General features: G+C 38.3%; 3 protein-coding genes across 12 annotated transcripts; 2 read left to right on the top strand and 1 right to left on the bottom strand.

Moving 5' to 3' along the window:
* Nucleotides 1-27,406: 27,406 nt before the first annotated feature.
* Nucleotides 27,407-72,860, top strand: zgc:92107 (uncharacterized protein LOC492329 homolog). Of its 6 annotated transcripts, none has more exons than XM_036559106.1 (10): nucleotides 27,413-27,543; nucleotides 41,114-41,575; nucleotides 61,882-63,244; nucleotides 64,919-65,555; nucleotides 65,838-65,930; nucleotides 67,110-67,183; nucleotides 69,533-69,732; nucleotides 70,014-70,105; nucleotides 71,161-71,330; nucleotides 71,448-72,860. In XM_036559106.1, exons 1-10 carry the CDS (start codon nucleotides 27,530-27,532, stop codon nucleotides 71,640-71,642), a joined length of 3,300 nt encoding a protein of 1,099 aa, XP_036414999.1. In that variant the 5' UTR covers nucleotides 27,413-27,529; the 3' UTR covers nucleotides 71,643-72,860. The 6 variants fall into 6 exon arrangements, with proteins under 6 accessions (XP_036415001.1, XP_036414999.1, XP_036415000.1 ...); XM_036559104.1 differs by lacking the exon at nucleotides 27,413-27,543 and adding an exon at nucleotides 32,058-32,210; XM_036559105.1 differs by lacking the exon at nucleotides 27,413-27,543 and adding an exon at nucleotides 32,059-32,210 and having other exon boundaries at nucleotides 64,919-65,531.
* A 25,647-nt stretch (nucleotides 72,861-98,507) lies between these two features.
* ndrg3a (ndrg family member 3a) lies at nucleotides 98,508-180,663 on the top strand. Of its 5 annotated transcripts, XM_036559490.1 has the most exons (19): nucleotides 98,508-98,655; nucleotides 114,383-114,451; nucleotides 131,142-131,214; nucleotides 136,815-136,847; nucleotides 152,124-152,174; nucleotides 164,891-164,996; nucleotides 165,084-165,204; nucleotides 165,353-165,415; nucleotides 166,245-166,305; nucleotides 167,435-167,521; nucleotides 167,839-167,895; nucleotides 167,985-168,088; nucleotides 168,227-168,292; nucleotides 168,372-168,423; nucleotides 168,754-168,801; nucleotides 169,029-169,064; nucleotides 171,015-171,066; nucleotides 178,443-178,481; nucleotides 179,794-180,663. In XM_036559490.1, the coding sequence occupies exons 2-19, from the start codon at nucleotides 114,396-114,398 to the stop codon at nucleotides 179,961-179,963; spliced, it is 1,275 nt and encodes a 424-aa protein (XP_036415383.1). In that variant the 5' UTR covers nucleotides 98,508-98,655; nucleotides 114,383-114,395; the 3' UTR covers nucleotides 179,964-180,663. The 5 variants fall into 5 exon arrangements, with proteins under 5 accessions (XP_036415383.1, XP_036415384.1, XP_036415385.1 ...); XM_036559491.1 differs by lacking the exon at nucleotides 178,443-178,481 and having other exon boundaries at nucleotides 179,794-180,662; XM_036559492.1 differs by lacking the exon at nucleotides 152,124-152,174 and having other exon boundaries at nucleotides 98,509-98,655; nucleotides 179,794-180,660.
* A 4,991-nt stretch (nucleotides 180,664-185,654) lies between these two features.
* LOC118800015 (cell division cycle-associated protein 7-like) lies at nucleotides 185,655-201,449 on the bottom strand. The gene is made up of 8 exons (XM_036560163.1): nucleotides 201,402-201,449; nucleotides 201,194-201,313; nucleotides 199,960-200,274; nucleotides 197,553-197,642; nucleotides 197,176-197,316; nucleotides 196,769-196,912; nucleotides 185,927-186,076; nucleotides 185,655-185,795 (listed from the first exon to the last, which is right to left on the bottom strand). Exons 1-8 carry the CDS (start codon nucleotides 201,408-201,410, stop codon nucleotides 185,655-185,657), a joined length of 1,110 nt encoding a protein of 369 aa, XP_036416056.1. The 5' UTR covers nucleotides 201,411-201,449.
* Nucleotides 201,450-288,358: the final 86,909 nt, after the last annotated feature.

Genomic DNA, 288,358 nt, shown 5'->3' with positions numbered 1-288,358 from the left:
AGTATATGGTTGCCATCGGCCAATCAGCATTTAGCAGGCTTTTGACAGGCTTACCATTGACCAATCATCATGAAACTTAAATGATCTCTACATTTAGCCACTTTCTAACAACCAACCAAGTTTCAAAAGATTTGGCCACTGGGGGGCGCGATTCATAAAAATTAACATATTATTACATATTATTATTCTTTTATTACAAGTTTACTTGAAAGTCCTTGTGTATCATATTAAGTATGTTATTCCAAACAATTTTGTCAATGCATATTTATTACAAAACTGCATAGTTTTTTTGTAATTGGTAACTGTTTAAAAAGCCTACTTTTTGAACTAGTCCCTGGAGTTTGATCCAATCTTTTCGAACTTGGTGTACAACAATTCTTTGGCATCTGTAGGTAAATTATTATCAAAAACATATTGACTTTTCTACTCAGGGTCGTGTGGATCAATCAATTAATTACAGTGACCGTGGCATTGTTAGCTTGATTAGCTATAACTCAACAGTCATTGGTCAGATCATGTTCAAACTTTGAGTATTTATACAAATTGTGATTCTAATGGAGTATGCCAAGTTTGGTCCAGATTGGCCTTTAGGGGGCGCTTTAGCACTCAAAAACAATTAACAAATCAATTAAAATGCTATTACAATGTTATTACAAGGTCGACAGATAAACAAATGGTGCCATACGACTCAGGTCACTCACCTGAACAACTTTCTAAGTACATCTTCTGTCACAAATTGTACTGTTTGTCTGGTATTTTGGCTTATTCATTCGAAGACTACATTATACGAAGGCTTATTATACAAAGGTCAAAAGGTCAATCTGACCAAAACTTGGTAAACATCTTTGGATATGGTCCCTGATCAAGAATCATACCATATTGTGGCCTTTTCACTAATTCTGACCCACTTTCACTGAACTCATACTTTACTTTAACCCTATGTTTCAACTTTTCATCTTTCTCAACTTTACTCATATTTTTGCCTGTAACTTTTGATCAGAGTGAGATAGAGACAAAATTCCTTTTTCTGCTGATTCCTTGGGATGTACTGACACTTTTTGCCCCAGCCCCTTAGTTTTTGAGCTAATTTGCATAATGTGAAAAACCTATTCTTGTGAACTAGTCTCAGGATGTTTTGCCAATTATCATCAAGTTAGTATCTTAAGATTCAGAAGACACTGATCCTCAATAATTATCAAAAACATTTTGACTTTTCTACTGAGTGTATTGAAAATTAATCAATTAACTACTGCAACCATGGCATTGCTAGCTTGATTTGCTATAACTCAACAGGCACTGCAGTCACATCATGTCCATTCTTGGTTGATTTGTGCAACTGAAGACTATAATGGAGGATGCCAAGTTTGGTCCAGATTGGCCTTTAGGGGGCGCTTCAGCACTCAAAAACACTTGAAAATCAATTAAAATGCTATTACAATGTTATTACAAGGTCTGCAGACAAATAATTGGGGCCATTTGACTCAGTTCAGTGACCTGAACAACTTTCTAATTACATGTTAATTGAAAATTTGTACTGCTTGTCTTTTATTTTGGTTTATTCATTCAGAGTCTACCTTATACAAAGACTTATTATACAAAGGTCAAAAGGTCAGTCTACTCAAAACTTAGTTTACAGCCTCGTATATGGTCCCTGATCAATAATCTTACCATATTGAAACCTTCTGACAAATTCTGACCCACTTTCACTGAGCTCCTCACACCATTACTGCGCCTTATGAGTGCATTAGGCCTCACTGTGGCCTACATCAAATCAAAGGGTAAATATAGAACCAATCCACTGTGCAAGTGCTACTATGTGAGAAATGCTGCCATTAGACATGTAGTTTTGACATCTATGTTGACGACCTCTTGGATGTTCTACAAACCGGTGTAGATCAGTACATATGAATGTAAACCCATAATGTGTTTAAAGACCTCTACTCATTGTTTAAGGCAACTTAAGATCTTTTGATGAACTGAGTTCCTTTCAGTTCTATTCACTCTGCTTATGAATAAGACCCACAGCTTGAGGCCTTTTTAGGCCTAATGGGCTAAACGAAAAGCTTGAGGTCTTTTTAGGCCTAATGGGCTAAACCTGCAGAAGGGCCCGTACTGCTGTTGCATGCTTGAACCCGCTCATTGCCGCTTGCGGCTATATTTAGGGTTCAAGCATGCAATGCATTGAACCCTATTGGAATTGTGAGAATTTTTCTTATTATTAGGGTTCAAGCATGCAATGCATTGAACCCTATTGAAATTGTCAAGATTTTTCTTCTTATTATTATTATTATTATTTTTCTGCCCTGAAACGGAACGCACAGCCCAAACCCTAAGTCCTAGAGAATTGAAACTTGGTCCATAGGTAGTAGTCCCTCCCGCTACTCAGGCGCAAGAAATCAGTCCTGTCGGCCACAAGGGGGCGCTACAGCGAAGGCCAACGCGTTTAGGTCTATATCTCTTAAACCAGATTTTTGCCAGACAAGCCATATTTTTTTCCTGATTCTATGGGTCCAAATAAACCTTGTGGCTATTTTGATTATTTAGCTCCGCCCACTTAGATTTTTCGCAATACTGCAAAATGTGCGAAACCTACTTTTGCGAACTAGTCCTCCAATTTTTGCCCGATCCTCATCCATTTGGTGTCAAAAAATTCAGAAGAGCCTCAAGGTCAATAATTATCAAAAACATTTTAAGTTTTCCATACAACATGGCTGCCATATGCAAATGAACCCTTCTGGATAAATTCAAAATAATTCAGAATTAATTGAAAAATCTCTAACTCAAGAATCCTTTAGCCAAAAAATTTCAAACTTCACAGGCCATGTCAGTAGCCCATTCTGAGGTAGCCATTCGATTTTTGTGCGCATAAGTAATTAGGGGGCGGAGCATCAAATACAGGGCATTTTCTCTGCAGCCGTACAATGTATCAAGCTGAAACTTTGCAAGCAGCATCATTGGGCCAGATTACAAGTGCGACTATAAGGACATTTGGATACATTGAAATTTGTGGTCGCCATCGGCCAATAAGCATTTAGCAGGCCATTTGACAGGCTTACCATTGACCAATCATGACGAAACTTGACTGGTGTCTATATGTGGCCACTTTCTAACAACCAGTCGAGTTTCAAAAGATTTGACCACTGGGGGGCGCTATTTCAAAAAATTTCATATTATTACATGTAATTACAATATTATTACAATTTTCGCCTACAGTCTATTGTATTACCATGTGACAAACAATTTTGCCTATACATGTTCATTAAAAATCTGTATTGTTTTTTTGTAATAGATAAATGTTTCAAAACCCTACTTTTCGAACTAGTCTCTGGATTTTGATCCAATTTTGTCAAAGTTTGTCTAGAACAATTCTGTGGCATCTCTATGTAAATAATTATCAAAAACATTTTGACTTTTCTACTCAGGGTCATGTGGATTAATCACCAAATTCCTGCATATGTGGCATTGTTAGCTTGGTTAGCTATAACTCATCAGTCATTGATCAGATCATGTTCAAACTTTGAGTATTTATACAAATTGAGATTCTAATGGAGCACACCAAGTTTGGTCCAGATTGGCCTTTGGGGGTGCTTCAGCACTCAAAAACACTGAAAAATCAATAAAAATGCTATTACAATGTTATTACAAGGCCCACATATAAACAAATGGTGCCATGTGACTCAGTCCACTAAGATGAACAACTTTCTAATTACATGTTATGTCAAAAATTGCACTGCTTGTCTTTTATTTTGGATTATTCATTCAAAGATTTCACTATACAAAGACTTACTATACAAAGGCTTGAGGCCTGTTTAGGCCTAATATAATAGAAGGCTTAAGGCCTTTTTAGGCCTAATGGGCGAAACCAAAAGCTTGAGGCCTTTTTAGGCCTAAAGGCCTAAACCAGAAGCTTGAGGCCTTTTTAGGCCTAAAGGCCTAAACCAGAAGCTTGAGGCCTTTTTAGGCCTAATGGGCTAAACCTGCAGAAGGGCCCGTACTGCTGTTGCGTGCTTGAACCCGCTCATTGCCGCTCGCGGCTATATTTATTATTATTATTTTTCTGCCCTGAAACGGAACGCACAGCCCAAACCGTAAGTCCTAGAGAATTGAAACTTGGTCCATAGGTAGTAGTCCCTCCCGCTACTCAGGCGCAAGAAATCAGTCCTGTCGGCCACAAGGGGGCGCTACAGCGAAGGCCAACGCGTTTAGGTCTATATCTCTTAAACCAGATTTTTGCCAGACAAGCCATATTTTTTTCCTGATTCTATGGGTCCAAATAAACCTTGTGGCTATTTTGATTATTTAGCTCCGCCCACTTAGATTTTTCGCAATACTGCGAAATATGCGAAACCTACTTTTGCGAACTAGTCCTACAATTTTTGACCAATCCTCATGCTTTTAGTGTCAAAAAATTCAGAAGAGCCTCAAGGTCAATAATTATCAAAAATACTTTAAGTTTTCCATACAACATGGCTGCTATATGCAAATGAACCCTTCTGGATAAATTCAAATTAATTCAGAATTAATTGAAAAATCTGTAACTCAAGAATCCTTCAGCCAAAAAATGTCAGACTTCAAAGCCCATGTCAGTAGCCCATTCTGAGGTAGCCATTCGATTTTTGTGCGCATACGTAATTAGGGGGCGGAGCAACAAAAACAGGGCATTTTCTCTGCAGCCGTACATCCTATCAAGCTGAAACCTGGCAGGCAGCATCCACTCGCCATTCTACAAGTGTACTTCTAAGGACATTTGGATACATTGAAATTTGTGATCGCCATCGGCCAATAAGCATTCAGCAGGCCTTTTGACAGGCTTTACATTGACCAATCATGATGAAACTTGACTGGTGTCTATATGTGGCCACTTTCTAACAACCAGTCGAGTTTCAAAAGATTTGACCACTGGGGGGCGCAATTTCAAAAATTTACATATTATTACATGTTATTACAGTATTATTACAATTTCCACCTACAGCCTATTATAATACAGTGTGACAAACAATTTTGCCAATACATGTTTATTAAAAAATCTGTATAGTTTTTTTGTAATAGATAAATGTTTCAAAACCCTACTTTTCGAACTAGTCTCTGGATTTTGATCCAATCTTGTCAAACGTTGGTCTAGAACAATTCTTTGGCATCTGTACGTAAATAACTATCAAAAACATTTTGAGTTTTCTACTCAGGGTCATGTGAATTAATCACCAAATTCCTGCATACGTGGCATTGTTAGCTTGGTTAGCTATAACCCAACAGTCATTGGTCAGATCATGTTCAAACTTTGAGTATTTTATACAAATTGAGATTCTAATGGAGCACACCAAGTTTGGTCCAGATTGGCCTTTAGGGGGCGCTTCAGGACTCAAAAACACTGAAAAATCAATAAAAATGCTATTACACTGTTATTACAAGGCCCACATATAAACAAATGGTGCCATGTGACTCAGTCCACTAAGATGAACAACTTTCTAATTACATGTTATGTCAAAAATTGCACTGCTTGTTTTTTATTTTGACTTATTCATTCAAAGATTTCACGATACAAAGACTCACTATACAAAGGCTTGAGGCCTTTCTAGGCCTAATATAATAGAAGGCTTGAGGCCTTTTTAGGCCTAATGGGCTAAACAAAAAGCTTGAGGCCTTTTTAGGCCTAATGGCCTAAACCAGAAGCTTGAGGCCTTTTTAGGCCTAATGGGCTAAACCTGCAGAAGGGCCCATGCTGCTGTTGCGTGCTTGAACCCGCTCATTGCCGCTTGCGGCTATATTTATTAGGGTTCAAGCATGCAATGCATTGAACCCTATTGGAATTGTGCGGATTTTTCTTCTTATTAGGGTTCAAGCATGCAATGCATTGAACCCTATTGGAATTGTGAGAATTTTTCTTCTTATTATTATTATTATTTTTCTGCCCTGAAACGGAACGCACAGCCCAAACCGTAAGTCCTAGAGACACCAAACTTGGTCAATAGGTAGTAGTCCCTCCCGCTACTCAGGCGCAAGAAATCAGCTCAGTCGACCACAAGGGGGCGCTACAGCGCAGGCCAACGCGTTTGGGTCTATATCTCCTAAACCAGATTTTTGCCAGACAAGCCATATTTTTTTCCTGGTTCTATGGGTCCAAATAAACCTTTTGGCTATTTTGATTATTTAGCTCCGCCCACTTAGATTTTTCGCAATACTGCAAAATGTGCGAAACCTACTTTTGCGAACTAGTCCTCCAATTTTTGCCCGATCCTCATCCATTTGGTGTCAAAAAATTCAGAAGAGCCTCAAGGTCAATAATTATCAAAAACACTTTAAGTTTTCCATACAGCATGGCTGTCATATGCAAATGAACCCTTCTGGATAAATTCAAAATAATTCAGAATTAATTGAAAAATCTGTAACTCAAGAATCCTTTAGCCAAAAAATTTCAAACTTCACAGGCCATGTCAATAGCCCATTCTGAGGTAGCCATTCGATTTTTGTGCGCATACGTAATTAGGGGGCGGAGCAACAAAAACAGGGCATTTTCTCTGCAGCCGTACATCCTATCAAGCTGAAACTTTGCAAGCAGCATCCTCTCGCCATTCTACAAGTGTGCATTGAAGGACGTTTGGATACATCGAAATTTGTGGTCGCCATCGGCCAATAAGCATTCAGCAGGCCTTTTGACAGGCTTAACATTGACCAATCATGACGAAACTTGACTGGTGTCTATATGTAGCCACTTTCTAACAACCAGTCGAGTTTCAAAAGATTTGACCACTGGGGGGCGCAATTTCAAAAATTTACATATTATTACATGTTATTACAGTATTATTACAATTTGCACCTACAGCTTATTATAATACAGTGTGACAAACAATTTTGCCAATACATGTTTATTAAAAATCTGTATCGTTTTATTGTAATAGATAAATGTTTCAAAACCCTATTTTTTGAACTAGTCTCTGGATTTTGATCCAATCTTGTCAAAGTTGGTCTAGAACAATTCTGTGGCATCTCTAGGTACATAATTATCAAAAACATTTTGACTTTTCTTCTCAGGGTCATGTGGATTAATCACTAAATTCCTGCGTACGTGGTATTGTTAGCTTGATTAGCTATAACTCACCAGCCATTGGTCAGATCATGTTCAAACTTTGAGGATTTATACATATTTGGACTCTAATGATGTCTGCCAATTTTGGTCCACATTGGCCTTTGGGTGTGCCTTAGCACTCAAAAACACTGAAAAATCAATGAAAATGCTATTACAATGTTATTACAAGGCCCACATATAAACAAATGGTGCCATGTGACTCAGTCCACTAAGATGAACAACTTTCTAATTACATGTTATGTCAAAAATTGCACTGCTTGTCTTTTATTTTGACTTATTCATTCAAAGATTTCACGATACAAAGACTCACTATACAAAGGCTTGAGGCCTTTCTAGGCCTAATATAATAGAAGGCTTGAGGCCTTTTTAGGCCTAATGGGCTAAACAAAAAGCTTGAGGCCTTTTTAGGCCTAATGGCCTAAACCAGAAGCTTGAGGCCTTTTTAGGCCTAATGGGCTAAACCTGCAGAAGGGCCCGTACTGCTGTTGCGTGCTTGAACCCGCTCATTGCCGCTCGCGGCTATATTTATTATTATTATTCTTTTTCCGCCCTGAAACGGAACACACAGCCCAAACCGTAAGTCCTAGAGACACCAAACTTGGTCTATTGGTAGTAGTCCCTCCCGCTACTCAGGCGCAAGGAATCAGCCCAGTCGGCCACAAGGGGGCGCTACAGCGCAGGCCAACACGTTTGGGTCTATATCTCCTAAACCAGATTTTTGCCAGACAAGCCATATTTTTTTCCTGGTTCTATGGGTCCAAATAAACCTTTTGGCTATTTTGATTATTTAGCTCCGCCCACTTAGATTTTTCGCAATACTGCAAAATATGCGAAACTTAATTTTGCAAACTAGTCGTACAATTTTTGCCCAATCCTCATTCATTTGGTGTCAAAAAATTCAGAAGAGCCTGAAGGTTAAAAATTATCAAAAACATTTTAAGTTTTCCATAAAACATGGCGGCCATATGCAAATGAACCCTTCTGGATAAATTCAAAATAATTCAGAATTAATTGAAAAATCTGTAACTCAAGAATCCTTTAGCCAAAAAATTTCAAACTTCACACGCCATGTCAGTAGCCCATTCTGAGGTAGCCATTCGATTTTTGTGCGCATACGTAATTAGGGGGCGGAGCAACAAAAACAGGGCAATTTCTCTGCAGCCGTACATCCCATCAAGCTGAAACTTGGCATGCAGCATCCGCTCGCCAGTCTACAAGTGTGCATTGAAGAAGTTTGGATACATCGAAATTTGTGGTCGCCATCGGCCAATAAGCATTCAGCTGGCCATTTGACAGGCTTAACATTGACCAATCATGACGAAACTTGAATGGTGTCTATATGTGGCCACTTTCTAACAACCAGTCGAGTTTCAAAAGATTTGACCACTGGGGGGCGCTATTTCAAAAAATTACATATTATTACATGTTATTACAAAATTATTACAATTTTCGCCTACAGCCTATTGTATTACCATGTGACAAACAATTTTGCCTATACATGTTCATTAAAAATCTGTATCTTTTTTTGTAATAGATAAATGTTTGAAAACCCTACTTTTCGAACTAGTCTCTGGATTTTGATCCAATTTTGTCAAACTTTGTCTAGAACAATTCTTTGGCATCTCTATGTAAATAATTATCAAAAACATTTTGACTTTTCTACTCAGGGTCATGTGGATTAATCACCAAATTCCTGCATATGTGGCATTGTTAGCTTGGTTAGCTATAACTCATCAGTTATTGGTCAGATCATGTTCAAACTTTGAGTATTTATACAAATTGAGATTCTAATGGAGCACACCAAGTTTGGTCCAGATTGGCCTTTGGGGGTGCTTCAGCACTCAAAAACACTGAAAAATCAATAAAAATGCTATTACAATGTTATTACAAGGCCCACATATAAACAAATGGTGCCATGTGACTCAGTCCACTAAGATGAACAACTTTCTAATTACATGTTATGTCAAAAATTGTACTGCTTGTCTTTTATTTTGGATTATTCATTCAAAGATTTCACTATACAAAGACTTACTATACAAAGGTTTGAGGCTTTTCTAGGCTTAATATAATAAAAGCTTGAGGCCTTTTTAGGCCTAATGGGCGAAACCAAAACCTTGAGTTGAAACTTTGCAAGTACCATCTATTCCAAAGACTATAAGTGAATCTTTCAGGACACTTTGAAATATTTAAATTTGTGGCCGCCATCGGCCAATAAGCTTTCAGCAGCCATTTGACAGGCTTAGCATTGGCCAGTCCTTATGATACTTGATATCTATCTCTATCTCACCACCTTCTAACAACCTGTGAAGTTTCAAAATATTTGGCCACTGGGGGGCGCTATTACAGAAAATCAAGTATATCTTGTACAGATTGTTATTTTTGGTCAAATAACTTAGATGCCCTCATGCAGTGCAGTGTTCCAAACCATTTTGTCTTTTGAAGTCTATTAAAAAAGTGCTTTGTTTTTTTTCAATCGTCAAATGTTTGAAATTAGCACTTTTCGAACTACTCCGTGGAATTTGAAGCTACCTTCTCAAACCTAGTCTAGAAATACTCTGTAGCTTCTCTAGGTAAATAATTATCCAGCACATTTTCCATTTTTTGCTCATTGTGGTCTCCCTCCTTCACTAAATCATTGCGGCCGTAGCATTGCTAGCTTAAATTGCTATAACTTATCAGTCCTTGGTCCGAACATCTCAAAACTTCAACTTTGTTTATACATTGAGACTCTGATGTGGCTTGCAAAATTTGTTCCTAATTGGCCAATAGGGGGTGCTTTAGCACTCAAAAACACCTAAAATCCTTAAAAATGTTGTTACAACAATACTACAAAGTCTACAGATAAATAACAGGTGTCATTTGATTCAGTTCACTGATCTAATTGACTTTGTAATTACATGTTATATCATAAGTTGTGCTCCTTTTCTGCTATTTTGAATTATTCATGTAAAGACTACAGCTTGTAATACCAAGGTCAAAAGGTCAAACTGAACAAAACTCAATGACAATCTTTGACAAAGGTCCCTGATCAATATTCATAACATTTGAAGACCTTTGAACCAATTTTCACCCACTTTCACTGAGGTCCTTTATGCTTAAAAGGCCCTTATGGGTCCATTGGATCTGTTTATGTCCTGCTTGTCAAAGCCTTTAACATGGAGAAACTAAATACTTTGCAAACACAACAAAGTCAGAAATGTTACCATTACTCATGTATTTCTACAAACCTTTTTAGATCAGTAAATTGAAATATAAACATATATTAGGTTTTAAAGCCCGTGCTCATTGTTCTTGACAAATGAAGGCCTGTTGATAAACTCTGATTTCTTTTCGGCCTCTCTGCCTCGAAGGCCCAAAGTGCGTTAGGCCTTATTAGGCCTATTAGGCTTAAAGTGCATGAGAGTTTCTTGGGCTTATGCGTGCTTGGACCCGCTCATTGCCGCTTGCGGCTATATTTAGGGTTCAAGCATGCAATGCATTGAACCCTATTGGAATTGTGAGAATTTTTCTTATTATTATTATTATTATTTTTCTGCCCTGAAACGGAACGCACAGCCCAAACCGTAAGTCCTAGAGACACCAAACTTAGTCAATAGGTAGTAGTCCCTCCCGCTACTCAGGCGCAAGAAATCAGCCCAGTCGGCCACAAGGGGGCGCTATAGCGCAGGTCAACGCGTTTGGGTCTATATCTCCTAAACCAGATTTTTGCCAGACAAGCCATATTTTTTTCCTGATTCTATGGGTCCAAATAAACCTTGTGGCTATTTTGATTATTTAGCTCCGCCCACTTAGATTTTTCGCAATACTGCAAAATGTGCGAAATCTACTTTTGTGTACTAGTCCTCCAATCCTCATGTGTTTGGTGTCAAAAAATTCAGAAGAGTGTCCTGGTCAATAATTATCAAAAACATTTCAAGTTTTCCGTACAACATGGCTGTCATATGCAAATGAACCCTTCTGGATAAATTCAAAATAATTCAGAATTAATTGAAAAATCTGTAACTCAAGAATCCTTTAGCCAAAAAATTTCAAACTTCACAGGCCATGTCAGTAGCCCATTCTGAGGTAGCCATTCGATTTTTGTGCGCATAAGTAATTAGGGGGCGGAGCAACAAAAACAGGGCATTTTCTCTGCCTCTGAACATCGAATCAAGCTGAAACTTGGCATCCAGCATCCTCTCGCCAGTCTACAAGTGTGCATTGAAGAACGTTTGGATACATCGAAATTTGTGGTCGCCATCGGCCAATAAGCATTCAGCAGGCCATTTGACAGGCTTAACATTGACCAATCATGACGAAACTTGAATGATGTCTATATCTAGCCACTTTCTAACAACCAGTCGAGTTTCAAAAGATTTGACCACTGGGGGGCGCTATTTCAAAAAATTACACATTATTACATGTTATTACAATATTATTACAATTTTCGCCTACAGCCTATTGTATTACCATGTGACAAACAATTTTGCCAATGCATGTTTATTAAAAATCTGTATTCTTTTTTTGTAATAGATAAATGTTTCAAAACCCTACTTTTTGAACTAGTCTCTGGATTTTGATCCAATCTTGTCAAAGTTGGTCTAGAACAATTCTTTGGCCTCTCTATGTAAATAATTATCAAAAACATTTTGACTTTTCCACTCAGGGTCATGTGGATTAATCACTACATTCCTGCATATGTGGCATTGTTAGCTTGATTAGCTATAACTCATCAGTTATTGGTCAGATCATGTTCAAACTTTGAGGACTTGTAGATATTGAGATTCTTATGGAGCACACCAAGTTTGGTCCAGATTGGCCTTTGGGGGTCCTTCAGCACTCAAAAACACTGAAAAATCAATAAAAATGCTATTACAATGTTATTACAAGGTCCACATATAAACAATTGGTGTCATGTGACTCAGTCCCCTACGATGAACAACTTTCTAATTACATGTTATGTCAAAAATTGCACTGCTTGTCTTTTATTTTGGCTTATTCATTCAAAGATTTCACTATACAAAGACTTACTATACAAAGGCTTGAGGCCTGTTTAAGCCTAATATAATAGAAGGCTTGAGGTCTTTTTAGGCCTAATGGGCGAAACCAAAAGCTTGAGGCCTTTTTAGGCCTAAAGGCCTAAACCAGAAGCTTGAGGCCTTTTTAGGCCTAATGGGCTAAACCTGCAGAAGGTCCCGTACTGCTGTTGCGTGCTTGAACCCGCTCATTGCCGCTCGCGGCTATATTTATTATTATTATTATTCTGTTTCTTCCCTGAAACGGAACGCACAGCCCAAACCGTAAGTCCTAGAGACACCAAACTTAGTCAATAGGTAGTAGTCCCTCCCGCTACTCAGGCGCAAGAAATCAGCCCAGTCGGCCACAAGGGGGCGCTATAGCGCAGGTCAACGCGTTTGGGTCTATATCTCCTAAACCAGATTTTTGCCAGACAAGCCATATTTTTTTCCTGATTCTATGGGTCCAAATAAACCTTGTGGCTATTTTGATTATTTAGCTCCGCCCACTTAGATTTTTCGCAATACTGCAAAATGTGCGAAACCTACTTTTGCGAACTAGTCCTAAAATTTTTGACCAATCCTCATTCATTTGGTGTCAAAAAATTCAGAAAAGCCTCAAGGTCAATAATTATCAAAAACATTTAAAGTTTTCTATACAACATGGCTGCCATATGCAAATGAACCCTTCTGGATAAATTCAAATTAATTCAGAATTAATTGAAAAATCTGTAACTCAAGAATCCTTTAGCCAAAAAATTTCAAACTTCACACGCCATGTCGGTAGCCCATTCTGAGGTAGCCATTCGATTTTTGTGCGCATAAGTAATTAGGGGGCGGAGCAACAAAAACAGGGCATTTTCTCTGCCTCTGAACATCCGATCAAGCTGAAACTTTGCATCCAGCATTCTCTCCCCAGTCTACAAGTGTGCATTGAAGGACAATTGAATACATCGAAATTTGTTGTCGCCATCGGCCAATAAGCATTCAGCAGGCCATTTGACAGGCTTAACATTGACCAATCATGACGAAACTTGAATGATGTCTATATCTAGCCACTTTCTAACAACCAGTCGAGTTTCAAAAGATTTGACCACTGGGGGGCGCTATTTCAAAAAATTACACATTATTACATGTTATTACAATATTATTACAATTTTCGCCTACAGCCTATTGTATTACCATGTGACAAACAATTTTGCCAATGCATGTTTATTAAAAATCTGTATTCTTTTTTTGTAATAGATAAATGTTTCAAAACCCTACTTTTTGAACTAGTCTCTGGATTTTGATCCAATCTTGTCAAAGTTGGTCTAGAACAATTCGTTGGCCTCTCTAGGTAAATAATTATCAAAAACATTTTGACTTTTCCACTCAGGGTCATGTGGATTAATCACTACATTCCTGCATATGTGGCATTGTTAGCTTGATTAGCTATAACTCATCAGTTATTGGTCAGATCATGTTCAAACTTTGAGGACTTGTAGATATTGAGATTCTTATGGAGCACACCAAGTTTGGTCCAGATTGGCCTTTGGGGGTCCTTCAGCACTCAAAAACACTGAAACATCAATAAAAATGCTATTACAATGTTATTACAAGGTCCACATATAAACTATTGGTGTCATGTGACTCAGTCCCCTACGATGAACAACTTTCTAATTACATGTTATGTCAAAAATTGCACTGCTTGTCTTTTATTTTGGCTTATTCATTCAAAGATTTCACTATACAAAGACTTACTATACAAAGGCTTGAGGCCTGTTTAAGCCTAATATAATAGAAGGCTTGAGGCCTTTTTAGGCCTAATGGGCGAAACCAAAAGCTTGAGGCCTTTTTAGGCCTAATGGCCTAAACCAGAAGCTTGAGGCCTTTTTAGGCCTAATGGGCTAAACCTGCAGAAGGGCCCGTACTGCTGTTGCGTGCTTGAACCCGCTCATTGCCGCTTGCGGCTATATTTATTAGGGTTCAAACATGCAATGCATTGAACCCTATTGGAATTGTGAGAATTTTTCTTATTATTATTATTATTATTTTTCTGCCCTGAAACGGAACGCACAGCCCAAACCCTAAGTCCTAGAGACACCAAACTTGGTCAATAGGTAGTAGTCCCTCCCGCTACTCAGGCGCAAGAAATCAGCCCTGTCGGCCACAAGGGGGCGCTACAGCGAAGGCCAACGCGTTAGGGTCTTTATCTCCTAAACTAGATTTTTGCCAGACAAGCCATATTTTTTTCCTGGTTCTATGGGTCCAAATAAACCTTTTGGCTATTTTGATTATTTAGCTCCGCCCACTTAGATTTTTCGCAATAATGCAAAATGTGCGAAACCTACTTTTGTGTACTAGTCCTACAATCTTTGCCCAATCCTCATGTGTTTGGTGTCAAAAAATTCAGAAGAGTGTCCTGGTCAATATTTATCAAAAACATTTCAAGTTTTCCGTACAACATGGCTGTCATATGCAAATGAACCCTTCTGGATAAATTCAAAATAATTCAGAATTAATTTAAAAATCTCTAACTCAAGAATCCTTCAGTCAAAAAATTTCAAACTTCACAGGCCATGTCAGTAGCCCATTCTGAGGTAGCATTCGATTTTTGTGCGCATAAGTAATTAGGGGGCGGAGCAACAAAAACAGGGCATTTTCTCTGCCTCTGAACATCCGATCAAGCTGAAACTTTGCATCCAGCATTCTCTCCCCAGTCTACAAGTGTGCATTGAAGGACAATTGAATACATCGAAATTTGTTGTCGCCATCGGCCAATAAGCATTCAGCAGGCCATTTGACAGGCTTAACATTGACCAATCATGACGAAACTTGAATGATGTCTATATCTAGCCAATTTCTAACAACCAGTCGAGTTTCAAAAGATTTGACCACTGGGGGGCGCTATTTCAAAAAATTACACATTATTACAAGTTATTACAATATTATTACAATTTTCGCCTACAGTCTATTGTACTACCATGTGCCAAACAATTTTGCCTATACATGTTTATTAAAAATCTGTATCCTTTTTTTGTAAGAGATAAATGTTTCAAAACCCTACTTTTTGAACTAGTCTCTGGATTTTGATCCAATCTTTTCAAAATTGGTCTAGAACAATTCTTTGGCCTCTCTCCGTAAATAATTATCAAAAACATTTGGACTTTTCTACTCAGGGTCATGTGGATCTATCAATTATTTCCTGCATACGTGGCATTGTTAGCTCGATTAGCTATAACTCACCAGTCATTGGTCAGATCATGTCCAAACTTTGAGGATTTATACATATTGAGATTCTAATAGAGTATGCCAAGTTTGGTCCAGATTGGCCTTTGGGTGTGCCTTAGCACTCAAAAACACTGAAAAATCTATTAAAATGCTATTACAATGTTATTATAAGGTCCACATATAAACAATTGGTGTCATGTGACTCAGTCCCCTACGATGAACAACTTTCTAATTACATATTATGTCAAAAATTGCACTGCTTGTCTTTTATTTTGGCTTATTCATTCAAAGATTTCACTATACAAAGACTTACTATACAAAGGCTTGAGGCCTGTTTAGGCCTAATATAATAAAAGGCTTGAGGCCTTTTTAGGCCTAATGGGCTAAACCAAAAGCTTGAGGCCTTTTTAGGCCTAATGGCCTAAACCAGAAGCTTGAGGCCTTTTTAGGCCTAATGGGCAAAACCTGCAGAAGGGCCCGTACTGCTGTTGCGTGCTTGAACCCGCTCATTGCCGCTTGCGGCTATATTTAGGGTTCAAGCATGCAATGCATTGAACCCTATTGGAATTGTGAGAATTTTTCTTCTTATTATTATTATTATTTTTCTGCCCTGAAACGGAACGCACAGCCCAAACCGTAAGTCCTAGAGAGACCAAACTTGGTCCACTGGTAGTAGTCCCTCCCGCTACTCAGGCGCAAGGAATCAGCCCTGTCGGCCACAAGGGGGCGCTGCAGCGCAGGCCAACGCGTTTGGGTCTATATCTCCTAAACCTGATTTTTGCCAGACTAGCCATATTTTTTTCCTGATTCTATGGGTCCAAATAAACCTTTTGGCTATTTTGATTATTTAGCTCCGCCCACTTAGATTTTTCGCAATACTGCAAAATGTGCGAAACCTACTTTTGCGAACTAGTCCTACAATTTTTGCCCAATCCTCATCAGTTTGGTGTCAAAAAATTCAGAAGAGCCTCAAGGTCAAAAATTATCAAAAACATTTTAAGTTTTCTATACAACATGGCTGCCATATGCAAATGAACCCTTCTGGATAAATTCAAATTAATTCAGAATTAATTGAAAAATCTGTAACTCAAGAATCCTTCAGTCAAAAAATTTCAAACTTCACAGGCCATGTCAGTAGCCCATTCTGATGTAGCCATTCGATTTTTGTGCGCATATGTAATTAGGGGGCGGAGCAACAAAAACCGGGCATTTTCTCTGCTTCTGTACAACCGATCAAGCTCAAACTTGGCGTGCAGCATCCTCTCGACATTCTACAAGTGGGGATTTAAGGAAATTTGGATGCATCGAAATTTGTGGTCGCCATCGGCCAATAAGCATTCAGTAGGCCATTTGACAGGCTTAACATTGACCAATCGTGACGAAACTTGACTGATGTCTATATGTACCCACTTTCTAACAACCAGTCGAGTTTCAAAAGATTTGACCACTGGGGGGCGCTATTTCAAAAATTTACATATTATTACATGTTATTACAATATTATTACAATTTTCGCCTACAGCCTATTGTATTACCATGTGACAAACAATTTTGCCAATACATATTTATTACAAATCTGTATCGTTTTTTTGTAATAGATAAATGTTTCAAAACCCTACTTTTTGAACTAGTCTCTGGATTTTGATCCAATCTTTTCAAAATTGGTCTAAAACAATTCGTTGGCATCTCTAGGTAAATAATTATCAAAAACATTTTGACTTTTCTACTCAGGGTCGTGTGGATTAATCACTACATTCCTGCATACGTGGCATTGTTAGCTTGATTAGCTATAACTCATCAGTTATTTGTCAGATCATGTTCAAACTTTGAGTATTTATACAAATTGTGATTCTAATGGAGTATGCCAAGTTTGGTCCAGATTGGCCTTTGGGGGTCCTTCAGCACTCAAAAACACTGAAAAATCAATAAAAAAGCTATTACAATGTTATTACAAGGCCCACATATAAACAATTGGTGCCATGTGACTCAGTCCACTAAGAGGAACAACTGTCTAATTGCATGTTATGTCAAAAATTGCACTGCTTGTCTTTTATTTTGGCTTATTCATTCAAAGATTTCACTATACAAAGACTTGAGCCCTTTCTAGGCCTAATATAATAAAAGGCTTGAGGCCTTTTTAGGCCTAATGGCCTAAACCAGAAGCTTGAGGCCTTTTTAGGCCTAATGGGCTAAACCTACAGAAGGGCCCATGCTGCTGTTGCGTGCTTGAACCCGCTCATTGCCGCTTGCGGCTATATTTATTATTATTATTTTTCTGCCCTGAAACGGAACGCACAGCCCAAACCGTAAGTCCTAGAGACACCAAACTAGGTCAATAGGTAGTAGTCCCTCCCGCTACTCAGGCGCAAGAAATCAGCCCAGTCGACCACAAGGGGGCGCTACAGCAAAGGCCAACGCGTTTAGGTCCATATCTCCTAAACCAGATTTTTGCCAGACAAGCCATATTTTTTTCCTGGTTCTATGGGTCCAAATAAACCTTTTGGCTCTTTTGATTATTTAGCTCCGCCCACTTAGATTTTTCGCAATACTGCAAAATGTGCGAAACCTACTTTTGCGAACTAGTCCTCCAATTTTTGCCCGATCCTCATCCATTTGGTGTCAAAAAATTCAGAAGAGCCTCAAGGTCAATAATTATCAAAAACGTTTTATGTTTTCCATACAGCATGGCTGCCATATGCAAATGAACCCTTCTGGATAAATTCAAAATAATTCAGAATTAATTGAAAAATCTCTAACTCAAGAATCCTTCAGCCAAAAAATTTCAAACTACATATGGCATGTCAGTAGCCCATTCTGAGGTAGCCATTCGATTTTTGTGCGCATAAGTAATTAGGGGGCGGAGCAACAAAAACAGGGCAATTTCTCTGCCTCCGAACATCCTATCAAGCTGAAACTTTGCAAGCAGCATCCTCTCGCAAGTCTACAAGTGTGCATTGAAGGACGTTTGGATACATCGAAATTTGTGGTCGCCATCGGCCAATAAGCATTCAGCAGGCCATTTTGACAGGCTTTACATTGACCAATCATGACGAAACTTGACTGGTGTCTATATATAGCCAGTTTCTAACAACCAGTCGAGTTTCAAAAGATTTGACCACTGGGGGGCGCTATTTCAAAAAATTACATATTATTACATGTTATTACAATATTATTACAATTTTCGCCTACAGCCTATTGTATTACCATGTGACAAACAATTTTGCCAATACATATTTATTACAAATCTGTATCGTTTTTTTGTAATAGATAAATGTTTCAAAACCCTACTTTTTGAACTAGTCTCTGGATTTTGATCCAATCTTTTCAAAATTGGTCTAAAACAATTCGTTGGCATCTCTAGGTAAATAATTATCAAAAACATTTTGACTTTTCTACTCAGGGTCGTGTGGATTAATCACTACATTCCTGCATACGTGGCATTGTTAGCTTGATTAGCTATAACTCATCAGTTATTTGTCAGATCATGTCCAAACTTTGAGTATTTATACAAATTGTGATTCTAATGGAGTATGCCAAGTTTGGTCCAGATTGGCCTTTGGGGGTGTTCAGCACTCAAAAACACTGAAAAATCAATAAAAATGCTATTACAATGTTATTACAAGGTCCACATATAAACAATTGGTGCCATGTGACTCAGTCCACTAAGATGAACAACTTTCTAATTACATGTTATGTCAAAAATTGCACTGCTTGTTTTTTATTTTAACTTATTCATTCAAAGATTTCACTATACAAAGACTTACTATACAAAGGCTTGAGGCCTGTTTAGGCCTAATATAATAAAAGGCTTGAGGCCTTTTTAGGCCTAATGGGCGAAACCAAAAGCTTGAGGCCTTTTTAGGCCTAATGGCCTAAACCTGCAGAAGAGCCCGTACTGCTGTTGCGTGCTTGAACCCGCTCATTGCCGCTTGCGGCTATATTTCTTATTATTATTTTTCTTCCCTATAACGGAATGCACAGCCCAAACCGTAAGTCCTAGAGACACCAAACTTGGTCAATAGGTAGTAGTCCCTCCCGCTACTCAGGCGCAAGGAATCAGCCCAGTCGGCCACAAGGGGGCGCTATTGCGCAGGTCAACGCGTTTTGGCCTATAACTCCTAAAAAAAGATTTTTCCTAGACAAGACATATTTTTTTCCTGGTTCCTTGGGTCCAAACAAACAACTTTGCCTTTGGGACCATTTAGCTCCGCCCACTTAGATTTTGAGCTAATTTGCATAATATGCGAAACCTACTTTTGCGAACTTGTCCTACAATTTTTGCCCGATCCCCATGTAGTTGGTGTCAAAAAATTCAGAAGAGCCTGCAGGTCAATAATTATCAAAAACATTTAGACTTTTCTAAACAACATGGCTGCCATATGCAAATGAACCCTTCTGGATAAATTCAAAATAATTCAGAATTAATTGAAAAATCTGTAACTCAAGAATCCTTCAGCCAAAAAATTTCAAACTTCACAGGCCATGTTATTAGCCCATTCTGAGGTAGCCATTCGATTTTTGTGCGCATATGTAATTAGGGGGCGGAGTTAATGCTACATGGCTGTTTCTCAGCATCCGTACATCCGATCTAGCTGAAACTTTGCAGATACCATCTGTTGGCCAGACTATAAGTGAATCCATAAGGACAATTTGATTCATTGAAGTATATGGTTGCCATCGGCCAATCAGCATTTAGCAGGCTTTTGACAGGCTTAACATTGACCAATCACCATGAAACTTGATGATCTCTACATTTAGCCGCTTTCTAACAACGACCCAAGTTTCAAAAGATTTGGCCACTGGGGGGCGCTATTCATAAAAATTAACATATTATTACATATTATTACTCTTTTATTACAAGTTAACTTGAAAATCCTTGTGTATCATATTAAGTATGTTATTCCAAACAATTTTGCCAATGGATTTTTATTACAAAACTGCATAGTTTTTTTGTAATCGGTAACTGTTTAAAAAGCCTACTTTTCGAACTAGTCCCTGGAGTTTGATCCAATCTTTTCGAACTTGGTGTAGAACAATTCTTTGGTATCTCTAGGTAAATAATTATCAAAAACATATTGATTTTTCTACTCAGGGTCGTGTGGATCAATCAATTAATTACAGTGACCGTGGCATTGTTAGCTTGATTAGCTATAACTCAACAGTCATTGGTCAGATCATGTCCAACCTTTAAGGACCTTTACATATTTGGACTCTAATGGTGTTTGCCAATTTTGGTCCAGATTGGCCTTTAGGGGGCGCTTTAGCACTCAAAAACACTTAAAAATCAATTAAAATGCTATTACAATGTTATTACAAGGTCGACAGATAAACAAATGGTGCCATACGACTCAGGTCACTCACCTGAACAACTTTCTAATTACATCTTCTGTCACAAATTGTACTGTTTGTCTGGTATTTTGGCTTATTCATTCGAAGACTACATTATACGAAGGCTTATTATACAAAGGTCAAAAGGTCAATCTGACCAAAGCTTGGTAAACATCTTTGGATATGGTCCCTGATCAAGAATCATACCATATTGTGGCCTTTTCACTAATTCTGACCCACTTTCACTGAACTCATACTTTACTTTAGCCCTATGTTTCAACTTTTCATCTTTCTCAACTTTACTCATATTTTTGCCTGTAACTTTTGATCAGAGTGAGATAGAGACAAAATTCCCTTTTCTGCTGATTCCTTGGGATGTACTGAACAAGTGCATCCCAGACACTTTTTGCTCCAGCCCCTTAGTTTTTGAGCTAATTTGCATAATGTGAAAAACCTATTCTTGTGAACTAGTCTCAGGATGTTTTGCCAATTATCATCAAGTTAGTATCTTAAGATTCAGAAGACACTGATCCTCAATAATTATCAAAAAATTTTGACTTTTCTACTGAGTGTATTGAAAATTAATCAATTAACTACTGCAACCATGGCATTGCTAGCTTGATTTGCTATAACCCATCAGTCATTGGTCAGATCATGTCCATTCTTGGTTGATTTGTGCAACTGAAGACTATAATGGAGGATGCCAAGTTTGGTCCAGATTGGCCTTTAGGGGGCGCTTCAGCACTCAAAAACACTTGAAAATCAATTAAAATGCTATTACAATGTTATTACAAGGTCTGCAGACAAATAATTGGGGCCATTTGACTCAGTTCAGTGACCTGAACAACTTTCTAATTACATGTTATTTGAAAATTTGTACTGCTTGTCTTTTATTTTGGTTTATTCATTCAGAGTCTACATTATACAAAGACTTATTATACAAAGGTCAAAAGGTCAGTCTACTCAAAACTTAGTTTACAGCCTCGTATATGGTCCCTGATCAATAATCTTACCATATTGAAACCTTCTGACAAATTCTGACCCACTTTCACTGAGCTCCTCACACCATTACTGCGCCTTATGAGTGCATTAGGCCTCACTGTGGCCTACATCAAATCAAAGGGTAAATATAGAACCAATCCACTGTGCAAGTGCTACTATGTGAGAAATGCTGCCATTAGACATGTAGTTTTGACATCTATGTTGACGACCTCTTGGATGCTCTACAAACCGGTGTAGATCAGTACATATGAATGTAAACCCATAATGTGTTTAAAGACCTCTACTCATTGTTTAAGGCAACTTAAGATCTTTTGATGAATTGAGTTCCTTTCAGTTCTATTCACTCTGCTTATGAATAAGACCCACAGCTTGAGGCCTTTTTAGGCCTAATGGGCTAAACAAAAAGCTTGAGGTCTTTTTAGGCCTAATGGGCTAAACCTGCAGAAGGGCCCGTACTGCTGTTGCATGCTTGAACCCGCTCATTGCCGCTTGCGGCTATATTTATTATTATTCTTTTTCTGCCCTAAAATGGTTTGTGGAGAAGACACCATAAGTCGTCCAAAGACCAAACTTAGACGGTAGGTGTAGATTCCCCCCCACTACTCAGGCAACTGAAACGACCCCAGTTGGCCTGATTGTGGTGCTATAGAGCAACATTTTACCTTTTTGCCCATATCTCCTGAACCATGGGGGCTACCCTCAAAATTCTTGCTTCTACATAATCCTTGCTTTATTCTACATCAACGCTCCACTGCATGTTATTAGCTCCACCCCCCAAATTTATCATCATAATTGGCAAAATATGTGACATCTACATTTTTCTACTAGTCTGAGGTTTTTCAAGATATCAACACAATATTGGTCTCAAAATGTTCAGGGGAGTCTGGAGGTCAAGAATTATCAAAACAAATTGAATATTTTTAAACAATATGGCTGGCACATGCCAATTAAGCCCCTCTAGGTTTGGCTTAATTCACATAAATGGCTACAGATTGAGAATGCTTTGGCCAATTCACATCAAACTTATCAGTCCTGTACCCCACATGATTCTGTGGAAGCCCACCAAGGTTGATACCGATTACTCAATAGGGGGCGCTATAACAACCAAAAATCTGTTTCTCAGCAACTGCTTGGCCAGTTGAGCTGAAACTTTGCATGCTGTATCCATAGCCTAATATTTACATGGTCTATCAAGGACAACTGACTCATTGGACAAATATGGCCACCATTGGCCAATAAGCTTTCAACAGGCATTTGGAGGGCTTAGCATTGGCCAATCATCACAAAAATTAAAGCATATGTCCACATAGGCAACCTCTAATAGGGTATAACGTTTGACCTCAATTGGCCATGAGGTGGCGCTATAGAGCAATACATATCATTGCTTACACTGAGAATGACATTTTATCAAATACAAGTCTTTTAAAATTCTGTGAAGTTTTTCTTCGACAGATCAATGTTTGAAAATTGAGCTTTTCAAACTAGTCTGTGGATTTTAAGACAATTGTTTCAATTTTGGTCTTAAAACAATCTGTAGAGGCCGTAGGTAAATAATTATTAAAAATCCTTGACTTTATTACAAAGAACATCCATAAGACACCAATGAATCTGTTCGGCCTGGCGTTTTCTGACTTAGGGGGCTATAGATTCTTTAGTTTTTAGGTGATTGTGATAAATCTTGTACACTACTGTTTTCTGACGAAACATGCAAAGTTTCATTTAAATTGATTGTCATAAGCCCCTACAACACTTAATCTAGTGCGTAATTATTAAAATGTCATTATATTCTTCTGTGAATGAAATAAAGAAAAGACAGTGGTTTCAAATTACACATCTCATTAGCATCTAAAACATTGCAATTATATGTATGTTCCAAAATTGCACAGGAAATTTTACTTAAACCCAGGTTGGCCACACAATTAATAATGGTATCTTTTCTGCCCAGCAGAGGGATCATCAGCATTAAATGCAAATTATGACTTCAAACATACTTATGGTTGTAGTCTTTGCAACATCTATCTACAAGTCTTTTAAAAAACTCTGTTGTTTTTCTGTAAATCATCAGAGTTTGAAAACTGATGTTTTCATACTGCTTGCTGAAATGTTTTTGCAACATCTCAAACTTGGTCTCTCAACAACCGTCAAAGTCTCAAGGTCAATAATTATTTTAAAAAATCTTGCCTTTTAAGCACAATATTATTGCAAGTTATGGATCAGTCAGTGCGGTCCAGCCTATTCAGAAACAAGGGACCACAAAACTTTCACTTATGCTCTGATTGTGACCAAAATTGATATATACTTTGACAATAATCAGCTGAGGAAACGTATGACATTTGGCTTGAATTGGCCTATGTTGGCTCTTACAATGCTCAATGTACTGCCAACAATCTAAAATGTAATTATTCCTGTCTAAAAATAAAATAAAGACATGACTATTGTTTCAAATTATACATCTTAATGAGAATTAACACTTTGCAAATACGTTTAGGTTGCTTAACTGTACAGGAAGTCATATAATTTGATTTCAACAAATTTTAATTAGTGCAAGAGGTGTTTTATATTTCTCTAGCCACCAGAGGGAGCCAAATCAGCAACTGCAAATGTCAATGCTGAACTAATTAATAAAAAACATACAATTAGTGGAAAGCTTTACTGTATGTCTTTAGGTCAAGACCATTTCTGTATTTTATGCTTTCCACCGTGCCTGACAATTTCGCAAATACAAGTCTTTAAAAAAAACTCTATTGTTTTTCTGTTTTTCTTGGATTGTCTCAAACTTGGTTTCAAAACAACTGTTGAAGTCTCAAGATCAATAATTGTTTAAAAAATCTTGCCTATTAAGCACAATGTCATTGCAAGCTATGGAATAATCAGTTCGGTCCAGCCTATTTGGAAACAAGGGACCACAAATCTGTCACTTATGCTCTGATTGTGACCAAAATCGATTTGTATATTTATAATAATCAGTTGAGGAAACATATGACATTTGGCTTGATTCTGCTTATGTTAGCTCTTACAATGTTCAATTTACTGCCAAAAATCTAAAATGTAATTATTCCTGTCTAAGAATAAAAACAATAAACACATGACAATTGTTTCAAATTATGCATCTTAATGAGAATTGTCACTTTGCAAATATGTGTAGGTTGTAACAGGAAATCCTATTATTTGATTTCAGCAAATTTTGTTCAGAGCAACTTTCAGTAATATCACAGTTGAAAAAAGATTGGAGAATAGACATTGCTTACTAATTCTTAAGTTTAAATCAAATTTAAAACAATCATATTGACAATATCATGACTTAAGCACAGTGTGGCTGAAGATCTGAATAAATTGGTGTGAATTGGCTTACTCTGCTAAAAATACACCAATAATTGTCTGAATATAACCAAAATTGACATAAATATACAAAATGACAAATTAAGAGTGTATTATGATGATTTCATTTGGAATTGTACTTCTCAGTAGTCACAGTAATTGCAAGGTGTGAACTAATTCCCAAAATGGTGCTTGGTTCCTTATTGCTCCGTACCAATAAATTCTCTCAAAAAAACAGGTCTGCTGTGGGTGTCTTGTAGAAAACAGCTGCCTTTGAAGATTACGGTTGTGGGTTTGATTCCCTGTCACAGATGTTGGATGGTGCTGTAGCAGTTGTTGTGAACACATGCTTAATTATCTTAATGAAGGGTCTTTCTTAAAAATCCGACTATTTGCTGCCTTCTATGTCCAGAGACATAAAATTTATTTATGCTGCTACTTTGTCCTAAAATGGTGCGTGGTTCCTTGTTGCTTCCTTTCAATAAATTGTTTCAAAAATTGCAATTTTGCCTCAGATGTGGCTCACCGTTAGAGCCTCCGCCTTTGAAATCTAAGGTCGTGGGTTCGAGTCCCTGTCAAGGATGTTAAAATGAGTTGTGTAGATAGTAGCCGATGTATCACCTAGTGGGCTTAATCATAGAAAAAGGAGATCTTTCTTAAAGATCTGCTGCCTTCTACGACCAGGAGCCACTACTTTACTCCTCGATGTCTTCCTGGTGCTCGCAGATTGCCGCTTGCGGCTATATTTGTTGTTGTTATTGTTGTTTTTCAGTTTTTGTTTTTTTTGAGCTGCTTACTAAACAAAATACTGCTAATTGCTGACAGTAGGGGCAATTGCACTGTCATTAGCTTAGCTGTGGTTTACTCAAGTTTAAAACCTGAATGAGTTACATGGTTTCTTAAACTCTACTGGTCTCCTGAGAAGCTGCAGTTTAAAGTGCAGTTGTGGTTTGAACTAAACCCCTGTCTTTTAAAAATTACACTTCTACCACTAGATGGTGCTGTGTCTCAGGTTCAACTGGGATCTATCTTAAACCTGCTATAGACAGAGTTGAGGCAAGATTATTTACATTAACATTAACAGCACTTAGCAGACGCTCTTATTCAGAGCGACTTACAAAAAGTGCTTTGTTGTCTACTCAGAGAAAGTATCTTTGCTAGTTGCAAATATGTTAGAGAGGAAGCTAGTCCTGGGCTCAGATATCGCTAGAAACAAAAGCCTATGTTTATACCTAGATCAACAGAAACTGAATTAAACAATACAACACAATACGAAACAATACATTTCAATAAGTGCAGTACAATACATTACAATAAGTACTTAGTGTCCACTTAAGTGCTGTAAAAAAGAGATTTATTGTAATTGAAGCACATTTTCAGCTCGTATGTTTAATATTACCTAGGTCCATAGGAACCATAGTCAACTAGAGGAAACGTTAATCGTTGCAGTCTTGATAAGGTTTTTTCAGAATGTGTTGTTCAGAGAAGCTAAAGATGACCTGTTTAGGCTATCACTGACTCTAAAGGGAAATTTCATGTCAGCTAACGTTTGTTCTTTTTCCCACCGTCACACAAGAAAGAAAGAAAGAAAGAAAGAAAGAAAGAAAGAAAGAAAGAAAGAAGGTTTAACAATTTAAAATGATTAGAAATGCAAGCAGAATGCGTTGCCTGCAGTGTCTTAAATAAGGGATCAGTGTGAAATATAAAGGGACATGAGGGTCACCGGTGCAGAGGGTAGCCTCGGTCAATCATTCATTAAAAAAATAAATAAATAAATAAAAAAAAACATATGCATATATTTATTGTATTTGTATTTGTATATGTGTATATATATATATATATATATATATATATATATATATATATATATATATACACACACATATATATATATATATATATATATATATATATATATATATATATATATATTCTGTTTATGCAGTGTTTTAGTGTTGACACAACAGTACACCCGCTTAGCGGCAGTTTAGAGGCGGATCAGACTTGTGCTTGTTTTTACAGTGCAGTCAGCTTTATGTTAAACTCCGGAAGTTACCGGTTTAGCCAAACCTGTGTTAAACGGCGACTAAACTGCTGCTAAGCAAATGACAGAGCAATTGCGCTGATAAGTTTTTAAATGTGTATTGAACCTAGTATTAAATAGCTGACAATCTCCCGTTCAATATATTAAATATTTAGAGACGTGGCGAAGAAAATAGTATTGCGCATGTGATGTCACATCAATAGCCAGTTTAAGACCACATGCTGACCGTTTTAAATTTGAAGGCGGGCATACGTACATATAATTACACAAAAGATCTATGGATGTCGACATTACCAACTATTAGAATGTTTTCAAATGACAAGTATACGGTGTAAAAAACCCTTGAGCTAGTTTCAGCTTCTGGTGGGCGGGTTTTAAGCAAACTTAGGACTGGAGTGTTTTTTTCTGAACCTGGCAACCCTGCTCACGACCACAGGCGGCCCGCTTAGACTTAAACACATTTCACACAGCCTCGGTTGAGAAGAGCACGTCTGATACAGATAGAAATAAATAGGTTTTTAGGTCGTTTGCCCTATAATGTGAGGGATATGGCCGGGACAAGGTAAGATATTTTCACTTATGAGTCATGTGAAACCTTGGGACGGGATACATTTTTCAAACTTTTCAAACATTTTTAACTGTTAATTCGATATCTCTCGCACACATTGTGATGGTAACTAGCTAGCTTAGCTACGAGTTAGCCACCCTGTTAACAGTCAAACAGCGTAGCTACTTAATTAAGTTAACTTATTTAATTTTAAAGGAAAATCAGTCAGAAAATGAGTTAAAGAATTTTTTCAGTGATAAATTAATGTACGACCCATTCATTTGTCGGAACTGTTGTATGTGAGTGTGTGTGCCGTGCTTGTTGGTTGTAGTATGAAGTAACGTTAGCGTTAACGTTAAATATCGATTTGGCTAGGAGCAGAGTTAATCGTTGTGTTCGAGATCAGAGGTTTAATTTCTTTCCGCTTTAGTTCAGTTTCACAACTTCAGAAAGCAAGATAATCGTATAAAAGTATATCTCGAATTAGCTAGGCATACATAATAAAATATTTGCTAGCGTTGGAAAATTTAAACATTAGAAGTGTGTGCTTTTTGTATCTGGCTTTTTCTACAGTCGGTCTCAACTCTTGGCTTGTAAGAGCATATTAAAACTACATAGGAGGCGATTGATGTCAGTTTCTGTCAAAGTTATGCTGGCGTTATCTTTCATTTTCATCTTGTCTGATTGTCACTTATCGAAGCCGCTGTTTCATTGAGTTCTTATCTCTTTTCTTATCTCTGATGTGGATATAAACCTGGGCTGCTATTGTTAGCAGAGCATTACCAGGGCTAGAGGGCAAAATGCGGGTTGGCTGTGCTTTGGTGACTGTGTTGCGCCACACATTAAAACAGCACCGCATCTGCACTGAACAGACCTGCAGATTTAGTTTCATTAAAAAAAGGCATGCCGCCGTTTTCCACTTAGCTTGATGCTTTCGAGGATTTTAACTCTTACTGCTCATCTGAACAAAATACTTTTAGTAGTTCAGAGCCTTTAGTGTCTCATTCTCTCATTCCAGAAATGAGTCTCTAGAGCAATGTACTTGGAGAAGGACTTGTTAAAGTTTTGTTGCTTTTAAAGAGTCGCACTTCTTGTAATATTATTCTGTCATACTGGTAATTATTCGGCTGGTTGTCCTGCTTCCTTTAAATGTTTTGTTGACTTTACTGGATTTTTTGCATAAATACATTGTAAATGAGCCCTATCAACACAGCATGATAAGCTAGAAGTGTTAATGAGTATTACCCACTTAAAAAGCATTGTTAAACTTTTCTTTGCTCTGTCATTCTATAAAGTAGCATAGCCTTGCTTACCAAACCTACACCTGTGACCTAAATACTGATTTGGCAGTATATTTGAACTAAAATGAAAATGCTTTCCAAAGCTACCCTGTACTGTGAGTTAGGAGTGGGTGTATGGCAAACGTATATGATAATACTTGAAAACATTTTCAAGGTTCACAATATGTTGCTTTTCTGAGGTTTGATAAGTTAGAATGAACAAAAATGTGCCAGTAGTGCCACATCTTAAAAATATGATTAAAAAAAAAATACATTGTAATAGTACAATGATTTTTATTCAGCATTCCCCATGCTGTTATTCAGTGGTCTTTAAGTACTAATTATATGCAGAAATGCCCAGAAAAGCATTTTGAGATGTGATTTATTAGAATAAGAATAAACATCACATTTTGTATCTGTGTATCTGTACTCTCCACTAGCCTAATTCCTTTATCACTATTTCATTTTTCATGAGCAGAATCCAGTTAAGTTGTATTGAGCAAATGCCAGATTATAAAAAATACGATCGCAAACTGAGTACAATCATTTTTATGAAACATTTCACGTGCTGGTATTCAGTGCTTTTTAAGTATTGACGATATTCTCAGTATGCTCAGGAAAGCATTTTATGATGGAATTTGTCAGAATAACAACAAAATGTCACAATACTGCACACCCCTACTACAAGCTTGCCTACTTGTCCATCAATAGGATGTAATTAGAAAGTAACACACTGTCATGAAGAAGGCCTGAATCATCTTTAAACTGAAATGAATCCGAATGAAAGTTAATCAGGCTGTTTTCTGCTAGTCTTTGCAAAGAATAGTTCCTTTACAGCATAAAGCATTATATCGGTCCACCTTCTAAGCACAAAATGGTATATCTTTTAAGAGGGGAATCCATCCATTAGCTACAATGACTCACAGGATGTTTCCCCCCTGTTTGCATGTCTCACACTATCACAATGGTCTCACAGACAAAAGGAGGACACTGCTTTGTGACAGTAGTTTACCTCTGTGTTTCCACCTTTGTGATAAAACATCAGTGACATGACACATTTATTTTTGTTGTTGTACAAAATGTTTCTATTTCATGCAAGTGCTGCAGATCCATTGTGTGATCAGAATATTTTTTTTTTTTTTAGGTCCATTAAGACAAGCCAAAAGCCTTCCAATTTTTGGAACTGATTTTGGGTTTATTTGTTTTTAAAAAACAAATCAGAGAATATTTTTACACAGTAGATCAGGATAATAATCTGGCATCTCTTAGGCTTTTATGTTTCAAAGCTGCTTTTAAACAGGAGAACAAAATCACGCCTGAATATAAATTGAAAAATATATAAATCATCCAGAAGGCTAGATGGTAGACGGTGAACATTAATGCATTATATGTGTTGGACATAAATGCACTTATGACTATGAGCTATAATAAACATGTTATAAAAGCTTAGTGTTCTTATATGCTGTGTGTGGTTGGAGCTGAAAGCCTGTGTCCTGTTTCACCCAGCAACCCTGTTTGCACCATTATGCTGTATCCTTTAATCTACTCTGCCAGCACAGACCCGCAGTGAGAAAAGCTTTATCATTGCCTGTCCTTTCCTATATCTTACTAAATCCCAAAGCAAACGTTAACAACTCAATCCAGTCGGTTCTCTTTTTTGTCTCCTAGGAGACCACTCTAACACCTCTGTGCTTTTAGGCTGGGAAGTCACCCCTGACCCCTCTCACCCTGTAACATGGCCTGTGCTCCAGACCTTAGCCTGTTCATCACAACATCAGATTACTTGGAAGCAATCAGAAAAGAAAATCCTACTTTTAGTGTCAAATAAATAAAAAAAAAAGTTCATCTTGACCCTTTAATCATATTTGGAAAAGGATGGTCATTGATTAACTTTTAATATACTTTTGTAGAATGGTTGGAAATCCACTTTATCATTGTATCTGTATTCATTTTATGAGTATTAATACTGTAAAATTTGCCTCCAATTGTTTATATTTGTCAGATTGCTTACTGAAATAAGTCGCTGTTACCAGCACTGATGGCTGGTATAACAAACAAAGAGAACCTTTGTATGTTAAGTGTATCTCAGCTTAATGCAGACTTCGGCTCCCCACTGCCTGTGTTTTCCCTTTCACAGACACTTGTTTGGTAATGTCCAGCCCACCCATGACCTGACAGTGTACGAATTTGTTCTGAAAAAGGGGGTTGGGGGTTTAGGAAGAGGGATGGCGACTAAACTTACTTTTCTGAGTCATCCCTGTCCAAATGGATTTTTATTGTTGTTTGTCCCAGTTGCACTCTCTGGAGGTTTGACCTCTCTGCTTGGGCTGGTTGTTTTTCTGGATACAGGAAAAGGATCAACCTGAGACAATAGCAGCCGTACACTTGTGCAGCAGCACATCATTCCAATGAGGTCAGCCTGCTGTGCTTTATATAGAGTAAATTCAAGCCTGTAGGGGGTTTAAAGGACCAAGCTGGCCTCATTTTTACTTTGGCAGTCACACCCCGACCTCATATCTGTATCCCAAAAACAGACACCCTCTTTTTTCACGGTTGCGCAAGTGGCCTGTGATTGACTAGAGGCACTGCCTGACAGTTTGAATTGGGGGGTTGCTGCAGATGAATAAAGTCCAATAGCTGAGCTAACAGTGGGCCCCATTGTCTTGTTCCTGTTATCTATTAGAGCAGAGACTAATACACATGTATTTTAATGCATATGAATGTGCCTTGTGACAGGCATGGCTGCTTAATTGAATGTTCTCTTTTCAGTGTAGCATTTATGTGCTCACTTCTATGTGTAGAATAAAGGGTTATCGAATAAGGATGCAGTTACAAAGCTATTGGTGCTGCTTACTTTTCATTTCTGGGAATGATCTATTTGTTTTGTTGACTTCAGTAGACACCTGTTGTTTGAAGACAACAAAATTCCAAATAGTAAAATGCAGCGTCAGAAAGGACAGTAGAAAAACTCAAGCCCAGGTTAAGTTAGTCTAATACACAAACACAATGTCTTCTGTGTTTTGTCGTTGTTTAGCACTAATGAATATAGACCCAAACAAATAATCTCTGTGAAGGGAAGAGTAACAGTACAGATGATTCCAGCTTGTGTTGGCCCATGTGTGCATGATGTGCTTGCATGTGTCCTTCCAGACTGCTGTAATGCGTTCACCCTCTGTGCTCGATCTGAAACGTGTAATGGCTCTCTTCTCACAGCTGATTGGTTCATATAGGGACAGCCATATCAGTCCTGCCACATTACCCCCAAAGACAAACAAGACCAGTGTTAGAGTTGGGGAGAAAGAAACAGACATGAAGAGACATGAACAGCTGTTGCTTTGCCTCTATTGAGGGTTGGAGAAGAGAGCTATGCTCTGATGGAGAAATGTTCATGACTGTACACTGGTAAACATTTACCTTCTTTTTACAAAACATAGTTTCATAGTTTGCTTCTAGCAGTTGTACTTGTTCTTATGGTTACCCTCTGTGTGCACATAAGAATAAGGATGAAGGGCACCATGCTACACATACATGTATATGTAATAGAAAGTCTGTATCCTAAGGGTCTACAGTTCCATAGTAGGGGTCAATTTAACAATTAATAGTACAATGGAGCTGTTGTGGGGGAAAATAGTCATTAGATATCTCTTGGGTGAGTCTCAAAGGAGCACATTTGGCTCGGTTAAAAGGAGTTCGGTGTGGGAGCAAATGTGCGTGCATATACACAGTCACTCCCTCACACCTTCAGAAACTCACTTAGGGACACATTCAACGTGTGAAGATTTGTCACCTCTAACTCGTGGCATTACTGGAATAAGATGTAGCACACTGTAGAACAACAGAATAAACTTACAGGTGCAACAGTTTGTTTCTGTTCAAATGAATAAGTGCACAGTTCCCCTTCAGGGTGATCTTGTTGTCCTGCTTTTTCTTTCCCTGAAACATTGAACTTTGTGTGAGTTGTTTGCTAATATATGTATACAGCTGACACTTTTGTGTGTTTTAGATAATTTTGTCAAAACTGGTTTGTTTACTCATTCAGTTAGATATTTAGTAAAAATGCATATGTAGGGCTAGTTTGTATAATTAAAAAACTAGAAATGCACTGATATGGGAATTGTGGGCTGATGTGGAGGTCCAGTATTTTTTATGTGCATATTTGCAGATGCCAATTCATAAACATTTATACATTGTAGAAATTGAGACCAGATCCACATGGATTAGTATTATAGGATGCTTGCTGACATGCTATGGTATCATCATGTTTTAATGACCAATAAGTATGTACCTTAGCCTATGTTTACCTGTTTGGGAAGGGACACATTAAGAATATTCTTATTTTTGTTTTTTTGTTAAACCTTCACAAAGAATACAATCTGGTCTTTTCACACAGGATGTAGTGACTCTGAATATACTGTCTGAATTTAGCTGTGGCAGCAGGCAAAAAGTCTTAATGGGTTTTCTAACTCAATAGCAGGTCCTGTTTTTAAATACACTGGCTTGGCGTGGTCCTCACAAGTCAAGTGCCAGACCCAGAATAGCATGTTGTTGTTAGGCTATGTTGTAGCTCACTGCTTTATAAGTAGCCTAACTGCCAGTTAGGTACATTGGACACCCATTGGCATGTTGTCCCCAGTAACTAGGGGGCAACATAAGCATTGCTTATAGTTTGGCATTTCTGTGCTTTTTTTTCCCTTGGGCCTGTTTTCGGTACCAGTAGAGCAGAAATACTCAAAGGCCATCGGCAAGAAAAGACACTGGACCAAAAACCCTTTTTTTGTCAAAGCTTGGAGATTTTTTTTAAACAATAGTTTTGAAAAGTTAAGAATTTAGACTGGAATTTTGTTGTTTTCTCTGCCAGGAATCTTACATTTGATTAGCAGTCTCTAATTAGACAGCATCTTAGTAGTTATTCTTGTAATAGGTGAAGCATCGGAAGAGAGAGGGAGATTCTTGGCCTCTTGGTCTTGGTTTGATGCTCTGTTGTGTGAGGTGTTTTCATGTGAGGTGTTATTTTAATTGCTTTAATATATTTTTAGCCATAATGGATTAACTGTGGGGTCACAGCATGTTCTATTGCTCCAGGTGCTAACAAAGACACAATGTGCCATTGAATACCAGCTGTTGTTGTAGAGCAGGAGTTCTCCACAGTCCCACTGCTGTGCATAATTTAAAAATTTCCCTACTTCGTCACCCCTCATGCAGTGTATTAAGGGCTGGATCTAATGAACTGGATCAGGTGTGTTGAGATGGAGGAATACTTGAAACTGTGCAGGACAGTGGGTCACTAGGAATACAGTTGAGAAGTCCTGTTGTAGGGAAATGAAGTGAAATTTCTTACTGTTTTCATTGTGACAATTCGTAAGAGACATGATTGAAAAAACAGTTTAGTACTGTACTTGTCATACGTAGGAAGTGAGAGAGGAGCTAGAGATACAGTCTTTTTTTTAGCTTTCTTAATAGGGATGCATCGATACTGTTTTTTCAGACTGTATACAAGTACATATTTTTAGTACTCGTTGATACTAAGTCTGAGGCTAATGCATCTGAGGCCAATGCATCTAAAGAGCTTACTTGTAGAGTTTTATGCCTTCTCTGGGTGTTTTGTGTGCCTGGTTGAGTTGTGGCTGAATGTCCTCTAAAGCCAGACATACATTGTGGGATTTTAGAAATCTTGTGCTTTGATGACTCCCACTGTACATTTTAAATAGACCATCATGTATGGACAAAGCCTGCGATTTATATACTCACAGTGTACAAAAACTCTCTGTCTGATTGGCATGCTACATGAAATGAAATGCATCATTCTGTAGTTCACTTTATGCCCATGTTTGGGACTCTTAGTCTAAGGATGATTTCTCTACGGACAAAATTAATGGGGTTTTAAAAAAAAAATCGCTATCATGACCTGTGATAAATGAAAAATTTCAGAACCTGATGCGTTTTGTCCTGTGTACATTTTTCTCCTGTATTTTACTGGATCCTCTGAATTACAAAGTTGTTTAAAGATGCGAATGCAAGCTAATGCTATTACACATAAATTTGATGTCACTAAGCTACAAAGTAAGGCGAGTGTTCTGACAAATTATGCTACCTTGTCAATGTCCTACCATAGTACATATTTATAGATATGGTATAGATAGACCTCTTGGTAGGATATTTGAATTACTTTATCGAAAAATACTAGCAGAAGTCAGTTTTTTATTCGTCAGCTTCTTGTTCAAATTTTCCCATTCCACTTTAAATGGTGCAGCAGTTCTTATAATGCCTCAGATGCGAGAATGTAACTGCTGCAGTAGCCTTAGCTTACATGTGGCAGTATTCTTATTTTGTCTCCTTAATGACCTTGTAATTCAGAGGATCCGGTGATAATTGAGAGAAAAATGTTAATAGAACAAAACAAATCACTGTGGAACATTTTTGATAACCACAGGATTTCTTTTAGTCCCAGAGTTCCTTGAATGGGCATAAGAGCATGGTGCTGACTATAGCAGGCTTCCAGCCTGCAGCTAAATTGATGACAATTATTAATTTGCGAATAATAAAATTAAGTCGCCAGTGGTGACAGGTAGTAACTTTGAACTATTATAATTTATTATGGGTAACTATTTATATAAATATAAATACTTTTTTACCTGAGAGGCTATAGCGTCACATGGATGCATCCACCTATCAAAAAACGCTTACGTGCCTGCGGGATTTCAACCAGAGTGGCAAAACGTGACAAACAAAGCAGATGAGCCGAGCTGCAGTGTATCATAACATAAAGCAGGCTATATTGCGAATTCTGTTTGAAAGCAAGCAAAGATGTAGCTGGGCAATGGATTTCTTAACAGGAATGAATAATTTCTAAAAAAGAGACTGTGGAAAAAACACTGAGAGTCAATGGCGTAAAAATGCACGCAATTTCATTATCACAAAGAGTGCTTCTAAGGAAACTCCTTTAGCCCGCACAGTATCTCATGCATGTGAAAAAACAGCCAAGAATTCAAGGATCTTAAAATTCAATTGAACACAGTCTCCATGATGGCGCATAAAGACCTGCTCTTCACCAAATTCACCTCCCAAATCTTGTTAATAAAAAAAAAATACAGACTGGATGTGTCAAAGACATATGTTAAGATGTATGAGAAGAACAAGGCGGTGGAAGGCAGAGATACTTAAATCACAGAGCTGACGGTTGGGGTTGTGTTTGTGTGTTAAAAATGGGCTGAAATCACACAGTGTATGTCTGGCAGCTGACAACCTTTTGAGTTAAGCGTGAAATGGTCCCACATTTTTGAAGATTTTAGTTCTTGAGGCTGCCATCTCATTTTTGTTAACTTTCCAGTAAGCAGCAATGTCAAAACATTCCTAGTGAGTGCAAGAAAGATGCGTAATGACATCACCAACTAATCGACTATGAAATTAGTTGCCAACTAATTTGGTTGTCTGTTGTAGTCGACCAAGTCGAATAATCGTTGCACCCCTAGTCTGGTTTTGCTATGTCATGGCTGTGTAAAATTAATCTGTAATCTGTCCTAAGAGTTTTAACCTTTCCTAAACTTACTGCACTACACATATGGATTGTTATATGAGTTAAAGTATGAATTTGTTTAAAAGTGCATAAAAGTGAACTCATCTGTGATCTGTATCAGTCGCAGCAAAGAGTGGCGGATTAAAGTAATCAGGGGCTCCTAGGCACTTTGAATAGGACTCCCAACCCTCCTACACAAACATTCTATCTATCCACTACCAGACGAAAGAAAATGCAAAGACAAATTTATGCTACTGCCAGGTGAGATGGAAAAGTTCAATGGTGAGTCACGTGTGCACACTCACACACTTGAAGAGTAACCAAGTACAGTAATGCAGCTGGTATATGGTTGCTAGGGGTGGGAATCTCTAGGCACTTCACGATTCGATTCGGTTACATTTAGAGGGCAATTATGAAACGATTATCGGTGCATCTTGATGCGTCTTTTTTTTCTATACAGGATTTCTATTTTCTCACTGTGTGAGGACTTGGTACTTTTATGGCAAAGTATTTGTAATGATCCATAATGCATTTACTTCCAATATCTTTTATTAATAAAACCAAACAGATGTGATGTGGCAAGTGAACTGGAAGGCTCTCATTCACTGCTCTTGTTTGGAGCACATGAGACACTGGCTGCCACTCATCTGCGATAAAATGCGCTGTTACGGTGAAATAAGATCCTGTGGCAGTGGATGTCCACGCAGCACATGTTACAGCCGTCCTACCCATTTTCTTTAGTGATTTTATAACTTCGGTTTTGGTCTCATTGTAGAGAATGGGGTTTGCTGTGTCAGTAAAATATCTTTGAGACGGGACGTGTGCAGCATAGTGTGAAAGCCCTGGTTCTCAATGACTGAGAACTGGCATGCAGACTGCAGGTCACATAGCAACGCAGTCTTGCCTAGCTAGTAGCTAATGAAAAGGCAAAGAAAGAGATTTAAGACGAACATTCTGAGATGAATGGACTTACTTGCATTTATAAGCACTGCAGTTGGTTTCCCGGTACATTAAATCTGCAACGAGAGACTGTCAAACACTAAAAGGTAGCAAAGTCAGCTTCTCTTTCGAATTTTCCTGTTCCACCTTAAATGGTGCCACATTTACATTCGGCGTCTCAAAGTTTAAAGTGGAATGGGAAAATTTGACTTAAGCCTCGTAAAATAGTCAAACGTTGAGAGACGTTTTACAAGAAACGATTCAACTTTTGAGGAACAGTGTCCTGGTGGAAATGGGTGGAAAGCGGCTATAGCTAAAGCATAAAGCAGAGCAAAGTAAGTCTGCGTTTTCGTTTATATTTTTTAGCCTATACTAGGACATTAGCACATATTGAGACATATTGGACATTAAATGTTGTCGCTTCCAAGGTTGTTTGATTTTTGTTAAAAGGACAAAATGGCTCTTTTTAACCTAGCTTTTAATGCAGAGGTTGCCAGTCGGATTTGTCGCTCATCCAGTTGTGTTTTTGTTATGTGCCGCCAAAGACTGTTCGGGCGCTGCACTTCCGCGCTTCCAAGTTCCGCCTTCTGTGTTCCGTTAACATTATGTTATCAATAAATTTAGAAAATCAGTTTTTGGCATTTGTGAATCGATTCAGAATTGCTAATGTCTGCATCGCGATACGTTTTAGAATTGATTTTTCCCCCCACCCCTAATGGTTGCACAGCAAATCTGCAAGCTCATTAAACAATAAGCTTTGAGACCAACCATACACTAGATAACGGTGCAGTTCAGGGCCAATCAGTCTGCCCAAATCCCTGTGTGGGCCCCTAGGCTGCAGCCTAGGGTAGCCTGTGCGTTAATGTGCCCCAACAGCAGTGTTCAGTCTACTTCTAACCTTTGCTCCATACTTCCTTGTGTTACTGTTCATGTTGCATACCTCCTTATATGCAAGCCCAAAAAGGAGATTTTTACATTAATCTCGTATGATTTGATAGAAAGATTTTGCATGAGGTATTCAGTTGCTAAAACACAAAGACTGTCCAGAGTGTGGGAAAATCAGTGAGAAAATGATGGGTGGGGATCAGGGCACAAAGGCCTCCAGTTAAACTAGGGCTCAATTACATGCCTCCCACCTATAAAGCTCTTGATCTAGCATTGTAAAAGACGACTCTGGAGCTGCTGATTGTTGAAAAAGTTGGGACGCTGTGCAAAATGTAAATAAAAACAAAAGGCAAAGATGTGCAAATCCTTTAAACCCTATATGTAATTGAAAATAGAGCAAAGACAACGTATGAAATCTTGAAACCGAGAAATTTGTTTTTTTGAATTTCACGGCAACAACACATTCCAAAAAAGCCAACAAAAGGCTGGTAAAATTGTGTAATGCTAAAAAAAAACACCTGGTGGTTAATTGGCAACAGGAGTAACATTTCTCAACGTAAAATAGCAAAGAACATCTGCTTTTCATCATCTACGGTACATAATATCATTAAAAGATTCAGAAAATCTGGAGAAATCTCTGTATGTTGTTTATTTTCTTTTTCTGTAACATTACCTTTTCTGAGGTAAAAAGTGTTATAATGATAGCAGCTATGTACTCACAAAGCAGTGTATTTTAATCTGTCCAATTCATCAGAATTGTATGAGGTTGGAATGTTTAGCAGAGTTAATAATGGTAAAGTGAGCTATTTGAAGTGTCAGAGTCAGATGGCCTCAAAGCATCATACTGTTTGAGAAGGACTGTTGTTCTGGCCACTCCTTTTCAAATTATACATGCCACTGATGGTAAACCATACACCCACAAGCCTTCACACTGTTGCAGTTCTCATATTCATGAAATTTAGCTTTATCCAGATGTAGGAGTGATGTGAGTTGATGAGTTTGGAAAGAAATAATATCTGTGGGTAGGTGGTCCTATAGGAGCTTCCTTTGATGGGCTACTTTTAAAACCCTGGCCTAGGTTGGGTTGCCCAAGGAACAAGGGGGCACTGTGTGTATGGCAGACAGCTTTGACACCTCTCCGTTGGTAGTGGTGGGTCGTGGCAAATGGAAAAAAATCTGAATTTTCATGTCCTTGGCACTTCAGCAAAAGTTAAAATGTTTTTTTTTTTACAAACAAAACAGATTTAGAGAGTAGCAAAACAGATTTAGGGAGTAAATAATAGTTGTCTACATGTAGTTTTAAAAAAAATACCTTGAGGTCTTGAGTTCTTGTTTGACAATTTCAGCATTTGTGTCTTGAGTCATTTGTGAATGCACAGCAGTAGAGCAGCATTAGATCCATGATAAAGCTTAGGCCTAGTAGTCTGCGCTTCTTCTTCTCCTGCATGGCTTAAATTAGGCTCCTCTGCATTAGGAAACTGGGTCAAAAATAGGCATAATAGCTTTCTCAATTAGGTAACATGACCCCAATTAACTGCTTCAGTTTCTTGTTGTTCAGGCTAACAGTAGACCTTGCTTTGCTGGTGTGTAGGTTGTGCCACAGACCTAAGTGTCGAGGGAAAAAGAGCACCTCAGTCCATGTAGTGAAATTTTTAGGCCTTGTGTAGGGTGGAAATTGTATGGTGCACAACTTGTTTGGGCTTGACAACACCCTTGAATTTGATTAAATAATTGTCTCAAACAGACAACATCCGCAAATGTAGTAAAGCCTCAATTCATCAGTGCTGTCTAGCACTGTCTGTTAATGCTAAGCACTATGATTAAATCTAACTTGTCTGTGTTACAGGATCAAGATCAATGAAGGTAATTAAGTGATTATGCTTGGGTGGCTGAAAACATTTTTTGAAAATGTTCACCCAAGACTTTGTGTGTCTGCACTCATGGGTCGGTGCGCATGTGAACATGTGTGTTTCCATGTTCCATCATGTCTTATGTTACTCTTTTTTTGCTAAGCTGAGATGGCAGTAACTGCTTCTCAGTCCTCTAAAGCCTTCATGAACGGATGGCAGTCCTCAGGAAAACTGGCTGCTGCCCTGACACTGTGTATGCTTGGGTGTGTTTGGGTGTGTGTAATGGTATATAAGGCCTGCGAATGCTTTTCAGTTCACGCTGTGAGCTACCACCACTCTCTCTGGTGCTGTGCTATCTGGTGATGGGATTACGTGTATGCTGAGCCAGCATTCTGCATGCAGAGATGCACTCCCACAGACACACACGTGTTTCTAAAAATTTGTTAGATTTTCAGCAGTTAATGGATTTAATCTAAAAAAAAAATTCAATCACAAGTCCTCATGCTCTGAGAACAACCTAATAATTATCTGTGTAAATTTTTTGACGCTGATAATTCTAAAGCTTTTTTTCTATAAAATTACTATGCCATTCTGTTTTTCTGTTCATTGTTACCAGGAAACGTTAGAACTATGAACGGTTGCTATTTAGTGAACTAGGCCAGTGTTTCTCAACCTAGTCCTTGGTTCCACCATATGGTTCCGCATTTTTGTTAGTGTGTTGGGATCTGGGATAGAGCAAAAACGTGGAACCGCCGCATGGGCCCCAAAGACTGGGTTGAGAAACATTGCTTTTGGTTATGTCCATCTTTTACTGAGTAGATGGGGAGAGTCTAGTCACATGTAACACTTCTAACAGCACAGCTAGCTAGCTAGCTATTTTCATAACTGTTCTTTTACATAATATATAAATATTTTATTTATATATATATATATGCCTGTATTTTTAAATAGTTAACCATCAGAAGCATTCTTTTTTTCAGGCTTTCACACATTATTCGAAGTTAAAATTGAGCATAACAAATAAAAATAAAATAAAAATCAGCTGTGGTTTGGTTTATTTATTTACATCTTATGGATTTCAGTAAAACATGAACTTTATCTTATCTTACCTTTCTTAGCGCTGACTGGGTGGAGATTCTGGAGCCACGCTCCCGGGAGCACATGTATGTGAATCTGGCAACAGGAGAGTGTGGCTGGGACCCCCCTGCTGATGCTCCTGTTCGCCAGGCTGATGGCAATCAGTGGTGGGAACTCTTTGACACCAACAGTGGCCGATTCTATTACTACAACTCAACTGGTCGTCTGACAGTTTGGCACCGGCCACAAGGAGCTGATATTGTGCCCCTCTCCCAGCTTCAGGCCATTAAGCGCTGTGCCGAATCTGAACACAAGGCAGTGTGCGTTAAGGAAAGGCAGTATGGGAGTGGAAGCACTGGGAGTCAAGGCAGACGCACCCCACAGCCACCTACGGAGCCCTTCACTAAAGAGCTTAAAGCTACTGAGAAAGAAACCAAAGAACAAGGCACTGAGAATATGCAGCAGTCGGAAAATAGCATGGATAGTAGCAAGGACTCACTCAGGTAGGCAGGGTGGTGTTTTGACCAAGTTTACCTCTTGTTGTATGCTTTGTCAAACTTGGCATGGAGGTTTCATTGCCGTTCTGATTTTTCCCGAAAGCTTATCCATTGCTAACCATCTACATGTTTACTATGAGCTCTCATGGTTGCCAATAATACAGATCACCGCTAACTCTGGAAAAAAAGATATACCTATGTTAAAAAACCATGGCATTTTTGCCTTTCACTTCACATTGTAGCTTTCCAGTGTCTTTCTTTCTTCCGGGACCAGTCAAAAACACCTTTTTCCCTTCATGACCAGATTCCAGTCATACAAGCTCAATTCTATCTGTCTGCTGGCCATGCTGGTGTTATTTTAGTGACTTATACCATGCTGCAAACCTCTGACCATTTAATTTTTCTTAAAGCAACTGCTTGGCCTCACTAGATGAAAGGGGCTGGGGACGAAGCTGGAGGAAATCCAAACCATTGTGGTTAAAACAAAATTATTTGCAGATTAATTGTAAAATTATTTGCAGATTAATTATCTGCAGTTTGAGAAATCACATTCAAGTCAAACAATAAAAATGGAATTAATTGAGCAAACTTTGCAGTGCCTTTAAGGATTTTAAAACACTTTATTGTAAGAGATAAACTAAGAAGCCATATAGTATAATGATATTATTATGAACATGCAACAGCCGCAACTATTATACATACTAGTGTTTAATGCAGGAACATTCACTATGCAAAGTTTTGCTCATTTATCCAGAAGAGCATTTGTGAGGTGAGACACATGTTGGATGAGAGGGCCTGACTCGCAGTCTCCGGGGTTGAGGTCAGGGCCAGTCAAGTACTTGGGGAACTTGCACTGGGGAACAGTCATGCTGGAACAGAAGAGGGCCTTCCCCACATTGTTACCACAAAGTTGGAAGCATACAAATGTCCGAAATGTCTTGGTGTGCTGAGGCATTAAGATTTCCCTTCACTGGAACTAAGAGGCCTAGGCCAACCCCTGAAAATAACCCCATAGCATTATCCCTTCTCCACCCAACTTTGCAGTTGGCACAATGAAGTCAGACAGGTAACGTCCTCCTGGCACTCGCCAAACCCAGGCTCATCCATTAGACTGCCAGATAAAGAAGCGTGATTCGTCACTCCACAGAATATGTTTCCACTGATCCAGATACCAGCGGCGACGTGCTTAACACCACTCCATCTGATGCTTGGCAATGTGCTTGGTAATGTAAGGCTTGCATGCAGCTGCTTGGCCATGGAGACCCATGCCATGAAGCTCCCATTGCACTTTTTGTGCTAATGTTAATGCCAGAGGAGGTTTGGAATGCTGCAGTTGTTGAATTAGCAGAACATTAGTTGATTTTTATGTGGTGACCCCACTGCGTAATTTTACGTGGTCTGCCACTTTGAGTTGCTATGGTTCCTAAACGCTTCCACTTTTCAATAATACCACTCATAGTTGATCATGGAATTATCAAGGGAGGAAGACATTTCATGAACTGACTTGTTGCAATGGTTTACTAAATGAAATTAAATACTAAAAAAAGAAAACATTGATTAAAAATTATCGTTATGATGAATTTACAATAATTAGTTGGAAATGTAAATGAAAATGTATTTTTGTCTTACAGGTGTCTCTTACCGTAAGGCTTTATTGTCCATTTTTGTTTGGCCTTTTTATTTAAAAAAAGAAATTATTCAATTAATCCTCAAAATAGTTGGTAGAATTAGTAGAATCTAAAAATTATTAAATGTTAAAATATCAAAAAGTGTGATGGAGACAATGGCTGAAACAGAGTGAGAGAGCTTATTTCATCACTGTTCTGGGACATCTGGATTTTGAACAGAGGAGGGATTACTCTTCATTTAAAATGAATTTATATGCTGTGAGAACAGGGATTTCAGAGTGGATTCCCCTAATCATGTGACTTTGTGGGTAACCCAAGAATGACCTAGGGAAGTCCTGAAGGGGGTCGCTAAGCTCTTTTGTCCACCAAGTTGACCCCAGGGCAGATTGGCTACCATCAGAAGAAAAGAGTTCACTTAAGCATGGTGCTCTCAGAGATCAGCTGTTGGGTTTCCCATTAGAGGTCTGCGCGAGACTGTTTTTTCAGTCCCGCTCCCACAACATCTCATAGCGCTCCTGCAAAATTGGAATCATTTGTCCCACTCCCACCTGCAACTGAAACATTTTGGCCTGCTCCTGCCCATGCAGTTCTGTCAAGGCGAATTCAATATCTGACATAGTCTGTTCGCAAATGCATTATCCTCTGCTGAAATGACACGATAGTCATGATCATCATGCTCACTGTGAAGTAATTTTACCAAACGCCATTTATTCCCAGTAAACACAAAGCAGGAATTAAGCCACAGAACAGTTATTTTTGAGGTTTGCTTGGCTCGGCAGGCTGCTGTCTCTATAAGCTTTGCAACCCTTTTGCATGACTTCATTCAGTTTTACTGTTATCATTTTATATTGTTTTATTTATTTATTTATTTATTTATATATATATATATATATATATATGTATGGCGGCACGGTGGTGCAGTGGGTGGCGCTGTCGCCTCTCAGCATGGCCTGGGTTCGGTTCCCGGCCGGGTGACCAGAGTCATTTCTGTGTGGAGTTTGCATGTTCTCCCCGTGTCTGCGTGGGTTTCCTCCGGGTACTCCGGTTTCCTCCCACAGTCCAAAAACATGCAGTCAGGTGAATTGGACAAGCTAAAATTGCCCCTAGGTGAGAGTGTGTGTGTGAATGTGTATGTCTGTTTGTCTGCCCTGCGATGGACTGGCGACCTGTCCAGGGTGTATCCTGCCTTCCGCCCAATGACAGCTGGGATAGGCTCCAGCACCCCACCGCGACCCAGAAGGATAAGCGGTTTAGATGATGTATGTGTGTGTGTGTGTGTGTGTGTGTGTGTGTGTGTGTGTGTGTATATATATATATATATATATATATATATATATATATATATATATATATATATATATATATATATATATATATAATCAGCTCCACTTACTGTATAGGTACAGACTGTAGTCCATCTGTTAGCCCCCTTTTACCCTGTTCCTCAGTTGTCAGGACCCTCATGGACCTTTACAGAGCAGGTACTATTTGATGAAGGACTAGAGGATGACCAACACAAACTGTGCAGCAGCAGATTAGCTATTGTCTCTGACTTTACATCTACAAGGTGGACCAACAAGGTAGGAGTGTCTAATAGAGTGGACAGTGAGTGGACACAGTGTTTAAAAACTCCAGCAGCACTGCTGTGTCTGATCCACTCGCACCAGCACAACACGCGTGTTACTGCAGTGCTGAGAATGATCCACCACCCAAATACTACCTGCTCTGTGAGGGTCCATGGGGTCCTGACCACTGAAGGACAGGGTAAAAGGGTACTAACAACATGCAGAGAAACAGATGCACCTATATAGTAAGTGGAGCTGATAAAATGGACCGTGAGCGTGGTTATAATGTTATGCCTGATCGGTGTGTGTGCATATATATATATATATATATATGATTTAGTGATCATTCTACTTTATTTAGATTATTCATTAATTTCATTAATAAAACGGGATTTTTCTTGAAGCCTGCTTCGTTCTGCTACAGCCTGCAGTGGATTGATTTTCCTCTCCCATGCACAGCACTAAAAATTATTCCCGCACCAGGAGATATTGAAGTAGCAGTGGATTTAAGGTAGCAATAGCTTTAAGGTAGCAGTGGATTTGAACTAGCAGTGGACTGAAGGTAGCAGAGAATTTAACGTACTGGTGGATTTAAAGTATCAGTGGATCTAAGGTATTGGTAGCTTTAAGATAACAGTGTATATAAGGTGGCAATTTATTTAAGATAACAGTGTATTTAAGGTAGCAGTAGATTTAAGGTGGTAGTGGATTTAAGCTAACAGTATATTTAAAGTATCAATGGATTTAGGGTACCATTCGATTTAAGGTATCAGTAGATTTAACATACCAGTGGATTTACGGTATCCATAGATTTAAGATAACTGAATTTAATGCCATGGCGCATTTAAGGTAGCAGTCATGGTGGAATTAAGGTATCAATAGATCATCAGTAGATTTAAGGTTCAAGTGGTTTAAGGAAGCAGGAGACTTAAGGTACCAGTGGATTTAAGGTAACAGGAGATGGATTTCAGTTACCAGTGGTTTTGAGTGGATTTTGGGTACCAGTAGTTTTAAGGTATCAGAGAATTTAAGATAGTGGATTTAAGGTAGCAGGAAATTAAGGGGGGCAGTGGATTTAAGGTAGCAGGAAATTAAGGGGGGCAGTGGATTTAAGGGAGCAGTGGACATAAGGTAGCAATGAATTTAAGGTATCAGTGGATTTAAAGTAGCAGGGGATTTAAGGTAGCAATAGATTTAAGGAAGCTGTGGATTTAATGTGTAAGTAGATTTAAGGAGTCGTTGGATTTAAGGGAGCAATGGATTTAAGGTACAAATTAATTTAAGGAGGCAGTGGATTTAAGGTAGGAATAGATTTAGGGTAGCAGTGGTTTTAATATTTGTGTGGATTTAAGGTGGTTGTGGATTTAAGGTACCAGTGGATGTGAGGTGGCAGTGGATTTAGGGTAGCAATGAATTAAAGTTAGCAATAGATTTAAGGTTGCCGGAGACTAAAACTAGCAATGGATTCAACATTATAAAAATACAACATTTAAGAGTGTAGAATGGCAAAGTGGAGTTTTGCCTGATCCAGTCAGTCTGGCTTCTTAACACTATAGAAACCGTAAACAAAATGGTGCTATATAGTGCCTTGGTCTAATACACTAATGAGCTAATATGTTTGCCCAGCAACAAGCTAGTCAGAGGTGAATACGTTAGCCGCAAGCTAATGTGTTAGCTCCAAGCTAATGCACCAACACAAGCTAATATGTGAGCCCTGAACTTACACACTAGCCCCATGTAACATGCTAGCCACAATACAATGATGCAACAATGCAATACAGTGTGTTTCAAAACAAAACAGGAAGTGGTACTGTTGCAACACATCTCTGCTTATTGAAGGTGTAACGTTAATATTATTTTATGTTCTTCCTCTCTGTCAGTCCATTCTTTCCACCCTTAGAAAACTAGATTAGTGGCCCAATTTGAACGTTGAAAGTGGAGCAGTAATTCCATCCTCTTTTTGTTTTATTTTAGTCATGCCTTTAGAGTTGCTGAAAATACATTGAGAACAGACTGCTGCCTAGAGCCACTCATTGCAAGCTCTAAAAGGCACACTGCAGTGTAACTCCAGCTTGAAGAAGAGCCTGCATTGTTTTTAAGCCTGATGTCTCTCACACAAAATACACTGCAGAATCTGACTTTCTGACTGGACTTGCTGGTGACTCCTTGGCAGAAGTTATCCTTCTGTTTTTGACTCATGATTATCTTTGATGTTACGTTTTTCTAAATAATCAATTCTGATTATAAAGCTAGGTTGATACAGTTCTTTCTAATGAATGAGAGATTAAAATGTTTAAAATAATCCACACCCCCACTTTTTTAACTTTAACATACCTAACTCACTGTACCTTTAGAGAGAATACAGGCTGTGTGAGTGGATGCAGTTTTCAAAGCAGTAACAAGAGCTGCACATGCTAGTGCTATCTTATTTGATATCAAATCATGTGGATTACTGGTAAGATTTTAGGGGAATCTCACTGTCCGTGTGCTGAACTTTTCTTCCCTTTAGTGACATGGCCCTTGGTTGCCTGGGGAGGAATTTATTTATTTCTGGCAAACATTTGTTTGTGTTGCTCTGATCCAAAGTGTGGTTATGTTTTTAATCATGACTTGGCATTGATTCTTGTCTTCTTAAATTCAAGACTAGGATTAGAGTAAATTGCTAGACACTTTTATCTGAACTTTATTATTAGTTTATTCCTGAACTGTTCGAATGCTTCACTGTTTATGCCTTCACAGAATATGCCTAGGCCATAACTATTTCTGAAACCCCATTGTGGAAGTTTAGAGTGTAGAGACGACATTGCATGTGTGGTGTAGTGCAGGCTTTGACAGGGCAACTTATGCTCATCAGAACTGTCTGCATTGAGAAAGCTATTCACCGTCAAGTGAAGTTGAATATGTGAATAATTTTTGGAAATCTTTGATTTAACTAGGTGTTTTCATAGTTATGTTAGCTGACTTAGTAAATCAAAAGCCAAGTTCAGGTCCTATTGCTAACTTACATTGGTCAAAGCTCCATCACAAGTAAAATAACATTAAAAGTATGGGGTGAGGGGGGGAATCTATTCTTAGATGCATCGCGCTGCAGAAGAAGATGATTTTGAATTGATTCACAAAAGTCATCATCATCATCATCATCATCGTTAACCGCTTAGTCCAGATAGGGACGCGGTAGCAGTTGGGAGAGCAGAGAATCCCAGATCATTCCCGGGGACCCCAAGCCGCTCCCAGGCCAACTTGGAGATATAATTCCTCCAGCGGGTCCTAGGACGACCCCGGGGTCTTATTCCGGTAGGCCGTGCCTGGTACACCCCCACCGGGAGGCGTCCAGGGGGCATCCGGATCAGATGCCCGAACCACCTCAGCTGGCTCCTCTCAATGCGGAGGAGTAGCGGCTCTACTCCGAGCTCCTCCCGGATGGCCGAGCTCCTCACCCTATCAAATAGAGTGTAGCCCGCCACCCTGCGAAGAAAGCTCATTTCTGCCGCTTGTATTCGCGATCTCATTCTTTCGGTCATTACCCACAGCTCATGACCATAGGTGAGGGTTGGGATGTAGACCGATCGGTAAACAGTCCGGTACAGTGACCGCATTACTGCTGCCGCTTGTCCCAGCCTGCGGTCGATCTCACGATCCTTCTTCCCATCACTCGTGAACAAGACCCCGAGATACTTAAACTCCTCCACCTGGGGCAAGTTCTTTCCCCTTACCTGGAGTGGGCATACCATCCTTTTCTGGGCTAAGACCATGGACTCAGACTTGGAGGTGCTGATCCGCATACCAACCGCTTCACACTCAGCTGCAAACCACTCCAGTGCGCGCTGGAGGCATCCATGTGATCCAGCCAAAAGAACAACATCATCTGCAAATACCAGAGACGCCACCCTCCAGCCTCCACACATAATGCCCTCCTGACCCCGGCTACGCCTTGACACCCTGTCCATGAATATCACGAACAGGAGTGGAGACTGGGCACAACCCTGGCAGAGTCCAACGCTAACACTGAAAGAGTCCCACTTAATGCCGAGTATACGAACCCAGCTCTCACTCCGGGCGTACAGAGATTGAATGGCCCGGAGTAGTAACCCCGGCACCCCATACTCCCGGAGGACCTCCCACAAGATATCTCGGGGAACACGGTCGTAAGCCTTCTCCAAATCCACAAAACACATGTAGACTGGGTTGGCAAACTCCCATGCCCCCTCAACAATCCGTGAGAGGGTGAAAAGCTGGTCCATTGTTCCACGGCCAGGACAGAATCCGCATTGTTCCTCCACCTTGGCATAGACTTTCCCAGGGAGGCTGAGCAGTGTGATACCCCGATAGTTGGCACACACCCTCCGGTCCCCTTTCTTGAAAATAGGGACCACCACCCCGGTCTGCCAGTCCAAGGGTACTGTTCCCGAGGTCCATGCACTATTGCAGAGGCGCGTCAGCCACGACAGCCCCACAATTTCCAGAGCCTTAAGCATCTCCGGACGAATCTCATCCACCCCCGGGGCCTTGCCACTGAAGAGCTTGCCAACTACCTCAGTGACCTCCACCAGGGAAATGGAGCTTGACACGCCAGAGGCCTCTGGCCCTGACTCCCGTGAGGGAGGCATGTCTCCCGGATTAAGGAGTTCCTCAAAGTGCTCGGTCGACCGACCGACAATATCCTCATTTGAAGTCAGAGTTTCTCCACCCCTGCTGAATACAGCCTGGGCGCAGCCACCCCGACCGCTCCTGAGTCGCCGGACAGTTGTCCAGAACCTCCTCGAGGCCGACCGAAAGTCTTTTTCCATGGCCTCACCAAACTCCTCCCACGCCCTGGATTTTGCTTCTGCCACCGTGGCAGCTGCCACCTTTTTTGCCTGTCGGTACCTATCTGCTGAATCGGGAGTCCTTCGGGCCATCCAGTCCCTAAAGGCCTCTTTCTTCAGCTTGACGGCCTCCCTCACCACCGGTGTCCACCAGGGGGTTCTTGGGTTACCGCCATGACAGGCACCAACAAGCTTTTGGCCACAGCTACGCCTGGCAGCTTCCACAATGGAGGTTTTTAACAGGGTCCATTCAGACTCTATGTCCCCTACCTCCTCCGGGACATGAGAAAAGCTCTCCCGGAGGTGGGAGTTAAAATCATTCCGAACAGGGGCCTCCGACAGTCGTTCCCAACACACCCTCACTATTCGCTTGGGCCTACCGGGTCTAACCCTCAGTCTTCCCTGCCATCTGATCCAACTCACCACCAGATGGTGATCAGTTGACAGCTCAGCACCTCTCTTCACCCGAGTGTCCAGAACGTATGGTCCCAAGTCAGATGAAACGACAACAAAGTCAATCATTGACTTTTGACCCAAGGAGCTCTGGTACCATGTACACTTATGAACATCCTTGTGTTCGAACTTGGTGTTCGTTATGGACAATCCATGCCTGGCACAGCAGTCCAATAACAATTCACCATTCAGGTTTAGATCGGGCAGGCCGTTCTTCCCAATCACGCCTCTCCAGGTCTCCCAGTCATTGCGAACATGAGCATTGAAGTCTCCCAGCAAGACTATGGAGTCCGTAGGCGGGATCCTTTCCAGAACCCCGCCCACTTGCTCCAAGAAGGCCGAATACTCTGACCTGTTGTTTGGTGCATAAGCACACACAACAGTCAGAGTTTTCCTCTCTGTGATTTTAATACGCATTGAGGCGACCCTCTCGTCCACCGGGACAAACTCCAACTGCACTGCCGCCAGCCGGGGACTCGTGAGTATCCCCACACCCGCCCGGCGCCTCTCACCTTGTGCAACCCCGGAGTAGGAGAGGGAGTAGGCCACCAAGGGTCCCCCTGCAATCTCCGACTGCCTGTACGGCACTGCACCACTCCCCCATGCTGGACCTTGCGGGTGGTGGGCCCACATGGTCCCCCCACGTTGCCTCTTCGGGCTGAGCCCGGCCGGGTTACGTGGGCTGCCCGGCCACCAGGTGCTCGCCGAGGGACGCTACCCCCAGGCCTGGCTCCAGGGGTAGGTCCCGGTGACCCTCTCCCGGGCAGGGTACACGATGTTCTGTGTCCGTTTATCATGGAAGTTTTTGGATCGAGTTAGTCTGGGTCTTCACGCCAGACCTGTTCGCCCTGGGAGACCCTACCAGGAGCATGTTGCTCCCGACGACTTAGCTCTGAAGATCCCTAGACCACACAAGCCCTTCTGCCACGACAAGGCCCCGATCCAGGAAGGGTCACAAAAGTCAAAAATCGTTTTTCTAAATTTTAATTGATAATGTTGACGGATCACAAAAAGTGGAACTTTGCAAAGTGCGGAATTGCAGCGCCCAGACAGTCTGCGGCGTGCACACTACATTAAAAGCTAGTGAAGGGTCGGCAACCCAAATCTTAATAAGAGTCATTTTGTCTTCTGAACAAAAATCAAACCACCTTAGGAGCCACAACATTTTCAGTTTATTTTACCATCTTGGCTGTACATATGTCTCAGTACGTGCTAATGTACTAGTGTAGGCTAAAAATACAATACAAACAAAAATGCAGATTTACTTTGCTCTGCTTTAAGCTTTAGCTCAGCTCTAGCTGCTTTTCTTGCATCACCAGCAGGAAACTTTTCCACAAAAGTAGAACAGTTTCTTGTAAAATGTCTCTCTCTGTAAAAAGTTCTACTTTTTACATGGCTGAAGTCTCCAGCTTCTCGTTCGAATTTTCCTGTTCCACCTTAAATAGTGCCTGAGGTGGCAGAATGTAACTGCGGCACCATTTAAGGTGAAATGAGAAAATTAAAACAAGAAGCTGGCAAATGAGAAACTGACTTGAGCTTCACGTTTTTTAGTGTTTGACAGTTTCTTGTTGCAGATTAAACATATCAGGAAACCCGCTAGAGTGCTTATAAAGGCAAATAAGTCTATTCATCTCCAAATCATCGATGTTCGTCTTAAATCTTTCTCTTTGCCTTTTCGTTAGCTACTAGCTAGGTGAACTAGCAGTTATGCTACATTAATTCCAGCATTTAAGACCATTTATTATTAAAACTGTGTTAGAACGATCAGCAGGGCCTTATTTTACAGCAAAGGAGGATTATTTTATTTTTACCTAAAACTCCAATTCTGCTGTGGAGCTGCAAAAGGGCAGTAAAAGGAGCAGTATGTTGCTGACCCCCGAGCTAGCGTATGGAAGCATGATGGCTTCTGTGGAGTTGAAGGGAAAAGGACCTGGACAAGAGGCACTCTATATGCGATTTGCGTCACACTAAACTAAAATATTTTGGAAACACGACAAACATTAGAAACCATATTACATATTACATGTTTCCATGTTCCTACTTTCCACCCAGTTGTAGTTGCTGCCAACCAGAGGACCATCGAACAAGTGATGTCAAACCTTCGACTCAACTCGGAAAGGGTGAAGCAAATTACAAATTCTATTGCAACTTTTATTGCCATGGATTTGCATCTGTACTCAGTTGTTAAGAACCAGGGCTTTCGCGCTATGTTGCACACTTTGGAGCCGAGATACAGCACCTTGCCTCAAAGATATTTTACTGACACAGCGACCCCCACTCTCTACAGTAAGACCAACACCGAAGTTATGAAATCACTAAACAAATGGGTAGGATAGCTGTACCGTGATGTGTAGACATCCATTGCCACAGGATCTTATGTCACCGTAACAGTGCATTTTATTACAGATGAGTGGCAGTCTGCTTCTCATGTGCTCCAAACAAGAGCAGTGAATGAGAGCCTTCCAGATGACTTGGCACATTGTTTCTGTTTGATTTATTAATAAGAGATATTGGAAGTAAATTCATTATGAACTATTACAAATACTTTGCTTTAAAAGTACTGAGTTGTCAAACAGTGAAAAAAAAAAGAAATCCTGTATAGAAAAAAATATGCATCAAGATGCATCGATAATCGTTTTATAATTGCATCGCAGCCCTCTGAATCGCAATCTAATCGAATTGAATCGTGAGGTGCCTAGAGAATCCCACCCCTAATTAAAAGGCTAACACAAATCTTGTTTTGAACTAAAGACTGGTATGAAGTGGTAGTTCTTCTACAGTGCAGCCTTTAGCTACACAGGTGTGATTTTTTTTATAGACTAATATCAGGCTCGTTATTGTGTAATGATGATCTTGAACATTGTTAGTTGTTGTGCTCGGTTAATTTTATGTCTCTGTTCTTAATTTTAGGAATTATTATTTTTAATTCCCTACTGTTGTTAATGGTATTATTATAGTGTTGATAAATACACTGAAATAGCTACAGAAAGTATGGTAAAACATTAAAATAATTAATTAAATGTAAATATTTTAAATGATCAGTTTAAAACAAAATCCATATGGTTACTGGAGGGTATGGAGGAAGAGGCAGTGTGTGGTGGTCAAAGCTGCCAGAGGGTGTGGAGGTAGGGAGTAAGTTGGTCATGTCTAAAGTATGTGTGGAAGCTAGGCTCACTGTCTGCCTGGAAGAGGTGCTCAGCTGTCTGCGAACAGCTGACTCTTCTAGCCTCCCAAAGACTGCATGTTCCTGTCACATTTGAGTCAGGCCAATGTAAAGGCCAGGTCAGGACTGTTTTAAAGATGAAGTACATGTACATATCACACATTCAGTCATCAGTATTGATAAAATCACCTTAAGTATGAAGATCAGTATCCTTCTTAGTCTTCCATCACCTGTTTAGCAAATACAAACTAATAAACATCAGTATGGATGGAAACGTAATATAGTTTTCCCTCTCAACTCCATATAAACCAAAGTGCTTCCATACACTAGCTCAAGGGTCGGCAACCTGCACCTCTTTTACTGGCCGGTCATGGCTCCACATCAGAATTAGATTTCTAGGTAAAAATAAAATAATCTTGCCTTGCAGTAAAATGAAGCTCTGCTGACCGTTCAAACTCAGTTTTATGGATGAATGATCTTAAATGCTGGAATTAATGTAACCTATAACTGCTAGTTCACCTAGCTAGTAGCTAACGAAAAGGCAAAGAGAAAGATTTAAGATGAACATTGCTAATTTGGAGACAAATGGACTTATTTGCATTTATAATCACTCAGCTGGTTTCCTGATACATTTAATCTGCAACAAGAAACTGTCAAACACTAAACACTTGAAACCGAAGTCAGTTTCTCGTTCTCTAGGTTCTTGTTTGAATTTTTCTGTTCCACCTTAAATGGTGCCGCAGTTACATTCTGGCGCCTCAGGCACCATTTAAGGTTGAAAGGGGAAAGTTCGAACGAGAAGCTGGAGAACGAGAAACTGACCTCAGCCTCGTAAAAAGTAGAACATTGAGAGACATTTAACAAGAAACTTGTACTTTTGTGAAAAGTTTCCAGCTGGTGATGCAAAAAAAGCAGCTGTAGCTGAGCTAAAGCTTAAAACAGAGTAAAGTAAGCCTGTGTTTTTGTTTGTTTTATTTTTAGCCTACACTAGGACATACTGAGACACACATGTACAGCCAAGATGGTAAAATGGGCTCCCAAGGTGGTTTGATTTTTGTTGAGAAGACAAAATGACTCTTATTAAGATTTGGGTTGCCGACCCTTCACTAGCTTTTAATGTAGTGTGCACGCCACAGACTGTCCTCGCCACAGACTGTCCTCGCCACAGACTGACCACTTTTTGTGATCTGTCAACATTACGTTATCAATTAAAATTTAGAAAATCGAATTTTGACATTTGTGAATCGATTCTGAATTGTCCATGTCCACATCGCGATGCATCTAAGAGTTGATTTTTTCCTGCCACCCCTGCTGGATATCCTATAGCTTGTATATTATTATCGAGTTCAGTGGATAATAACCCATGGCTTCAGTCTTCCTCTTTTTCTTCTCTTACTTCTTTTGCTTTTGCTGGGGTTTTCTTTAGTTTCTGTTATTACGTTGACTCAACTAATGTGTTGTCTTATGCTTATTTGGGTGGAACACACTAATAGCTTTTATTGAGATGTGTTCTCAAAAAATACTCTTACCTGCTCCCATTTTTGTTTATGATCATGGTCAAGTGATGAGACATCAGCCTGCTTAGGACAAACTGAAACTCACTGACAAATAACTTGATTGAACTTTTTCTCCCTAGCAAATTGAACAATATGGAGAGACTTCAAAGGGTTTTACAGCTATGCTGTGTTGCTTTCCACACTCAGAGACCATAAAAAATGTGTATATAGAAATACACAGACTGTCACCATCACTGTGTGCATGCACAATATAGCCCTTGGAACTTGCCTTACAAGGACTGCAGTAATATAAATTGCTTTGTGACTTACCAAAAGTTTTTTGTAGAACAACATCTTTATAGTAGACTTAATGCATGTTATTTTTTTGGCTAAATGATAAATGAGTCAATGATAAATCAGTTAGGCTCAGGACAAGCTTCATCATTCAATCATCACCATAACATCAGTAAAGACATGCATTATCTGTCTATATATATATGTATATATATAATATATATACGAAGCTCATGCCTTTGAGTGCAAAGAATGTTAAAGTTGTTTTGAATGCCAACTAAAGCAATCTCCCATGACTAATCTCTCTTTCACCCACCTCCCCTTTCGCTTTCTCTTATGCTGTCTGTCTTTCCGACTGTTTGTCCTTCTGTTTACTACTATGACACACTTGTAGAATTAGGCTGGTTTCTTAAGTGCACGTATTTCAATTTCGTAATATTAATTCCATTGTAAACCTCACACTTTCTTCATTTTTTTTAGATAGATAGATAGATAGATTGATAGATAGAAAGAAAGAAAGAAAGAAAGAAAGAAAGAAAGAAAACTTTATTGATCTTAAAGGGAAATTGCAGTGTTACTGTAGCAACACATATAATTGCACATAAACTTACATCTATCAGGCATAAATAAAAATAAGAAAAAAGACATAAATTAAGGAGAAATAGAACATAGACATAAATTTGAGTAAACTATGTGAGAGTATGAATAAAGTATATCTATTGCATATTTAAATAGCATATAAGACAGATTTGTTGTATTTACATGAGAGCAGGTATTGCACTAAGTGGTATGACGTAGTTACAACACAGCGCTCTTTAACACAGCACAGCACAACAGTCTGCCACTGAATGTGCTTCTCTGCTTATTCAGTGTAGCATGCAGGGGGTGTGAGGTATTGTCCAAGATGGCTAACAGTTTATTGAGAGTCCTTTGTTCTGCCACAACCTCCAAAGATTCGAGCTTGACTCCAACAACAGAGCCAGCTTTCCTAATAAGTTTGTTTAATTTGTTCAGGGCACTTTTGTTAATGCTGCTGCCCCAGCACACAACAGCATAGAATAAAGCACTGGCTACAACATCAACAAAGCCCCAATACTCTGTTAAGCCTCACTGTAATGAAATGGCCATATTGGTGTTTCCTGTTTTGCTGTATAGAATGCCCTTTGAACTTTTCCATGGCCCTCCACCATAACAGGAAAGGAAGCCTTCCTTACAACCATATGACCAGTGATCCTAAAGCAATAAACTAATTTTTCAGCATGTCATTGTCATGTTAGCATTTCTTGAATTCTGCCACACATTCTACGCACAGCCATCATATGCTTGCAGTTGGACAAAGTGAATGGCTACCTCTATCTCTGTGATGATATCGTCTTGTCGAATATAACCTATAAGGTCCTATATGGTATATGTGCCTTGAAACGGGTCCCATATTAATCTCAAAGTTTATTGTCCAGTAACTACTGCAAATTATTCAGCAGTAGTAATGAAACTACTACAAAGGTTATGTACAGATTTAAGAATAGAAGTCTGGACTTGCTGACGGAGAGGTTACACCTGACCAAATTCCAATCTTTCATTTGGGCTGTATTACTCAGTTGTACTCTGTTTACAGAAGTGACATTAACAGACATTTACAACTTGCAATAATGATGCAAATTAACAGAACAAATAAGTTGAATTATGATTTAGAACTAAAGTCAACCTGAAAATATTTTTTTTACACTCTCAAACCTATTTTTGTACCATGGTTCTAAAGGGAACCAAAAAAAGTTCTTCCGTGGAATTGCTTTTTTTTAAACAAATATTGTTGGCAGCCTAGCATATTTTGGATTGAATTTATTAACGTCAGTGTACTTTTGTGGTTGTATTATTTTCAAAAATTATGTAAATAGCAAGATGGGATTTTGCAAAATTATTTAGACATTCCTATTTTTGTCTTCTAGTAGCTCTTTTACATTTACAGCATTTAGCAGACGCTCTTATCCAGAGTGACTTACAAAAAAGTGCTTTGTCTGTCTAGAGAAAGTATCTTTGCTAGTTACCAATAGGTTAGAGAGAAAGCCAGTCCTGAGCTCAGATACTGCTAGAAACAAAAGTCCATGTTGATATCTAGAGAAAAGAAACATTTAAACACTGCGCAGTGCAATACAGTACATTTCAATAAGTGCAGTACAGTACATTGCAATGAATACTTAACTCAGTGCTCATATAAGTGCTGTATAAAGAGATGTGTCTTCAGTCTACATTTGAAGACCGCAAGAGATTCTGCTGTTCACACAGCCAGTGGGAGTTCGTTCCACCACCTGGGTGCCAATACAGAGAAAAGTCTGGATGCTTGTCTTCCACGCATCTTGAAGGATGGCGGGTCAAGCCGAGCTGTACTCAAAGCTCGAAGGGCTCAAGGTACAGTTGGAGTTTTGACCATTGGCATCAGGTAGGGAGGGGCTGGTCCGTTTTTGGCTTTGCAGGTAAACATCAGGGTTTTAAATTTGATGCGTACAGCTACAGGAAGCCAGTGAAGGGAGCGCAGCAGTGGAGTGACATGGAGTGATGTGACTGAACTGGGCTCATGGTACACGGAAGTCATGGTTCGGTTCATACAGCAGTTTGGACATCACGGTTCAGTATGCTGCATTTCCTTTTCATGGTACCAGCTCAACTCTACTTGCCTTTCTTGGTTTTCCATTAGGCAACACTGGTACCTGCTACCGGGTACTGTTTTTGGTATCACCTCTGTCGAGGTTCCAAGCAAACTCAGCAGATACCAAAAGGTGACTTAAAATGCTGCAGACTACTGATTAGTCAGAGAGAACTGCTAAACATATATGCCATTATTAGCTACCAGCTTAGTGTACCCTCGCCTTTGAGCAACCAGAAGTGTCTCATTGTCTGAACTATGATGTAGTATTTCCCAAACTCTCCTGTTTTTTCAGCAGTATTTTGTATTGCTGCCATCAGCCTCTTCTGAACAAAAGTTGTCTCCTTAATATAACGACAGTTTCATGCAGCGGTGATATGATGACTAGCTACATTGAAGGGGTGTACTATTGCCAGAGTGCAACTACAGGCCATTAAGGTGGAACGGAAAACTTGAGCTCATTCACAATGAAATACTGAACAGAATTAAATAGTGCATCTTTAAGTACTAATTGACAAGCTGACGGAAAAATCTTTCCCTTCTTTAAAGCTTAAAGTTACTTCCCACTGCCTCCTTCACTCTTTCTCTTTAAGAAATCTTCAGAGTGTGAGAGAAGTTAGCTAAACAGCTACAGTCAGATTTATAGCAAATATGTCAGTTGCTCAGCCGACATGGGTAGCTTGTCATAAAAATCGGTTCGAAGAAAAACGCCAATAGAGATGAAAATCTTGATTGGAGCAGAGAAAACACTGAACATTTTGTAAGGCTTTGTGTTAAATCTCTTCATAGGCACAAAAATATTGCAAGCTGTGGATAGGGATCTCGTTTCATTCATTTAATTTCAGCTTGTGTTTTTTAAAATACTCTCTCTTTTTATTTACCTCAATAGCTGCTTTCTTCACTTCTCATTTGTGACGAATAAAAGTACCATTACACCCTTAACGTGCTTATTAATTTCAAGTTAATTTCAATTTCAAGTTCAGTAGGCTTTCGTTTACCTGCAGTTTTCCCTTTGTGCATGACACTCATGTGGTGGTGTCGCCCCAGCACCAGTCTGAGAAAATCAACACTACTTAAGCACAAAAGGTTTTATGTGGCCTGCCTTCATGTAGCTTTAACTTCAAGTGTCAGCTTTCCTTGGCACGACAAACTTCAAACCTGGGGCCACATTCACGAAAGCTTTCTTAAGAAAAAAACTTACGAAGGTTCTTAGGACAAACGCTAAGAAGTTAATAAGAATGTTAAATGCTGTTCTTGAAAAAAAAAACCTAAAGTTAAGGAAAAAAAAAAAGAGAATTCTTAAGTTATTTGAAGAATTTTTCATAACTTTTTTCCTAAGAATGAAGAAAAATTATATTTTTTTTTCCTAAGTCTTTGTTTTTGTCTAAGTTTTTGTGAATTCGGCCCCTGGTTGTCTTTTATGCCATCACATTCAGACACTCATAAGATGTAGCTGATGTCCAGCTGTTTATGAATGCTCCACTGTAGTCCACTGTAGTCGGGCATTATTCTGTAGTCCGTGTAATTCCCATATTAGGAACTCTGGGTCTAAACTCAGTTTCAATGGCCTGATTAAATGGGGTTTTCAAAAAATTTCCTCTATCGCACCATGCATTAACTAAAAATGTTCAGAACCTGATACTTTTTGTCCTGTGTACATTTTTCTCCAGTATTACTGGATCCTCTGTAGTATGAGGTTGTTAAAGAACCTTCATAATAATATTGTTATATGCAAGCTAATGCCACTGTGCATCAATTTGATGTCACTAAGCTACACAAAGGTAAAGCGGGCTATGGTGGTGTTCTTGCGACTACCTTATCAAATTGTTCTATCGCAGTACATATTTACAGGTATACCCAGAAATAAAACCTCTACGTAGGATATTTTGATAGCCTAAAACTCCTTACTTACTCCGAATTTTCCCATTCCACCTTAAATAATGCAGCAGTTGTGATTAGCTATCACAAACATTAGGAAACAGGACAAAACAATACTGACATGTTGGTTCTATTAAACAGCAAAAATAAGTTAAAAACGTACCTTATCAAAATGTCCTACCATACCACATTTTTATAGGTGCCTGTAAATAAAACCTCTAGGTAAGATATTTTGATAGCCTAAAACTCCTCATCAAAATTACTACCAGTGTAAAAACTATGAGGCTGAATTTAGCTTCTTTTTCACCAGCTTCTTGTTGGAGTTTTCCTGTTCCACCTTAAATGGTGCAGTTTTGCTTGACCATCACAAACATTCGCAAATGGGACAAAACAATACTGACCTGTTGGCTCTGTGAAACAGCAAATTAAGTTAATGTTACTCAGCTGTCAAGCAGAAACAGAGCAACTTTCAATTCTCCATGAAGCTGAAGTCAGCTTCTTTTTCGCCAGCAGTTCAGAATATAACTGCTGCACCATATAAGGTGTAACAAGAAAATGTGAACAAGAAGCTGGATATTTTGTTAGCCTAAATCAGCTTATCATGGGTAAGCAGTAATATTATGCTGAGTCTATACTGAATGAGTGCAGGTACGTTTATAGAGCTTTTCAAATTTAAGCTATGCACAGCACAGAAAGATATATTGTGTTTCTGTGAGTAACGAAGAACAAATAACTGCAAGGAAACCGGCTTCTTTTGTTCCGAGTTCTTTGCATCTGCCCTCATTCTGTACACACAAATACGCTACCACACTGGCAAAGCATGCTGGTTTGCATGTTTTTTAAGGAGGCTGCCAGCCTAATGCTGTCAATTCAATGCACAGTAGCATTAGCTTACATGTAGCAATATTCATATTTCAACTCTTTAACTACCTCGTATTTCAGAGGATCTAGTGATATTCGAGAGAAGAATGCTCATAGGACAAAACATATCAGCTTTGGAACATTTTTGGTTATCACAGGATGCGACAGAGGCAATTTCCAAAAACTATTTCTCATAGAGAAATTCCTTTTAGACCTCAAGTTCGTTATATGGGCATAAAAGCATGGCGCTGACTGCAAAATGACGATATGACTAGATACGCTTGAAGGGCATTGTTTTTGCATTGTCTTGAAAAATGTATAATTTATTATACTCGCTGAATAAAGATTCTCTGTGATTTTTACTCTGTCACATTTCCTATATACGAGTTAATGTGCATGGTTAGGTGTTGGTATGTTAGAGGTGTGAAAGGAGAAGAGACAAAATGGAAATGATAATTCCCAGACATAATTCATAAAAATTCACCTACAGGAAATCTATAACACGCAGACCAGCTTACTTTCTATTTCTCTGGGGAAAAGAGGTTTTGCCCTATGACTGGTTATTTAAATAAATAGAAGCAAAGGCTATACTTCCGAAATCTTGCAGTTCCTATGGACTGGTGAGTTTATAGGTCAAAATGGTAAATAAAATAATTACTTAACTTTCTATTTTTGATGTAGATTTGACCAATTTTATCTTTCTGGGAAATTATTCTGCCAGAATATTGAAGAGTTTTTTTTTTAATTCTCTATTTAACAACTTAATTTAATAACTTAATTATCAAAGGCTCTTGCTCTGTTTAGTAGCATGGCAGTGAATGTATCAGATGAGCTATCCTGTTCCAGATAACTTAGGCCATAGGGGAGTTCAGGAATGTTGTCCAAAGAGAAAATGAACTGTGCCTTTTTAAAGTTAAAATAGTGGAAGGTGATTAATGGATTGGTCATTTGGATGAAGGCTCTCAGTCCAAAAGTAGCTGGATTTCCACAGTGACAAAATAGGAAAAAGTAATTAACCTTCTTTGATCTTATTTCTGTCAACTTCTGAGTCATCATCTCACTTTTAAATGTAATAAAAATGTAAAAAAAATTAAACTGTTCTACTTTTTGTGCTGTGAATAGCAGTCTAGATAACCCGTGTGATCCAGCTAGGGTCGCGGGTGCAATAGGGAATTGTTTGTGTAAAACAGTGTCTTGTGTGGACAATGTAATTATGGAGTGTTAAGCTTTGTGGTTGTTTCGTATACTCTGGCTTGGGTAGTTGTCCCAAATTGGTGTGATTATTTTAGTAGATTTGCTTGATAATAAAGCAAACCATATAGTACGGTTGGTCAAATAAATGATAAAGATAAATAAACTTGGCTGCTTAAATCTTAATATCATTTACATGAGAAAAGTATTATTGCATTCTAAAAAAAATGTCCAAAGATATTATACCTCTTGTTATCCTTTGCAGACCTTGTGAGTGCTAGTTCAAGTGTTTTGTCTTTCTGACACATTTTTGCTACTTTGTTTTCTTCGTTTACAGGGAAGAACATAGGGACACAGCTCAGAGACGGCAGCCCCCTCTTGGTGCTAAGGCCCCAGTGTTGGGGAAGGTTAATAGCTTTGGCCGAAACCAGACAAAGGGAACTACTGGATCAGCTTCCCTGCAGCTCCCTATCAACAAAACGCACAGTAAAGCCAATGGTCTCGGTGCCTGCACTTTAAATCCTGCCGGTGTTAGGTCAGCAGAAAATGACTTGTTGTGCACTCAGGCTTACAAAACTACACCTGCTGGCAAGATGGCCGCTGACACAGGACAGGCCCACCACCTGAGGAAGGGCAGCAATTTTAGCTGTCTGGTGACCTCTAGTGACCCTGTTCCACATCAGGCATCTCTCGGCGTGCAGTCCTGCACTCCAAGGCCAGTTTCTCCTCACTGTGGAGCTACAGCACGCCTGTATGATGACCCTCTAACAGATAGCCCCATTTATGATGAGCCTCCTATCGATATGGAAGTGGAGGGTGCTCACCTACAAAACGGCCTGTCCCGCCATACTTATAGCCTGCAGAACACTAAGTTCCTTCAGCACCCAGGACAGACTCTCCCTGGCTCCAGGCACAAGAGGAATCCCTCTGCTTCTGATTACAGCCCTGCTGGTCTGGAGTGCATCAAGCATATGGTAAATGTTGACCTGAAACAGGCACTTCTGTCCACGTCGCCCGCGCTCTCACCTGGTCTGTCAGCCTCTTCTGGTCCTGAATCCGTGCTCCCCCAGCAGGTCAGAAAAGAACCAGTAAGCCTAGAAAAGAAGCAGTCATGGAGGCTTCTGGAAGCTGGTGTTCTTAGAGCCATGGAGGTGCATCACAGCAGGCGAAGCAGTCAAGTCTCCCAGGACTATTCCACTCCACCACCTCCCACAGGAACCTATCAAGACTCGGGCTACTCCACTGGGCCATCCCCAAGTCTGCACAGAAAGAGCAGGAGGAGGATGGGTGCTGGGATCCAGGGACGCCCAGGCTCTGTGGGCAGCACAGGAGAGCTCTGTTCCCTAAACGAACGTTTAATGGCTGAGATGAGGGAGGTAGTAAGCCGCTCCAACACTTTGCGCGAGACCAAGGAGAGTCTGGATTTGGAGATGTTGGAGGGCTGCTCGGTGAAACACTCACATTCTTCATTACACTCACCCAGAAGGGTTGTTGGTGGAATGAGGTGCTCCTCTAAGGAAGACATTGTTTCCAGCAGCAGGTCTTTAAGCAGATCAGGAAACCATGCCAGTGTGACCCTCACAACACTGGAGATTCCTGGCAGGCAGAAGAGGACATATGAAAAAGTGGACACCCTGGAGAAGAGTATTAACAGCCAGGTTAGCCTCTCCTCTCCTGAGACTCCTGGGCCTCCCTCTCAGGTAAATTCATATTATTATTATTATTATTACTGATATGTTTGTCAAATTAGCCATATGAGTTCATGCGCACTGGCCAACCTTGTTTCCTTGTTCCCTTCTTGCCATGTTTTTGTGTAGTAAGCCAAAAAACACTTCTGCTGGGCTGCTGAATGGCAACTAGAATAATACAATGCATGAAAAGTTAATAACTCTGTGCTTGGGGACTATTTTCCACTGCCCAAGACTTTTGGCATCATTAAAAACCAGACAATGTATTTTTATCTGCTTGAGGGCGTGTTTTTTTTTTTTCTGAATGTCTGAATAAGTTTTGCTCTGTGGCTCTGATTTGAGCCAAATTATTGTATTTGCTGATTTCTTTGCAGCCAAATTGGCCAATGGCTGATTTTTATTTTACTTTTTTTTGACCCAAAGCTCACACTGCGTGGAAGAAAAATGAACTATAGCACATTTCCACTATTTTCTATTATCTAAATTAATAACATAAATAACATTATTTGCTTTTTAATGAGACAAACTGGCATTTGAAGTGAAAAATCAGTTGCCTATTTGAATAACATGAATTATTATTTTGTTATCTTGCTACATCAGAAGTAGGAAGCAGCTGACTGTTTAGTGCAAAGTGCATTTATAACTCATTTACAACATACAACACTTCCTTATGGGAAATAATGATTAGACTGAACTCAACTTCATTGGCTCTAAATGAGCTCTCAGTAAAACTGGTCCTGCAGTGTTTTTCCTTGGATGACGTAGCTGTCTCTTCTTTCCCTCTAGTTCTAAACCTGGTTGTCATCCTAGACTTGATTATTCTCATTCAATGCAAATTAGACCAAACCTTTCTTAGTCTGCTGTTGAATCTCTTATTTCCGCTTTCCTCTCTACCTTTTGGATAAAAGCAGTGGATTGGCCCATAGTGTATGTGGGGAAAAAAAAGCCAATTCAAATAGTGCATCCCTATACTTAAATGATGGCAAGATTTGCCTGCTGTACATCAATTGAACCTAAAAGAAGAGAGCCATTTTGGTAGAGGGCTGTTTAAAACACTTTCCCACAATTCTTTTGAGTCTGCTCTTCACATTCCTTATGCATAGCTTTGGGAGTGTCCCCCTTCACCCTCTACTACCTACCAGGCTAGTCGATCAAGTGCCAGGACATAGCAGTGCTGTAAAACATGGTTCCTGCAGAGCAGGAAAGGCGGACACTGTGGCCCATATGGTACTGTCCTGGCATAGTGAGGGTACCACTGTGCAAAAGAGCTGCTGATACCAAAACAGAAACAGAAGTGGTTGCTTTTTCTCACTGTTGGCTTTTCAACGTTCACACAGTGAAGAGCTCAGTTCGTTCTGTGAAATGTTCCCCAAGCGGATTACATCATAGGTCACCCAATCTCCTAGTGCTGTAGACATTTGAAAACAGTTTTGTTTCCCATTTTTTAAGGGACTCTTTTTGAAGATCTTTTTTTGTTTTTATTTGTTTTATTATCACATGTTGTATCTAGTTCATGTAGGTGTATTGCCATTTTTCTGCAGTGTGGCAATAACAGTAGTGGGGTGCCTTACAAGAGAGAAATTCCTTGAGGGCTCAGGATCCTACCTTTATCTCTCTTACTCTCTTGCTTTCCTTTGCTTTCCCACCTACCATCTCTCTGTTTTTCTGTTCCTTCCTTCTCTTTAGGCAGGGATGTTGGACTCGAAAGGTCAGCTAAAGAGCAGAAACAAAAGCATGGTGGATGGTCGAACAGCCTCTCTTGGCCCTCCTGGCAGCATGACGGCGCGAGCTGTAAGCCGAGAGAGCTTTCATCTCTCCTATGCCACCCTGCGCCAGCCTCCTCTGCCGGATACGGGCATGGCCGACTGGGCCAGTAAGCATCTGAACCTGCACACACAGGGCCTGTTTCGACGACGCATCTCAATTGCCAACATGCTCTCCTGGAACCGTGGCTCCATCAAGAAGCCGATGCTGGTGACCACCGACCGCACTGTGCGGAAGGAGGCCTGTGAGATGTTCAAGCTGGTCCAGGCCTACATGGGTGACCGGCCATCACGCCTTGACCGCCGCCATGCAGCCCTCCTGATCGTCACTAAGTGCTGGGGAATGCAGGGCCTGCGAGATGAGCTATATGTGCAGCTGGTGAGGCAGACCACAGGCAACACCAGCCCCCGCAGCCTGGCTGCAGGATGGGAACTGATGGCTGTCAGCTTGGCCTTCTTTGCTCCCTCACCCAAATTCTGCTGCTACCTGGAAGGCTACATCCAGCGACACATGGACCCAGCCAGTGATAAGAAACGTGAGTTTCTTGATCAGCGACAGGGTGGGTTTGCAACCCCTTTCACTCCCGTACTCCCTCTTATCTCTCTTTTTTCCTTATTTTTGCTTTCTTTTTCCCACTTTTTTTGGTCGCTCTTTTTCTTTATCTTTGCTTGCTCTCTTTTTCCTTTCTCTCCTATCTCTCTCTCTCCTCTTTTTCTTTCCTCTCTCTTCTCCCTCTCTCTCTCTCTCTCTTTGCCTTTGTTGATTTAAAAGTGTATAGGACAAAATATTAGAAATGTGCAGGATTTCATTAGTGAATTTCTTCTTGTTCTTTTGTCTCCAGTTATTCAGTTCATACTGGACCAGCAGGACTTCAAGAAGAAGAACTCAAAGTCCAGAAAGAAGAGAAAACAGAATACAGAAGAGGAAGAGGATGGTAGGTTTGCAGATTGCACAGAATGTAGTTGTTCTACTAGAAATTTAGAAATATTTACTTAGAAGAACTCAAAGGGCCAGCATTCTCCCTAATACATTAATTCTGAGTAGGAACTTTCAGGATAGCTTTAGCTCAACCACTAATAAACTTGTTATGTAATTTGAATGTGAGTGGAAAACAGTGTGAGTGCTGTTCATTAGTCAGTGCCAATTATTGATTGACTAAAGTCAATAAGGCTTGTTTTAATTAATCCATGTAGCTGGCCCCACTGCCATCACATTGTCATTCATTGAGCATGATATCTTGACATTAAGAGACTTTGACCTCATTTGGGTAGCCACAATGCTCAGTACTGATGCCTATGATGACTATTGTTGCCTTTCATGTACTGAAGGCAGGCTGTTGTTTGAGAGCTCGACCATCAGTGATAAGTTTTGAACTTGGAAAGCTTTGAAACAGCAGGATTTTACCATTACAGAAGAATGCAGCGGAATCTGCATTTTCCCTTGAAAGGAATAGTTAAAGCTTGGAGAGATTGGAAAACATTATTCTTCTCAGAGATCAAGGACTGATAGATGGTACAGTCTCTCTAATTAGACTTAATTGTAGCCTGGCTCAGAGAGATTAACAAGGGGTTGTGGCAACATGCGCATGTCACCTGTTTGCCATAAATCTGGTGGATTTCAGTTTTGAGGAATGCTTCTCAATGGATGCTTCTCATCCCAGCCTGAGTGTTTGCCACCAGGCCCAATTATTTCGACTGGCAATGTTAGCAGCAAAGGCATTGGCCCACTATGGCTTTAAATACAGTATTATGTAGCCATCATGTTAGCATATTTATGAAATGCAGAACATTTGCTGTAAGCAAAAACATTTGCTTGTTACATTCTCTCTGAATAGCTGAGGCACTAACGGATGAGTGTGAGTGTGACTCTGCCTGCACTGCATTAACGACATACAAAACCAATTAGCTTCCTTACTGCAATATAGAACTGGAAATTAAATACTTGTTTTTCTGAAGTGTGGCTTCTAAAGACCTTGTAGAGCAGGTCTGGCTGCATGTGTGAAATGTCTGTGTTCATTTCAGACTTCTCAGGCCCCTCTTTTAATATTTTAGAGACTTGTGCAGTCATTTATGGCTTCTGTGTATTACTCATTCCTCAGTGTTTTTGGCTGCAGGTTTCCCCATCAGCACTTATGCAAAGTACTGCTACCGTAAACTCAAGAAAGTAGCTGTTACCGGAGGAAAAAAGGTGAGTCCAGTATCTCAGCCTGTACTGTGTGTAGTGGAACTGGCGATTCTAGATTTTTTTTTAGGTGGGGCTGTAATGGGGCCACAGTTCTTGTTCAGGGGTCAAATAAATGCCTTCAAATTCTAAGAGCTCCATAATTACTTACAATATTTGTATATATTATTCACATTATATACATATATTATTCAGGCGGTGTGTCTCATTTCTAGGTAGAGTGCATCCTTTGCATCGGTCTGCAGAGGAGCCTCCCTCTGCTTGTATAGCCCCAAATGATGCGGCCTACCGTGGATTCATAACTGCAGCAGTGTCATAACTCCTGTGAGGCTAAGTTTGAGATGTGTGAACAATAAGCGGGTTGCCGAAGGCACCTATTGAGATTGTACACTCTGTAATCGAGGTCAATAAATAAAGAGGGGATTAAAAAACAAGCTGAAATTAAACAAATGAAATGAGACTTTTCGCTATACACATCCCCCAGTATTTCGCACCTGTGAAGTGATTCAAGATGAAACGTTACATTTTTTTTTTCTCTTTTTTTTCTGCTCCTAACTACAAAATTACAACTGAAGTTGAACTATCACCACACGGATTAGTTAACATTATTGACTTTCCCATCTGCTGCCACTCCACAGTCAGCTGTGTGACTTAGTTCAAGTTCAGATTTAGCTTTGGCTAGTAGCCTGCTTTAGTTTGTTTTATTTTAATTAAGAGCTCTGTTTTGGATTCAGCTGTAGCTTTGTCTCCTTGGCTTCGCTAAAATAATTAACCCTTTATATACCTAAGTTAATGAGTGAAACTGAGATGCTAAAAACTTTACTCATCACTGTTAAAAATATAGCTGGTCATCCATATAACAACAGGACACTAACATCCTTCACTGCCATTTATGTGATAAACTGGTACTAATTTTCATGAACAATTGGGGGCAATATACATTTCACTATGATTTTTTTTTTTTCAAACTGGCTCTGCGGCTTCATCATAGTAGCCTGTGACACAGCGGTTTATGGAAACTCAAGGCTAAGAAAGATACACAGGTCGCATTTCTGGGCCACATTTTAAGGATCCTCCACGGTCTTTTGAAATGGAGCAGTGCTTACAACGTATGCGTCCAAGAAATGGGATCTTCGAAGGCTGCAGGCATGCAAATGAAACACAGCGAGTGTGTTTTACATTTGGCAACAGACATGGCAAAATTTTATCATAAATCTAATCATTTCGCACCTAGTAAATACAGACATGCAAACTCGTAGGCAGTGAAGAATAAATTTGGAAACCAACCCCTGATTCAGGGTCCAGAAGCATTTAGCTTAGAAAATTTTAGTTATTTTAAATTAAAATTAAGCATTATGGTGCATTCAGAAAGGGAAACAAGTAATTGCTGTAGAACAGAGAGAACAAGAGTTAAGAGAGTTAAGAGTTCCAACACCCTTGTGTCTAATTTCTATCTATTAATTGGAGCAGGTGCATTACGTAAGGGCTGGAGCTAAACTCTGCTGGCTGATAGATCTCCAGGACCAGGATTGGGTACCCTTAAAAGATGAAGATTGTAGAAAAATTCAGTTCATTGACTTCAACAACTATGGCAGTTAAGGTCATGTCAAAAACTGTACTTCTTTTCATGAGGTATTTTAAAATTTGTTTAAAATAACTTATTGCTTACCATACCAATGTCACTGAAATTTGGCAAACATCTTCTAAGATCACTCCTCAACAGTTAGAAATAGAGGCCATTCTAAAGACTCACTGTCATTTGTGTTCTGTCTGCTGAAAGGCATATATGCACCACAAGGCATGAAGTGCTTAGACCCCTATGACCGCCACTTGCAAGGTAATTTGCAGACAATCGCTTGGCTCTCATGGAGGTAGAGTCCACAGAAATCAACATGTTCTACATCAATTTCAGACAAAAACAGTGGTTCCTAACTGTCTTTGTTGCAAACAATGAAAATTTGCTTATACTAACACTGAAAAGGTTTAATTTAGTAGTATCATTAAAGCACTCATTTCCAGTAACTTTAGCCAAGTTATATTATCCAGCAGCACTCCTAAAACTCAATCTACATAGTTCATTCATCATTCAGACACAGGAATTGCACAGAAGTGCAAAGAGTTTGTCAATGATGTGATGCAAGTGGCGAGTGTCTAGAGGAGGGGCACTTAAAGGGCCAATCAGATTTCTTCTAGAGCCAGTGCCCCTTTGTAGTGGTTGTGTTTGGGTGAAAAGTATAGAGGAGGAGCATTGAAATAATTGTTGAATACTTGTAGACATCTTTGGGTTGTAAAATAGTGTTGGATGTAATGGTTAGATTTTGAGAAGTCTTCTGACATTGCCAGTTTCTTTTGCAGGGTCTTTGTAAGCCCACCCTGGAGGAGGTTGATCACAGCAGGCGAGCCATCATAACTCCCTCCCTGTTTGGCAGCTCTCTGGAGGAGGTGATGGAGAGACAAAGTGAGCTCTTTCCAGACAGGAAATTGCCCTGGGTGCAGGTGCAGCTCTCGCAATATGTTCTGGCTCTGGGGGGTGCTCAGACAGAGGGCATATTTCGGTAAGACCAACTGCCATGGTCCCTAATAATAATGGGTTCCCATGTAATGATGAATTTCCTAATAATTGACAACATAAATCTTGTTACCTTTTCCTTTAGATTTTTTTTTAATAATGAAATGTACATTCAGTCATGCAAATCTAAATCTGTTCAAAGGAGACAACAAAAAGTATTAGCATAGGAAGCTGGGGGATTCAACAAGGAAACAGCATACTCATGAGTTGGTATGCTTGCTCCCTCTAATGGACTGACAGGGTAACACAATTACATTCTCCTTGCAGTGTTCCTGGAGACATAGATGAAGTCAATGCGCTGAAGTTACAGGTGGATCAGTGGAGGATTCCAGAGAACCTTTCAGATCCCAATGTTCCTGGTGAATTTTGTTTTTCTCTTTCATTTTGTTTCAGCATTCAGAGAGCTGGAACAAAAGAGAATTTATTTGTATTTTGGTTCTCAGATGAAGTAAGGCAGGCATGCATGACTGTTAACTTTTACTAGTCAACTAGTCATGCATTGCAGAAGACAATTTGTTATATTTTAGTGAGTTTCAGGCTCTGACACTTTGTCTTCAGAGGTACATGGATCGCATGCTGCACACAAATGAATACACAAAGTGGCCATTTGCACCTCTGTGCACTGATTATGGGTGAGGAATTTGAGCCAAATTAAAATGCAGTCACAAAAGTGGGAAAAACGGAAATCCAGTTAACACTTGAACTTTACATTTCTTTCCAATGTGCTGTACTTCAAATGTATATGCATCACTGAAATGCAGTCATCAACGGTAAAAAAGTGTAATAGCAAAGCACATATGAGATTGTGTTAAACAATGAGGTGAAAGCATTTCAAAATGAAGTCAAACATCCATTACATTGATTTAATGCTGTTTGAAGTACTGCACAGTGGAAAGCTGTATAGCAGTGTGTTGATTACATTTTAGAGTGGATTGTACACAGATTCAGCATTTAATTATATTAAATCCCCATGTATTGTTTGCATTGCATTTCACATTTTTCCACAATAGTGATTGCATTTGAATTTACCACAAATTCCTCTTCATAGTAAACTAGATGCATTTGAGAAACAGTATACCACTTTCTTTTCTTTTCTGATCTGTTTTTGTTGAAGCACTGTTGTGGTTCACCTGCTTACACATCACACAAAAACTACGCTATGTGGTTGATCGTTTTGCATGTATTTTGCAAATGACCCTTTCCTGTTAAAGCAGACTATTCTCGAAACATACATGAACTGGCTTACAAGATTTCATTAAAGTGTTGCACAACTTGCAGTGGAGCCGACTACTGCATATTTTAGTCCACTAATCTATGTAAACCCTAATATGAAGGCAGTGTTTTTTTTCATAATCTTGTTTTTCAGACTCAGTTTTCAATTCTTTGTGTCTTTAATGCTATATTGCTCTTGCAGCCTCACTCATGAAGCTGTGGTATCGGGAACTGGAGGAGCCGTTGATCCCATTGAGTTTCTACAAGCAGTGTGTCAGTAACTGTGACGACCCAGTGGCAGCCATCAATGTGGTTCAGTCCCTGCCGGACCTCAACAGACTTGTGCTATGTTACTTCATCCACTTCCTTCAGGTAATCCATTACACATGACAGCCAGAATACACTTATCCACCAGTTTCGCAATGAAAGGTGCACCCCCCTTCAATATGTTTTACATTTCATATAAATTGTTTTATAATACACCCTCAGGTGTTTGCCCAGCCTGCAAATGTATCGGTTACCAAAATGGACGTGAACAACCTTGCCATGGTAATGGCTCCCAACTGCCTTCGCTGCCAGTCAGATGACCCTCGTGTCATTTTTGAGAACACACGCAAGGAGATGGCCTTCTTACGCATGCTTATTGTTCACCTAGACACAAGCTTCATTGAGGGCATCATGTAAAGCTCCCTAACCAGCTCAGCTATAAGGCTTCATCACACAGCTGTTGACCAACCAGCCTGTGTGTCAACATGCTAACTAACTCAAACATACTCATTCTGAAAGCAAATCTGTTGTTGTCAGTGATATGCAGACTGAATACTGAAATGCTCTGTTACTCATGAAGGATTACACACCTTACACACAAACCGTTTCAAGTACCATATGTTTGTACAGCTACATACAGCAACAGAAAATGTCTTTGGTTTGTGTTTGATATGATTCAGGTTCATATAATGAAACATAAACACATGCGATTCAGATGTAATGTGCATGGGTAAAAGCCTGTTTAAAGCCTTTGTGACTACCCAAAAGGGCGTGTTTATTTCTATTGCTAGTTGTGATTGTCACAGAGTGACAGTCAGTGAGGGCCTTTGTAGCTTCTTCTCATACTGTGGTGTTTTAAAGACAGAAATTCAAACTGTTATTGTGTACAGACAAAACTTTTCTGTTATTGGACAAGCAATAGTAAAAGCAGAATTGTAAAAGGTAAGTTTTTTAAGGTCAGTGAATGTTTTTGATATTTCAATCCCTTGAAATGAAATAATTTATTGTATTTTAAGCAGTAAGACTCTTTTTTACCATGCTCTCTTATATGATGTTTTTGGAACTTGTAGTAGGCATTATTTAAAGCACTACTTTGACAATCAAATATGTGAAGTATGATATAAGCTGTAACAGTGTGGTGTAGTCCATAGTCTCCAACTTGCTCATCACTGCATCTGTAAATATATTAAAGAATTTTCAGTGAATTTATGAATATAATATGAATGATTTTCCATCGTTAGACATGACTTTGAATCAACATGATTGGGTTCTGATTTAATGATCCATATGTTTACCATTGGAATCTTGAGCTGTCTGAACAAAGTTTTAAATTTCTTACTCCGCTTTTGTCAGTGTATTGCTGTGTTATGCATTGTGACTTACTTCGTGTAAATAAAGCATGTAAATACTTAATTTACTGACAGTGCTTTCAAATGAAACTCTGTAACAGTAGTAGTAGAGAAAAGAGAAACTAGTTTTCATTTTTGTTTGTGATTGTTCGTTAAAGTTATAAGCTGCACATGTATGATTGAAATACACCTAAAGTAAATGTTGGTCTGTGTATGTTTTTGTGTGTGCTTGTGGAACAACTGTCCAGATGAGGAAAAACAATAAAAAGTTTCTTGACTCTGAGAATTCTACTTGAAATACTTTGTAGTTTGTGCTCCACGTGTTGAAATGCATGCTTTATGACTGTTGAAAAAATAGATGGCACACACTTAATTGGCTATAAATGTAAGAAATGCTGTGGAAGTAAATATTACCCTATGCAATATTATTCTAGAAGTAAAGTGGTGACAGAATATAAGGTATTTTGTCATTTGCTTTGTTTACCGTTTGTTCACCATTTGTTAAAAAATGGAATCCACACAACTCATATTTGTTTCTTAGCTGGGGTAAGAGAATTTCTTTTTTGTTTAAATGAATTTTATTTATTTAAGATGCCTGTGTACAAGAAAGCAATAATCTTGACATTAATCATGTAAGCGTATAAGATTGAAGCCTTAGTCGAGCTGGATTAGTTTTACCAGAGAAGGTCTGGTTATGTAATTTGCATGTGATTTTACTAGCTGATTTGTATGGAATAAAGAATCTGTGTAGTCTCCCCAAATAGTCTGAATCAAAACATCATAGATGAGAATATGCATGTGTCACTTCACTGTCGTCTGAATGACCACACACCTTTTTGGGTGACAACAAACCAAGGTCATAGTGCTGGTGTTCTAACAATTTGTCCTACCCATTGAGCAGTCCTACTGAGCATGTGCAAATCATTACTAGAAAACAAATAGTTCTTGTCCTGTAATCTGATTGGCTGAGCCACTGTTAAAGCACAATATGCACACACCTATGACTGCCTCACAATTTTTTATTTAATTTATTGTTTGCACAAGAAGGTACAGTATAAACAAATTAAAAAATTGAAAGTGTTCAGTGCAAGTGAAAAAAAGGCCAGTAAGGGCTTGTGCAAAGTACTTTACCTCAAGCAAAAAAATATTAAATTTAATTAAAAAACAAAGAGACAAACTCACATAAAATACAAACACATAGAGTGAGAGCAGATATGTTTTAAGATGATGAGACTACATTGGCAGCAAAGAATACATTCTTTGCTGCCAAGTAAAGATCAGTAAAGATCATTAACATATATTACAAATAACAGGGGTCCCAACATTGACCCTTGAGGAATCCCCCAATCTATGTTCTTTAGACTAAAGCAGGAGCTCTGCCATAAGACACATTGTTTTCTATGTGATAAATAGCTTCTAACCCATTATTACTTCTGTAGCAGGATACTGTGATTAACTGTGCCGAATGCCCTGGGTAAGCCAATAGAGACTCCTATGGTTATTTCATTGTTAGAGTTTTAGCTGAACCAGGGCCATGGAGGTAGAATGTTTTTCCCGGAAACCAAACTGTTGACAATATAATAGTTAAAAGGTTTATAGTTAAAAAGTATATAAAAGGTTTTCATAAACTTTGGATATATAAGGAAGAATAGATATAGGCCTATAATTTGAGAATATTATTGGGTCATCTGATTTATTTAATTGGATAACCTTTGCCCATTTCTATTCATCAGGAAATATGCCAGAGCTTATAGATTGGTTGATAAGATAAAGTAATGGTTTTGATAATGATGAGAGACAGCACCGGCAAGAAATCATCCAGACCAGCAGCAGTATTCTTGAGTTTATTTATAACATTGCTCAGATTGCTCATCAAAGTTATGGGCCAAAACTTGAAAGCATTAAGTGACGGTGAAGAGTCAGGTAGAGGGTTCGATTCATCAAATAACCTCTGTAAAGCTTGTGTTTTTTACATTGGCGATCCAGGACTTAAAAGGTTGAAATGGAAATGACTAATCAATTCCTTGAATAATAATCCCTCTAAATGCAGAGCAGGCATATTGTGCATCACTTTGAGTTTGAACATCATTCCAGGTACAGTTTGAAATGTATTCAATGAATTTCTTAGTGTTGCTATTATTGAAGTTTCTTGCAGTAATACTCATTGTAACTGTGTGTATAGCTGTAGCTAGTACGGAAAAGACTGAAAGATAATCAGAAATATCAGCATATAGTACACCATTAGTACTGGATACTGCAGTTATGTTGGTGATAAAATTATCAATGAATGTTGTAGTATTTAATGTTATTGTAGTAGGCTGGTTTATCAGGGGAAAAAGCATGATGCACTTAACTGATTAATGTCATTGGATGACTGCTGCTGAAGAAGGTATTTAATATTAAAATCTCATTTATCAAATTTTATTTTCCTCTGTGATTTTATTCTGAATATTAGTTTGTTTTTGTTTTTTTCCAAATGGATGGCAATTTAATTGAGCACCAATGATCACCATCTCCGCCTCATTAGCCAGCAGTGGTACTAGATCATGGCACTCATGAAAATTAATGTGATTTTTAATATACAAAGAGACTCCTCCAGCAGGTCTGTCAATCCTGTAGTATGAAATGTGACTGTATTCAGTAAAATTAAACATTGAAGCTTTGTGATTATTCAGTGAAGTTTCAGATGGGCCCATAATAGTAAACTGTAGTGGACTGTTCTGAAGTGGCAATCAAGGAGTCCAGATCTCCATAATCCCATAGAACACCTGTGGAGACATCTCAAAGCAGCAGTTGGGAGAAGGCACCCTTCAAATCTTGAAGACCTGGAGCCTAGTGCAAAATGAGAGTGGTCCAAAATTCCAGCAGAGAGGTGGCTATAGGAAGCACTTGATTTCCTGCCAGCAATTTCAACTGCTTTTGCATTGAATCAAATTATTTTATAGTTATTTGTTATTCAGAAAAAGAACTGCAAGGGTGTCAATATTCCATGACTGTGCTTTGTAGAAGAGTGAACCAAAGTGCAAATCAATTAAACAGTAGACGAACGCTGACTCACAGGAACAGAGCAGCCTTCATGCAGCCCTTCTCTCCTCAGCTAAACTCTCTCCACAGGCCTGAGGTATGGGCTGGTCCAGTCAAACCACTCATCATAACTGCGACTCCACCGACAGTGTATCAACACATTCTCATCCTCAAAGTCAATTTTGTTTCTATGTTTGCAGCAAACCAGAAGAGGAAATACATGTGGCACTATGTCGCAGGTTAAAGAGGAGGAAAAAAGGGAAGAGGGAAAAAAGAAAAGAGGAAAATTGAGCCCACCAATTTTTAAGACTGTCCCATGCTTCTAATGCTGATTTAGCTCTAAATCAGTAATACTTTGGACCAATAAACTAAAGATCACTAGGTAAGAAAACTCCGTTATTGTTTTCTGGCAAGAATAATCATTAGTGAAGAATACTCAAGCTAAGAGTGTCTGTCAGTTATTTAGAAAAGGTCAACATTCATATTATGGATATTCTGTCATACAATACATGCCAAAAAGTATCGAGACACCCCCGCTAGTTAGTGAATTCAGCTACTCTAAGGTGTACCCATTGTTGACAGCGTTGACTAGAGGGATACTAATTCCCCCAGCTCTGGGATGTACTCCCTTTTCATACCATTGGTTTCAGAAGAGACATTGGATGAGTCACTGTGTGTAAACCTTTGGATTTGACAAGGGAAACAGCAAACACACAACGTTGTCTACTTTCTTACAACATTGTTACAACGTTGCCAAAAGTTGGTGCCGTTTACGTTGTCTCCTCAAGGTTGTCACAACGATGTCACAACCTCCTAGAAAGTTGACAGACAACGTTGTCACAACTTTCTGAGGAATTACATTTAAACAGACAACTTTGTGGGCACCAAAACAGTACGTTGTTACAACGTTGTCACAACGTAACTGTGTTTGCTGGGAAAGGAGAAACAAAACACTCTCACACCTGCAATACGCAACTGCTGTATATTACAGAAAACGCGAGTTGCACAACTATGTTTTAGTTTAATTTCTGTTTTATTTTTATTTTTTTCTTTATCAGTGAAACCATAGCGAACATAATAGCAGCGGGGCTTCGCAGAAGTGACACAGGTACATGCCGCAAGAAAGAGTATAGTAGTATGTGGTTTTGGACGGCAATATTTGTATAGCAGCGGACGAGGTCTGTTACCGATACTAGTCAAAATTGAAGGAAAACACGTGAAGACTAGTCACTTAACCCATGGACATAAGCACATCAATAGACAAATGCCACAACGAAGCATGACGATAGTAAGGGCCTCGTATAGCCTAAACAAATTCTCCACACAATAACTTCTTTCACTGACCCTAACTGAATCCTGTGACGCTGACGGGGAGGAAGCTAAACAAAAGAAGACAGTTATAGAAAAGCTCAGGTCTGCTAAGGCACCTGCTGCTTTAGAAATTTCTTATTACTCTATCTGTTTAAGGAAAAGAATATTCATGAGTGATGGAAAGCTCTCCAAGACTACACACGTAAACAATGTGTCCACAACCCAATTTATATCTTAAACTGCTGTAGATTTACCTTGCAACTGTATTCCACTTCCCAGTGATAGTTAGTCGGAGTGAAAAGAAAGAATTCTTTTATTTCCCTCCACTCTGGGTTCGTGGCGTGCTCTTCGCAGTTGTATTTTCCTGTTGTTGTACAGAAGCCTACAGGCATAGGGCTGACTGCACCATCCCACTTATTCTCACGCTCTTGGCTTAATGTTGGAAAGATTCTTAAGAATTTCTGCAAAGTTATTAACTATAACCAATACTTTCTATCATACAATTCTGCCTTAATTAATATATTAATATATTCAGGATCTGAACGGTGGTTTTCTGAACTGTATTACTGACTGGATCATGGCTAAAATCAGTCACTCTGGACACACAGGGTAAGTCCTGTTAACGTGATGTGTGAATTGCGTCGCTGTTTTTAACCCTTTTGTTGCCAAATGAAGGCTAAAGCAGAGTGCTAATAGTAGGTTTTACAGTGGTTATGGCTGTGTTTTGAGCTGTATTTCTGAGTTGTGGGATGTTAGAGCTGGTTTCTCTTACTCTGGCTATGATGGCAGGTTCCTCTAAGTGTTCTGGTGTGTGAATCAAGTCGCTATTTTTAACCCTTTGTTTATGATATGTCGGCTAAAAGCAGAGATGTAATATAACAGTAGCGAGTGGGTTGGGTGATTTTGGAGCTGGATTGGCTGATGGATGGTCACAGGTGGATGAAATAACTCTAGATGGTGAGGGCAGAGTCTGATGAGTGAACTGATGTGAGAATAATGTCACTGTTTTAAACTATTTCTGGGTGCTTTTTGATGGATGCTTTGGGTCTTTTTTCTTCTGAAAGACTTATGACTACTAATGGACTCCCAGAAGCAACCTCAAAACCTCTGTGAACCTACTCCATGTTTGATCGTAGGGACTGTGTTTGTACTTTAAAGTCCTAACCTTTTTGTATAAAGAACAATGGTGTGTGTTGTAGTATGCAGTTATGTTACGTGACATATGCAAATGAGGTCAAGAAGGCACGTATGGTGTGGTTGTGCAAGCAGCTGGTCAATAAAGGCTGAATACGGTTCATATCTGCAAGCTCGTCTCAGTTTCTACTCTGGGGACTTGTAATAATACAGCATGGTGTCAGAATTCACTATTGATGGACGGGAGTAAGTCGGCTCAACCGCCAATACTTGAGAAAAAAAAGCGGTTGTTTCTAGACTTAGTCAGCGAGTTACAGGCTACCCAGGCTGTTAGCTTAACAAGCTAATTGTTAGCGAAACTAGGGGCGCAGAGAAGAGAATGGACCGGTTTCAAGTTCCCCCACCGGCGAAGTTTAACTTCAGTAAACCAGAAGAGTGGCCGAAATGGATAAAAAGGTTCGAAAGATTCCGACTCGCTTCGGGTTTATAACTTCAGGCTGAAGAAAATCAGGTTAATACCCTGATTTATACGTTGGGTGAAGAAGCCGAGGACGTGCTTACATCGCTTCGACTCAGGGCAGAGGAATCCAGTGAGTACAGCGTGGTAAAGGCTAAGCTAGACGCTCACTTCGTAGTTCGTAGGAATATGATATTTGAACGAGCTAAATTCAATTAAAGACAGCAATAAATAGGAGAAAGTGCTGATAGTTTCATCACAGCTCTTTATTGTCTTTCGGAGCACTGCGGCTATGGCGCATTACACGACGCAATGATACGGTGTTGCATCCGATTCAGTTCCCCCTGGAAATCATGTTCCCTTTGAGAAATCAGGTCCTCGGGCACGCGCATTCAGGAAACCAAAATCAACGCCAGGCAACGCTGGAACTACGGGAAGCGAAAGGGTCCAAAAAGCTTGTTTCCACCGGCGGAGAGCAATACGAGAAGTATTTCCCAGTAAAATGCTACCACAGTCGGTATTTTGTACGATTTATTTCTGTTCACTGTGATATTATTTCTGAAATGCCAGTTCTGTGTTTGTTGTGTTTATTAACCACCGCTCGTGAAAATAAAAATATAGTCATCACGATAGCTTCATGGTTACTGTTATTAAGAACGCAACACGTTTTGTTGGATTATATAAAACAAACATATTACTCGACTCAGTATTTTTATGCGGTACAGACTTCACCATGCTGCGAACAGTGTAAACAATAGGACCATATGTAGACGAGTGAATAGTCTCATCCAAATGTGTTCCCCCTACCAAATATAACTCAAGAAGTATCTGTTATAAAAACTACTTTAGTGTTACGCCAGGGTGATTGTTGGGGAGCAGAAAATCCTCACATCAGACACAAAACAAAGCAGCCGCTTACAGTGCAGAAGGTGCGGGAAGGAGGCACACAGCTTTCAGCATTGTCCAGCGAGGGAAGCAACATGCAACCTTTGTAGGGACATTATGCGAAAGTGTGCAGATCAAAAACGGTAGGAGACATCAGTACTGCCACAGACCATGGAGAGGACATTTCATTCTTGGGCTCCATCAGTGCCAAAAATGCACATGCTCCTTGGTTGGTTAAAGTGAAAATAGGGAAAACAGAAACTGAGTTTAAAATTGACACTGGAGCCGACGTCACAGTAGTGCCATCTACTATATACAGTGAAAGCCTTTACAGCAAGCTGAAAAAAACACCTAAAATTCTTCAGGGGTCAGGCCGGACACCACTACGTGTCAAAGGGAAATTCCAAGCTACCCTAAGCAGAGGGGACAAACACACAATCCAGGATGTGTATGCAGTGACAGGACTGCAGACACCTTTACTTGGTCGCCCTGCTATACAAGCACTGGGCTTAATAGCTAGGCTTTGGTGCGGTGTGTCTGAACACCACAGAGGCAGTGAGGAGCCAGTTTCCAAAACTTTTCAGCGGATTGGGGAAATTGGCAGGAGAATATGGTATTGTGCTCAAACTAAATGCGAAACTCTTCTCACTTACTACACCTAGATGTGTTTCCCTTCCCCTCCTCCCCAAGGTGAAACAAGAGTTGGTCAGAATGGAGTCACTTGGCATTATTTCAAAAGTTGAAGAGCCAACGGATTGGTGCGCCGGCATGGTGGTTGTACCTAAGTCTGATGGAACTGTAAGAATCTGTGTAGATCTCACCAAATTGAACAACTCTGTGAAAAGAGAAAGGCACATACTACCTGCTGTCGAACATACATTAGGACAACTATAGGGTGCTAAGCTGTTCTCAAAGCTGGATGCAAACTCTGGCTTTTGGCAAAACCCTCTCTCCAAGAACTCTGCCCTCCTCACCAGATTCATAACACCATTTGGGAAATTTTGCTTCAATCTAACGTGCTTCGGTATATTCTCAGCACCAGAACATTTTCAAAAAAGAATGACAAAGATTCTGGAGCGGCTTGAAGGTGTTGTGTGCCAGATGGACGATATTCTTGTCTTCGGGAGAACACAAGCAGAGCATGACCAGCGACTCACAGCAGCACTAACCAGACTTCAAGATGCAGGAGTGACCCTGAACAACAAGTGTGAGTTCTCAAAAACCAGAATAAAGTTTTTGGGCCAGATAGTGGAAGGGTCAGGGGTGAGCATTGACTCAGCCAAAGTGCAAGCTGTGTCTGCCATGCCAGAACCAGGAAATGTTGGTGAGGTTAAGCGTTTCCTAGGTATGGTGAACCACCTAGGGAAATTCCTGCCTCATTTAGCAGAGCAAACTAGACCCCTCAGAGACCTGCTGAGGAAAAGAAACATGTGGATGTGGGGATGTGCCCAGCAGAAAGCATTTGAAGAAATCAAGAGGCAGCTAAGCACCCCACCAGGTCTGGCTCTGTATAACCCAAAAGCAGAAACGGTGGTTTCGGCTGATGCATCCTCATACGGGCTGGGTGCAGTACTTCTGCAGAAGCAGGAAAATCAGCAGGTGAAACCGGTAGCATACGCTTTGAGAGCACTGAGCAGCACAGAACAAAAACACGCTCAGATTGAAAAGGAAGCCCTTGCCACCACCTGGGCATGTGAACGATTTTCAGAATTCCTTGTCGGCATCACGTTTCACAAAGAAACAGACCATAAACCGTTGGTCTCACTCCTAGGCTCAAAAAACCTGGACGAGTTACCTCCTCGAATACAGCGTCTGCGAATGCGACTAATGCGATACTCGTATACAATCTCACATGTCGCTGGTAAGAGTATAGCTTCGGCGGATGTGCTCTCTAGAGCTCCGGTGGAAGGCACAGGGGACCAGAAGCTAGAAGAAGAAACCAATCTCTATGTAGACACTGTGATGGCTAGTATACCTGCCGCAGAAAAGAGACTGGATCAAATTCGGAAATACCAGGATCAAGAGGCAATTCTGCTGCAGTTAAAGAAATTCTGCATTGAAGGATGGCCTGACAAGTTTTCCATCGAACAAACCTTTCAACTGTATTTGCCCTTTGCGGGTGGGCTCACAGTGGAAAATGGATTGCTTCTAAAAGGGCAAAGATTAGTAATTCCGCCGCCACTGAGAGCTGATATCCTGAGAAAGCTACACGAGGGTCACCTTGGCATTACAAAATGCAGAGAAAGGGCCAAACAGTCGGTATGGTGGCCGGGCCTAAGTACACAGTTAAACAATGAAATTAAGAACTGTGACGTGTGCAAGAGAAAGAATAAACTTGAAAGAGACACTCCTCCCTTCTGAATTTCCAGATCTGCCCTGGTACAGTCGGAGCAGACCTCTTTCAGTTTAAAGATCAGCAGTACTCACTCGTGGTGGATTACTTCTCCAGATTCTGTCCATGTCCAGAGAGGTTAACTACAGCGCCTTGGGTTGCAAACGTCTTGATGTTGCATACATTTTTGTTTCTCAAATCCTCAGACAATTCTGTTATGTTCTCGGTGTAATGTTACCCAATACGCTTGACAATGGCTTATCTAAGTATAACTTATCACTATAAGTTATAAGAGAGATGAATCAAGAGACGGGGTAAGCAGTGACCCGACTTCGTCTGTACTGCTTTATTCACGGCAATGCGGCAGCAAGAACACTAGGGAAAACAGCGCCATCCAGTGTCCATTAATAAGAACAAGCAAAAACAGCCAAATACATCACAAATTCTTTTCTTTTCTTTTGTTTTTCCATGCTCAGTGTTGTACTCACAGGCACACAACACAGAGTCTGACTCAACTTTTTTTGTTTAAACTGGTTAAAACTGATTTCCTATTGTCTACACCTGTGACTTGTCAAAGCTATTTTCAGTGTTCTGTATGGAATAAGATCAGATTCAGTTTTATTGTGTGTTTTTGTTGTTTCACTGCAAACAAAGAAAATACACGTGAATAAAAAAGCACATACACGTGTCAATAAAATAAATTCTCAAAGGATTGGTTAATTATCTATCACATATTTCTGGCCATGACTGTAGGTCCTGTGTCTGTTCATATACACTTAGTTGCAAGTTTATTAGACTGACCTACTGGGTAATAGAGGTAAGAAATATATCAAAAATATAACCTCACAAGACATTTTCACAAATACACAGTAAAAATAAAAGGCTCCCAGTCTTTTCCATCTCGAGGCTTACCTGTTTATGGCTACAAAACATGGCGGAACGCAGGAAAATTAAAACCAACTTTTTAAAAAGCAAATTTCTTTTTATTTCTTGAGTGCTGACACTGAAAACCTGAGAATTAGGGCCTGAAAAAGATCTGATTGTCCATTTCGGTTCAATCACAGAAACCAAAATTTGCAGTTATGTTAAAAAAACGGGGTTTTTGTAGTGTTAAAAAGAAGAGAGAAAGAAATGTATGAGGTAAGATTGATTTTGTTTTTAATCATTTAAATTTGTAATTGTTATGTCAATCTTTTTTCCAATTTTATGACGTACAGGGACATTATCAGCCCACTATGAACTACTGCCTGTCATGCATACCTCGGGCTCAGAGGTCTCTAAGGACTCCATTTCCCAGAATCCCCAGGGGATCACATGATCTGCAGCCGTCCACCTCGCTCCAGTCATCGCTCTCTGTTTCCGGAGTATTAACTGGTTACACCTGTTTTCATATGATTAGTGTTAGTATAAAGCCCGGGCTTGTAGACTAGTTTGTTGCGAGGTATTGCTTTTTGTCCTAAAAGCCACTGAGCGTTCTTCATCCATTCCTGTGATTTTTCCGGTTCTGACTGTGCCTTTGCCCCTTAGACTTCGGTTGCCTAGTTATGTTTGTGTTTTTGTGTCTTTTGTAATTTCTGGATTTGACCTATGCCTGTTCTCTGACCACGTTTTTGGATCGCGATTCTAACATTAAAGCCTCACTTTATCTTTTTATCCGCGAGCGTCTGAGTTATTCTGCCTCGTTACACTGCCTTCCCCTGAGTACAGGCCCACGGACCACTAGCGGGCGCTTCATGGCCCACAGATTGAGAAACACTGGTATATATCACAATATTTATTTTTTTCTGAGAGTTGACATGTTAAAACCAACACAATGCACCAGTAACGGCACATTTTAAAACTTTCGAGTTTTACACACCATAATGTCACTGCTCGGTTGAGAATAGTCCCCCAACCAAAAAGCCAAGTGTTGCTTAGATGTTGCTAGGTAGTTGCTATGGTGTTAAAAAAAAAAACAAACAAAAAAAGAAAACACAAAGAGTAATGCTTAATTCATATCCAGACCCACATGTTGTGCTCCTGCATCCAGATAAGACAAATATTTTTCTCCATTTAGAGTGAAACATCTCCAAATTTTTCTGAAGCCTGAACAATAGATTTTCCCATGCAGCCAAGCTGCCCATTTCTGCATACCAGTGAGATGCAGATGGTGCTGTAGAGGCCCTCCACTCTCTAACAATCAATTTACGGCCTAGCATTAAGGCTGTCTGAGTCCAGTCAGCCTCAGAGGGCTCCCCCAAGATGCACAATCCAGGTGAGAACTGAATGTGTTTGCCCAGAATTTCCTCAATATAATATTGGATGTCAGACCAGAAAACCTGTATATTAGGGCATTCCCACATCACGTGCATCAGTGTGCCTGGCTCGGCTCCACAGCACCAACAAGTGGACCTATCTAGTAGGCCGATTCTGTATAGTCTAGCTGGAGTCCAATATGGTCATATATTGTTTATTGAGTTAATCAAATTATTTGAAATAAGGAAAAAATCTATCCTACATAAAGTATTATGGGGGGTGAATAAAATGTATAGTCCCTCCCATCTGGATTAAGCAGACGCCGAATATCAACCAAGCCAACTTCCTTACACCAATCATGCAACCATCTGTCACCTTTATAAGGACGTAATGATGAAGCGCTACGATCAAGAAAAGGTTCCATAACGTTATTGAAATCGACCCCTAAAATTACTGGGAAATTCCCCATACTTTCAAGCTTTGTTTCTAGGAATCCAAAAAAAAAAAAAAACTTGTTGTATTGTAGTATTATAATTTGAAGCATAAATATTTGCTAATGTCACTGTATGACCTTGGAGTTCTGCCAAAAGTATTATTATTCTGCCAGAGTCGTCTGCAAATTCCTTTATACATTTGAATTGGAGATTTTTATTAATTAAAATTACCCCCCTACTTCTCCCACTATCTCCAGAAGCCGTTATATGACCTATCCAGTGTCTTAGATACTCTGGCGGTTAAATGTGTTTCCTGAAGGAACAAAATATCGTATTTTTTAGGTTTAAGAAACTGCAGAACCTTTTTCCTCTTCACAGGATGATTTAGACCTCTAACGTTCCAGGACACAACATGTAGGTCATCAGTAGTACACCTTACCATATTAAACACCTTTTAACATATACCACAGTGATAAACTTACTACCTATAATGATATTGAGAACATTGCCTCCAGAAAACACAAAAAGGAGGAACAAAGCCACACATAACAGAAGTAACAGAAACTTTTAAACAGTCACATGGCGTTAACAGAACGTAACGCTGGCGCTAAAAACATTGAGAGTAGGTCCGCGACAACTGCACGAGAGCCGCCAGAGAAATGAAAGCGTCCGCAGTGACAAAGTAAGGCGTCAGAAAGGGGAGCGACAGGCTATAAAACTGCAGGACTATCAGCTATTTAAGCAAAAGAACACGAGTGGGTTATCGCGAAATAACATCACGGCTGTGATTTGGTATAGCGATAACACACGACCTCGAGTGTTCTATTGCTTTTATACAACTTTTGAATAAATAAAGTAAGAAAAAAAAACAATAAACTGGGCCGTGAACGTGGCATTCAATATGTTTTAATGTTAGCAATTCCTTCCGCCAAATTATAGTTCCTTTACAAGCAGCTTGTTGCTACGTCAGAGTAACGAGCTCCGCTCACTCGCTGCACAGCCGGCAGTTCGTTCTCCAGCTCCTTACAAAGAGCAACTGACAGTTTCGGAATTTAGTGTAGTCTCATTTTCAGAGTCTGACCAAATCGGCTGTCAGTCAAATGTAATCTTAAACGTGTCCATTTTCTGTTTGTGCGCAAAGTGAGAAGTAAAAACGTTCAAATGGCGTGAGCGTCTCCTACAGTCGTTGCTTAGCAACGGCGTCTCAGCGGAGTGATACAGTGTTTGTGAAAGACCGGTGATGTTACGGCGAAATAACAGCGCAGTTAGAGCACTTCTCAGCCAATCAGCTTGCATAGCCGGAACTAACTGTTGTATAAATCATAATATAGCAAAAAGGGAAAGGATTACACAGTACAGTTTAATGAAGCAAAAAGAAAAGTCCGGGAAACGATTATTCTCTTTCCATTCCAGAGTACACGACCCTGGTTACGTGCCGCCTTGGCGATGCGAACCCTGTCCTGGTGTTTGAAGAACCTATCTATGAGAGCTCTGGGTGGTTGGTCTGATTTTGCATGCAGAGCGCCTGCTCTGTGTGCCCGCTCTATCTCCAGTCCGCTTGGAAACTCAATGTTTAACAACTCCGGAATCACTCTACAGTGAAATGAGAGCGGGTCCCCCTGCTTGCATTTCTCGGGAAAGCCTACAAAACCCAAGTTCTTTTTTCGGCCCCTGTTCTCGATATCGTTCAGCTTATCCTTCAGTAGCTCGACTTCCCTTAGAGAGTCAGGGGGATTGCTCTTTACGTCACAGTAAGCATCTTCCACAAAATTCAAACGGCTTTCCACTTGGTTAAGGCGGTTAGCAGTGTCGGAGAGTTTGTTTTCTACTGCAGAGGTAGCTTGCTTAATGTCATCCGACTTTCTGGCATGTGCTTCCGCTGTTGCTTTAAGCAGCTCGTAGACTTTGGAGATATCTTTCGCTAACTCCGTCGGTGAGTTGGCAGGCATTTCCTTTGCAGTGTCAGGCAGCAACTCGTTAGCTGGACTAGCGTGGTTGCTGGCCTTTGCAGTACCAAGGTTGTTTCTGGTCGTCATGGCCGAACCTTTGGTGTTAGACGGCATCTCGACAGTATTTGCCTCGATCGGGTTTAGATATGACTTTCAAAACAGGTTTAACTGTCGATTCCCAGTATATTTTTTCTAGTAAGCGGACGGAGCAAATACCTTAAGTAGCCATTCTCGTTGAAGGCATCACGTCACTCCTCAAATCTTCTGATATCTTAAAATCCATTGCCACTTTAAATCTGCTGCTACCTTAAATTGTTAGCTACTTTAAATACAATATCACTTTAAATCCACTGATACCTTAAATCCATTGCTATGTTCAATCCAATGCCACCTTAATTCCACTGCTGTCTTAAATTCATTGCCACTTTTAATTTACTGGTACCTGAAATCTTTTGCTACCTTAAATTCACTGCTTCCTTAAATCCACTGCCACCTTTAAGCTTGTGCTACCTTAAATTCATTGCTACTTTAAATACATTGTCCCCTTACATTCACTGCTATCTTAAATGCAGTGCTAACTTTAATTCATTATTGTGCTGTTATTGCTGTGCATTAAGCATGTTAGTCTGTACTGTGTCTGTGTGAGAGATATGCTGCATTGTGACATCACTTGTGACAGATTGAATGCCCCAAACATTCAACCTTTTTTTTCCTAAGGGAAAAAAGGCAGTTGAACACCCGCTGTATGAAAACCATAAATTGGATTGGTCGAAGAAGAACAAACACACTGTTTGGGTATGACATCTACAATCCTGCAAGGTTTCATGGTTCTATGCTAAAAAACTGTAGGAGTAGAAACTGTTTAAATTTTGAGTGTGGAATAATAAGAAGATGATTATGAAAAACAATAAGTAGCCTTTTCCAAGCCAACTTTACAATAATAATAAGATGATTACGAAGAACAGTAGGTTTGCTTTTCTAAGTCAACCTAACTGTGAAGACTTAAACCTGTTGATACAGAATGTAAGTTGAACATAATTGTAATTCATTGTATAACTTTGTGTAATTGAATAGCTGTGTAATTGCAGTACTGCATTTGAACAGTATTGCAAAAAAGAAGTAACAACTCAGCTTCTAAGGGTCAAGGTACTTGAAAGGAATCAGCAAATATGTTATAATAACAAAAACACAACACAACACTATTACAAATAAACAACTTCTTCATCCATTCATCTATTTCATTTCTCTAGACAAAAGCTTACACAATATGTCCAAGGTCTTATCTGATCAAAGCCTGACTGAGGATGGCCCAGACTGTGGTCAAACAACTTTAGCACAAACAAAATCCTCCACTGGCATTGTGACACTAAAGACTGAGGGCTAATCAGAAGCTTCAAGGAATCCACTCACTACACCCCCTGTAAAAAGTAATCTTGCTGAAATGTGCACTCAAACATACAGCGCTAACTATGGGTCATTTTTGTACACTGCAGTCTTGCGGAGTCAGGCGTGATCTCAAGCCAAGAATACAACCTGTCAAACTTGTGGTGATGGATTGCAGCAAAGTCCACTGCAAACAAGCATATAGCCCCTCTATACCCACATCCCTCAAGTGTGTGCTCTTATAATGTCCGAAGTACAACCCATAACACAAACAAAGAAAGAGAGCTGGGTTATTCTATTTTGTGTCCTTGGCGTTTAGAGATATATTACACTTAAAAACCATGTTCCAATTCCAAGCACCACAGAAGCGCTCGTCCCCACAGTCATGTGTAAAGGGTAAGTGTCATATTTTGAAAAAAAAAAACAACACATTTTTCTGCAATTTTAACTACAATAAACTAGACATGACTATGAAATATATAAATTAAATGACATAAAAGAAGACAAATGCCAAATAAATGTTATAAAATATATAATGAAAGTTGTTGTTCCCAGAAGTCATGTCACTGATGTTACCGCGTAACAAAGAATCTCTTATTTTGAAATAAAAATCACACTGATGACATCACTTGACTTCCTTTTACCTATTTTCTGTGGAAAAAAGCACATGCAAAGTCCACTGTGTCTTTTCAGTTATCAGAAATTTTCTCATTTATCTGAAGCTTTTAGTTAACGTCACTGGTATGACCTACTTTATTCTTAGGTCATTGTGAAAAAACAGAATACAAATGGATTAAATTACATATTTAAGTGTATATTCCATGACTGACAACATGTGGTTTGATCCTCTGTAGCAGCCATTTTGTAAAATGCATTTTTTATCAGATATGTCAGTGGTGTTACTGTCAATGTTGTTACCTTTATTATATGTAAAACCAGTGAGGGTGGTAACACCAGTGACACACCTATGGATAGATAGAAAAGTGGACGTTTCTGTAAATTGACCCAGCTACCAAAATGCTGTAGTTTGCTCATCCTCATTCTTCAAAATGAATGTTTCAGAAATGCCCTTCGATGCAAACGAATCTATTCAATGAAACCACTTAAAATACTTTGTTTAAAGACATTACCTAGGGAGAGAAAGGATTTGGCTTGTTTCTCAACAGGATGTGGTAAAAGTGCAGTTTACTAAGCCTAGCCAACTGTTTACAACTTGACGTTTAAAGCACAAAAATTGACTGCCTTGGTTATATGTCCTTTTCTGTCTGCAATGGAGGAGCAAGATAATTTTTTTAATTCAAAGGGGGTTCCAGCCGCATATGCAGGTCACACCAAATAAATGGGCAACAAAGTAGTTTCTAATGATTTCAGAAAGATATATTCTGTTGCTCAGTGGTAAGTACATTTTATGTATTTTTAATGTTACTGTTGTTTGCTGTGGATAACAGTTGTTTTTTCACATGCATTACAGGTGTTTTGGTACATTGTTTTGCTCGAATAGCTCAAAGTCCAAGAGCTGAACAATGTGCCATCTCAAACATAGGTGCCAGTTTCAAAAAGCTGCAAGTTTCTCAAACGTAGCTACCTGTTGTTTTCATATCACTTTTACTCCATCACAACTGTGAATGACATAGGCCACATACAGCTCCTGGTAACCCGTTGTCAACTTTTATTACTTGCCTATATTCTAAAACTAACGCATAGACTTCTTTAACAGAACATTCCCATGCCCATTTAAACTAAAATTTCTTGTGGGTGTCCCCAGATGTGTATTCTAGGTACAAGATCACGTCTGGCCCCATGAGACTAATATCTCTCCAGATCTTTGTTTTACAGCTGTGAAAAACAATGCATTCACAATTCCAATCAGTTTTGCAGAGAGCCTTGTGAGTATATACATGTCTTTAAACCTACAGCATAAGTAAGATGTTTTGTGAAGAATTATTTTTATTAACCAGGGGCCGTACCTTAACTTAAGATACGACAGGTCAAGGTAAGATTTTTTCACAAATTCGTATTACAGAATCAGTTTTGTCTTAATTTAGGAATCTTATAGCATCTTTTCTCAAGTTAGGTAATCTTAACTTACTTGATCTAAGTTGACAATCAACTGTCATGTCTGTTACATAGCAACCGACCATAGGCACACAACTGAAAAGTAAACACATAATCAAAATAATCAATTTAGTTGGCCAGACAGATAACGTTAGCTACTGTTACTGATGTAAAAAAGGTCAATCAAAACTAAAGCACCTTAAACTTGAAGTTAAGAATATTGTGACAGCACTTTGTACAGTTTATCAAAGCGTCGCCGCTCTCCAGTTTCAATGTCCCCAAACACTTAATTATTCTTCCTAAAAAACAACCATCACTGTAATATTTTATGACGAGTTTTCAACAAAATTAACACACAAAGGTGTGTTAAAAAAGAGAGGAGAAGAGGTGGAGATCGTGTCTGCAGTGTCTGGGGCTTTTAAAATGCTGTTGGAAAAAAACTCAGTCAAATAAATATAATGTTATTATGCCAGTTACAGTGAACTATGCTGCCTGTCACTGCATAAAATGATTAAAACAGACAGTTAAAACTGAAGTTAAGGTGTCTCTGGGGTTATCTTAAAGTTAAGACAGGATTTTGGAAATTTTGTCTAGTTCAGATGTTTCTGTAATACTGTTTCCTTATCTGGAGGTAGGATAAGATTATAAACTTAGGAACTGTTGTTCTGTAATAGCTTCTGTTCTAAATTCAGTCCTAACTGAAGTTGTCATGGTGATTAAGCAGATAAGATAAGATTTCAGACCCAAGACATTTCCGTAGTATGGCCCCAGAATCTTAATAGGCCCATGTCATGGAAAACTTGAGTGTCTCTTGCCTTTTTCAGCTTACAATTTGATGAACTTTGTATACATTGGAGTTTCAAAACATACCATTCACTCCTAATTTTGCTCCAAAAAACACCGCTTAAGCTACAGATACTCTGTTTGGCATTCATCATGGCTGTTATGTCACCTTCATTATATCTACATACACATTTACATACACATTTACATACGACCACACATTCTGCGAACAGCAGTTTGGCCCACCCACTCACTCTGTAGTAAAAAGAATATAGGTGCAGTAACAGTCTGTTTAATTCCATGGGATGGCAAATACAACCACACAAACATTGTGAGAGTAAGAATGAGTAAAATATAAAATACAAGAATAAAGTGGAACATAGGCCCTTTAAAACAACATATTGCCTACTACTTTTACTTCTGGCTCAAAGAGTAAGTAGGAGTATCTCATAATTGTCTTGACATTTCTAGAGGGATGCATTTAGAATACATTTAAAATATATCTCTCACTATGATTTCTCTGTAGTTTTTTAGTCTCTGTTCTGCTGTCTTTCAGTATACAGAATGATTTAAACCAGCCACCCATCTGGAGCATAAGCCATTTAATTGCAGCACTCCAGGCTTTCTGCATGGCAAAACTTTTGCACTACCACAAGAAGTCCTACCATGTCAGTCCCATAGATGAGATGATAAAAGTGTTCAGACCAGGGTCAACAGACAAACAGGCATCTCTTGATAACTGGGACAGCCCCAATCAGAGGTGCATTGAATTAGTGTCACTGAGTGAGTACCTGTTTTTTTTGTTTGTTTGTTTGTTTTTTGTTTTGTTTTTTTGCGTCTTTTTATTTTTTACCTCATGCTATGATGTAATGATGTAGATTTTTTTATTGTTAGTTTTTATCAGTATAACAGTATAATAATAACAATGTTCTTTACCAACTGCCCTGTAAGTGATCCTACGAGTTTGCAGCAAGACTGTCTCAGCTCAACGAGGTTGTCAGGATGGCCTAAAATGCTTCTACAGATTGTATCAGAGGATATGCTTGAGCTAGGCCAAAAACCATATAATTTAATAAAGTCAGATATGAACTCTGTTAGTTTTAGTTAATAGTTCTTTACTTTGTTACCTTTGTTAATTGTCACATATGATTTATGTTGTTTGTTCTCACATTTCTTAAAAATAAACAGCACAGTCCACAAACTCAACCTAATGCAAACACCCCAGGGGATGTGGGAAAGTATTTTAAGTTGTGGGTGCTGATATTTTTAAACAGGATATTTGTGTCATGCATAGTGATGTCATGCCAAATGCTTTTTTTTCCCCATTTGAATTGCTTTAATATTTTACATTAATCAGAATATGACTTTCCCGCATGAATGTCATGAAAAAAAAAGTCATGAATAGTGGATAGTTTATATTCATGATGCAGAAAGAGTCAGTCAGTATAGCTCTGCACAAGTCATAGATACAGCAAGCTGACTGCAGTCTGGTTCTGTCCAAATGTTATGCACATGACTTATGTTTTGGTTGGCAGTCAGATAGCTGAAGTGTGAAAATGCTGAATTCTGAACGTTGTGGGTGTTGCAGACTTCAGCCTGTATTGTTTTAACAAACGTTAGATAGTGGTGAAGAGTTTTACGTTATAATCCTATATTCTGTGTAATAATCCTTACAGTATAAAACAAGCCACTAAATATTGGTGCTTTATTAACAGGATTTCTGCTACCACAGATAAATCTGTTCTGCTTCTTTTGTAGATCTGAATGGTTTAATTCAGCCCTTGAGTCTGCAATGGGGATGTGTCTCGCCATTAGATCTGGCTTCTCGCAGCACTGCCGGCTCTCTTCAAAGGTAGAGGGGTAGGAGCGCTCCTCAGATGGCATAGAAGAAGCGCTCCTTCCCGCCACCTGCAGTCAATGTGCAGGAGCAGCAGCTGTGACCCTGTTTGAAGGAGAAGAGCAGAGAAATCCAGCTGGACAGAAACAGCCACAGATCAGTTGAGAGAGGCATGGAGAAGAGCCCTATGGATGGAAGTGTGTTCCAGAAATGGCATATATGTTCGTAATAGACAGAGGCATGTTAAAGAAAGGCAGTCAAGAGCTAAACATACGATAGAAAGAATATTAGTGATGTTTTTCTGAAGCAGAAGTTTTTTGTAACCTACTTTTTAAAACCTGTTTTATGTTATTATGAAAAAATGTCCCTGTGTGGGATACCTAAATGAATCACACTGAACTTTTTGCTGTTTTCTCAGCATATGTGAACAATGGGGATTGGCCTAAAGAAAAGAAGTCTAAGGGCTTTCCTGTATGTGTATGCCGTGTATCCTGTGTAGTTGCATCCTTTTGTAATGTTATTAAGAACGGTCTCACAGTCATTGTTTGAATGTCCTAATTGAATATTTTTTGTTTTGCTTCCCCCTTTGTCCTTTTGTTGCTGGAGTACACAAGCAGTGAGGAGAAGAACAGTGACATCTCAGTATTTGGGCTGCAGTCTAAATTGAGCTTGCCTCTCAAATCCCCCCTTTCCCACAAGCACCTGGCCGAAGCTTTTCGGAGCAGGCCCAGGGGCAGCCAGGCAGGACAGGCAAATGTGAATGGTGGGTATTGGTGCTGTGTGAGTTCTCTTACTGCTTTTATGTTTTTAAAGCTCTTTCCATGGGCTTGTTTCTGAGCTTCAGTGAAGTCTTCATTCCCATGCATTGTTGCTTGTACAGGCATTCATCATCTCTTTTTTCCGCTATAACTAGGTATGTTATTTTGATACCATACTGTTTCCCAAAAAGGACTAAATTTAGTAAAACCCCATTTCCAAAAAACTTGGGACACTGTGCAAAATGTTAATAAAAGCAAAATGCAATGATGTGCAAATCATTTAAACCCCATATGTTTCATAGAACATAGGACAAAGACAACAAATCAAATGTTGAAACTGAGAAATTCTAATTTGATACCAACAACACCTTCCAAAAAAGTTGGGACGGGGGCAACAAAAGGCTGGTAAAGTTGTGTAATGCTAAAAAAACACCTGGTTGTTGATTGGCAACAGGTCAGTTGGGTATAAAAAGAGCATCCCAGAGAGGCTGAGTCTTTCAGAAGTAAAGATGAGGAGAGGAAAAGACTGCACAAATAAATAGTGCAACAATTCAAGAATAACGTTTTTCAACATAAAATAGCAAAGAACTTTTGCTTTTCATCATCTACAGTACAAGAATATAATTAAAAGATTCAGAGAATCTGGAGAGATCTCTGTATGCAAGGGACAAGGCCAAAAAACAGTATTTGCTGGCCACGATCTTTGGGCCCTCAGGCAGCACTGCATTAAAAACAGACATGATTCTGTAGTGGAAATCACAGCATGGGCTCAGAAAAGCTTATGAAAACCACTGTCTGTGAACACTGCATCCACAAATGCAAGTTAAAAAAATGCAAAGAAGAAATCATATATAAACAGGATCCAGGAATCCTGCCACCTTCTCTGGGCCGGAGCTCATTTAAAATGGACTGGGGGGAAGTGGAAAAGTGTCCTGTGGTCTGACAAATCAACATTTGAAATTCTTTTTGAAAATCATGGACACTGTGCCCTCTGAGCTAAAGACCACTCAGCTTGTTATCAGTGCACAGTTCAAAAGCTGGTATTCATGATGGTATGGGGGGCATTACTGCACATGGCATGGGTGAGGTGCAAATCTGTGAAGGCGCCATTAATGCTGAATGATATATACATGTTTTGGCTCATATGCTGCCATCCAGATGACTTCTTTTTCAGGGAAGGCCTTGCTTATGTCAGCAAAACAATGCCAAACCACTTTCTGCATGTATTATAACAGCATTGCACCGTATTAAAAGAGTCCGGGTGCTAAACTGACCTGTGTGCAGTCCAGACCTATCACCCACTGATAACATTTGGAGGGTTATGAAATGAAAAATACGACAAAGGAGACCCCGAACTGTTGAGCAGCTGAAATGCTTTATGAGTAAAGAATGGGAAAACATTTCACTTTCCAAACTTCAGCAGTTGGTCTCCTCGGTTCCCAAACGCTTACAAAGTGTTGTTAAAAGAAGAGGTGATGAAACACACTGGTAAACATGCCCCTGTCCCAACATTTTTGGAATGTGTTGTTGGCATCAAATTCAAAATGGGCATATATTTTTCAAAAAACAATAACGTTTTTTAGTTTCAACATTTGATATGTTGTCTTTGTAGTATTTTCCTTTAAATATGTGATTTACATGATTTGCATATCATTGCATTCTATTTTATTTACATTCTGCAAAACGTCCCAACTTTTTTGGAAATGGGGTTGTATTCCACTGCTTAGTATGTGGAAAGGTTTTTGTTTTATGTTTAAAACATATGTATTAAGAATTAAAGGTAACACTTTACTGTAGGGTACTGTTCATAAGGCTACATGACACTTTTGTAAGTGTATCCTGACAACTGACATAACCCTACATAAATGTTCATAAATCCTTATTCCAGCAGGTGTCATTTGCTGTAAAGGCTATTTTAGCTTACTGTGACCAAAATTGGCAAATGTTACCTTTATAGCAATTGGCACCTATTGGAATGAGCCTTTATAAACATTTGTGTGGGGTGATGTTGTCATGTAGCCAAATGAACAATACCCTACAGTAAAGCGTTAACAACTTAGATGCTTTTTCCTTTGAAACACAGTCTTTAAGCTGATATGTTAACAGACATCTAAACTTTTGAGGTATCTTGTTGTTCCTGTTTCCAAATGAGGATAGCACATTTAATTGGTCCTCTGACAGTTATGCCTCAGTTCTTCACAGAACAGAGATCAACACAGAGTGGTTCCATCATATTCCCTCCTCATCTCCATCTTTACCTTTTCAGGACTGCTTTATCTCTAAAGAGCACTGCTACTAGAAGCCACAGGTATATAACCTAGCACTGAAGTGGAGGTTGTTGGTGAAGACATGGGGTAGAGCTGGAGGACAGGTTAAGAGGCACAGAGAGACTCCTGCAGTAGGTGTAGTGCTACAGGGAAAAACTCCAGTCCAGCCAAGCCACAACCAGTCAGGTGAGAATGAAAGTAATAAGCACAACAGTTGGGTCTATTTTCTTAACTGACAGTGTCCACCGCCATTACATCTAGCCACTGGTTTTATTATTATGTAAAAAAAATAAATAAATAAATAAAAAAATACCAACCCTCAGCATATTGCATTTTTTTTTTAATTTTTAACACCTGTTGCTTTTTATATTTTATCCACATTTCCAGATGAATAGACTAACAGAATTACTTTGAATGAGTTCTAATCACATTAACTTACATTTAAAGTTTTTTTTCCTTCTCCTGTTACCATTTCAGAGACATGAGGTTCACGTCAGTTTGAAACCACTATTGTTGGCTTGTGTTTGTGATGTCAATTGTGATCTATACTTAACAAGGCTAAGTTTGATTTGTGCCATGGAAATTCAGTCACATCTGTATTTAGGAGAGGCATTTGGACAGTGGTATTGGCTGATGGTGAAGATGAGCTGAAAAGCAGCACCCAGCAGCAGCAAAGGCAGATCAACCTGGTAAAGCACATTGAATCTGTGCAGAGGGAGGTCACTGACAGGATGGACTTCATTGAGACGAAGCTGGATATTTATCCCTGTTAATTTTATTTTATTCACATTTGCAACAAAACTCATATAGTCAATACTGACAGCTATATAAATACAAATACAGTTATATTTCATGCTACAAAATGCATGATACCAGTGATACTGGGAATGGTTTCTATAGTTCTATTTAACATAGCCCATCATATCGGTAAAAGTAATAACCATTTAAAAATCTCAGTTGCTCTCAGAACTGGAAAAAAAAACTGGTTTGGTTAGCCAACTTTGGGTGAAGCGGTGAAGCTGAAGTTAGGTTAGCTTCTTATTCTCCAGCTTCTTATTTGAATTTTTCATTCTACCTTAACTGGTGCAGCAGTTAGACTCTGGCACCTGAAGAAAACTTCAACTTTGCCTAATTCAAGCAGCCACTAAATGCTGATTCTGAATGGGCAACCAAAAACTCGCTTTACAGGAATGCTTACAACTTCTGATTTGCACCTGTGCTTGGGTTGTACATAGTCCTGAATTCAATTTGCAGGGATTGACTGAACCTTGTTAGAAAATCTCTTCTCTCACTCATTTCAGCCAGAAGGTAAGAGCTACACTTTTTATACAGAAACACAAGATCTGATTCTAAATGAACTTGTTAAGCACAGTTAATTTAAGCCTTAAAGTTTCAGTCAATTTTTTAACAATACACATTTGGCAAACACACGTGCAGCATGTAATTTTATTTTTTATTTATTTTATGTATTTTAAGAAACGCACTGTTTTAGGAATTACCAAAAAATAAATAAAGTAAGAAGTAAATAAATACAAAAATTTTGTTAGCATTTTTTTCTAATTCTGTATTGATCATATATTGTATTGTAATGCTAAAGCAGCAGAATATATCATATTCTGAAATTTGTGCATCGTTACATTCCTCTTGATGATGAGTTTTATAGATATCCTATGCTCACTATAACATATTGAGGTTTATTATTTTTGACATTCTTTGTTTTATCTAGTGGTATCAAAGTTAGTGCCTTAATAACTTTTTTTTTCAACAGTGTTAATGCCTTTTCATTGTTTGGCCCTTCAAACCACCTGCTCACCCAGCTGAAGCCCAGCTGCTCACATGGTATATGCTGTGATGACTGACTCCACAGTCTTGTTCGAATATAACTTTTAAATGGCAAGTTCCATTGATGGCTTTCTTGATAATAGTTATTTCCATCTACTCCCATGCCATGAATTTGCTCACCACTGATGGATGTTGAGTCCTAAGTAAGCAAAACACAGCACTGATGCCAGCAATTCTAGTATTATCAGTAATATTAGAGCTGGAGCAAGACTGCCCTAGTTTCATCTAAAGAAGCTTTGTTCATCTCACTTCAGTCTTTTTTAATTGAAGCCAAATACAATTGAGAAACAGATAAAGTAAAGCAAAACAAAACAATTTATTTTGGTATCGTTTTAGCTTTGGATATTAAAGCTGGGATTAGTGTATTTAAAAAAATATTAATAATTAGATAGTAAAGTTTACATGCACTTCTGTGTAGCGATTCTATTTTTTGATTCTAAGTATTATCAAATATTTCTCTAATATATGTACTATATAATTATCAGCACTTCAACTAAATTAGCTTTCTCTTTTGTGTATTTATTTGATGTGATCCATTAAGATAATGAGCCATTAATGTGTCACATGTGCATAATGTAAATGTATTAAATCTCATTGATAATTTAGCAGCACTTCTTTTTCTATGTTTAAATCTTTTAAGCTTATACTTTCAAGATTCCTCTGTTTAAATGACTTCCAATTCTAAAATATTGTATAATTTGTGCTACATCTTTCTTTGAATCTTTGAATCTGAATCTTTCAGTATAACAGTACAACAGTACAACAACAAATTTGTTGTTTCTTGATGTTCATATTCATCACTCAAGACGTGTGAACTAGTTCATTGTGTTAATTTATCATTGTTAATTTTTATTTTTATAAATACTTTTAAGTCTCTGTAACTCCTATATTTTAGTAGTTCACAAACCCAGTCTTTGGGACACTGTGCTCTGTAGTTTACTGCACACTTTCCAGCTGATCAGCAACCTCAGGTCCATAGCAATAAGACTGAAAACTACCCCTGCTGTCGAATTTAATATGCTTGTTAGTCAGAATCACAAGCTCTCTAGTATGAAATATTGACAAAATGTTGCAAGTAGGACCACGAGACATGTCTTGTTTCTTACAAGGTATTTACAAAGGCTTTACCTGGCATGTATGACATATCCAATATCGCGACCAAGCCTCGTGAGGGCGCTAAAGCGTACGTGTGTGGCCCATTGCGTGTTTCATCTGAACACATCTGTCACAGGCGTAATGTATCTAGGGTAGTTCCGCCCAGAATGAATGACATAAAAATAGAGCCAAAGTGGAAACCTCAGTGTGCGGTGGAGGACAGTCATAGCATCGTTCTGACGGAATCATTTTACCGAGGATTTGTGTGAGACCGAGCAAACTGCACTTTCTTCCTTAGAGGTGAGTGAAACAGTAATAGAAATAGGCTTAAATAATACATAGTGTCTGCGGAAAGTGAACGTCGCGCTGTAACGTTAAAGAGAACGGGGAAGGCTGTCAGTTAAAGATTTAAAACATATCGATATGCTAAGTCGCCGCTAACAGTTATAGTTAACATCTACGTTCGTTGCAAAAATGCTTAGTGTTCATTTTCTTTAATCATTGTTCACAGGTCACGCGCGGCATCCTTATTTCTGTAACCAACAACTGGAATTGAAATAGGACTGAAAAATATCGAAATTGATATCGAATTTTAAATAGTGTTTGACTGTAATTCGTGTATTACAACATTATATGTTGATACGTTGTTCTTACAGGCTCATTATTTATAGGCCAAGCAAAGATAGCTTCGCCATATCGTACGATGTTTCTCATAATAAACCAGCTAGTATGGGTTGGTGCAAATTAATTCATTAAAGATGAAAGTTTCCAACAGAATTATTCACTCTCATCTAAGTTTCATTTCAAACACTGTGAATGCGTAAGAGCCCCCCCACCATGCCAGCAAGTAACAGGCAGTAATTTTGATTTTTATGGTTCGATTTTACTTCCTAGGTATACATGTACATACCACTCTGCAAGCGTAGACTAGCTGTATTTGCTGTATTAAAATGAATAGCCAGAGAGAGGTAAGGTCATATGATCATGTCTGACCCCTGTAGCCTCATGGTAATGACATTGTTCAGGTGACCTGCGCACGCCAAGGTTGTCGAGGTAAAAGGGCGGGAAGATGTGCGCATGTAACCTGGAGGTATTCACTTAAGTTAGCAAAGCTGAGTGTTTACACATGGAACAAATCTGTTATTGTTGTAAACACCTCCACAAACGTTCAATGCAGCCTTCATTTGTACAATTGTTGACGCATAAACAATGGTAAACAATGGTAAACGGTTTGTAATGTTGTTTTTACACAAACATAAAGAAGAATCTGTTTTTTCAAGATACCTGCGTAATTCATTGTTGGACTGTAAGTTGGAATTGTTCACGGTTCAGTTGTGGTGATAGAAACCAAAGCCTTTTGTGCCACTTAGCTACACCACAGAAAATTATTACATTAATTGGTTACAAAAATACTGTCTCACACCTGAAACATTGTTTTATGGTAGTTCCTCTGCAAGCTTTTGGCTTGAAACATTTTTTTAAGACATGAATGATGGAGAGACATATGCAGGGCAGATAGTAAGCTATATTTGTGTTGTAGACATTGCAACCCCTTGTTCCCATCCCCATCGCCGTATGTAAGTTGGTATGTTTCTCTGCAATGCACCATGTCACACCAAACCATTCTAAATGACTTGTTTTCATCTCAATAAATTAAATACAATAAATTATTAATTTTTTAAAAATTATGGAAATCTTCTTGAATAGATAATCCTTTCTTGATGTTTTCTCATCAGCATGTGGCTATGAGGAGAATTATACACATTTTATGTTCCGAAGAGAATTGGTGAAGCTCATGATAATCAAGTAGACCCATGGAAAGATGAGTGCTCTGGTTCACTTTGTTTGATTTAATTAATGAGAGCACAGATCACACAAACAAATCGTTAATTAGTAAAAGCTAGCTGAAGATGTATGTTATGTTGGAAAGAGCACAAACTGTTTGGATCGAATTTACTGATGAAGACGATTTACCTCCTGCACTTTGATGCTGAAATATCTGAATAGATATTAATTATAATGGGTCTGTTACAAACTGAATATTGGAATAAATGTAGGCATGTATTTTGTGTTCTTGTAATTAGTCATTTCAAGTAGAAGAGTCTGCCCTGTATTATACATAATTGAATTGTTGGAACTGAACTGCTGTAACCTGAATAGGCAGATATACACTCCATGGATAAAAGTATTGGGATACCTACACATTACACCTACAGCAGCTTTTATGACATCCCATTCTAAATTCATAGGCATTAATATGGAGTTGGTCTGCAGCTATAACAGCATCCACTATACTGGGAAGGCTTTCTACAAGAAGGCATTTTTTCTCATTCATCCAGAAGTGCATTTGTGAAGTCAGACATTAACGTTGGATGAGAGGGCCTGGCTCGCAAAAGATGTTTGATGGGGTTGAGGTCAGGTCTCTGTGCAGGCCAGTCAAGCTTTCCACACCAAACACACCCAACCATGCCTTTATGGACCTTATGCACCTGTGACAATAGGACTAAATGAAACACCTGAATTCAATAATTAAGAGGTGTTTCCCAATACATTTGTCCGTATAGTGTATGTAAAAGGGGTGGTTACATTCAACATTACATTCAACATTCATTTCAGTGTTTCAATTACAAATGATTGTTGCACATGACAGAACAAATTAGGTGTGGATGTAACTCTGCCAGGCTACAGAACTCACAAACACACCTTCAGCAAGATGAATCAAAATGTTGCCTAATTCTAGCTTAGAATCTCTATAGCTAGCATCTAATGCTAATATGGATTTTTTTGAAAAACCAAAAGCAAGTGAAAAGAATGGAAGCTGTAGTGAAGGCAAAGTGTAGACACACTAAATACTGAAAAAAAATAAATAATATTAAGGCTACTGTGTAATTTTCTGTAAAAAACATATGTGTTCTGCTTTTTCCTGCTGCTGAAAAATGAATGATTTATCTAATAGCCATTGTGACTGGAAATTAAATTAATGAAATGTTGGTCTCTGACTTTTGCACAGTGCTGGTTATCTCCAAAGACTCTGGTGTGGGGAACTTGGCAACCATGTGCTAGAGGTGACAAGCTGGCATTTAAATTTCTGAGCAAATGTTTGTTTCCCTAGAGAAATGCATAGTTTCATAAAAGTGGTAAAGCACTTTATACATATTAATTTTCGAATTAATCTAATTTTATTGAATGCGTTGCTAATCACAATATGCGTTAAACAGCATAGTACCAAGTAGCTAATTGGATGTTAGCCCATATTTTCTTATTTTCTTATTTTATTTTTACCAATTGTTAGATTTTTCCTTCTGTTCATTCTTAAATTAACTTTTTTTTCAAATACTAAATTTGTTACACTTTTTTGCAGTTGTGTTTTATTAAAACATAAATATCTTACAGAGTGTTAAACGATACTGTGTATTGTAGGAATGTCTTGTGGTCTGATTTTGGCCATATTGCCCACCCTTAGCTGTTGAGCTGTTGTTCACTGCAGAGATCTTAACCCATACTGAAGCTGTACAGAAGAGACTTGAAACACCCCACTTTTACCAGAATCCAAGTGCTTAAAGAGCTCATATAATGAAAAAAACAAATTTACCTCACTTTTTACTTTTAAATAAATTATTTTGATGCAGTATGTAAACATTGATTGTGGCCAAAATGGATCCCTACTCACTCATAAGTATTGTGCAATATAAGGGAAAGCTATTTAGTTTACTAAATAGCGTTAAAAATGCATGACTCAGTAAATGAATTCAGATACTTTCTCATGATCAGCCTTTGTCACTGCTTTAGTTACATCTAACAGTCAGTATTTTTGCTTATGAGAAGCAGTGTTAGGGTCTTCGTTTCTCAGAGCTGCTGTTTTTGGAGTGTTTCTCCAGAGATTCAGAGAGTCAGATAATGTTAGTTTTCAGTGGTTCAGCGGCCACCAGTAATGTAAGCTAACATTCTTCTATTCATTGCTTAGTAATAGGTGACTCATAATGCACTTTGGTCCACAGTCAGCTGATGTTATGATCTATGGTATATACTGGGAATTACAAGCGTGAGATTTTTGTACCCTCAACATCATTCTGGAATTCCTTTTTTTATAATTCAAACAAATAAAATACAAAGAAAAATGTAGCATATGGAGCCAGCAAACTGTTTTCTGTACATATATCAAATATGGTGTGGACCACTGTTTTTAATAAATGGTCATAAATGATCTGGAAAGGCTCACTGAAGCAGTGACTTTAAATATTGTAATTGCAGTTCATCAAATGGAGGATTTTATTAATTTCCTCTTTGGACTGTGTTTTGTCAAGTGTGCTTGGAAGTAGAGAGGTAGCAGAAAACAACACCAAGCTCAGATTTGTGAAGTACTTCAATTAACAGACTGACATGAAGGGTCCTTTAGGACCGTTTTATCCATATCTCTATCCACATCATTATTGTAGCCATAGCTCAATCTTTGACCGCTCTACAACTAGACATGTGCTGGTATTTGGTAATTCAGAATACTGTGATATTAGTCACACACAGCAACATTATTGTGGGCTCTGTGAAATACCGTCACAGCATTTTAGTCAAAAAAGCTGCAGTTTCACCCAAAATTTTTTGTGACAAGCAGCTCTGCTTTCACAAGTTCCCACTACTATATCACGCTCTGATCACTAGGGCTGTGTTCAGAATATCATTACAGCAATACGTCATGGATACGTTTGTGGTGATATGCGTCTTGATATTCATTTTTTTACTTTTTCACTGCATGGTAATGCGCGAGTAAAGGTGTTACTGCATTTAAGAGCGTGGCATTTTACAGCATCCAGCATGTATTAAACATGTGCTCTAATAGTTAGGCTTTACCTATATATTTATTATTGTTTGTGTAAAAAGCTGCATTGGAGAAAAAACTCTGGATCTAGCTCATTTGCTAATTATTGAGCCCTCCATGAGTTGGATGAGGTGTGTAGAGGCACAGAGTATAATTGAAAATTAAAAAAAGCAGAGCAGGCAGAAGACTAGAGTTGCTGTCCCTATTCGCTGTTGCCCACCGAGCTCCTGCAAACACCAACGGGGCAAACAGTTCCAGGAGGACGTGTTGCCCTATTTAATAATAATAATAATAATAATAATAATAATAATACTAAATATCGCCACAAGCGGCAATCCGTAGGCTCCAAGCACCAGGAAGACATCGAGGAGTAAAGTAGTGGCCCCTGGTCGTAGAATGCAGCAGATCTTGAGATTTATAACAAAGATCTCCTTTTTCACTATGATTACAAGCACTAGGTGATATATCTGCTACAATCTACACAACTCATTTTAACATCCATGAATTCGAACCCACGGCCTTAGAGTGCAAAGGCGGAGGCTTTAACGGTGAGCCACAAGACATCTGTGGCAAAATTGCAGATTTTGAAACAATTTATTGGAAGGAAGCAACAAGGAACCATGCACCATTTTAGGACAAAGTAGCAGCATAAATAAATTTTATGTCTCTGGACATAGAAGGCAGCAAATCGTCGGATTTTTAAGAAAGACCCTTCATTAAGATTAAGAATGTGTTCACAACAACTGCTACAGCACCATCCAACGTCTGTGACAGGGAATCAAACCCACGACCTGAATCTTCAAATGCAAATGTTTTCATGGTGAGCTACAAGAAGCCCACAGCACACCTGTTTTTTTTTGAGAGAATTTATTCGTACGGAGCAATAAGGAACCAAGCACCATTTTAGGAATTATTTCACACCTTGCAATTACTGTGACTACTGAGAAGTACAATTCCAAATGAAATCATCATAATACACTCTTAATTTGTCATTTTGTATTCAAATTTGGTTATATTCAGACAATTATTGGTGTATTTTTAGCAGAATAAGCCAATTCACACCAATTTATTCAAATCTTCAGCCACACTGTGCTTAAGTCATGATATTGTGAATATGATTGTTTTAAATTTGATTTAAACTCAATAATTAGTAAGAAACGTCTATTCTCCATCTTTTTTCAACTGTGATATTACTGAAAGTTTTTTAAGACTTGTATTTGCAAAATTTTAGGCTTAGTGGAAAACATAACATTCAGAAATGCTCTTCGCTTAAAGACATACAGTAAAGCTTTCCATGTATATGTCAACAATGACATGTGCAGTTACTGATTTGGCTTCCTCTGGTGGCCAGAGAAAAACTGTTGCTCTGAACAAAATTTGCTGAAATCAAATAATAGGATTTCCTGTACAGTACAACCTACACATATTTGCAAAGTGACAATTCTCATTAAGATGCATAATTTGAAACAACTGTCGTGTTTTTATTGTTTTTATTCTTAGACAGGAATAATTACATTTTAGATTTTTGGCAGTAAATTGAACATTGTAAGAGCTAACACTGGCAGAATCAAGCCAAATGTCATATGTTTCCTCAACTGATTATTAAAAATATACAAATCGATTTTGGTCACAATCAGAGCATAAGTGACAGATTTGTGGTCCCTTGTTTCCAAATAGGCTGGACCGAACTGATCATTCCATAACTTGCAATAACATTGTGCTTAATAGGCAAGATTTTTTAAACAATTATTGATCTTGAGACTTCAACGGTTGTTTTGAAACCAAGTTTGAGACAATGCAAGAAAAACAGAAAAACAATAGAGTTTTTAAAAGACTTGTATTTGCAAAATTGTCAGGCACGGTGGAAAGCATAAAATACAGAAATGGTCTTGACCTAAAGACATACAGTAAAGCTTTCCACTAATTGTATATTTTTTGTTAATTAGTTCAACATTGACATTTGCAGTTACTGATTTGACTCCCTCTGGTGGCCAGAGAAATTAAATAATTTAAATTAAATTATTAGATTTATTAAATTTAATTAAAATTTGCTGAAATCAAATTATATGATTTCCTGTACAGTTAAGCAACCTACACATATTTGGAAAGTGATGATTCTCATTAAGATGCATAATTTGAAACAACTGTCATGTCTTTATTTTAATCTTAGACAGGAATAATTACATTTTAGATTGTTGGCAGTACATTGAGCATTGCAAGAGCCAACTTCAGCCAATTCAAGCCTAATGTCATACGTTTCCTCAGCTGATTACTGTCAAAGTATATATCAATTTTGGTCACAATCAGAGCATAAGTGAAAGATTTGTGGTCCCCTGTTTCAGAATAGGCCAGACTGAACTGATTATTCCATATCTTGCAATAATATTGTGCTTAAAAGGCAAGATTTTTTAAATAATTATTGATCTTGAGACTTTGATGGTTGTTTTGAAACCAAGTTTGAGACGATGCAAAAACATTTCAACAAGCAGTATGAAAACATCAGTTTTCAAACTCTGATGATTTACAGAAAACAGTAAAGTTTTTTAAAAGATTTGTATTCGCAAAATTGTCAGGCACGGTGGAAAGCATAAAATACAGAAATGGTCTTGACCTAAAGACATACAGTAAAGCTTTCCACTAATTGTATATTTTTTATTATTTAGTTCAACATTGACATTTGCAGTTACTGATTTGGCTCCCTCTGGTGGCCAGAGAAATATAAAACACCTTTTGTGCTAATTCAAATTTGTTGAAATCAAATTATATGACTTCCTGTACAGTTAAGCAACCTAAACATATTTACAAAGTGTTAATTCTCATTAAGATGCATAATTTGAAACAATAGTCATGTCTTTATTTTATGCTTAGACAGGAATAATTACATTTTAGATTGTTGGCAGTACATTGAGCATTGTAAGAGCCAATTCAAGCCTAATGTCATTTCCTCAGCTGATTATTGTCAAAGTATATATCAATTTTGGTCACAATCAGAGCATAAGTGACAGATTTGTGGTCCCTTGTTTCCGAATAGGCTGGACCGCACTGACTCATCCATAAGCTAAAAACTTGCAGTGGTGCGTTGATGTAGAATAAAGCAAGGATTATGTAGAAGCAAGAATTTTGAGGGTAGCCCCCATGGTTCAGGAGATATGGGCAACAACGTAAAATGTTGCTCTGTAGCGCCACCATCAGGCCAACTGGGGTCATTTCAGTTGCCTGAGTAGTGTGTGTGTGGGGGGGGATCTACACCTACCCTCTAAGTTTGGTCTTTGGATGACTTACAGTGTCTTCTCCACAAACCGTTTTAGGGCAGAAAAAGAATAATAATGATAATAATAAGAAGAAGTAGAAGAAGAAGAAGAAAAATCCTAGCGAAAGCAATAGGGTTCCCTGCACCTAAAGGTGCTTGGACCCCTAATAATAATAATAATGGCTGCAAAAATGTAATTAATCTAGTAATAAAGACCGGAATTCTGAATGTCACACAAACTTTACCATTTGAGGCCGCTTAGCTTAGCCTGATATTTTCTTCTCTGAAGACAGTTCCCCTGAGGCCATTTTAAAGGGTCCATTTCGCCTGATGTTTGAGAGTTGAGCCATGATTTTACTTGTATTGTTTCTGAGACCTGAAGCTGTTTTGTCTGATGTCTGAAATCTGACACTGTAGTCTGTGGATGTTCTAATAAGTAGGCAGCTTTTTGTACATGCATGATATCTGCCTGCAGCACCAAGTGGGTTCAGTGGTGCAGCTCATAAGCTGCCTTTCGACAACAGTTTGATCTATTGTACATACAATAAATGTGATGTTAATGTCACATTCTATCACAATATATTAAATCGTATCACTCAAGTTCAGTTATGTTTTTATGTGTGAATACCAGTGTCTTGCCCTAGTTTTATTGATTAAATAAATCAATAAAAAAAAAATGACAGCGTTTTGAAAACTCTTTTTTGCCATCACTGGGGGCTGTTACAACAGTAACTCATTAACCGTCACCAGACACAAGAGGATAATTCATCATACTTAGCAAATTTGAAATACAAAATTCTACAAAAAATCTACATGTAATCTTTGATGGAAGTGTAGTGTCTTTTTTTGCGCACCAGCGAGTGCGGAAAAATAATATAAATAAATAAAATAAATAATATCATGTTTCTTCTTTCCCTCCCACCATTCCATCTTCATAATCATAATTTCTTATTCATATTCACTTGAAACAGCGTGGTATGTACTGCTTCTTGGTGCTTTTTGTAGGTTTAGCAAGACTTCGTTGCTGTGGGCATGCTAAGGCAAAAAGATTAATTTTTTTTTTTATTTTGAAATCGCAATTTGAAAGAGTGCTTTTTTCAAATTGCAAGAGTAACAATTTTACTTACAGCCTATATTGTCAACAGTGTTTAATACTTTAAGTTTTAAGTGGGGAAATCTTACAGTATAACACAGAGCTTGTGATCTACCTATAGATAAGTCCAATCAAAAGCAGCCAGACACCCAGGTGCTATGTACATGACAGCACACTTTCAACTGGCAGTCTGGAATACTATGTTTAGCATTCAGGCTAGCCAGAAAATGTTAATATTCAGGTCCTTTTGGCCAAAGTAAAGAAGAACCACTTTCTGTTGCTCAGGGAACCTTTCAGTGGATGTTCTTTGAAGAACTGTTTTTGTAAAGGAGTTATATGAGTGAGAAGGACCATCCATATAATGTAAAGATTCTATGCCAATTACAAGTTTTTCCTATAAGTGTTCATCTATTAATCATTTAGGATCCTTTGTTTTTAAGAGTGTATGTGTAATGAATATTTTTAGGGATTTAGACTTTTCATTTAATACCATGAGACCAAAGGATGCTTGAAATGAAATGTGTCTTTTGACAGGACTGTTTGACTGTATGTATGTGTGTGCGCTCATGTACTTCAGGAGAAAGTATGGATGGATAACACTGTTGCTGAGGATTAAAAAAATTAGACCTAAAATCAATATGATGAATGGTTCTTTTAAATCTCATAAAGCCATTACTAGACAAAGTGATCTCACTAAGAGGAATGGAAGCCAGTGAAAGCTTTCAGAGTAAAATGAGTGCTGTATCACTGTATGCAAAGGAGGACAGAGACAGAGAAAATTGAATCTTGTGTGTATTGTGTGTACATGTTTGTATGCATGTATGTGTTTTTTATGATAAACCGGTTAGGCCAAAATTCTGACTAACCTCTCACACTCACCAGCAAACCTCTTACACTCACTTTCAGACCCTCTCACACTCACCATCAAACCTCTCACACTCATTATCAAACCCTCTCACACTCACCATCAAACCCTCTCACACTCGCCATCAAACCTCTCACACTCACTATCAAACCTCTCACACTCAAAATTCTAACTAACCTCTCACACTCGCCATCAAACCTCTCACACTCACCATCAACCCCCCTCACACACGCTATCAAACTCTAAGACGTTCTTAAAAAGTGTGTGTGAGAGAGCTTGATAGCGTAGGAGAGAACTTGATGGTCTCGTTTTCTGATTGGCCTAGAGAGTTATCATTTAAATTAGCAGTTTCTGATTTGCTCATAGTCAAATTTGCCCGCCCCCCACGTGCGGTAGTTCACTCTTAAAAACAAGATAGTTCTTCGAAGGTCTTTTAGTAAAGAGAATGATTCTGTATAGAAGTAGGAACACAAAAAGAACCATTTTCATGATTAAAGAGCTCTTTGCATGGTGAAATGGTTCTTCAGATTGATAGACAATGTGCTGTAGATGGTTATACATATGACTGAAGTCTTTTCGGTGCTATAGCGGTCCGTGTATTCTCGTATTTTATTCTGTTATTTTCAGTGGAAAAATTAGAAAATAGATTTGTTTCACAGTTTCACAAACTAAACAAAAAATAAAAAAAAAAACAGAAGTAGAATAAAGGGTCGTATTTTATTTATCAAAATGCCAAAAGATCTATCACTTTAACCGGAAATAAACGTGTAGAGGGCACGTATGGTCGCAGAAGCTCAAAAATCAGGCGATCAAAAAAATGTGGTTAAAATGCGGTTAAAAAACGCGGTTAAAAAATTATGAAGACAGAAAAGATCGGGCATGAGTCTTGAGAGGATAGACCTAGTCCGGCATTTGGAGAGGCAACATTACGTTTTATAGGTGTTTGTATATTTGATGCAGCTATTCAACAAAAAACTGAAGCGATAAGGGGAAGAGACTCTACAGGACTCCCGTCATTTAACAGCGAAATCAAAGAGAAATGAAAGTCACGCTGCCCAATAATGATGAGAAAATTAACTGTAATGTGAACTTCGCTATAGTGATTGTGTCATAGCTCCAGACTTAAGAATTATAGCTGTGAGCTCCTCACTGTCCTGTGTTAAACCACGGTAAAGTTAGTTTTATTTTCGATATTCGTCTTTTCAGTGCTAATAACATTTGAACCGATTATGGAGGATAGTAAAGACATACATATTCATTACCTTTGCGGTTTGGGTGACATTTAACGTACCCCTCTTTTGTGTTAATACCGTAAAAGTGAGACGAGATTTTATCCGAATAAAATGCATGCGTTTCTACACCAAACCTACATCCGTGCACACGCGTTTGTTTTCCTCCAAATCGTTTCAGTGCTTTTAAAAACATATTTTATTGTTTCCTTTAACAATAGATTCCGTCGGACCAGAAAAAAACGTCAATAGCTCCAGAACCACTGTGTCTATACACATCTGATTAATTGTGTTGTTTACTTTGATCCATGGTGAGAATTGCACACCAATTGCAAACCACAAAAAGGACATTTAATTAACCTGTAGCTAAAAATGTACATGCCCATACTTATTCTACTGTAATACCTGTAAAAAGTGATGTTACCTGTATACTGATATACAGTTAGCTCGATGATGGCATTCACAGTCTTTAAGGTTGTCTTATTTAATTTTGGTGGAATTCAAGTTTTTAAATACACCAAACACTCAGTTTGTCAAGTTAGAGTCAGTCTTCGACTAGACAGCTTGGAGATATAATAACACATCTGCAGTTCTTTTGGAATGAATCACAATATAATATTATATTTTTAATTCATTTAAACTTTTACATTCAAAAAATATTATGGATGTAATCAAATACCTAAATCACATTTTGTTATTTCAATTGCAGTTCAACCACATTAAATACAATGCTAAAATCAACTACAAATGGTGCAGCTAATTGGGAATTATGACAAACATTTTTATTTTAAATGTAGTACTTTACATTATTTTCTCCTTTTTGAATTTCAATAGCATTTTAGCTGCATTACATTTAACAGTGAATTTGGTGCGATGATGTCACCATTGATGCACACTCTGTGGATTTTAGATATAATGCAACTATTTTATATTAATGTTTATCTATTTTGAATTTCAATAGCATTTCAACCACATTACATACAACCCTAAAAACAAATGTGCATGGTGCAGTTAGGTGTCAGCAGTTATGCACAACCTTTGGATTTTGGATGCAATGCAATACCTACTTTATATTAATTTATATTTATTTGGAACTTCAATAATATTTAAACCTTGTTACATACAACTCTAAAAATAACGGTGTATGGTGCAGTGAAGTGTCAGTAATAATATACAACTTTCGGATTTTGGATGCAATGCAATACCTACTAATATTATTTTTTATTTATTTTGAACTTAAATTATATTTCAGCTGTCTTACACAACACTAAAAAGAAATTTGTATGGTGCAGTGAAGTGTCAGTAATGATGCACATCCTTTGGATCTTGGATATAAGGCAATATTTAATTTATATTAATTTTTATTTATTTTGAATATTTCCACTACCTTACATACAGCACTGAAAAAAATAAAACTGTGTATGGTGCAGTGCAGTGTCAGCAATGATGCACACTCTTATGTTATGTTAATTTTTATATATTTTGAATTACAATAATATTTTAGCCGTATTACATACAACGCTAAAAAAACTGTATGGTTCAGCAAGGTGTCAGCAATGATGCTCACTCTTTGGATTTTGGATGTAATGCAAAAACTACTTTATATTCATTTTTATGTATTTTGTTGTTCAATAGCATTTCAGCTGCAGTGTATGCAACACTAACATTGTTAGTAAAGGTTGTAGCTAAGTTGCAGCAGTGATGCACAACCTCTGGATTTTGAATGTAGTAATAATTACTTTGTACTCAAGAACTACTTCATATTTTTTTCCATTTTGAATTTCAAAAGGATTTTAGCTGCATTACTTACAACACTAAAATTAGTTACATTAGATCCAAAGGTAAAATCCAAAGTGCATCATCACTAACACCTGTCTGCACACTGTAAAAAATTTCAAGCCTCACCAACTTAAAATTTTCTAGTGACCTGTTGCACCTAAATATTTAAGTTGGCCCAATTTAAGTTTTGTGAAATGCTTATTTTAGGTTAGGGTGACAACCCTAGAATGTTACAATAACTAAAAAAATAAAGTTGTGTCAATTAAATTCACCAAATACATCTAGTTGGCCCAACAATATATCCTGTGTTGTGTTAGTTATTTTTGTTTAGTTCACGTAATTATGAAACTAGCATGAGAAGGTTGACTGAAATAGGAATTGTACAATATACTTAATAAATTGAAGATACAGTACATAATAAAACAAATGCATAGGAAATGCAAATTCTAAACATATGCATTTTATTATTTGTAGAGTATTACAGCACGTTTAGAGCACACTAAAGCATACTGTATGCAATAGATATTAAAGATATTGCCACACATGCCAAATGTTAAAGCAGCTTTGCTTATAAAAAAAATGACTTGAACACCTTGCTTTAAAAGCTCTCTTTTTGCCTTGCAGAAAAAAAAAAACTCTGTGCTTACTTCTTAAGTTCAGCATTCAACATTTCTGTCTCTAACTTCCTATATCCACTTTACCATATCAATTTAAGGAATTTACAAATGTAACAAATGTATCACACTCACCACAATCAACATCTGCAAACACAATAACTGCTCTCTGTCAAAACAGCAGTGCCAAGCAAGAAAACAAACAAACAAAAAAAAATAAACACTGATGTACCTGCACTATTTACATGTGCAATAACTTGTTTTTTAGAGAGTGCACTCTTGCAGTGCACTCATTTCCAAGGTGGAGGAAGACTTTCTGGACCACTTCAAATGTGTACTTTAGGTCCTTACAGTACTCTATGTTAAGTGCATACAACAGACCGAACAGAAGTGTGAAGGCATTTGTGTAGTCTTTCAGGTTATCCATGACTACCTGCTCTTCAAGTACAACTGCAAAATTGACCACACTGGGCAGTGATCTTGATGGGGCAGCGCTGTCCTTCACCACTTCGAGAATCCCCATTTTCATGTCCTTTGTGTGATCTTCTAATGCCTCAGTATCCTACAGAACACAAATAATATTACAACTAATATTGTGTATAAGTATTAAAACACATGCTATTACAAACATTCACAAAGAACTAGCTTTCTCTTCTTTACAGTTAAAGCTAAAGCAGCGGCCTGTTTCATAAGTTGCATGTTTCAGTACAGCAAAGTCAGTAATTCTGTATTTTCTAACAGTGAGGAAAGTAATTTACCAAAATAGTCTTTGAAAGTGAAGGATGCTCTCTCAAGTACAAGGAAAGCCCCTGAAGAACAGTAGATCTTCTGTGTGCTGTTAAGTCTGTAGTCTGCCAAAATAAATAATTTTAAAAAAGAAGGGAGTGGTGGATAATGAGTGATGAGTGTTAGCTGAAGACAAGATTGTATACTGTCGCTCTCCATTCTTTTACTTTTAATGTAAATAAATGTAAAGAGACTTTATTCCATGAAATTCTGTAGCATTTCTACAATCAGCATGAAATTTTCACACAATGTTTATGGGAGCTGCTGTGCTCAATTAATGTAGAAAAATATAAATCGAGAGAAATGGAGATACATTTTTTGGACAGTGATGACATGAAAATAAGTAATCAAGAAAAAATTAAAGAAAACAACAGATCAAGAAAAAAAATACTCTATAGTCCATAAATTAGTCATCTACTTGTATATCCAGTTTCTCCAGGAGCTCTTCCGTTATACCACCTCCTTGATTTGCTTTGGCTCTGTACATCTTCAGTAAACCTCTGGTATGACTATCCAGTGATGTCAGGAGTGTTGACTTCAGGTCAATGTGGTTAATGCGTTGAAATTCTGCATACCCCTATGAATGCATGAGAGTATGAGAGAAAGAGAGAGAGATAAAAAAAGAGAGAGACACAGAGAGAGAAAGAGTTCTATGGGTTAAGTGAATTACTGTATTCAAGACATACAACTACAGTGGCACCTGAAACTTGTTTACCTGTTCCTCAATGAAGAGTCCTGGCCATCTTTGTTTAACTGTTGACACCAGTGGTCAGTCTTGCATAATCTCCTTTCTTCTCAAAGAGAAAGTAACATCCATCTTCGAGTTCAAGATACTCAGGCTCATGTCTCTCTTCTTCACCTCTTCCTCCATTGATGCCCTTTCTTTTTCCAGAGCTTCTTCGTCTAATCCAGCAGGATGGTCAGGAAGAAAGTTCAGTTCAGATCTCCGGGGTCTCTTTAGGGACCTTCTGGATGAATCTTGTCTCAAATGATTTACTGTAATCTCAGTGCACCCAGCATAGCGGAGTTTCTGATGGTAATTTGCCATTTTAAACTTGAGACTTAATTTCCACCCTTCCCATCCAGTGTCACATCCTGGAGCTTTAAGACAAGGATGTTTCTCCACTAACGCACATGCTACCTTCTCCAATTCAGAGTCCTTGGGGTACGCTTTGTACAAGTATACTGCTTCTGCCAGCTTATCCAAGACATGCATTTTGATATCTCTTGTGATATTCAGGGTCATGCCATTGTTCAAAGCCTCATTCACTTTCTGAAGCCTTAGCTCCACATCATAGGAAAATGAAGGTACCGGAAACTGGCTTGGCCATTGATCTGACCTAGAGACGTATGGAGAAGCCTGTGCTGAATCTGATGAGGCTGTGGAGGAAGATAACTGGGTGGATGAAGACATGCTTGCAGTGTCCAGGGTGAAGTCTGACAAGTCAGAATCCGCTGGAATTGTGGTTAAAACTAATTCCCAATGAAGCTTTAAAGCAGCTTTGTTTGGTGGCAGCTCTGAGATGTCATGCAAGTTATAAAGTTCATTGGCAAAGTCCGGATCTTGATACTGAACTGTAAAACTTCTTGATTTGCAGTTTTTCACTGAGAATGGAAGTGAGTTCTTCCACTGAGGATGGGGTTGGACAGCTTCCTGATGTTATCAGGTGAGAGAATGACTCGAAGTAACATTGTAACCCAGAAAAGGAAAGAATTTCAGCAAAGCAGAAATCTCTTAGCTGACACCATAAGCTTTTCACCAACTCTGTAATCAGCCAGAGGAAAAAAAAATCATTGAGATCTTGTGGGTTCACAATAGCTACATCACTATAGGTACTTTCCACAATCTCATATGCCCGCAAATGTGCAACATACCACGAGGAAAGCTTTTCCACCGTGAATGTGATCTCTGTGCCAACAATCAGAATGCTATGAATTCAACAAAATTCTGGTATAAGGTTCCTTGCAAAGTTGCATTTGTGGCCAGTGATACAGTACTCTGGTTTGCATACTTGTTTTCAACTACTGTCCTCCACCCTGACTCAAGAGAGAATATTTTAACCACTTTCACTTTTTCAAGGTGTAATGGTGCTTTAAAGAAGCTTTGTGAGTCCAGAGCATGAGCTTTCATTAGCTGATGTTTACTTGCCAATGTTTTGAGGATATTTTTGAAATTATGAACATCATGCACAACCTTCTTGAAGAAGCTGTGCTTCGCCTCGAATCGCATTGTCCACAGATTAACTACTGGACCAAAACAACGGATCAGGTGCGGATAATGCTTAAGGAAATGATGTTTTGGTCACAGTCTCTCATTGGGAAAGACCTCAGTGAACAACCGACGATGATTTGAAATCTTGCTCTCTAGATAACTAGACCACTAACTCCACAATGTCTTTCAAGTCCATAATCAATTCCCAAGCCTTTTCACCCTCTGGCACCATACCATATCACCTTCCATCAGAGAGATTAGTCTTAGGGGGTCCAATTTTCATGACCATTTCCTCCAATTGTTTTTTGGAGGAAAAGGTCTTAGGGATTTTTTGAGGACGGTTAACCCTATCAGAAAATCGTTATGGAAAACACTGAATGACACTGTTTAGCTTTTCAAAGGTAAAGCACTTGTCAGCAATCAACTTCTGCAGACACAAAGCTAATTCAAATGGCACTATCCCTTCCAACAGATCATGCAGTACATCTGGAGGAAAGCCAGTAATAGTGTGAAAGAAGGAAAGCTGTTTTTGTAGAACACATTCAGAAGTCACACCAAACACATTTGTCAATGCTTTGTTGCTCTGTAACTCAGCAATACAGCCATTGTGTTGCTCTGGACTTCTAAACTGAAAAAGTCCCTAACTCACAGCTGTGGTCTGAATGTCATTCAAAGGTTAAACGGTTAGACAAAATCTACAAAATTTATCCACATGAAAACTCTCCTGAAACCCTGCAAGTCCGTGGGCTCCAAGGTTATCTTGGAGCCCATGGACTTGCAGACACAGTGAGCACTGTCTCCCTAACACTCTCACCCTTCTGTTTAACAAACACCCCACCCTGCTCAAGACTTCTTAAATCACGTAAAAGGGGTTCAAAAAATGCTGCATAGCTATAGATTCGGACTTCAGTACTCTTTCCAAGGAGTGCCAACTGAATCGAATTGAGACTTGATCGGTACTACATACATACATACATAATCTAAACCGATTATCCGTCTGGGTCGCGGTGGGGTGCTGGAGGCTATCCCAGCTGTCATTGGGCGGCAGGCAGGATACACCCTGGACAGGTCGCCAGTCCATCGCAGGGCCTACGATTGATCGGTACTGTGAAGCCCAATTAAAAATAAACCAATACACTGCAGTAATTTTGTGTTTCTTTTGAGAGGTGCCCAGAAGGTTTGATACTTTGATACAAAGTCATCAACATATAAACCAAGTGAAAGTCTGAAATCATAGCCACCAAGCAGTGTGTTTTCTTTGAAGTACTTACCATCAAAACACGATGTATAAAATCCTTGGTTACTCTCCTTGATAGGAAATGTCTTCTGAAATATTTCAGGTCGACTCAATAGGATCTTCAGTGCCTTTAGAAGAGGAACATACATAAATGTGTGTTTTCTTGCCCTATTAAAAACATATTCAACAGACTCAGTTACACTGTAATTGTTTTAAAGTAGAGGGTTCGTTTATGGTCGGTAGACAGAAGACCTTTTTCAGTGGTAGTGGTCAAAAATGGATTTGTTTTGTGAACAGCATCTGCAATGTCAGCAACAACTGACTGATCAATGTTACAGTTATGTCTGCACAGAATTTCGTCAATTGCATGACAGGTGTTTGGTTTTGAGATTAACAGAATGTCATTTACACTGTCAATGATCTGCTGAGAGGAACTTTTGGACACGTGCAACTTTGTTTGCATACATAAGAACAAGGCTGCAAGCTTGTGTTCAAGTATATGCTCAATATCTACAAGTTCTAAATCTTAAATTGGTGCTTCTTCTTGAATTTCTTCAGCTTCTTCAGCTTCACTTAGCACACCTTGTGATGAAGATGTAGCAAACTCAATAACTGCACCAAGTGCAGTACAAATAGATGTCCTGAAGTCATGCACTGTGTGGTATTTGTGCTTCTTGGACTTGTGAGCTCTGAAGGTGGTGTGATTAGTACTACTAAAATCACAATTTGAAAATGGACACTGAATTCTCTCATGGTTTTGAAGATGTCTTCCTAAGTGATGAAGAAATGCTGCCTGGGAGCAAACATCTTTAAATTCACATATTTCACAACAGAATGAGGCATTTTCAGAACATTTGTCTGGTTTAGAATGTATTCTCCATAAATGTGTTTTTAAGGCACCTGTTGTTTTAAAAGTACAAACACACTCTGGATATAAGCAGGGAAAAGAGTCTCTACCAGCTTCCCAATGATGAAGTCTGTAGTGCTTGAATAAGATTTCTTGTTGTGGCGTTGAGAATTTACAGTAGCAGCACTGCATGGGGTTCACCTTGTGTTAAGAGCTGAACACCTGGAAAATAAAAACAATACAAATAGTAGATATTTCAACCACTTAGCCAGTTGTCAGTTAGTATGTATTTGTATTAAGACAGTGCATCTCACAACCTAAGTAAATGTACAATTTGTTCAGATATGAAAATGTCCTAATGATTATCTGCCAGTGAGTGTGCACAAACAGAATTAGGTAGCTGTGCTCACGTTAATGCTATTGCATATCCTCCACAGAAAATTAAAGACGGTAGCTAAATGCTTCCAAGGCATGCTCTGATATAACACTTTATACATAACAATAACTTTTAATCAAAGTCAAATCAAGATAATCCTCTTCAACTATCAAATACAAAATTGACATCGATTGAAATAATCTGTAGCTACGTTTGAGAGAATAACTTAGAATTTCTCTGGTCATTTCAATGAACCAGAGGGGGAAATATCAAATTTTACGACGATTTGTGACATCAGTGATATAGGCTAACTGCAAACGACATTTAAGTCGCTTTTGAATGCAAAAAAAAATCAAAGAGCTTTGCTAAGGTTCCGGTAAAATGCAAGAGTAAGATTACTTTCACAGAGCTTAGCTAACCTTAGTTGAGAAAAAGGCTGAAAAAGGCTGTCTTGTCCAATTTGCTGGGCAAAGTCCCTGGCTAACTAGTCACAACACTGCTGTACAGAGTTATCAGGCATAAACTAACGTTAGTTAGATAGATAAATGGTTATTCGTATGAGTATGTCTGGACTCACCGCTCAGCCGAGATCTACGCATTGATAGGTGACTTCAGTGCAGCTCGTTTCTCTGGAAAATGTGGCGCGCAATCCTTCTTCTTCTTTGTGCGCACGCTCAGTAGTTTCAAACGTCTAGCTCTTTTGCTCAGCAAACGCAGATTTTTTTGTTCAACTTGAACAGTCGACTGAACACAGTTATGCTTGTTCGCGGAATATAAAATAGTAAGTTGAATAGCAAACATTATATAGTTAATGATTAGACACATTTTTTTTTGTTTTGGGCCAACTACTTTCATGTTTTATGTTGTGCCAGCATTTATTTTTTTATTCCCAGAACATTTCTGAACATCGATTTTTTACAGTGCACCAAACACTGTCTATTTCACTGTTAAATGCTAAAATGCTATTGAAATTCAAAAAGGAAAAATTATGTAAAGTACTACATTTAAAACAGAAATGTTTGTCATAATTCCCAATTAGCTGCACCATTTGTAGTTGATTTTAGCATTGTATTTAATGTGGTTGAACCACAATTGAAATAACAAAATGTGATTTAGGTATTTGATTACATCCATAATATTTTTTTAATGTAAAAGTTTAAATAAATAAAAAAAAAAGATATTGTGATTCATTCCAAAAGAACTGCAGATGTGCTACTATATCTCTAAGCTGTCTATTTGAAGACTGCCTCTAACTTGACAAACTGAGTGTTTGGTGTATTTAAAAACTTGAATTCCACCAAAATTAAATAATACAATCTTAAAGACTGTGAATGTCATCATCGAGCTATCAGTATACAGGTAACATCACTTTTTACAGGTATTACAGTAGAATAAGTATGGGCATGTACATTTTTAGCTACAGGTTAATTAAATGTCCTTTTTTGTGGTTTGCAATTGGTGTGCAATTCTCACCATGGATCAAAGTAAACAACACAATTAATCAGATGTGTATAGACACAGTGGTTCTGGAGCTATTGGCATTTTTTTTCTTCAAATCGTTTCACTGAAATCTCCTCTCACTTTTTCGGTATTAACACAAAAAGAGGAGTACGTTAAATGTCACCCAAACCGCAAAGGAAAAGGTGTGCATCACTCTGTGGTCGTACTGTCATGAATATAACATTTACTAACCTCCATAGTCTGTTCAAATGTTATTAGCGCCGAAAAGACGAATATCGAAAATAAAACTGACTTTACCGTACACAGTTCATATTGTTCATATAATACTGTGCCCCTTAAGGGACAGTGTTGTGGTTTAATGATGGTAGTGGTGTTGTTCCATTAGTCTAAAATGTATGTGTGTGTTATTTGTGTTTTTCTGTAGCCACTCCCGTATCTCCGTCTACACCAACACACTCATCACTCATGAACAGAGATGCTCATCAGGTCTGATTTTGATTTGGGGGGGGGGGGCGGTTATGAGGAAACTGCAGCTCCTCTTCACAGCAAACGGCCCACGGTGTTTCTGCTCCCCCGTCGAGCTGCGCTGTTAGAGACCATCATACAATTACAGGACGAAATGATCGGCGTTTCAACATCCTCACATTAATATATCTATATCTAATCCATAGATCTATTAAAATCTCTCGCCATTTGACCTCATTCCACATGAATGTGTCTGTGTGTGTTTAATTTGGGTTTGTTGAAACTTTGACGCTGATAATTTCTTCCTGTAATTGTGTGATGATCTCTAACACCACAGCTTGTCGGGGAGCAGGAACAGCGCTAAGCGTCTCTCTCTCTGTTAAATATGATCATTAGACAGTGCAGTTTAGTGAAGATTGTGGTTGTAGTTTATTGTCTTCCTTCATTTCACCACCAAACTGCAGCTGCACTGATGAATCTGTGGGCCGTTTGCTGTGAAGAGGAGCTGCAGTTTCCTCATAACGCCCCAAATCAAAATCAGACCTGATGAGCATCTCTGTTCATTATCTCATCAGTCTAACACGTCAAAACCCGTCAGACAGTCTCAGGGAGCTGTTATTTACTTCTGCACCAGACAAATAGCACGACCTGTATCTACTACACTGATTTTGCGCACGAATCAAAAAAATAAACAACGTACGTTCAGTTAAAAATAAAGCGTGACAACGATTAAAAGAAAACGAGAGAACAAATTAGAAAATCGTGATCACGAATAACAAAAAACGTACCCACGAAGTAACGAAAACGTGCGCACTTTTAAAAGAAAACGAGGGAACGATTTAAGAAATCGTGGCCACGAATAAAGGAAAACGTGCGTACGAACTGCAAAACGTTCGCTCGAATTAATACCTCCGTCCCCTCCGGGGCTTCGTACATTATAGAAAAGCACCTTTTAAGATTTTAAAATATTACTTGTTGGATTGTTTCACTGTTTAAAACTAAAGTTGAACTCCTCAGTTCAAAAGTAACATCAGCAAAGAACATTACTGTTCATTAAAATGTACAATACTGCACTCAGTCACACAGTCATACAATATCTGAATGAAAGACAAAAATATGTTTATATGTCAAAATTTGATGATTAAAGGGCCTATAATCTACCTTTTTCTTGTATTTATTTTTTTCCCCCAAGATCCATTTAGAATGTTTTTTGAAGTATTAGGTACCACAAATGCAATTATTTATTAATTCATTTGTTACTGTGTGAAAGACTGATATATGTAAATGACATGTATTCTAATAGGCTTCCTTATATTGTGCCTCATTCCAAAAACAGTCTAGGCTGAAACAGTCCTTATATCTTGAATTTGAATATTAGGGGCTAAACTGCTGTAAGCTGAGTAGGCAGATAAATGCCTTCATTTTTGTGATGTCACAAAAAACATCACATTCAAAACAGCTGTATGGAATAGGGAGTGAATGGTACGTTTTGAAATGTTTGATACAACATCAAACACTTTTACTTAAAAAAGAAGGAAAATCTAGTGTTCCATGATATAGGCCCTTTGAATTAACCCAAAGTTGTAATCTTAATGACATACGGAATGCTTGATAGTTCTGGTTTGATTTAGATCTGTGAAAATGCACTTCTCTGAATTAGAAACCTTGTTTGATCAGTGGATTCCTCAGGTCTGACACACTTGGTTCAGTTTATCAGGTAATTATAAATCCCTTCACATAGTGAGTAGAACAGAGATAATATAGAAAAATGCAGGACTGGCATTTAGAACCACTGTATTTGCTCCCTCTTAGCAGGAATGCTACATCTGGCCTTTCTTTCCTCAATTTCTAGGAGATTAATTTAGGGTAATAAAAGTGTTCAAACCTTTGCACATGCCACAGTTACCTTTTTCATTTTTTTTAAGTTAATCAAAAATGAAGTATATATGCAGAGATCATATTCACTTTTTTCACTCCAGAAATGAACAAAATATGTAAATTGGCCAGGCAAGCCCAAACTTTTGCATACATCTGTGTATGAGTGCAAATCGAGGTGTGTCCTTTAAAAATAATAAATAGGTAAATAAGGCACCAGGGCACAGCCAATTCCTTCCATGCAAAGAAGCTGATTCATCAGTTACACCCAACCCACAGTTTGAGTTTCTGGAATCAGATGCAGTACAATTTTGTCTTTCAGGGAGATCTTTCAGAACTTTCAAAAGTTTGCCTCAGTTTATTTCTTTTCATCCATGGTTTTTATTGGACAATGTCAAGTAATTAGCCCAAAATGAACCAGACAAATTTTGACCGCTCAGATAATTTATTGTACCTGCATTTCTGGCCCCTGATAAGCTATGAGATCTTTATTGCTGCTAAGAGGCTGTCACCATCAGCCTCCGAAGACCATGATCATTAATATTGAGTTCTCCCTTGTCACACTCCAAAGTGTGAGAGATGAAAAGAGGGCCTGGCTGAGTTTCTTGATGCTAGTCGATCATTCAGCAGTATGCCTACATGCTGACTGCATCTTTGCAAGTATTCCATTTGCTGGACTGGCCAGTGCAACAGTTTTGCTCACACTGAAAGAGATATTTTTTGTGAAGATAAATAATAATGCATAATCATAAAAAATATGTTATACTTCTGTGTGTGTTACTAAAATGACCTTTGTGCTAAACAGTCTTTTGGCCTAAAACCTAAAAATGTTGCTTGCAACCATGTTTTGTGTTACTGTATTATTATTATTATTGTGTTATTAGCAGTATTGGATCAGACATATTTCTCCTACTCCTATGGCTATGATAGTTCTAAGAACTGGTTGCCTTCCTTACTTTCATACATGGACCTATCTTGCCTAATTGTTTTGTAGCAGTTGTTGAATAGGTCCTAGCAGTAAAGAGTCAGTTTTAATAAGCCTAAAATTTTAGAGCTTAAAGCGCTTAGAACCCTTACTTTTTATTAACCCTGTCTGCTCCAGTTGTTCATTTGTTTATGCTGTGTATGGCTGTGTCACCAGCTAAAGACAGAATTCTGTGTCATCCACAAGTATCACTGTCAGATTGAAAAGCAGTTATGTAATACAGTAGGGGAAGATGGTAACTGGCTGTTTTTCTTTTAAACAACTCCCTGGAGTAACCTTATTATGATACATGTCAATTTTAGTGATCATAAAAGAAAGGACTGAAAATTTGTTGATATTCTAGTTGTATCTCCCTATTACCTCTATTTCTGTCTCTTTTACTCCCTTGTCCCTTTGGGAATCTTGACTGAAAATAAACGTTGACAATCTTTGTTTCTATGGTAACGTCTGCACACTCCACTGAATACACAACTGCTATGGGCAGTGAGGTTGATATTAGTCATTTAATAGTTTAAAGTTTAAATTGAAATGTGCACATATCAAGGTAAACTTAATTGTCCTCTTTTTCAAGTTTCTAATCTTAACATGTACTGTCTATGTGAAATTAATCTGCAAAAACAGCCAATTCTGAATGAATTGTTTTTGTGATTTTGCAAAAACCAATGTATTTACACTGGGACACAATACAGAACAGAAGTAATTTACATATATCTTGTATTGTCTTAAAGGCACAGCAACAAGTTAACCCTGTTAAGCAGATAAAGAGAGATTACATAAAACCACATAAATGTTAAAGGTAGACTTCAGGGGAGAAATAAAAAATATATGAAAATGTAGAATATGGCCCCTTTAAACAATATACCAGATAACTTTGCTGATGGGGTTGCACCTGACAAACCACGTGACATCTCAAGGTGATGTGAAAAAAAATACTGATTTAAGGTTTTCTGACATTCAGTGCTTTTGGGTGTGTTCTGACACATTTTCTTCAAAGTTTACCACAGCACCCCTTTAATGGATCAAATATTTGCATTTGAATGGGTAAATTATACAACTGACAACAAACTATGTCTGCGTGACAAAATCAAGGCTAGATTTTTCACAATAATTACATTTTCGTCTGATCACAATTATTTGAGTTGATTGCAATTACTTAAATGGAAAGTTCGGCAAAAACTCAAATTAACATGATTTATCACTTACCCCAGATCATTGATGACATCTTTATGTACACTTTTTTGGCTTATGGGAGATGCTAAGTTAATATTGCTTACAAACAAGTTTCATTTGGACAGCCGTTTGAGAATGGCTCTACGCAAACCAGACACAGGCACTCATCTTCTGATCTTCTGATGAAGAGTCATGGAGTCTTTCTTTGTACCAGCCTTTTTTTCTGCATTTTCAATTTTTCCCCTCTGTTTCTTCTAGAAAAGTTTTTTTTTGTTGTGCCTCCCTTTTGGCTTCAAGTGCCTCTTTCACTGGTGTCTTAGTAAGAACAACAGTTTTTCTGTTCTTTTTTTCAGGGGGTTGGCCAGCTAGTTTTCTTGAACTAGCTTTTGTGTATGGCCAAATGTCCTCTGGAGTTGCTTGGTGGTTAGAGCTGGCATTGCCAGGAAAGGGCGAGGTGGTGCTATTGGGCAGGGCTGGGTTGTTGCTGAGGCTTGGCAGGATTGCATTTGCTATTGGGCAGGGCAAGGTTGGTGCTAGGGCCTGGCAGAGTTGTGTTAATGCTATTGGGCAGGGCTGGGTTGGTGCTAGGGCCTGGCAGGGCTGGGTTGGGTTGGTGCTTGGGCCTGGCAGGGCTGCTTTGGGTTGGTGCTTGGGCCTGGCAGGGCTGGGTTGGGTTGGTGCTTGGGCCTGGGAGGGCTTGTTAGGTGCTTGGGCTTGGCAAGGCTGTGTTTGTGCTTGGGCCTGGCAAGGCTGGGTTTGTGCTTGGGCCTGGCAAACCGGGTTCCTTAAAGGGGCAATGTGTGACATGGGGTGGTGAAAATACTCCAAGAACACATTGTTGTTTTATGGTTGAACCCCTGTCACCTGAAAGTGGGCATGAATATCAATGGGTTGCAGCGAGAAGATATGCAACTGCCACAATCCCAGGCATGTCAGATTGTCAGTCTTCCTGGGTTGTTCCTTATCCAGGAATCAGATGAATGAGTTAATGTGTCTTCAGCAGTCCATAAACAGTTCTGTCCAGAATTCGCAGCCTGTGAGCAGTGGGGAGGGAAGGAGAGCATAATTATACCATTTTGTTTGGCAAAGTAATGGAAAAATGGGAGCTATGATTATCCAGGAGTAAGCATGGCTTTTTCTTTTTGAACACTTGGCATTTTTAACAAAATAATGGAGAAAATCAACAAAGTATTCATAGTACTCATTTCACCAGATGTCAGTAAGCCTACTTGTTTGAACCCCTGCCTGGCCAGCAATCTGTCTGGTTTCTGCACAGTGCTCACACCAGTTTCATCCATATTTCACATGTCCCCTGGTCCCAATTCGTGTTGGTGTACCACCTTTTCCAGATTGTCAAAGAAAGGTTTGACATTCTTCTGGTTAAAAGCACATAACTGGCAAGACTATTTGCCTCTAGATTTCTGAGAGAGAGTGTGGGGTGCCTCTTCAAGAAGTATATAAACCAATCTTTGCTGGCCTTTTTTTCCAGCCCAGACTGGTGAAAACTGCAGCTCCCATGCCCCTGCAAATTTGTAGGCTAGTTTTTTCCCCTGAGTTGGTGACAAACCAAAATAGATATTATTGCTCAAGATTCATTAGCATCATATCAGGTGGTGTGCTGCCATTTTCTGTTTTTCTTTCATAACTCCATCTCTTCTTCCTCCCTTCTTTTCTTTCCTGTCTTTCTTTCCTGTCTTTCTTTCCTGTCTTTCTTTCCTGTCTTTCTTTCATAAGCACATTCACACAAGTTAGTCAGTAACAAAAAACACAGTTAGTAATTCGATGTAATTATCATTAAATCAATAGCTGATTGCACAATATCACAACAGCTCCCTAAATCACTGAGGCAAGGTGCCCCAAACAGTCATGACTGCATATATTTGCTATATTGTAAAGTTAGCTTAGTGCAGGACATTAGCAAAAGTACAACAAGACACTTTGTTCTCCTCTCTACTAAAAATAAATATTTTGCCATTTATTTACCCAGATGAAGTTGGTGACAGTCTAAGTCCAGTGTTTGTTAGCACATGTCAGATATTAAACATGTCTTGACTTATTCACTGCATTTTTCATTTTATTGAAAAACATATGTAGCTTTCACAATCCTATGTTTATGTTGCAACAAACAGAATGTAAATTCGGGTGAGTTCTCAATACAAACAATAAAGGGTAATAAACAGAAAACAAAAGAAGGGAGAATTTTGGGTACCTCCACTCCCAATTGTGCATTATTTAGTGTTTAACACTGTGAGTTTTTGTTTATGCAAGTTAAAGAAAATGTGACAACTGGGGACTGACAGTCATTTTAGTCAGTAAGGCACTGTTTAACTAAACCTATTGGAGTACAAACTTAAAATCTAAAATGTAAAAAATTATATTGGTAGATATCATCTGTTATCTGAATTTATAGCCCCCTAAAATTGGCATCTGTATCAGCCAAAAAGTGTTCATATTGGTCAGACCCTAGTTAGTGACATGGCACTTACATACACAAATTAATCAACAAACTGCTATGATAGTGTAAAGTGTGATGAGGCAAATGTGTTGCCCATCACCAGAGGACTGTGTGTGTAATACTTACCTGAACACCTACCTGTAATACTCACCTGTTATCTGTTTCCTAACACCAGCAGCAAAAGGGAGGCAGAGCAGACGGAGCTCACTCATGAGCGTGCCGGAGGGCCCACGGCTAGCTCATGAGAGGGGTGATGTGTCTACCTAGGGCACAGAAGACAGAGTGAGACAGGCTAGTCAATGCGCGCACTGTATGAAATGTCCCACCAGTAATTTCATGCGTCAAGACCTTGTGAGATGTAATTATGATTTTATTCACCCTTGTTCTTAATCCACTCTTATAGGACAGCAACACCCCTGCAGAGTGGAATGGTTCAGCTCAGGTGATGCAGGGGTGGGGCTAACCCTATAAGAGGCAGGGGAAGAGTTTAGTAGGGGGCTAGCTCGAGGATACTCACATCAGACTGCGAGGAGACTGAGAAGAAGGGAGTAAGAGCTAAGCTAAAAAGAATATAGTCCTGTGGCCTTGCGGCCTGAGACTATTTATACTTACCTGTACTGATCGAGTTGGGGCAACATTTTACCTACCATTTACTTTGTGTTTGTACAGTTTTTCTTTTGTGTGTTTCACCGTGTAAATAAATCTCACTCATTGCAAAGAATCATCCAGAGTCGTCACATCCTCAGCCTGCAACTACATTCCACTACCCATTCAGTCACAAACTACCCGGTGACTTCATGTCTCCTAACGGGGTTCGGCGAAGCATCGTCACATAAAGCTGTCTGAATATCTTATGGACAACAACAAAACAATAAAATAAAGTATATTTTACCTTTTTATATTTTTGTTCACTTGTCACATCGACAAACTAGATGGGGGGATGAGGTCATGGGTCTCTCTCAACCTGAGGTGTACATTTAAAGAAAAAAATATGGATTAAAAAATAGCTTTTGAGCAAATTTTCATTCACTTAGGCACTTCTGACCACTTATGTTCAAACATTATTCCGGACTTTTTACATAATAGTAAATACAGAATTGCTACTTTCCTGCAATTAATTTAATGTGAAAGCAGCAACCATCTTTTACAATAAATTTCACATTTGCCATCTGAGTCTCAAGTATCATGTAGCCTAATCCCACATATGGTTTACAGGACTGAATAACATTGGACCTCAGTGATTGGTTGATTGTGTTATAGGCAAACTGATTTATCATAGCAGAAAGTGTTTGTTGGAAGTAGGTGGGGCTCCAAGATCACTGAGGACACAGAATAGACTGGTAGAAGCAGGTTAAGCCAGCAATGTTTATGGTAAGACATTAACAGTTCTCCTCTGGTACATCTTTTATATTGGTGCTGTCATGTAAAAGACTTGTAACTCCAATGTTCCTGTCTTTATTTTTTACACCATTTGAAAATGCTAGCAGCCCTTTGCATGTATAGTACATGAATAGTTTATGATGAATGGACTGGTAGAAAAGGTCCAAAATTATGTAGAATATAAAATATAACAAAATAAACAAATGTCTTTCCTCCTCCTGTTAACATTTCAGAGCAAAATTAAATGAATGATAAGATGCTTTACATATATTTAAAAATGCAGTAAATGTTTCAGGAGTAAGAATATTTTTGCTGTGTAAGTTATGGACCATGAACCGTCAGTAATCCCCCCTAGCCTGTCTCACACATCTTTACTTTTTTTTGTTTTAATTCTTTTTTTCACTTTTACAATGCTAAACTACAGTGGCCAAAAAAAAAATCCAATGCGCAGTACAATAAAAAATATGTTGCAAACTCATAAACATGATGCAAATTCAGAAAACATTTCTTTTTTCATCAACATGACTGCATCTGAGCTACATTTTAGAAACACACTGCTGACTCAGAAAATAATTTCTTCCCCAAGACTACACCTGAACTATCTTTCACAAATGCATTGCAAATACAGAAAACATAAAGCTTAATAAATGCTGCAAAGCCAGTCACAACACAATGGAAGTGAGCCACAACACAGTGGAAATGTTTCTGGAAGACTCTCAAATGGGACAGAATATCTGTGATGGAAAATGACTCACAGAAGTTGTTGAGACAATAGAGACTGACATTTCACAAAGTTCATTGTTAACATGGCTGGTTAGTTAGCTATCTGACATGTCATAGTATGGTAGTTATCAGTCATGTTTCGTATTGCTATTTGAAATTTTACAGTTAAACTCTATACCTAACTCCCATTACAATACAGTGATATTAGTTAAATGCTCAAATAAAAGTTAACTAACTTTTTCCCATAAATGATGTTTGCGCTGCATAGAATTTAAGAATTGGAATGGCTACATCCACTTTTGAGTGTCCTTTGGAAGCATTTCCGTTGTGTTGTGGCTGGGTTTTCAAGGTCTATTCATCACAGTGCTGTAACTACTGGCAATGCAGGCAAACCAATCATAGTGGGGCCCGTAGCACGGGGAGGGAATGAGGACTGGGCCCTCTAGTATCTTTATCAGAACACTTGCATCGCTGCTCGTGTAGTTTTACATATATGACTCATGGGTAGTGAAAATAACTTTATATACTTCTATTAACCTACATTAGAGCATCAACTTGGTTGAGACATAGAGTAGCAAGTAAGCAAGCAAACTACAAGGTCATTTTTTTAATTCATTGAAGAATAATTGTCTTATTGGGGTCAGGGGCATTTACTTTTTTTCCTCACTGGAACCAGTCCTAGTTATGTTACTGCTTCATTTTCTTTGCTACTAGGTCCAGTGTGGACCTGAATTTCTGTAAAGGGACAAAAGAAGTAGTATTTTGTTAAATACTCTTACATGCCTCATACTTTATCTATGGACCTACCCCTCAGAACATTCTGTCTGAGACATGGCCTCAGTGACTGGATTAACCTTGAGGTGACTTTGAGGTGCTATTGTGAGGCATTTTGGAGGCATTCTCTGCAATTACTGACCTGAGTGAACATGGGTCCCATGGGAAGAATAGGAAAACAAGGAATTTCCATGCTCATTCATTCCTCTGAAGTCTCTCTTGCAACCCGGTACAAGGATGAAGAATGATGAAATGAGTCGATTCAAGACTATTTACACTGACATATCAGCAAAGCTCTTCTTCTCAGGTTATTTGTAGCACAATATGGAGGAGAACCAACATTGTCCTGTAATTATGACACAGTTTGGGTTTGCTGTGTTATATACCAGTTACCATAGTAACCATGCAGCAGTACATGGAAAAACTGGTTCAATGCTCTAGCTAAATCTACATTTTAAAGTCATAGCAGTTTTATATAATTATTCACAGGGGTAATTCTAGGATCAGAGCTTTAGGGGTGCTGAGCACCCAATAAGATCACCTCCCGCTCCATCCTTGTCTCTCCCCCTTTGCACTGACAATCATACACAGATATGTTGTATTCAACTACAAAATGACATAAATAGAATAAATATTAATAAATAAGCCAAACCAATGGAGTATTAGTGACGTAAATAAATGAAGGATGTTGAGGAGAATCCACACTTGATAACAGCATATGAGCGCAGGAAACAGAAGCTGCCATGGCATTATAACTATGTGGTCTTGACTGATGTTAACTGTCAACTTTCTTACCTGGTTCTTGCTCTCTATCCTGCTCTCTCTCCCCCTCTCTCTCTATTCACCTCTCTCCCTCTTTGTGCTGCCAACCAGCTGACAAATACAACAAACAAACAAACAATGAGTATTTTTATTTTATAAGAGAAAAATAAATAGATCCATAAGGACAGGAGAGAGAAAGTGAATCATGACATTTGCTTATGAGAGATTTTGTAGGTAGAAGAAATGAAGCGCCAGTGTTTCTTCTGATTATTGACTACTGTTCCTTAAAAGGGAACATGATATCACATTATTTTCCTTGAGGCCAAACGGTGCGACATATTTATGTGACCATTTTCCAATCTCTCTTCAAAGGACAGATGCTGTTCAAATAGAAGAAATAGGAAGTTTTGATACAGCAGTTTGGGCTGAAACACTACTTATAACTCCTACATGAATGAGCAGACTAGATTACTATATAAGCTGAATAAGCGGACATACAGTTTTGGCCCAAAAGTTTGTAGACACCTGCTCATGCAGCGTTTCTTCTGAAACCACGGGTATTAGTAGAGAGTTTGACCCTGCTTTGCTGTAATAACAGACTTTACTCCTCTGGGAAGACTTTACACTAAATGTTGGATTATTGCTATGAGGATTTGAGTGCATTCAGCTACAAGACCATTGCTGAGGTCAGGTACTGATGTTGGATGATTACTTCTGGAGTACAAATGCCACTTCAATGCATGCCAAAGTTATTGGATGAAGCTCCTTTATTCCAAAGACTGCAGTTCCACTGCTTCGCAGCCCAGAGGCTGGAGTCTTTATATCCCTCTAGCTGCCACTTTATGCTCAAGTGCGGCTGCTTCAGAGCATCCAATTCTATTGGCAATGTTTTTCTATGCAGATTATACAAACTGTGTGCACAGTTGTACACCTGTGTCAGCAATGGATGCACCTTAAAGTAGATGAATTTCCTAATTAGAAGGGGTGTCTGAATACTTTGGGACATATAGTGTATAAAAAGCATACATTTTTGTGATATTGTAAAAACAGTAAATTCAAAACTGGTAGCTTTCCAGTTTTTATATATAGAATGTATGGTCTGGGGAGTAAATAGTACATTTTAAAACTTTAACAATGTTTACGTAGTACATTGAGCTCTCTTTTTTTAAAAAGCAAGTAAAATAGATTTTCCATGATACTGGCTCTTTGATCTAGTAGCCATGGACTTTAGTTTGTCCCTTTCTTTAGCTTTATAGGACAACACAGTGAAAGGGACAACACTTTTTTGTCAAACAACAATTTGTATCTTTGGCTATGGTACTTTTCTCTTGTCAGGTTGCCAGCAGATGTAATGAGTACTCATCTACATGTATCCCCATATAACTTTTAATTGCCCTATTATAGATTTTATCTAAAAGGATAATTAGCAAGCCATATTTTGTCAGAAAGGGTCCAGTACTGATTTTCTCTATTGACTTATGTTGCAATAGGAGACAGTATGCTTATGTTTGGTGGTGTTCAATAAAAGTGAACAAGAATTAAGTGATGTATTTTTAATGATAGATAAGGATTACTAAATATGTGACTTTTGCTGTTGTGTGAAATAAGAGTGATTGTTTCTTTCTGTCTGCATAGTGAGACAGACACAGAGATGGATGAACTACAAGACGTTCAGCTGACCGAGATCAAGCCCCTACTGACCAACAAGGTGGGATAAATGCTATTACCACCCAGCTTTCTCATATGCTCACATGTATACAGTTTTGTATGCAACTAGTGGTTAAACTGGACTGCACATAGAAGCCAAGCTACAGCACCCTGAGTTTATGTGAACAGCAATCAGAGCTGAGCTTCGGTACAATAGATATTCAAATAATTTCCAATACAGTCATTGTTAAGTCAGTTTAACTAAACAATGTGATAAACCTGACAGACAACACTCTTTTTTTTGCCACAGTATGCCTATAAGCTTTTGTGAAGTGACTCCTCATCCCCTCATTCTGCCAATTTTTAGTCTTAAATGTGTGCTATCAATCTTTCTGTTATATTTATGATGTTTCTTCTTCCTTGGTAATTAACTAATTAATTAGTTATGCTTCAAGTAGCCTACTTCAAGTACCCTACTTCAGTTTAGTAGGTAGCTAGCTTAGTGTACATAGAAGGACAAAATTGTCAACCATACCTTTAGGTCAAACATAACTTTTTACAATAAGCTTTTTTATGCGAATAGATTTTTATGAGTGTAACAGTACATTGTGTCACATTACATTGTGATGCAAAACTATAACATGCATTGTGAGGATGGGTGTTATTTGTTATTTATTATTCAGTAGGCTTGGAAAAGCCAACTTACTGTTCTTCATAAATAAGTTGGCTTGGAAATAAACACATACATATAATCACCACATACACAGACAACTACGCACTCAACACAACACGCACACCACAAACACACAACACCACACACAAACCATACACAAAAGACCACACACACACAAATCACAAACACACCACACATCATACAAACACCACAAACACACACCACAAACAAACCACACACACTCTACACACCACACACAAACACTTTCTACACACCATAAGTAGCAGTTTATTTAAAGCAGTGGACAATTTAAAATACCAGTGCATTTAAGGTGGAAGTAAATTTAAGGTGACACTAGATTTAATGTATTAGTAAATTTAAGGTGGCAGCAGTGGGGTCTCTGGCACAGAAAGCCTGGTGGGGCACAATAAATTGTAGGGGCAGCAGCCGACTCGTCAATAAAACTACACACAAACCTGATCCAAACACAAATGCACTCCATCAATGAAATCACAATTCACAAATTAACGTAATGTTGTGCAGGAGTTGGTGGAAGTGGAATCAGGAATTTGAGTGACACGACAATGACATTAGATCTCACAAAACCTGGTTATACAGCATCGCATTACAATTCCAAAAGTTATCTAGCAGTATACGGTCATTGTGGTCTGCAACTATATGTCCACAGCCACATATCAGAGCAGGGAAACACATTGCTTTCCAGGCATTAGGAATAACGCTGGGTAAAATTTGAGCAAAGTTCAGTCAAAAAACTTTTCTCTCAAAGTCCACCAATCCATGAATGAATTCAAGTGATACCATAGCAACGGCAGGCAAGGAAAGCAGAAGAGTGTTTTTAGCTACACTCAAAGTTTGCCATGTTTTTCTCTTAAACCTCTCTTGATTGAAGGAGCAGTTGTTGTCCTTTCCAGACTGAATGATGTTGAAATCCTCTGGCCGGTGTAGTCCAGAACGTTTAATCTCTAATTTCTGCTCTAAAGACAGGGAACCAATTTTAACTTTTATGATATTTTCAGCTTGACTCATTATATTGCCTTGCTATTATGAGTGGCTACCACAACTGATAGAACAATGTCTAGCTTCGTAGCAATGGCCATACCATAAACAACGCTTACTAAACCTCCGGACATATGTAAATTTATAATTTTTTATTGGCTGCTCTCAGTATTGGGCCAACGTGATCGTGCCCCACAGCTGGTTATTGAAATGAGTGTTTTTTAACTGCTAACTTGGTTAGATGAACGCGGATGGGCCAACCCCATGCTCACCAAACGAAGCGTGCTAGGAGAAATACGTAGTCTACTGGCATTTGTAGAACAGGTATAGAAAGATATTTGGAAAGTATCAGACAGCCCTACCATTGTCATATGTAGTAAATGCACAACATATATATATATATATATATATATATATATATATATATATATATACTGAATTATTTAAGGTAACAGTGGAATTAAGGAGGCATTGGATTTAAGGGAGCAGTGGTTCTAAGGTAGCAGTGTATTTAGGTTTGCAATGAAATTTAAGGTAGCAGGAGATTTAAGGTGGTAGACAACTTAAGGCATCAGTGAATTTAAGGTGGCAGTAAATTAGTAAATTTAGGGTGGCAGTTTATTTACAGTATCAGTAAATTTAAGGTAGCAGTGAATTTAAGGTGCCAATAAATTTAAGGTGCCAGTAAATTTAAGGTGGTAGTAGATTTTAGGTGGCAGTGGATTTAAAGTGGCAGTGATTTAAGATATTGGTAAATTTAAGGTGGCAGTGAATTTAAGGTGGCAGTAAATTTAAGGTAGCAGTGGATTTAAGGTGGCAGGAATTTTGAGGTATCAGTAAATTTAAGGTGGCAGTGAATTTAAGGTGGCGGTGGATTTAAGGTGGCAGTGAATTTAAGGAATCAGTAGGTTTAAGGTGGCAGTGCTACTGTATTTAATAGCATAGCAATCGCCTAGCAACACCTTAGCAACAACTTGGGACACCTTAGCAAGCACCCAGCAACACCTTACCAAATACCTTGGATACCATAGCAACCACTCAGCCAAATCTAAGCAACACTTTAACAACCATCAGTCCTCCACGATTTATACGTTTTAATTTAATTAGCTGGCCTTTTCAAGCCAACTTTTTCTCTTTTCTAGTTAATGTTATCATCTAATGCAGTTGCACTGTTTGGACACCAAAGGTTAAGCATCATATTCAGTGTCATACAACACACGCCATGCTCCGAAATAGGGCTCTAGTCTTCCAGTTCTAACAGGCTGTGTCACACCATCGATACATTATTTTTCTTCATTCAGATTTTGTTCAGAATATTGAATTGTGAACCAAATTATAAATAAAATCAAATTTTTCACTGGGTGTACTGGTACAGCTCTATTTGATAGCCTGCTTGTGTAACATAACTATTATTGTATTGCATTTGCTTCCCTGTTATTTAGCCCCACGTCCCAAATAATTGTATGTTACTAGTTCAGGTTGTCTGTAAGTAGACAAGCCAACTATTTAACCTCACTTGAATTGATTGATCTCCAATTATTTCCTTGAGTTCTTGTAAATCTGGGTTTAATTAAATTAATGTATTATTAAACACAGCAAGAGAGGGAGAGAAAGAAGCTGAAGCAGACTGACAGGGCTGACGGAACAGATTTAATGGGTGTTAGTGATCAAGAAGAAAGTGAGTGTGTTGTTTAAGCTTTCATTTAAAATTCATACTGAATTTAATTGAAGCTAACTGGAAAAATATAATGTTTGTCATTTCTTAGCTTATTAAACATGCCAATGGAGCAAAATCACACTCTTTCTGACTGCGCCAACTGAGACTGAGCTGATCTTTTATGAGTATTAAATAATATGTTTGGGACCTTGTAGCTTATCTGAGTGAGAGGAGGTTGCATAGCTTGACTTCAGTACCTTTGCTTGATCTGTGTCTGCTGTTAGTGGATGGACACAGTGTTTATCATACAAACTCTGTGCCTAATTAAAACTACAAAAAGACAGATTTACTGTGTGCCAATTTGACCAAATAACCAGTTTTGATACATTTTCTGGATGTTCCTACTACACAAGTTCATGACAAACATTTTGGGGTCATTAAAAAATAATAATAATTCGCCTGGGGGACCACGCCCCCAGACCCACCTAGTACAGGCTTAGCCCACCTATCCTTGAATCTCTAGTGACAAATCTGTTGTTTTGCCAGCTAAGTATAGATAAATATGCAAACTAGTTTTAATCACAATTATACAATCAGTTCTAAGAAATCCAAGTAATACATCAACCAAACATTGTGCTCCCACATTAATGGCATGAAAGTAATGTGCCTCACAAAGTAAAATAAATCCCAACCCCTGCATACACCTATACATAAGCCCCAGTTCACTCATCAGCATAGATGCTTCTCTGCGTATCACACAAATACATATGCATTCATGTTCATGTAGGCTGCTAGAGTATACCAACTGATACACATATATATAGTAGTGTAGAAAGACATGTATATGCATATATGTATTCCAATACATGTATACAGTTATGTATACATGTATACATAACTAAACAAATATACTAACATAAATAAATACCTACAGCAACACACATGTACACAATACATTTTTTCCATACATCCAGAGAATTACAGATGTGGTTGAGATGGCCAGTTGTTGCAGAGAGCTATGTTGGCACTCTGTTCATGAAACTGAATAATTCTATCTGAGTTACTATAGCCACAGAGAGGAATTACATTTAATCTCGTTACTGAACTTGAATACAGTTTTCCCTGTAACAGTACTTTTTGGAGTAGAGTTAAATCATAGTACTTTTACTCTTACTTGAGTTATTTTTTAATGAAATACTTTTACTTCGCTACTTTAATTTTTAATAACGTAAAATAAAATAAAAAGAAGCGTATCAGCTCAGAAATCAATAAGAATCAAGCGCAATTAAATTTTAAAGATTCACAGATCAAAAAACAGCAGGAAAAACACTACATCGATGTCCAGTTTAATGGAGAAAGAAAGAGGAGAACTTCACCAGCACACAGGAGGAACAGACTGCATCCGAACGGTCATCTGTATTCATTTTCACATAAACTAAAGCAAACGGCGTTATTATCAGCGGCCAAACGCGAAACCAGCTGAAATCTCTGCTTTCACAATTCGAAAGATGTTAAGAATTTCTAATCTTCATTTAATTTATAAGTGAATTTTCCATGAAGATTACAGGACAGGACAACAAGAAACAATGTTAATTAAGTAGAGAGAGAGAGAGAGAGAGAGAGAGAGAGAGAGAAATAAATACCAAGTTTTTGCCATTGTGATTTATGAATATGTATTCTAAATGCATTTTAAATGTATTCTGAATATGTTAGTTTTTGTATGTATTGTAAAAGAATAAATTACTAAATACATTTATGACAGTGTATTCAGCTATCACTACTTTGACAATGTATTTTGCCCAACACTGTCAGTGTACAGTACTGGTTTTGTGTGTTGTGTTTGGTTATTTGTGTATTTACTCAATATCTCTGAATAAAATCAAGCCCTGACTATATCACTAGAAAAGCAGAAATGTTAAAGGTGTTTTAGATTGACCACAGCAGTGTGTAACTGGTTTAAACAGAATCAGATTGTATGAACTCTATATGCTCCATATGGTGAAAAAATTTTGGTTTTCATCAATTTTCATACAGTTTTGAATGAAATGTTTCATTTTGCAAAAGACCTGAGGTGTTCTGCTGCTTGTGTGTGTGGCTGTGTAAATTATGTGTAGTGTTTGGACAAAATGAGCCCTGTTTTCAAAATCGTGCTTAAGCAATGGCATAAAACTGCATTTAAGAGACTTGTCAAGTTTTACTTACCTCTCACTCCACCTAGTGGCAAAGAGTAGAAGAGTAGACAAAATGGCCAGTGAAAGTATATACCAAGGAATTGTCAAATAACTTAATCTTTCCCCAAATGTTTCTTTTGCAGAATTCTCGGAACTTCCAAGACTTTGATTGTCAGGTGAGTTGTTTTTTTTAACAGAAGCATACAGTGTTTCTGCCATATACATTTTGCAGCGGCAGCCCTCCACCACGGTGGTGTGAGCCGGGGGATGTGTGTGCATGTGTTTGCGAGGGGTGCATAGTGTGGGCCTGCTCCCACTGCTGAAAAAAGTCCTAGAGGAAACACTGGCTTATTTGCAGTTTTGTGTTGGATGATGTAGAAGAGTGTTTCTCAACCCTGGTCCTGTTGGCCCACTGCCCATACTGCCCTACACTTTTTAGTGTTTTCCCTGCTCCCAACACACATGATTTAAATAATCAGCCTATCATGAAGCCCTTACTAAGTTGAAGTGGCCGCACTGAAACAAGGACAGCACTAAAATGTGCAGGGCAGTGGGTCTCCATGACCAGGGTTGAGAAACACTGATGTAGACTACAAAGTCTAGTTATTTTGGCAGTGTATGGGTGGGGGCTCAATTTTTTTTGATAAAATTATGTCTGTACTTGTCAGTGTCTCTAGTGACAGGACCAATTACATACTAGTTGGAAAGATGAATACTTTTGATGGATCACAGGAGTAGAGAATAGCCTGAACTTAAAGTAGGATTAAGTTTTCCAATCATAACATGACAACAGCAACATTTTAGAGGCGTTTGATCAAGGTGATCACAATGTGAAACTATGGCTTTACTGTTAGGTCAGTACCTAAACAGACAGGACTTAATAGAAGGGGAAGAGTTTCTGGTGCATAAAAAGTGCAAGTGTGATAGATTTTGAACCCTGAGATTACACCAAAGCTAGTTGAGACAGCTCTGTCACAAGTCTTAGCAGTCACAGTCATTTTTCACAGTCGTTAGATTTCACAGTCATGCTTTGTCACAAAGAGCAGAATGAGAAATGAATGGATTTTCATCAGTTCAGCTGCAATAAAGACATGTAAAAGAAGAAAGCAGAAAACACACTGAGACATGTAATATTTATTTATTTGTTAACTAGGTAGTTAATGCTAATATTGTTAGCATGTATGGTGTGTGTGTGTGTGTGTGTGTGTGTGTGTGTGTGTGTGTGTACACAATAGTGCAATGTAATTTCATTGCAGCACAACCTGGTAGTGTGTTTGTGTGTGTGTGTGTGTGTGTGTGTGTGTGTAAATAGCCAACAAGTAAAAGTTTTTGTGTAATTAGAAAATGCACAAAAACCTTTTTAGAAATCAGTGTGGTTTTGATGCAGTTATGTTGTTAGCTCTATAGCTGCTCTGTTATGTGTGATACACACATGTCCCTATGAAGTGATCTCACCCCACTGAATGCTGCAATGTGATCGTAGGCCAAATATAGCTTATGCAGGCAGCACAGGGAGTATCCTGGAGAGCACACTTCTGCTTGACCTCATTCATATTGTACAGTCAGATTTCTACATGCATACATACATACATTTATTTATAAAAAATGCAAAGATTTGTAGTGGTTTTTGGATTGATGAACATTGCCCTTGCTCATCTGAGTTGTTATTTTGCTTTAGGTCAAAGAAATTATTTGACTAAACCAGATCTGCTTGTCACCACTAAAAGTATGTTTAGAGTGAATGTCCAAGAATTTTTAACAGTGTAGACAAATGTACACACATGCACTCTTTTGCTGTGGGTCTGTAGGTAATGATAGTCTGCTCTGCTGATATTGAGGTGACTAATTTCTGCTCTGCTGCATTTGCTGCATGTGTGTGTGTATGTGTGTGTATGCAGTGAATTAACTGCTGGGTGTGGCACCCATCTTGTGGGCTATAAAGGTAGTGTAGTGGTGTTATTATGAAGAAAATAACATCTCTGCAGTAGTAGTTCTATAGCTGGCTTGCTATATTGTAAACCAAATGTGTTTCCAATTAAGGGAAATACCTTTCATATGCAAAACCTTGCATACTACAGTGAAAATCATCTCCTCACATGTGATGCAGCAGACAGTGTTGATTTAGATTCCACTCATTCTCCATAAAGGGCAAAATCAAGTGGTGTGTGTGTGGCAGACATAAGAACTCCAAGTCTCGACAACGGCTTTATTGGTATTCCAGAAGTCCAACCTTGGAAAATGGCATTAAAAATATGAATTTTCTACTTAAGGTCCATATACGTTTAACGTTAGCCTTAACGTTAAACATATGGGACCAGACTGAGTAGTATATATGTGTATGCAAGGTTGTGGGAAGGTGTTTTAAGTTGCTAAAATATTAGGCCGCATATATGTGGCATGACGTCATGCAAAATTATTTGACTTTTTTTCATTGATAATTTACATCAAACAAAACGCATCATAGTATGCTGTAAAACAGTGAGAGAAGAAATATACACATGTAATACATCAAACTACTGATGATGTTCTGTTGTTCCGGACAAACTTTATGCAAATGTGTCAACTGGAAACCAATCATATTATTGATGTGAACCAGTAACATTTTGTGTCACGTCTACAGTCACGCACAAGATTCAACATAAATGCACATGGAACGGAAGATATAACGGTTGATGACAAAACGAATAAAGTCTGGGATAGTATTATGTACATGACAATTTTAGGCTGCTTAGGGTCTCAGAACATCCATTTCCTTCTTTGCACTTTAATTTGCTTGTGTTTTAATGACACGCTCCAAAAGCTATTCGTTTGTGCTGCGTTTGTGCTGTAGGAATCATCATTTGTGCTGTAGGAATCATCATTTGTGCTGGCAGTGTTTTTGCGAAATTAAACATTATACTGTATTTTATTACCTGTGCTGTCACTCAGCCCCCCATTAATGTCTAAACTGCACTCTTAATGTCTAAAACGGTCTCATCTGTTTTTGCTGGTTTGTGCTGTTAAAAGAAACGTTTGTGCTATTTTAATTCTCAAGTTATAAAGCAATAAGGATTGACGTGTGACGTCACTCAGTCCCCATCGACGTCCAACTCGCGCCAAAATGGTCTCATTTATTTGTGCTTTTTTTTCCTAACGTTAAAAGAAATGTTTGTGCTCTCTTAATTTGTAAGTTATTAAACAATAATGCCCCCTATCTCCCCAAAATAGTTCTCACTTGCGTCAAAAGTCTCATTCGCTTCTGCTGCATTTCTGCCTTTTTGTGGTGTTTAAGTAAATGTCAATTTATAGACTAAAGCATTTCTTAAATGAATGCCGTCACTCAGTTCCCCATCAACGTCCAAACACACCAAAACAGTCTCATTCATTTGTGCTGTTTTTTGTCACGAATGATGACATCATTTAACACACGACTGACACTGATTGATAATGAAGATCTAAGAAATGTGCTTTTGCCTCCTGAGAAGCCAGTGTCCCTGATTACAACAGAGTTATCTGGCTTTTCGACTTTAATTATTCAGCTTCATTGCATTGAGCACCTCTTCATTGTGTTTTCTCACCCCAATCCCATGGCCTTCGTCCAGTTGCATAGCGTTGTTAACTCTGCCTTGTGTAACAGAGTTAAAAAAAAACAACAATTAATAATAATACGAGTAGCCCTTATTTGTGTGAATTCTTCCAAAATTATTGTTCATGAGAACTCCTTTGTTGTTACATATGCTTGCATATTTAAATACATACGCTTCCCCTTACCCCGCAGCAGCGCTTTGTTCTTTGCTGGAGGTGAGTCGTGTTGAAAAGGCTCTGTAAATAAATTGATATTTTAGAAAGATATATGTACCTCTGAGATTAATTGTTGCAAGCATTATCTGTGATAACAGCCATAGCACTTAAGCGCTGCGTTTTTGATAAGTACTGATAAGTATTCCATATATCCCGACGGAACTGCGGGCAATATTCTATGTAGATGGCAGTGGTTTTTGCCGCCCGCCGCCTGTTGTTCTCTCTCTGAGGCGATATGTCTGTGCGTCCGCCATGTTGGAGCGGTCAAAATCCGCTTGTGAACAAATTCACTTGTATTGAGACATGATGAGTTCGCAGAATTTAATGGACCACAACTTCCTTAATAATCATCCAATTTTCACCAAATCTTTGCTATAATCCTCAGACATAAATTAATCCAGGTTGTGCAAACTGCTGTCGGTAGCTTTTATGTCTTTAATAACTGTGATTGTGCTAATTAGCCGGACCAGTAGGAAATTATTCAGTCTGCACTTGACGTTAAAAACCGAGTTTAGCTCCGGAACATAATCTCACAATTTTGTAAAAAGGACAAGGCTGAAGTTTGTTTCCAAGTTGCCAGTTTCTTGTTCGAATGTTCCCATTCCACCTTAAATGGTGCAGTAGTCACTTTCTGGTGCCTGACGGTGCACCATTTAAGGGTAAATTCGAACAAGAAGATGGCTGATGCACCATTTAAGGTGGAACAGGAAAATCTGAACAAGAAGCTGGCAAATAAGAAGCTGACTTTAGCTTCATGTAGTAAGGTGCTAAAGTTAATCTATCATGAATATCTACACGGATTAAGGAATGCTATAACTGGCTTAGCTACAAAGCATTAACCATCATTGTAAATAAATAACCACTACATCAAGTTATAATCCCCTGAATAGACTATTAAATGAAAAAAGCTAAATATAAAACCAGAGGAAAAACAATCACATTAACAGGTTCTCTGTGCCTCACCAACCACACGGCCATATCTACACATAAACATCACGCAAATATGAGCGTGGATCGCTGCGTTTCCTCTGTTATATAATCCTATCTCGCTGTACAGCTCGTCCACTATACACATCTAACTAAATGTACTAGCTAAGCTGCATATTTTTACTTTATTTCATTTTTGTGAGCAAATGTGCATGTAGTCAACCCCCAGCAGTGCTTTGTACTTTGCTGTAGAGCTATGGGCAGTTGCAGCAAACATAACCTTAAAACGGATATCAATGTCCCTTCAATGCAAGCTCTCTGGTATCACCTCCCTTTACACTGGTGCCATGACCCTTCACTGGATCATCAGGATCAGCTCATTGCAGATCGCAGAGGGAGTCGTGTACTGTGGTCAGAACTTGTTTAGCGCCAGCAGAGAGAGATATTCATATATTCTGTAACATATAAACACTGATCAGGCATAACATTATGACCACCTCCTCCGTTTCTACGCTCATTGTCCATTTTATCAGCTCCACTTACTATATAGGTGCACTTTGTAGTTCTACAATTACAGACTGTAGTCCATCTGTTTCTCTGCATACTTTGTTAGCCCCCTTTTACCCTGTTCTTCAGTGGTCAGGACTGTTGACTTCTGCTGGCAAGCGTTGGTTTTTTTGAAGCAAAACAGGAGTGGAGACTTGAGGAAAATGAAGTTTATTGAACGCGCGTCTTCCTAACCAAACAAGTCTAATGAAGCTTACACACTGATGAACTTAGTCACAAAATGTAAACCACACCCTCAGTTGTCTCTTTGTCTCAACGAACCCCCAGAACCCCCCACGGAATGGACAACTGCCTCTACCTTTGTAATTAAAATAGAGGTGTTGAGGCCCACCCTAGGAGCCAGGATGTCTCAGAGATATCCCGTCAGCAAATGGCATTGCTAGATTGGGGAGCTATAGATAACCAGATGTGAGATAGGCTAACCATTAGGGGTCGTTAAATGACAAAGGACTGCTCTCCACAGCCCCCACACATCACCCAAGAGAGACATACAAAATGCAAACGAGATTAATACAAAAAGGCAAGGGAAAAACAGGGAAAAGGTTTAAGAGAAGTTACAAAGTTAATAAGGAACAAATAAAGTAAAATGAAATAAAATAATATTTAACAGGACCCCCATGGACCCTCACAGAGCAGGTACTATTTGGGTGGTGGATCATTCTCAGCACTGTAGTAACACTGACGAGGTGGTGGTGTGTTAGTGTGTGTTGCACTGGTACGAGCAGTGCTACTGGAGTTTTTAAACACCTCAGCGTCACTGCTGGACTGAGAATAGTCCAACAACCAAAAAGATCCAGCCAACAGCGTCATGTGACTACTGATGAAGGACTAGAGGATGACCAACACAAACTGTGCAGCAGATGAGCTATCGTCTCTGACTTTACATCTACAAGGTGGACTGACAAGGTAGGAGTGTCTAATAGAGTGGACAGTGAGTGGACACTTAAAAACTGAGTCAGGATGTAAACGCCCATTCACATGAAATTGATTTTACTGAGTAATTGTGTGCAGCCAACAATGTCTGTTCAGATGGAGGCATGGATATTGTGTATAAATGTACAATGAATTAATTGGCGGAATATTCGCTTCTTGATGCAGGTGCCATAAGTGAGCATGACAGGTTCACTTCTGATGTTATGCTAGCGGGTGTTGGAGGTCAATGTGTGAGTCCGAGATCAGCCTTTAATGTTGAAATGGAAGTATATGGCTGCAGAATCACTGTGCCTACTTAAGTAGTAGAAGGACATGATGATGAATTAATTCTGGGAACCAGTGTGATAAAACACATTCTGCCAGAACCAAAGAAATGTAACCATTACTGGAAAGCCAGCTCTAAAGCCTTGTTGCTCAGATCCTGAAACAGAGCAGTTCTTATCCATGCTGGCTGGCTTAAACCACTGGAGGGATGATAAAGATACTGGACAAAATAGGTAGAAATAAGTGAAGTGCAAATCTGCCACCTACCTTGAACCTGGTCACGAGCATCTCTTATGGGGAAAGCTGCCAAAGGACTCAGTCATGACTCACTGCCTGGTGAAAGAGAGGTGTCTCTTTCACCAGGCAGTGCAGTCATGACTGAGTCCACTACATCTCGTTCAGCTCCAAGAGGTATTGTAGTTGCCAGGTTCATGATCCCATTGTGGGCAGACAGATGGGTTCCACTAAGGGTCATGAACATTTCTGATAAGCCTGTTTTGCTGAGACGTAATGCAAAGCTTGCTGATGTCTTTTGATGAAGTTTTTTACTGACTAGCTGCCCTTAGAGTACTCCCAGTAACCTTTCCAAACTTAATCCAAAGCAAGGTAAAGACTTAGCCAAAGAGAAAGTGGAGTCTGTTGGCCTCAAAAACTTGGACCTGTCTTAATGATGTATCAGAGGATTATAAAAATGATCTGGCTGAACTCATTGTGAGCTATGAGGACATATTCTTGCGTCAACATCTGGACTGTGGAAAAGCAGAGGGATTTGTCCACAGAATTCATCTCACAGACCATAAACCATTCAGGCTGCCTTTCCAAATGAGTTCCACCGAGCCAGTACGTACCACAAGCTGAGACAGGTCCTAAATGAAATGGAAGAGGAAAAAATCATACAGAAGTCAGCTAGCGAGTACGCTTTGCCCTCAGTACTCGTATGGAATAAAAAATGGGGAACTTCATTTGTGCACAGACTTCCGCTGGCTGAACAGGAGAACTGTTAAAGATGCACACCCTTTACCTTACCAAGCAGACTACCTGGCTGTGCTTGAAGGCAACTCCCTATTCAGCGCAATGAATTGGTCTTTCTTAGGAATGCCAAATTATTATCAACATTTTATTCTTAATTACTCTGCTCTTGCATGACCTCTCTTTTCATTGTTGGCTGGTCAAAAAAAGCAAATCAAAAGGTCGCAGATTACACAGAAATGCTTTAGTTAGATGAAAGCTGGGCCCCTGTGACTGGACTGATGAACATGACCAGGCCGTTGATGTGCTTAAAGTAGCTCTTGTCAACTCTGTTGTGTTGGCCCATCCAGATTTCAGCCACCCTTTCCTGCTCCGTACTGACGCTTCTTTGGATGGACTTGGAGCAGTCCAATCACAGGTTCAGAAGGCGAGACCAAAGCTAGACCATTAGCGTTTGCGAGCAAGTCCCTGACTCGATCCCAGAAAAATTATCCAGCTCATAGAATTTCTAGCACTAAAATGGTCAATCTGTGACAAATTCAGCCATTGGTTAAAAGGACATAAATTCATAGTTCGGACAGATAATGGTCCGCTCACTCATATAATGACCAAGCCAAAGCTTGACTGTTGCGAGCAGGGCTGGATGTCTAAATTGGCCAGCTACTTTTTTGACAAAGTATGTGCCAGGCTCACAAAATGTTATAGCTGATTCCCTTAGTTGTGTGCCCTTCATCAAATCAAGTGTTGGTTACAGGTTACTCAACCATACAATAAGCTCCTTAGTGAAGTCAAATAAGTGTCTGTGACAAATCAAATAGAATCAGACGCTTGCAGATATAAAATACAAAGGAGGCTTTACTAGTAGAAGCGCAGTGCAAGTTCGTGGTCAAAAAACAGGTATGGGTCAATTCCAGAAAGCAGATGAGAAACAAAACAATAAACATAACACCAGGCAAACAGTCCAAACAGGAGAAGGCAAAAACGTGGTCAAAAACACAAGCAGAGGGTCTAAGTCCAAAATCCAAAATCAGGCAAACAATCCAAAGGGTTGGGCAAAAAGACAAAGTCAAAGGTCATACACAATAATCAGGCACAGGAATAAACGCTCAGCAGATCACGAAAACGGATGCAATACTTCGCAAGTTACTTATTCTAAAGCCCGGGCTTAAATACTGCACTATAGTAGTCATATGATCAAAACACAGGTGACATTCATTAGTATTCTGGAGCTCGCAAACGCGGATAGGAGTTTGCGGTCAGGTGGGAAGTCATGTGACCTCCCGGAGAGTTCTGGGAGTTTGAGTCCGGCTGTCTATCGTCGTTGGTTGGCTGCGTGGAAGTCAGGTGCGAGTCTGAATCCAACGAGGCACTCGGCGGATGCGTGACAGTCTAGCACATCAGTTAAAGAAACATTTCAGTTATCAAACGGTACAGCTGTGAGTGCAAGCCCAGCACATACACATACTGAGCAAACTAATGTTTACATCCATCATGCCCAGTCTGTACATGCACATTCGGTTCACTTTTTATCTCAGACAGTTGCAATGGAAGAAGTGTCACCCATTTTGCAGTCTCACAATGAGCGGGAATTGAGAGCAAGAACCCATGCAGTGGAAATGGCACACCATTTCCCTCAACTCTTCCCTGATGGAATAGATAACCTACCCAGTTATTCTGAAAAAGAATTGCGTGATGGACAATACCAGGACAGGACCCTTTCACATGTGCTGATTTATGTAGAAAAAGGCCATAGACCTTCTAGGAAAGAGAAATTAAAAGAGACAGCCCAAGTTTTAAGATTTGTGAAACATTGGGAGAAGCTTGTATTACAAAATGTTATCCTGTACAGAGTCTCTCATGATCAGATATCAAAAGTTCAGCGACATTAGTATGTTGTTCCTGAGTCTCTTAAAGACATAGTTTTAAAGGGCGTTCATGAAAGTTCTGGCCATCAGAGTCAGTCTAGGACCCTCAACATTGCCAGACAAAGATGTTTTTGGCTACACATGGACAGAGATGTAAGGGACCATGTCTGCCACTGTCAAGCTGTATTGCAAGCAAGGTGCTAGAGCCTGATGGTAGAGCACCATTAGAAAGTATTGTCACCTCTAGGCCACTAGAGCTTGTGTGCTTTGACTTTTAGTCAGCTTAGGACTCGCATAATAAGTTCAAGAAGCCTCACGTCTCGCATCCTTTGTGTTCACTGAGCTCTACTGACTCTGCTGATAGTGATGTATTGGCAGATGGGTCACCACATATAGAGCTGGAAACCTGCTCATCTTGAAGTGAGGGACGAGTTAAAGACAGCCACAATTCAGATGATCAAGCATCTGATGAATCATTTCATGTGGTAGATGTATTTTGTGGCCAAGAGAGGCGTGATGCCTTTGTTTTACCTACTCCTGCTCAATCAGATCCTGAAGTGAGAACCAAGGAGTGGATTTTACAGCTTCCCGTTCATGGGCAGATCTCAACTCCTTGTAAAGGGAACTTCACCAGTCCACTGACTCACTCGACTGATGATACAGCACCTACACCAGAGCAGTAGACTACACTGACTGTGAAGTTCCCTGCCCAAGGCATGACAATGAGACTGTTCACGACTATGCCAGTTAACCTGGATCTGACTGTCCTACTGTTGCGTCAGTTCAGCCTGAATGTGTTAGTGGGCCCCAGAATACTGACAGGACACTCGCAGACGATCACATACAACATTCTGATCCTGTTGTCCATTTCAGCACAAGAGTGGGTCGTGCTATTTGACCCGTTAACAGACTTCTTTATACTATGTCAAGACAGGATGTTGCTAAAAAATTCCAGCAGAATGTTCAGACAGAACTACAGATCATTTGTTCAGGCTCTTAGGAGTCAGAAAAAAACAAACAAAAAAAAAGTTTTCTGGGGTTTTTAAAAGGTTCTTTATTAATGTACATAGCTTATTTTTGAGAGTTTATCTTATTAATTGCTCTACTGTGCACAACATACACATGTATGCACATTTAGTGATTCGTAAGGTTTAGAAGTTATGGAAGTTATGCGTTAGTGTGGGGTGTAAAGGGGCATCCTGCATCTGGTAGTTGGTTGGAGGGCTTGACATCACTTTCTTTTCAGTTCATCCTTATTGGGTACTTAAGAAAGTCTTTTTTCCTGATTGTGGAACCCAAACTGTGTGAGATACTGTGTACTGATTGTCCCAGTGTGTGCATAATTTTGTCAGAATTCAGTGGGGGTGGGTGTAACAGAGCTAAAAAGAAAAAAAAGTGCCCTCTATTGGCCAGCCGCCACTGCTCAAACCTCCCCCTCCCCGCCCCCCAACGAGAATGATACAATAGTAACAATAAAAATCAAGTAAATGTTTTCAATGAAAACACTGCATTTCCAAAATAAGCTTTATAATGCTCTAGATTTGATTTTATTAAAGGTAATATATATTTGTTAGATATTATATTTAATTTTTTTTTTTAATTTAACATTCTAGCTCAGTTCAGTCACTGATATGGGCAAACTTAAAAATTACTTGGAGCACAGCTTTGAAATTTTGTATGGTTATATGAATTAAATCGAAGTGTAATCTTTTTGATTTATTTTATTTTAAATTTTTTTTAGGAAATCTTTTGAGCCTGGACAGTTGGTAGTTCGGATGGCATGGAACCAAAAGAGAATATACACAAAAATTCCAGGGCTGCTGTTAGGATAAAGCCCACATGGTTGCTCTTAAAATCTATTGTGTTCTTGGTGGTTTCAGTAAAGTTTTCATTGATATTTGGTGAGCATTTTGAGTCACAAATTAGCATGAGCAGACATGATGCATTGAAAGACCATCACATTAAATATTAATGTTTGTATTCCTTAAACTATGTGCAATCTCACAAAATCCCTTGATTCGTTTTAAAAAATGTTTTTCGAACAGTGAAGTAGTAATTTTTTTAATAATCACTTTTCATCAGCTCTTGACTTCTACTTAATGCGATTCTGAAGCTGAATAATTAAAGCCGAAAAAGCCAGATAACTTGTATTCAGGGACACTGGCTTTTTAGGAGGCAAAAAGCGCATTTCTCAGAACTTCCTCATCAAGCAGTGTCAATCATGTGATAAATGAATGTCATTGCTAGTGACAAAAAGTATTTATCCAATACCTTAAGAATTAAAAGAACACAGATATTTTTTTTTTTAATGTCAAAAATCAGCACAAACGCAGAACAAATGAAACAGCACGAATGAAACTTTTGGCGCAAATGTTTTGGCACGAATGAAGGAGGACAGCTCTGAGTCTTCTCCTATAATGCTTACTAAGACTGGAGAACACATAGAAAGAGATCTGAGACCATTCCTCCAAACAGAGCCTCTTTAGGTCCGTCGTATTCTGAGGTACACACTGGAGACTGTCCTCTTTTTCTGCATTTTTGTTATGGGCTTTAGGTCACTGGAGGGCATGGGGTAACCACGGCAAATCCTTAATTCTGTGGTCAGTGAACCTTTTTGTGTTAATTTTGAGGTGTGCTTTGACTCATTGTCCTTCTGGAAGATCCAAACTATGGCTCAGTTTAAGCTTGCTGGCTGAGGCAGTCAGGTTTTGATTTAATATCTGCTTGTACTTCATGTTGTCTTTGATACTATATATAAATGTGAATAAATACTCCAGGGCATTTGGAGGAATAACAGCCCCAGAAAATCACAAAACTGTCACTATACTTCACACTGGGGGTAAGGTACTTATCTGTGTAGCTATCGTTGTGTCCACAACTCACCCAACCAACTCACCTTAGGTCTTTGTTGCCAAAAACCTTTATTTTGGTCTCATCCGACCATGGAACACAGTTCCACTGAAAGTTCCGGTAACATTTGTTGAATTGTAGGTGCTTGATTTTGTTGGTTCTTGACAGCAAAGGCTTTCCCGAGCTGTGATCCTTGGAGAATCTTTGTCCATTTAAACCATCCTCCTTACTGTGTGTGGCATCAATATAGACGCATGTCCTCTTCCTGGCAGACTCTTAACATTTCCAGTTGTTTTGCAGTTCATAATTATTGCCCCGCTATTAGAAATAGGAATTTTCAACTGTTTAGCTATTTTCTTGCAGTCATTTCCTAATTTGTGCAGCTCAACAACCTTCTGTCACACATCATTGCTGTGTTCAATGGTCTTTCTCATTATAATAGATGACTGAGGAAATTTGGCCTGTGTTGCCTCGTTTATAATTACTGGTGAAACAGGATATCATGGCTGACCATTTAAGTGTTCCTAATCACTCAGGTGAACTTGAAATATGAGAATATACTTCATCTAGAATTCACTCTTAAGAATTTCTAGGGGAGCCAACAATTGCACACATAAATGTAAAAAAAAACCCATTCATTTCATGATGATTGTTTTTTTCTTTTAGACATTATACATTACATAAAGGTTAGAATTTTGCTGATGTCTTGAAAGATCAAAGAGATAAATACTTAAGAATATTTTTTACAGCTCATTTTCATCATGATGACCGGAACACACACACACACATATACAGACGGACACTAGATGAGCAAAAGTATTGGGCGGCACTTCACCTAGCCATGCAGTCTGCCTTTACAAAAATTTGTGAAAGAATGGGTCGTTCTAAAGAGTTTACTGAATTTGTGTGTGGTACTGTACTAGGATGCCATTGTTGCAACAGGTCAGTTCACGAAATTTCTTCCCTCCTTGATATTCCATGATCAAATGAGAGCAGTATTTTTGACCAGTGGAAGCATTTAGGAACCACAGCAACTCAGCCATGAAGCAGTAGACCATGTAAAGTTACAAAGTGATGTTGCCGAGTGCTGAGGCACATAGTGCATAAAAGTCACCAACACTCTACTGACTCAATAACTGCAGAGTTCCAAACCTCTTCTGGCATTACCATCAGCACAAAGACTGTGCGCTGGTTTCATGCCATGGGTTTCCATGGCTGAGCAGATGCATGCAAGCCTTACACCACCAAACACAATGCCAAGCATTTTCAGGGGTTGGCTTAGGCCCCTTAGTTCCAGTGAAAGGAAATCTTAATGCTCCGCATACCAAGACATTTTGAACAATTGTATGCTTCCAACTTTGTGGTAGCAGTTTGGGGAAGGCCCTTTTCTGTTCCAGCATGACTGTGCCCCAGTGCACAAAGTAAGGTCCATAAGGGAATAGTTGGTTGAGTTTGGTGTGGAATAACTTGACTGGCCTGCACAGAGCCCTGACCTCAACCCCATCAAACACTTTGGGATGATCTAGAACCAAGATTGTAAACCAGGCCTTTTTGTCCAACATCAGTACCTGATCTCACAAATGCTCTTCTGGATGAATGGGCAAAAATTCCCACAGACATGCTCCAAAATCTTGTAGAAAGCCTTCATAGAAGAGTAGAAGATGTTACAGATGCAATGGAAGGACCAACTCCATATTAATGCCTACGGTGAGCAGTATTCATAAACACTTTATGCGTTGTGTCAAAGTATTAACTGTTGATCTGTTAACTAAATGCACTATAATGCTTTCTATGTCCATCTTGCACTCTGTAATACATATATTACTGAATGGCGCCAGGGCTGCTTGTGTGTGTGTGTGTGTGTGTGTGAGACACAGCGAGAGAAAGAGAACATTAATTTGAATGCCATTGATCACAAATCTGTCCATACTTTTTTTTTAAATGTTTAATTTTTCATGGCAAATTTAGTCAGTCATTAAATCTACTGCAGATCATAAAACTTAATCTGTGGCTGGAGGTACACCTGTACATTTATAGCAAAAACATTAAAATAATATAATAGTACATACTTGGTATTATATAATACCATGGTGTTCTCCTAATAATTCCATTATTTTGAGTAGGGCACGCAAAATGTATTTAGCATCATGAAACATTGTTAACCCTCTGGTCATAGCTTCTCAAATTCTGCCTGCCAGCAGCACTTCTTTATTCAAAGAAAAACACAAGGTGCAAGTCTTACAAATACATCAGAACATTATTGCTGATTTTCAAATGATTCTTTCACAAATACCACAACTGAATGATGTGACAGCATCACCGCAGTTGCTTAAATACTGTGCTGTCTAAAGGCGCTCAGTATCTCACCAGTTTTTACTGTCATTGGCAAGAGGGGGAGAAGAAAATCAATAAGCTTTCAGCAATGCTGGTGTTCAAAGCAACAGTGAGACAGGTAATGTTTTTCACTGGCTCAGAGACATGAAGCTGACACTGGTGCATTGTACCCCAGTGTGACATGTATTTATTGCTCATGTGCATATAAAGCCTAAATTTTAGGGTGGTAAATGACATTGCAGTTTTGTGGATGATAGAAATTTAAAGACAGGGTGGGGAAAAACATAAAGGAGAAGAAAAAAAGAAAAGAACATCATATACATAATGCTTTTGATCTTGTTATTTTTATAAAAACAAGACTTTTTATTTATTTTATTTTTTAAACAATATACTCATTATAGTTATTATTTGCATAATAAATAGGTTGCTTATTGTCTATAATTTTACCACCAGCCTAAAATGACTTTTTGCATCAACTTGCATTAAATTTAAGAATATCTTTCCTTTGCCTGAAAAGTTAACATTTTGCAGACACTGAGATTTGTTTAGACAGAGATTGTGACAGCCGTAGCTCATATAGCTCATATGTATTGGCAAACATACAGCAATTTATTGATTTTTGATCTATCTCTGCCCCCCCCCAACCTTCCCCTCAATCCCACTCCTCCTTTCTGTGCCCCTGACACCCCCTCCACCCAGCTGACCAGCTCTTCTCCAATCACAGCTGCTCAGGGCTCTTGTATGCATGAACACGCTCTGCCTCGCAAGCACAAGCTGCATTCACCCGCTCTCTCATTCTCTCTTTCTTCTGTTCCTTTCTCTGCATCTTGATGATCTCATCCTCTGTCTTACACACCCAAGACACTCTCCCTCTGTCCATTTGGCCATCACTATTCCTTTTATCTTGTCCATTTGCCTTGCCTCTTGTATCTCTCACTTGCTCTGATTTTTTCTTGTGGCAAGATGCCAACCATTCTGGATGTGGAACAGAGTACATGCACTGGAGGTGCAGTGGTGAGTGTGTGTGTTTGTGTGTGTCTATAAGATTTGATCAGTGTTTAACTAACAGCTGAGTTTCCATGCAGTGTCAGTACGCTAACAAGAATGTCTGCTATAAATACTCTAGCCTTATTCAGTAAAGCGCAAGTGAATTTTGAATCAACTTGTTTTCTGATCTTTTCTAAAGACATTCTAAATGCATTTATTGTCTGTGCTAATCAACCAAATGCTACATATATGGCAAGTGAAGATTAGATTGAAAAAGGTCAGACTATTCCTTTAACGAATCTTACATGCTTACATGTCAGTTGGTTGCGTAAGGTTGAGAAGATCTAAGAAGGAGGGGGAGCATGAAGAAGGTTAATAAATAGCATGCATAGGCATGGGTATATGTGTGTTTGAATGTTTTTAGCTCTCATTTTTTTCATTTGGTACAGTGAGCACATTTGGTGGTTTACTGGTGGTCCAAGACAGCTCTGAATATTCTGCAAATGCATTGCTCAAATATGTTAGATAATACACTGGCACCCATTCTGTTTCTCTTGCAATGCAATAGATCATTAACTGGTCCACATGACCCGTTTTGATGTCACTAATGTCCTTAAAAGGCTTAATTTTCACGGAACCTTGACAGGGTGTGGTATAAGTAACAAATTGTGTTTTTTCTGTGTTAGTGTATATGTGCATTTTAGTGCGTGTTTAAGTGTGTGTTGGTTTTGTGCTGAGTAATCGTTCCTGTGCTAGAGCTAGGTGGATGCAGTGGGTGCGGTATGACTGCTGATCTTGAAGCTCAGACACAGTGGAGAGGCAAAGTGAATGTGATGTGTCACCAGTAGCCTCCTTCAAAGCATCAACATGGAGTGTGTATTCATTCATTCATCCTGGCTCCTTCTCACTGAGAGACAGAAAGCTGCCTCCTTCTCAGCAGCTGTGTGTGTGTGTGTGTGTACATTATTATTATTATTATTTTTTTTCATTTATTAATTTTATTATTACCGCAGTCCGCAGTTCCAAAAAAGTTGGGACAGTATGTGAAATGCAAATAAAAACCGAAAGCATTTTGGTATGTATTTAAATGAAAACATCTTAAAAAGGTGATGCAATCATGTTTGGTTATAAAAGGAGCATCTAGGAAACACCTAGTCCCTGGTGAGCAAGGATGGTACGAGGATTGCCATTTCATCATGAAATAAATTAGTGAATAATCTAACAATATAAGAACAATGAGCCTCATTCACCAATCATGGTTATAAAGATTTTTTTTTACTAAAACCTATTGCGCAGTTTTCACAACGATTCTGACATTCACTAAAGATTTCTTATTTGGGATTTGTTTTTAGGGAAGAACAGAATCTATGCACACTCAAGAGCACAAAGGTGCAAACAATTGTGTGGCTTTAAGATGTCATGAATCTTTCTTAGACTTTTTCTTATAAACTTAGTAAAAAGTCCATGTCAGATTCATGATGTGTTCTTTAACTGCAGAACTGTTCTCTTTGTGCTCTTAAGTGTGTGAAGATACTGTTCTTACCAAACAAATCCCAGATAAGAAAACATTGGTGAATGTCAAAATCTTCATGAGTGAATTTCAAGAGTAATACCGTAAGAATGCTTGGTGAATGAGGCCCAATATTTGGCAATAAATTGAAATGGACTGATGCACTGTGGAAAATGCTTTGAGATCTGATGAGCCCGCCTTTCAGATAGTTTATGTAAATAAACAAAAGACCATCCAGCTTGTTACCTGCATACGGTTCAAAAGCCAGATTCAATAGACCCCAAAAAGGCTCTATCTTTGTGTATTAGCACCCTTGGCATGGTTAACTTGCCTGTAAAAGCACCTTAACACTGAAAGATACATACACATTTTTAAGCAACATATGCTGCCTCCTAGAACACATCTTTTTCAGGGCTGTCCAAGCCAAATAAATCTGACAGTGGCAAGCCACTTCCTGCACATTGCACAAGCATGGCTGCATAATCATACCCTGTCTTTAAGGAAAAAGAAAAAACATTACTCACTTTCAATGTAAGTTCATAAGAAGATAACAAGACTTTATTCTAAGTCACTTCAGATCACGTCTTTTAGTCTGTTGTTTTTGCCAGTGCCAATATATGCAGTATATATTAAACATATTATTACTAGGTGTTCGAAGTACCACAGATGCTAGAACCCTATTGGAATTGCTAAGATTTTTTAGGGGTCCAAACACCATAGGTGCATGGAATCCTATGGCTTTTGCTAGGATTTTAGCGCTCCAAGCACCATAGGTGCCTGGAACCATTTTGATTTTGCTAGGATTTTTAGGGGTCCAAGCACCATAGGTGCCTGGAATGCTTTTGCTTTTGCTTTTGCTAGGATTTTTAAGTTGGCTTGGAAAAGCCAATTTACTATTCTTTGTAATCTTATTATTAGGGTTCAAGGACACAGTGCATAGAATCTTATTACAATTGTCAAGATTTTTCTTATTATTTTTCTGCCCTGAAACAATCTGGCCAGGCCAAACTGTAGGTCATAGAGACATGAAACTTGGTCAATAAGTAGCACTCCCTTCTGCTACTCAGGTGCACAGCATGTGCCCAATTGGCCTAAAGGGGGCACTGTTGAGCAGCACAATGTGTTTGGCCGTGTAACTCGTAAAGGAATATTAGACAAGAAATGCATTTCTGTTCTGATTCCTTAGGTCAAACCAAACTAATTTGTACTTTTTGCTCCATTTACTTAGATTTTTTGCATAACAGCATGATATGCAAAACCTACTTTTGTAAACTAGTCCTAGGGTTTTTGCCTGATCCTCATGTAATTGGTGTCAAAAAAAATCAGAAGAGCTTGAACCTCTAATAATAACAATCTAATAAATAACTTTTGTAAACAATGTGGCTGCTAATAAAACCTTCTGCAATAATTCAGAATAATTCATAATTAGTTTAAAAATCTATAACTCAAGACTCCTTCATCCAAAAAATTTGAAACTTGAGTTGCTTATTTAGTAGGAAATTCTGAGGTAGCCTATCAATTTTGGTGTGCCTACATCGTTAGGCAGTGCTGTAACTGCTAATGACTGTTTCTCAGCATCCATACATTCGATCAATCTGAAATTCATAAATGAACGTCCAATAATTGTTAATTGTTTGAGAACCACAGTTTTCAAACTAGTCTTTGGGTTTTGATTCTAACTTCTTGAAATTGCTCTAGGAATACTCTGGACTCTCTAGGTAAATGAAAAAAAATATTAACTACTTAACATGGTTTTGGTCTATAAGTTAATCACTGAGATCATGGCTTTGCTAGCTTAAATTGCTAGAACTCAGCATGAGACTTTGAGTTATACAATTTCCAGATTGGCCTTTAGGGGGCCCTTTAGCACTCAAAATCATTAATAATATTACAATGTTATTACAAAGTCTACAGATAAACAATTAGTGCCATGTGATTCAGTTTACTGACCTGAAAAACTTTGTAATTACATGTTACGACATAAATTGGACTCCTTGTCTGGTATTTTAAATTATTCATTCAAAGGCTACAGTTTATTGTACAAAGGTCAAAAGGTAAGTCTGAACAAAACTCAGTGAACACCTTCGTTGAAGGTCCCTGATCAATTTTCATAACATATGGAGACCTTTTGACAAATTCCGACCCACTTTCACTTAGCTCTTCTATGCCAAAAGGGCCCCTTATGGGTGCATCAGGCCTCATTATGGCATGCATATTAAAGGGTTAAACAGGGAAAACCAAACCACTTTGCAAATACAACTATGACAGAAATTTTACCATTAGCCATGTATTTTTGACATCTATGTTGACAGTCTTTTGCATATTCATCAAAGCTCAGTAGCTTATTCCATATGAAATGAATCATGCACCATGTTTAAAGACGATTGCTGAACAATTATGGCAAACGAAGGCCTTTTGATGAACTAGATGGCTAAAATTGCAAAAGGGCTTATTTTGCTGGTGCGTTCTTGAACACACTAATTGTTGCTTGTGGCTATATTTATAATTATTATTAATAATTTGGCTTGGAAAAGCCAATGTATTGTTTTCCATAATCTTTTTATTATTATTATTATTATTAAGTTGGCTTGGAAAAGCCAAGTTATTATTATTATTATTATTATTATTATTATTATTATTATTATTATTATTGTTGTTGTTGTTGTTGTTGTTGTTGTTGTTGTTGCTGTTGTTGTTGCTGTTGTTGTTGTTATGTTGGCTTGGAAAAGCCAATTTACTGTTCTTCATTATCTTTCTTTTATTATTGTTATTCTGTGCTCAACTTTTGTAAACTTTTCACAGTCCACAGTTTTTGGCATACAAATTTTGCACAAATGTTCCTCATATGCAGGAATAACATGCTTGTGCTTTTTAGACTGATCTGATGTTTTTTCATAAAACAATCATTCAAAAATTAAATTTTTTCCATTGAAAATTAATGCCATAATGTGCAGAACATTTAATCCAACTGTCACAATGCACATCTCCTACAGACACTCATACACAGTACACACACTCACATGCTTACAGCCTAATGCACAACAAAAACAGTAATAATAACAGTAGTAATAACAGTAGTAACAAAACTAAAATGGTTAGAACAGAAATAAAATAGTAATAAAACAGAAATAAAACAGTAACAACAGTGACAGCAGTAACAATACATACTCAACACACCCCACACCACACACGCAACACACACACACACACACACACACACACACACACACACCAGCCACTCAACACAAAATACACCACACCACACACACACACACACACACACACACCACAAACACACCACATCACACACAAATCACAAACACACCACACATCATACACACACCATGAACACACCACACACTCTACACACAACACACACTAAACACAAAAACCACTCCATACCACAAACACTTCACACACCAAACACTCAACACACAATAAAAACCTCACACTACACACACTCTACACACCACACATAAGGTAGCAGTGTATTTAAGGCACCAGTGAATTTAAGGGAGCAGTGTTTTTAAGGTACCCTAACTTATCAGTAAATTTGAGGTGTCAGTGAATTTAAAGTGGCAGTGGATGTAAGTTATTGGTAAATTTAAGGAGGCATTGGATTTAAGATATCAGTAAATTTAAGGGGCAGTGGATTGAAAGTATTAGTAAATTTAGGAGGGCAGTGGATTGAAGGTGAGAGTGAATGTAATTTAGCAGTGGAATTAAGGAGGCATTAGATTTAAGGGATCAGTGGATTTAAGGTACCAATTTTAAGGTAGCATGAGATTTAAGGTGGCAGTGTAATTAAGATATAAGTAAATTAAAGGTGGCATTAAATTTAAGGTGTTCAGGACATCAAGTCTAACTGCCATAAATGATGTCACATTGCATATTTCTCACACAGATACTCATACATAGTACACACAGACTCATGCTTACACCCTAATGAATAATAATAAGAAGAAGAAATAACAGCAAAAAGGCACTGGATTTAAAGGAAGTTGAATTTAAGAGAGCAGTGGATTTAAGGTAGTAATGAATTTAAGGTAGCAGGACATTTATGGGTGCAGTCGATTAAAGCTAGCAGTAGATTTATGATATGAATTGATTTAAGGTATCAGTAAATATGAGGTGGCAGTGGATATGAGGTATCGGTAGATTTAAGGTGACAGTGAATTTAAGTTGGCAGTGGATTTAAGGAGGTGTTGGATTTAAGGGAGCATTAAATTTAAGGTGGCAATTAATTGAAGGTATGCTAAGATTTAAAGTGGCAGTAGATTTAAGGTAGTAGTGGATTTAAGGAAGCAGTATATTTAAGGTGGCAGTGGATTTAAGCTAACAGTGGCTTTAAGGGAGCTCTGAATTAAAGGTAGCGGTGGATTTAAGGTGGCAATGAATTTAAGGTAGCAAAAGGTTTAAGGTAGCAATTAATTTAATGTGGAAGTGGATTTAAGGTAGCGGTGGATTTAAGGTATTAGTAAATTTAAGCTGGCAGTGGATTTAAGGTAGCAATGAATTTAAGGAGGTGTTGGATTTAAGGGAGCAGTGAAGTTAAGATGGCAGTTGAGCTTCCTCAACACCTGCACAACCTCAAAGAAAGAGACAAGCACCTTAACCAACAGAAAGGCAGCTTCGCTCTCTTCCTCATCATCAACAGGAGCTCCTCCCACCTTCCTCCGCTGAAAGTAATCCAACAAAACTGATATTTTTTCGAGTCCGTGCTGCTACAGTGATGATGTCAGCAGTATATGTTTTCAAAGCAAGCTTGAAAACAAAACAAAACAAAACAAAACAAGCTTCCATTTCAGTACTTATCAGAAACAGAAAGAACAGGGAGTACATGTCAGATAATGTGAATTTTTCCAATCTGTAGTATGTAAAATGTGAGTCACAGCTTCTGAAACAAAGCACACAGGTTATTATGTTAGCTGTTCTTAATATTAGATCTCTCACAAACAAGTCCTATTTGATTAATGATTTTATTACAGCTCATGGACTTGATTTTATCCTTCTAACAGAAACAAGTTTACCTGAATGTAGTGCAGAAACCGTATTAATCAAGTTGGCCCCACCAAACTTTAATTTTATAAATGTCTCACGTGCTGTCAGGAAAGGTGGATGTTGTCGCTGCTCTTTTTAAGGATTCTTTCCAATGCAAGCAATTATCATTGGGTGATTTCACATCCTTTGAGTATCTTTTTGTGGTTCTGAAAGGGGCACAAAAAATATTACTAGTAATTGTCAACAGGACTCCGAAGTACAATGCTAATTTCATTGATAAATTTACAAAAATTTTCCATTTTGATAATTTTGTTATTGCTGGTGATTTTACCATTCATATTGACAACTCCAAAGACAGTTATGCCAAGGAACTCTGTGCTACATTAGACTATTTTGGACTCTCTCAGCATGTGACCGGGAGCACACACTGTCATGGTCACACTCTGGATGTGGTTATCTCACAGGGTCTCAACATATCAGCCACTGTTAAGGATGTCGCTTTGTCAGATCATTACTGTGTTTTCTTTGAAACGTGGACCTCACTAAACATCAAGACCAGACAGATCTGCTTTAAGAAAAGGTTTATAAATTATAACCCCATTTCCAAAAAAGTTGAGACGCTGTGAAAATGTAAATAAAAAACAAAATGCATTGATATGCCTATCATATAAACCCTATATTTCATTGAAAATAGTACAAAGACAATATATAACATTATAAAACATTTTGAGAGATTTTATTGTTTTTTGATACGTATATGCCCATTTTGGATTTGATGCCAACAACACGTTCCAAAAAAGTTGGGACAGGGGCAACAAAAGGCTGGTAAAGTTGTGTAATGCTAAAAAAACACCTGGTGGTTAACTGGCAATATTAACATGATTGAGTATAAAAAGAGAGAAACATCCCAGAGAGTCTTTCAGAAGTAAAGATATGGAGGGGTTCACCGCTCTGTGAAAGACTGCATGATCAAATAGTGCAACAATTGAAGAATAACATTTCTCAAGAACTTTTGTGTTTCATCATATACAGTACATAATGTCATTGAAAGTCTCTTAGAAATCTCTGTATGCAAGGGACAAGGACAAAAACCTGTATTTGCTGGCAATGATTATTGGGCCCTGCATCGGCACTGCATTAAAATCAGACATGATTCTGTGGTGGAAATCACTGCATGGGCTCAGAAACACTTCTGAAAATTACTGTCTGTGAAAACAATTCGTAACTGCATCCACAAATGCAAGTTAAAACTCTAAAACGCAAAGAAGAAACCATATATAAACAGGATTGAGAAGCGCCGCCGCCTTCTCTGGGCCCGAGCTCATTTAAAATGGACTGAGGTGAAGTGGAAGTGTCCTGTGGTCCGACGAAAAATTTGAAATTCTTTTTGGAAATCATGGATGCTGTGTCTTCCAGGCCACTCAAGACCACTCAACTTGTGATCAGTGTACAGTTCAAAAGCCAATATTCATGACAGTATAGGGGTGCATTAGTGCGCACGGCATGGGTGACTGGCACATCTGTGAAGGCACCATTAATGCTGAATGATACATACATGTTTTGGCAACATATGCTACCATCCAGATGATGTGTTTTTCAGGGAAGGCATTGCATATTTCAGCAACACAATGCCAAACCACATTCTGCATTTATTACAACAGTATGGCTCCATTTTAAAAGAGTCTGGGTACTAACTGGCCTGCCTGCAGTCCAGATCTGTCACTCACTGAGAACATTTTGTGTATTATGAAATGAAAAATACCACAAATGAGACCCTGAACTGTTGAGCAGCTGAAATCTTATATCAAATAAGAACAGGAAAACATTTCAGTTTGAAAACTACAGCAGTTGGTCTCCTCAGTTCTCAAACGCTTACAAAGTGTAGTTAAAAGAAGAGGTGATGAAACACAGTGGTAAACATACCCCGTCCCAACTTTTTTGGAACGTGTTGTTGGCATCAAATTCAAAAGAGGCATATATTTTTCAAAAAACAATAACATTTCTCAGTTTCAACATTTGATATGTTGTCTTTGTAGTATTTTCCTTTAAAATATGGTTTACATGATTTGCATATCATTGCATTCTATTTTTATTTACATTCTGCACAGTGCCCCAACTTTTTGGAAATGGGGTTGTACAACACAGCTTGACATTTAATGAGCAAAATGTGCTCTGCACCATGAAAACCGTCTGACTCTGCTGATGTTTTGCTGGATAGCTTCAACTCAAAAATTGTAAGTGTTATAGATGAGATTGCACCAGTCAAAGCTAAAACTATGTCATGCCAACAGAAAGCACCTTGGAGGAATACTAATGCTAAAGAACATGTTTCACTCTTATCCTTATAAATTAAAAACTGCCATTGTGAAGCCTCTCTTAAAAAAAAATCTAGAAGCAACTCTATTGAGTAATTACAGACCGATTTGAAATCTACCTTTCTTTATTGAGAAAATTGTTCTCAAGCAACTTACTGGCTTTCTGTCCTTAAATAGCTGTCTGGACAAATTTCAGTCAGGTTTTCAACCTAATCATAGTACTGAAACGGCTCAAATTAACGTTATTAATGACATTTGCTTAAATACAGACTCTGGAAAAATATCTGTTCTATTACTGCTCGATCTCAGCGCTGCCATTGATACCATTGACCATAAAATTCTCATAGATAGACTTGAGAACTGGGTTGGGCTCTCAGGAACTGTCCTAAAATGGTTTAGTTTATCCTTGCAAGGAAGGGACTACTTTGTGGAAATTTAAATTAATATGTCTGAGAGAGTGCCATTGACCTGTGTTGTCCCCCAGCGTTCAATTCTTTGGCCACTTTGATTCAATTTATACATGCTGCCCCTTGGCCAAACACTATAAGACTATGGGATATCTTACCCCCGCTATGCAGATGATAAACAGATCTACTTGACCCTCTCCCCAAACAACTGTGGTCCTCTTGACTCGCTTTGTAAGTGCCTTGAGCACATTACTAACTGGATGGGACAAAACTTTTTGCAGTTCAACAAAGATAAAACAGAGATTAGTTTATTTGGGAATAACAATGAGAGGCCCAGACTAGCTGCCTAGCTGGATTCAAGAGCCCTAAAATTTAAGAACTAATGAACTCTGATCTTAGTTTTAGCAGTCATGTCAGAACAGTTACTAAATCAGCTTTTTATCATCTTAAGAATGTCAACAAGATCAGAGATTGTCTAACTAAAGCAGACCTGGAGAAACTTATCCATGCCGTTATTCCTAGCAACGTTGATTACTGTAATGGTCTCCTAACTGGACTCCCAAAAAAGACAAACAGCTTCAGATGATTCAAAATGCAGCTGCCAGAGTTCTCACTAGAAGTAAAAGAAAGGAACACATCACCCCCATTCTTAAATCCTTACACTGGCTAGTAGTCTGCTACAGAATAGACTTTAGGATACTATTACTGGTCTACAAGTCACACAATGGTGGAGGATTTATTTCATATGGAACCACTTGTCAGAAAGCATTAGAAGAGCCCTGACACTGGATGCTTTTAAATCCAGGCTCAAAACGTTCCTATTTGAACAGGTTTTCAGCATAGTTTAGCATTTCTAGACTCTTTTTCTCTGTAATGGCACTTATTTTTTTATTTTTAATTAGTTTTTTTTTTTTAACTATCCTAATTTAATTTCTAATTTCTCTTTTATGTGTATTGTTTTAATCATGTTTTAATTTCTATTCTCATTTATATTTTATATTTTAAAACAACTCTATTTTTAAACTGTATTTTCTCATTTGTAAAGCATTTTGAATGACAGCAGTGTATGAAAGGTGCTATGTAAATAAACTTGCCTTGCCTTGCCTTATGAGTGTACAAATATACTGATGACTTGCAATTTTGCACCCCAGCAAAAATATTTTTGCAGTAAGCATAACACTTAACACTGTTCACATGTGTTGAATACAGGATCCTAGGTATTTTCCTTCCCAAATAAATCTGGATATGACTTTATTCCAAACTAAAAATTTATTTTGTGGTACTTCTGCTGGCAGAGCCTGGAATAAGAACGTCTTTGGCAAAATATTAATTTTCTCTGCATTTATCTTACTGCTTAAATTAACTGAAGGAGTAAACCATACTTGAGTATCCTTTGTGATATTGAGATTTATATGATTGTAATTGGCCTCATAGAACTTTGTGATATAAAGTTAACTAGGACTTGAGAAACAACACTGAGTGCATTTAAATGCACTTAATAATCCGATAACTGCAGAAAATCAGATTTTTTAGTAATCCGATCAACACATTTACATGCTCTTGGGTAATCAAATTACAGGAAGCTTCAGGTCTACATGAGTCAGGCAGTATTCGGATTTCTGCTTTTTTTTTTTAAACATTGCGCCACTACTAGAAAATATGAAGATACATCATCTAGAAGATGAAGAATATTTAAATCCTTCATTTCGTGTTTGGTTTCAGCGCCTCTCCAAAAGTGTTTTGCTGCCATCTTGTGGCATTGCTGCTTGCTTATATCTGATACCGCTGATATCTGTTCTCGCGCATGCGCAGACTGAGAAATCTGATAGAACTAAGAGTACGAGTATGCATGCACTGAGAAATCTGATTCCTGAGCTAAAATCCAGCTGTCTTTATCGGATTTCTTAATTAGATTTCTAGATGGTGTTTACATGACCATGTAACTGCAGAAATCCAATTATGATCGGATTATTGAGTGCATGTAAATGCACCCAGTTTTGGTTATCCTAGATTTCTTTGATGTTGCTATGATAACATTGACCACGTAGTTCTGTTAGACTGTTGTAAAATTGGGTTGGCCTTTTTGTCTTAGTGTAGACTGGTTTCCCATCCTACCTAAGTGGTTGTGATTACTGTGTTTCACATGGTACTTACACAGTGAAGCACCCCATAGTATTTTGCTTTCTTTAGCATGCAGGCAATGTCTGGCTATAGCTGTCATTAGCATGTGGTAGTTTTTGTTTATTGAAAATGAAAAGAAATACTTTCATTTAAGAATTAAAGAACCACAGGGATGTCTGCAAACAGTATATTTTCTCTGCAATATCTCCAAGGTTTGTAACATTCTCTATACTGCTGATATTGAAAAATGTATACACTCTTTTGTAATAGTCTGCATAGTTGTTCTAAAAAGATGCTAAATAATTAAAATAGATTGCTCCAAAAACAGTTAAATGCTAAATGATGACATATGGTTGCACATTTATCCTTTCCCTGCTGGTCCTATATTCTGATCCATTTAGTATGCTAAGAAATCAGATAAATGATTTTTAGCATGGGTATTTCTCTGGGCCTGCTTATTCCGTTGTTATATACTGGCTCTGGCTTTGTCTATCTCTCTGTCTGTCTCTCTCTGTCTCTGTTTGAGAGTGTCTCATAACTGCCCACCTGCAGTGAAATTCTCTGGGATTTTAGACTGAGGAAGTGCAGCACATGGTACCCCTACTCTGTTTAATGCCATTGAGACTGAGTCTGTGACATTTAGAGGGTGGCGGCTGGGAAACGGGAATGAAAGGGAGAGACTTTGAGCCTTCAGAGAAGGCTCTGTGATTGGTCCTTGAAGATCTGCCCTGCATTTAGAGCTTTTCAGAAATATGGTTAGGATATTTTCTATACATAGTTTGTCTGGTGGCATGACTCACTCTGTGTGATTTACAATTTATTGCCACACCAACTCAGTGGTTAGGACCCTGCAATCAAAATAAAGCCATCAAAATTAGATAGATAACATAGCAAAGTACATCAAGTTAGTAGATAATTGCAGTACTTAAATTATACAATTATTTAATTGTATATAACGCATAATCCTTGAAATGTTGAATAAAACATCTAAGAATACCTTTTGGTGTGTAGTTTATAAGATTGAAATCGACATAGTGGTGTAAGTTATTATTGAATATTATTAATATAACCAGTGATTCTAATCTTAATGGTAGTGTAGGACACAAAAGACAAAGTTGCATTTAGCTCATGTGGAGTCTCATCTCAGGCTTTGAATTGATCCTGCAGGCATAAGGCTCAGTGTCTTGGGCAGATGTCCCTTATTAAACACTGACTGTTTCCAAGAACCAGCAGTACCACAGTGCAATGTCAACTGTTTTGCACATATAGTAGATTTAAAATGTACAAATCCCATAAGTAGAAATACACACAGAGGTGAGTTAGTATTTAGCGTTAAGGGTAAAATATGAAATGTTCCTTAATTGTGTCCTCTACTCTGTTTGATTTCAGGAGCATGACCTTGAGACTCCACATGGTGTCTTGCATGTGACCATGAGGGGCATTCCCAAAGGAAACCGCCCAGTGATCCTGACCTACCACGACATTGGACTCAACCGTATGTAGCACTGAATCCACAATTAAGCACTTAGGTGAAAACAAATTAGGATAACAAGCCTTGCCATATTCTGTTTATTTTGCTCAGATAAATCATGCTTCAACACACTGTTTAACTTTGAGGACATGCAAGAGATCACACAGCACTTTGCGGTAGTGCACGTCGATGCCCCTGGCCAGCAGGAGGCAGCGCCCCACTTCCCTGCTGGGTGAGTCACCTGCATGTTGGCCAGTCATCTCATGGCTGGTCCAGTACTTACTTATGTACATAAAATTACTTTTTGTTTTTGATTTGTTGCTCATGTTTTTCTTGTGTATGCGTGCTCCTCAAAAAACATGGTTCTCATATTTCCACAGGTACCAGTATCCCAGTATGGAGGAGCTTGCGGAGATGCTTCCCTCAGTGCTGACTCAGCTGAAGTGAGTAATGATGTACTTTGTCCGTCAGTCCATTAGTTCAGTTGTGGTATTAAACCCAATTATAATCAAACTGTTTTTAATTTTAATAATTGCAGTAACTATGTATGTGATTTTCAGACTTTTACGAAATCATGATAAGAGTAAATATCCTACTGCCAGAGTCCCCCTGCAAAGCTCATACCAGTGTAAGCACAATAAACAAGGTGTGTTTGGTAACTAGTTAGTTAGCTAGCTTGTGAAAACCATGGCAGAAGGATGCTGTAGTAGAAGTAGTAATAATAATAATGATAATAATGATACTTTTTATTTATATAGCACTTGTCGCATCTAACAGTGCTTTTAATAATTAATAATTAATAATAGGCAGTCAAATAAAACTTTGAATTACCATGGTTTAAATGAAATATCAGAACAAATACAACAATTAAAGTATCATCAAATGTTGAGTTGATCTTGTTTTAGCTGATTTTTGTGGTGTTATAAAGAAATATGTCAGATTCAGTAAAAAGGTTTAGCAGTATAATACCTTTGGTGATTTCACTGTGTATCAATGCCTTTTGAATATGTCTGGTAGTTTCATGATACTACTGAAAACTATCATCATTTTGATCACTAATATCTTGAAAGAAAATTCATATCATCCCATTCCTAATCACCACCAGTCACTGCACCACTCAGGCAGGGTTCTGCACAGGGCTCTATTTTGGACATTCATGGATTGATATGTTACTAGTTGATCAAGTTTGAATGTATGACATGCATCCCTATACGTTAACAAGTGTGTGTGAATATGTGTGTACGTGTGTGTGGTTCTGCAACTGTTTTGTAGGGTGTACAGCGTGATTGGTATTGGCGTTGGAGCGGGAGCATACATCTTAACCCGCTTTGCAGTGAGTCCTCTGACATCATCTACAAAGACATCATCTGATTTGCTGCCTGTCTTCGTCTTCTCAGCTCTGTTTCCCTTTTTGTGTTACCAACAATCTTTCAAATGTTCTTCCAACATCAGTTACCTCAGCTAAACTGGATTAAACTGGAATGATGCATTTAGAATTTATTTTTCTTAGAACAGCCTTAATTATTAAAGTAGATTTGAGGTTGTAGTAACACAGCCACACGTGTCACTTTACACTGTAAGAAATAAAGGTTCTGTGCAGGTACATTTTTCGTTCATCAAGGTACAAACAATGTAAATGTTCCCTAAAAGGTACAACAGTGGTTCTAAGATCCAGTTGTGAACCTTAAATAAGTTTTTCCCAAGTGAAAAGTATGTATTTGAACATTTTCATAACCTAATGTTTTAAAACAGAACAATAAAAAGCCTGGAGACGAGATGGGGTGTGTGGAGTCAATACAACTTAGAAAATATCATTTTAATGGATTATGGTACAATTATGTTCCCTGACTAAAGGTACTAAGATGTACCCTTGAGGGTCCCACCCCAGTGACAAGAGGGGTACTGCCCCAGTGACAGTTTCATATTTTTTTTTCTGAGAGTGTAGAGCCAAATCAAGGTGGAAATTGTCCAAAGAGCGTCATTGTTCTGTGCATGCACACACACACACACACACACACACACACACACACAAAACAATTTCTCTTTCTTTTTTGCACTTTCCCTAGCTTTCCCTTCTCTCTGTCTTTTCCTACCTCTTCCCTGTCTCTCACTTTCTATCTTTTTCTTACCCCTTTCTCTCTATCTGTCTCCCTCTTCTTTCTCTCTCTCTCTGTCACATCTTTTGCTTTCACTTCCTCCCTCTCTATTCCCTGTGTTGTGTGGCCTTGTCTGGTTTCATGTGCTATGCTGTGGTTCCATCATCTCTGCACACTGTGCTGAAATATTAATGTAGCTTGTCAGGAGCAGTAGCACTACGGTCTGAGAAGAGATGTTGTGAGCTTTGCTGTATAAACTCTGCGTTTAATGATGACCATCTGCCCACTTCCTTGACTGTATACAGTTTTTAATCACCTTTACTCTGTCTACCTCATTAAAACTAAACTGGGCTCTGCCTTTTGCAGCTCAACCATCCATCCCTGGTGGAGGGCTTGGTTTTGATTAATGTTAACCCATGTGCTGAGGGCTGGATTGACTGGGCTGCTTCTAAGGTGGGTGGCAATGTTAGGGCGGGCAAAATGACGATGTACGTTAACATCATCATGATATATACATCACAATAACTTTTTCTGAGTAGATCATGAGTATTGTCACTGCTTACGTTATATTCATGTTGGGATTTGGGTTGGGTTCAAATTTCATGTTTGTGTTCTCACAGCCTGCATCCCAATTTCAACAGATTTACCCTCCATTAGCCCTTGCTTTAGTTTTAATACTTACTTCTTACTTTCTACTTCATTACCCTTTAATCTGGCATATTGGAGTCACTCACTCATGAATTTAGCAGTGATGATCCATTCTTTTTTAGATCTCTGGATGGACCAGCACCCTGGTGGACATTGTTATGGCTCATCACTTCAGCACTGTAAGTATTTTAATTTCTCTGTGCCTGAAGTAGCCATTTTTTAAATTCCCTGATGACTGAAAATTGCGTTGACTCGTGTGATGTGCCAGGAGGAGCTAACGGAGAACAAGGAGCTGATCCAGACCTACCGGCTACACATTGCTCAGGACATCAGTCAGGATAATTTGTCCCTCTTCTGTGGATCCTACAATGCGTAAGGCCTTCCGGGCACAAATAAACCACTTTATTGAAATCTACTTAAATGTAATTACTGGTTACTTATCTTGCAAGTATAAGCTATATTGCCTGGTACTAGTCTGTGAAGGTGCCTTTTGTTGATTTTGGTTCCTAGGCGCCGGGATCTGGGAATTGAGAGGCCTGTTGTTGGTCTTAATGAAGATACAATGAACACATTGCGGTATGTTCAAACTTTAATTTATTATTTAGTTCGTAGAAGCTTATTGTTTTAATCACTCTTTTTGACTCTTTTGGCATAGATGTCCTGCTCTGCTGGTGGTAGGAGACACTTCTCCTGCAGTAGAGGCTGTGGTGAGTATTTACTGAAAAGCATGGTTTTTAAAACGTATTCTGGTGCAGATTACTGATTAATGTAATACTGTCATCCAATCCTGTAATCATCATATTTCATAATGCATCTGTAATCTGTTTTTATGCATTTTTCTGTAATGGTTACAGAATATTTTTTGGATACTTATTACGTTACACCGTTACATGTATTCTGTTACTGCCCAAGTCTGATGAAAATATGGATAAGTTGTTGGTGTCTTGGAAGTTTTTCTGAAAAATGTTTTAATATAACTTGCTCAAACAGAAGCTTATACATTGCTAATGCTGTACAACATTGATTTCATATTATAGGTTGAGTGCAACTCCAGGTTAAATCCAACAAAAACTACACTTTTGAAGGTGGGATTTCTTTTAAAGTATTTTGCTATATTGTGCTACATTAGTTTATTAAACATTGGCTTTTGTTTGCTTACATTTTCCCATGATATTGCTTCAATTTATTCACCCAGCTTTGCCAGCTCCCTATAGTCATATGATGATTATGACTGTCATATGATGATCTCCACTGTTTGCTCTCCCTTGCCCTTCTCTTGATGTCTTTGTGTCACAATGTGATTGTCTCTCAGATGGCAGACTGTGGTGGCTTGCCTCAGGTTGTTCAGGTAAGTCATGATATAAATAATAGAAGTCTAATGTTTCATGCACTTTTAGCAGATAGAACACAAATGACAGTGAGTTCTTAGAAAGGCCTCTATTTATTATATTATAAAAACTGTTGAGGAGGGACCTTAAAAACCAAATGTTTGACAGTTTTTGTACACACTGACATTGATATGGTAAGCAATAGGTTATTACAAACAAATATTTCAAAATCCCTGGAAAGCAGTACAGTTTTTGACATGAATTGCCAGAGTTGTTTAAATCAATGAACTGAATATTTCTACAGTCTTCATCTTTCAAGGCTACCTAATCCTGGTGCTGGAGATCTACCAGCCTTCAGCGTTTAGCTCCAGGTCTTATATCACACCTGATCCAGTTAATAGATGGCTTCAGAGACATCTGAAAATTGGACACAGGGATGTTGGATCTGAGCTCTCTAGGGTGGTGGATCTCCAGGACCAGAATTGGTCCTCTGGGTTCTACAGCAATGACCTGTTTCCCTATGATTGCACCATAATGCTTCATTTTCATTTAAAATAACTAACATTTTCTAAGCTAAATGTTCCAAGCCTCTGGACTGTGTACAAGGGGTTGGTTTCTGAACTTGTCCCATTTTTTACTGCTTATGAGTTTGCATGTCTGTATTTGATAGTTGTGAAATTATTAGTCTCACGATTAAATTTTACAATGTCTGCTGCTGATTGTAAAACATACTGAATAATATCTGTGTATAATGTGTGTAATATATACAATTATATAATATAGATATTTTGAGTAATTAAGGCATTTATTTGGCCCTAAAAAAAAATTCTAGAATTGCCAGCATGTACAGTTGTATGCAAAAGTTCGGATGCCCATTACATCAGTATTCAGTAACACCCCTGTTGTCAGAAATAACAGCTTGCAAATCCTTTTTGTAGCCAGCTGGGAGTTTTTATATTCTTGTTTTAGAAATTTTCACCTGCTCTTCTATACAGAATGTTTCTAGTTCTGGGCCGTCTTGCATGCACAGTGTGATTAAGATCTAGCCACAGATTCAGGAGACCCCGAGGGCCATTCCAAAAGCGTTATCTTGTGTTTCTTTAAGTAGTTCATGGTGGATTCTAGTGTTTTATGTCCCATCATTGTCCTGAAGCCATATTCTTTTCAGCATCAGTTTTTGACTGATTGCTTGCTGACTGCTACCTTTGCTGTTTGTGGCCAAAAAGTTCCATTTCTACTTCAGTTCACAGCACATTTCCAAAATGATTATCTAGCTGTTGTTTTGCATACTTCAGTCATTGACTTTCATGATGAGGTCACGTGAGATTTATTTCTGATGACTCTTCCATGCACATCGTGCTTGTACAGGCAACTCTGCACAATAGAACGGTGCAACACCACTCCTGTGTGAGCTGAAAGCACTATGATGTCTTTTATTGTCTTCTCCTGCTTCATAGGCATAAACTGGCTTAATTTTCAGATTCTCAGCCAGCTGCTTACATAAGCATGGTTGTTGAGTGTTAGCACAAGAATTGAAGAGAGAACTTATTATGCCCTGGATTTGTCATTGGCTGATAATTCCTAATGGCAATTTTACTTAACCTAACCAGTCCTAACAAACCAAATAAAGGCCCAACAAGTTTATTAACATTTGCGGCTGTAAAACTGGAAGGGTATTTAGACTTTCGCACATGCATATTACTGTGTTATTTTTTTTTTATTTTTAAGTGAATCAAATATAAAATACCTGGGCATTTCCATTTGCATATAAATGTTATTTCTTAAACAGTTGGCTGCAGAGGTTCCACTTCAAAAATCAACAAAACATGTCATTTGGCTAGGGCTGCCATATAAGTCAAACCAAGAAAGTAGCACAGGCTGACCCAGAAGGGTCTACAATCTTTCTCATCTTATCTGGTTATGTAGCTTGTAGTACATAAAACATTTAATTGTGTTCTTGTTCTCCACAGCCTGGCAAACTAGCTGAAGCTTTTAAGTATTTTGTCCAGGGAATGGGATACAGTAAGTACATTGGTTTCAAATGTTCAAATTTTCCCAAACTCTTTTAAAACACAGTACATATTTTTGTAGTTTTTTCATTTGTTCTGTATTGCAATCTATCTACATTTATTTGGTAAATAATAGTTATTCATTCAGTTTTTCTTCATTTCAAGTCACTAGCTAATCCAGTTGCACTGTGACTAATCAGTTTTTTATTGAGGCGAATGAGAGTGGCAGCATGAAGAGCGTGCACAAACACACACACACACACATACATACATAGACAAATATGCACACACACTCTGCATGTAGCTCATGAGTGTTTTGATTGCTTATTGTTCCTGATTGCGTCAGGGGGAAATAACAAATTCTGCTAAATTAGCTTTCCTTTCAGCAGCAGTGCTTTGCTGTCTGCCTTTGCCAGATACCCCAGTAAAGCAACTAACAAGTAAGCCGGTCAGGGCTCTATGTGAACAGATGTTGCATTTGTCACTCAGCTCACAAAGATTTAGCTCGTCCTTTTTAAAGCTACGGTCTATCTCATCTCTGTAGTGTTGTGTCTGTCAGAAAGGACATTTACTGTACATTATGTAGGCTGTGCATTCATGTTAGAAATTCATGTCTTGTTCTCTGACTCTTCGTAGGCTCTGTCTTCATATTTGTGAAGATGCTATTGCCCCTGCTATTTTAATAGCCAGCAAGACCAGCTTATTTGTTGGTTGTTAAGATACAGTGTATAATAGATTCTGCCAACATGAAATACAATGACCTACAAACCCAGTTTCAAAAACGTTGGGACAGTATGTGAAATGCAAATAAAAAACAGAAAGCAGTGATATGTAAATCTACTTTGACTTGTATAAAAACAGTACAAAAACAAGACAGTTAATGTTTTATCATCTTTGTTTTTGTACATATACCCTTGATTCTGAAATTGATATCTGCAACATATTCCAAAAACGTTAGGGTAGAGACAGTTTAAGACTAGGAACATTATTAAATATTCAGAAAACACTTTAAAAACAGTGCCTAGCCATACAAGGAGCATCCAGGAAAGGCCTATTCTTCTATGAGCAAGGACTGGGCAAGGCTTGTCACTTTTGCCAAAAAATCCTTTAAAAAATCCTTCTGCAGTGCATAATATTATTCAAAGTTTCAGGGAATCCATAAAAATCTCAGGCCAAAAACCACAACTGAAAGCCTGTGACCTTCAATCCCTTGGATGGTACTGCATAAAAAACTGGCATGCTTCTGTGATGGATATCACTGCATGGGCTTGGGAATACTTTAACAGTTGTCACTAAACACTGTTCATTGCTGCATCTGCAAATGCAAATTAAGACTGTGCTGTGCACTGTGGAAGCCAAATATCATTTGTCCAGAAACACTGCTGACTTCTCTGGGCTTGAGCACATTTGAAATGAACTAAATGCACAGGGGAAATGTGTATTATGGTCTGACAAGTCAACTTTTTAGATTGTTTATGAAAATAATGAGATTGTTACCAGCATAAAATTTAAAAGCCAGGGTCAATAGTGGTGTGGGGATGTATTAGTGCCTATGGCATGGGTAACTTGCACATCTCTGAGAGCACCACAAAAAAATTATACACATTTTGGAGCAACATATGTTGCCTTTTGTATGCTGTCTTTTATAGGGACACCCATGCTATTTCAACATGACAGCACCAAGAAACATTCTGCATGTGCTACCACAGCATAGCTGCATATAGGGCTGCCAGAACCACAGGGCATTTGATCCATTACTTTCTGATTGAGTTCAGATTGTTTACATCATAAAGAAATTAAACTACACAGAGCGCTAAATAATCTTATTTACACCTTATCATTTCATGTGTTTTGAGTGTCAGGATTATATTAGATAAGGCCAAGCCACATAAATATGCAAGTATAAAGGCACCCAAGAGGCATTTAAAACAGATACAAATCTGACTGCTCAAACCACTTCAGGAGGTTGTCCGAGACACATTTGAGCCACATGCTGGGCACGTGATCTGGGTCTGCAAAGAAGATAATCATGGAGGACACACAATGTTGGGAACATGATGAAATGAAATGCTTAATAGCAAAAAGAACAGATACTGCTGTGCAAAACAAACTGCAGAGGGACCATGCAATATTTGAAGAAATATGTAAATAGCTCTCGGAGAGCGGCTTCCGCATAATGAGCATATTTGCATATTCTGTCCCACCCAGCAACCATATTTCAGTCTATCTAAACGGAGACACATTTGACTACTAAATGTAAATGCATGTGGCTCAAATCTTATTAGGATTCAGTCCACACACATGAAGTGACCAGGTGTCGCAACCAAAATGTTAAGAAGAGCCATTCTGTCCTTTCAACAAAAATGAAACCACCTTGGAAGCCACAACATTTTAGGTCCTTTTTACCATCTTGGCTGTAAATATGTCTCAGTATGTGCTAATGTACTAGTATAGGCTAACAAATATGATCAAAAACGCAGACTTACTTTGCTCTGCTTTTACCTTTAGGTCAGCTGTAGCCGCTTTTCTCGCACCTCAATCAGGAAACTTTTCAGTGAATTTCTTGTAAAATGTCTCTCAACGTTTGACTTTTTACGAGGCTGAAGACAGCTTCTCTTTCTCCTGCTTCTTGTTCAAATTCTCCCGTTCCACCTTAAATGGCGCAGCAGTTACAAAATGCGTTGCTGTGTGACCAGCAGTCTGCGCACTGATCTTCAGCGTTTAAGGTTGGTGAATTAGCAGTTATACATTAACTCCAGTGTTTAAGACCATTTATTGTGAAAACTGTGTTAGAACTGTGTTATAACAATTTTACAGCAAAGGAGGATTATGTTATTTTACCTAAAATCTAGTTCTGTTGTGGAGCCACAACAGCTCTGCAGCAGTGGAGAGATGATTCAGGCCTGATTCTCACCCCAAACAGAGTCTGGGTCACTGATGAGAATTTTGAGGCTAAAGTGTTGCTGAAGTTTAACAAAGGACTCTGAATGTCATGTCTGTACATATCTTCCTGAAATGTTTAAATTGGAGCAGTTTTATTTTAACAGTTGACAATGCTTTGCACAAAATTGTTTGGTATGTATACGGTTGTTTTTGTTGATTTTTGTTAGGAAAACCTGGAATGATTGACTTTGCCGTTACTTAGTCTTTAATCTTTGGTTGTGTAAGCTTGATTGTTAGTTACACTTAAACTTACTTTTTGGTGATCTTTTTGTATATTTGCGGCTTTTCAATTGTATGTTTCTTTCTGGCACATGATTAAATACAGTGTCTTGTTCACACTTACAGTTGTGCTTGTTTGGTGTGTCAGGTGGAAATACACCAACATTCTGACAATCATGCTTTGAAAGTAGCTAAAAAGTAGCGCACTACTTTTCAAAAAATTACTTTTTAGCTATTTTTTTGAAAAGTAGTGCACTACTTTATTGGACGGAAGGCAGGATACACCCTGGACAGGTCGCCAGTCCATCGCAGCCAAAATTTGTAGCTAGCTACAATTTTGGCTGCGATGGACTGGCGACCTGTCCAGGGTGTATCCTGCCTTCTGTCCAATGAGAGCTGGGATAGGCTCCAGCACCCCCCATGACCTAGAAGGATAAGCGGTTTAGATGATGTGTGTGTGTGTGTGTGTGTGTGTGTGTGTGTGTGTGTGTGTGTGTACAAATTTTGGGAAAGTAGCTATAAAGTAGCTAACTACTTATTTTTCAGTAGCTATCCCAACTCTGACCTGGTGCTGACGTATTGAACTTTTTCTTTAGCTCGGTAAACACTACCTGTATTCAGGTCTGTCCTGAAGAACTAGTTCACAAGGGATTTCAACACCAGAGCATGTTTTTCTCCATGCACATGCTTGCTTTAGCAGTTTACCCTTTACAAATATTTGTATCGTTCCTGCAGCTTGAGCTGCTGCTAATAACATAATACAAAAAAAAACAAAACAGCGAAGATATGTGTTTGATTTGGACATATCAGGATCATGGCACATTTTTGGCAAAATATCAGTGACCTGACAGCTTACATTCAAAGTGACAAACCAATCATAAACAAGGACATATCAAGTATGATTTATTACTATTGCTATGAATTAGTATTGCTATGATTGTGATCCACTTTTTCTATTTTTGTCTATTTTTGACAGTTATGATATGACAGTTTATGTGAAATATGACTTGCTTCCCATCAAAATTGGTGCATACTTTAGAAAATAAACTGGGTTTGAAAACAGCCCGATGTTCTTCAGAAAGTAGAGTTTACTGTCTGAGGCTGAACCTAGTGAAGCAGGGTCAAAACAAAAACAAACTCTTTTCATGAATTAAAGGCGGTTTTAGTCAGTTCGAAAATGTGTGGTGCATTATAAAGCGTAAAATATAACAATGAAGGCCCCATACAGTTGCACAGCTGATGACCTGTGTGAATGAGGAATGAAAAAAAAAATCTGCTTTCAAAGCTGGATCAGTTGGTCTCTTCAGCCCACAAACATTTATTAAGTGCTATTAAAAGTAAAGGTGATGCAACACAGTAGTAAACATGGTCCTGTCCCAAAAACCATCCCAACAGTTTTTTTAAACATGTTATAGGCATCATATTTGGAATAAGAGTATATTTACAAAAAAAGTTCATAAGCATCAATTATCAAGTATTCAGGGGCAATTCTAGGATCAGAGCATTAGGGATGCTGAACACCCAATGAGACAATCCCCCTGTGTCTTTTTTAACAATTTAAAGTAATTTTCGACTACCAATCCTGGAAAGACTCCAACAAATCTGAGAAAACTTTCTTAAATGCTGAGCCTGTGAGCCACGAAGTCTTCACTTGGTTTACCAAGTACTACAAATGAAATTGTATTACAAGTAAAAGATAATGAGGGATAAACAAGTAAAAAATAAATAAATATGCAAAGATCTCAGATTAACAGTTACTGTTTTGCTGGCCACTACTCACTGTATTTCTCTTTTCTCACCTGGTTCTTCCTGCTCTTGCACTCTCTCCTTCTTTCCTTCTCCATCCTTCTCTCTCCCCCTTTACACCGACAATCATGCACAAATCAATTGTGTTCAACGACAAAATGACATAAATAGAAATAAATACTAACAAATAAGCCAGACTAATAGAGTGTTAGTGACATAAATAAATGAAGGAGGCTGGGGAAAATACACATTTGATAACAGGATATCATAGTTTGGGTATTTGAAATCATTGTGGATTCTACTGCAATGAGCGTGGGCAAACAGAAGCTGCTGTGGCATTATAACTGTGTGGTTTTTACTAACGTTAACTGTCAACTTTCTCACCCCGTTCTTACTGTCCATGCTGCTGTCTCCCCCTCCCTCTCTTTTCCTCTCTCTCTCTTCGTGCTGCCAAACAGTTGACAAATAAACAAACAATGAGTATTTTTATCTAAAAGGAGAACATACGTAGATCCATATCAATTTATAGCATTTTTTCTCATTGAATATTGAGCTGCTGTCGGCTAGGGCGACCAGATGAGAATGAGTGAAATTCAGGACAGGAGAGTTGGGGTGAGTACATGTCAGAAGAAGAATAATTTAGATTCATATCAGACACACAATTTCTAAAAATCTGTTATCAATATTATGATGACCATTTACAGACTCTGAGGTTATGATAGAGACACACAAACTATTACGCACAGGTGACACGTGTGTTACTTTTAAACATCTTTTTAGCAGATGAGAAGATAATAAAACTGTTGGGTGCACAAACCCATTTTTAGATATTTTTTTATCAAAAATTCCTCCCACAGTAGCAGCTGCATTCTCCATTGTCTCGATAAGTTGATACAACACACAGACAGCCCTCCTTTTAGCCTGTTTATATTATCTATTACTGTAGCTAAATTAGTCACTTTTTTAAGAAAAACAAGTTTCACGACAACTACTCAAAACTCAGGACTGTTCTGAATTTTTCAGGGCATCTGGTCACACTACTGTGGGCACTGATTCAAATCATTTTGACCTTACACTTTCACCTGAACCTGGCTCTTTTCTCTGGAAAAACAGTCGAATATCCATGGCTGACTGGCCACACACACACACAGGACAAGTTAGGAATCAGGCATCATGTATTTATCATTCTATAACATTAATTAGCTGATACACATACAGACAGTACTGGTCTAGCACCTTGGCTTTAATATCAACATATACAACCAATGGCACAACAGCTAGTTTCCCTCACTCAAATTTACACAGTGGACAGTGGTTGTTTGGGCTGCAACATTAGCTAGCTTCCCTCACTCAAATTTACACAGTGGACAGTGGTTGTTTGGCCTGCAACATTAGCTAGCTTCCCTCACTCAAATTTACACAGTGGACAGTGGTCGTTTGGCCTGCAATATTAGCTAGCTTCCCTCACTCAAATTTACACAGTGGACAGGGTTGTTTGACCTGCAACATTAGCTTGCTAGATAAAAAGTCAGATAGCTAACTCCTACCTAACAATAACAACATAAAGAGTGATCTGTAATTTAATGCAGCAAAAATGAGGACTGCTGCTAATGATTGTAATGTGTTGGTGCTGAATGATAAAGAAATCCTTGTCTGCGTTACTTACTCTCCAGTAAGTCTCCAGTACTCCACCACACCCCAGACAATCAAACTGTAACTGGCATTAGCGTGTGTGTGTTTGTGTGTGTGTACTGTAAGACTTCAAGGAGAGCAGGACAGGGGAAGGGTAGGAGAGAGAAAGTGGATCAGAACATTTGCTTACATTGGAACATTTGGTTCCTCACCTTTTTGGAATTGGGTTTGTATTACCTCTCAAAAAAGACACTGACTTTTTGGAAAAAGGATTGAAGAAAATGAAACATTGCATCTGATGTACATTCTCTAACAAATAAACCTGATGTGGGCATTTATTACCTTCCAACCAGCTGATTTAAAATAAAATATTATTCTAGGTGTTGTATTTATTCCCAGATAATATTTCAGCTAAGTTCAACTGTTCTGTTAGGATTTACATTAATAGCTTTGAATTTTTCTTGGTTGCCTGAATAAAATTGAAGGTTTTGCTTTACTATGCGAGCTGACATGTAGTGACCCAGCTTCCATTCGTTGTTAGCCATGTTAGCATATTTGGTAGAGCAATTCCTTTAACACAACTAGGTCTTGCACAATGTTGACTATAGAGAATAAATGCCAGGCTGTCATTCTATAGAGGTCAGCTATACCATCTACCCAGCCAGTAAAATATCTACATAAGGTGTAAGATTCAGAACAGAATGAATATGCTAACAATTTTTTTTTTTTTATGGCAAGTGGAGTAAACCACACATGAACCACTGTCTCAGAGATACACACAGAATAGTCAAATTAAGAAGTGTATCTCAATGCAATTTCCCTATCTCTCTTCTCTCACTTTGCACACAGTTCCCTATGTTCTGCTCAGCCACTTGAGCAATGAATCAGGTAACATGCCTCTGAGCCATCAGATTTTGATAGCTGTGTTAGCTTCCCATCTGCCTCTTTGGTTCATTTTTATGCTTAGGGTTATGTGTGTCTGCTTGTATCTATTATCAGATGTGGGTCGCAACTAGTTATGTTTATTCACTTACTATATCAGTATTTTATTAGTATTTTCAAATAATAATGTTTCTACTTCAACTCAAGCATATTTGTGAGGAGAGTAATCCACCTTTTACTTAGTTACATTGTAGTCATTAAAATTTGGTTGTGTTTAATTTAAATTGTTACATTTGTGCCTAACACACTTCATTTCCTATACTGATAGATGTTCATGGGGCAGCACTTAGAGATTTATGGTTATGGGGATCAGGGGGGTGTCATAAATGACAGTCATGAATTTTTAATGTAGCAAGAGGTATAAAAGTAGAGTGAAAGAACATTTAATGTTGGGGGTAAAGCTCTCTTAAAACAGGCCTTGTAATGTCCCTGGTCTTAAGTTTTTTTATCTGTTACTAATTGTTTTTTGGAAAGGTTATTCTACTTGAGTCATTATTTTACTGTTTTCTTGAGTCTGGGTTTAGGGTCCTCTACCCACCTCTTGTTTTCTTGTCTATTTGATATTTTATTGTAATGGTAATAAAATAGCAATTTTTCACAGATTTATTCACTTTATTAATTTGTGATCACTTGATTGTGAGTTAAGTTGTTATTTTGATTTCTGACATTTATTTATATAAATCATTTATGTACATTGTTTGTCTCATGTTGCTTTTTGACAGTGTCAGTTTGCTTTATTAGTTTGCATGGTGCTGTGATCTTGTTAAAGTCAATCTGAAGTCACAATTTACTTTTTTTTTGTTAGTACAAGTGGCTGATGATGGACAATTCATCATATATTTAAAAAGATACAATTCTTGTTTTACTGTAATCTTTCATCAAATTGAAATGACTTTTGCTCACTTGAAATGTCTTCTCATTTTTGCCACAACACTGTACACTAGCGAGCGAGGAAAATAATATTAACCATTAATCCCTTCCATCTATCCCTTCCATCACTCATATCTATCATTGTGCAAAAATGCTTAGCTAGCTCAGAGAGCCTCCCTAGTATCAAGTTTTACTAATATAAATATGTCATGAAACGGGAGGTAAATGCATCATTTTTGATTCATGTTGACTTTAACAAGAACTTTCCATGATATATAAGCAGCATATTTAAAAATGTGTATATAACAGTGCTGTAAGGTAAGCCTATGTGCCATATAGTTTTTCCTTCTTGTTTGTTTCCTTTATCTGTCTCATCTTTGACTTTCAGTGCCAGCTGCTGGTATGACCCGTCTTGCCCACTCCCGCACCACCTCCTCATCCAGCATCGCCTTCATGGACAGTAACCACATGCGCAATTTCAACAGCCGTCTAGACAGCCCCAGCACAGGAGCTCTGGACAATCAGGCTCAACCACAAACCATGGAAGTGTCCTGCTAGGCAGAACCCTCTGTCTTGAGTCTCTGCTGTTTGTGTCCACCCCTAATTAATGTGTTTATGTTAGTATAATGCTAAGGCAAAGGGAGGTGGTAATGAATTGTGAGATACTGTAGGTGTGTAAACATATGTTTGTGTGTTAGTGATGCATCGATCCAATACTCAGGATCAGATCGGCACCGATACTTCTTAAGTGAATTGGATATGAGACATACATATCCGATACACATTTGGTACCGTCTCTCATAGCCACGGCTGCTCTTCACTCAAAGGGCATAGTTCCAAAATGTGACAAACATCAAAAAATAACCTTACATGCAAACTTCTTTGTTTAGAAAATTAAATTAACAAGCGGGAATTCTGCCATGGTTGTTCCTCTAAGCTGTAGTGCATCGTAATAAAATCCCTGTGCATAACTTTTTCCGTATAATGCATCAGCTTTGCGAGCAAAAACTATTTCATACCTTTGCATTATCATCAATTCCATGCAGACTACAGTTAAATTAATGTGGTTAAATATTAAATGAGTAATAAGGGTGCCTTGCTGCTCGTCTTGTTAGGGTCAAGACAAAACAAGCAGCATGACTAGATATGAACAGAGAGGTGTTTTATGCTTGATACAGCTGCCAGTAGTAGCACAGTAACTTGTTGCATCTCTAGTATGTGTGTGTGTGTGTGTATATATATATATATATATATATATATATATATATGCCCTGCGATGGACTGGCGACCTGTCCAGGGTGTATCCTGCCTTCCGCCCAATGACAGCTGGGATAGGCTCCAGCACCCCACCGTGACCCAGAAGGATAAGCGGTTTAGATGATGCATGCATGCATGCATATATATATATATATATATACACACACACACACACACACACACCATGTTCCAAATTATTATGCAGAATGCAGTTCTTAAACAACATTCAATGGGTCATAATGACATAATTTCAAACAGAAATATGTCACATTTGCTGCATGGACAGATACTTTTGTCAAAAAATAAAAACAAGTTACATTAAAAACTATATTTACAGGTCAAGTTACATTTGGATATATGAGCCGTTCTTTGAGACAACTTTAACAACTCTCTCATCCATTGAACTTCTAAGTCCATGTTTAGTTAGTTGAGGATGCCAGTATTGCCTCCGAAGAGCTGATGTTTCCAGGTATATTGACACCCACCCTTATAGATCTTCCTTTTAAGGATGCTCCACAGGTTCTCAACAGGATTGAGGTCAGAGGATGAGAAATCATTTTTCTCCCTTTATACCCATATCAGCCAAGGAGTCGATGGTATTTTTTGATGCATAGGATGGTGCATTGTCCTGCATGAAAATTATTTTATTTCGGAAGGCATGGTTCTTCTTTTTATAATATGGCAGAAAATGGTTGGTTAGGAGTTCTGCATATCTTGTAGAGGTCATTTTAACACCCTCAGGGACCCTAAAGTGACCAACCATCTCACTTACCAATATTCCAGCCCAAATCATCACTCCTCTTCCTGACCTCGCAGTCTTGTTGGAACAGAGTGGCCATTCACCAACCATCTGGAACTCCATCCATCTGGACCATCTAGTGTAGTGAATAAAACTGTTTGAAGACTAGTCTTCATGTATTTGTGAGCCCACTGCAAACGTTTCCCTTTGTGAACTTTGCTTAGGGGTGGCCAAAATACAAGTCTGTGGAGCATCCTACATTGAGGTTCTTGAGACTCCAGAGACACCAGCAGCTTCAAATACTTGTTTGCTGCTCAACAGTGATGTTTGTAGAGCTGCCCTTTAATACAATTAATTTGTCTGACAGAATCTTTCCTTAATAAGCCTTTATCTGACTGTATTCGCCTATGCTCTGTATTACACATATCTTTTAACCGTTTGATGATCTCTCTTCAATTTTTGTGAAATATCAGTTGTTTTCATGCTTTTTGAAAAGACATTGCACTATTTCACACTTTGTCTTCAGAAAGTCAATCTTGATGTACGTTTCCCTGACAAATTAATTCACAAACCTGTCTGAGCTTGATACCAGTTATCTAGAAAGATATGAGAAATAAAGCAAGAAAAATTAAGTATTTGCCGTATGTATTATCAGCATACAAAGTGTCTTCCACTTATACTACATCAGGCATGTGTAACATCATCACTTTGACTCCTTGGTTCTCTCTAGTTTGATCTTAATGTCTTTAAATTATATGTAGTGGTTTTTAGATCTTTCAGTAACGAAACAGCTACTTTCTTTGCTCCCCTCTTCATTCCAATGAAACACACTCACAGTCAAGTACATGCATTAAAAAATGTACAACTGTTACACATACGTAGCATATTTAGAGTTTTTAAGCAATGTTCTGTCATCTGTGATCATTTCCACGCGCAAGTCTTGTGTGACTGTTTCACTTGTCGTCTAGTAACCTGAAGAACCTGCTGTGAATAATATTTAGTAGCCTGTTATCTGTCATACTATTGTTAGATCAACCAAACACATTACATTTTTTTTTTAAAGCTGTTAAGTATGTGTTTCTACTAGCAAAAAGCCCTGTGTCAGCTGTTCCAGTTACTTAAATCTAACAGTGAAACTACTGGGGCAGTTTAAAGATGACTGATAAATTACACAGCTGGATATCATTTTTATTATATGTTTTTGTCACATAGCCATCAATGGAATAATTTTTAAAAGATTTTTAAAGATGCTGCTGTGGCAAATCAGTTTACTGCATTAGTCTCCTTTATTAGATCACCAGTCTTGTTTTATTTTTAGGTTTGAAACAATTTTCACAATGTACACACAAAATAAGCAACATTCATTTATGCACAACTGTGAAATTGAGTATGACGTGTGAAAATCTGCAGATTCCGATCACTTATATCTAGTAAATAAAACTATTGTGTTCTCATTAATCATACATAGCAAACATGTGAACAGTGGTTCCTGAGATAATCATACAAATTGTGCTCTATAACGTCCTAGAACGCTATGCATCCCAATAAGGTCCCCAGAGTTTTTCAAATATACACCATCTTTCCACTGTAGATTTGGTTCCTTGCTGCCTTACCTTTGGTGTTTTTAATTTCATCTGACGATGACCACCAAAAAACTGCTTCTCTTGATGTTGAGGGCATTACTGGCCCTTATTCAGAAATCAGCTAGAGAGGAAAAAACAAATCCTTTAGTTCTAAGGCTTGCTGCTCCAGTTATTGTAAAGCTTCTTCCAATGTGTGGAAATCCGCTTATTCCATTACATTAAACATCTAATTTTAACCATACAGACTAATTCTGAAATTGAAACTGATTAGAAAACAAATCAACTCCTAAAAAGAAAACTCATTTTTAAAGAATCAGCTTGAATAACCTCTTTTAGTAAACTGTCTAGAGCACCCATCAGTGAGGATTCAAAGAAGAAAGTACCATCACTACTACAGACACAGGGAAACACTAATTTTTTGTATTGATCTTTCAAAACATTTGTCGCAGTTGATCACTGTGCAAAGATTATACAGTGTTGACTATAAAATGCTGCTGAAGGGTTTTGGAATTACAATTCTAATAGGCAGCAATGTATTGCTTAAAGTAACTTTAAGTCTGTATCTCTGACAGGCAGGTGTCTCACAAAGCTTAATTCTGGGTGCAGTTGTTTGGCATTGTCTCCTCTGGAGTTGTTCATGTTCAGGGCTAACAAAATATCTAGGAGGTGATTCTAGATATGCCTGACAAAAAAAAAAACAAAAAAAAAGCCAGAAAAGCATGCAATTGAGAGGCTAACATTGACTAATTCAGAGACTGTTAAAAACAATAGGTATTCCAGAATGAAAATTTTGGCACACAAAGATCATACCACTTACAAATAGCAAATGAACTGCTAGAACAGAGAAGTCTAGAGTAGTGGATGATGGTAAACTGATTTTAACCATTAAGAAAAAGCTTTTTTGTGCTCTATTTTCCCCCAGGATGTAGGCACTCACTTGGCAAAGATTATTAACAGTTAGGAGAATCTTGGAGGGCTTAACCACAAGTTGGAAAGGAATAGGAAGCCTAAATAAAAATGTCTGATTATAGTTTGCTAAAAAGAAAGGGAAACTGTGGAGGGAAAAAAGGTACCACTCAGGAGCTAAAGCACACCTTTTAATTTGTAATCTTTACATGTTTTATTCATTTTTTTTGCCAGTGGACGTTACCCAGCTGAAGTATGTAGGCTGGGGTACAGAAATGAGAAAATTAAACTCTCTAAGCTAAATTCCCTCTTGTAATGTCAGATGATTATGTATTGCACTTTTTTTAAAGAAGAATATATAAACTAATGAATCACAAAGTTAAAAATGAATATTTGTTCAGGTTCAACATAGCTTATTATTAGATAAGGATATTTCTATGTTTTTAATATTCTGCACTGTACCATTAAAGAAAAGACAATTCTGTCCTGTCTTTTGTGGCTGTCTTTCATATGATTGGCTGTAGGCATCTAAAAGTCAAAGACCGCATCATGGTCAGAGAAAAAATTGCTGTTGCCCAGCGCTGCTGTGTCTGATCCACATGTACCACTGCAACATACACTAACATGCCACTACTACATCAGTGCTAAGAATGGTCCACCACCAAGAAAATTACTTGCTCTGTGTTTGTCCTGAGGGGGTCCTGGCCATTGAAGAAAGGGGGCTAACAACATACACAGAGAAACGGATAGACTATAGTCTGTAATTGCAGAACAAAGTGCACCAATATGGTAAGAGGAGCTGATAAAAATGGATAAAGAGCATACATACAAGGCAAACTTAAAATGGATGGTCGCACATAGTGGATCTTATATAACATGATTATGTATTTTACTGTCACCTTCTCCCCCTGCCAAGAGATATATATATATATATATATATATATATATATATAAATATATTGCAGCTAAGTTACATTAACACATCCTTAAGCAATTTTATAAGTAGCTTGTCACAAAAAAATTCTGAAGATTTAAAACAAAGAAATAAGTTATGACGAGCAAAATAAATTGAATTCAGATTCTGTACCATTTCTAGATCACTGTTTAAGCAAATCTGTGACACTAACCATGTTAAAGCCTTTCTACAACAAGGTCAGACCTTTAAAGAAGTTTTATCTCTTCCACTGAAGCTTGTGTTCAGATGACTCAGGTTGATTTAATTTAGCCATCAGAGGAATTTTGTCACTGTTATTGATCGGAGTCATGCCAGCTCAAGTGCAATCCATAATCAAAGCAGAACAAATACTACGAAGTTTTGAAATTCACACTGAAATTTCAAAGATTCTATTTTTCACCCAGATGATATGCTGATATCATTTGTAATGAAAAAATAACATTAGAAAAGAATGCAAAATAGAAGCATTTCTTAGATTTTTGGATGCCACTGTAACACTTGCTAAACACAAAATAATGATGCTTGCTGCAGGTATGTTGTAAAGTATTTTATTCAAACAATGAACTAAATTAAAATGACAGCAAAGGGCATTACATCCAACTGTTCAAATCACAAGTTTGAACATTTCAGAAGTGGAAACGTTATGCTTTCCTCTTAAAGGTCTTCATCAGCAGTTTTCAGCTTATTATGAAGACTAAGAATTAGAAAGAAATTTGAAAAGAAGGAGAGAAAAAAAAAAAAAAATCTGAATCACTCATGGAATCAACTTAAACGTTATGACCATTCCAAGAAAATTCCAAATTTAGGAGTCACCTGCAGAGGTAGGAGTGAACATCAGAAAAGCCATGGTATTGCGCCAGGGGAAACAGAATGCCAGTTGGACAGCGACCATCACGCTGCCTACAAAAGCTGCAGTTGCAGATACCACGACAAGGAGGGCACTGCCATTGCTGTAAAAGTCAAAGCTTGCATCAGAAGACGACAGGTCTAACCCCACATGAAAATGAATAAAATCACAACTGAAAAACTGAAGCTTTTTTTTTTTTTTCCCCAAGCTGTCCCATCCCTTGCATTTACTGACCGGGTCAAGGAGGGCTGTCTTGACATCCTCGCCATATCTGTTACGAAGACACGGACCACAAAATTGTCCCTGAATCCCACGGCAGTTCTCATTGCGGCAACAGGTCTTAGTGTCCAAGGTCTTCTGTCGACACTGATGACATGTGGAGCCCTGTTATTGTATGTAAGGGGAAAAAAGTTCAGCACACGTATTGTCAGATAGTTCAGAGAGTCAGACATCCCTGAAACTGCTGACACTTAACATTACAGCAAAATAGTTTACTTTTGGTAAGCAACACAGTGACATGGTCAGCTAGACAGTTGGAGAAAATTAGTGGCCATTAGATCCAGTTCAGACTAAGGCTTTGTTCACACAGCAGGTAAAAGTGGCCCAAATCCGATCTTTTTCTTCGTATGGGACACAGACGTGTCATCTGTTCGTCAGTGTCAACAGCGAAAAACACACTGAATCTGACATTCAATTCCTATTTGAACCACTTTCACATGTACTGAAATCTGACCCGTATATGCAGCAATGCGACCCAGTCTGAACAGCCAGATCAGAATTCATGCGACTTTTACGCGTCAATCCAACTTAACATTCATCATCATTTCACACTGCTGAGACCTCAAACATTTGTGGTGAGGTTTATGTACCAAAAAAAACAAAAAAACAAAATCAAAGGCTTGTATTGCAACCGCTCAGTGTTCGAAAAGATTTTGAAAGAAATGGCTGCACGCAGCCATTGGAGAACAAGGCTGCAAAGAACAGTTAAAAAGTCTGAAAGCAAAGTTTAAAGAATCCAAGCACACGAACCAAAGAAGTGACCATGCACTTTTTACGGTGAGCTCGAACACATTCTGGGTGATGAGCCCAGCTGTCAACCATTGGAACTTCATGACCACTCCTGTACTGCTGGTGAACTTCCAGAATTCCCTAGTGGGTTTGTGTTTAACAAGAAAGGTGGCGGGGGGCATGCGGGGTTCGGGGAAGAACTGGAGGGGGTGTTGGGGCGCGGTAAGACAAGAAGCTGGAAAAGACTAGCAGAAATGGCTTTGGGACTTGAATTAATGAAATGAAAGTGAGGGACTGTCACCCACAACAAAGCTGTTAACATGCAGTGAGTAAAAGGTTGGCAAAACATATCTTGGACTGAATACAGACACTTAATTTCTGTATTATATATGTATTCATAATACTTGTATTCCGATACATCCCAACCCTGAGGATGAGCTAGAGGTGGAGATCAACAGCACACAGGAGTACATGAACTGCGCTGTGCTGCGTAAGAGTCATGCTGGCAGAGTGATCCAGAGAGGTCACAAGTTCGTGAGTAACAATGTCACTACGAGCTGTGCTGAAACAAGTCAGTTACTGAAAATGTTTACAGGCAAATTAGTGCATGGCAGGAGTTCTAGAGCCATTTTGTAATTCATAAATGATAAAAGCAACAGCAGGAATCACACTGACAGACAGCAATTACCATGCAGCTGTGGAGTTGTTCAGAACAGATTTGAAAGAAAGACCACTGTGTAGTGCACACATCAAAAAGTTACTGAATTTGAAATAATCGTCAGATAAAACAGCATGAAGGCAGCCCTGTGGTGAACGTTTGGAAACCTTTGATGTGTACAGTAACACATATGGTAGCTTGCTGTGCCTAGTACTACTACAGATCATGTCTAACGACATTGCTTTCGCCTACGCTTGTCAGACTGACTCAGACAAAGAATGGAGTGTGCTTGAGCTAATGAAATTTCCACAAAGAGTTAAAAGCAGAGAGTGAGCCCTTCAATCAAGCAGATCCAGCAGCTCACAAAGGGAGGCTCAACCAAGTCAAGATACTGTTATCCAGTGAAATGAAACCTAAGAATTAACATGCCATCTGCTGCTGCATTACACACTGCTAGTCATAATACCCCACAGTGTTTGTTTTGTGATAGTACAGAGCAAGGCAGGGCAGAGCAGTGCCCTGAAACTAATGTTCTGCCCGAAAGGGAGAGTTAAAAAACTAGGGAGATGCTTTGTGAGCCTAGGTCCCAAACATACAGCAATATTTTGTAAAGCCAAGGGCATTTTATGAGTCATATGTGGCAACCTGTAGTTCCAAGTTCAAATGCAGATGCCACTGTGTCCTCTGTGATTCCCAGCACAGTGAAAACAAAATCAGACAGACATCAACATCCACACAATTGGCTCTGCATCTCCAGTCACAACGAAATGCAATATTTATGGTAACACTGGGGAATATGTAGAACACAGAGCAAAAAACTGAAATTGAGGCCTTTGAAACTCCAAGTATGCACTGCAAAAATGAAAAAATTCCAAGTGAAAAAGGCGCTCAAGAAAAGGTGCTTGCAGCCTGCAGATGTTCCACTAGGTGGCGTTGATGATCTAGAACTGTCAGTATTAATTGGTGCTGACTTTTACTGACAAGTTGTGTCTGCCAAACTAAAAAGATTGACGAAATGCTAGTAGCTCTGGAGAGTATTTTCGGCTGAACTGTACAAGGTCCAATGTCCAGTATGACAAACTTAATGCATGCACAAATGTCTAGATGAAGACACTCAAGTCTCACAACAGCTGCATGCGTTATGGGAGGAATGGGGCATTGTTCATGAGAAAGAAAACCTCAGAAGCTGAAGTTCTCCAAATCTTTGATAAGACTACAGTTCATGTGAATGAACAGTATCAAGTTGAGTTATAATGGCAACATGACGCACCAGATTTACCTGACAACTTCAAGGTTGCAAATTGAAGGCCCGAGGAAAAAGCTGAAGACTAATGTAAAACTACACGAAATACAATGATGTAATATGATTACCTGCAGCAGGGTGTGTGAGAAGTAGTGTCAGATGACAATATAGCAACCAAGCAACAAAACTGATGGTAAGGTGGGCAGAAAGTACAACTGTATGCAGACCAGACCCAAGTGCACACAGCACAGTGCTTAAAGTGTTAGGGGTACTGTGGAGACCACCGAAAGATGACTTTGTATTTGATCTCAAATAGCTAATGGATATTCTGCAGGGCAGAGAGAATACAAAGAGAAATGCACTCTTCTGAATGCATATTTTACTCCATTGGTTTCCTCACCCTTTTCACCATCAGGGTAAAGTGATTGTTCCAAGAAATGTGGGAGGGAGGGATTTGCTGGGATGCATAGTTACCTGTGGATCTTGTACAAAAAAGTGGCAGCAATGGTGTGTGGAGTTACTTCAGTTTCACTTAGTGTCCATTCCAAGGTCGTATCAGATTTATATGCAGCAGAATAGAAAGTACAGCAAGTATCATGTTTTCTGTGATGCTAGCAAAAGAGCCTCCAGTGTAGCATACCTGCAAGGACAGAATGCAGGTGGTAAAGAAGTCACAAGATAGTAGCATCAAAGGCCAGAAGAACCCCACTGAAGAAAATTTTACCATGGCTGAAGACAACGGGAGCCTAGACTGCTAAACTGGAAGACAACCTGCCAAAACCCCTGAAACGGAAACGAATCAGTTCAACGTGTGGACATATTTAATGATAGCCACTCTGTCTGCAGCAAAGGCTTTTCTGCACTGAACACTGTCCATGACAGCACTCACCAGAAGTCCCTAGTCCACTTCGTTGAATACACAAGCAAACATACACTGCAGAAAAAAGTACATATTTACAAATCTGGATTACAATTTAAAAACAACAAAGGGCTTAGCGATTTCCATTAGCCTTGCAGCTAAAATCCAGCAATTGCTTCCTCACCAGCTCTGAACAACATGGTAAGCCCCAGTGGTCTGAAAGCTGCAAAGCCTCACAGACTAAACCCAAATCAAAAAGAATTCTTCAGACCTGGAATCTCTTCTCACAGCCCCTCCCTCTCTCTAGCTCAGGGACAAACCAATGTAATTAACCACAATGTGCACAATAATAACTTAAAATAATTCAGACATGTCTTTCAGCAAGACCATGGTCACTTTAACATTGTATACAGGTAAATAAAATTAAAGAAAATTTATCTATCACTGTTTCTCTGTCTTTGCAGGTTTCCCACCCAGAACGACTGTGAAGAGGGTGTATTCTCATGTGTTCACACTACTATATGAATCAGGTAAGGAATAAACTAATACAGTGCTTAGAACAGTCTTGGGGATGAGGTAAGTTTCTCACTTCATCACACCTTCCTACAAGAGAGCTGATATCAAGTAATCTCATACATAGCCAGCTGTGGTGGAGTGGACCTCCATTCCTGCAGATGCATATGAACCACAGCAAAACCAAGAGTTTCCAGTTTAGGTCAATTCTTTAAGATCCAAGTTTCAGGTTGCAGATCAACTAAGCACCAGTGACAAAACACCTGAGACACTTTTAAATCTGGACAAGTACAGCAAGCTGAAGACAGTGCTCAAGTAACAGCATGGATGATGGTTTGTTAAACAAAGAACAGTGGAGAGCTTACAGCTGAGGAGTTTGTTTGCAGCTGAAACATACTGGAAATGAATTGTACAACAGCAAAGCTTCAGTAAAGAAATCAGTCTTCTAAAATCAGGACAACCCGTTAAGAAGGACTCAAAGATAAAGGAAGCCCTTCTTTAATGAACATGACTTGCTCAGTATTGGGGAAGACTTCAGCAGTCAGACTTTAGTTTTAGAGAGCAGATCTTACCCAGGGGTGTAAAGAGTACTGAAAATCCCTACTTAATAACAACAAGTACTGTTACTGTAGTGATAATTTACTCAAGTACAAGTAAAAAGTATTAGTAAATAAAATTACTCAAGTAAGAGTAAATAAGTAGTTCATTAAAAAACTACTTAAGCACCGAGTTACTTAGTTACTTTCCGCTGTCACAACCTGAAAATATTTCTGAGCTGACTCGGCTACATCACTGGAAACTGATCACTGAGACTGATCACAGTTCACTCTGCTAGTGCACATTTACACACCTTTCTGTGAACTGTGTAAGGAACAAGGTTTACATTAAACTGCATGCATTTCATGGTTAGATGATTATATAAGACATCTTAATTTTCCAATAAGGGTGTGCAGATGTTACTGTTTAATTAACTTTATTTAAGAGAGAGAGAGAGAGAGAGAGAGAGAGAGAGAGAGAGAGAGAAGAAAGGAAGTTTTCGTGTTTGGTCGCTGATAATAATGTCATTTTCTTTAGTTCATGTTAAATAAATACAGATGACCATTTGGATGCGGTCTGTTCCTCGTGTGTGCTGGTTCAGTTCTCCTCTTTCCTTCTCCACTAAACTGGACCTCTCTGTAGTGTTTTTCTGCCGGAGCTACTGTTTTTTGATTGGTGAATCTTTTAAATTTAACCGCTCTTTGTTCCTATCGGTTTCTGAGCTGATACGGTCACAATTTATTTTTACTCTGTAAATGCTATGAAAATTAAAGTAGCAAAGTAAAAGTATTTATTAAAAATGAACTCAAGCAAGAGTAAAAGCAGTATCATTTAATTCTACTCCAAAAAGTACCGTTACAGGGAAAACTGTACTCAATTACAATAACGAGAGTAAATGTAATTCGTTACTTACACCTCTGGTCTTACCCACAAAACACAGTTACTCAGAGTTGTTGATCCAGAAATGTCACGAGAAGGTAATGCCTTCTGGAGTAAGGGATACATTAGTTCAAGTGAGAGAACAGTATTGAGTTTTGCAAGGCAGGCAGCTTGTGAAACAGACTGTCTCAATGTATAACATCTGCAAGAGGCTGAAGTTGGGCTCAGCTCAACAAGTCAGTGCACCTTTACCCAGAGACAGAGTAACAGAACCTTCATCCTTTGAAAATCACTTGCATTGATTTTGCACATCTGCTCTATGTAAAGTCTCATGTAGGCATTTTTGGGGCTGCCATTACACTTTTCACCTGCACCATTACAAGAGCAGTTCATTTAGAACTGTTGTTAGATTTAACAACAGTGAGCTTTCTCCAAGCTCTGAAATGCTTCACTGCAAGAGGACTAGGTCATATACTCACACAATGCAAAGACATTTAAGGGGCAGACTAAGATAACTTTTATAAAGGGATTGCCTGATCTTTCAGTCCCTTTCCCCGAACAGCTCACTGTTGTCAGGTTATCGAAAAACAGCAATTGCTTCACAAAAGGTAGGATTTAGTTTAATAAACAATAGTTTGTGTCCCAAATGTGTTAACAGAAGCGCATAGCCATGAAAGGGAAAATGCAGAGATGTCATTATTCCCACTTAGACAATACAATCAGACAATTAGCTGAAACACAAAAACACTCCCTTGCTATCCATATACACATAACACATGGACAGTGCAAGAGTGAAAAGTAATGATAATAATAATAATAATAATAATAATAATAATAACAACAACAATAATAAATGCCCCTATTGATCTAAATTCTGCTAAAGCGGTACATGAAAACTAATTTGTTGTTTCATATTTCTTTTTTTGAAATACTAGTTAATTAGTTGTACTGATACAGCATAGAAGTTTTCTGTGGTAGAATGGACTTCAATTCCCTGCTGTGACATAAGCAAAACTGCAAAAGCCTCCATTTGTCAATCTTGTCCCTTCATGCATTCCTTACCCCCTGTAGAGCTTTGCAGCTACATTACTGGAAGTAGGCCATCTAGGAACAGCTCTGTGAATATTAACACAATTGATCTATTTATTTCATTACCGATAAAGCTACAACGAATATTTTATACAAACTGCAGCAGTTTTGGTGCCTGTCACACTGTGCTGGGGAATGAGCTTGACAATATACTTAAACTTTTGTTCTCATTCTGTTTTTTAACTTTGTAGTGCTTGTGTGGAAGAGCAGAAAACAATCTAAAAAAAAAAATGTTTATGCAGATATTTTGTATTGTCTTAAGTTGTACAAGTGCGTTCTGTTTTGCGAAGGAACTGCCTCTCTGGGTTAGTTATGGTTGCGTCCACTATAGGATCACATAACTAACTGCACTTGTTAAGCTATGCATTGTTCGTACATTATTTCATTTTTAACTTGTCATTCTTAGTATTAAAAGGAAAAAAAATGCATGTTTTACACAAAGGAACTGTGTAAACAGTAAACCGTGTTTACTGTTTACTAGTAGTCACCCTCCAGTGCTTTGTACAACACTGGAGAGTTTGCATCTAATTGTAGAAAACAATCTCAAAAAGGCCTGTGTATGTATATATATATGTATGTATGTATGTATGTATGTATGTAACCACAATAAAAGACACTGGCAGTGAGGAGAGCCATTCTAGATCAGCCATTTTGAATCTGTCTGTCTCTTCACCACAAGCAATCTGGCATAGTATCAGTCACATGTACAAAGCTGCCCACTAACCACGCATTCATGAGGCAGGGTTTAAAAAGCACAGTAAAATAACTGAGCAGTCAACATGCTCGAGACGAGACAAAGTGACAGTTCAGTGATGGGGAGGCGGCGGTCTTAAGGTTCTACTCCATTTACACCACAAATTAATAAAGTAACTACTCCAGCTAGAAACACAGAATTTGTGAAACACTGACAATAAGCGCACACTGCATACAGGATAATTTGCGCCCCGTCTTGCACACATACGTCTGGGGGCTGTTTCAAGTTCAAGAGGATTTAATGTAATTTCAGCTCAGACATAATCTGGGATTGCAATAAGTGAGCATCGAGATGGTGTCATGTGTTATGTAGATGTGTATGGGTGTATGTGGGTGTCTATCAGTTCAGTCTGTGGGAGTTGAGGAATCTGATGGCTTGTAGAAAAACATTGTTGCACAGTCTGGCTGTGAGGCCCCAAATACGACGATACCTTCTTCCAGATGCTGGTGGCTTTTCAGATGCAGCGCATGGTGTAAACATCCATAACGGATGGAAGAGAGACCCTGATCTTTTCAGCTGTCCTCACTATTCGCTGAAGGATCTTGCAGTCAGAGGCAGTGCAATTCCCAAACTAGGCAGTAATACAGCTGCTCAGGATGCTCTCTATAGTTCCTCTTTAGAAAGTGGTATGGATGGTGGATGGGAAATGAGCTTTCCTTAACTTCCGCAGGAAAGAGACACCATCAAGCATTCTTGGATATGAAGCTGAGGTTCAGGGTCCAGGTGAGGTACTCCAACAGGTGAATGCCAAAGAACTTGGTGCTTTTAATGATCTCCACAGGGGAGTTGTTTGAGCAGAGGGTGGTCACAAGTCAACAACAATCTCCTTTGTCTTGTCCACATTCAGATACAGACATTAGTTGCCGCACAATGCTGCTCTACAGTCATTAATCAGTAGAGTGAACAGAGGTGGACTGAGTACACTGCCCTTGGGAGCTCCAATGCTCAGTGTAATGCTTCTCCCGATACAGACTGACTGAGGTCTCCCCGTGAGAAGGTCCAGGATCCAACTGCAAAGGGAAGTGTTCAGGCACAGCAGGCTCAGCTTCGCAATCAGATGCTGAGAAATGATAGTATTGAATGCTGAACTGAAGTCTATGAACAGCATCCTAACATAAGTGTTCTTTTTCTAAAAATGAACAAGGGCCAAATGAAGAGTGGTGGCTATGGCATTATTTGTGGAGCAGCTGGGGCAATCTGGGAGGGAGGCATCACTGTCACAAGAGAGTGATGTTTTACAGTATTCGCTGAGGGTCTGAATGCCCTGCCACATGCATCATATTTTGGAAGGTATTTTGGAAGCGTCCATGAATTCTCAGAGCGTGTGCGCACTTCGCCTCTGATAGCTCACATGACAGTTTGGCCCTGTCTGTTCTCAGTAGTCATCCACGGCTTCTGATTTTTGAGTGTGGTGATGGTTTTGGAGACAGTAACATAAACACACTTGTTGATAGTTAATAACTGATGTTGCATATCCTTCCAAGATAACAGAGTCACTGTCCATGGCAGCCTTCCTAAAACATACCCCATGCAGTTTGCTCAAAACAGCACTGAAGAGCAGAGATGACTCCAGAGATGGTCTGCATCTGACAATCACAAACTCCACCAGAGAACAGTACTTTGCGACAAGCACAGAGTTCTTTTACCATTCCGTGTTAATGTAAACACACACCTCTTCCACATGTTTTTCCCTTCAGAGTTGCATTTCTGGTGGCATGAAACAAAGTCAGCCCATCCAGCTGAATGGCGGCATCGGTAATGCTGTCGCTAAGCCATGTTTCAGTAAAAAACAAAACGCAGCAGTCTCTGAACTCTCGCTGGGTAGTCTGCTGGAGTCTAATGTAGTCCAGTTTAGTGTCCAGTGAGCAGACTTTGGAGAGCAGGAAGGATGGTACAGTCGGCCGGCTAGGGCCTAGCACAGACCCGGCCCTCCTTCCATGCTTCTGCCTCCTTGTGCAGTGCTTTCAGCAGACCCTCCCCCGGCCTCCCTCATCAGGCATTGGTGAGCTTGATTCTCTTAGCAAACTGAACTCACATAATTCTGCAGCAGGTTGTGTCTTCCATGTTGGTTTCTGGCTGTTTTCTTATCTGTAGCAGGGTCTGGCAGTGGTAAACATAAGTCATGGTGGTTTCCATGTACTTGCATCAGGAAAAACTTAACACAAAAATGGCACCATTTGCTGGACCCAGAAAGGCCGTTGCATGTACTACCACACCACCATCTCGTTTCATGAAATTTCCAAAATGCAAGTAAAGATCTGTAAGATGCCATAATTTTCTTCTGATTTTTAGGTTCTTATTCAATAATAAAGTTATAACAGTCAGGTTCAGTGTACCATACTTGAATTAATTATAGTTTAGTTTTGGTGTTTCCACTGTATTCACTAGTCATAAATCTAATGTTTTTCCTATTTATGCTTTTATTTATTTTTATATTGTATTAGTTAAACACTCCAGGGTACACATTAAAACATGACTCATACCACAATTATTTTTGTTGAAAAGACAGAAGTTTGAAGGGAGCTGTGTCAATTTATTAACATTAAATAACTTGCTTTGAAGCAAAATATTTCTAGTATTATTTTAGTATCCAGTTAAAATATGAGCTCAGCCCAGTTAGATATTAGCATTCAATGAGCAGTTAAACTAGAGGAAGCTAAAATGGGGAAAATTAAATCAGAATTAACAATTGATAATAATTACATAATTATTTGGAGTATAGTTGTGAAATTCTGCAAACACATTTCCATGGTAAACTACTACAGGCCCTTGCCAGGGATGGGGGAGTAGCTAAGTAGCACGCTACTTTTTGTAGTTAACTACATTTTTGTAGCTATTAGCTGTAGCTGCTAAAGTTTTATTAAATGTAGCTAATAGCTGTAGCGCCTACAAACTTTTGTGTAGCTATAGCGATTTTCACTACAATTTCGCTACAGGCTTCAGGCAATCCGTGCAAAATGTGAACCACAGAACGCAGTCGTTAACTGGGCTGGTAGCGACTGTGCAATCCTGACTGAGCTGCGGACAGCTCGAGCAAACGGTCACGCGCTGACGTTCGGTCAGCAACCAAAATGTTAAGAAGAGCCATTTTGTTCTGTCAACAAAAATGAAACCTGAATAATCTGATGTCTTTATAATTTTTACCAATTTGAGTTTAGAATTACAATAATACGAGAATTATGACCACTCTACAACTCAACAACTGAGTAATCCAGCATTTCTACACCATGCAAACCAACTTGGTTTATGTTTGAAACTTGCGCAAGGAATTAAGGAGCTGTTGAACTGAAGAAACTAAATCATGTGAACAGGAGATCTGACTGTATTTGGCGCCTTAGAGTTGCAGCACAAAGTTCATATCCACTTGAATCTCTAATAAAATATGCCATGAAGGGCTAATAGTGAGATATTTCAAAGGAAATAAGAGTGCTTTTTCTAGGTTTTGAGAACACCAAGCATATTGTATGTAGGTTTTGTGTATCATCTAAATCACAGTTACCAAATGTACAAACCATCCAAATATTCCAAATACTCACAGTAACACGATTATAAATTTTTTCTGTCATGCTAGTAGCCACCAGCTGAAGCTCATCCTCTGTGATCTCTTTCACTGGTCGTATAACATGTGGTTTGCCTTGATTGGGTCGTAGAGATTCCCGTCTTTGCGGTTTGGCATGGACCTGGTAAACAAGAAAACAGGACTGAAAGGAATTTGTGAAAGCAGTGCTACTGATGTCAGGTTATTACGTTTACAGATATGTATGTAAACAATAGACGTTTTAAGCACGTAAGATATACCTTACAACAATATGTTTTGTTTTAATTTTTGGTTAAATAAAAAAAAAAATGTTTCCTACTTTTTTAACCTGACTCTAAAAAAAGGAATATCTTGTACTTCATGGCTGTTTTAAGAGGTTCAAGTCTGACTTTTGCACATACACACCTTCATTAGTTCTTCTTCCAAACTCATTTCCAGCTCACTGCAGTCTTCAGCGGTAGAGAAGTCATCAGCTTCCATCAAGCGAGTTGCTCTCCTAGATCTTCGTTCTGGATTGCGTCGTGCCTCTGAACAGCGAGGAACAGGCTAATCAGAAAAGGTATAGAATATTACATTTTCACAGTGAAAGAAGCCCAACACACACACACACACAAAACAGATTACATAAAACGTAATAAATGTTTAATGCATGCTTAGAAATACAATGGGTGAATACTCATTTTACTGCATAGAAGTGGTAGTACAGGTAGTTACTAAAGATTACAAACTACAAACAAACATTTAACATCTTAAGTTCTTAAGTTACACTTTCTTTAACCTACAGCAGAGCGAGGCTCCTTTTTACGAGTGTGTCCTGTGTTCTTCAGTAAGGCCCCAGGCATTTTCTGGATGTCTGCCATCAGTTCAGCCAACTAACCAAACCACATTTAATGCAAGAAACATAATTCAAATGTTAATATCTACATATAAAGTCACACCATTAGTTGAAAGAAAAAAAAACCTGGTTCACAAGGCATCTTTGCGTTTTAATGTCAATAAACATCTGACAAGACAATTATAGTACCAAAGGTAGCAAATAACTGGGAGGCAGAGATGAAAATGGAACTAAACAGGTTGTTGTTATTAGGAGAAAGGGCAAGCTGACAAGCTACTCGACTTTCAACCTGGAAAAAGGAAAATGAAACTACAAACAGCAAGATGGAGGTGCCACTGTTTGTAATTTCATTTTCCTTTTCCCAGGTTCAAAGTCACCTGAATATTTTTGCCATTTTGAACTGAACTTGTCACATTAAACTAGTCAGACATTAATTTAGGACTTAAGATTTGTAGGCAAGAATGTTAGCTCCAGCAGAGACACAATAAGCTGTGAAAGCACCATAAACACTTTAATCTGAGGAAATCAAACATTCAGGTAAAGGTTGTGTAGTAACCAAGAAGCCACAGATAAAGCTATAACGAATGCACTAATATACAGTCTAATAATTAATGTAGACAACAACACCACCTTGTGTAGGGTGCCAAAGGTTTAAGGCCAGCCCTTATGGAGTGAGATTACAGTCTTTAATGTGAAAGCTTAAAGACAAGGTTAAATCGAGTAAGTCAGAAAAACAAGCGTGCACAATCAAGAAAAGAGCGAAACCGAGAGCAGGGAAACAAGAACTGCGCGCTTCGGACACAGCACACCGGAAGTTTAGTGTGGTCGCTTATCGCAGCCCCGCGCTTGTTTCACTGTTTTCAGTTCGCGTTTCACTTTTAGCTCGATTCTGAAATTTCTACTCTCTTCATAATTACAGCAGGAAATACGTCAGCGACCAAGTCTTGGCAGCTGATTACCTTTGTAATCTTTGTAATCTCTCTCTCTTATATATATATATATATATATATATATATATATATATATATATATATATATATATATATGTACACACACACACACATATATCTCCTTGTTTCTACGCTCACTGTCCATTTTGTCAGCTCCACTTACTATATAGGTGCACTTTGTAGTTCTACAATTACAGACTGTAGCCCATCTGTTTCTCTGCATACTTTGTCAGCCCCCTTTTACCCTGTTCTTCAGTGGTCAGGATCCCCATGAACCCTCACAGAGCAGGTACTATTTGGGTGGTGGATCATTCTCAGCACTGCAGTAACACTGATGTGGTGGTGGTGTGTTAGTGTGTGTTGCGCTGGTACAAGTGGATCAGGCATAGCAGTGCTGCAGGAGTTTTAAACACCTCAGTGTCACTGCTGTACAGTCTGTAATATCCAGCCAACAGCGTTCTGTGGGCAGTGTCCTGTGACCACTGATGAAGGACTAGAGGACGACCAACACAAACTGTGCAGCAGCAGATGAACTATCGTCTCTGACTTTACATCTACAAGGTGGACTAATAGAGTGGACAGAGAGTGGACACAGTGTTTAAAAACTGATACACTCATACCAGTGCAACACACACTAACACACCACCACCACATCAGTGTTACTGTAGTAACAATTATGAATCATTAAAAAATTGCCAGTTACAAATAACTTGAGTGCTCCTGTATCTACACTGGCTTAACCCACATATAACACACATTTTGTTTTTGCAAGATGTCATTAAGGCTGGGAAAGAGGTTATATTAATGATATTTGTACAATGTGTTTTTTTTTTTTTAAATAAAACTTTTATTAAACGTTCAGCTAATTAATTGACTTCACACCTTAGAGCCGCTTGATGTCCCACATCTGAGCTGTCTGCTTTTGCTGTTAGCTTGCTTAATACTATAATAAATAAATAATTTTTAATCAACTATTTCTTTAATAAACTAATGCAAGACTGAAAACAGTTGTTGAATGTGTGTATAATTCAGATAATTCAATTTTTTAAGCTGGAAAAAAACACTGGCAACAAATTCAGGCAGTCACAAACTGTGAACGCTTGCAGTCAGGTAATCAGCTACCAAGCCTTGGCTGCTGACGTATTTCCTGCTGTAATTATGAAGCGAGCAGAAATTTGCTTTGAAGCGAGCGCTAAAACCTCCGGTGTGCTGCGTCTGAAGCATGCGGTTCTTGTTTTCCTGCTGTCTGTGTCGCTCTTTTCGCTTGTTTTTCTGACTTACTCGATTTAACCTTGTCTTTGCGCTCTCACATTACAGTAATCTCACTCCATAAGTCCTGCTGTATATTACTGCACATTTGATTATAGCAAACACATATAAAACAAACTATAGTTTGGCACATACCATTGCTTTGTTTGCTTGGATATTCATGGCTCTCTTTTCAAGAAATGAATAATCAGAATCAGATTCAGATTCAGATTTACAGGGAGATGGAGGTTTCTGCTGAGTGTTCTTTGATGCCTGATCCACCTCCAATTTCACATGATTTTCAGACCTAACAGGTTTCATCCCTGTCTTCTCTCCCCATGTATCTTCATCTTCACTGATATTAGGAAGGGAGCGGGGTCGCAGGGCTATTCTCAGGGTAAATCCCACATGAGCTGGTTTCTTTGGTGAGAACTGCTCAGTACTTCTACCATCACAGTCAGACTCTGAATCCTAGAAAAGCAGTTATGTGTCAGGTCACATGTAAACATATTGGTGTAACGAAAATATTTGGCGTTGTAAAATAAATACATAATTTGAGGCATGAAGCTGACGCTCGTTGTATAGCACTACGGCTAATAATAATGCAATGACATTTTGCTAGCAATCATGGAAAAAAAAAAACATTCGAATATCTTAAGGATCTGCTTACATTGTGAATGTCGTCGAGAATCATTTTAGTCTCAACGAACCAACAACAATGCCTTCAATCATTAATAAAAAGCGAAGGGCAATCTTTTAACCCATTCAGTTTAAGGTTAGATGAGAGGTGATCGTCGTTTTCTACGCGACGTAAATTATTTTCTGCTCAGTAGATGATGCTGGCTGAGAACATTACACTGAGAACTTATAAATAGCTATATTTTCTAGCTTCAGAGAGCATAGCCACACTTACTCGGATTTCTCATGTCTACTACGTTAAGACAATCGTGTTTCGTAAGGTTAGCAGGGTAAAACGATGTAACTACAATCCTCTCATCCAGTAATTTATACTTCATAGCTAGGCAAAACGCTAAAGCTATGGTACCGTGGAATAAATTTTTCTACGGAGCGTCGACTATCTTGGTTACACCAGAGCTGATTTCTTTTCCTTTTACTTTCCTTCTTTTTAAGTACTTATGAAAATTCGAATAAGAAGCAAACTTCTGCTTCGTTTATGGCCATGCATGCATAAGAGTAAATAGATCAATCAACAAACTGAACGTCCTTTTTCACACATCACAGAAGAGTGAAGAAGATTCTGAAGAAAATCGCAGTTGTTTGATGTAGCCTAGCTAAAGAACATCTCCAAACTAATCCATTTCATCTAACCTCTAAGAAGCATGATTCTACAGTATGAACACGCACATATCTCCACAAACAGCTGACTAACCTTAAAATTACAGTCACTTAGTTCTCCATCGGAAAATCCAAGAAACGTTTTATCATTTTCCGAATCTTCATCAAAAATATCCACAAGCTCTTTATATAGCTCGGGCATTCCAAAAGATACCTGAGAAGGCAAGAATAATTGCGTTAAAATATGGAATTTACTAAATGAAGCTAAACTAGCAGTTGCTTCATTGAAACCACTCAACAACCTTTTCCATGCTGTCGTTTCGACGATAGCACTCCAAACATGCGCCAGAGCAGGTTGTCTGCATGTGCTTTGAGAGTGGTCCTAATACAGCTTTCCTGCTTCTATTGGGTTACTGCCTGCTGCCTGTGTTAAAAAATGTCAGCTAATTGGCTTATCTGTTTTAATGAAGTAATTTTATACTTTTACTTTTTTTTATTGTTAACAAGCTTTATATCACCAATGCAGTAGAGGAGAGTGATTATAACGCCGCCTAAAATAGCGAGATCGGTGTCTGCGACTTTGTGCTAGGCACTGAATTGACCGTATCATATCAGCAGCGCGTTACGTATGAAGCGCTGCTTTGTTTGCGCTCTGAGCTTGACAAGGAATGCATGGGCCAGATTCATACATACATACATACATACATCATCTAAACCGCTTATCCTTCTGGGGCGCGGTGGGGTGCTGGAGCCTATCCCAGCTGTCATTGGGCGGAAGGCAGAATACACCCTGGACAGGTCGCCAGTCCATCGCAGGGCAGACAGACAGACGCACACATTCACTCACACCTAGGGGCAATTTAGCGTTTCCAATCAGCCTGACTGCATGTCTTTGGACTGTGGGAGGAAACCGGAGTACCCGGAGGAAACCCACGCAGACACGGGGAGAACATGCAAACTCCACACAGAAACGACCCTGGTCGCCCGGCCGGGAATCAAACCCAGGCCATTCTTGCTGTGAGGCAACAGCGCTACCCACTGCGCCACCGTGCTGCCCTGGGCCAGATTCATTTTTCTTTATTATCATTAATTAATTAAACACATTGGTTGTACAAAAGCAGTATAAAGTAGAACAAATATAGTTATATCAGATAACAAACTGCATAAACAAAAAACGTAGTAATAATCTTAAACAACAAAGTTTAAACAATAAAACTAAAGCCAGGGGGTAGAGCACATGTTTTTACAAACTAAAGATGGTGCATATATTCATTGTTTTGACAGTTTTTTTTTGAGAGGGTAATAGAGGTTATGTATTGTTTAGCTTCTATTTCAAATTTGAGAAAATCTGGTTTGGAATGAGTAAATTTACATTTTATGAATATGACATTTTGTCAAAAGAATGATCAAATTAATAATGTAATATTCTTTAACTTTATAATTTTTATGCCTGATGCCAAACAACACATTAACCAAAGACGAAAAGATGAAAGTCAGGGTCAATACAATCCATGATAAACTTACACACATCCTTCCAGAACTTTTTTGTGTTGGAGCAGTGCTAGAACAGGTGTAGAAGAGTTTCTGGATTTACATCACAGAAAGAAAAGTTTAATATCCTTTTTAAATTTAGCAAGAAATTGGTTAACTGGATACCATCTACGTGGGCCAGATTCATAAAATGGGCCGCCAGGTTCACGGGATGTCAAGAACAAGTACTCAGAAATGTCGCGCCTGTCTCGTGATGCTGACGTAAATGTCCGCGGGATGATGTTTCAGTTGGCACTATTTTAGGTAATTTGGGGAAATTACAGAGATTCTTTATCCCGTACAAATCAGCCAGTCAAATCACGCATATATTACAATACCTGACCTGCTTGAAAGGGGCTTTAAAGGCAGTAACAAAACAGCCTGTTTAATTCTAAGGGATAAAGAAAGGTTTTAAAATGGTCATATAAAATTAATTATGTTTTGGTACCCTAACAAATGTTAGAAGTGGACATCAGTGACAAAAAATGAAATGCCAGAATATAGCCGCAAGTGCCAATCACAGGGGTCCAAGTACTGTTATTAGCACTATAAGTCCATTAATATCATAAGTTTTTGATAATCATTAGCATCTTTCAGCATCTTACAAGGCTCTCAAAACACAAACCATCACATTGCTTCAAGTTGTCCTTTGCTTCAGCAAGGACAGCTCAGGCAGAATTTAAATCAAACACCTTCTGATGGAAGAAACATGTTTTCATGGTCAGCCACAAGCAGCCCTTGGCAACACTGCATTTCTTGGGACAATTTATTGGTGGAACCAATAAGGAACCAACATAATTTTAAAACAACTACAACCCCATTTCCAAAAAAGTTGGGATGCTGTGCAAAATGTAAATAAAAACAAAATGCAATTTTGTGCAAACCATTTAAACCATATATTTATTTGAAAATAGTACAAAGACAAGATCAAATGTTGAAACTGAAATATTATTGTTTTTTGAAAAATATATGCCCATTTTGAATTTGATGGCAACAACTCGTTCCAAAAAAGTTGGGACGGGGGCATCAAAAGACTGGTAAAGTTGTGTAATGCTAAAAAAGCTCCTGGTGATTGATTGACAACAGGTCAGTAACATGACTGGGTATAAAGAAGCATCCCAGAGAGACTTTCCCAGAGTCTTTCAGAAGTAAAGATGAGGATGATTTCACCACTCTGTGAAAGACTGCACAAGCAAATAGCGCAACAATTCAAGAATAACATTTCTCAATGTAAAATAGCAAAGAAATTTTGCTGAAAATCACTGCATGGGCTCAGGAACACTTCTGAAAACCACTGTCTGTGAACACAGTTCATCACTGCATCCACAAATGCAAGTTAAAACTCTAAAATGCAAAGACAAAACTGTACATAAACATGATCCAGGAATGTCACCACTTTCTCTGGGCCCAAACTCATTTAAAATGGACGGAGGGGAAGTCGAAAAATGTCCTGTGGTCTGACAAATCAACATTTGAAATTATTTTTGGAAATCATGGACGCTGTGCTCTCTGGGCTAAAGACCACTCAGCTTGTTATCAGTGCACAATTCAAAAGCCAGTATTCATGATGGTATGGGGTGCAATAGTGCACATGGTATGAATGACGTGCACATCTGTGAAGGTACCAATAATGCTCAATGATATATACATGTTTTGGCAACATATGCTGCCATCCAGATGACGTCTTTTTCAGGGAAGGCATTGCTTATTTCAGCAAGACAATAACAAACCACATTTAGCATCTATTACAACAGCATTGCTCCATATTAAGAGTCTGGGAACTAAACTGACCTGCCTGCAGTCCAGACCTGTCACCCACTGAAAACATTTGGTGCATTATGAAATGAAAAATACGACAAAGGAGACCCCAAACTGTTAAGCAGCTGAAATCCTATATCAAACAAGAATGGGAAAACATTTCGCTTTCAAAACTACAGCGATTGGTGTACAGCGATTAAATCAACTTGCCTGACTTCCTGTGTAATTTGCAAAAACAGATGTATTTGCATAGTTTTAAGTGTTTATTAGGTGTGTTGTTTGGACCATGTGTTGTTTTCTTACTTTAATCTCAGAGGGATTTAATGATATTTCAGATTGTTGGCACTAGATACTGATTCAAGCCAAATTTCGAAAGCTTCCTTAGCTCATTATTTTGTGCATGACTATCAAATTTAGTCACAATTAAAGCATCACTGATGGATTTATAGACCCTTGTGTCAGAATAAGCCAGGCCAGACTGATTGACTCAAATCTTGCAGCCATGCTGTGCTAAAAACGCAAGCCTTGTGTAAGAATTATTGACCACAAGACTTTCCTGGTTATTTAAAGATCACAGTTAATAGGATGCAATAAAAATCCAGTGAGTAGTGTTTAAATTTTGAAGATTTGCTGGAAAACAGCAGTGTTTTTAAAAAGACTTACATTTGCCAAATTGTCGGCTTAGCAGAAAGCATAACATTCAGAAATTCTCTTGTGATTTGGCTCCCTCTGGTGGCTGAAAAAATATATCACCTGATATATTTTTTCAAATCAAATTACAGGAGTTCCTGTAAAGTTAATAAACATGCATATACTTGCACAATGTTAAGGCTCATTGGGTTTAAATCATTTTAAACCATTGTTGTGCCTTTTATTTTAAGCTTAGACAGAAATAATGACGTTGTAAAAAGTTGGCAGTACATTGACCATTTTAAAAGCCAATTCAAGCCGATTCAAGCCAAATGTCATATGTTTCCATAGCTGAGTATTGTCAGTGTACATATTAAAATTGGTTGCAATCAGAGCATCACTGACAGATTTATGGTTCCTTGTGTCAGAATAGGCCAGGCCTGCAATAATACCATGCTTAAAAGACAAGATTTTAAAAATAATTATTGACCTAGAGACTTCAACGGTTGTTGTGAGACCAAGCTTGAGACAACACAATGAAATTCCAGGAAGGATTATGGAAAAATCCATTTTGAAACTTGATGATTTGCAGAAAAACAACAGAGTTTTTAAAAAGACTTGTATTTGCAGAATTGTCAGGCTCAGTGGAAAGCATAACATTCTAAAATGTTCTTTGCCAAAGGATACAGCGAAGCTTTCCACTAACTGTATATTTCATGAATTCGTTCAACATTAACATTTGCAGTTACTGATTTTGCTCCTTCTGGTGGCTGGATAAAAATACAACTTTGGGTACATTTCCTGTAAAGGTTAAGTAATCTACACATATTTGCAAGGTGCAAATTTGCGACGCTCTGTGGAATACATAAAATTCAGAAACGTCCTTTGCCACAAGGCAGATATTGCAAAGGTTAAAGTATGTTTAAAATAATAATTTGCATTTAATGCTGATGCTCCCTCTGGTGGCCAGAGAAGATATTACCATTCCTGATTCTGTGGCCAAGATGGGTTTAACTCAAATTTCTGTATTTTCTCTGCAATGTTAAAACATACTTATAATTGCAATGTTTAGATGTTAATGAATTGAGTAATTTGAAACCATTATCTTTTCATTGTTTCCATTATCAAAAGATATAATGACATTTTCAATAAATATGCACTGGAATAGGTATTGCAAGGGCCTCTGGTAATCAATTTAAATGAGACTTCGCATGCTTCTTCAGACAATGGTAATGTACATTGTATAATGTACATTCCAAAGTTTTTCACAATCAGATAAAAACTGAAGAATCTATAGCCCCTTAAATCAGAAAAAGCCAGGCCAAACAGATTTATTGATGTCTCTTGACTTTATTCTTTACAACAAAGTCAAGATTTTTTAAAATAATTATTAACCAAAAGACTCCAGAGATTCTGAAAAAACCAAAGTTAAAACAATTTGATTAAAATTCACAGACTAGTTTGACAAGCTCATTTTTAAACCTTGAACAATCGCAGAAAAACTTTAAAGAATTTTAAAAGCCTTGTGTTTGATAAAATGTCATTCTCAGTGTATGCCATGATATGAAGTGATTTATTTTAATCTAAGATTAAATTTATAGGACTTCTTGTTTTTTGTTGTATAGCGCCACCTCATGGCCGTGGTCAAAGTTTATAGGCTATTAGAGATTGCCTATGTGGACACATGTTACAATTGCTGTGATGACTGGCCAAAGCTAAGCTCTCCAAATGCTTGTTGAAAGCTTATTGGCCAATGGCGGCCATATTTGTCCGATGATTGAGTTGTCCTTAATAGGTCACGTATAAAGTAGCCCATGGATGCAGAATTTCAACTCAATTGGCCATGCAGTTGCTGAGAAACAGAGTTTTGGTTGTTATAGCACCTCCTATTGAGTAATCAGTATCAATCTTGGTGGGCTTCCACAGAATCATGTGGGGTACAGGACTGATAAGTTTAATGAGAACTGGCCCAAGAAATCTCAATCTGTAGCCATTTATGTGAATTAAGCTAAACCCAGGGGGGCTTAATTGGCACATGGCAGCCATATTATTTACAAATATTCTATCTTTTGACAATTCCTGACCTCCAGGCTCCCCTGAACATTTGATACCAATATTGTGTGGATATCTTGAAAAACCTAGTAGAAAAATGCAGATGTCACATATTTTGCCAATTATGATGGAAAATATGGGGGCAGAGCAAAATACATCCAATGGGGCGTTTATGTAGAATAAACCAAGGATTATGTAGAAGCAGGAATTTCGACTGTAGGCCTCATGGTTCAGGAGATATGGGCCAAAATGTAAAATGTATAGTGCCACCATCAGGCCAATCGGGTAGATTTCACTTGCCTGAAATCATCTACATCTACATCTACTCCGCCACGTTTGGTGTTTCGATTATAACAGTGTCTTCTCCAGAATCAATTTTAGGGCAGAAGACAAAGAAGAAGAAGAAGAAGAAGATGAAGAAGAAGAATCCTAGCAAAAGCAATAGGGTTCTATGCACCTACAGGTGCTTGGACCCTGAAGAATGTAGGGTATGGGCCCTCAACAATCAAAGATTATCTTAAAATGAGAAATAGTAGATATATTGACTACATTTAAGAAGACTTCTCTTGCCAAGATATAATTTTTGCAGCGTAGGCAGTTGCACCACTTTAGAATTTCTAATTTCTAATTTCTAATTTAGAAATTTGCATCCAAAGTTAATCATTCCGGGTATTTCCTTTCAAAAATCAACAAAGATAACCGGATACAAACCAAACAACTTTGTGCAAAGCTTTGTCAACTGTTGAAATAAAACTGCTCCAATTTAAATATTTCAGCAAGATGTGTACAGACATGACATTCAGAGTCCTTTGTTAAACTTCTGCAACACTTCAGCCTCAAAATCCTCATAATTGATCCTGGTTCTGTATGGGGTGAGAATCAGGCCTGTGCAGCTGAATAATCTCTCCACCGCTGCAGAGCTGTTGCAGCTCCACAGCAGAACTAGATTTTTAGGTAAGATAACATAATCCTCCTTTGCTGTAAAATCGTTATAACACACAGTTCTCAAACAGTTTTCACAATGGTCTTAAACGCTGGAATTAACGCATAACTGCTAATTCACCAACCTTTAACACTGAAGATTGATGTGCAGACTGTTGGACACACAGCAATGCAGATAACGAACTGGCAAAGAGAAAGATTTGAGACGAACATTGATAATTCAGAGATGAATGGACTTATTTGCATTTCTAAGCACTCTAAGCTGGTTTTCTCATACGTTTAATCTGCAACAACTTGCGAAACTGAAGTCAGCTCCTCATTTTCCGGCTTCTCGTTTGAATTCTCCCGTTCCTCCTTAAATGGCACAACAGTACAATCTTGTGCCTCAGGCACCATTTAAGGTGGAATGGGACAATTCGAATGAGAAGCAGGAGAATGAGAAGTGACTTCAGTCTCGTAAAAAGTCGAACATTGAGAGACATTTTACAAGAAACTCATGGAAAAGTTTCCTGAGATGCGGGAAAAGCAGCTACAGCTGAGCAAAAGTTTAAATCAGAGCAAACTAAGTCTGAGTTTTTGTTTAATTTTCAGCCTGTACTAGGACATTAGCACATACCAGTGGTGGTAAATAACTAAGTAAATGTAATTCGTTACTGTACTTAAGTAGTTTTTTCGTGGATCTGTACTTTACTGAAGTATTTCCATTTTGGGCGACTTTTTACTTTTACTCCACTACATTTCAAAGTCAAATATCTTACTTTTTACTCCACTACATTAGGCAAAGTCTGTCGTTCCTTTTGGCTTAAGTGTCCATAAAAACTTAACATGTCAAAACGAAAGAATTGCGAAGAAAGCACACCAATCAGGGTACAGCGCGCACTTTGTTTTGAGCTTGTTTTGACCTGTTGGACATACCTACCCAGTGCAAGCATACGGTTCAATGTCAGTGCAGCAGCGTAAAATTTTGTGAGTGCCTATTCCTACATAAATGATGGAACTAACCTAACTTTGTGTAAATAGACCACAATATAAAAATATGTACACATATTCAGTTGTGACTGGTATGTGTCTTTTTTCTTATACAAACACTATTTCATTTTATACTAAATTTGTTTTTGCTAGTTTATGTTTATGAACAGAGACCTACAGATGCAATAGTAAAGGAAAGGAAAGTAAAGGAAAACTCATTTGTAAACTTGTGTTTAAAGCAAGTTTTTATTAAACTTGTAACTAAGTTGCAAATAAATCTTAGACTGAAACTTTGCTTGTTTGCAAAAAGTTATTTCATAGCCACTTGGTTCTATCTACTGGAAATTATTTACCTTCAGTGTTTTGTGCTTATGATCATTTTAATAGACATCAGTGACAGACTCATTTATGACATTCTATTAAAAATATTGGTGTTACAAGAGTGACACTAGAGTATGTTCACCTAAAATGAGTTAATGAAGCAAGAGTCTTGTTACAAAAACAGTAATAGGACATTAGAGTAATAAATAATCTTTTACTACTTTTAATTTCAATACTTAAGTACAGTTGAAGGCAAATACTTTTGTACTTTTACTCAAGTGGAGGTCTAAAGGGAGAACTGCCCAGTTAACGACCGTATTCTATGGTTCACATTTTGCACGGACTGCCTGAAGGCTGTAGCAAAATTGTAGCGAAAATTATCGCTATAGCTACACAAAAATTTGTAGGCACTACAGCTATTAGCGACATTTAATAAAACTGTAGCGGCTGCAGCTATCAGCTATTGATTGTTTTTAACATAAATATAAATCTCAGAAATTTTGTGTAAAATTACAACTTTTCAAATGACAATATCAAACATGGACTGCCAAATTTTAAAGCATTTATATAGCAAAATATGTCCTTCTTGCAGTGTTTTGTTATAGTTAAGCTGATCATGATGTACTTTGACAGTGCATCTGGTTTAGCAGCAAATCCAATAGGCTTTTGCTTGTTTTGACAGAGCAATCAGATTTAATTTAACACACGGCTGTGTGTTCAAACCCTGAAGTTACTGGTTTAGTCAAACCTGAGTTAAACGACAACTAAACTGCTCCTAAGCTAATGGCAGCCCAAAGCAGGTTTATTATTGTTATTATTGTTATTGTTACAGACCATAGCGTCAAATACTATACTTGACAACATCATGTAAGCAAACTGTTTTTCTCTAGCACTCATAGGTTTGTGGTCTGCATGCATCTCTGTGCCACCTGTAGCTCTAAAAAGAAGATGTGCATTCTTGGCTAGCTCACATAATAGCGTAAAGGCCCAGCGAGTGGGGAATGTAAGCGAGGTTGTTCAGCACTGTACACGGACTGAATGCTGTGTAGGCATCCTTTGGCTGGAACATGGACAACCCAGGCCTGACCTCTTAGGTAACACAATGCTTTTTGCTTAAGTTCCTCAGTTAGTAAGAATGGCTTTAAATGGTTTAAACTGACACACTTCTTGTAAAGAGTGTGTGTACATGAAATGATTTTGAAGAACTATTTATGTAAAGATCATTATTTATAAAAGTAAACCTTGACTTGAGAAAATGTAGCCATGTCTCATAGCTAATGATGCTCCTCTTCAGTGTTCACTCACACACAAGACTGAGCAGGATGTACTGACATGTCACACGTCAATGCAACACATTTAAATCTTACGTTTAAAAACATTTGATTAAAATTTGCACTTCATTACATTTCATTTACAAGGCTGCTCACCACTCACAGCTTTTTCTGTCATTTTTCAAATTGTTTCAAGCTGTGTCTAAAGGATTGCAGGTGCAGAGGGTTAATTCAACAGTCTATACATTGTTGAGGAAGATGTTATTTAAACTAAGTTTAACTTTCTTGGGGTAAATGCTAAAACTGTTATCCTAATTACTTTGGAGTTTTTATTTTTAGTGTTTACTGTTATTTTTGTTCTTCCTCACTTACGGTTTTGCAGAAGGCACAAGTGTAACTGTGCATTGGTTTTCCTGTGTAACTGACACTCTTTGAGGTTAAATGTTACATGCAATGTTATTCCAAGGAATGATTCCTTTTTTTGCATTACTTCAAAGTACAATCAAGTGGTGACTATTTGACTTTTCTCACTCAGGGTGCTGATAATTTTGTAAGAAATGTCCTTTATAAATTTGCCTTGCTTTGCCTTTACCACAAAACTGATGGAAGCCACATTATCCTGACTAAAGTGCATGTTACATGAATGGATGGACATTGAATGGAATGGATAAGTATTATGGCCCTGTCCCACCACCACACTAAGTTTGAGACTTTAAGTAGAATGACTGTTCATAGCATATTTATGAGTAATTCACTGTCCATATCGTAAAGTGACATGCAGGACAACATTCTTAAGTGATTCATAGCATTTTAAGGAGCTGTTAATATACCATATAGTAAAGTGACATGCAAAGCAACATTCATAAGTGATTCATAGCATTAAAAGGTGTTTATACACCATGTGTATAAATAGTGATATAGTGATTTACAATTAAACGTCTATAATTATTTTCCCTACCTTTGCAGCAAGACCCAATGACTGTGAAAAGGAACAATTCAAGTTCAAGAAGGAGTCAATAAACATCACAAGTTGGAAGGTCCTTTTTTTTTTTTATTGGCAAGCCCAATGTTCCGAACAGGCACTTAAACATGCTGCTCAAACTCAGATCAGGAAACTACAAACTCTTAGCTTCTGAACATGGAACTGCAAAATACAGACGTCTTCTTTTCTAAAACGAAAATAAAAACACACCACCTCACATGGCCATAACTTAAGGGGTATTGCCTTTACTTTGTTTCTTTTCTTCTTAGATTGAAATTGTTTTAAATTCTTTGAAAAACAAAACAAAAATATGAAAAAATAAACAAAATGTCCCAAGTCACTGCCTTCTTGAGGAGCATATCATGATATTGGCACTGCTGCTGGTTGTCTGTCCTCTTCCAGCTATAAAAAGACCATACAAGAGCAGTCAAATGTGTGGAATTCTACAAGTACAGGATAAGCCTATTTATACAGAAAGTGCATGAAATCATGAGCTAAACTCCACAAAATCACAAAAATCATCAATCAAGGGTCAATAAAACCTACTCTGAGAAGGAACACAGTTCTTCAGTTCATTCTGCAAAATTAATTCATTAATTATTCTAATATTGAGAAATTAAATCTAGCTTTCTGACTAACCTCTACTGAATGAGATAGGGACAGAGAAGCCTTCCACATTAATTACACACATTTGTTTTTTTTTGTTTTTTTAGTGTGTGTGTGTGATATTTAATTAATAGGGACATAAAATGCATCATCTGATTACAGATATCACAACATTTAAAGTTATACTTTAATTTACAGCTTTGTCCCCAGGTGGAACCTGTCCACAGACTTGAATAAAACATTATTCCCTCAATGTGCAAATAATACAGTATAATATAATATAATATAAAAATTAGCATGGCAATTTGGAGAGCTACATTAACTCTCGCTAGCTAAATCAGTCTATCTGACTAAGAGGGTTCTAAACTGCCAGCTCCTAACTTGATTATCTGGCCAGCAAACGTTTGCTAGCGAATTGCAGCTAGCTAATGTTTACTGTAACGTTGGCGAATCTGCTTTAAACTTACCTCTGCTATGACAGTCTATCTAGCACACTAACATAACGTGTAACTTATGATTGTATAGCAGGTAAATTAGCCACTTTGCTTATTATCAGTAACTGTAACCAAGAAACTTAGCTAACTAGCTAGCTAGCTAGCAGGCTAACGCTAGCTGACATTAGCTATTAAAATGCATCAAGCTAACGTTAACGTCACCTAGTTACATGATTCAGGTAAGGCCCAAAGATTAATAGACCTTATGCAGCTCTTGTTAATAACATTCTTTTTTTTTAACTTAAAATAATTGACACCGATTTAACTTACTGTTTTCCAACTGTGCCAGTCAAGTTGAAGTAGATACTGGGCCTAAATGAGCATTACTTATGACGCACAGCAGTGCGATGCAGAGTGATTAAACAAGCTAGTCCTAAATGCAAGGTCCACTTAAAACACTCGCTGACGTTTGGTAAGTGACATGGTCTATACCAGGGGTCAGCAACCCAAGTGCCAGGAAGAGCCATTTTGTCCTTTCAACAAAAATCATTTTACCATCTTGGCTATAATATGTCTCAGCATGTCCTAATATGCTAGTATAGGCCAAACATATATAAATGAAAGATTTACTTTGCTCTGCTTTAAGCTTTAGCTCAGCTATAGCCGCATTTCTCGCATCTCCACCACGAAACTCAAAAGTGAAATAATTTCTTGTGAAATGTCTCTCAACGTTCGATTTTTTACGTGGCTGAAGTCAGCTTCTCGTTTGCCAGCTTATTGTTTGAATTTTTCTTTTCTACCTTAAATGGGGCCAGAGGTGCCAGAATGTAACTGCTGCAGCATTTAAGGTGGAATGGGAAAATTTGAACGAGAAGCTGACTACAGCCTCGCAACTTTTCAGCATTTGACAGTTTCTTGTTGCAGATTAAATGTATCGGGAAACCAGCTGGAGTGATTATGAATGCAAATAAGTCCATTCATATCCAATTAGATGTTTGTCTTAAACCTTTATTTCGCTTTTTTGTTAGCTAACTTACTAGCTAGGCAAGACTTTTCACTGTTCTGCTGTGACCAGCAGTCTGCACGCCTGCAGAGTTAAATGGTGAATTGGCAGATGTAGGCTATATTAACCCAAGTGTTTAAGACCGTTTATTGTTGAAACTGTGTTAGAAACATCAGCAGTGCTTTATTTTACTGCAAAGGAGGATTATTTTCTTTTCACCTAAAAATCTAATTCTGCTGTGGAGCTGGCAGTAAAAGAGCTGCATGCGGCTTCGGAGCCGTGTGTTGCCGACCCCTGAATTAGTGTCATCACTTCTCTGGAAAAATATTGGTTAATAGTTAAGCACTTACAACAGTTTTTTTGTAGTAATCGTTGATTATTACATGGTTTTGTTTTGTTTCTGCTAAAATATTTTTCTATAATAAATAATTCCCTAGTGAAGACCACCAAAGGTGTCCTGCAGACATATAAGAATGCTCTAAAGAAATATCAGAAGATTGGGTCCTTAAAGACGACTCAAAGAACTCTGTGAAACATTTTTATTAATGGTGCATTGTTCTGCAGTAACAGAAATTTATGTTGATGTGAGTACAAAATGTGAAAGTCACCCAGGAGTAACACGGCAGTGGGTTATGTTTTTATTTTTGTTTCAGAAAAGAATTGAAAATTTTAGCGAACACGTCTGTATTTTGCAGTTCCATGTTCAGAAGCTAAGAGTTTGTAGTTTCCTGATCTGAGTCTTGCTGCAAAGGTAGGGAAAATAAGTGTAGACGTTTATTCACTATAACACTATACACATGGTGTATAAACACCTCTAAAAAAATGCTATGAATCACTTATGAATGTTGCTTTGCATGTCACTTTACTATATGGACAGTGAATATACTCATAAATATGCTATGAATAGTCATTCGACTTAAAGTTTCAAACTTAGTGTGGGACAGGGCCATAATACTTATCCATTCCATTCAATATCCATCCATTCATGTAACATGCATTTTAGTCAGGATAATGTGGCTTCCATCAGTTTTGTGGTAAAGGCAAAGCAAGGCAAATTTATAAAGAACAGTTCTTACAAAATTATCAGCACCCTGAGTGAGGAAAGTTAAAAAGAGTCACTACTTGATTGTACTTTGAAGTAATGCAACAAAAAAAATCATTCCTTATCAATCCATAACAGTGCATGTAACATTTAGCCTCAAAGAGGGTCAGTTACACAGGAAAACCAATGCACAGTTATACCTGTGCCTTCTCCAAAACCATACGTGAGGAACAAGATTGGGTGCCCACTGCTTGCCAGCCTTCTGGACTGTTCTGACCACCATGGAGCTTCATGCTGTACAACACTGTATGCAACCTCACCTGCATGAACTGACCCTCCTGATGCTGCTGCTGCATTAACCATTGCTCCACCTGTTTTTCCCTGTTTTGTATTCTAATATTTTATACTAATGCTGTTTCCTATCCAGTGTTGACCAGAGGAGGATGGGTTCCCTTTTTGAGTCTTGGTTCCTCTCTAGGTTTCTTCCTCTTGCTCTTAGGGAGTTTTTCCTTGCCACTGTCGCCATTGGCTTGCTCATGGACTCGGATTTTTCTGTAAAGAAAAATCCCCTGACAACAACTGTTGTAAAAAAACGCTATATAAATAAACTTTGACTTGACTTTGACTTGAACATTACTAAAAATAAAACCTCCAAAGTAATTGGGATAACAGTGTTAGCATTTACCCCAAGAAAGTTAAACTTAGTTTAAATAATATTTTCCTCAACAATGTATAGACTGTTGAATTAACCCTCTTGCACAATACATTTTTAAAGAAGAATTAGAGTAAAAAGGAGAAAGAATAGCATAGTGCAAAATACAAATGCTTAAGAAAGAAAAAATTTTAAAAAGTTAAAAGTCTAGGCATAAAGTGTCAAAGCACTTTCTGTCCAAAGGGATAAAGCCAGGTCATTTTTATGTTGGCAGTCCAGAAATGAGGAGTTTCACTGAGAATAATAAATTTATTCAAAATTTAAAAATGAGGACTTTTATTTTGAAAAACATCTCTTGGTAAAATGACATTGTAGTCCATATTAATGTAAAACATGTATAGTTTACGAATGTCGATTTAGGCATTCATGAACATGTTATGAAGTGTTTATGTAAGATGATATGAATGTGTTATGTAGACACCCTTCAAATAAAGTGTTACTCATCAAGTTGTGTGCCAAATAAAGCCAGAAGGGGATGCAGATGAATCAGAACACCATTAATGGACTGTAAAAAGTGTACAGTAAAAAACTATCAAATAGCAACAGTAATAGACTATAAAATCCAAAATAGTATTTCACTGTAATAGATACAGTGAATTACCCTAAATCAAGAAACAGTAAATAACTTTAATTTTTACTGCTGTATTGTGTAGAAAATACACAATTTAACCGTGAAAATACAATTTTTGGTAAAATTAATGGGAAAATACCATAATGTCATAAGCAAGTAATTACCTTAAAATAATGCTGTAATTCTGTTTAAATTACAGCATTTGTTGTTACATTTACAGTATAAAACCTTTCACTATTCAGCAAAATCATACCATCATTTCTACAGAAACGAGATGTTAAAATATGGTATGTTTGTTAAATAATGTTAAATAATGCTAACTAATTAACTAATTTTTGTAGCGATTCAGTCCAATGGTGAGTCACTTGAAAAGATTTGGTTAGAATTTAATTAGTTTTTGTGGAGATTCAGTGCAGTCACTAATTCTGACACCAGCTGTGAGATTTGGTTAACCCTATGCCAAGGCCAATGTGTCCAGTCCAGTCATGAACGCTTTTTTATCTGAAAAGGTAAAGGCATGATATATCACCTGAAAGAATTTGGTTGGACTTGAACTAGTTTTTGTGGAAATGCAATACAGTCACTAATTCTGACACCAGCTGTCAGATTTGGTGACCCCTATGCCAAGGCCAATGTGTTGTGTCCAGTCCAGTCCTGAAGGCGTTTTTTGGCTGAAAAAGTAAAGGGATGATACATCACCTGAAAAGATTTGGTTGAACTTCAACTCATTTTATTGAGATTCAGTGTACTCACATATTCATATAGCAGCTGTCAGATTTGGTTAGCCTTGTGCCAAGGCCAATCTGTCCACTCCAGTCCTGAAGGCTTTCTTTGACTGAAAATGAGAAGGGTTGGTAAGTCTCTTAAAAGAAATATCTTTCACTGTTTTGTGTAGATTCAGTGGGGTCAAAAATTCTGATTATAGCTGTGATAACTGAGGACTCTCGAGCCAGGACTTGTGTGTGACAACCCAGCCATTCCATTATTCTCATTTAATGCCAACCTTCATAACTAGGGTTTAAAGACAGGACCTGACAAATTGGCAAATTTATCACAATTCCATCATCTACTATGAGAATGTCTTATTACGCTGTAAGTAAAAAAATATATATAATACAATACAACAATAATAAAATAATCAAAACCTTTTAGGAGACTAATTATCTTTCAACATTTGAGCCAAAAGCCATTATGACCCCCATCTGAATTAAGCCCGATCAAGAGTAGCCTCAAATTGTACACCTCATTTGTTTAGCACAAACAGGGGTGAGAGAATTCTTTTCACAGCTTTACCTTTATTTATGGAAGTATCTTGCTTCATGGACAAAATTGAACTTATCATTCTGACTGTTCCTTGATGCTTTTATTGTTTGTATGTGTGTGTGTATGTGTGTGTGTGTGTGGGTGTGTGTGTGTTAATTTAACAAAAATGTTTTATTGTGCCTGGCGTTTTACCTTCTTCAGGCAAAAAAGTTTGCTACTGTCTGGTGTACACATTGTGTATCTTTCCTCATATGACGTTTATAGATGTAGAAAATTTGTAATGAAACATTAGAGCCAGGAATATATAAGTGATTACCAAGCAACATGAAATGTAAATACACGCATTTCTCATCGTTAGACTTGCTGAAAGCAGCAGAACGAGAACCGAAAGCGCGTCAGCGTTGCTTACGTAGTCTGCATAAAACGCTCATGCATGTGAACAGAAACTGCACAATAGCGCCCTCAACGGTCACAGAATTCAACGGTCGGGTTCAAATATGAACGAGAAACGTCAAGTGACTGGTGTTGGAGTGACAGAAAAGCAGAAATTAGCTTGCTAACTAAGCTCTGTGATGTGCGGGGCTGACTTAAATGTTTCGTACATCTACCACCACCATTTCTCAGGTATGGAAGCAACTTTTATTTACTTTTATCTTTCTCTGGCATGTTGCTGGTTTGTTTACACTAACGTATTATTTACAGTTGTAATCGTCTAAGATGAATATGTGTGTCTTCAATTTAAGTCAGTGTTGTAAACTCACTAGTTACTAGTATGTCTGTGTTTCTCATGACTGACTATTGATTGACTGTAATAACCTTAGTGAAAGAACAGTTTTGTGATGTTTTTTAATGTTTTCTCTTGGGGGCATATATCTGCTTCCATTGTATACAAACAAACTTAAAAAAAGTCCTATTTCAGGGTGTCTCTTTCTGCTACTTATAGGCCCCCTACCCCCTCCTCACACTGGCAGCTTCAGGAGCCTTTTCACCAGGGATGAACAGAGTACAAAACTTCTGAACTTGAGTAAAAGTAGAAATTTCCTTTATTTACTAAAAGTGTAAAAATAAAAGTATTCTATTTGTCTTTACTTACAAAGGTTTTTGCTTTTAAAGTAAATTTTAATCAGAAATCGTAATGCATCAAAACAATACTATTGGTTATTTTTTATGTTATTTATTTACAAAAGACATTATACTTCAAGATTATGGTAAAATAGGATTTTTTTCTAATTATATCTATATCTATCTATCTATCTATCTATATATATATATATATATATATATATATATATACACACACACACACACACACACACACACACACACACACACACACACAAAGGAATTGTGGACATTAGAGATTATCTAGCAAAGTGAAAGTCCACTTTGATTTCAGGTTGACTTTAAATATCCTTTATCAAAGTATCATAAGTAAAAGTAGTACAGAGAGTTATTGCAGTTATATAATTTTGGTGAATACTTTCTCTTAATGAGTGCTGTGTGTCTGCAGACATTAGAGTTAACTGTTCATGTCTGTAGCCACATGGGTCTCCTTAACAGAAAGTATTTATCAAAGTGACATATTTTCTATGGTAGCCTACAGTGCTTACACTTCTGATACTTAAGTACTCAACTCAGGTACAGATGTTGACTGAATACCTTTACACAAGTAGTATTCAACCCAGAGCATTTCTGCTTTTACTCAAGTTACTAACACCTGTCTTACACAACAACTAAGAAGTTGTGTACTTTGTCCACCCTGCTCCTCGCTGACTATCTACTCCAGAAGAAGCCAGAAAAAATCTCTCTAAGGTATGAAAGCAACCTGTTTACTACATTTGAGAGGCTTGAATGCTTATACAAATGCAGTTAGTCAGCGTAAATGTGCTTGTATCTATTTCAGTTGTTGAAGCTAGTCTTTTAAACCTTTACCAAATGTTTATCTTTTTACAGCCATCCTTCCACTGCTTCTGGTTCTTGACTTATCAGGAATTGTCCCAGGTACTTTCATTTATAGTGTCTTTTGATCTTTCAAATATTAGTACATATTACACTAAATATTTTATTACATCTTTTAATAAAATGTATTTTAAAATGTATTTGGTTTACCTGCTTTGCTTTTTTCTTATTTTGTAAAACTGCTGTGTGAAAGCAATATGACTTTGAAGGTTGTGTGCTGTTGTGAAAGACATAGTTCACTGTTATTCACAATAACATGCTCTTTCTTGTATTGTTTTGTATATACCTTTGTTTTTTCTTGCCATTTTGTAGATTTACTTTTGACATTGTTTACTATTTGTTCAGGATTCTTTATCCTTAAGTTTTGTATGGTGAGCGTTTGTTACTAATTTTGCCTACTTTTTTCTTAATTTTACATGCAGTCATGAGGAATCTATCTTCACAAACTGCAAGTGACAAAGAAATTGACCAGATACCTTCACATCTGTTAAGAGCTGAGTATATTTAGCAGGTAGGATTCAGATGTTCATTCACTTGCTGTCTCTCCCTCTCCCACACATACTCTATGTATATGCTCACTGGCCATTTTCAAGTAAATACAAGGCAGCTTTATCTAATAAATAAAGTGTATACATAGTGATGTAACTCTTTGCTTGAGACTGGTTGTACCTAGTACAACCAATAGAGCTCAGTTTAACAACAGAAGTCCTTGCGTTTATCTTTGTGTAGGCATCATGCTCAAGCACTGCATCAATCTAACTTTTACTTTGTTTCTGTTTTCTGGCTACAGAGAGGGTCATGCCGGTCCACAGTGAACACCTATTGGTCAACACATGAGTCCTCATGCAGAACTGGTGACAGTGCACACTTAAAGTTCCAATCGTCATCCAACATCATGTCCATGTGAGACACTAACCCATGCTGAGCACCCTTTTCGGTCAAGTCTGGACTCAGTGACTCATTATTCTTGATCAACCAGGGCAAGTGGCTATTTTTTTTTCATGATGTTTCATTCCATATATATATATATATATATATATAGATGTGCTGTTTTTTCAACATCTCAACACCACAAGTTATTGGATCATGCAAGAAAAGTTTCTTAAAGTTTATCAAAATAGTCTGTACCTATATGTTGTTTATGTATTATTTGTGTTACTTGTTGTTTCCTTTGTAATTTATCATTAGCAATTGTTGACTGTTAAATCTATAAGCACTAATTGTAATTCCTTATGTGTTGTACCGTAGCTTTTGCAATGGAATTCTGGCAACCACAGCTGTCGGTAATTTACTGTAAAGTTGAAATTTGCAATAAATTACTGTAATGTCATATGGTTGTACTGTGTTTATCACTGATAGACTGTAATTGTAATCAGTATATCTGTTATTTTTAATGTAATTTACTGTATACAGATTTACAATATATGCTTTTTTCACAGTAATTAACCGTAAACAAACAACAGTTCTCAACAGTGAAATTTACCGTTGCCAAAAAAGCATACCGTAATGTCTTATACATTGTCACTATATTTTTTGTAAATTTCACAAGTTTTTTTTACAGTGTGTCATTATAAGACTTAAATATGCTCCTCCAGAACTCCTCCAGTTTTGGGCATGACCAAAACCTATGGCCTAGAGTGGCTGGTGTTTGCTCATACCTCTTACATGGAGAGACAATATTAGGGAATATTTTTCCTAATTATTAGTGTAGTGAAGCCTGTGGGCTGTTTTAAATTGTATTAATCCGCGTCTTGCACAAGGCGAGGATCCATAAACCTGGCGAAGAATGCCCTCCCACTTAATATGTGAGAAATCCAAAACTAGATCTTGCTGCTACAAGGCCCTAAGATGTTCCAACATCTGTGGATTTATGAAGCAATAGTGAAGTATATACAGGAGATAGTACCTTGACAATTTGGATTTGAACTCAGCAGTGTATCAGTTGGTGACGATGGAAGTAAACTAAGAAAGGAACTTAATGCTAAAACAAATCCTTTAAGCATCTAATGCCATTCTTTCACCACATGTAAAAAGCAGAATCCAAATAGGATGTTGACATAATAGGGCTCAAAACTGACTGTAACCCAAAGTGTTTCCAGTATGGGACCAGATTTTAGACTATAAGTGACTACAGTATTTAGGACAACAAAAAAAAAAAAATTTCCAGTTGTACGGAGAGAGAAAAGCATACCAGAGAGCTTGAGGAAAATTGGCTGCAAGACTTTCTCTGTTTGCACCCATATTGAGATAGAATGGGAGTCTTGAGGAGACATCCAAAAAAATATCTTTTAGATATTGCATGTCCAGTAGTAAAATAATAAATCTGGGAGTGCCATACCACCCTGCCTCTTTAGTCTCTGCAAAAAACCTTTAATATCTCGCAAAAATGCAGCAACCACTTTATCTAAATTGTTAGAGTTTTTCCTAATTAAAACAGGTGTATTAGAAAATAAATATAGAAAGCGAGGTAAAATTGACATTTTGACTATTGACGTGTCCTGTTAAACATGGTATCAGTGTGGACTAATAAAAGCTTTTCTCGTGCGATCATAAAGAGGGACAAAGTTATTGTCAAAGAAAACATTGAGGGAGTGTGCAACTGTTATGCCCAAATATTGAAATCATCTGTGCTTTAGCCTAAAAGGGATGATGAAGGGGTATACATTGGTTAATGGATTAATAGGAAAATGCCCAATTCTCTGCAAGTTGAGTTTTAGCCAGAGAATTTCCCAAAGAACTCTACGATGGAAAGAATGTGGGAAACTGATTATAGGGGATTAGAAACAGAGACAGTCATCTGGATACAATGAGACCTTGTGTTCAACATCTTTACGGAAAATATCTTTAAAGTTAGGGCACTGTCATAGAGATATGGCCACATTCAGTTCTATTGTTCTATTCAGTTCTGTGAATAAATATTGTTTGTACATACAGAGGCTACTGGGGATCCATATAACAATTTAATCCAAGAAAAAAATCAGGAGGAAAATTAAACTTTGCAAGAATGAGGAACTGGCAAGGCCATTCTACTTTGTCAAAACGTTTTTCCAGAGAAACTTTTATGTCTTGGGCGTCTGTGGGAGATTTGGTAGAAATTGTATTAAATAAATGTCTCAAATTACTGAACAGCTTGCATCCATGGATGTTTCATCGATTGAGATAATTAAGAGTAAAAGTGTTTCAAGTCGCAATGCAGCAGCTTTAGCCTTTAAAGTCTACATTTAAAAGTGAGATAGGTCTATATGAATCACAGAGGGTAGGGTCCTTATTTTCTTTGCCCAAGAGAGAGAGGCTTGTGTTAGAGTAGGGAGTAAATGACTGTTAGGAAAAAAAGATTCATCAAATACAGCGAGAAGTATCGGAGCCAGCTGAGATGAGAACTTCCTGTGAAACTGCAGTGGAAAGCCATCTGGGCCTGGAGATTTGCCACTCTGAATTTCTGTTATCGCTGCAGCAATTTCAGACAGGTCAAGCAGGTCTCCCAAATTAGGACTGAATGGTTGCTAACTAATGGTATATATAAGTTAGAGAAAAAGGAATGCATTTGACTTGGAGCATTAAGATATTCTGAGGTATAGAAAGATGAGAAGAAACTATAAAAAACTTTAATCAATATGTGTATGTCTTTGATATGTGTATGGTTATGTAAAATGACACCTGCTGTAGATTGTGCCTATGATATTTTAGAAGCAGTGGACATATGAGCCTGTAAGGCTAAAAGCGTACTAGCTGTATCACCAAATTTTTAAAATTTATGATGCATCCTCAGTAGCCTCTGCTCTTCCTGAGAAGCAGATAAGTCATACCCAGTATGAAGGCAGACCATTTCTTTAAACAGGGTAAGACTAGGTGACGTGGAATATTGTTCATGTAATTTAAGTACAGAATCTGACAACTCTAATTTGGCCATCTCCATTTTTTTTTTTTTTAAGATGTTTTTTTTTAGAGATTATTTGACCTCATATGTATGCTTTAAGGGTCTGTCATAACACAGACCTTGCTACTTCCAAGGTGTCAGTAGTATCTAAAAAACTTTATTTAATCTGTTGAAAATGCTATGAGTTTGTTATCTAAAAGTAAAAGAGGGTTCAATCTCCATGGATTAAAGGGTAATGGTTCACTAGGGAAGCTGGAGCATGGTCAGAATTTACCATAGACAACCCTAGACAGTGGCCTGAGTGCCGTGGACACAGCAGTACAGTGGCCTGAGTGCCTGTACACAACAGAGCAATGGCTTATGGGTCGGCAGCCACATCTTTTAACCTTAGTTAAATCTTTCATTCATTCATTCGTCCGTTCAATATTTATTTAAACTCAGAAATATATTGAGGTAAAGGCCTTGTTTATAATATAGCTGAGTAAAAAATTAAAACTAAAAATATAAGAAAGCTAGGCAATAAACACATAAGACAAATAAGAAACTTAGATAAATGGTGATAATCAAATAAAATAATAAAACAACTAAATTGGTAAAATAATAAAAATTAAAATAAAAACAACTAAAATATAAAATATATGCATCAACTAAAACATGAACAAAAGAAGTGAAATAGGATGAAAAACCATTTAAAGAGCCCTAAGGACAAAAATCAGGTAAACTTTGAATTGTGCTGCATGTTATTCCAGGTTACAGGTGCACAGTAAGTAAAACTGTGTCTTCCAAACTCAATAAAAAACAGCCAGCACCTGCAACATAATCAAATAATTTGAGTACGATCTGTAAGTGTACGCATTAAAAGACAACAACTGTAATGTAAGAAGGTAAAAAATACAGGGCCTTATAAATAAATCAAGCCCAGTGTCTGTCACGCCTTACAGAGAGAGAGGGCCACCCAACCGTAGCATACAGCTCACAATGGTGAGTATTATAATTGTCGCCGGTAATATGGGCCTAAGAGTCGAAGCTGAAGCATGCATGCATAAAATGTTTCCATAATCCAAGAGAGAAAGTTGCCTTATTCTGAGATACTTGTATACTGTGACTCTTTCAATATTTGTACCACTTTTGGTAGAGATGTTGAGCTCATCATAGTCAGTATTTCTGTCTCTGGAAAATAATATGAATATAGTTAATTTGCATTTAGAATTAATTTATGGTTATTGAGTGCAACTCGTAAATCATTAAAGTAGTGCTGAAAGGATTTAATAGCAGAATCTACAGTATACTGCAGAACAGTACAGACTGTATGATCAGAATAAGGATGTACATTACACCCAGTTACTGAAGAAACAATATCTAAAATAGTAAACAGAACAGGCCCTAGAATTGAGCCTTGTGGGACACCCTTAGTAATCTGCACAAATTCAGGTTTAACATCTTCCACAGTCACAGACTACTGTCTATCCATGAGGTAACTCTGAAAACATTTATAGGCAACTTGATCAAATCCAATACTAAGAAGCCTTTTTAAAAGTAATGAGTCATTCATTATATTGAATGTTTTTGAAAAATCAAGTCAAAGTTTATTTATGTAGTGCATTTTACAACAGCTGTTGTCACAAAGCAGCTTTAATGAAAAAAAAAAAAATCCTGATCCAAGTCCCCATGGCCAATGGCGACAGTGATGAGACGACAGCACTAATTCCTAACCCATATCCCGAATACTGACTAGAAGATAATTCCAAAGCTAAGCTTTGTACGAAAAGGCTCTACCCCCTGATGTAACGTTATTAATTCTAGGTACTAATAGTAAGCCAGCACCCTGTGTTCAAAGTAGGCAAGATGGTTCATAATAATGATAATTTCACTCAGGTACTGAGTGAGGGGCAGTTTAGAGATTTATATGTCAGTTAAAGGAATTTTGTATTCAAAGCAGAATTGAACTGGCAACCAGTGCAGGTTTGACAAAACTGGGCTGATATGGTCAAACTTTCTAGTTCTTGTAAGGATCCTAGCTGCAGCATTCTGGACTAACAGAAGCTTGTTGAGGCTTTTGCTGGAACATCCAGACAGCAGGGCATTACAGTAAAATACAGTAATTGAGGTAAAGAATGCATGAACTAGCTTTTCTGCATTCTGCAGAGACAGTGCATTTCTTACTTTGGCAATATTGCAAAGATGGAGGAAAGCTATTGTAGTAATATTGGTTATATGTGCATTGAAGGACAGATCGGGATCAGTAATGACACCAAGATTTTTTACAGATGTACCTGATGCAACTGAGAAACTTATGTTTAAGCGTTACATTTGACAGTTTGTTTCTGGCAGCTTCTAGCTACCAAGTTGCACATACAGTTACACAACCAATTTGTGTACATCCGATACAAAAACTAAAACTATTTGTTTACTGTTCTGTTGTGTGTAGCAGTGCATAAGCTGCTGTTCTACAGTGTTTACTGGCCACAGATATACATACACAGATGCCGCACTGGGTTCAGCCAGGCACTGCCATTTTGGACTGTTAACATCCCTGCTGGACTGCATTCAGTACTGGAAAGTGTGATTGGATAAATCAAACTCGCTTGGACCAGTTCAAGCTTTCCTGATGGTCCATGAATTTGCCAGCAAAATCTGCAGTTGCAAAAAAAAGTTCACACAAACAGAAATGGAGACGTGTTTGCAGATTTGTACTACCACACTGAAAAACTTCTGCTGTCACACTTGGAACTTCAAACTTTTCATGTGATTTTATGGTCTGGCACAATGTAAATCATTTGAGTAGTACTGATTCACACATTCACAACATGTCATTTACAAATGCCAATCAAATGCTAATCAGGTTTTGTGGTGTGTGGGGCTGTTAGCTTGCTGGCTTATCTCCACTCACACGAGTTTAAGAGGTAAAGCCGAAATCTTTAGAAGGAGAGACGTCCAGTGACTGGTGCTGGAGTTAGTTAAAACTTGAAGGGGAAAAAATTCTACATAATTAAGTGGTTGGAATGTTCACAAAGTCATTCAGAGTGGTTTGGTGTGAAATGCCCAGATCCAGGCTTTTTTTATGTGATTTTATAGTCCTGCACAACGTAAATAACTAGTAGTACTGATTCACACATTCAGAACATTTCATTTACAAATGCCATTTTTTTACACATTCAAAAATCCTTTTTATATATTAAGATATTTTACGCATTTGTGGATTTGATTTATTAATATTATTATTTTTGGTTTCATATTTGAAGATTTCAAATCATTTGTGAATCTGGAATTTACATGCATGTGGTTGCTCAAACATAACTGCAAATTTCACATTTGTGATTATCATTTTAAAAGCTCAAAATCTTTTTGACCCTTTTTTGACTCCATATTTGTACACTCCAGCACTATTCACTCAACTTCACTTGCTCAAATTTTAGTCTTTTTTCTTAAATTTAGTCACAGTTTAGCACAAGTTAGCCAGAATCAAACCTGTCTTCCAGCAGAGCTGTTGTTAAGCCTGCTAACATTAGCTAGTTAAACTTGAGCTAACTTAGATAGCAACTCACAGGTTATTAGATTTGGAACATTAATTTGACAACATCGTTCCAATTCAAAAATGGTAAATTTAAAAAAGTACTTTAAATTGATGTTCTAGTGTCTAGTATTTTGTAAGAGCAAACCATAAAAACGGTGACTCGTTAGCTTAGCATATTGGATACTGGCTAACTAGCTACCTGTTAGCAAGTGACGCTAATGTTCGTGTTATTGTATAAAGAGTTTAGCATTAACAGATTATAGGATTAGGTTTGAGTCACATTTCTGCATTTTTTCTGTAGGAAGTAGTCCCTGCAGGTTTTTTTTTTTTTCTGCTGTTGCTAAATAGCAATAGCAACAATAGACCACTATAGTCGTGTGTCATTCTGTAGTCCTCGTTATGCCCATATTAGGAACTCCGGGTCTAAGCTTCATTTCTCTATGGCCAGAATGAATAGGGTTTTCGAAAAATCGCCTCTATATTTCTTTATTTAAAACCCTGTTTTAAATAAAAATGTTCAGAACCCAATACGTTTTGTCCTGTGTACATTTTTCTCCCAAATGCCACTGGATCCACCGAATTATGAGGTTGTTAAAGAGCTATAATACTAATATTGCTACAAGCAAGCTAAAGCTACTGCGCATCAATTTGATGTCACTAAGCTACACGAAACTAAGGTGGGGCTGTGGCAGTGCTCTGATGAGTTGTGCTACCTTATCAAAATCTTCTACCGTAGGGCATAGTTACAGATATACCCGTAAATATAACCTCTGGGGGGGATATTTTGATTAAAACTACGAGGCTGAATTAAGCTTCTTTTTTCGCCAGCTTCTTGTTTGAATATTCCCGTTCCACCTTAAATAGCGCAGCAGCTGTGACTAGCAAACATTAGCAAACGAGACAAAATACTGACCTGTTGGCTCTGTGAAAGAGTAAAAATAAGTTAATGGTACTCAGCTGTTAAGCGAGAATAGAGAAACCTTCTCATATCATGCCTTTCAACCCTCCATGAAGCTGAAGTCAGCTTTTTTTTCGCCGGCTGCTTGTTTGAATTTTCCCGTTCCACCTTAAATGGTGCAGCAGTTCGGAACGTGACTGGCTAATGTCCTGAGAAAATGTCCTCAGAAAAATTTTACCAGCTTTAAATAATAATCAGGATATTCTGAGAGCCTAAATCAGCTGATCAGGGGGTCAGCAGTAAATTAATATTAAGCTGAGTCTGTACTGGATTAGCCTGAGTGCAGATACGTTTGTAGGTCTTTTCAAATCAAGCTAAAAGGAAAGGTCTATCGTGTTTCAGTGAGCATCAGATGAAGAACAGAGAATTGCAGGGAAACCTGCTGATTTTGTTCTGACTTCTTTTCATCTGCTCTCAGTCTGTACATGGAAATGTTTACCGCCAAAACCTGCTTAAGGAGACTGCCAGTCTAATGACATGAATTCAGTGCACAGTAGCTTTAGCTTACATGTAGCAATATTCATATTTCAACTCTTTAACGACCTCGTAATTCAGAGAATTCAGTGGTATTCGGGAGAAGAATGTTCATAGGACAAAACGTATTGGGTTCTGAAATTTTTTATTTAACACAGGGTGCGATAGAGGCAATTTTTCAAAAACCCTATACGTTCTGGCCATAGAGAAATGGAACTTGGACCTGGAGTTCCTAATATGGGCATAAGAACATGGCGCTGACTACAAAATGACGACACAACTACAGTGGTCTATAGAAACGATGACGAGTTGAGCGTGTATGGCTCACTCTGTATTTCCAGTGTTGCTTGGCGTTGTTATCTGTTCAGTGAAAGCGCGCGACCGAGAACCTGATTTGTCAGAGGGAATGTAAATTTGAGAGGGGATTGAATTGGATGTAACACCGGCACGCCCCTGGCGAGCTGTTGCAATATCTCCAGCTAAGATGACTACCGTTTTAGTTACAGTTATTTTCACATCCATCGATTTATAACTCCATAGATGTTAGCTAAATGTACTTTGATGGCTGTAAAGGGGGTTTTCCATGAATTATTTACATACTTTATTTACTTTGGGCTCCCACATTGTTGTTTGTTGTTCTCAGTTCTGGACACATCCTCGAATTTCAATCTTGGCAGCTATGACAAAAACAAAGTGAGACACCTTTCTGTGGTGAGCCGAAGTAAGGCGAACACCTGTATTTCTGAGGTTAATAACTGTCCGTAAGGTAGGTTAATAGCGGAACTTGTTTTACCTAGCGTTTGCGCACTTCCGTTTCTTGTAAAAAGGGTATATTGTTAGTATGTCAAATAAATCAAACATAACTCACCCAAACGCGTTTCGAAGCCTTACTAAGTTTCCAGGCTTCCTCAACGCGTCCTTCTCGTCGGACTCTATGGCTATGGCAAGCCAAGAGGGTCAGAACTCGTCAGGGTTTTGACGGCGTATAAAGCGCGCGCTATGTTTAAAAACGCCGTCCAGAGCGGCGTTTAAGGGTTTTCTTTTCGCCGTCGGCGAAAAGTGTTTCACTGCTCGGCTGACTATATTGGTACTGCAGTGAACAAATTGCAGCATTCTTTTAATCATAAACTAGTATTAAATGTTGAGAAACCTAAGTTTATGCTGTTTTCCAGAGCCTCTAACATTGATTTTAATGCTTTTGAAATTACAACCCTCAAGAGATCTGACATTAAAAGAGTTAGTGAGTACAAATACCTAGCTAGATGATAAATGCACTTTTAAACACCATATTAACATGCTCGTGTGTAAACTGAGGCAAAAACTTGGCTTCATGTATCGAAACAAAGTATGTTTCCCAATGCACACAAGAAAAAAATGTTGAAGCAACTACTCTGAAGTCTCTAGATTCTGTATACCACTCTGCTTCAGGATTCATCACAGGTGACCCCTACAACACCTGTCACTGTGTACTGTATGAAAAGGTTGGCTGGTCATCTCTGCCTGTGCATCGGGAGACATACTGGCTTCTTTTTATCTATAAGCACTCACTTGCCATATTCCATCACACATCACAGAAATGCTCAGTGTAATTAATGCATTTTACCAGACTCATTCCAGTGATTGGATTACCAGTCAGGTGCCAAGAGCTTTTACTCAACTGGGACAATCTGCTTTTAGCTAGAGTGCACCAATGAGCTGGAATCTATTACAGGAATCTATAAAGCTTCACTCAGTGGTGTCACATGAACATTTTAAACTTTTAGTCTCTAACCACCTCCAATCAGCCTGGAACTGTTTTACTTGATTTTAGTTTAATTTTAAAATAAAGTCATTTTTGGTATGTTTTTAATTATTGTTTCATTTTTATTATTCTGTTCTTATTTATTTTAATATTGCCAAGCTATTGTTTTACATTTTTTTGTTTCTTTATTTATTTCATTAATTATATTTTTTTTATTTATTCTCATTTTATCTTATTTGTTAAGTTACTATATTGTTGTAATTTTAATGATTTATTGATTTTTTTTATTATTTTGTATTTACTACTATAATTATTGTTACTTTTTAGCATTGGTTATGTTTTTACTATTTAACTTCTCAATCCCTGATCTCGGGCTTGGCTACATTGTAAATGAGAATCTCCCTCAGTGTACACTGAGTTTAAATAAAGATTGATTGATTGATAATGAACATTTTTCTTTCTTGTGTGTGCTTTTTGTACAGTGGCTTATTAAATATTTGCCTGCACAGCACTTAGAGCAATCACTTAAATGCATCAACAGTGTTATATAAATAAGGTTTAGAAAAATAAACAAAGCTTTATAGTTACTATTTATATCTTATTCTAATGTTAGATGATTACTACAAATTGCATGCTAATGAATGTTGAAATGAGGCACAAGATAGTAGCTTGTGAATCAAAATGGGCTTTCTGTACACATTTGTGCTTTTTATGGATCCAGTAGATGGTGGTGTTTTCTAGACACAAAGTGACAGTAAACAAATATTACAGCGTTTTTTGGAACAAAACTAAAACTGTAATTAAGTCTAGGAGCAATATTTTTTATTTAACACTGGGTGTTTTTTTGTATCTCTGTATGTTTAGGATGTAGTATAATGGACGCTTCCTGCCCATGCGTCCGTACAAGATCAGTACTATACGCCTGCCCAGTACTGGGCGCTTCCTGCCCATGCGTCCGTACAAGATCAGTACTATATCAGATGTGTGTGCAACTCAGACTTATGCATCTTCAACATCACCCTGAATTACCAGGTCAACCAAACTCAACATTCCCATACCTCAGGTACTTAAATGTAAAGACTTTATTTACTTTGACTCTTAAACTTTTCTTTGCAATTTTATTTCCTTTTCTTATGGCTCAAATGTGACCCTGTTTAACTTAATATTTTGGTGATTTCTGTTCTCTTGTCTTGCTATTTTGCAAACGTCTGTGCATACTACTTCTAATGTAACAATACTGTGTAACTTAAATTTTAAATATAGTTTTTCGTACTTTGACAGCTGTTATAAATGATGGTCTCTTACATGGTTTCATCATGAGAGTTCGTAGTTTAAAGGGGAATTCCACTGATTTAAAAAAAAAAAATCTGTATTATTTAAAAAGAAATTTAAAGTAATTTGGTGTAAAAATGGTGCACTGTTGGAAAAACTTACCATGTCAGATTTCTTTACAATATTGATTGCAGTGTCACACAAATAAACATTATCCAAAACAAATGAACGTACGTGTCTTTTGATTCTTTGGCAATTATTTTGCCTTACAACACCCTGCATGTACCTCTGTCATTAATGTAAATGTAATGTAAAAAAAAATAGTTTTAGGCCAAAGTCTTATCTCAAAACAGTATCATAAAACAATGCATCAGGCAGCATATTCATAACTATGTTATGTACTAGCTTTCTGTGATGTACCTTTTATAGACATTAAATGTTTTAGATGTCTGATGCTTATCGCTGCTGCTGTGAAAAAGTCTGACAAGTTTCTCTAGAAAGGAGCATTTCACATTATTAAGATGTTTACAAAGTCATTTTAATTTAAAAAATTGGTGGAATTCCCTTTTAACACTTCTGAAATGGCCTCTAGAAGTAACTTCAGAAGTTTATTTTGAATAAGATTAAAAATGAATTCAAGGGCATTTGGAGTCATCGATTCAAGTCCTTCTTATTATATAACTAATATCAGTCCTGGTACATGTAAGGTGATTAGTAGCACAAAGTGATATGTAATGAAGACAAACCCTGTATTTCCTAAGATGTACTTTTTTCTTTTTACATTACATGTTATTATAGTAATTAATGATATTAATTTAATTAGAGATAATGATATTAATGAAATAATAGTAGTTATTGAAACTACAATTTAATGGCCAGCATGCAGTCTGGAGAACCTCTAAGATAGTATAATGACCTATATGGCTTTTATCTTTCAGGCAAATAAACTCAGTATAAAATAGCACAAATTGATTCAAATCCTAATAGAATGGGATGCTCTGGAGCAGCAGTGCATGAACAAAAGGTCATCATGCTCAATGCAAATCACAAGCAAGGGAGTATAAAGCTCCCCAATGTTGATATATGGAGTAGTGAAAGTGTGTTCTCTGGAGTGGTGGTACACCACCGAATACCTTCGGGATGAGCTAGAATGTTTTTTGTTGTCTGACTTCACTAATGCACTTGTGGCTGAATGCAGTCAAATTATTTGAGTGTAAAACAGAGTAGAGACTGATAGATTAGCAAAGTCAAGGGAAATGTCCTATTAATAGCTTTTATTTAAAAAGCAACATTGGATGAACAGATATCTTGTTTTGGAATGGGTATCTTCACCGTGTCAAAATGCATACGAAGAAAGAAAATGCACATTACACTTTTCATTCAACTCCTTGTAAATCAAATGTCAGTAACTGAGTAATTATTCTGTCTCTGTCTGCATAGATATACTGAACATTGGCATCCTTGTTATCCCTGTTAGAGCTCTGATTATTCTGTTCTCTCTTGTAACTGCAGTGAAGTGGAAATGCCTTCTCAAGAGATATGGTAAGATTACTATCTTTTAGGGGTGTAACAATATGCAAATTTCATGATACAGTACATTTTTTGCATCATAATATACTATATGTGCGATACAGAACTAGAACTTTCATAATTCTTTATTTCTTTGTACATCTTTTCCAAAAATGTTTCTGTCCCAAAAAAGTTTCTTGTTGAAGGGATAACTGACACAAGTAATCTGACAAAAGACATTCAATAAATCAAAATAATCTAAACAAAAGTGCAAGATGTACATGTTGCATGTGTGTTTGGTAAATGCATGATATTATGGCCTAGAATAATAAAAGTAAAAAAATAAAGCTATATCTCAAAATTAAACAACCTGAGCTTTACAGGGTCATTTATAATCTGATCCTGTGTTTGTTATAAATATGTGGCTCTGACCTTTTGGCTGAAATGAGTGAGAGGGCAGTATTTAATGTAGCTCAATCACTCCTAGCAAACTGGGGAATCCAGGACTCTGTGCACCTGAATATAGGTGCATATCAGAAGCTATAAACAGTAAACTGTGGAGTTATTTGTTTCTCTTGCTCAGAATTGGCACTTGTTGGCTGCTTAAATCCGCGTTTTGATAATTGAGACATTTGGGTGATGTCTTCATAATAAATTAGCTTAGTTAAGGTAATAGCATGGAAATTTGATGCTTGCACGATGCCAGCAGACTGTTACAGTTCAGCTTACCATTCTTTGCCCAAATGTGCAATCATTATTGCATCTGTTTGGGAACACTTTGCACCAAAGTGTTGCCAAACATGACTGTAAAGACGACCACTTGTTTTAGCTCAAGCATGATCTCTCAGCTCACCATTCAAACAGCTTGGCAAATCAACCATCCATGTTACACAAAGTTGTAATTAACATCTTATTTAAAATTTTCTGAGGTGCCAGAATGTAACTATTGCGCAATTGAATCAATCAATCAATCAATTAATCAGTCAATCAGTAAATCAATGAACCTTTAGTTTCACTTGGAAACAGGGGAGCTGTATAGGGGGGCAGGGGAGTTAGGCTGATTCTGAGGGCCTGTGACTGACAGGGGTCCTAAAAATATTAGAACATCCACATCACACCTTTATGCAGTGGGGTTACATTGGCTATTTTCCAGACACTGGGGACTATGCCTGATAAAATCAAGAGATTAAAAATATGAGCAACATGCTCTAAAATTATTGGGGTGGCAAGTTTTAAGAAAAAGGGATCCAGTTTATCCTCACCCGTTGATCTTCTAGGGTTGATGGTTAAAAGTACTTTTGTGACCACACTAAAGGGGTGCAGGGTAAAACAGGAATTATGGCTTTACAGCTTTTTTGCACTCAGTAACATTTAGAGGCAATTTTACCGACATTCTGTCAAATAAGAATGTCTTCTTGGTCAGTTATCAGACAATCATCCAGTGCAAGCTGAGGGACAGAAAATAAGGGCTTATTTTTCACTGAGTTAACAGCCTTCCAAAACTTGAATGGGTTTGACTGAGAGCTAGAAATCAGATTCAAATAGTAGTCTGATTTAGCTGTCCTAATCAGAGATGTGCATTTGTTTCGAAGTGTTCTTAATATATGCCAGTGAGATTCCTCTCCTGTCTGTCTAGCAAGTTTCCAGGCTTTATTTCTTGCCCTAAGGAGTGACAACATTTCATTAGAGAACCAGGGGCTTGATCTATCCTTAATTCTGTAGTTTCTTAAAGGTGCATGTTTCTTGACTATAGAGAGAAAGGAGTGCTTAAGTGAAGTGCTGGATAAACATTCTGAAGTTCAGAAGTGTAGTGAATATTACTAAGTGCAAGATCATGTAAAAAGGTCTGCTCATTAAAATATTTAAAATTTCTCCTGATCACAATTCTAGAAGCAGACTTTTTAATTTGAGTGCTCCTGATGCATATGATTGGGCAGTGATCACTAAAACCTAGATCAAAGACTCCTGATGCTGTAATTCCATCACTCCTATTAGTTAAAATGAGATCAATCAAGGTTGACTTGGAGTGATCCTTTACGTTTGGCCTGGTTGGATCAGTGATCAGTTGTGAGAGATTAAGATCGTCACACAGTTCTTTCAGGTGGTCAGATGCACTGCTTTGCCAGTTTACGTTAAAATCACCCTTGATTATAGCTTCTGAGTTACAGTATTTAGCTAACAGCTCGGCAATACTATCAACGGCATATGAAAGAGCAGAAGGAGGTCTGTATAAGCCTATTACTTTGACTGAGGTGTTTCCTCCTACAGTTATTTTCAGAGCTAAAAGTTCAAAGCAGTTTTTCACAGTGATGACATCAAGAACTGTAGTAGTAAAACATGACTTCACCTACACTGCTACACCACCAACTCTTGAATCTCTGGCACATCTATACAAGAAATAGTTATTTAAGGCCACTTCAAAGTCACTTGTATGCTTTCATAACCAAGATTCTGTAAGCACCACAATATCTTGGTCAGTCTGTAAAATCAGAACCTTAAATTGGTCTAATCATTCTTGCTGCAGGAGGCTTGTAATATTTAAATGAATTAAGCCTAGACCACTTCTGTTTTTAAATATGTTGGGGTCCTGAGATTCAGATTCTGAGACCTGTGGAACTAGACGATTCCAGAAGAGGTTAAAATTGTCTATAAAAGCCATGCTGGTGGACAGACAGGTTTTTTGCAACTGTGGGGGTTTAAAATGCGGCTAAACCATCCTGCTCCCTTTCCTCGGGGTGGGATTGGGCCAGAGATAAAAACAGTTTTGCCACAGTTAAAAAAAAAAAACCGAACAAATGTGTAAAGTCATGTTTTAGCAGCTCTGGAATGACAATTCCATCTTATTGGGAGAAAAAAATGGGAGAGCTCTCATATATATGCATTTATGAATATAAAATTTCCCTAAAATGATGATAACATTAAGTGCGTTTACTCCGATAACTGCAGAAAATCAGATTTTGTCATTAATCCGATCAACACGTTTACATGCACTTAAAAAATCAGATAATGGGGAAACTCTGGGTCAACATGAGTCAGGCAATAATCGGATTTCTGCTTTGCAACCAGCCAATAGACTCACAGAAGAAGATGTGAGGTAAACATAATGTAAAACTCAAACTTCATACCGTGGCTTTTTTTTAAACATCGTGCCACTTTACCTGAAAATATGAACTTACATCATCTAGAAGATGAAGACTATTCAAAGCCTTTATTTCGTGTTTGGTTTCAGCGCCACTCCCAAAGTGTTTTGCTGTCATCTCGCAACATCCACCGTCTGTTCTCACGCATGCGCAGACTGAGAAATCCGATAGAAATCGGAGTACGAATTTATATGCACTGAGAAATCTGATTACTGAGCTAAAATCCAGCTCTCTATCAGATTTCTACATCGGAGTATGGTGTTTACATAACCATTTGAATAATCGGATAACTGAAGAAATCCGATCGGATTATTGAGTGTATGTATACGCACTCATTGATAAACAGATCCATGCTACTATCCTCCATTATCATCCCAAGCGTTACATCATTTATTAAAAAGGTGTTCAGTACTGGGATCTTAACCTTCAACCAGCAGTGTAAGTCATTTCAAAACACAGCCCTGGTCCTTTAAATGGGATACAAAGTGTCTCAGGCTGAGCTACACAACACTATTCCAGCCAATCAGCAACAGAGTGCGTTTTCGGGAGGGGCTACGTCCTGAACTCCATACATTGTCAAAAGGAGCAATGGCCAAGAAACAGTCAAAGCCTGTGGAAAGACCTCTGAGAAATAACGGCGAGGCATTTCAACAGTGGAGAGACCTCTGAAAGTTGATGAGGCTGAAGTTGGCTTCCTATTCACATTTTCAAGTTCCACCTTAAATCATACAGCAGTTCCGTTGCACCATGCTGCACTATTTAAGGTGGAAAGGGAAAATTTGGTCCCACTTTGGTCCCAAAGATTGAAAACTGTAACATGTTCAAAAAAATGTTCTGCATGTTAGCTTGCGTAAGTGTGTCCTTGCATTTATTTCTATAGTCTGTTCTATAAGGACTCTTATTGTGAAGGTGGACTAACTGCTTTGTTCTGTGTTCATGCCTGTACAACAGCAGGTTTGTTTTGGTCGATACAGCCTTTAATAGAGCACGCAAATCGTGCAGTAAGCTGTGTGTCTCCTTTAAAAGCATAGAACTTACAACATGAATAGCTTGCTAAAAGTGCCTGCATTGAATTAAATGTTGGCTGAAAGCAGAGCAAAGTGTAAACACTCAATTTTCTGTGAAGATATTAAAGGCACAGTATACCATGCTGGAGAACGATTATTGATGTTTGAACTCAGCAGCAAAACAAATACACCCCACCCTTCAGCACTCTCAAAGAAACTGAATTTTCCCGCTCCACTTTAAATGTTGTAGTAGTTATGTTCTGGCACCGCAGCTTCTTATTCAGATTTTCCCATTCCACCTTAAATGGTGCAGCAATTACATTCCAGCGCCTCATCTTCTTGTTAAAATTCTTGGTCCCACTTTATATTAAGTGTCTCTAATAACTGTGTAGTCATATTGTTATATAAACAACATATTCAACAACAATGTAACTACAGATGATTTAGTCATTGTTACAGATTGATTACAGAAGAACAACTTTTGTAATTACACATGTGTACAAACTTCAGTTTTGCCCCATGTAATTACACAAGTATATCTTGATAGTTAACAGCATATTCTCTCATGTAATTACACAAGGGTAATAACATAAGTGTAATTACATTTGCAATGAGACTGGAACAGCAGTTTTGTTCTGGTCTTTTCCAGCAGTAAAAGAAAGTGTGTGATAACTTACATTAATACATTACTTACACTGGATCAGCCAGCTTTCCAAACATTTAGGTAATATTTATGTTGCTAGTGCTGTGACATTGTAACCAGTTTCAACTTTTAACCATTCTGTAATGTGAGCTGTAATGTGCAGGAGATGTCCCCTTATCTTAAAATATAACGTTTAAGACATTAATTAAATGTGTTGTATTACTCCAAAGCAATATCTATATTACCACTCCATTATTACACAGTACCTGTATAACAACTGTCCACTTATTTTAAAGTGTAACTTTTACGTAAGTACTGTGGAATAACTGTGTTGTAACATGGCAAACTGATCTCATCACATGGATTAATACCATTCTGTAATTACACTGTACCCACATAACAACTACATAGGAACTGTCCACTTATTTTAAAGTGTAACTTTTATATAGTACTGTGGAATAACTGTGTTTCATTATTTTTCTCCAAGTAATTCCAGTATGTAACTTTGAGGTACCTAAATTGCACAGAATTTCAAATGTTTTAATGAATGTACATTATCACAGACAATATACAAAATTAAATTTGAAATCTTTATTGCAAGTCCATTTAAATCAAACTTCTCAAATCTAACACTTCTTAACACTGAAGAAGTCGTCTCACTTTTCACAGTAACATTTAATATTTACTGACATACAATAATAGACAAACAAAAAAAATTGAAAAAAGTTTGATTAACTTTTGTTATTGTTTTTTTCAGTTATTTAACTTTCACTGATCTGATGAAAGAAAAAAACAACCAACCAAACAACAAACTGACAATGGCCAGTATGATTGATTTATTTCAATTTGTAAGTAATTAGAAGCAACAAACCTGCATTCTTTTGTGTATTCATGGCAGAATAGGCCATCATAAACCGAAAAAATATAATATTATTAGGAAAACAACTGTGTGGAAGACTAAATGCAAAGCAGAGTCATAACTATTAAAAGACAGAAGGATACTGACACAAATTAAATTTGTCAAATACTCTTTATCTGAGTTACTGTACTCACCAAACATAATGTTACAGAAATATATTAAGGTCAATTAGCTAGCTAGTTTCTTAACCTAGCTGCTGACAGCTTGATAAGTAAATCAGATGAAACAGGACTGTACAACACTCATATTAGTAATTACAACATTGTATTTAAAGATACATATTTATAGATATATAGTCTTTCTTAGTATCTGATGCTGCTTTTGCTAGCTACAATGTTGGCATCATTAGCTCATCTGAAGGGGCAGCTTCTGTCACTAAAATCTCCTAATGGCCTAATATATTGATTATTTAGCATTACTATTTTAAGGCATATTTTTAATTGAATAACATTTTTAAATGTTCTTTTCTATGCGCTCAACAATAACTAAAGGAGGCGGGACTTTCTCAGAACAGTGAATTATAGGATAGCCTACAACTAACATTGGAATCTTCTAATAGTCAGAAGCCAGGGACTGCTGACAGTTTTACAAATAGGAGCCATTACCACATATTCCTGACTGGACCCGTAGTCGCTTTTCTCTAGAAACCGGCTTTTCTTTCTTCTTTTTGCCATGCTTCCTTTTTCTTGGATGTCCATCATCAGATGAAGATGAGGTAGATGAGGAAGATGGTGAGTCATCACTATGTGTAGATTCTGACCCTGTGTCTTCCAGACATACCTCTTCTCTGGAGACCCTTTTATCTATAAATCAAAAATAAAGCTTATAATGGTTCTACAATACAAATTAAAGTGAATGTAATTTGCAAAGTCACCAAACCACTTCTTTATGGACCACCTTTTGTGCATGGGGGTATTGTCATGCTGAAACAGTAAGAGGTCCTCCCCACAACTCCATAAAGCACACAGGTCTCTATACTGCTGTAAATGCATTAAGCAAGTCATAGAGTAGTGGTATTTAGCTGGATGATAAACTCACATTTAAATCTCATATTAAAATGATGTTTTCCTTTAATTTATTATCCTTCTGCTATTACCAAACGGTTTTGGTTGTTTATAGCATAATACCATCTGTTTTAATGTGATAAAAAGTAAATTAATCATTTTGAGTATGTATGTATTTGTAATAATATGTAATTTAATACAGCTGTAAGGTGCTGGAAAAGCTTGAAAATGGTCCTTGAAAGTGCTTGAAAAGTTCTTCAATTTGACCTTGGAAAAGGTGTATGAACTCTGATCAGTAGTCGGGATGTTATTATTTTACTAAGTGACATAAAGCTGCTGCAAACGCATGATGTAATACTTAAACCACTCTTTAAAAATGTAAGCAAGGCAAGGAGCTTAAGAGCAAAGGCGGCCAAATTGTTCTGAAGGACAACAAACTGTACAGAATCAAGGAAAACATAGAGCAGTTAGTGGTTCCCAAGTGTCTGAGAAATTAAGTGCTTATAATAGGTCATTCATATCCTTGGGCAGGCCACTTAGAACACGCAAAAACACACAACTTCATCCTGGTAATTTGCAACTATGTCATGAGATTGCCAGAAACTTTTCCTTTGAAGAAAATGCAAACAAGACAGATAGTGAATGCCCTTATACAGCTTAATTCTAGGGTAGGCATGCCCAATGAAATATTAACAAATTAAGGCACTAACCTTATATCTAGACAGCTCAAAGAAGTTTATGCATTACTAGGCATAAACGGCTTTCAAACCACACCATACCACACAAAAACTGACAGGATGGTTGAGAGATTTAAAAAGACCCTCAGAACAATGCTTCAAAAGTATGTGAATGAAACAAGGACATGTGGCTCCCATAATTGATATTTGTGTACAGATAAGTGCCACAAGCATCCACAGGCTTCTTGCCTTTTCCGGTTGTGTATGGAAGATAAGTGATGGGCCTGCTTACCATGTTGAAGGAGGCATGGGAGGGAGAAAATCCAACAAAAAACTAAATGTTCTCACTCATGTATTCATGATAAGAGACAAGCTAAGCCACCTCACAGAAATGGTCCACACAAACATAGAGAAGGCTCAAGCCAAACGAAAAGAAAGGTACAACAAGGCATCAAGAAACAACAAACTGAAACCTGATCAGAAAGCAATTAACTTACTGACAACATCAGACACTGGCTTGCTAGCAAAGTGGAAAGGCATACACATCATTATGTTGTAGCCATGGTGTGAAACAGCAACAAACATGAATGAGCAGTTACTGGTCCAAGCAGTAGAAGAAGCAGCCCAGCTGGCCACCAATGTCAAAAGACGTTGATATCTGGTTGAATGTTGGTTGTGACGTCGGATGATCAAAACAGAATTACACACAACGTCTAATTCCAACGTCAAATTGACGTAGAATAATGACGACAGCCGACGTTGATATTTTGTTCAACATTCTAACATCATTAGACGTTGATATTTTGTTGGTTTTAAGTTATGATATAAAGTAACCAAGATCCAACATCTTGCAAATGTCACATGCCAACGTCAGATTAAGGTTGTGATGTAACCAAAATCTAAAGTTCTCCAAACATCACATCCCAACGTCATATTGATGTAGAATACTGACATGTAGTCACAAGGTACGGTGACCAAAACCCAACATCTATATAACATCATAACCTTAACATCAAATTGACGTTACATTCTAACATCATTACATGTTGATATTTTGTTGGTTTTAAGGTGTGATGTTCACTAACCAAAATCTAACATCTTCTAAACGTCACATGCCAACATCATGTTAACGTAGAATACTGACATGTAGTCGTGAGGTATGGTGACCAAAACCCAATGTCTTTTTAAAGTCATAACCTTAATGTCAAATTGACGTAACATTCTAACATCATTAAACATTGATATTTTGTTGGTTTTAAGTTGTGATGTATTGTAACCAAAATCTAAAGTTCTCCAAACATCACATCCCAATGTCATATTGACGTAGAATACTGACATGTAGTCATGAGGTATGGTGACCAAAACCTGATGTCTATTTAACGTTATAACCTTAACGTCAGATTGATATAACATTCTAACATCATTAGACGTTGATATTTTGTTGGTTTTAAGCTGTGATGTAAGGTAACCAAAATCCAACATCTTCCAAACGTCACATCCCAACGTCATATTGACGTATAAAACTGACATGATGTCGTGAGGTATGGTGACCAAAACCTGATGTCTATTTAATGTCATAACCTTAATGTCAGATTGACGTAGCATTCTAACATCATTCGACATTGATATTTTGTTGGTTTTAAGTTGTTATGTAAAGTAACCCAAATCCAGCGTCTTCCAAACATCAGATCCCAACGTTATATTGATGTAGAATACTGACATGTAGGCGTGGGGTACGGTGACCAAAACCCATATATATGATGTCTATATAACATCATAACCTTAACGTCAAATTGACGTTACATTCTAACATCATTACATGTTGATATTTTGTTGGTTTTAAGTCATGATGTAAAGTAACCAAAATCTAACATCTTCCAAACATCACATCCCAACATCATATTGACGTAGAATACTGACATGCAGCCGTAAGGTATGGTGACCAAAACCCAACGTCTATTTAATGTCAACCTTAATGTCACATTGCCATAACATTCTAACATCATTAGACATTGATATTTTGTTGGTTTTAAGTTGTGATGTAAAGTAACTAAAATCTAACATCTTCCAAACATCACATCCCAACATCATATTGACATAGAATACTGACATGCAGTCTTAAGGTATGGTGACCAAAACCCAACGTCTATTTAACGTCATAACCTTAATGTCAGATTGACGTAACATTCTAACATTGTTAGATGTTGATATTTTGTTGGTTTTAAGGTGTGATGTTCACTAACCAAGATCCAACATCTTCCAAACGTCACATGCCAACATCATATTAACGTAGACTACTGACATGTAGTCATTAGGTATGGTGACCAAAACCCAACGTCTATTTAACGTCATAACGTTAACGTCAAATTGACATAACATTCTAACACTGTTAGATGTTGATATTTTGTTGGTTTTAAGGCGTGATGTTCACTAACCAAGATCCAATGTCTTCCAAACGTCACATCCCAACATCATATTGATTTTGAATACTGACCTATAACCTTAACATCAGATTGATGTAACATTCTAACATCATTAGACGCTGATATTTTGTTGGTTTTAAGTTGTGATGTAAAGTAACCAAATCTAACATCTTCCAAACATCACATCCTAACTTCATATTGACGTAGAATACTGATATGCAGTTGTAAGGTATGGTGACCAAAACCCAACGTCTATTTAACATCATAACCTTAACGTCAGATTGACGTAACATTCTAACATCATTACATGTTGATATTTTGTTGGTTTTAAGCTGTGATGTAAGGTAACCCAAATCCAACGTCTTCCAAACGTCACATCCCAACATCACATTGACGTAGAATACTGACATGATTGACGTTACATTCTAACATCATTAGACATTGATATTTTGTTGGTTTTGAGTTATGATGTATAGTGACCAAAATCTAACATCTTCCAAACATCACATCCCAACGTCATATTGACGTATAATACTGACATGTAGTCATGACGTATGGTGACCAAATCCCACCGTCTATTTAATGTCATAACCTTAACATCAAATTGACGTAACATTCTAACATCTTCAGACATTGATATTTTGTTGGTTTTAAGTTGTGATATTAACTAACCAAAATCCAACGTCTTCCAAACGTCACATGCCAACATAATATTAACGTAGAATACTGACATGTAGTCATTAGGTATGGTAACTAAAACCCGACGTCTATTTAACGTCATAATCTTAATGTTAATTTGACGTGATATTCTAACATCATTAGACGTTAATATTTTGTTGGTTTAACATTGTGGTGTCAGGTAACCAAAATCCAACGTCTTCCACATGTCTTATGCCAATGTTGGTTTTAGGCCATGGTGTCAGAGTTTTAACCTTCATGAAACAAAATTCTAACATCTCAGACTATAACATGTTGTTGGCTCTAACTTAGACAGCAGACTGTTCTGGGCCGATTCTGGCTTACATCCGTGAGTGTTCGTTGACTTCCAGATAGACATTAGCCAGATGCTGGACAGCTGTGTATGGTTTTAAGTCACATTTACGTTTAAGGGCCAATTCTAGCGTGAATGTTATGGCCGATCAATGTGGATGAAGGAAGAGGGCCACAGCACAATTAAGTTGCAGCAGATTTGAGCTCAGTTGATTTACACCTCAGTACTTTTGACCTATGTCTGACATGTCATAAGTAGCTCACCCAAATAGCAGACAGTAAGACCATGCACAGCTGTCCAGCATCTGGCCCAATTCTGGCCCACACTTGGGTATGTAAGCCAGAATTGGCCCAGATGCTGGACAGCTGTGCATGGTCTTAACTTGTATCTACGTTTAAAGGCCAATTCTGACATGAATGTTGTGGCCCAACAATGTGGATGAAGGAAGAGGGCCACACCTTTATGCTGCAGCAGATTGGCTGATTTACACCTCAGTACCTTTGACCCTAGTCTGGCATGTCATAAGTGCAACCAGAGTTCACCTTTTGAAGGTTAAGACCCTCATTTAATGAATTTTCCAGCACAAGTTCACCATTTTCATATGGACAAGCTGGCAGCTAGGTTTGAAGAGAAGGCTAATGGAAGAGTAATAATTGAATAATTTCAAATTATAAGGTTCCAGTATGGAAAATGAAAAGTTATAACTAACTTTCTAACAGTACCATTTTAGCGTAACACTTTAAAAGCACAGGATAGCTAGGTTAATGTAATGGCTATCAGCACAAGGTTTAGCTACATTACCCTTAATTGCTAATAGGCTAATGCTGGCTAATCATGGCTAATGTTAACTTATTCCTTAGCTAACGTTAGCTAACTACTCTGAGCATTTAAAAGGAATAGACTGTGCTTTTTGAGTGTTATGCCATAATGGTACAGCGCTTTCATTTGCGGTTAGTACATTAGCTCAAAGTTAGCACGTTAGCTTGGGTCTAGAGCGTTTACTCTGGGCTAGCACATTGTCTTGTGACAGCAGTAGCAGGTCCTCTCATCTGCACACACATCATCCTTCTGTGTACGTCAGTAGAACTAGAAAACTGTTTAAAAATGGATGCTGTCATTGTTAAAATGAAGCAATATTTCCTGGTTCATATGAGAGTTCACTGCCAGGAGTGCTTTACATTAGTTCGAACTGTAAGTAGCTTAATTTTGATCATGGGTTCCTTAATGTTTGTTAGAACAAAAACTTTCTTGTTGTTACAGATCTTACAGTTGTGGAGTTCTTGCCTCATTATTCAGTTTCTAAAGTAAAACCCATGCCTTCCAGACAAGCTGCTTACAGTGAAACAACTACCAAAGTGACTGAGCATATTAAGTCTGTAGAGGGATCTGTTGGAAATGCTGATTGTGGTGTTATTCCAGATTACTAGGTAAAGGGATGTGTTGTACAGTTTGACACAAAAACTATGTTATCTGGAAATCAGTTAAATAAGTAAATAATAGTTGAATGCATTTTCTCTTTTCTTAGGCAACAGGAAGTGGACAGATTTTGATTTATCCAGCTTTGTATTTGTTTACTGTGGAAAAAATCATCCAGTAATCATATGAATTATTGCAGACAGAATCAGAAAACATAGCTGTTTATCAAATTAAACCACGAAACAGTGTCTCATACACAGTTGGCTTGATCTCATGTATGCATGCATTTTATGAAGGCACATTGAATGGGTTGACACCTGTACTTCAGGGACATACACAAATGTTTTTTATTCCACAGACCACTTAAGTATGATTTTTTAAGACATGTTTGCCATCTCTGATTTAAAATAAAATGTCTGTGAAATTACATTTGAACAGTGCTCCAAGGTAGATGTCAGATTTAGCCTGTATTTCATTGGCCTCTCCATTTGCTCAAGAACGACCTGTCACAAAGGTGAAGCCTTTGTTCCTTCATTCATTTACTGTTTTTATTTATTTAACCAGAATCAACATGGAGTTTTCATTCTAAAATGGCTTTTGACACTTATTGATTATTAAAAAGAAATATTACTAATACTAATCACAGATATTACTAATATTTTGCATGATCTGCAATAAATGAATGTGGCATCCTGCAGGGCCACACCTGGCTGGGGACGAAAGTGGGTACTCAGCCATAACTGTGTGCCATATATAAGCCAAATCTGGCCCATAACTCTATATATACTACAGTATATGGGCCAGAGCTGGACCAGAGCCCTTAGTTCTACTCACTTTACAGTATGTTGGCCAGATCTGGGCCACATTTATTAGTTCTACTCACTTTACAGTATATGGGCCAGAGTTGGGCTACATCTGTTAGTTGTACTAATTTTATAGTGTGTTGGCCTCATCTGGGCCACATCAATTAGTTCTTCTTGTTTTACAGTATATGGACCAGATCTGGGCTGAGGACCCAGCCAGAACTGGGCCAAAACAAAACTAAAGATGAGATAAATTTTGTTAACTGGGAAATCACAGTGTTAACTAACCAAAACCTAACATCTGCTAAACGTCACAGTGCTAAAGTCCTTCTAATGTGGGATACAGACAACTTTAGACCTTGGTATTTTGTGGGATGTCAGTTGTGGTGTTGGGTAAACAAAATCAGTCTGTCAAAATGTCTCTTACCAACTTCATACACATACTGCTGTTCAAAAACTTAAATATATTTGTACAAACATAAATATGGTTAAAATATGTCATACCAATAAGCTGTGATGTTACTGCTCTTTTAATAAATTTATCTAATGTATTTTCCTGCTGCATGACACGCACACAACCACAGGACACGAATTTCGGTGACAGCACTACAAAGCGACAGAGTGGCATGTTTTGACTGATTGGTCACTCAAAATTCAAAAGTCACAATAGTTGCAGGTGATTGGGTGAGGAGGAGGAGAAGGGCGGGGCGCCGTTTGAAAAACCGCAGACAAAACTGAAGATTGGAACTGAGAGCGATGGAGACAGACACACTGACAAACCAACTGGGTAAGTATTAAGTAATTATAATTTATATGGGGTGTACAGAAATGTGTGCTTTACTAAAGTTTAGTCGAGCTTATAAGTTTAGATCGACTAACCTGAAGCTAGGTTTCTGTTACCAGCTAATGCTAGCGGCAAATTAGCCCGGCAGTGTTAGCTAGCATAGCTACCACACTGTGCTGAATCAATGGAGGTAAACTGGGTTTTTGAGGCTCAGGTGGGTTTGTAGTGTGAAGTCGGACCGTTTGAATGGATCACAGACAGACAGACAGGCAGGTAGATGCCTGTCTTGATTGTGGCAGTGTAAGCTGAAGCTACATTTCCGTTAACGGCTAATGCTAGCGCCAAATTAGTTTGTCAGTGTTAGCATAGCTACCGCACTGTGCTGAGTCAGTGGAGATAAACTGGGTTTTTGAGGCTCAGGTGGGTTTGTAGTGTGAAGTCAGACGGTTGAATGAAGCGCAGACAGGCAGGCAGTGCGTGTTGTTTGTGGCAGTGTAAGTTGAAGCTAGCTAGGTTTCCGTTAGCGGCTAAAACTAGCACCATATCAGCTTGTCAGAGTCAGCTTAGCCAGCATCCTGTATCGGAGCATTGGAGGGGAAAACTGGATTTGTGATGCGGGGTTTGTAGTGTGAAGCTGGTCCATTTGGTTGGAGCGCAGCCAGTCAGGCAGGCAGGTTGTTTGTTGCACCGTTATTAAAAGTCACTGACGTGCCTGCAGCGCCTGACCCGTTTTTTACTGACCGGTTGGCAGCTGCTATTTATTTCAGAGAGAGAGACACTCGCTCAGAGAGATACCTCCGCTCTTTCTTGAGTAAGTTATTTTGAGAGCATGTTTGCAAGGCGTGTTTATGTCTCAGGAAAAAGCACTCGTGTATCTTTTGGTCATTCGATTTTCATCTCAAATCCAGTTTTGAAGAACAGGAAAATGGGTCAGCTGTTGTTTTTGGTTCTGTTATTGTCAGTGGAAAATAAAGAAATAGTTTCGATTTACGGTTTCACAAAGGTATCATAAAATAATAATAAAAAAAACAGAAGAGGAATAAGGGGTCTTATTTTATGTATTTAATTTTAACATTTTCTATCACTTAAACAATAAATAAATGAAATATATCCTATCAGGAAGAAATCTTAAGTGATCTGGGGAAGAGACTCTACAGAACTCCTGCCATTTAACAGCGAAATCAAAGAGAAAAAATGAGTCACGCTGCCCAATAATGATGAGAAAAATGAATACAGTGATGTCACATTGTCAGATGTAAACAGCTCCAGACTTAAGAATTAAAGCTGTGAGCAGTCCTGTGTGCAGATTGTTCTTATAATACTGTGGCAGTTGCCACTGGCTCTGGTTTTGGGAGGGAGCTTTAGAGGCGTGTTATGCAGAGCTGCGCAGTGGCTCCGCACCCGTAAAAAAGGACGTTGTCGTGGTTTAATGATGTTAACGTGTTATTTGTGATATTCTGTAGCCTCTCCTGTGTCTCCTTCTTTATCAAGACACCTTCATTACGACAGAAAGCCATTCAGTCCTCCGAGTACAGCATCGACAACCAGCGCCTTCCTTACATTAAACTAAACTCTCACTGAGAGAGGAGACTCTGTGTTGGGCTTTAGGTCCTGTTGTGCTGTTTGTTGTGAAGAATTGTTGTTTGTTTGTTTTTTGATTTTATGATTAGTTTGTGATACTGTAAAACAAAGCTAATTTTTAGTGTTTGCACTGACAGTAACAAAACCAAAAACGAGAACTGCCCATTTTCCCATTTTTCAATGCTGGTTTTTAAAATGACAATCGAATAACCAAAAGATACATGGACTGAAAAGGTTTCTCTTCTTTTTTTATTTATTGTTATTTTTTGTAGGTGTATTGGGAATGCAGCCCACTTGTGTGCATTTCTGTGATCTATGCCCCCCAGGAATGCCCCTCACGTGATGTCACGGGGAGGTGGGCTTGAAGTAAAAGCCACAGTAATGTTCCAGAGTGAACAGAACAGCACGAAAAAGATCAATAAGGTCAAGATTAACAAGTGCCTTCATTAGATTGTGATGTCGGTAAGTTTACTGTTACATTAACATTTTATCAGGTCCTTAAAACTTGTGGAAATTAAGCACATGGTTGCTTGAAAGTCAACAATACTCAACTTTCAGTTATGTTGTGCAAGCTGGCAGCACAACAATAACCCCTGCTGAATAAAGACCATTAGAACCTGTAACGGGTTTTGCAATTTTTTTTTATGTTATTATTGCTAGAACCTTATGTGAAGGTGTGAGGTAACCCGGATTTATTTGAAGTCTACAGACCAGGGCAAGAGAGAGAAACGCTCGCACCAAGGATGCTTCGGAAAAGGGAATTTATTGGCTAAATATCAAACTACTTTTGGACTACATTCAATGATAAACAATAGAAAATAAAACCAGAAAACAAAACAAAACGAAGTGATAGTAATGAAAGACAAAATAGCTCGAGTAAGTTAGAGTGATTCACCGCTAAACGGTATGAGGCAGTGTGGTTTGGGAAGTCACTTGGGAAAGCCTCTAGAGAATTAACCTAAGCATGGACGGGAATAACTATATGGCTGGATGTACCTATAAAAAGTTCTCTTATTAAATAAATTGGCATCAGGGCCCTGACTGCAAATTGATGGTTCCAGCTTACGTTGGAGTCGGGGGCTGACTTCAGGCGGGGTCGTCTCAGGACAGACTTGATCGAAGGCTGGAGCTCACGCGGTTGTTCCTCTCCTCGCTGGCTGTGGATGCTGCATCTCCGTGCGGGCACGCGTCTTTCGGTCAGTGATTGGGCGGAGGCGTCTCGTGGCCATGTGACGGTGGAGATTGGGCAGCCTTTCGATGGTCGATCTGTTCACAGATCAGTGCGTGGCTCTGGGTGCGATGCTGGGTCTCCGTGGCGTCAGAACCGCTCCCACTCCGCTGGCGAAGTTCAAGTTGCAGTCAGGGTTCTGATGCTGGTGATACTAATTTAACTAACTACCTCTCTTCAGCAGAATCGAAAGTTATGGATATATTCTCCCTGGCCAGAAAAGAAATATCCACCTACCTTCTCTGAGGGTGGTTTAAACTTAAGGTGTGTAGACGAACAGGCAAGTTACAAAACAAACAAAGGTTTCGGATCTGAAAATTTAGCGTTCTAATACTTCTGACCTGTCTTTCTGACCAAGGCCGGCACAAACTTAGAAACTTAGCTATTCTTTTGTTGCGAACGCAGAAATCTGAACTGAACCCCAAATTTGCGGTGCACTCTGGTTTTGCTTGGCTGGAGGCCCTACCCTTTGGAGGTGGAGCCAGAGTGCTGATAGGTTCTCCTAAGGTTACTAGCTACTTATTGTTTCCAACTCTGATTGGTTGTGCATAATTTTAGGAATGCCTTCCCCAGAATCACTGCCACCTTTGTTCCAGCTAGTTTAAACAAAGAAAAAGAAACATTCCTATATCATCAAATTGGTTTAACTTTCAAAATCAAGGAATGAACACTAAGATATTCAGGCATGTTTCTAAGAGAGAGTTTAACCCTTGTTACCTGATACACAACACATGTCAAAGAACACAGGTAATATTTATCATATCTGAATATGACCCAACGCATAAAAAAAATAAAATTGACAATAAAAGGAAAGGAACAAAAGAAGAAAAGAAAAGAAAACCACATTCAGGATACATATTGGTCAATGGTCTAAACTGATAGCAATTAAATGGTTGGGTCTGTCTGTTCTCAAAGTTATACTTTACATATTTCTAGCACTTAATAGTAGAAAAAGATACAGGTAATATTTAGGTACTACACAACAACAAGATTAATACAACATGTAGTATTGCTTACAGATTATATAAATGTTGATAATCAAGCAGACAAAGCAAGAAGTTTCCTGGGTTCCTTATAAGCACAAGTCCTTACGGTGGTGATGTGGTAATTCACGGTTTCACCCCTTGGGTGAAGGAATGGTTGCAGTTTGGAGTGGACATATACCTTAGAAATGTACTTTCTGTTACTTAAAGATAAAGTTGTCCACAGGACTTTGGAGGGCCATGTGGCCAATATTCCAGGGAGGTGTTGCCCCCTGGGTCGAGGGAGAGGGGTGCTGGTTCTTGGTTCAGCTGTAAATTTGACTGAGTCTGGGGTTGGGGGGTGTTAAGCTGACAGATTTACACCTCAACTCCAAACTTGCTGGAGCCAAAAGGCCCTTAACTTTTGGGTAAACACTCAGCTTGAAGTGAAGTTTCAGCCAGTGTTTGCTACAAATCATTAGGATTAAAACCTAATGGTTTTTGCCCCCTAATGGGAATTAGCTTAATGGTTACCAATAGAGACCAATATTTTCCAAGTGAAGAATTAGAAATGTGTCTGGAATCTGTCACTAGATCACCTGTTAAACCGTTATCAACCCATCAAGAAAAGCCAAAACACATTACAAACCCCCAAGAACCAACAGAAACTCTTAATGGATTTGATGTCATCAGGGACATTATAATCCACATTATAATCCATTATTGCACATTAATTTAAATAATGCTTGGTGTGGAGCAGATTGTGTAGTACTGCTGAAAACGCTGCTGATAGCTACCATTAGCAATGATAGGCATTCAGACTGCAAGTTCAAGTCGGGGATCACAAAACTGTGAGACAGTACTCTATACAAATCATAAAAATCTGTACATTTGTGCATATTTTTAAATGCTCATTAAGTAAACATGTAAAAACAATATTAATTTAGAATGCGTAATGTCTTTACAAATGCTGGTGTATTTTCACCATTGAGTCATATCCATCAATGAGAAAAGCCATTCTGCAGACATATCAGCCAATGAAAGTTAAGGGGGTGTTCCTGAAGTGGGCGTTCTCATTTTATGGAAAGGTCTTTCATTGACATTCGACACTATTGTTTGGATTAGCTTAGAAGTGAGTGGCGGCACTGACCTCCAAAAGTTGTGATTATCAGTATCAGCTGTATTTGTTTTCATTTGTAACATTACAGATATGGTTACAAGTTGCATGTTCCGAGTTCTGATGCACAGTGGGGTGGCTTATTATCATAAGGCATGAATTCTAGTTCTGTTTGATGGCTATTTAAGCAATAGAACACTCAAGATCGTGTGTTATTGCATAATAATGTCACGGTTATGATTTGATATACGATTAGATTATCACAGCTGTGATGTTATTCGCTATAACACACAACCTTGAGTGTTCTATTGCTTTTATACAACAGTTTCTACAAAATAAACAAACAAAATAAATCAAAGAGTTTCATACTGAATATGCTTTAATACTGACAATACCTTCTGCCAAAAAGTAGTTCTACAACAAATGAGTTGTTGCTATGCAATGGTAATAATTCCCTAGACCAGGGGTTGGCAATGTGACTCTTTTACTGCCCTGTTGCAGCCCCACAGCAGAATTAGATTTTTAGGTAAACAAATAATACTCATTTGGCAGGAATATAAAGCTCTGCTGATCATTCAACACAGTTTAACAATAAATGGTCTTAAACACTGGAGTTAATGTATAACTGCTAATTCACCCTTTCACTCTGAAGATTGGCGCGCAGACTGCTGGTCACCATATCAACACACAACAATCTCACCTAGCTAGTAGCTAACAAAACGGCAGAGAGAGAGATTTAGGATGAACTTTGATAATTTGGAGATGAATGGACTTATTTGCAATTATGAACACTCCAGCTGGTTTCCTGATATGTTTAATCTGTAACAAGAAACTGCCAAACACTAAAGTCGCAAAACTGAAGTCAGTTTCTTATTCAAATTTTCCCGTTCCACCTTAAATGATGCAGCAGTTACATTCTGGTACCTCAGGCATCATTTAAGGTGGAATATGAAAATTTGAACATGAACTTGGCGAATGAGAAGCGACTTCAGCCTCATTAAAAAATCAAATATTCAGAGACATTTTTCAAAAACTATTCCTTTTGAGGAAAACTTTCCTGCTAGAGATGTGAGAAAAGCGGCTATAACTGAGCTAAAGCTTAAAGCAGAGCAAATTAAGCATGTGTTTTCGTTTATATTGGATTTTTTAGCCTATACTAGGACATTAGCACATACTGAGACATGTACAGCCAAGATGGTAAAATTGACAAATTGTTGTGGCTCCCAAGGTGGTTTGATTTTTGTCAAAAGGCCAAAATGGCTTTTCTCAGCATTTGGGTTGCCGACCCCTGCCCTAGCTTGTTGTGCCCTGTGCACAGCCCAAGACAACTGCTGATACTATAAAGCTCACCTTTTGTGGTACAGATAGAACCATAGAACTGTAGAAATACCAAGGTTCAGAATTTGATGTGCGTCTACAGTCACACTCTTCTGTCCTAACGGGTTGCAGGTCAAATGTTATCTTAAAAACATCCATCTTATTAATGTCTCATTTTGTATGAGCACAAATACAAAACAACTAAGGTTTGCATGCATAAAGCCTGTAAACTTGTTACTTGGAAACACGTCAGCGGAGTGATACAGTTTTGGTGTGGAAAAAACAGTGCTCTTGTCACAAATATCAGCACGATTACAACACTTCTCAAACAATCAGGTTGTAAGGTCGGAACCAAATGTTGCATAATTATTATTAGTATATGGAACAAATGAGACTGTCTAATATAGTCTAATGCATAACTGGTGTATACTGATAAATCAGTGTGATGAGTCAGTTATTAATCTCAGTGTTACTGAACTGCTTTGAGGGATGATAAAACTTAACAGTCTTCTGAGTAGTTTAAATGTTCACAAGTGATAAGCAGTAGTGTTGTACTGGACTTCTGCATGCATTTGGCCATGTTACATACAACATTAACTAAAAATCATACAGCTACCCACATTACTGTCAAATTAGCAATACAATAGATTTTGTTATTGGGATATGGCAAATTTTTGGTGAAAGGGTAGCATATTATAAGAGTGATAGTGGACTGAAACAGGCCATGAGAGCCAAAATAATGTTGGGAATTTTGTAATCATTTTTGCATTTATTTGAATAATTACATTTTTTCATGAAACATTAACATAAGAATTACATTTACTGCCAACCAGTAAGAGTAAGGAACAGTGTGAAATAAAAATTACTGCAGAGGTTTTCTCAGATACTCTAATGTATATGTATTCCAAATGTTTTCTGAATACATTACTTTCTTAAGTATTGTAATGCGGGGGTTTTCAACCTTGTCCACCTCAACCCACCTGTTTATCACTAGAAAGCAGGAAGGCCCACAAGATAACAGTTTTGCTTAAAAATGTCATTTTTGGGAATTTTTCAATACAGTAATCTGTGGGAGGCTGCTCTTGCAATATGTGATGTATATCAGTGAACATGAAATATATAAATATATTTATATATTTTAACTGGTGATATAAATATATAAATTAGCTGGTAAAGGAGTGACATGCACAGTTACACAGACATACACAGTCTATCTCTTGCTCAAATGTTAGGCGATTGCACTCATAAATGGAATTGTTAAACTTCAGGAAAAAGATGTCAAGTTATTTTCTTTTGCTTTTGTCATGAAAGTCTAACAAAAATGGATGCTAACAGGCTAGCCTGCTACCTAGCATTTCGCCTCGTCTATGTATTTGAAAGTAAAAAAAAAAAAACCCTTAAAATAAAGTTTTCAGCAGTTAATGAATCATATTTCAGAAATAACAACAGTTTCCCCACAGTTATTTCCCACCCAAGTAGTCTGTTTCACTCGGAAATATGTCACGTTAAGAAAAAAAAAATGCGTTTTGATTTCCAATTCAACTTTAACAGCATTTGAGTGTGTAGTTGAGTACCATCTTAATAGGCCATTAATAATCCTAATTTTCTGCATTGCATATAAGCAGCCCTAGCTTAGGCTAATTACTTACCTGCACCCTATGTCATGGTCCATTACAATGTTTTTTTTTTTTTTAATTGGCTTGACGTCAAGCCAACGTTGGGTTTTGGCATCAGCACAATTTTTTTTTTTCCAACCAAAATTCAACCTCTGTCCAACGTCGGGCGTTTTGACGTCAAGCCAACGTTGGGTTTTGGCGCCAGCGCGATTTTCATTTTCAACCAAAATTCTACCTCTGTCCAACGTCGGAGGGTTGACGTCAAGCCAACGTTGGGTTTTGACGTCAGCCCGATTTTCATTTGCAACCAAAATTCAACCTCTGTCCAACGTTGGAGAGTTGACGTCAAGCCAATGTTGGGTTTTGGCATCAGCGCGATTTTCATTTGCAGCCAAAATTCAACGTCTGTCCAACGTCAGGAGTTGACATCAAGCCAACGTTGGGTTTTGATGTCAGCCCGATTTTTCATTTTCAACTAAAATTCAACGTCAGTCCAACGTCGGAGGGTTGACGTCAAGCCAAGGTTGGGTTTTGGCATCAGCGCGATTTTCATTTTCAACCAAAATTCAACCTCTGTCCAACCTTGGAGGGTTGATGTCAAGCCAACGTTGGGTTTTGACGTCAGCCCGATTTTCATTTGCAACCAAAATTCAACCTCTATCCAATGTTGGGGGTTGACGTCAAGCCAATGTTGGGTTTTGGCGTCAGTCCGATTTTCATTTTCAACTAAAATTCAACCTCTGTCCAACGTTGGAGTCCAACGTCTGTCTGACAGCAAATTGACGTCCTGTGCCTGCAGGGAGAGGAGAACAAGGAACAGTGCTTTCAACTGGCGGAGGGACTGTCACATCAACAGACATGACACCTCATCTACAATCAGCATGAGGCAATTTCAGCTAACTTATTCAGAGAGTGAATGAACATCATCCATCACACAATTCGCCTGGTGAAGAAAGAGCTGATCAGGCAAACAAACTGTAGGGTGCCCCCTTGTCCGATTCCTGATCTGAAAAAGGAGGTAGAAATGAAGTTGCGATTAGGAGTAGTGGAGCCATCAAAAAGCGAATGGTGCAGCCCAGTGGTGGATGTTCCTAAGAAAGATGGTGGGCTACATTTTTGCATCAATTTTTTTCAAAGTTAAATGCTGTATCAGCTTTTGATCCATACCCCATGCTGCATGCAGCTGAACTGATAGCAAAGCTGGGAAAAGCAAAGTTTTTATCCACAGCATTTCAGGTGCCACTTCTTGATGATGTCTTTCAGTTACATGGAGCCACTGCAGCATTTCAGAAAGGAGTGTAATGGAAGAGGTCTTGAAGGGCGTGGAAGACTTTGTGGCAGCCTACATCAATGATGTAGTAATTGATAGTTAGACTTGGGAGAAACATTGTGTTCCAGAAAATCGTCGATGCAGGGCTGACAGCACACCCAACCAAGTGCAACCTGGCTAAAGAGGAGGTCTCCTACTTAGGCTACATCCTAAGAAGCGAAGTGATATGTCCTGAAGTGGACAAAATTGAGGCGATCAGAGCTTGCCCAGCAAGTACTACTAAAAGGAGAGTAAGATCCTTTTTAGGCTTGGTTGGTTGGTATAGACAGTTCAAACCTAACTTTTTGAACTGAGCCACAGCCCTGACCTTACAAAAAAAAAAAATAAAAAAAAAAACAAACCCTAGAAAGTAAAATGGACTGATGAATGTGAGGCAGCATGCCAGTACGGGAGGGAAATCCAGCCAAAAAAGAAATGATAATTAAAACAGTAAAATGTAAATGCAAACCTCTTTTTGCTATTTCTTTTTCAAAACATCTGTGCAAATATTTGTGCCAAAATTAAAAATGCCTACATTTACAATTAAATGTTTCATATAAGCATGAGTCATTTGTGACAAGAATAAAAATAAATTTAAATCAGCTATTTGTCATTTAATTTTAGTCATTATTCTGGTATTTCATGGCCATATCTAAAATGGAAAAGCTAATAGAGAAAAGAAAATCCAAGCTTTGCTTTTTCATTTTCAAGTTAACCAACATGTAAACATATGTTACTGAACACAAGCCTGGGCTATGGTGTATATTTTAGGACATGCTTAGACCTCAGCGTCAGAATGGCATCATTCCTTGGACTAAATGACTTTGAATCTCAGGAAAACCATCGTCATGTCTCCGATCTGGTGTAACTGAACATCCGACCAAAAGCCGTCAGACCAACCGTCCTCAAAAAAATTTATTAGATCAAACACCGTCACGCAAAATTGTCTCAGTCATTTAACGTAGCGGACCACCCACCCAGTTGACAACAGCTGACAGCACAACCTCTCATTTGTTGTAGTCATTTGCAGTATTGTGGAGAGAGGTGAGCCATATGTGATTTAATTTACCCTCAGAACACTGCAAATGTTATACTGGGGTTTATAAAGGGAATATACAATAGTTTTCTAAGTTCGCCTCAACCAGGCTTGCGTTTGGTCTGATGCCCTTTTTCTAAGGCTGTTTGTTCTGATGTTCAGTTACACAGATCTGAGACATGACGATGAGTTTCCTGAGGCTGAGGTGTGAGAATGTCCTAAAATGTACACCATAGCCCCACCTAGTGTTAAATAACATATATTTGCATGTTGGTTAACTTGAAAAAGAAAAAGCAAAGTGGGAAATGTAAAGTAAATCACCAGCAGATTGCGGTCAGATATGCAGCCTATTGCTATGAAAAAGAAATAACGACATAAACATTGCATTTTGATTTTAGTTTTGACACATATTATGCATTTCATGAATAAAAGGCAAAGCCAAAGTTAAGCTTGGATTTTCTTTTCTCTATTAGCTTTTCCATTTTAGATATGGCCATGAAATACCAGAATAATGACTGAAATTTAATGAAAAATTTATTTTCATTTTTGTCACAAATGACTTATGTGAAAAAGCAAATGTAGGTATTTCATTTCATTTTCAATTTTGGCAGGATATTTGTGCAGATGTTTGGAAAAAGAAATGACAAAAAGAGGTGTGCATTGACATTTTATTGTTTTAATTATATCTTTTTTGGCCAGATTTGCCTCCCATATTCCATGACTTTTCAAAACCTTTTATTGTGCAGACTGATGCATCAGCCAGTGGACTAGACCAATCCTGCATATCAGCAGGAAACAAACGAGAGACAAATATTTGACTGCTTTTTTAATATTCGGGCTTTAATCTCTTTAAAGTACTGATTACCGGGTTCTGACTTTACCTTAGAGACTGATCATAGAGCATTGCAGTAGATGAGGAAGACGAGGGACAGTAATGCCAGAATCACGTGCTGGTACTTATCATTGCAACCGTTCAAGTTTCAAGTCAGTTAGAATGTGACTGCTGGAGTGTTTGATAATGCTAGGACATCCTATAACATCACCTGAATTGTACAGCCCCATTTCCAAAAATACAAACTGAATGCAATAATATGCAAATCATGTAAACCCTGTATTTAAATGAAAATAGTATGGAAGACAGTAACCCTGGACAATGACTTTTATCTTCCAAGGAACAGTAAAAATTCCCTCCACATTCCACACAGGAATTCTGTGAGGATGACAAATTTTGGATATTTAGAAGACATCCATCATGTGAGACTGAACTCTTAACATTACGGCATAGCATACTTTGTCAAAGCAAACTCTGTAATGTTTAATGTTTTTTCTGTGTATTTATGCAGTTTTGTTTAGATCATCTAAACTCAATGATTTATGCATGCAGTGAATTCTCTCTACTAACGAACACAAGTAATATCTCTGCATAATTCCACCTTTATAAAGCTACATCACATCAATAGCTTTGGTTTAAAGCTAAATTAATTATTAGTGCAGAACTTGTTAATGTTTTGCCACTAGCTAACTACCAACAAATATCACACACTATATTTAGTGTAAAACATGCTGTGTTTCACAAGCACTTTATTTCATTTTGTGTACAAAGCATGATATTAAAGTAGCCTGGTCTGCTAACAAACTGTAGCTAACAGGCTAACTAGGCCCTTTAAAACTTTCTGAAAGGGTCTGGTGTAATGTTACTTAAATGTTAAGTGAACGTCTATTCAGTGACCAGCTGTTTTGCCACAGCTGCTATGAATTGCTTAGGTGAACCATAATTAGCTTGGCACTAGTGATGCTAACAGAATTAGCATTGCTAGCAGGGTTAATCACCTGACAAGGCTTAATTTTATTAAACATTGCTTTGTGTGACTGACACATGGCTGTATCTGGGTCTCAGTGTAAACAAAATGAGTTTTCATGAAATGACTGGAATATTACATCCTAGAAATGACACTATGGCTAAGCACAACACAGTAGATGTCCCTCCCAGTCAATGTTGTTGTTACTTTGTCATTACATACTGTTTTAGCATTCGTTCACATGTAACTGACCATCGTCGTACCATGTTTGTGCCTCCCATCCTAACCTACAACTCAACCTTAAAAAGCAATGTGGCTGTGTGGATGCAGCATGACCCTAACCTGCACTGAGTAGCCTGTAATAGAGCATGAATTTGATGTAAACAAAACATCTAGATAATACTTACATAAGCAATTCATAGAGGGCTTACTGTATTAATCTTACAGCTAACAGCTTACTGTATTAGGCCTACATTAGCCTTACAGCATGAAAGTCTAAAGTCTCAGCTTTATTAGCAACTCGGCACAGCAAACAGAAAAAAGGGAAACAACAGCTAAGTCAGCACAACAGAATTAATCTTAGGGAACAGGCGTGCCCTGATACCGTAATGCATTAAACAATGAAAAAGATTTAATGCTAACCCAGTCATGCAAGTGCAGTTTGTCAAACTTCTTAGTATTTAAATCTTAGTATTCAAGGTCCAAAGCTGTTTGCATCAAGAGATTTGTATGCCTTGAAATTTTCTTTCATACTGATGCTGAGTTTTTCCAGAAGGTAACTTATATGAAGATTTCCAGCCTGTAACATTGGCTATTTGGCAGGATCTTAAACCCACTGACCTGACAGAGAGCATGGGTCAGGAAACCTCAGCCCGTTACTAAGGGTTCACTTATTAGTGTACAACAACTTCTACTGGCAAACCATTAAAATAACTCGAGAAGGCATCCAGATGATCCATATGACTGTTTTCCTACTCCTGACACTGCTATGCTGTCATTTTCTGACAGTTAAGATCTGCCCACAAAACAAGTCATCTCCATTTTTAAACACAAAAATGGTCTACATACTGATTCACTACATACAGAGCTAGTAAGCAAATCGAGACTCAGTCTAGCTCTCTTTTCTTTCTCTTTCTCTCTCGTTGCGCATGTGCATTGCCTTTCTCTAGCACCCTAGCAACCATCTGAGAAACCATGGTAACCACTTAGCAACACCCTAACAACCAGCAGGGATACCATAGCAACCACCTAGCAACATATTAGTAAGCTGTGCGATCAGTCTGCATTTTCTTCAGGAAATGCACTATTCTAGCTATTAAGATGTACTAAGCAAAGTGTTGCTTAGTACATCCTTTTGTAAAACTGTGTTTACTTTTACAAAAAAGTGTGTTTAAAAGTATGTTTACTAAGGTTTGCAAAGTATTTTCACGTATTTCGACTCCACTACATTTCAGATGAAAATATTCTACTTTTTACTCCCACTACTTTCTGCAAGATACAATGAAGTAAAAAAAAATATATTTTCACTCATCAACAAATATATCAAACCAATCATCACACACCTTTCACTAAAACCATTCCTGTCCATGACTGTTTACCATATATAGCCATTTATGGAGTTACTTTTGTGCTAAAAGTTTTAAATAAAATGCTAAAATCCACAAGCATGAATTTAGTTTCAAAATAAAAATCAGAAATTTGTTGCAGATACAAATACTAAGAGTTAAATCAACTTTGAAGATTTCTACTCATTTTTGTTCATTCTGGTATAAATTTATTAGTCATTTTGCCAGATTTTGCTTTCATTTTTTTCTTTTTGCTGATTTTGCTGATACATTTTTTGCTTCTGAAATTTTTCTTTGCTTCTGACATTTTGACATTTTTTAACAGGGGGCAGGTCTTAGAAGAGGGCATTCACCTGCACTTTCTATTGGTTTGGTTTTGTTGGTGGCAGGTCTTCTGAAGCCACTCAGTGTAAACCACCCCCAGCATGCACTGTAAAAAGTGTGACTGGGGTTAATTAATATTTACTAAATAACTAATAGTAATCTCTGCACAATAAAAAAGACTATGCTCAGTTAGAAATCAAACTGAGCTGAATCCAATAAACTTGCACGTTTTATTAATTGCATTTTACGCAGTTTTGGTTGAATAAAATTAGCTGTGATACATTGAGTAGAACTTACTTATGTTTTATCAGGAACAACAATGATGCAGAAAATCGATAGATTTTACTCATTGGGAGGTCATTGGTTTTAATCACCTCACACTTCTGCCTAACGCATTTTGTGCCTCATGGACACCAGTGACTACACGTTTCAGGGGTTGCAGTGCTCCAACTTCCCAAAGGTAAGACCTTTTTAATTATTGCTAGGAAACAAACAATTTCCAAGTATGTTGCTGTGTCACTTGCCCATTCTTTTAAGTTACTGCAGCTTACCAAACATGTCAAATTTCCTGTGCTGTAAGTCAAATTTAAGCTAGCAGCATTTAGTTTTGATTAGCATGGAAGCCAGGCATGGACTTAAATTACAGATTTTGCTGTTACGGTACAGATAGAGGCGAGGCTCTCTGATGTGTCGGCGGAAAACATACTGGAAGATTCCACCCATATTGAGGAGAGCAGATTACACTCGTATTGAGTTCCGAGCCGTCACCAACGTTTCACCGCGGAGGCGGAAACTGTGCGCCTAGAGCCGCTTCTGGAAACTTCGAAAGGATTCAAAATGTGTTTGGTGAATGAATTATTGGTTTATTTGACGTAGCAGCAGCTTTTCAATTGAATATTTATTCAAACCTAATTCTGTAATTTGTGAATGTTGAACTCTTCATATGTCAAAACGAAAATAAGCATCACTTGCTAACAGTTAAGTTAGCTAGTTAGCTAGCTAACCTCTTTTGGATGACTGTTTGCTCTTACAAAATATGAGAGGCACGTTTTTAGCTAAATTACAATTTAAAGTGAGACGGTGTCAAATTTATGGTATAATAGACTAGTGTGTAGACTTGTTAGAGTTGCTAGCTAGATAGCTAAATGACCTAGCTATCTTAGCTACATATGCGTGAGCTTAGGCTAAGTTAATAGCTCTGCTGGATGACCAGTTCACTCCGGCTAACCTGTGCTGACCATGATGGGCTCAAATCTGAACGGGAGACGTCGAGAGACTGACTGGTGTTTGAATGACAGAAAAGCAGAAACTAGCTGACCTAGCTAACTACGGCCTGTGATGTGTGGGGCTGTTAGCTTGGTGGCCAGCAGGCTAAGGGGCTCACGTACCGCAGAGCGTTTGATGCTTCTCTCACAGGAGTTTAGAGGTTAAATACAGAAATCTAAGGGGGAGATGTCGGGTGACTGGTGTAGTTAAAGCATTAGTTTAATAAGGTCAACTGAGCTTCTATTTGGCAACTAGCTGCCAAGTGATTTTACATGCTAACAATCTTATATCACACTAAAGTTTGTGAAATCTGTTCTTTCTTCTCCTTATGTCCCTATTTCAGGCTTAACCATATTTATTCTTCTTGCAGTTACCTACACGTTTCCTACATCTACCACCAGCATTTCTCAGGTATGGAAGCAGCTTTTATTTACCTCTCTTTCTCTGGCATGTTGCTGGTTTGTTTACACTCATTTTTCTACATTTGTAATCGTGATGAATATGTCTGTCTTTAATTGAAGTCAGTGTTTTAAACTAAATAGTTATTAGTATGTCTGTGTTTTTCATGACTGACTGTTGACCGACTGTAATAACCTTTGGGAAAGAACAGTTCTGTGATGTTTTTAAAAGTTTTCTCATGGAGGGTGCATGTTGACTCAAGTACAGATGTTGACTGAATACCTTTTCACAAGTAATATTTAACCAAGAGTATTTCTGCTTTTACTCAAATTACCAACACCTATCTTACACAACAATTAAGAAGCTGTGTATTTTAGCCACCATGCTTCTCGCTGATTATCTACTCCAGAAGAAGCCAAATATAAATAGCCAAATAAAATATCTCTAAGCTATAAAAGCAGCATGTTTATTAGATTCAAGAGGCCTGAATGCTTATACAAATGCAGTTAGCCAACATACATGTGCCTGTATCTGTTTCAGTTGTTGAAGCTAGTCTTTTAAACCTTTACCAAATGTTTTATCTTTTACAGCCATCCACTGCTGCTTCTGGTTCTCAACTGATCAGGAATTGTCCCAGGTACTTTAATTTATAGTATCTTTATGGTATTGCTCTTTGTAGTATTATTACACATTATGCTAAATATTCTATTACATCTTTTTGCACAAGACATTGTCAATATTATGTATTTTAACATGTATTTAACTCACCTGCTTTGCTTTTTTCTTTACTTTGCAAAACTGTTGTATGAAAACAATAGAACTTTAAAGATTGTGTGATTGTGTGCTATTGTAAAAGATAGTACGATGTTGTTCACAGTAATCTGCTCTTTCTTGTATTGCTTTGCATATACCTTTTGTTTTTCTTGTTACTTTGTAGATTTATTTTTGATACTGTTTACTGTTTGCTCAGGATTCTTTATCCTTATGTTTTGTATGGTAAGTATTTATTACTAATTTTGATCTCTTATTTCTTCATTTTACATGCATTCATAAGGAATCCATCTTCACAAACTGCAAGTGACAAAGAAATTGACCTCCACATCTGTCAAGAGCTGGGTATTTTTAACAGGTAGGATTCAGAAGTTCATTCTCTCTCCCAAACATACTCTACATGTATGCTCACTGGCTGTTTTTACAGTACTCCTGACTTACAGACTGGAGTCTATCTGTTTCTTTGTATACAGCACGCCTTTCCCTTTTTACAGGGCCACCACAGAGCAGACGTTATTCATGAAACATTCTCAGCAATGCAGCAACATTGACGTGGTGGTGGTGTGTTAGTGCATGTGGTGCTGGTACGAGTGGATCAGACACAGCAGTGTGAGCTGAAGTTTTTAAACACTGTGTGCACTCAAAGTCCACTCTGTTAGACATTCCTACCTTGTCAGTCCACCTTGTAGATGTAAAGTCAGAGACAATAGCTCATCTGCTGCCACACAGTTTGTGTTGGTCATCCTCTAGTCCTTCATCAGTGGACTATTCTCAGTCCAGCAGTGACACTGAGGTGAGTAAAACATTGCTGTATCTGATACACTAGTACCACACTTACTATGTCATTGTCACTGCAGTGCTGAGAACTAACCAATAATACCTGCTTTGTGGTGGTCTGGACGGGTCCTGATCATTGATGAATGATGTGAGAGGGGGCTAAAAACGTATACAGAGAAAAAGATCAGCTACAATTTGCATTTGCAGAACTATAAAGTGCACATATATATATATTATATAGACCTGATTCAATAGAAAATTGAGAATTCTGTTCATAGAACACAATCATCCCTGCCAAACTCATTCCTAAGCTCACAGACTTGGGATTGAACTCTCATCTCTGCAACTGGATACTGGACTTCCTGATGAGCAGAACCCAGGTGGTGAAAGTTGGGAACAGCTTCTCTTGCACACTGACTCTGAGCACAGGGGCTCCCCAGGGATGTGTGCTCAGCCCCCTCTTGTACTCCCTGCATACACATGACTGTGTAGCCAAACACACGTCTAACATCATCTTCAAGTTTGCTGATGACACCACCATCCTAGGCCTCATCACTGATGGAGATAAAACAGCCTACAGAGACGAGGTCAGCGATCTGTCAGATGGGGCCATGACAGCAATCTCTGTCTCAACATCAACAAAACAAAGGAGATGATCGTGGACTACAGGAAGCTGCAGAGGGGTGGTCACTCTCCTCTGTTCATTAATGGAGCCGAAGTGGAGAGAGTCAGCAGTGTGAAGTTTCTCGGCGTACACCTCACTGATGACCTCACCTTGTCCCTCCATACCAACACTATTGTGAGATCTGCCCGTCAGCTTCTCTTCTTCCTGCATAGGCTCAGGATGTTTGGTCTGCCTCCTCAGATCCTCAACAACTTCTACAGATGCACCATAGAGAGCATCCTCACAGGCTGCAAAAAGATCTGGTCAGACAGCGGTCACCCAGCACACAACATGTTCACCATTCTGCCATCAGTCAGGAGATTTCGCAGCATACAGGCTAGAACAATCCAGTTAATGAACAGTTTCTACCCACAGGCTGTCAGGCTTCTGAACAAGCTGTGAAGCTATTCCTTGTTTACTATAAATATATTTGTACATATGATTTTTCTTTTCCTTACATAGGTCCCTCCTGTCTCTATATTTTGTGTATATCTTGTGTATAATTTATGTATTAACATATTTCAGTTTGTTTTTCTTGTAATTTTATTTTTTTTACTTATTTACTTTCTGTAGAGTCATTACCTGAGCCTCACCACAAGCATTTCAATATATGAATGTCCTGACATGTTGTTGTGCAAATGACAAATAAACTTGAAACTTGAAACTTGAAGTAAGTAAATACAAGGCAGCATTACCTAATAAAGTGGCCAGTAAGTGTATACATATAATCAAGCACAGTGATGTAATTTAATTTGTATTTTTTTGTTAACAACGTTGTAGCTGTTACCTGTTATTCCACTCAATAGGTCTGAATGAGGGTCGTGCAGATCACTAGTGAACACCTGATGGACAATATATGAGTTCTCATGCAGACCTGCATGAGAAGTTCCAGTAATCATCCAACATCATGTCCGTGTGAGACTCTATCTTATGTTGAGCACCTTCTTTGGTCAAGTCTGGACACAGTGGCTCATTATTCTTGATCAGCCAGGGCAAGTGGCTAATTCTTTTCATGATCTTTATTCATTCCACCGTGGATTATGTGTTATATTTATATATATATATATATATATATATATATATATATATATATATATATATATATATATATATGGACACATGCTGTTTTTCATCATCTCAACATAGCATTGTGAGTATCCTGGACATTTTATTGAATCATGCAAGAAAAGTTTCTTGAAGTTCATCAATATAGTCTGTACCTTGGATTGTAATGGGTGCTATTTGTTGTTTCCTTTGTAATTTACCATAAGCAGTTGTTGACTGTTAAATCTGTGCTAACTAATTGTAATTCCTTATGGGTTGTACTGTATTTTTTGCAATGAAATTCTGGCAACCACAGCTGCCGGTAATTTACTGTAAAGTTGAACTTTGCAATAAAATACTGTAATGTGTCATATGGTTGTATTGTGTTTATCACTAATAGACTGTAATTATGTTAATATTATATCTGTTGTTTTCAAAATAATTTACTGTATACACGTTTACAATATATGCTTTTTTCACAGTAATTAATCGTAAACAAACAACAGTTCTCAACAGAGAAATTTATGGTTGGCAAAAAAGCATACTGTAATGTCTTATACTTTTCCACTATATATGTTTACTGTGAAGATCTGGCAACCACAGTTGTAGTAAAGTGTAGTAAATATAAACCAGTTTTTGCCAGATATAGTATCATATATAATCATATAGTAAATGTAAATACATTTTCCCCAGATACTGAGTAAATATAAAGCAATTTTGCTCAGACACTTGGCAGATATTACTAAATTTTCCTTGTTAAATTAATTTGTATTTACTAAATATTTGTAGGCTACATTAACTTATAATGTGGCATACAATTACTAAATACAACACATTTTAACTGTTGTCTTTATTAACATTTACCTAATGTTTTGCTTAAATTTAGTGCACTTAATCCATTTTAATCAATGTTTAGGTAAGTAAAATCTATTCAATTATATTACGTGTCACTTGTTGCCATAATTTTTTAAGTAACCATTTTTTACAGTGTGACAGAACACGTCGCTGCTATGAGTACAGTGTTGTATTTGTGTATCTGACATTATGAGCAATGTTTGTTATGTTCTTTTAAATTATTAATGTAATGCATGTTTATGAGTCCTGTGTCGACCTGTCTAAAAAGATATAACTGTTATTTTTGGCATTGATGAACATAAACATAAAAGTTTATGAATTAACAAAGCTGTACCACCTTTTGAGTTTTCAACTGATACGGTTAACCAGCCTAGCAGTGTCCTCTAGGGCTAACTAGGAGAGACATACTGTTAATGGAACTAAACTGCTTAAATATCTGATGTTAGTTAACTGCATTAAAGTAAAGACAATTTCGAGCAGCAGCTTTCTGTAAATGGGCATGCTGAAATATAAAGCCTTTTTAGTGACTGACACGGAGGCACATGGGTAGGATCAAGAAGAGACTCGCATAAAAGCCTTTAGAAATGCTAGATTGAACAGCCAGCCATGAAATGCCAACTTTATTCCCTTTGTAGTGATTAAACATTACTGCCTGGCAACTATCTCATGGCAGCAGTAACTTGTAGCTGGCAGTAATAAGTGGTATTTATGCCAGTGTGACCATAACGTTATTTCCCTTGACCCACAGCACCGTGGATTCAACTATTTCCTGACCCAACACATCTGATTCAGGTCATGAATGGCGATAATCAGTTGATGAGCCGCATCAGGTGTTTTAAGGCAAGGAATAGTTGAAACCAGGCAATGCTGCCGGTCTTCAGTGACAGGGCCAACAGTCTCAAAGCTCTCCTAGTTAGCCCTTTAGCAGACACTACTAGGCTAGTTAGCGTTAGCATCTGCAAACTCGAATGATGTCGCAGCTTCCAAAATATATATTTCAAATGGCCTAGCACAGAGCTCTGAATGTGTGGTACATCAATAAATATGACCAACATTGTTCATAAGGGTGGACAAGTCAGAGTAACCCTCTCATGGTAGTACTACACTCAGTATGAAGTGCTCTGCCATGTTCAAGGAAGATCACGGCTTTTGGAGTGGGCGTGGCTACATGTTCAGGAGACCTGTCATTCTGAATCAGTTGACCAATAGAAAGTGCAGGTGAACTCCCTGTTCTAAGACCTACCCCCTGCTATAAATTTATATTAGAATGAATGAAACTTTTTTGAAAAATTAAGTTTAATTCTCATTCTTTGTATTTGTAACATATTTTGGACATAACTGGCTGTCTGGTTAGCCCAGGTTTGCTTACCAACCAGACAGCTAGATCAATTATATTACTTTTATGATGTAATGTTTGTGGTCATATCACAGAAACTACATTTGTTAACATTTGTCCAAATCCCAAAAAAATGAGCAAGAGATTGTAGCTATGGCCAGGATGTGAGGAAGGCTGTGTCGTGCCTAATTAAAACACAGGAAAAGGTTATGAATCTCATACAGTTCTACAATCAGAAGTACAAGAGCTAGTTACATGGATTAGGGGAGAAGAGGATAAACAGGGTGGATGTTTGTTTGTAGCTACAAAAAGTAAGAAGAACAGTAAATACATGATTACACAGTGTTCTTTATAACAAAAACACACTACTCAACATAAACAAGATAAACAATAAAACAGATTAGCTTGCCAAACAAACAGAAAGCAATGTTACTTACTTAACACCAGGGGCACGATTAGCTTGTTCCAACCTCAGAGACTTAGCCCATATTATCAAAACACTAATATGCATATTACATTATTTTGTTGCCCTCTGTCCCTTTCTGCCAGCTCTCACCTCTGCTTGTAAGGACAGTTCCAGCTGCATTTGTGCTAAGAGAACATTTGGCTTACTTTTCTCAGTACTTTTCAAGAGGTCATCACAGCAGCGTACTCTTAATACTGTTTACACTGTCGTCTCCTCAGCTCCAATTGCGTCTCCCTGCTGTTCATGAACAGTCGACTCTGGAAGAGTCAATTCATTAACTGTAAATCTGGGAGCCAGGGACGACTCTCGGCCAATGACTCTGAAAGTCAAGATGCTTGGAGTGGACTCTTATTATACATGTATTATGTGTGATTCTTACTTTAAAGGAACCCAGGGCTACCAAAAATAGATTCGGAGACAGAGACCAATAGCCCGGACCTAGACACGCCCCTACTTAATGCATCGAAGTCACAAACAACAACTATACAGTAATTTGGAGGGCAAAAGAGAATAAAGAAAAATGGCTGCCCTGGCCTTTTAACCCTAAAGCCCACTTACTGTAGCACAGCATCATGGGAAATGGAGTGTTAACTCATACTATTGGAATTTCCAACAAGTATGTAAAATGCCAGTGAAAACAGAAAGCAGTGATTGGTAAATTCTGTTTAACCTGTATTAAAAAACAGTATAAAAACATGATATTTGATTTTTTTTGACCTTATGAACGTCATTGTTTTTTGTAAATATATGCTAAATTTAACACCTGCAAAATTTTAAATTTTTATGCATTCTAAACGTAATGCCTGCAAAATGTTCCAAAAAAGTTTTGCTACATCACCTTTCCTCTAACAGCACTTAACAAACATTGCGAAGATTCAAGACAGAAACCATTTTTGAAAGCATTTTTTTTTGTCATTCTTCAGTTATGCAAATTATCAGCTGTGCAACTGTATGGGCCCATCATTGTTGTATTTTGCTCTAACTAATACGCCACACATTTCAACTGAGACAGCCCAGCCACTGTAGCAGTCAGCCATGCTGTTGCAACACATGCAGAATGTGATTTGCCATTGTCATGTTGAAATTACCATGGACTTCCATGAAAAAACAGCATTTAAAGGGTATCATATGTTGCTCTTTCACAGATGTAGCCATGTCATGGGCACTAATATATCCCCATACCATGACAGACTCTGGCTTTTGAACTTTATACTTTAACAATCTGAATGGTCTTTTACTTTTTGGACCCAGAGAATACAATGTTTATTATTTGCATAAACAATCTGAATGGTTAAGTCGTCAGACTGCAGTACACATTTTCACTGTGCATCAGCCCATTTCAAATGAGTTTTATCCTAGAGAATGTATTTTTTTGAATGAATGAATGTGTAATTTTTGGACATTGTTGACATGTGGCTTCCACTGTGCATAGCGGTCTTAACTTGCATTTGTGGATGCAGTGATGAACAATGTTAACTGACCATAATTTGAGTATTCCCAAGGCCATGCCATGATATCCATCACATAGATATGCCGGTTTTTAATTCAGTGCCGTCTGAGGAATCGCAAATCACAAGAATTCAGTTGTGGACTTTGACCTCGCTTTTAAAGCATTGATATTTTTGTGGATTCCCTGAATTTTTTTATGTTGTTATGTACTGTAGAGGGTAAAGTACCCAAAATCTTGCAAATGCTCATTCAGTAATGTTCTTTAACTGTTGGATTTTTCCTATGCATGGCCGGCCTTAACTTATCCTTGCTCATATGAAACTAGGCCTTTCTTGGATGTTCCTTATATACCCAGGCATGTTTACATCACCTCTTTTCAAAATGCCTTCTGAACATTTAACAACGTTTTCTGGTCTTAAACTGCCTCTGTCCCAAATCTTTTAGAATATGTTGCAGGGAACAGTTTCACAATGAGCCTATAGTTACAATAAAACAGTAAAACTCATAGTATAAAATATTAAATATCTTGTATTTTACTGCTTTATTTAAATGCAGGTAAAAGTGAGTTTAATGTTTTTGGAATGGGGTTTGTAGATGCAATTATATCCTTGACAAGTAAGCTAAGGCTAGTGATGATATTGGATGAAATTAAGGCTTAAACTCTGGACTGTAAGAAAACTGAGGATTTACTTTGGTGAGAGTGAAATGCTAACTCTTTGTTCTTGACAATTACAGGGCAGAATTCAAATGGGGACTCTCCACTATATGTCACCAGAAATCCTGGAAGGATGTGTGAATCTGAGCAGTGGTTGGTGTTTGCTACAGGGAGATGTGTATTCCTTAGGACTGTTGCTTTGGGAGTTGCTCATTCGTTGCTCAGACCTCTGCAAAGGTATAAAATCATTTAGTGATTAATAGAGCTATACTGCTCAAACGTGGAATGAATGACCTTGAGGTCTTAACATTGCCTGCATACGCATTCAAAAGACAAGTGTGATCATGTTTGTAATCACAGTGTGTAGTATCTAGCTGTTATGAAGCAGTACTGTGATCAGATGTGTGTGTTTTTGTGTAGTGTCGTGCACTTCACCCACAACTTTTGATATTGTTCCCACCTCTCTCATTAAAGAAGTTATTTTTTGAATGCCTATCCAATCATACGCTCACAAACATGAAAGTGGATGAGCAATTTGCCAGCTTTTTCTTTTTTTTTACTGTTTTTTTCCTTGCTCTGTAATTTAAAAGCTTGGAATCATCTCTAAAATGTTCTATAAACCTTTAAATGACTTAGCAAACTAAATGTTTTCTTTCTAAGTAGGTCAATCTTGCTTTTTGACAGGTGTCCATATACTTTGGCACACTGCAAAGGAAGTATAAAATATGTGTGGGAAACACTGCAGATAGGTCTTATAAGTAGTTTTTAAGCAGTATCTGTCTTGTTTTTTTTCATCCAAACCTTACTCATGTTTAAAAGAACACTCAATGTTAGTATCAACAGACATTTTTATTATTATACACTGTGTATACACTTGGACAGCATATGTAGCAAATGTAAATATTGTGCTCTGATGAGATCCAATGTCTGATCGCAGTAGCTATAGTTGAAAAAAACAAGTGTAAAATGATGATTGGATGTTAATGCCAAGTGTAAACAGGGCCATTATTCTGTATTCTGGAAAAAAAAAATCAGATTTGGCTACTATGAAGTCTTAGTTTTGACACAGGCTTAAACTATCTAAGTCTCATTCTTGACTCTGCCCTGTCTTTGATGGTCTCGACTATAACTCTTGTAATTACACCCTCCAAATTCACTGCTGTCACCATCTTCTATGATGCTTAATAATGCTGACAGTACAGGGAAAAATGATAAATTTACACCTGCAGGATTAAAATTTGAGATGTTCTGATGATACAGCAGAGTGATTTGTGACATTAGCCAATAACTGCACTTTTTTACAACCCTGAAACCATGGGGTAGCACCTTTATCTCTTTTGTCCACCAATCCCCAGTTAAGTAAAGGCCATTCCATATTTGGATACAACAGTTTTACTATTTGCAGTACTGTTTTAGGTTGGAGCAAAGACATTGTAATAGGAGAAGGAGACAGTTCACAAGTGTTTATATAAATTAAATGGGACAGCACATGACACTCAACAGTGACACGTGTTGACTTATGGATTTGTTGTAGACATTATTGAGAATAAGCTAGACAGACTTGCTCTATGTCTCACGGTTATGTACACATGGCAGAGAGGCAAAGGAAAAGTACAGAACATTCTAAGATGACCTGACAATGATTATTCTGATAAACAGGATCAGACACAATAAGCATATAGGAGTTACACAATTAACCCCATTCTAACAACCCCCTCTGTGATCATGTATGGAAGAAAATGATCATTAAAACATTCAACTGAGTAAATGCTAACTAATTACATAAAACTACTATACTAACAATCTAGGCTCAACTTAAACATACTTAGTTCTAAAAAGCTTAGAATGCACTTTGATTAAATGTGATCAACTATTAATAATCTGATTAATACATATTGATTACGTGAAGAAAAGAAAAACAGAAATTTAACTAGGAGCAACTAGACATGGTCCATTTTGCTGAGTGACGTCTTTGTGCAACTTTGCACCATTTTCCATTAAACTTCAAATTCCCTCTTATGGAGCATCTTGTTGCATCAGTTTGATGTCAGAAATAACTTTATTCTTTATTTACTTCCTTGTCACATTCAAGTTTGAGAAGACAAACTTTTGTGTCTTCACCTTTCTATCGTCATTGTTGCAATGGTCATCATTGGTGTCACTCTCTCCCGGCAGCTGGTTTTACAGCGGCATCTGCTAGTGCATTTCCTTGAGGCATAGTTGACAGGGTTGGACACACCGACTCTTTTGATAATAATGCGTGGTGATTCCAGAACCGCTAACTAATTTCCCCATCTGCAGTAGTTCTGATGGAGTGATTGGTTAATGGCAGGTTGAGTTGTTTTGCAAGTTCTGAAGTGATTGTCGTTAATACAGCTCCGGTGTCTAAAAGAATGTTAATGTTGTGATTGTTGATAGTTGCACACACATACAGACCTTCTGCCTTTTGTTGTAAGTTTACTAGCAGAGGCTGCAGAGTGGGACAATCTAGTTTTCTAGAGGCAGTGAATTCACCAGAACTCACCTTTGTTCCGGAGACATTTGTTTGACCTTTTCAGTGGCTTCTTCAAGGCCTGGGTCATTGGAAGCACAATCGTTTTGATCTTTGGCTTTCCTCCTGCATTGTCTTTCTTAGTGTCCTGGTTTTCCACAGTAGTGACAGTTTCCTGTTCTTGTCCCTTTTTAGTTGGAAGAATCCGCATTAGATTGTCTCCTTGTCCTGTTCTTTTCCCTTTGCCTTTCTGGGATTGATTCACCTTTGGATATCCACTGAGCTTCAAAGCTCTAATTCTCACATCTTGAGTCATCTCAGTGTCACATGCCTACAATTTTCTGGTTTGCTCAATCCATCCTGTGTGTTTCATTTTCAGAGCCACAGCAATGTCTGGTCTGATGTATCTGCTGCTGAGAGGGGGAGCTGTGACTTCATCTAGAGGGTCTGACTCATTGTTTATACGAGCATGATCAAGCCATACTTGCCTAAATCTTTCTTCATAGCCTCTCACTGTTTCACTGACATTCTGTAAACACTCATTTTTTATTAAATTTTATTCACTCTCTTCTGGATTCAGAAAGGTTTGATGATTTTCCATCCCACTTTCCTCAGTGATCCCAACAACATAATTGACTTGATCTACTCAGTTTGATTTTTGTCTTTCAAGAGGACAGACAAAATCATCACACCGTCATAAGAATGTAGCCGATAAATCTGCTTTAGTTTTTTCCATGCTTTTCTTGGGCTTTTGTAAATGTTTGGCAGTGACGTAGATCACTTGTCAATCAAATCAGAAGTGGGCGGTTCATGATAGTACCTGGTATACATATACAACCAGCACAAACAGTCGTTGTTTACATCAGAGATGTTACAAATGAGGAGACCTGCCACTGGTTGAAATATGAATGGGCACACTCAGAATGCTCAGCTTTCCTATTAGGACTTTGTTTACATGGCATAATTGTGCTGTCCTACTGTGCATGCGTTCCACTGGAATGAAAAAAGAGGGGTAAAAATGGAGTGTGAAAGCTCTTGATTTAGAATAAATTTCTTTCATCTTTAAGGCCACTTTTAAATGGCTGAAGGGAAGGAGGTTACAGGATTTGTAATAGTCTTTAAATGGGCTACGAGTGTTTTGTATTTCAGCATCTAGAATCCCTGCATGCACGACTTGATCATTTTGGGTTTGGGTTTTGTTTTCCAAGTTTATCAGTCTTAGAAAGATTAAAACAAGCCTGGAGTTATTTTTAGTGTACAAATGGTTTATTACTCATTAACACAGTTAATAAAACTATACATGCTTAAATCATTTTCAAAAATATATTGTGCACATAACATTGTGATCGATTTGCTGTCTGTCCTTACTAGATTGTTCTATCCCTCTCCCAGATTCTCAGATCCTGGCACATATGTTGCCTTATGAAGCTGAACTGGGATTCAGTCCCTCTCTTGAAGATCTTCTTGCTTTTGTGTCGGAGCAAAGAGCGCATCCAATGATACCACCCCAGTGGTGCCAAGTTTTTGAGGTAACAAGGGGCTTTCAAAGGGGACTGTAATAATTTTGACATTATACCTTTGTCTGTGGCCCTAAATGATTTCTCTATTTGTCTAAAATGAACTGTAACCTTTAAAAAAATGTACATTTTAAAAACATAAGACAAACATAAAATAGAATACTACATATAAAACAAACAATTACATCACAGGTACTGGCACCTGGCATGTAGTACTTTGTGCAGTTCCTCTTTATAATGCTGATGATGTAGGAGAACACACATGACGTATACATAACACACACACACACACACACACACACACCCACACACACATCTTCTAAGCCGCTTATCCTTCTGGGTGTGGGGGGAGCTGGAGCAGTATACATAACAAAGTAAATATTTTAGGTAATTTTTTTTTTGCCATTCCATATGCCAAGATTGAGATATAGGTATCATTTATTGTAGTTTGTTGAGGTCAAATACTTGTCTGATACAATACTGTTGTATTATTTTTTTGTAATTATTTGAATAATTTGGCTGCTTTTACTGCCACTACATGTGGAACAGTTTATGTTTAATTTTAGTTTGAACTTTGAAATTGAAATTGAAAAGTCTCCTGTTCAGTAAATATTACAAAGGTTGTTTACATTGTCATACTAGATAAAGCTGCAAACACTAAACAGTGAGGGAGAAGAGTCCCGTCTATAAGGTATTTTTAAAGAACCCCTGACTGACCATCTCAGATTTGCTTAAGTCATTGTGCCAAATAGTCACTGTAAAATTTTAGGTTTGTATCTTAATTCACAGTGAGAGGTAACAAGTATTCAGACACATTTTTGGTTTTTAACATACCTTCAATGGTTGTCCTGACATTGCAGAGTGAGACGTGGCCCTGGATAAACAGCGGAGGTGCTTAAATTGAATTTGTTCAACCAATCACAAAGTTCATGCTATGATATCACCACATGTGACCAGGTCGTTCTTTTTTATCTATTTTTTAACCATAAAGGAGTGAAGCTCCAGCTAATCTGCATCTCCTGGTGAAGGTGAGAGATTTCTTTTAGAAGTTCCTTGTTTTACATCACCCATGCTTAATAATATAGTACTGGTTTTACTTACACATATAAATTTTTACTGTACGTAGCCTTAGTTTGGTTACTTAATGTCTGATCTGGCTATTGCAATGCTAAGTAGTTATGCTATCTGGCTAGCATAATGGTAAGCCTGAGTGCTCATTTAATGCCCTTTTTACCCTGTTAAAATTTAGCTTGGAAATATTTCTTCCAACATTTTTCCATACATTTAAAATAACAAAATTATTGAATTTGAGCTTTTAGCTTGTTTGCAGCTATGTAACTAGCTAGCACACTTAGACCTTTACAATTAAAAAAATCCTTATATTTCCTTGAGCACATCATATAAAATAGCTCTGTTGACTCAGAAACAGTACATTTTATTTTAACAGTCGTAGCGGATCTTTTAGTTTTCTTATAGTTTTCAGCAAAAGCAAAGTTCTGAAATTGATCTGTTAGCCTTAATGCCACATTAAGCTGGCCCAGAGACCCAGAGATTTTACTATTTTGTTACCCCAAGAGAAGTACTTTTAATAAAAACTGCAGTAGAAAAGTTTTGGAACTAATAGCTTTCTCACCACAGTAGGCTAGCTAATATTAAGCAGTCCCAGGAATTCATCCAGTCTTGATCTTTAAACATCATATAGTTGTGTTGACCAGGGATTTCACTATTTTTCCTGGGAGCAGTATATATAATAATAACAGTAGTAGGAAAGTTTAGTTTAGTTTTCTCACCACAGTAAGCCACTTAGTATATTATGCAGTCCCAGGAACAACAACATTAGCAATGTTTCTTGAGGACATCCCAGGTACATCATCCAGTCCTGACCTATGAACATAATACAGTTGTGCTGTCCCAGGGATTTTATTCTTTTATGTTAACCTGAGAGCAGTACATTTAATAATAACAGCTGTAGAAAAGTAGATTTATGTAGCTTTAGCTTTAGTATTTTGAACATACTCGTTTTCCAAAGAGAATTTAATTTTACTGTTGGGATCATAAGACTTTGTTATTCTAAGAACATTATTGTGACGCTGTGACAGAATCCAGACGCTCGCGGATAAAAAGGGCAAACTAGGTTTTATTATAGTTCAGCAAAATCGTGTCCAAAAAGCAAACATGGGTCGGATCCAAAAGACAACACAGACTCACGATAGTGATCCTAACACTAAGCATACAAAGCCAAAGGGAGGAGCAAAAGTCGTAGTCAGATAATCAGGCAAAAAGGGTCAAAAACACAGGTTCAAAAACAATCTGGCAAAGGTACAAAAGGGAGTAGCAAAAGACAAGGTCAGGTAATAGAAACAAGGGTCATAACAGGCAGCAATAACACAGTATAGAAAACGCTCAGTAAGTTCGGGACGCAACAATACCTCGCACTGACTAGTACTAAAGCCCAGGCTTAAATACTGAACTAAAGGGATCATATGACACTATACACAGGTGCATACACTCAATATTCAGGGGATTGCGAACACTGATAGGTGCATGAGTGATTGTCCACAGTCATGTGATCTCCTGAGGGATTGTGGTTATTGGAGTTCATTCTGAACTCCAAGTGTGTAGGACGCTGCCCAGACACGTGATCTCCCGACGCATTCTGGGAAATGCAGTCTGAATCAGCCTGAGGCATGACAGTACCCCCCCTCAAAGAGTCCGGACGGGCCTCGAACCGAGACCGACCAGGACGACCACCACGCGCCCCACCGGATCTCCGAACAGGGGCGGAACCAGGACTGTTGAGGCGCTGGACGGAGAAACCTTCCTCCTGAGAAGTCCTTAGATGTGTAGGAAGAGAGCTAGACAGCTGTTTTCGCGGTCGACCCCTGGGACGAGGAGTGGGTTTTTGCGGATTGCGGCTGTGAAAGTCCGCAACCAGAGCCGGGTCCAAAACATCTCTCGCAAATACCCAGCACTGTTCCTCCGGACCGTACCCCTCCCAGTCAACCAGGTATTGTAACTGCCCTCCACGTCTCCTGGAGTCCAGCAACCTATGAACAGCATACACTGGATCCCCATCTATCACCTCCAGTGGGGGTGGCGTGATGCCTGGCATAGCCTCGTCCAATGGCCCTGTAATGACAGGTTTCAAAAGAGAGACATAGAAAGATCGAGTTACTCGAAAGTGAAGAGGTAAATCTAATCTATAAGTAACTTCATTAATGCGTTTTACTACCTTAAATGGCCCAATATATTTGGGTAACAGTTTTTTGCAACTTCCCTCAGGCTGTCAGAAGTCCTTCGTAGCCAACCACACTCTATCCCTGGGTTGATACACTGGAGTCAGACCTCGATGATCCGCTTGCTCCTTGTGTTTTCGCAGCACCTCTTCGATGCGTTGGTGAGCATCTTCCCAGACTTGTTCACTTCAAGTCATCCATTCATCCACCACTGGAACATCCGTCTGTACCCCAGTCCACGGGACTAACGGTGGTTGATACCCTAGGAAACACTGGAAAGGTGTCATGCCTGTAACAGAACTTGTCAAAGAATTTTGGGTCATCTCCACCCATATCAAATATTTTGCCCAATCAGAGGGATTTTCGTGCGAGAATACTCTTAGGACTTTCCCCAGTTCTTGATTTACCCTCTCTCGCATTGTCCGTTTGCTTGCAGGTGGTACCCGGAAGTGAGGCTGACAGAGACCCCCAAGTGTTCAAAGAACGCTGCCCACACTTGTGACGTGAACTGGGGTCCTCTGTCAGATACAGTGTCTTCTGGTATGCCAAAATAATGAAAGACCTGCTGGAACAGTGTTTCGGTTGTTTGGAATGCACTAGGGAGATTTGTAAATGGAACAAAACGTACTCCTCTCGAGAAGCGGTCCACCACGGTGAGAACCGTAGTGAAGCCTTGAGATGGGGGCAAATCAGTCACAAAATCTATAGCTATATGAGACCAGGGGCGAAGTGGCACTGGTAATGGCATTAGTTTTCCAGCTGGAAGCATTTTAGGTGTTTTACAGTGCGAACACACGGAACACGAAGAAACCAAAGAATGAATGTCCTTTGTCATGGACTCCCACCAATAACGTTGCGCTAAGAGTCTGTGAGTGTGTGTTTCTCCAGGGTGTCCTGATGTAAGGGAAGAATGGGCCCATGTGATAAGCTTTGTGTGAAAGTCTATCGGAACATACAGTTTCTCTGGTGGACATTGAACTGGTACCTCAATTTCACGATTCGCTCGTTCTGTCTTTTCGTCGAATTTCCCATCGAATCAAAGCAATTGTTACTTCAGGGGGCAGGATGCGTTCAGGTTCTTTGGGTTTTGGAAGATTCTGGTCCTCCTGATGCTGACGAGATAGAGCATCAGCTTTAGTATTACGGGAGCCGGGCCTGTAGTTAATACTGAAGCGGAATCGGGTGAAAAACAATGACCACCTGGCTTGTCGTGAATTCAACCTTTTAGCATTATGTAGATACTCTAAATGTTTATGATCTGTTATCACAGAAAAGGGGTGATTTGCTCCTTCCAGCCAGTGCCTCCATTCCTCTAATGCTAACTTGACTGCGAGTAATTCTCTATTCCCTATACCATAGTTCTTTTCGGCTGGGGATAATTTATGAGAATAAAATGCTATGGGGTGCAGTTTCAGGGGAGATCCAGTTCGTTGTGACAATACAACGAACTGGATCTCCCCCCCCCCTTTCGGAGGTGTCCACCTCCACTACAAAGGGTTGTTCCAGATCTGGATGTTTTAGAATGGGAGCCGAAGTGAACGCGTCCTTGAGGTTCTGGAATGCCCTTTCTGCCTGTGGGTTCAATTCAATTCTCTTGGGGTTCCCTTTTAACAATGACGTGAGGGGACCTGCAATTGTGCTGAAGTTACAAATAAACCGGCGATAGAAGTTAGCGAAACCCAAAAACCTTTGTAGGTCCTTTACTGTCTTAGGAGCCGGCCACTGAATCACTGCGTCTACCTTTTTATCATCCATTACAACCCCCTGTTGGCTGATGATATAACCCAAAAAGGACACTGACTGCAAGTGAAACTCGCATTTTTCTCCTTTTAAAAAAAGACTCTGTAATACTGCTCTGACGTGTTGCACATGGCTTTGGTAATCAAATGAATACACAAGAATGTCGTCTAGGTAAGCTATGACGTATTGCCCCAACATGTCCCTGAGAACGTCATTAATTAAGGCCTAAAACACTGAGGGGGCGATAGAGAGCCCGAATGGCATCACCCTGTATTTGCAGTGCCCCCTGGTGGTCAAAAATGCAGTTAATTTAGTAAAGTATTTAGCCCCTTGGAGTTGTTCTAGAGCCACAGGAACTAGCGGGAGCGGATACGGGTAAGATTTGGAAACCCGGTTGAGTGCCCTATAATCTATACAGGGACGTAAGCCCCCATCTTTTTTCTTAATAAAGAAAAAACTAGAGGCTATGGGAGATGTGGATGGTCGAATGAATCCTTGAGAAAGCGCTTCCTCAATATAAACATAAAGAGCCTTTTGCTCTTCTTGGGTCAGAGGGTAAACTCGGGCTTTGGGTAAAACTGGATTTTCTATCAATTCTATCGCACAGTCATAGGGTCTATGAGGTGGCAACTTAGTGGCATTTTGTTTGTTGAAGACCTCTTTTAGGTCAAGATATTCAAAGGGAATCTCGCACGGAATTTGGGCTGAAATGACAACAGATTGAGGATGACAGTATATAATAACTGGCAACATAACCGACTTAGACACCAACCCCTTTGTGGGCACACTCACCACATTAGCACGCGGAGTAAACTCCACGTGCTGTCCAGGGGTCGGCGCCTTGCTTTTCTGTGGCCTGGCTTGACACTCCTGTACCCGGTGTCCAGCTTTACCACAGTATAAACAGAGCCGCTGAGCCAATCTCCTCTGACGTTCCTCTCGCGACAACCGGGAGGAGTCACACTGCATGGGCTCAGGAGCTTTGGTGGTTTCTAATCCAAACCTCATTCTAGTTGGCGCGTTTCTTTGGCTTTTTCCCCCCTTGGCCTTGTTTCGATGGTTGAGGAGCTTGATCGCCAGAGTTATGAACTGATCTAGTATTAATTCATCATCCTTACAGGCTAGTTCACTTAAAATATCCGCGTTTAGTCCTTGGCGAAACATAACCAAAAAAGCTGCTTCGTTCCAACCACTGCTTGAGGCTAAGGTTCTGAATTCCAATGAATAATCCACTACGGAATGATTTCCCTGACGTAATTTGCTCAATAGTTCCCCGCTAACCTTTCCCTGGTAAAGATGATCAAACACTGTCTTGAATTCTTTGAGAAATTGTGAATATGAAAGGCGGTGTAACTGAGCCCAACCGGCAGTAGCCCATTCTAATGCCTTCCCCGTTAATCTAGAAACTATGAAAGAGATCTTTGCTAGATCGGAACTAGCCGGGGAAGTATCAAAGTACACTGAGCATTGGAGTAAGAACCCCCTACATTTATCAGGATCCCCATCAAACTTATCTGGTTTGCTGACAGGAAACACTACATGGGAGGGCTCCGCTGTCGGGGTGGAACTCCCCAAACTAGCTGCAAGGTCCGTGAGGCTCATACTTTGCAGTTGACCAGTCAGTCCTCTCACACTGACCACCAGTTGGGCCAGCTGAGCCTGCTGTTCTGCCTGTTGCTGCAAGATGGATTCGAGCGAGTTAGTCACTCCGGTCAGAACATGTTGGTGTCATCCGAGAAGTTGACCCTGTTCTGTCAAAGCCTTTTGAAAGGCTTCCGCATCCGCCATCTGCATAAAAACCAGGTTTTATTATAGTTCAGCAAAATCGTGTCCAAAAAGCAAACACGGGTCGGATCCAAAAGACAACACAGAATCACGATAGTGATCCTAACACTAAGCATACAAAGCCAAAGGGAGGAGCAAAAGTCGTAGTCAGATAATCGGGCAAAAAGGGTCAAAAACACAGGTTCAAAAACAATCTGGCAAAGGTACAAAAGGGAGTAGCAAAAGACAAGGTCAGGTAATAGAAACAAGGGTCATAACAGGCAGCAATAACACAGTATAGAAAACGCTCAGTAAGTTCGGGACGCAACAATACCTCGCACTGACTAGTACTAAAGCCCCAGCTTAAATACTAAACTAAAGGGATCATTTGACGGTATTCACAGGTGCATACACTCAATATTCAGGGGATTGCAAACGCTGATAGGTGCGTGAGTGATTGTCCACAGTCATGTGATCTCCTGAGGGAATGCGGTTATTGGAGTTCATTCTGAACTCCGAGTGTGTAGGACGCTGCCCAGACACGTGATCTCCTGGCGCATTCTGGGAAACGCAGTCCGAATCAGCCTGAGGTGTGACAATTATTTTCCATGCCCCTAGATATATGAACATTGAATCTTACCATTCAGTAGGAGGAATGCAGGGCGTTTAATCATAGCAGTAAAGTTACAGTACTGGATCCCTTATTTTGCAGATAAAACTGACCTTCATTTTCATTCTGAATGGTCAGTGAATAAAACTGGGTGTAATATTAGGTACATGTGATGAGTAAATAGCTTGATCTTGTATGGGTATTGGCAAATTTCAATCTAGCCTTTTAGCCTAATTCTGTTATCTTTTTGTTTGCAGAGACAACGTCTTTGTATGGAGAAAGGAAAAAAGGTACGGGCACATAAAAATGGTTACTGTATTCTCCTAAATTGAATGTGCAGTGATGTTCAGCGTGTTTTTGTGTTGTTCATTTCTTTCTCTAATTTATTGTTTATATGCTACACTGAGATAACAGAGGTGGCAAGTGATAGAATGAAAACTGGCAAAAGCTTTTGTCTTAAATGTGACATAATCGTGGCAGTCACAAGCCATCTTAGTTTTTTGCAGTTCTTGCCTCTGTTGTCCATAATTCACATCTAAAAACTGCTACATTGATAATGGAAAAAAGTAGTGAACTCTGCTTGCTGCATCAGTCCTTACCAGACTTGGTACTCCCAAGTTTGATGTTAATTCATTTCTTTCTTTCGTTAATTAATTTCTTTGTTGAATTTCTGTTCCACCCTAATAGTTTAGCAGTTGCATACTAGGTATCTGAATGCAACTCCTACATCAATTTAAGGTGGAATGAAAGTGAGAATAAGAGCCCGACTTCTGCTTCATCTAATCTCTATCTACTGGTTAAGACTCATTTACAATCAGCAAACCATAGGTGTTCTGCTTGAGTCATCCTGTTTTGACCTGGGGACATCATGTATTTGTGCTGACCCAGGAATTTTATTCTTTCATGGTAACCTGATAGCAGTACATTTAATAAGAACAGCTGAAAGTAGATTTATGTAGCTTTGGAACAGAAAAACTTGAGATGGGGAATGGGGACTATTTGAAAACCTAAATTACTATGTATGAACACTTGGATGTAACTTTTGTAGTTTGTCTCAATGTTCTTGTGCTTATATGTGTCAGTTTATTTATTAGCTCACTGTAACCAGCCCACTAGGAATTCTCCCCACTTTCCCAATAGTAGAGGGACAAAGGCCCCTAAAAGTTGATATAACTCTCCCCGAGGTAGAACAAAGCACAAACATATTTGTATATAACTTTGATTCTCTAGTTTGTGAAATAGATGGTTGTATAAAAATATCTTACTGCAAATGTTTATTAGGCCTTATTAGGCATTATTGAAAATTTATTAAAAACAAACATGTCATTGGACAGTTTGGTAGAAGTGCCTGATAAAAGGTATATTATTTGGTCAAAAGTACATGGCCATCCCTTCTAATTGTAGGGTTTGGCTATTAAAGGGCAAATATACATGCATTGACAAATACTGGCAGTACAACAGCTCATACTACAGAGCTTAGCAACTTTTGAAGTGGCATTGTTAAAAGTTGCCTTTCACTTTCAGTTAGTTTGTCTGATTTCTGCCTTGTCAGAGCTGCCCCAGTCAACTAGAAGTGCAAAATGGGAGTAAATTCCCTAAAAGTACACTTGGTTTTGAAATAGAACATTCAGCAAGCGCTTAAGGATGTGACGTTTGGGTGTGCCCATACTTTTAACCATGTAGAGGAGGTATTCACAATAAATTGTTCTCTCAGTGTACCTCAGTATTACAATTTCCCTGGTCAGGATTTGTTAACAACAGTGCCCTGTAATCAGTGTTCCCAACTGTGTCTGATCACTTTTCTTTTGATTTGTGAGTGATCATAATGTGCATTTATTTTCCTTTGCTTGCTATTAATAATTTGATACAGTCAGCAGATCCACTCAGTTCATTGAAAACTGAAGTAAACGCCGATTTTACCCATCATAATGCTGAAACCCTCAAACCTCCATGATATATCCACCTTATTATTATGCCTGTCACACATCCCTCCAGATCTGCCCATCCAGAGGACACCAACTCCCAGAACTCCCCCGGATATCACATGACTGTTAATCCACCAGTCGATTGTCTGTTGACTGTCGATTAAGTTATAGTTTCTGTGATAACAATCAAACAAAATGACTTGTCAGTCTGACCATACCAGTCATTAGACCATATAGGAACAGTTCTAGGCTAAAGCCTTTTAAATGGTTGTCAATATCTAGGACGCAGATGTGCTAAATTATAGTCTGATAAGCCCAGAAGTGTAAGAGATCAGAAATTTAATATATAAAGGCATCAGTTAAAAAGGATCATTTCTGTGACAAAGGTTAACATATTGTTGAGCATTTGTGAGCAAATTGAAGACATTGCATTCATAAAAACACCCAACAAAAAGAACATCTGTCTAGGAGACCCACATTTAGCAATGATCTCTGCCTCTGACATTGCAATACCTCCAGATTGAGATCTGGGAAATCTTTTGGCCAGGGAAACACCTTGAAGTCTTCATCATGCTCCTCAAACTGTTCCCAAACAAGGTGTGAGGTGTGGCAGAGCGCATTGTCCTGCTGAAAGAGGTCACTGCCATCAGAGAATAAGAGAGGCTCTCATCAGAGAGGGTGACCTTTTTCATTCTGCGAGGTCCAGTTGTGACACTCACATTGTTAAGAGCTTTCTACGGTGGACAAGGGTCAGCAGGGGCACTGTGACTGGTCTACACCTACGCAGCCTCATATGCAGCGGGGTGAGATGCATGTGACGTGTGTTGTGCCACATTCCTCGAGTAACCATCATTAAAAAAAATCAGTGACTTTTGACACGGTAGCCGTTCTGTCAGTGCGGACCAAACAGGTTAGATTTTGTTGCCCTTCGGCATTGATGAGCCTTGGGCCTTCAACACCCCGCCACCAGTGGTTCCTCGGGCTGCTGTCGATGGGAGCACTCAAACTTTGCCATTTTGGAGACGCTCCAACCAGTCATTTGGCCATATTAATTTGGCCCTTGTCAAAGTCATTCAGGTCTGCTGCCTGCCCATTTCTCACACATCCAACATCAACTGTTCGATTACCGACTAACATATTCAGACATTGACATGCACCATTGTTATAAGATAATCAACATTATTTGCTTGATTTGTGAGTAATCATAATGTTAAATAGTTTAACACATTTACATATTAAATGGCAGATATATAAGAACTACACAAAAACAACAACTTTGTGCTGATGTTCCATGCTGCAATTATTTTCTTATTAGCATGTCATATTTTGAATTTTCATATTTCATTGTTTATTTTATTATTTATTAATCAGAGAATATATTAAATGATAAAGAACTATTGTGTTATATTGTTCTAAATCTCTAAATTAAGGGTTTATATCGATCTATACTTTGTGTCTGTCATTTCAACCAATACAGCCCTATGGTATTTTCTAGATCAGTGCAAGTTGGCTCTGAGAAGGAATTAAGGGCTATTATATGAATGAATAAATTTAAGTGAATTTCTGTCGATGGAATATGTATTTTTAAGGACCTGAATTTAAAAAATGGACACAGATATTAGTGTTATCTTTTATTTATGACATAAAGTATATGTTTTTGCACAATCAGTCTAAAGCTGGCCACATTCTGATTTTAACTCTCTGAACTATAAGGGATAATGCGGACACTCTTCCTTTAAGCCAGGCCTGAATTTTAATTTTTTGGGGGGAGCTTCCAAATATAAATGAATTGATCTGCGTTTGCATTAAGATTTATATATATATATATATATATATATATATATATATATATATATATACAACCATCCATTTCACAAACCAGAGATATCAAATTTATATTATCCCTTTTCACTAGGTGTCAATGACCTTCTGATTCTAGCAGTATCTAAGTTTAGGACTGTCTTTCTCTCTAACCTATTGGTAGCTAGCAAAGATTCTTTCTCTGGATAGACAAAGCACTTTTTGTAAGTCGCTCTGGATAAGAGCGTCTGCTAAATGATGTAAATGTAAATGTAAATATATGAACATGTTTGTGCTTTGTTCTACCTTGGGAGAGTTATACCAACTTTTAGGGGCCTTTGTCCCTCTACTACTGGGAAAGTGGGGAGAATTCCCAGTGGGCTGGTTAAATCAAATCAGATCATGTAACATAATGTGTAACATCACATTTACACAGGTGTGAAAGTTAGAGATTAGATGAAGCAGAAGTCAGGCTCTTATTCTTACTTTTGCTCTACCTTAAATGATGTAGGAGTTACATTCAGATACCTAATATGTAACTGCTAGACTATTAAGGTGAAACAAAAATTTGAAGAAGAAATGAATTAACAAAAGTAATTAAGTAACAACAGCCTTGAGAGATTAGTGTACCGAATCCGGTATGGACTGATATAGCAGAGTTCGTTTTTTTTTTCCATTACTGATGCAGCAGTTTTCAGACATGAATATGTGAAAATGGACAACAGAGGCAAGAACTGGAAAACACTAAATGTGGCAGTGAGAACACAAGAATGAAAAGAGGAGGAGGACATATCCAAGCAGGTGGGCAGTGAGAAATACTAAACTTAACTTAACTAGCATATAGTTAATAGTAATTATATAATAATTAATATAGCACATAGTTTGTAGCATTTTGACATTATTGTCACATTTAAGATAAAAGCTTTTGCCAATTTACATTCTACCACTAGCCACTGCAGTTATCTCAGGGTAGCATATAAATAATAAATTAGAGAAAAAAATTAACAACAGAAAAATGTATAGGTTATGGGTTAACCCCATTTCCAAAAAAGTTTGGGTGCTGTGCAAAATGTAAATGAAATGCAATGATGTGCATATCATTTAAGCCCTATATTTAATTGAAAATAGTACAAAGACAGCATGTCAAATACTAAAACTGAAAATTTTTCTTGTTTTTTGAAAAATATATGCACATTTTAAATTTGATGACAGCAGCATGTTCCAAAAAGTTGGGACAGCAGCATGTTTACCACTGTGTAAGCGTTTGGCAACTGAGGAGACCACATGCTGTAGTTTAGAAAGTGAAATGTTTTCCCATTCCTACTCGATATATGATTTCAGCTGTTCAACAGTTCCGGGACTCTTGTCATATTTCTCGTTTCATAAAGTGCCAAATATTTTCAGTGGGTGACAAGTCTGGACTGCAGGCAGGTCAGTTTAGCACCCTAACTGTTTTACTGTACAGCCAGGCTCTTGTAATATGAGCAAAACCTGTATAGATCAATCAGCATTAATGGTGCCTTCACAGATGTGCCAGTCATCCATGCCATGTGCACTAATGCCCCCCCAAACCATCACGGATGCTGGCTTTTGAACTGTGTGCTGATAACAAGCAGTGGCCATGATTCCTGAGTCCATCTCAAATGAGCTCAGGTCCAGAGAAGGCTTTGGCGTTTCTGGGTCCTGTTTATATATAATTTCTTCTTTGCATAGTAGAGTTTTAACTTGCATTTAAGGATGCAATGATGAATTGTGTTCACAGACAGTGGTTTCAAGAACTGTTCTTAAGCCCATGCAGTGGTTTCCACTACAGAATCTTGTCTGTTTTAATGCAGTGCCGCCTGAGGGCCCAAAGATCTTGGCTAGCCAATACTGGTTTTTAGCATTGCCCCTTGCAATACAGAGATTTCTCCGGATTGTCTAAATCTTTTAATGATATTATGTACTGTAGATGATGAAATCCCCAATTATTATCCTTGAATTGTTCCACTATTGTGTGAATTGTGAACCCCTCACCATCTTAACTTCTGAATGACTCAGCCTCTCTGGGATGCTCTTTTTCTACCCAGTGAGTTACTGACTTGTTGCCAATTAACCTTCAGGTGTTTTTAAGCATTACACAACTTTACCAATCTTTTGTTGCCCCATCCCAACTATTTTGGAACATGTTGCTGCCATCAAATTCAAAATGGGCATATATTTTTCAAAAACAATAAAATTTCTCAGTTTCAACATTTGATGTGTTGTCTTTGTACTATTTTCAAATAAATATTGAGTTTAAATGATTTTCACATCATTGCATTTTGTTTTCATGTACATTTTGCACAGTGTCCCAACATTTTTGGAAATGGGGTTGTAGGTTTATTAGCAAAATGTGCAAACTTTCAGCAGTTTACAATAAACCAATCAAAAAAGAACAATTTAAATAGCTCAACAAAACTAATATAACAAGTGGTTCCTCCTAATTCAACACAAAATATCACTTTTGTTGATTACTGCAGTCTGCAGAATTATTCAACCCCGCTGATCCGTCATCAGAGGGAGTACCACGAGTGTAGCACCATGCTGTTTACTAAGTCATGGCTAACTATGCTAACTCCGGACATGGTCGTCACTTTGGATGGCTTCCAGCTCATACGGGCGGACAGGACATCAGAGAGCAGTAAGAGGAAAGGAGGGGGGCTGGCAGTATTTGTGAATGATAGATAGTGTAACTTTGGGCACATCACTATTAAGGAGCAACTCTGCTGTAAGGACATTGAACTGTTCGCTGTTAGCATGAGGCCGTTCTACCTACCGAGGGAATTCTCACACATTATCGCGATCACCTCTCTACTAACGCTGATGCTGCTTGTGACGCCTTGCACATAGTTTTGATCAGGCTGCAGACACAGCACCCACAGGCCCTTATACTGATCTCTGGGGACTTTAATCATGTTTCTCCATCCTCCACTCTGACGAACTTCACACAGTATGTAACCTGTCACACCAGAGACAATAAAATACTGGATCTGTTTTATGCAATCACCAAGGAGGCATATAGCCTCATCACCCCTTCCTCCCCTTGGAAGATCAGATTATAACCTGGTTCATCTTCTGCCTGTGTACAAACCACTTGTACATAGGGAGCCAGCTGTCACCTACACAGTGAAGAAATGGTCTGGGGAGGCTGATGAGGTTTTGAAAGACTTTTGACACAACTGTGTGGGAAGAACTAGGTTATCCTTATGGGGAGAACATTAATAATCTCACAAACTGTGTAACTGATTACATAAACTTTTCAGTGGAAAGCACTGTAGCCACCAACACTGTTCAGTGTTTCTCCAATAACAAACCATGGATCAACCCTGATATAAAGGTTCTCCTGAAGGAGAAAAAGAGGGCCTTTAGATCAGGAGACAAGGAGGAGCTGATAGCGGTGCAGAGGGAACTGAGAAGAAAAA

This window comes from Colossoma macropomum, unplaced genomic scaffold, assembly GCF_904425465.1.
Source record: "Colossoma macropomum unplaced genomic scaffold, Colossoma_macropomum, whole genome shotgun sequence".
NCBI lineage: Eukaryota > Metazoa > Chordata > Actinopteri > Characiformes > Serrasalmidae > Colossoma > Colossoma macropomum.
This window is presented reverse-complemented; position numbering and strand designations above follow the sequence as displayed.

Coding starts and splice junctions, on each gene's coding strand:
- zgc:92107 (XM_036559104.1), top strand. CDS start 32,128: ATGAACAGCTGTTGCTTTGCCTCTATTGAGGGTTGGAGAAGAGAGCTA. Junction 65,556..65,837: donor GTTTCTTGATCAGCGACAGG/GTGGGTTTGCAA, acceptor TTTTGTCTCCAG/TTATTCAGTTCATACTGGAC. Junction 65,931..67,109: donor TACAGAAGAGGAAGAGGATG/GTAGGTTTGCAG, acceptor TTTTGGCTGCAG/GTTTCCCCATCAGCACTTAT.
- ndrg3a (XM_036559490.1), top strand. CDS start 114,396: ATGGAAGTGAGTTCTTCCACTGAGGATGGGGTTGGACAGCTTCCTGAT. Junction 114,452..131,141: donor CAGCTTCCTGATGTTATCAG/GTGAGAGAATGA, acceptor CTGTCTGCATAG/TGAGACAGACACAGAGATGG. Junction 171,067..178,442: donor TGTCCAGGGAATGGGATACA/GTAAGTACATTG, acceptor CTTTGCACACAG/TTCCCTATGTTCTGCTCAGC.
- LOC118800015 (XM_036560163.1), bottom strand. Junction 197,643..199,959: donor TCCAAGCAAACAAAGCAATG/GTATGTGCCAAA, acceptor TGGTTTGGTTAG/TTGGCTGAACTGATGGCAGA. Junction 197,317..197,552: donor AAAAGGAGCCTCGCTCTGCT/GTAGGTTAAAGA, acceptor TTTTCTGATTAG/CCTGTTCCTCGCTGTTCAGA.